Genomic DNA, 240,275 nt, shown 5'->3' with positions numbered 1-240,275 from the left:
AAATATTTGTTTTTATTCTGTCTTTAATAAACTGTATGTATACAGCTCAGCGACGCCGCTGCCATCACTGCATGTCTTAAACACGATTGGATGTTACTTTGATCATACGTGTAAGCGTTTTGGACCTTCTTTTGATATGAGCTCGTTTTGTACTTTGGATTAACTGCTGTGGTGACTGGGCGGCACGGCCCATATGCGTGCATAGAAGACCACTCGGTTCCTGGCACAACGTGTGGCCCAATGATCCAGGCCTGCCATGGTGTAATCGTACGTTTTTTTTTAAATTTTTTTTTTTTTTTTTTTTTTTACTCTGCAATGTTATTGATTTTACAGACGTTTTACTCTTTTCTTCTTACGGGCACATTTAGGCCGCGTTCCGATCTGCAGTGGCGCCTCCGTTGCACATTCTGCCAAAATTGCCAGTCAAGATAGAAACATTCTGCGCCATTCTTTCCCCCCACTACCCGGTAAGACGGACCCCATAGTGAATTGGGGGCCTGTTGGGTAGTGCTGATTTCATGTGACATATTCCCAATTAGCTATGTATTGTTGTCACGCACTTGCAGGTGTGGACTTAGCCTTACTTGGTAGGGTTAAAACCAGAGATCGGGTGGAAATTCCATTCCTGCAATTTTCCTGTGGGTGGATTGCAAATGTGCGGCATGATTGAGATTACAGGATATTATAAAATGTACATTTTAGACTTTTTTTTTTTTTAATATATATATATTTTTTCTCCTCTAATTTCTCCGTGATTCAATTCTGCATGAGATAAGTAGGAAGGATCCCATGTTTCTGAAATCCTATTACTTATACTATAATGGCCTCCGATCTCGTTCCGCTGGCATAACCTGAAATTCCTCTCGCTCCGTGCACTGACATGGGGTATACGCCTTGTAACTTGTGACTGAAGGGGAAGAAGAGCGAGGGCTGTCCTGTTACTGACGGTTGTGCTACTGTGAAGGACTTGCAGAAGAGAAGCCATCAGGCTGGGGTAGTAAAGTATACGGTAGTTTCTTGTATGGAATGTATGGCGCCGGCTGGTAATGTGCCAACGTAACTATTCGGGGGCCTATGATCCCGTTATTTTGCCAGGTAACTAGTATATTCATTGCAAAGGAAAAGCTCGTGAGACCAAATGTGTTGTGGAGACAAACGTCAAAAAAAAAAACCCTCTAGTGCTTGTAGTAACATTTACTACCCAGAATCTCTATACGATGCACCTAAAGGCCCAGTCCTCCAGACGGCGCACTGATTTTACTGGGCAACGGGTAATACTTCATTTGTCCTGTAGTGGCACTGCAGGGAAATCGAACACTTCCTGCCAGATTGATAGACTGATCAGCTTCTATTCAGGGATCCATTCTAGTGAAAAGAAATTGAACTATCCAATCTAAGCAAAGCTATGAAAGAGAACCTGCCATCAGGATTTTGCTAAGTAAACTACAAGCATTGTCAGGTTTGCATTTCTACCAATTTAATCCTATGCTTCTGTTCTCAGTGGCTTTTTTTTCTTGTTCCAATCGGATAGGAAATAAAAATAGAAGTCTCTGGGTGCGTGCGAAACATCACACTGTAGAATATCACCGGAGTCCAGTACTATTCCCACCGATGCTGGCAGCAGAGGAGATGGAGTAACCCACCGATGCTGGCAGCAGAGGAGATGGAGTAACCCACCGATGCTGGCAGCAGAGGAGATGGAGTAACCCACCGATGCTGGCAGCAGAGGAGATGGAGAAACCCACCGATGCTGGCAGCAGAGGAGATGGAGAAACCCACCGATGCTGGCAGCAGAGGAGATGGAGTAACCCACCGATGCTGGCAGCAGAGGAGATGGAGAAACCCACCGATGCTGGCAGCAGAGGAGTTGGAGAAACCCACCGATGCTGGCAGCAGAGGAGATGGAGAAACCCACCGATGCTGGCAGCAGAGGAGATGGAGAAACCCACCGATGCTGGCAGCAGAGGAGTTGGAGAAACCCACCGATGCTGGCAGCAGAGGAGTTGGAGAAACCCACCGATGCTGGCAGCAGAGGAGATGGAGTAACCCACCGATGCTGGCAGCAGAGGAGATGGAGTAACCCACCGATGCTGGCAGCAGAGGAGATGGAGAAACCCACCGATGCTGGCAGCAGAGGAGATGGAGTAACCCACCGATGCTGGCAGCAGAGGAGATGGAGAAACCCACCGATGCTGGCAGCAGAGGAGATGGAGTAACCCACCGATGCTGGCAGCAGAGGAGATGGAGAAACCCACCGATGCTGGCAGCAGAGGAGATGGAGAAACGCACCGATGCTGGCAGCAGAGGAGTTGGAGAAACCCACCGATGCTGGCAGCTGAGGAGATGGAGAAACCCACCGATGCTGGCAGCAGAGGAGATGGAGAAACCCACCGATGCTGGCAGCAGAGGAGTTGGAGAAACCCACCGATGCTGGCAGCAGAGGAGTTGGAGAAACCCACCGATGCTGGCAGCAGAGGAGTTGGAGAAACCCACCGATGCTGGCAGCAGAGGAGATGGAGAAACCCACCGATGCCGGCAGCAGAGGAGATGGAGAAACCCACCGATGCCGGCAGCAGAGGAGATGGAGAAACCCACCGATGCCGGCAGCAGAGGAGATGGAGAAACCCACCGATGCTGGCCGCAGAGGAGATGGAGAAATTCCTCCGTTGCCGCTCTCATGCCAGAGGTTCGGCTCAAACTCGCAACAGGGCAATAGCTGAGGGTCATTAGCATATTGCATCTTTTTTTTTTTTTTTTTTTTTAAGACCCCACAGTATTTACAATAGGAGGCAGGTTCATTGACCGGTCATTGAAGTCAGAATGATGACTAAGGCCAGAGCGCCGAAATGCCTCACCCCGAAGCATGAGGATCTCATTAACTCAAAACTACAAAGATTAATCCTTTTACCACCTTGGGTTTTTTCGTTTTTGAGTTTTCATTTTTTGCTCCCGTTCTTTCCAAAGACGTAGTTTTTTTTTTTTTTTTTAATTTCTCCATCATTATGGTCATGTGAGGGCTTGTTTTTTGCAGGACGAGTTGTACTTTTGAACAGCACCATTGGTTTTGCCATATGGCGTACTGGAAAACATGGAAAAAAATTCAAAGTCCAGTAAAATTGAAGAAAAAAAAAATTCCACATTTTTTCTTTTTACCATATTCACTAAATGCTAAAACTGACCTGCCATTATGATTCTCCAGGTCATTACGAGTTTGTAGATGCCAAACACGTCTAGGTTCTTTTTTTAAATTTAAGTTTGTGTGTGAAGGGGAAAAAAAACCCCGCCATGTTCCCAAGACCCGCAGTGTCTCTATTTTTCGTGACCTGGGGCTGGGTGAGGGCTTATTTTTTGCGCGCCATTCTGACGTTTTTATTTGCACCATTTTGGTGTGGATAAAATGTTTTGATCGCCCGTTATTGCATTTTAATGTAGTGTTGCGGCAACCAAAAAAAAACCAACCATGTAATTCTGGCATTTTGATTCATTTACTTTTTTTTTTCTCGTTACGCGGTTTATCGATTGGATTATTTCTTTTTATACATTGGGTGATTCTGAACTCGATGATGCCAAATGTGTAATTTTTTTTAATTGTTTTACTTTGGGTCAAAAAGGAGGTGATTTAAACATTTTAGATTTTTTTTCTTCTAATTTTGTTTTTTTTACTATTGTTTACAGTCTCCATGAGAAACTAGAATCTGCGATCAGCCCTGCTATGTTTATCTCAAATGCTCATAACTATCTGGCAATGACAACCACAGGGGTCTCATGCCAACCCATCAGTCACCAGTGACCTGTTCATGTGACACGGGGGCCGATGGCCGGAGCTAATGACGCACTTCCGGAGAGTGATCATGTTAAATGCTGCTGTTGGGTTGACAGTGGCATTTACCATGTTAACAGCCGCGGGTGGATCGTGATTCCATCTGTGGCTGTTAGGGGCACATGTCAGCTGACATGTGCTGGAAAAGTTGCGGGTTCTGTGCTGTAGCCCACCGCAAACTGGGAAGCGACCTATGTCAGAGGTCGTAAAGGGGTTAAACAACCACAAGATTGATTTATTCAACCCAGGCATCATTTTTAATCAGTATAACAGCGCTGATCAGACACTAGTTTACTGAGCACAATCCTGATAAAGGGTTCACTTTAACAGGGTTCTCTATCTCCTTTTCTTTTTAAAGAGTCTGTCTGCTTTTGTTATAGCCAGAAATTAAGCAACTTGCCATAGCTGGCATCATGCTCCATCAGCCCTGTACTATAAAAAGTCTATCAGCACACAATGACTGTTCAAACCAAGCACAGGCATTTGGAGTGATCGAACAGATCAGCGCACCTTCCCTAACCTAATTTCTTTTTGCATCTATTGCCTCTTCCTTGATTGATTCTATAGGAAGACGCAGACAAACGAAAAACAAGTAGGCGGGAAGGAGTGCCAGTGCTTGGTTTGAACAGTCATTTTTTTTGCTGACACTCCTATTTAAAGGCAGAAAGCAAAGAAATCTGTTTTAGCTTTTTGTATTGTGAAATGAATCCTCGTATTTTGGGGGATTTGGAAGCCATCAGCCCTGGAGCTTCAGATCAGTATGGGCAAAAAATGAAACAAAAATTTGTACTGAATCCTAAGGGTTAACCAGTTCCTTTTGCAGGAGGATCTTTTCGGCAGAATGTTGGGTAATTTATTTATTTTTTTTTTTGCAAGTCCTGCACCACTTCCTTTCCTGAGAACATTGGCCTGTAATGGCCGGAGCTGTAGATAGTAACGCTCCGAGGTGGAATTGCACAACAGGCGGCAGAGTGGCAAAGGTTGGTGGAGCATATGGCCGACAACCGCGAGGTGGGAACTGTTTGTAATTTTAGATTAGCGCCCTTTACACATTGTAAACCTGGTCGGGATCCATAACCCCCATCTTTACCCTCTCAATAGTATGGAAGGAAGGGGAGCCGCGCTGCACCCAAGTGTTACACTGTAAATGTACTATCCCACTACCTTGTTATTGCTATACCCTGGAAGTATTTAATGCCTCTGCATAGGGGAAGTGATCTGGTAAATTTTTGGAATAATGTTTAACAGAACTGCCAATTTTCCATTTCATCATTTTAAAAAGTAACCGTTTTTTTCTTTTTTTTTAAATTTCGTAACTCTATAGTAAACATGGAAAAAACACTTTTGTAATAAATCTTATCCGAGACCTCCGCCCCCTTCTCCTGGACTGATCATTCATACTCGATTCACACACAAACTCTGGTTGTCAGTGAATGCAGGTATTCCCATTACTGAGACGACAGTTGGTGCTTATAAAGTTCTACGGCAAAGTTTCAGAAAAGTCTAGCGCCTCATTCCTCTCCATAGAATTTTAAAAGCACCAACCCTCATCTTGGTAATATGAAATCCTGTCTTCACTGAAATAAATTTTTACTCTTTTATTAATTATGCAAATTGTCTCTTCAGAGAGGAAGAGGACTAGAACTCTAGTGCCACCTATTGGAAGTAGCAATCCTACAAGTCAGTCGACCCTTTAACGAGCCTTGTCACATGACTTAGGATAATAGCCTAACCAGAATCAGTTTGCAGACACTGTGTTTCGGGGTACTGCCCCTCATCAGTGCAAAGCGGAGATCTGGTTTGGCTGCATGAGAGGTTTCCGACCGATATCCAAGAATTATCGTTTCTCCTTGCGGAGATTGACATGCTAAGCATGCCGAGGTGAGGAGACTTAAAGCTTTAAAGTCTCCTCATCTCGGCATGCTTAGCATGTCAATCTCCGCAAGGAGAAACAATACTCTTTTATTGAGAAAGATCAGACCAGGAGGTGTAAGATTTCTCTGATAACGTCTATCACAAAGTTTCTTATTTTAATGTGGACTATTTGATTTATGAAGTAAAAATTAAACAGATGGTTACTCTTTAAAACTTTTCCAATACTAATTATGTAAACTGATTTTAAAGGATGGGCTGACACTGCACTGGAAGGGTATTATTCAACAGGCAAATGCCAAAAGTTAGTGCAGACCTACCAATTTTCTAATCCTGCCCCCTCACCACTGATTGGAAATTTCTTTTGTGCTGTGCATAGGCAGAAAGATGCAAATCTATGATGAGGCTGTGGGTTATACAGAGCTCATAAAAATGGAAGACTATCTGACCGCATGGTTACTAGTCCTCAAGTGATAATCTACTTGTGTATTTTCTTATAATGGATGCTGGGAAAAATCTCTTGACTCGCACGTGAAACATGTTCATAATTTATTAGCTTGACAGAGGCCAAGAGTGTGATTGCTATAGGGTATTATACCACTGTATGGAATAGTGTGGTAGACTATGGTATGTCATACACTGGTATCCAATAAAGAGTCATAGGTTCAGCAGTCACAGCTGTAGCCCGTATCTGCTGGATCAGAGCCTTGTGAACCTTTTTTTTTTTTTTTAAATCTGCCATCATCCCTTTTGATCATTCAGTCCAGAGGTTGCGCATGATATCACACTGGGCCTACTAATCAGTAGGGTTGCTGATGGGTAGGAAGATGTTTTCATAGCGCTGTCCTGAAGGGGTTGCAGCCTGTATCTACTGTATCAGAGCCCTGTGAACTTTCTCTTACCTGCCATCCCATTTGATCATCAGGCCCAGCGTGTCGCACATATATCACACTGGGCCTACAAATCAGCAGTGATACCGACAAGTAGGAAGAGGTTTTCATAGCGCTGTCCTGAGCGGGGTCACAGCCTGTATCTACTGTATCAGAGCGCTGTGAACTTTCTCTTACCTGCCATCATCCCATTTGATCATCAGGCCCAGCGTGTCGCACATATATCACACTGGGCCTACAAATCAGCAGTGATACCGACAAGTAGGAAGAGGTTTTCATAGCGCTGTCCTGAGCGGGGTCACAGCCTGTATCTACTGTATCAGAGCCCTGTGAACTTTCTCTTACCTGCCATCATCCCATTTGATCATCAGGCCAAGCGGGTTGCACATATCACACTGGGCCTACAAATCAGCAGGGATACTGACAAGTAGGAAAAGGTTTTCAGAGCGCTGTCCTGGTGGACGTGGAGTATCGGTGTGGCCACTGGACTATGGTAATGTAAGTCTTTTTGCTTAACTCTCTAGTATCCATTTAAAAAAAAGTATATTGCCTGTTTGGATGATGGATGCCACTGTATTGCATCTAAGGTTTCCAGTTATCACATACTAAGGTAGCTCATCTTCAGCATATACCAAACTGAGGCCTCAGATGTAATGTGAACATAGCCTTACCTGCGGCTACCCGCCTCTGTTAGCACAATATAGCCAGTCATAGAATCGGGAACACAGAATTTTTCCTAATTTAAAGCCCATCTCCAAAACTGGTCTATGAAGGGGTTTGGGAAGCTGAAATAAGGTTCTCACACTGTAAAACGGATTTTGCAGTCAGTCTTCTAGAAAAAGCCATTAGTGAATATTTTATGATCGGCAATTGGAAGTTTTTTTTTTTTTTATAAAAAGGCAACTAAAAACAAAAACATAAACCATTAGAGTTTTGTACAGTTCTGCTATGAAAAATGTTACTAAATCCCAAATTTTGTAATATTCCACGTAAGCGCAGTAACCACTTGCACGCGGGTGTCCTTCACTGTGATCCAGGACACTGGGCCTCTTCGGGGAGGTTCTCCTGAATCCTTTCGTGCTCTTTTTCTATAAAGTAACCCGTACGTTTAGGTTTAGTGATATTTCGAGGGGGTTGTTTTGTATTTAATGCAGAGCTTTGCTGTGAAATCTTGTTTGTATCATTCGAACGCTCTTGTTCTATACGACCTTATCAAGTAATTGTTCCTTTATTTTCAAAATTGGATTTTTTTTCTTCTTCTTCATTTGTATATAACCTGTTTAACATTTTATGTACAGTCTTTTATAATAAACCATTCTCCTATGTAATCCGAGGCAGCATTTATTTAAGAACATCACTCGTCTTATCACAGGAGGAATGACCAGAAAAAAAAAAAATATACAAAAAGTGTCATCTTTTATTGTTTGCACAGGTTTTGGCCACAGAGGGGGTAAATGGAGAGCGGGACACATAAGGGCAGATACATTCAGTGCATGGCGCGGGGGCAGAATACAAAACCAGCAGCTCTGGCACAAGTGATGGCCGTCCGATCCGTACTGCCTGCCGTACCACCTCCTTCACACCAGCATTCTTGTAGAAAACGCCACAAATTTCAAGAGCTTTTTAATTTTCTGGCATAATTCAAGTCTATAGGAAAAATATAATACACAGAGCATGGTGCCTTTATATTTCACTGCCTGCAACATTTTAGGCCAAAATTTAAAAAAAAAAAAATATATATATTTTTTATATCAAATTAAGTGTTTGAAACAAGCCTTAAAGGGAATCGGTCACCACATTTTTGCTACCCTATCTGAGACGAGCATGATGTAGAGTTGGAGACCTTGATTCCAGCGATGTGTCACTTACTGGGCTGCTTGCTGGGTTTTTGATAAAATCCCTGTTTTCTCTGCTGCAGATCTAGCAGTTCTCTGAATGCTGAGGGCTGTATAACTCCGCCCACAACACTGATTGGCAGCTTTCTGCCTACACCCACAGAAACAGAGCCAATCAGTGGTGGGGGTGGAGTTATACAGAACTCATGAATAGGGAGGACTCCATGGCAGGAGGGATAATAGTCCTCTAGTGATAATCTCTTGCTAATAAAACTGGGAGTTAATAAAACCAACAGCAAACAACCTAGTAAGTTACTCTGATTACATGGAAAAAACCTGGTGCCAAATCCCTTTAAAAGGGGTTTCCAGACCAAGAAGAAAAAACTGAAGTCAATTATGTAAGTGCCGAATCGAGTCAGTGTTTGTGCAGACTGCCACAATTTCCCTGTATTCTTCGTACTGGTGGGCAGCCACATGTCTGCGGTTTTGCATATCTATGGTCACCTGCCACTTAGATTCTCCTTTTCTTCTCATTAGTCTAGTGGAGGAGAATCTAGTCCGCATGTGACCGCAAGTAGTCACATGACTGGCCACACGAAGGGGAGCACTGCACACTTTCCTTCCTAGTCTGGAAAACTCCTTTAAGGCAGATCTATCCTTTCTGTGAACAATATGGGGAAAAGTAGTGCAAAGTTCCACAATCTATAATTTTGCAGCAATTTTATGAAGTTCATCTTTCCATCACTAACAGATTTGGGGGGGGGGGGGAGGATGTGGCGAGTGTCTGACTTCCTCCGATCAATGACCTATCCTAAGGATATGTCAGCAATATTAAATTTCCAGACAACCCCCTTTAAGCCGAATTGTTGTTTTTTTTTTAACAAGGAGTCTTATTGGTGGATATTAGACCATTTAAACAATATTCTTTTAGATTTTAGTGTCCTAACATACAGACTTATTGAAAAAGGTCATAAAAAAGAGCTAAAAATACATACCATATATATATATATTTTATATCCTAATGCTTAATATTTTTGTTGAGTTTTCTCATGAATATAGCCCAGTCAACCCCATTTAGCAACGGCCTTATTAAATATAATTGACTTGGTGGAATTCATTCTAATACTGAAGAAACCAGAGATTAACAATATCTGTAAATTCCGGGTCTTACAAAGCCGATGACATAGTTACCATGTAAAATAAACCAATCGTGCTGGCAGAAAATGGGGGCAGCTCCAGATACTGTACCTGGCACTAGGTCGGGTGCCCACAAAGTGATCAGTAGCATTGCCGGTGGGAAGAGGCCACAAGTGAAAAAGTTACCAATAACAATCACCACGTTTTCTGTTGCAGTGCAGAAAATAATCATGGAGTCTGATTGATTGCGATGGGTAATTGCTCCACTTTTCATTTGCAGGAGGTCAAAGCTTAAGTAACGTCCCATATTCTTAAAAGCGTTGTCTTACTGGTATACAAAGCCTCTTCACTCCTTTCCTATCAGCTGAGTAATGACTGATGTCCATGTTTATTCAGCACCAGTCACATATGTATAAGACGTTGTGCTCTGATTATTGGAATGATGGCGGTGCCAGTCCCTGTATCCTGAGAATTTTCCTTCTGCAGGCTTCCTGAACATCAAGTCAGAACCATTAAAGAAGCCATCCCATCAAAGATTTTATCCTCATAATATTGCAGTCATATTATACAGTACTGTGCACTTACAATTGCTCATTTTGCCTTTCTACCCAGATAATACTTCTTTTCCCTGCTCTATGTAGAAACAGGAGGTCATTTTTTTTCCCTGTACAAATCACTGCAAAAGTCTCTAGAAGGGAGAAGCAGCAGCAGGTGGGTCAGGAGTTAAAGAGGGGAATGATAAATGTAGAGACTTTCTGTTTCTACACAGAGAAAAGAAGGATTATCCAGGTAGAAAGGCAAAATGAGCAATTGTAAGTACACAGTACTATATAATACAATTGCAATATATAAAGGATAAACATTTTGACGGGAGGACTCGGAGGTGCTTTTCTTTAACTTGTCATGTAGTTTTGGTTCAGTTTCTACATTTCTATTTTGACCATAAAGAGTTTGGAAAAATATAAATCTAGGATAGATTGATAGTGGCTGAAATGACATGGAGTAGTTTTCTTACTTCCGTGTTGTGCTGTTAGATAATGTGACTTACATCAAGCTCAAAACCACCAGATAGAAATCTATATTATAACTTGGATTTGAGTGGAGAAACATTGAATTTGTGGTGGCGCTTATTCATTCTCAGAACATAGGGGGGAGGCTCCTGCTGCTGCCAAATTGTTTTATAGCCAGAGTCAGGGGTGTTAATATAGCCTCTACAAGAGCCTAATCGTACCCAAAACAGTCTCTTCTATTGAAGACCTGTGACTGTTGTTGGGAACCCTGTTTCATTGTGACCCACAAGCCTCAAGTCAAACAAATGACTAAGTGAGGAAACAGCTAATTTCTTACGACAAATGAAAATTTGTCATAGGAGATTTGATTGTAAAATAAGAGCAAAAATGATCAACGTAAACGAGGAGCTGAATGAATTGCTCGGCTTTATGCATCTTCTTCATTTCCTTACAATAGAATATTTGATTTATGACATAATGCTGAAATATGGAGGCTAATGTGATAGTGGAACACCCCTGCAAGCCTCACGGGGTGCATTAATAGGGTACTGATGACATCCAAAGGAAAGGCCATAATTACATCATGGTGGCTCTGGTGCCTTATCAGTGGCTGCCAGCTCTGGTAGCAGACAGAGTTCAGAAGCTGGTACCCGCTGATCTTCTGAAGTCAAACTCCCCTCCCCCCACCGAAAAAAAATAAAAAATCTGGTGACCTATCGTAAGGGCTTGTGCAGACAACCGTAATAATCGGAGAAGTGCTATCAGTTTGACAAATGGCACTCATCCCCATGATAGTCTATGGAGCAGTGCAAGTCTCATTATTACCTTGGACTGAGTCTGCCGAGGAAAAGATCGCATGTGGCCATGCTAGTCAATGGAAAATATCGGACTGCACTCAGATGACATTTGAGTGCAGTCCAATTTCTTTTTCGCCATCTTCTCATCCAAGAACTCACCACACCCCAGCCTAAGCAGAGGTAACCAGTGGTAAGGCTACGTTCACATTAGCGTTGCGTCGGGCGCAGCCGCGGCGACGCATGCGTCATGCGCCCCTATATTTAACATGGGGGCACATGGACATGCGTTGTCTTGCGTTTTGTGACGCATGCGTCATTTTTGGCGCAAGCGTCAGGGCGCAGAGGACGCAAGTTGCATTTTTTTTGCATCCAAAATCAAGCCAAAAACGGACGCATGCGTCACAAAACAATGCGTTTTTGCATGCATTTTGCATGCGTTGTGCGTTGCGTCGCCAACACGACGACGCAAATGTGAACGTAGCCTAAACCCTTTTTCGCATAGGCTCCTGTATTCAGACTAGACGATTCATTACACAAGGTATCACCTATCCCAACACACTCATTTTGGATGATTTTTTTGTTTCGTAAATTGGGAATATTTTTGTCATCAGCAGATAATCTGGGCTCGGATGTTCTTTTATATTATTGTCCTGCGTAGCCTGTAATAATATCCCTTCAGTTAAACTCTGAGGCATAGCAACCAGTCGATGCCATTTCTGCCACTTCATCGGTTCTGATAATATTGGTATTCAATTAGTTAAAATAAAAAAATAAATAACTTTGCTTCAAGTTTCAGAATAGATTTTATCCCCTTGTAAATCTATTTTTCCCCCCTCTCGTTCAGACATAATATGGCTTCCACTGATAAAATCTAACCATTAAAAAAAGAAAAAAAGGTAATACAGTACTGTCACGTGAAAGGCATAATAAACATCTTGAATAAATTTCTTTAAAGTCTTTTTTTTTTTTTTTGGTGGCCTGCACAGGAAACAAAACCGGCTGTGTTTCGGTGAGTGTTGCTTGAGGCACTTTTTGGTGGTAGCTGCCTGGTCCAGGTCTCCGTCATTTGTCCCTCGTGAGCACGGCTTCTGTCAACTGGATGAGGGCGTCTCTTTCAGGGGACGGCTGCAGCTTGCTGATCTCACGGATTGCTTCACTACAGTAGCGCTGGGCGAGGTAGGTGGTTTGGTGGACGCCGTCACTCTGGGTGGTGGAAAGAGTAAGAGTTACTCGTCACAGTTGGCGCTCCACATACGCGGATCCTCTACAGTTTTGCAAGTAGCCACTTTTAGTTTGGAGCAATCTGTTTTTTAAAGGCCTCCGTACAGATTAAAGCCGTCAATCTCAGCGGGATCGGCCGACAGTAATATTTATGGTGACCCCCGACAGATTAAAGGTACCTTCACACTCAGCGACGCTGCAGCGATACCGACAACGATGTCGATCGCTGCAGCGTCCCTGTTTGGTCGCTGGAGAGCTGTCACACAGACCGCTCTCCAGCGACCAACTATGACGCAGGGCCGCGCTTAGTAACCCGATGTTTACCCTGGTTACCATCGTAAAAGTAAAAAAAACAAACTATATAATTACCTTCCGCTGTCTGTCCCCGGCGCTGTGCTTTCCTGCACTGACTGAGCACAGCGGCCGGAAAGCAGAGCGGTGACGTCACCGCTGTGCGTTCCGGCTGGCCGGCGCTCACAGCCAGAGCAGAGAAGCACAGCGCCGGGGGACAGACAGCCGAAGGTAAGTATGTAGCGTTTGTTTTTTTTACTTTTAAGATGGTAACCAGGGTAAACCGGGTTACTAAGTGCGGCCCTGCACTTAGTAACCCGATGTTTACCCTGGTTACCAGTGAAGACATCGCTGAATCGGCGTCACAAACGCTGATTCAGCGATGTCAGCAGGAAGTCCAGCGACTAAATAAAGTGCTGGACTTTCTGCGCCGACCAACGACATCACAGCAGGATCCTGATCGCTGCTGCGTGTCACACTGAACGATATCGCTAGCCAGGACGCTGCAACGTCACGGATCGCTAGCGATATCGTTCAGTGTGAAGGTACCTTAAGTAAAGGAAGAGAAGGATCTGGCCTGCTGATTTTCAAGGGCGCTGAGATAGGTCTCTGCCAGAGGAGTCTGGCGGCAGCTCTCTCTCGGAAATGTTCACAGCTGGGTATATGGCGGAAAGAAAGATTTCTGAGTCTTCCCCAGACATAAGCGATGACACCTGGAGGTGTTGCGTTCACCATTTTTATGCATAAATCCAAATATTTGTATGCACCACTCACAGGACAAGGCCTCAGGGACGTGGGTAGGTCCCTGCTATAATACAGTGCACACAATCTACTACTGGTTGTTATACTGGGGTTTAGCATAATCCATAACATGTTGTGCTACGACGGTATTTTACCCTTAATGGGGGAAAACGCCGAACTACAGCACACCGTCTACAAGTCTGTAATATGGGCTGGTAGAGATGGTGCGCCCCTTTATATGGGCCACTGACACAGCTTTGCAGAAATTACCGCTCATATAAGGAGCTATTCCACTACTAGAAAGGTGTACTGCTGTTTTGGCAGGTCACTGACATTTATTTGTAGGGTTCCCTTTTATTCACCACTGGCTAAACAACCTGATGAAAGTTATCAAATCAGCAGAGGGTAGATGTGAATGCAATTATTAAATATGGTGTGTACAGTGCATTTCCAGGGCTGTGGAGTCGGGGCCCATTTTGGTGGAGTCGGGGCCCATTTTGGTGGAGTCGGGGCCCATTTTGGTGGAGTCGGGGCCCATTTTGGTGGAGTCGGAGCCCATTTTGGTGGAGTCGGAGCCCATTTTGGTGGAGTCGGGGCCCATTTTGGTGGAGTCGGGGCCCATTTTGGTGGAGTCGGAGCCCATTTTGGTGGAGTCGGGGCCCATTTTGGTGGAGTCGGAGCCCATTTTGGTGGAGTCGGAGCCCATTTTGGTGGAGTCGGGGCCCATTTTGGTGGAGTCGGAGTCCGTGTCATGTAAAGTGAGGAGCTGGCGGTTTGGCTTACCCACTCCACAGCCCTGCACGTTTCTCCACTGGTCTCCAGTGTGAGCATCTTACCTGTCGGACATACTGCCGTGCTAGTTCAACATCTCCCGGTGAAGTGAATCTCCGCATTATCATAGCGTTCAATTCAGGGAACTGCAAGCAGAGGACACGTTGGTAACAATCGTTAAACCATTCCACAAAACACTGGGAAATCACAGCAAGTGAAAAATCAGCAGATTATCTGTGCAGTGTTTTCCTGCACTCATATGTCTTATACTTTCTATGTAGGAAAAGGAAAAAAGTTTCTTAAATCAAAGTAAAACATATGTAAAAAAACCAAACATTCTCCTTGTCTGTCAGCACTGACACCTCTTGTCAATTTAATCACACACTTCCCAGAGGAACAACAGAGGAATTTGTGAATGGTAAAGTTGCATTTCCTAGATTCCCGGCTCCATTGGATCGCATATTTAGATTTAGTAGGGAAACCTGATGTCCGTCATGGTGTTTGGTGCAGGAGGGCAGAAATAGGACGACGCAGTCCGGAAGAAGCTTATAGCTCTACACAATCGTGTACAAGATAATGTCTGACACAGACTTACTGAAAGGTTTATTCTCTGGTACCTTACCTGTTGACAAGCAAATAAAACTGGACCAGTGGCTAATCCTAATTTCAGATCTGCGGCTGCTGGTTTTCCCAACTGATCGGCACAAGAAGTAAAATCCAACACATCATCGATGAGCTATGTGATGGGGAAAGAAAGAAAACTACTTTGTGAGATTAGAAAGAACTTAAAGCAAAAAGTTTTGTGCCATTTAGTGAATTGCAATAAAGAGGTTAGATTGAAGTAACTGGGACCCCCACCAATCTAGAGAACAGGAGTACAGAAGCGGTGCACATTCTCGCTCTCCACTCCAAGCTTATTTACAGTTAGGTCCATATATATTTGGACAGAGACAACATTTTTCTAAATTTTGGTTATAGATATTACCACAACGAATTTTAAACAAAACAATTCGGATGCAGTTGAAGTTCAGACTTTCAGCTTTCATTTGAGGGCATCCACATTAAAATTGGATGAAGGGTTTAGGAGTTTCAGCTCCTTAACATGTGCCGCCCTGTTTAAAATTAATTGTGGTAATGTCTATAACTAAAATTACAAAAATGTTGTCTGTCCAAATATATATGGACCTAACTGTATTATGCTTTGCTTATATAGCGCCATCATATTCTGCAGCGCTTTACAGACATCATCATCGCTGTCCCCATTGGGGCTCACAATCTAAATTTCCTATCAGTATGTTTTTTGGAGTGTGCAATGAAACCGGAGGAAACCCACGGAAACACCTGGAGAACATGCAAACTCCTCGCAGATGTTGTCCTCAGTGGCATGTGAACCCAGGACCCCAGCGCTGTAAAGCAACAGTGCTACCCACTGAGCCACTGTGGGGTCCCAGCAGTCAGTAAGTTTTATTCCTTACCCTATAGGTTCAATCATGAAAAATCCTTTTCAAGTGAAACTGAACACTACTACTCCTAGCACATCACGTATCAGGTAAGCACAAAAAAGGAAGGATCACACATAGCAAACAGCGAATGTGATCGAATAAGGTGTTATCTGAGCATGCTCGGGTGCTACCAGTGTCTTTGGGGTGCTCGAAAAATATGTTCAAGTCCCTGCGGCTGTATGTCTCGTGGCTGTTAGGCAATCCCTGCATGTGTTGCTGCTGTCGAACTGTCGCGACACATGCAGGTGCGGGGACACGACCATGCTTTGATAACGCCTTATCAGAGCTCATTATTAATCCCACACCAAGGCAATTTCTTATAAACACTGGAGATGACTACCTGGAACGCTATCCCTATGTTCTTCCCATACTGGTATGCGATCTCATGGACTGTAGGATCGGGACACGCCAAGATGGACACCTAAAATTATAGACAAATTCACTGTAAGTACCTGTAATTACCTTTTTTTTTTTCTTCAACAACACAGACTATAATTGTACACAAGACCAAATCCATCTACACTTTTTTTTAAATATGGCTCCCATAAGCTGCTATGGTGCGAATTCCAAGAAATTGAACGAATAGGAAAAATAAATAAATAAAACAAAAAACAAACAATTGTAGACTTGTATCTGTCAGTAACGAGGATACAGAATGTAAGTTAAAGCTCATCTGTCCTTTTAGGTGACTTCAGAATAGGTGGCCGTGTGTACACAAGGAATAACACTACTTCTGGAAGTGTATGATTTGTGTCCTGCATTGTTCAGTTTTTGCCTTTGTTTCAGCTTTCATTTGAGGGTATCCACATTAAAATTGGATGAAGGGTTTAGGAGTTTCAGCTCCTTAACATGTGCCTCCCTGTTTTTAAAGGGACCAAAAGTAATTAGACAATTGACTCCAAGGCTATTTCATGGACAGGTGTGGGCAATCCCTTCGTTATTTCATTCTCAATAAGGCCGGGATCACACATGCGAGAAACACGTCCGTGTCTCGCATTTGAAATCCAAGCTCTGGCACCGGCACTTGGGAGCGGAGCGTGCGTCTCCATGTGTTGCTATGCGGCCGCACGCTCCGCTCCACAGTGCCAGCGCCAGAGCTTGGATTTCACATGCGAGACACGGACGTGTTTCTCGCATGTGTGATCCTGGCCTTAAGCAGATAAAAGGCCTGGAGTTGATCTGAGGTGTGGTGCTGCATTTGGAAGGATTTGCTGTGAAGTAAACATGCAGTCAGAGGAGCTCTCCATGCAGGTGAAACAAGCCATCCTTAAGCTGCGAAAACAGAAAAAACCCATCCGAGAAATTGCTACAATATTAGGAGTGGCAAAATCTACAGTTTGGTACATCCTGAGAAAGAAAGAAAGCACTGGTGAACTCATCAATGCAAAAAGACCTGGGCGCCCACGGAAGACAACAGTGGTGGATGATCGCAGAATGATCTCCATAGTGAAGAGAAACCCCTTCACAACAGCCAACCAAGTGACCAACACTCTCCAGGAGGTCGGCGTATCAATATCCAAATCTACCATAAAGAGAAGACTGCATGAAAGTAACTACAGAGGGTTCACTGCACGGTGCAGCCACTCATAAGCATCAAGAAGAAAAAGGCTAAAAAACATCTAAAAAAGCCAGCACAGTTCTGGAAGAACATTCTTTGGACAGATGAAACCAAGATCAACCTCTACCAGAATGATGGAAAGAGAAAAGTATGGCGAAGGCGAGGTACAGCTCATGATCCAAAGCATACCACATCATCTGTAAAACAATGTGGAGGCAGTGTGATGGCTTGGGCATGCATGGCTGCCAGTGGCACTGGGTCACTAGTGTTTATTGATGATGTGACACAGGACAGAAGCAGCCAAATGAATTCTGAGGTATTCAGAGCCGCCATACTGTGTGCTCAGATCCAGCCAAACTGATTGGTCGTCGTTTCATACTACAGATGGACAATGACCCAAAACATAAAGCCAAAGCAACCCAGGAGTTTATTAAAGCAAAGAAGTGGAATATTCTAGAATGGCCAAGTCAGTCACCTGATCTCAACACAATTGAGCAGCATTTCACTTGTTAAAGACTAAACTTCAGACAGAAAGGCCCACAAACAAACAGCAACTGAAAACCACTGCAGTGAAGTCCTGGCAGAGCATCAAAAAGGAGGAAACACAGCGTCTGGTGATGTCCATGAGTTCAAGACTTCAGGCAGTCATTGCCAACAAAGGGTTTTCAACAAAGTACTAAAAATGAATATTTAATTTAAAATTATTGAAGCTGTCCAATTACTTTTGGTCCCTTTAAAAACAGGGCAGCGCATGTTAAGGAGCTGAAACTCCTAAACCCTTCATCCAATTTTAATGTGGATACCCTCAAATGAAAGCTGAAAGTCTGAACTTCAACTGCATCTGAATTGTTTTGTTTAAAATTAATTGTGGTAATGTCTATAACCAAAATTAGAAAAATGTTGTCTCTGTCCAAATATATATGGACCTAACTGTATGTAAGCAGCCGATAGAATACTGCATTTCGATGGGTCTGATAGACATGGATGGTGCGATTAGCCTAGTACTAGAAATAATAGACTGATCACACGAGAGCTCACACGTTGCATTTAACTACAGGAAATGCGGAACGTACATACTGCTTTACAGCTGTTGGCGATCAGACTCGCCGTCTTCTTAAACGTCTTTTCAAGGTAGTGAGCGAAGCGTTCATTTTCATTCTCTTTGGAGCCCAACTGAAGAAATTCACCTTAGATAACACAAGAGAACCGAGATTAGCTTGGCTACTTTAATTTGATAAAAATCATTACATTTTTCCACTAATAATATATACTCTACTACTGGGATAGGGAATAACTTATTAGTCACTGGGGGTCCGACCTCTAAAGATCCTGAGAACAGGCCTGTCTGAATGGAGCAGATGTCGAGCAAGTGCACCGCCACTCCAATCATCCTCTATGGGATTCCCGGAGACAGTCAAGAGTTGTGCCCGCTAGATCCCATAGAGCAGTGTTTCTCAACTCCAGTCCTCAAGACCCCACAACAGGTCATGTTTTCAGGATTTCCTTAGTATTGCACAGGTGATAATTTCATCACCTGCTCAAGCATTAATTCCATCGCCTATGCAATACTAAGGAAATCCATGAAAACTGTTGAGGGGTCTTAAGGACTGGAGTTGAGAAACACTGCCATAGAGAATGAAAGAAGCGGACGTTGGCATGCCCCATTCAGACGTGGCTCTTCGGAGCTCAGGATCTTCAGGGGCCCCAGAAGTCAGTACATTACCTCCTATTCCATCGATAGGGGACAAATTACAAACCCTTTAAGTATTACATGGTGCCCAAAACCTCTAGAGGTGGTGCTGCTTATTTCTAGGCTACTACAGGGGATCCCTCCTCTATATCATCCCAATCTGGAGAACCACTTTAACATAAGGGGGGGAAGGGCGGATTTCCTAATTCCTTACCACTTACAGCAGATCATCCCCTTAGTAGTCAGAGCAGGTCTTCCCCCAATTCCTCAGTAGTCACAGCATGCCCCCCTTTCCAATAGTGATCATCTTGCCTTACGAAAAACGTAAATTATATAAAATATATATCTTTCATACTAACCACGTACTAAATCTTCGATGACCTGAGATAATACAGAAATCACATTGGCATTTCCAATCCGTGCCAGGGCTACAGAGGCTGCAGACAATATATAATCGCCTGCTAGGACAGCCTAAAATGGAAAAATAAGTAGTATTAACACAGGTTTGACATTAAATCGTGCAACCAGCATAGGAACGGCAAAGGGTCGTACATAGGAGCTGCACCACAATCCTGGCAGGCAGGGACGGCTATGGGTTCTGGTCTGCTGCAATCAACCCAAATTCCCCAGAGCTGCGCTCAACATGCAGAAGGCAATCTGGATGTTTGCTGTAAATATGCATCTATTCTGCCAAGGATAGCGACCACCATGTACGGAGGCTGCTCGGCACTAGATCTGCTGCCAATAAAGAGTATCAGTCCTCGTATACATGTGCGGCAGCAGCACATTATTATAGCGACATTTATTCCATGGCGCTTTACATGTGTGCACATCACCATTATCATGTATGATCTGCTGTTATCTATAAGCCATACTGCAGCAAGCCGTATCATGGCATAATGGCGGTTATCAAATCCCCAATAGCCCCTGCTTACCTTTCTTTCACCCCATATCTGGTTGACGGTCTTCTTTCCCCTCCGTGAGTTCGAGCCGTCGATGACGTCGTCGTGCACCAGACTAGCCGTGTGGATCATTTCGGCAATGACGGCGATAGATCGCTGGCCGGGGTGCATTTCCCTGCAGGGGCACAGAGAGGAATACATAATTTTTACATAACTGATTTACGTTCTTGATAATTTGCAGATTTCTTTTCAAAGACGAGGACGTTGGGGGCCAAACTTACCGACAATTGTTATAGTGGATGTTGCAGGCTCGTGCCATTAACACCACCAGTATTGGTCTCAGTGCTTTTCCTTTCCCATCAAAATAATATTCGCACATTTCCCTCAGCTCCTGCGTCGTCATAAACAGCTCCTGTCATCAGGAAGAAGAAAAGATGACGATGGAGGTCAGGTCATGCCTGCATGCGCTGTAGTTATAGGAATGAGGAATATGCTGCACATTAGGACCACTGCTGCGGTCCTACACTCCTACATGTAATGACAGACCACCCCATGTAGTCACAGGACCTCGCCTTCTACCCCAATAGACACACTAGACCACCCTGAGACATCAGAGCAGTCATAGAACCCAGCCTTCTTCTGCAACAGACACACCGGACCACCGAGACATCAGTGCGGTCACAAAACCTCCCCCTTCTTCCCCCAATAGACACACCAGACCACCGAGACATCAGCGCGGTCACAAAACCTCCCCTCTATTCCCCAACAGACACACCAGACCACCGAGACATCAGAGCAGTCACAGAACCTCCCCCTCTTCCCCAATAGACACACCAGACCACCCTGAGACATCAGCGCAGTCACAAAACCTCCCCTCTATTCCCCGACACACCAGACCACCGAGACATCAGCGCAGTCACAAAACCTCCCCTCTATTCCCCAACAGACACACCAGACCACCCTGAGACATTAGCGCAGTCACAAAACCTCCCCTCTATTCCCCAACAGACACACCAGACCACCCTGAGACATTAGCGCAGTCACAAAACCTCCCCTCTATTCCCCCATAGACACACCAGACTACCCTGAAACATCAGAGCAGTCACAGAACCTCCGCTCTATTCCCCAATAGACACACCAGACCACCGAGACATCAGCGCAGTCACAAAACCTCCCCTCTATTCCCCAACAGACACACCAGACCACCCTGAGACATTAGCACAGTCACAAAACCTCCCCTCTATTCCCCAACAGACACACCAGACCACCCTGAGACATTAGTGCAGTCAGAAAACCTCCCCTCTATTCCCCCACAGACACACCAGACTACCCTGAAACATCAGAGCAGTCACAGAACCTCCGCTCTATTCCCCAATAGACACACCAGACCACTGACACATCAGCGCAGTCACAAAACCTCCCCTCTATTCCCCAACAGACACACCAGACCACCCTGAGACATCAGAGCAGTCAGAAAACCTCCGCTCTATTCCCCAATAGACACACCAGACCACCCTGAGACATCAGCGCAGTCACAGAACCTCCCCCTTCATCCCCAACAGACATAGCAGACCACCCTGAGACATCAGATCAGTCAAGGCATCGTCATGTTACTTCTACTGGCAGGTACCACCGGTCCCTTACTAATAACACCAGACCCAACTACTAGTCATAACAGGTCCTCTTACTTTCCCACTAAGCACATCAGACCACCCCCTATTAATCAGAACAGAACTTAATCCAATTTCCTAGCAGTTACAGTCATCACGTCCCCAATAGTCACAGCAGACCCTGCTACTAGTCACAACAGGTCCCTTTACTGACACAAGACCAACCTCACATCGTCAGAGTAGGCCTTATAGGGGTTGTCCTCTTTAGAAAAATCTTGGGTCAGAGAGCTCAGTCGCTGCGCACAAGTGGACACAACTTCCCGAGCAGAGTCGCTGAGATCACAGATTGCCTGCCGCTCTGTTGACGTCATAGTCAGCCAGTAGCAGGGGCAGAGACTCCATGCTGGACCTGGGGACCATGAGTGTTTTTTTTTTTTATAGTTATTAATAAACTGAACCCAGGTACCAAGATTTTCTTACAAGGGACAACATCTTTAATCCAGTTCCCCCCGCAGTCCAAAGCATCCCTTCATCACATCCACCATATTCACAGCAGACCCTCCTGTTCTACTATAATCCCGCGGATAGTCACATCTGCCCACTGTACACTCAGCCCTCAGGACGCCACATAGGAGCCGTCTCTGCTGACATGAGGGGCACAGCCCTGGGATATTACAGCTCGGGGGTTCGTTCTCTGCCTGTTATCACCCAGCTGCCGAATCCCAAAATCCCCTGAGGTAAATGGGAGGAGGATGTAGGCCCTAGATCGATGGAGCGAGATTCGAGAAACTGTTCCCAAATTATCTCCTTGTGAGGCCCAAAGTCTCTCACCTAGCTTTAATTCAGAGTATACAGAACTCCAAGCGTCTTACACAAGATAGGAGTAGATAATGCCCTCGCGGTGGGATGGATGAGGCACATGTGATGTGGGAATGTAGGCAGACTGGGCCATTTTGGAATGAGGTCATCTCCTTGATATAAAGGGTGCATGGAGTGAAATTGGTAACAGATCCCCATACATGTATATTGGGATTATTTTAAGATGGAGTGGATCCCGACTTGCCCCTATTCATAGGTATCTCTCGTATCTCACGTAAACTTCTTGCATTTCATTGGTGAGATGCAACCTCTATCTATGGGGGAGCTACAACGAGGGAGAAATAATAGAACTTGGTTGGAACAAGGCGTCCATCATAAACGGAACTCGATTTGCAAATTTGAAAAGACGCGTAGTCCTTGGTTGGATCCTCCAGGGTGACCCACAAATCCTCTAATTACAGATAGCATCATAAATATACTATCCCTTAATGATTACTCCTCTTTTTTCCCCTTCTCCCCCTTTCTATGAGTTTTATACTCCGTTATTCGAGAACTGATCTGAAAATGATTCTCTGGGATGTCGGGATTTAGTGGGTTATTGGGGAACTGCAGTTGAGTTGCTTTGCTTCCGTTTCATACAATGATTATGTTATTTGATCGATGGAAAATTTCTATTTGGAGTTTTTCAATTAAAATGATTTGATTGAAAAACAAAAATCCCCTGTGCAGGTTTCCCAGTGGCCACGGCTTTGTTAAATGTTTAGAATTGGACTCTATAGGTGTCCCGGCCGCAGAAGGAGCCCAGAATCCCACATCTGGTGTAATACACAGGACACATCACCTTCTTGATGTCCTCGTAGAGATTCTTCAAATCGCTGCTCCCAAGTTTGAAAGGATCCTTGTATTTGGCCTCGCTGTTGGTTTTGCTATAGCAGCACGCTACACGAGAAGAATAGAGGAGTCTGGATTGCGGCCGACTGACAATGTGAAGAGAGAGAAAAAAACAAAAAAAAAAACAAACAATACCAATAATTAGTAGCAGATCAGAAAAGGGGTCAACTGAATAGGCATCAGCTGCAATACCAGACACAGCCATTAGACAAGAGGGGCGATGTGCTTGTAACAAATCTACAGAAAGTCACCTATACCTAGAATCTAATTATCAGTCCTCCCCAAAAGCTTATTACATGTGGCCCTATGATACATCAATAAGTGGCAGCTCCTGGTCCGCTCCCCCATAGTCTGGGGTCACGATCAGCCCGGACCAGTATGAATGCTCCATATTCGAGGATCCCATAATACAGGGACGCATTGATTAAATAAAGCTGAACACAGTGAAACCTCTATTAGGTGGTATGTTGGCGAGAAGACCACCCTAAATATTTGTGACAGATTTCTGGTTCCAGAATTAGCCCCTTAAGTAGGTAGAATATTTTCATTTATTTATTTTTTTAATCCACTTCTTGCAAGATACATAACTTTATAACTTTTATATTTTTCCATTGACGTAACCGTATGAGGGCTGGTTAAAAGAAAGGAAAAAGAAACAGTGAAATGTAACCCAATTCCACCATTTTTCTTGGGTTTCCTTTTTATGATATTCATTGTGTAATATCAGTACTGTATAGTATTTGGTTTCTTTATGATAAAGTGATATATATATATATATTTAGAAAAAAGTTTCAAAGTTTGCAAAACCCATAAATTTATTCATGGTTTTATCAATGAAGCAGTGTGAGGACTTTTTTTTTTTTTTGCATGCCGAGATGTAGTTATTATTGGTGCCATTTTGGGGCATCTAATTTGATCGCATTTTATCAATTGATTTTTTTCTTGGGGAGATGCAGCAATCTAAAGACTACAATTATGATTATTTTTGTTTACCTCTCTTATGGCCAGCGCACACATTGCAGATTTGTAGCTTTTTTTTATTCCTTGCGCAAATTTGTCACAAAATCTGTAGGGTTTCCTGACTCCAGGAAAGTGAATGAGAATCCTGAAGCCTCATGCACATGTTACTCATTTTCGACATGCAGATTTGGAGCATTGGAGCAGATCTAAATCTGCAGCATGTCAATTCTTTCAGTGTTTTTCTGCAGATTTCACCCGTACTAATGAGTGGGGAAGAAAAGAAAACCAAAAATACATGCAAAAACACAAGTTTTTGACGCTGTGTTTTCCTACCAAGAGATGTAGAAATTGTGCAGAAATTTCTGCACCACATACTTAACGTGTGCCGTATGGATTTAGTTTTTCTTTTTATACTTTGATAAATCAGTCTTTAATGGACATGACGATACAGATTTGTACTGATTTTTGGATGGTGAAAATTGTAATTCAGATTTATGTTTCATTTTAATATTTTTGAAACTTTTTCCCCCTACGGGGACTTAATCCTGTCACCGCTTGTTCTATATCCTGCAATACTCCAATACTGCAAGATATAGTAAAAAGCACGATCTATATGAAGCGAAGAAGCGCCTAGATGCAGGAAAGGTCCTTGGCCATCTCTTCCATACCCTCACCCACCGAAAGGGGGCAATTATGCATACTTCTCCCCATGTGCCCAGAGAAGCATATTTGCCACTTTGTGACTAGCGCTGTGATGGAGTCACTATGGGGGAACCATCAGTGCCCTGATGGGTTTTGGCAATTGATATCACCACTGTGGGCTGGAGACAACAGGTACGGCTGGGAATAGGGGTCTTTATATCCCAGTAATCCCCTAGACCTAGGGATAGAAGACACGAGAAGGGATTTGCACTCACCACATGATTGTGCTCATCGGGCTTCTAAATAACATTGGCTTACACTGTACCTGCAAAAGAAGAAAGTGAAAGTCACACACCATCCAAAACCCTACAAAAATCAATTATCGACCATAAACTCTTCAAATGTCATTTCACTAGAAATAAGTCTTGTAGCCATGCTGTGGGGGAACCCCGAATCTGGGACCGAGAGACCCCAAAATTTCCAGAGAACAATAGTTGTGAACACTAACTTCTACACATGAGCAGATTGCGTTACCGGCCAGTAGATTACAGCGTCACCCTCCTCGTCAGACACTGACTGCACCAATTTAATAACACACACCCCTTTCACAATTTTTGGTTAGACTGCCAGGAACGGCTTGAAGCAAGTTTTCTACCAATATATGATGAAGACTAGCTGTGTCACTGAGAACACAGACAAGTTAGGGGAGCTGTAATACATGACTTATCTCATACAAATCCCAAAAAACAGCCTGTATTATACTCCAGAGCTGAACTCATTCTTGTGCTAGTGATTAGAAACAGCCGGTGAGCTTATGGTCAGAACAATCCCAAAAAAGGAGATTTTTGTGTACTCACCGTAAAATCTCTTTCTCTTAGCCTCTAATTGGGGGACACAGGACCATGGATGTTATGCTGCTGTCCACTAGGAGGCGACACTATGCATAATTTGAAAAAGATTAACCGTGGCTCCTCCTCTGCAGTATACACCCCTGGACGGCGTCAGCCTTCTCCAGTTTTGTGCAAAAGCAGTAGGAGGAACGTAACATGAATAACATAACCATGCCTGTAAGAAGGCAACTATGTACGAGCTCAAGAAAACAATATGAGAACTCAACAGTAACAACGGCACGGAAAGGGCAACAGGGTGGGAGCGGTGTCCCCCAATTAGAGGTTAAGAGAAAGATTTTACGGCGAGTACACAAAAATCTCCTTTACTCTATCGCCTCATTGGGGGACACAGGACCATGGGACGTTCCAAAGCAGTCCCTGGGTGGGAAGCAATGGATGAATATTGTGCAGACAGGCCCCTACACTTGGGGCACCGCCGCCTGCAGAACACATCTACCCAGGCTCACGTCCGCTGAGGACTGGGTATGAACCCTGTAGTGTTTAGTAAACGTGTGTAGGCTAGTCCAAGTGGCCGCCTTACACACTTGTGCCGAAGCCTGATGCCGAATGGCCCAGGTGGCCCCTACCGCCCGTGTAGACTGTGCCGTAATACCGGCTGGAAGATAAGAATTCTTAAGGCGGTAGGCCTCTTGTATGGTGGATTTTATCCACCTGGCAAGGGTAGCCTTGGAAGCTGGCAGACCCTTGCGGCCGCCTTCCAGAAGAAAGAAAAGAGTCAGACCTCCGGAAGGATGCAGTCCTAGACCCATATATACGCAATGCCCTGACAAGGTCAAGCGTTTGCAGAGCCCTCTCCACTCCATGAACCGGACAAAGGGATGGCAGTGAAATGTCTTCATTAAGGTGGAAGTTGGACACAACCTTCGGAAGGAAGGATGGGACCGTAGGGAGAACTACCTTGTCCTGGTGAAAAACCAGGAAGGGACGTCTGCAGGAGAGTGCTGTCAGTTCAGACACCCTGCGTAGCGAGGTGATTGCCACCAGGAAAACCACTTTCTGGGAGAGAAGGCGGAGCGGGACCTCCTTAAGGGGTTCGAAGGGTGGTTCCTGCAATGCTGTCAGGACCAGGTTGAGGTCCCACGTTTCTAGTGGTCATCTGCAGGGGGGAACCAATCGGGAAACCCCCTGAAGAAGAGTCCTTACTTGCGGCTTGGTAGCAATGCGCCTTTGAAAAAGCACTGAGAGGGCAGACACCTGGCTCTTAAGTGAGCGCAGGGACAGCCTGGCCTCCAGACCCGATTGGAGAAAACCAAGTAGTTTGGGAAGGGAATAAGGGAATGGGGTCTGGCCACGAGATTCGCACCAGGTAAAGAAAGCTTTCCAGGTACGGTAATAAATCTTGGCAGAGGCTGGCTTCCGTGCCCTAATCATGGTCCTAATGACGTCCGGCGAGAGCCCTGCCTGGGTTAGAACCCAGGTTTCAAGGGCCACGCCGTCAAATTGAGGGCCCCTGAGTTATGGTGGTAGAACGGGCCTTGTGATAGAAGATCCGGGCGGTCGGGGAGGCGCCAGGGGGTGTCTGCTGTAAGTTGTACGATGACGGCATACCATGTACGTCTGGGCCAGTCCAGTGCGATTAGGATGGTTGGAACTCCCTCTTGCTTGATCTTCCTCACCACTCTGGATATCAGGGAGAGAGGTGGAAAAATGTACAGAAGCTGGAACTGGGTCCAGTCCTGAACCAGAGCGTCTGCTCCGAGCGACCGCGGATCGTGAGCTCTGACCATGAAGTTGGAGACCTTGGCATTGAAGTGGGATGCCATTAGGTCCACATCCGGGGTCCCCCAGTGATGGCAGATCTGGCGAAACATTTTAGGATGGAGAGACCACTCTCCCGAGTCTATTCCTTGTCGGCTGAGGAAGTCTGCTTCCCAGTTGTCGACACCCGGAATGTGGACCGCCGAGAGAACCGACCCTGTGTCCTCCGCCCAGTGGAGGATGTGTGACACTTCTCGCATCGCCTGGGTACTGCGGGTCCCCCCTTGGTGATTCACACATTGTCCGACTGTAATCTGATGTGAGAGGATGCCAGTAAGTGATGGAAAGCCCTCAATGCCAGGAGGATGGCACAAATTTCCAAGATGTTGATGGGCATGGTTGCTTCCACTGGGGACCACTTGCCCTGTGGTGTAGGTGCACTGCACCCCAACCCGTCAGGCTCGCATCGGTTGTCAGAACCTTCCATTGACCTGTGAGAAAGGATTTCCCCTTTGCTAGTGAGGTTGGCTTGAGCCACCAATGCAGGGACCTCATGGTTGACGACGTTAGCCGCAACTCCCTGTCGAGAAAGGGTTCTTGTCCCAGGACTTGAGGATGGCTAGTTGGAGAGGCCTGAGGTGAAACTGGGCAAATGGGACCGCTTCTATTGCTGCCCCCATCCTGCCAAGGACTCTCATGGCAAACCGGAGAGATCGAGGGGGTTTGCGGAGGAGGGTGCAAACTCCTAGGTGGAGAGCCAGTGCCTTATCCTTGGGAAGGAGCACTAGACCCCTGGAGGTGTTGAATAGCATTCCCAGGAAGGTCAGAGACTGACTCGGGCTTGGTGATGACTTTTGTAAGCTGACTAACCAGCCCATGCGACTCAGAGTGTCGATTGTAATTGAGACGCTGAGCTCGCAGTCCTTGAAGGTGGGAGCCTTGATGAGTAGATCGTCCAAGTATGGAACGACTACTATGCCTCTGGAGTGCAGGACGTCCATGGTGGCTGCCATGACTTTGGTAAACACCCTGGGAGCCGTGGCGAGTCCAAACGGGAGAGCCACGAACTGGAAGTGGTCCTGGTCGATTGCGAACCTGAGAAATCTCTGATGGGCAGGTACAATCGGTATATGCAGGTATGCGTCTTGTATGCCTATGGAGGCAAGATATTCTCCCTTCTCCATGGACGCAATGATGGACCGAAGGGACTCCATGCGGAAGTGACGGACCCATACATATTTATTGAGTTGTTTAAGGTCCAGTATGGGCCGCACGCTGCCTCCCTTCTTGCGGACTACGAATAGATTGGAGTAGAACACTCGGAAGCGCTCAGCCGTGGGGACCAGTACTATGACTCCTGCTTGAGAAAGCGAGGAGACCGCTTGTCAGAAGGCACGAGCCTTGGCTGGTGGTTTTGGAGGGACAGAGAGGAAGAATCAGTCTGGTGGGTTGGAGGTGAACTCTATCTTGTATCCGGAAGACACTAGTTCCCTGACCCACGTGTCTTCTGTAATAGGCAGCCAGACTTGATGAAAGAGCAAAAGTCGTCATGAGTCATGATGAGTCACGAGTCATGATGAGGAGAAAGTCTGAGATTTTCCTCCTCTGGGCTTAGACTGGCCTGCTTTTGACTGCCAGGTCTTGTCCAACCTTTGTGTCGATCGTGAGTTGTCCCTGCGTGGGGAACAGTTACGATTTTGTGCTGGACGCGAGACGGATCAGCCCGAGGAGTTCCGAAAGAATCGGAATCGAGTTTTGTTACGCTTCTTGTAAGTGCGTTTAGGTTTCAGTTGGGGAAGAGAGGTACTCTTACCCCCGGTGGCGTTGGATATCATCGTGTCTAACTGTTCAACGAAAAGTCGCCCACTGAGGTAAGGGAGGTGCGTGAGGGACTTCTTTGAGGCTGCATCCGCTTTCCATTCCCACAGCCAGAGGATACGCCGAATTGTGATGGTGTTTGATGCTATCCCCGCTACACCCCTTGCTGGATCCAGAGCTGCATGAAGCATGTAATCTGCTACGACTGCTATTTGAATCGCTTGGTCCGACAGCTCAGGAGCGGATGCTTGGAGGCCAGCTTGTAAATTTTTGGCCCAGGCCAGAATGGCCTTGGCAACCCAAACTGAAGCGAACGCGGGAGCCAGGGATGCCCCTACAGCCTCGAAAATTGAACGAGCCATGCGATCTACCTGCCGGTCTGCTGCGTCCCTGTGAAAGGAGGGTCTGTGCTGCTAGTCTAGAGACTGGGGGGGTCCACTTCGGGTGGGTCTGTCCTTTTCTTGGTATCCTTCTGCTGGAAGGGGCACCTCGCCTCCAGATATTTGCGATTAGCTAATTTTTTCTCAGGCTGTGAGAGCTGCTTTTTAAGGATCGCCTTAAACTCTGGGTGGTTAGAGAAAACCTTAGCCGGCTTCAGAGGTCCTTCAAAGGAAATCTTGTGTTCTGGGGCCTCTGGTGGCAGATCAGAAATGTCCAGCACCCGATGGATGGAAGAGATTAAGTCCTCAAATAGCGCTGTATTGCTAGGGGGGATTGGGATCAGGGACCCCTCCGTTTCCTTGTCTGAGTCGGAGTCACAGATGCCTTCCAAATCCTGTGTATCACTGAGGCGTCACCTGCTGGGTGAGCTGGGGCGGAGGCCTTCTCTGGTCGGGGATTGCGGAGATCTGCATTGTTTGCCCCTGGAAGGGGACGGTCTAGATGACCTGGAACTACGGTGTCTCTCCCTAGAAGGGGATGACCGTGTGCTATGGGATGACGCAAATGGACTTGACCTATGGGTCCGCTTGCATCCTGACTTAGACGTGGATGTGCCATGGTCGTCCTGTCCCTGAGTCAACCTCTCCCTTTGCTGGGTAACTGTCATAGCGAGGCATGACCCTGCAGAGCCTGAAGCAATGTAGAGGTTAGGTTATTATTATTATACAATTTTATAGCGCCATTTATTCCATGGCGCTTTACATGTGAATACGGGGCAAATATAGACAAATACCGTATATACTCGAGTATAAGCTGAGATTTTCAGCCCAAAATGTTGGGCTGAAAGTGCCCCTCTCGGATTATACTCGAGTCACAGTAGCGGTGGGGTCGGCGGGTGAGGGCGCTGAGGCATACTCACCTAGTCCCGGCGGTCCTGACGCTCCCTCTGCCCGTCCCACGGTCTTCGGTGCTGCAGCTCTTCCTCTCTTCAGCGGTCACGTGGGACCGCTCATTAGAGAAATGAATACGCGGCTCCACCTACCATAGGGGTGGAGCCACATATTCATTTCTCTAATCAGCGGTGCCGGTGACCGCTGATAGAGGAAGAGGCTGCGGCACCGAAGACCGTGTGACAGGCAGAGGGAGCGTCAGGACCGCCAGGACTAGGTAAGTATTTTATATTCACCTGTCCGCGTTCCACACGCCGGGCGCCGCTTCATCTTCCCGGCGCCGCTCCATCTTCCCGGCGTCTCTCCACTCTGACTGTGCAGGTCAGAGGGCGCGATGACGCATATAGTGTGCGCGGCGCCCACTGCCTGCATCTATGGGGCAATACTGAACGGTGCAAAGCACTATATGGCACAGCTATGGGGCAATAACGAATGGTGCAGAGCACTATATGGCACATCTATGGGGCAATGATGAACGGTGCAGAGCACTATATGGCACAGCTTTATATGGCACATCTATGGGGCAATAATGAACGGTGCAGAGCACCGTATGGCAGAGCTTTCTATGGCACATTTATGGGGCAATAATGAACAGTATGGAGCATTATATATGGCACAGCTTTATATGGAGCATCTTATGGGGCAATAATGAACGGTATGGAGCATCTATTTTTATTTTTGAAATTCACCGGTAGCTGCTGCATTTCCTACCCTAGGCTTATACTCGAGTCAATAAGTTTTCCCAGTTTTTTGTGGCAAAATTAGGGGGGGTCGGCTTATACTCGGGTCGGCTTATACTCGAGTATATACGGTACATTAAACATGAGCAAGTAACAAGGCACGAGTACATAAGGAGGGAGGACCCTGCCCGCGAGGGCTCACAGTCTGCAGGGGATGGGTGATGAAACACTAGGAGAGGGTTATCTATAGACTATCATAGATTGCGACATCTGAGTGACCCATTCCGGCGTGGCATTAGACACCGAAGCATTGGCAGGGGCTTCTTGGGGCTCTGACACAGTCTGAGTGCAGTCCTGGCAGTGTGGGAAAGTGCTGCCACTGGGGAGAGTGGTTCTGCAGGCTGTGCAGAATGCATAATAGCAGTCCTGCCTAGTTCTCTTGGACCTTGAGTCCGGCATAGTGCACAGAGTGCAGAAGGGCTGGCTATGCAGAGGACCCTACAGGGGTGGCTATGCAGAGGACCCTATAGGGAAGCCTTATAGGGAATATGGATTCTCAGCTAGGCCGAAGCCGCGGCCTAAGTTAGATGCCTGATGCCCAGAAAGGCTCCAGGCCGGTGCGAAAGTCCAGGAGGGGGTCGGATCTGAACTGGACCCCCCCTGGATTTAAAAGCAGGATAGCGGTGGGACTATAAGCGGAAGGGGGCCCTGTGAGGGGTCCCCCTGAGGCAGTATAGAGCTGGTGCTGCTGCAGAGAGGGGGCGCAGGGAGCCCTGTGTCTCTATTGTGCCATGCTTGCCTGCACCCCCCCGGCCCCGACAGGAGCCCGCAACGGTGCTGGGGTCCCTGGATGCAGACGCAGTGTGCTGGCCCATTGCTGGGAGCTGTAGAGTGCTGCCTGTACAGGCCCTACCTGAGGCGTCTCAACCTAATGCCCCCAGAGGGGGATTAGGGAGGGTGCTGCTGTCACCTTCAGGGGGCTTTATCCTCGCCTCAACATCAACCCAGAAACCAAAAGGAATTGGGGAAGGAGGGGTGTCTCGACTTCGAACCAGCACCCGAGCGACTGGGGAAGGAGCGACATAGGGAATAGCCGTCTCTACTTGAACCGCCACCCCGTAATAGGGGGCCGAGGAAGGAGCCATGCCGGCAGTCTCACAGGAGACCCACTTTTCTTCATCTGTAATCCGTCGGGAAAAAACGGAGTAAAAATTTTTAGGTGTGCCTCCTATGCGACACTAAGCAAAAACTGGAGAAGGCTGACGCCGTCCAGGGGTGTATACTGCAGAGGAGGAGCCACGGTTAATCTTTTTCAGATTATACATAGTGTCGCCTCCTAGTGGACAGCAGCATAACACCCATGGTCCTGTGTCCCACAATGAGGCGACAGAGTAAGCAGTGGGATATTTATTCCTTCCGACATCACATTACTGTGGATTTCCTACTGTAAAGACTCCGATAAGGCAAGGTCTGAACCAGCAGGGAATGCTGGGAGATTGCAGCTCTGGAGTATTATACAGGTCATAAAGCTGTACGTGAGATCACTGCCTGTGGCAGACCACGACTTTGGGTCTCCCTAAAAATGACGGAATGGAGGTCAGATGGCAGACATCCTGAATGCTTGCTTTTAGGTTCCATTCGAATACTGCTTTTTTTTTTTGGGGGGGGGGGGGGGGAGGGGACTGCAGACAGAAGCCCCTAATGCCCTAATGGAGTCGTAAAGATGATGTGAGCCCTGCATGTGTCATCGGTACATCATAGAACATGGAGGACACTAGTACCTGGCTGTAAAGATTATCAGGATCACTCTTAGAGACTAAGCCCCCCCCCCCCCCCCCCCCCCCCGCCTACACCTATAGATAGTTCTGTGAGGTTGGAGTCTACACCTGTCCTTACACAAGGTCAGGACACAGATCTGTCACACACCGGGAACAAGGGAGGAAGAAGCTGCCGTGTGATCCCTGTGGGTCGTAAAATCTGCCATTTATTACACATACAGCATTGTGGGTGAGATTTTATCATGCGCATGATGCGGAGAAAATCAGAGGCAGAAATTAGGGTACTGTCACACAGTGGCATTTTGATCGCTACGACGGCACGATCCGTGACACTCCAGCATCGTAACAATATCGCTCCAGCGTCGTAGACTGCTGTCACACTTTGCAATGTACGACGCTGGAGCGATAATTTCATGACGTATGTGCGATGTAGAAGCCGTTGGTTACTATGCGCACATCGTATACAATATCGTGCACACCTTTGTTACACCACGCGATCATGCCGCCACAGCGGGACACTAGACGACGAAAGAAAGTTTCAAACGATCTGCTACGACGTACGATTCTCAGCGGAGTCCCTGATCGCAGGAGCGTGTCAGACACAGCGAGATCGCTGGAACATCACGGATATATCGCTGGAACGTCACAAATCGTGCCGTCGTAGCGATCAAAATGCCACTGTGTGACGGTACCCTTAACTTGTGCTGCAGATTTCGCTCTTTGTGATGCGAACCTTGGCTGCTCTAACTGTAAAGAATCCTTTATTATGGAGAAGGCATTTTATTACCTAAGGTCTTATAGAATGAGCAGTCAGCTCGCCGCTGGAAAATGGCCCATATGTGCTGCCACTCCGAGGTCTACCGAGCTGATGACCATAGCAGAAGTGTAAGGGCCCCGGCAGCAAGACCTCCGCACCATCACAAAAGACTTTGGGCCCAATATCGGTGACTGGTGGAGGTCTCAGCGGCAGTTATCACCTATCCAGGGGTTTGATAATATTATGCCTTTACCAGAATACCCCTTTAATGTCTCCATTGTGTAGTTCTTGGAATAAAAAATAACAAAAAAACAGCCTAATATTTTCTCACCTTTCACAGTAAGACTGTCAGGGTCATCCCATTTATTGACCTAGTTGCCCATCTGTGAACCCTCTCCAGCTCCCCTATAGCCATGATACAATGTGCAGCTCAAAACTGGACCTTGTACGTGAGATGAGGTCTTACACGGGACTTCCAAAAGTGAAAGATTTAGAAACTTACTTTTTAAATATGGAGAAAAACTTATGAAAATATAAAAAAAAAAAAAAACCCAAACACACTGAGGGAAATCAATGATTTCTATACAAACAAGAAAAAAATGGAAAGTTTGAATGCGGCTTTAAGCCCAGCTGAGGACATTTCGGTAATAAATTTGGTGTGGGGACGGGAGCTGCCAACAGGACATAGTATACAGGGCAATAAACACCGTGCACGAGGCTATAAGCAGCGCTGACGCTCCTGGGGCAGAGGTAAGGAAGACATCAGTCTGGGAAATCAATGTACAGCACCCAGGTCTCCTCATTCATCCCAGAGTGCCAGGACCCGGGACCACGACCACCGAGGTCACAGATCAGACAAGTGATGTCACATAATATCGATCTCACACTATACACATCTCTATAGAAATCACTGGAAAATGTGCAAAAGTGACAGCGACATGACAGCAAAGGGGCGGCTAGACCTGAACTGCAAAATCAAATTATTGTATGCCCCATAGACGAACATGTAATGTCCAGCACTGCAGGGCACCCGGGGGATGGGGTAGCATATTATATTACACACTACGGAGCACAAACTGCAGAGCCTGGTGCAGCGCACACAGGAAACATGACTGCAGCATAGTCAGGAGAATAAAGTGCAGGTGCACCACATATGGGGCGCGCAACAGTACTACTACTACTACTAATCTTTATTTTTATATAGCGCTAATATATTCTGCAGCGCTTTACATTCATTTTGCGCACAATCTACATTCTCTATCAGTATGTCTTTGGAGTGTGGGAGGAAACCCACACAAACACGGGGAGAACATACAGACTCCTCGCAGATGTTATCCTTGGTGGGATTTGAACCCAGGACCCCAGCGCTGCAAGGCTGGACGGCTAACCACTGAGCCACCCTACACTATATACGGGGCGCGCACAGCAGTACACTATATATAGGGCGCGCACAGCAGTACACTATATATGGGGCGCGCACAGCAGTACACTATATACGGGGCGCGCACAGCAGTACACTATATACGGGGCGCACACAGCAGTACACTATATACAGGGCGCACACAGCAGTACACTATATACAGGGCGCACACAGCGGTACACTATATACAGGGCGCACACAGCGGTACACTATATACGGGGCGCGCACAGCAGTACACTATATACAGGGCGCGCACAGCAGTACACTATATACAGGGCGCGCACACAGCAGTACACTATACACAGGGCGCACACAGCAGTACACTATATACGGGGCGCGCAAAGCAGTACACTATATACGGGGCGCGCAAAGCAGTACACTATATACGGGGCGCACACAGCAGTACACAGTATACAGAGCGCACACAGCAGTACACAGTATACAGAGCGCACACAGCAGTACACTGTATACAGGGCGCACACAGCAGTACACTATATACGGGGCGCGCACAGCAGTTCACTATATACAGGGCGCACACAGCAGTAGACTACATACGGGGTGCACAGTAGTACACTATACACGAAGCACACAGTAGTACACTATATACAGGGCGCACAGTAGTACACTATATAAAGGGCGCACAGTAGTACACTATATACAGGGTGCACACAGTAGTACACTATATACAGGGCGCACAGTAGTACACTATATACAGGGCGCACACAGTAGTACACTATATACAGGGCGCACACAGCAGTACACTATATACAGGGCGCACACAGCAGTACACTATATACGGGGCGCACACAGCAGTACACTATATACAGGGCGCACACAGTAGTACACTATATACAAGGCGCACACAGCAGTACACTATATACAGGGCGCACAGTAGTACACTATATACAGGGTGCACACAGCAGTACACTATATACAGGGCGCACAGTAGTACACTATATACAGGGTGCACACAGCAGTACACTATATACAGGGCGCACACAGCAGTACACTATATACAGGGCGCACAGTAGTACACTATATACAGGGTGCACACAGCAGTACACTATATACAGGGCGCACAGTAGTACACTATATACAGGGCGCACACAGCAGTACACTATATACAGGGCGCACACAGCAGTACACTATATACAGGGCGCACAGTAGTACACTATATACAGGGTGCACACAGCAGTACACTATATACAGGGCGCACAGTAGTACACTATATACAGGGCGCACACAGCAGTACACTATATACAGGGCGCACACAGCAGTACACTATATACAGGGCACACAGTAGTACACTATATACAGGGTGCACACAGCAGTACACCATATACAGGGTGCACACAGTGGTACATTACTTCCGTGGCACACAGCAGTACACTATATACAGGGTGCACACAGTAGTACACTATATACAGGGCGCACAGTAGTACACTATATACAGGGCGCACACAGCAGTACACTATATACAGGGTGCACACAGCAGTACACTATATACAGGGTGCACACAGTGGTACATTACTTCCGTGGCACACAGCAGTACACTATATACAGGGTGCACACAGTAGTACACTATATACAGGGCGCACAGTAGTACACTATATACAGGGCGCACACAGCAGTACACTATATACAGGGCGCACACAGCAGTACACTATATACAGGGCGCACACAGCAGTACACTATATACAGGGTGCACACAGTGGTACATTACTTCCGTGGCACACAGCAGTACACTATATACAGGGTGCACACAGTAGTACACTATATACAGGGCGCACAGCAGTACACTATATACAGGGCGCACACAGCAGTACACTATATACAGGGCGCACACAGCAGTACACTATATACAGGGCGCACAGTAGTACACTATATACAGGGCGCACAGTAGTACACTATATACAGGGCGCACACAGCAGTACACCATATACAGGGCGCACACAGCAGTACACCATATACAGGGCGCACACAGCAGTACACCATATACAGGGCGCACACAGCAGTACACCATATACAGGGCGCACACAGCAGTACACCATATACAGGGCGCACACAGCAGTACACTATATACAGGGCGCACACAGCAGTACACTATATACAGGGCGCACACAGCAGTACACTATATACAGGGCGCACACAGCAGTACACTATATACAGGGCGCACACAGCAGTACACTATATACAGGGCGCACACAGCAGTACACTATATACAGGGCGCACACAGCAGTACACTATATACAGGGCGCACACAGCAGTACACTATATACAGGGCGCACACAGCAGTACACTATATACAGGGCGCACACAGCAGTACACTATATACAGGGCGCACACAGCAGTACACTATATACAGGGCGCACACAGCAGTACACTATATACAGGGCGCACACAGCAGTACACTATATACAGGGCGCACACAGCAGTACACTATATACAGGGCGCACACAGCAGTACACTATATACAGGGCGCACACAGCAGTACACTATATACAGGGCGCACACAGCAGTACACTATATACAGGGCGCACACAGCAGTACACTATATACAGGGCGCACACAGCAGTACACTATATACAGGGCGCACACAGCAGTACACTATATACAGGGCGCACACAGCAGTACACTATATACAGGGCGCACACAGCAGTACACTATATACAGGGCGCACACAGCAGTACACTATATACAGGGCGCACACAGCAGTACACTATATACAGGGCGCACACAGCAGTACACTATATACAGGGCGCACACAGCAGTACACTATATACAGGGCGCACACAGCAGTACACTATATACAGGGCGCACACAGCAGTACACTATATACAGGGCGCACACAGCAGTACACTATATACAGGGCGCACACAGCAGTACACTATATACAGGGCGCACACAGCAGTACACTATATACAGGGCGCACACAGCAGTACACTATATACAGGGCGCACACAGCAGTACACTATATACAGGGCGCACACAGCAGTACACTATATACAGGGCGCACACAGCAGTACACTATATACAGGGCGCACACAGCAGTACACTATATACAGGGCGCACACAGCAGTACACTATATACAGGGCGCACACAGCAGTACACTATATACAGGGCGCACACAGCAGTACACTATATACAGGGCGCACACAGCAGTACACTATATACAGGGCGCACACAGCAGTACACTATATACAGGGCGCACACAGCAGTACACTATATACAGGGTGCACACAGTAGTACACTATACACAGGGTGCACACAGCAGTACACTATATACAGGGCACACAGCAGTACACTATATACAGGGCGCACAGTAGTACACTATATACAGGGCGCACACAGCAGTACACTATATACAGGGCGCACACAGCAGTACACTATATACAGGGTGCACACAGCAGTACACTATATACAGGGTGCACACAGTAGTACACTATACACAGGGTGCACACAGCAGTACACTATATACAGGGTGCACACAGTAGTACACTATATACAGGGTGCACACAGTAGTACACTATATACAGGGTGCACACAGTAGTACACTATATACAGGGCGCACAGTAGTACACTATATACAGGGCGCACACAGCAGTACACTATATACAGGGCGCACACAGCAGTACACTATATACAGGGCGCACACAGCAGTACACTATATACAGGGTGCACACAGTAGTACACTATATACAGGGTGCACACAGTAGTACACTATACACAGGGTGCACACAGCAGTACACTATATACAGGGTGCACACAGTGGTACATTACTTCCGTGGCACACAGCAGTACTCAGCTGCTCGCCAGCTATGAATGGGCGCCGCACACAGCAGCATGGTCTCTGCCGCTGTCACTGTGACCTTCCCCCTTGTCCTCACCTTCCCTGCTGCCGCCGCCGCCGCCGCTCGGCTCCAGCCTCCTCCTTGGCCGCTGTGCACACCTCGCACCCCGGGCAGGGCAGCCGCATGATGTGCACAGCGCCGTATCCTCCAGCCCCAGCCACCGCTCATCATCAGCCTTCACCGCCGCCACCACCCGGCGCCCGACAAATGTCAAGCCCCTCCCACTCCACACTTGCACCGGAACCAGATGTGACAAGTCGGAAGTCGGAAATGCTTTGTCGGCCATTTTTACTGAGGGTAAGACTGCATTCTGCTTTAGAAAACACGTACGCTGTAGTTCTGTCGTAAAGAACTAATATAAGATGACGTAATTAGTAAGGAAGTACTGGCAACTGTTATGTGACGGGGATAGCAGGATAATACGTCATCATAAGTGGACTCGGGCGCCGCCCGAAGATTTTATGACCCGAATTTACTTCCATATATGGAGCGAGCACGTCATGTGACCTGCTCTCCTGCGCAGTATTGGAAGAAAATGTGCTATATATAGAAAAGGCAAAGTTTTCCTGCCTGCAGCCGCCACTAGGGGGCGGTAACTGCACACGTAATTATCCCTTTAAGTAATTTTATAGTTTGATACATCTGACTTTTCTAGAATTAGTGATACTGAATATGTTTGATCCTATATTTTTTATATTTCTTCATATTTAGAGAGAACCCGTCACCAGATTGTGAGGGACCAGTTTTTGCACTTATTTTATTTCGGTAGCTCCTCTGAATTTACCCCATACGGTTCCAGATATGTGACCCTTTTTATTTAGCGCTATCTACTTCATGCATTTCTTTTTACACAGGGGGCGTGGCTTATGCAGAGAGGCCTAAAGACACGCCCCATAGTATCCTGTGAGCCACGCCCCCTTGTAAAGATCATAAAAATCGATACTGAATAAAAAGGCCCCAATATCTCCAGAACTGCACGGCGTATTTAAAAAAAAGAAAAAAAGCGGAATAATCAGGGAAAGCAGGGGGGGAAGCTAAGAGCAAAAAGTAGATGCTCGTAACTTAGTGGTATGTCCCCTTTAAATTGGGAAGAGCTGATTATTATTATAGCGCCATTTATTCCATGGTGCTTTACGTGTGATTAGAGTGTTTATGGTTTTATTGTTGTAATATATTTACTTTTTTTCTCCTCCATACTGTATTTTTCAGTCCCTATGGAGGAATCGAACCTGCGATCGCTTGTACTGTGTACTGTAATTCTCCAGTATTGCAGTATGTAATGATAGTCATGGTCTCTTATGAAGTCCATCCTATGGCTGGGCTTTATGAGGGTACTAGATGATGGCGATGGGGGGCTACTTAAAGTTGTGGCAAACCATCGGCACCCCGTAATCTCATCTTAAGGGCGCTGACCGCTGCTGCACTCGGATTTCTGCCGCGGATTTGCAGGGTGCATTGCTGCAGGTCCAAGCATGGTTTGGAAAAGCAATGGCAGCTGGTTTGTGCCTGGAGATCGCAGCAAAATCTGCCTGAGCATTCCAGGGTGTGAACGTACGTCCCTCTGTCTGTGTGATTAGTACCATACAGATTAGGTGGTGCCGCTTGTTTGAGGAGTCGTGATGTGTCAGACCGCTTGGTGCCTTCTTTGCTGAGACTGGAGTTCCGATCCTCCTGCATCCAAGATGGCTGCTGCAGTCGTAAAGGGAACACAATGGTAATAGAAGTACTACATAGGCTACGTTCACATTAGCTTTGCGTCGGGCGCAGCCGCGGCGATGCATGCGTCATGCTCCCCTATATTTAACATGGGGGGCGCATGGACATGCGTTGCACTTGCGTTTTGTGACGCATGCGTCACTGTGGCGCATGCATCAGGGCGCAGAGGACGCTGCATGATGCAGCCTGCCTGTTAGTTTTTAGGCCCATAATAAAAAAAAATAGTCCGGGATAAGCCTTTTATGTTAAAAAAAAAAGTATTCAGAAAAGAACCCATTTTTTACACTTCATGATCTATCAATAGGCAGGTCATAAATAGCAAGTTAGATGAGGTCCAACCTCGATGTACCCCAGATTGCAGTTTTTGTTGGGGAGCAGGTTGAGCATGCGCCGTCCACCCTTAGATGGACCAATAACAGGTGACTGGAAGCAACACATTTAATTTCCGGTACTCCCAATCATCTCTATGGAAATGGACAGCACAAAGTCGTCAGTAGAGAATGGATATTTGGCATCCCCTGTGGTTGTGACACAGGTCAGACCCTAACTGAACTTGCTTTAAGGGTCTGTCTGAAAATCCTCTTTTTACCACCAAATCTAAAACAGATGGGCAACAGAGTTTCAGACAAATGGTGGACAGTCTTGTTGAAATATTTGCTGTTTATCCTAAATGTATCGCAGTAACAATCACTCTTATTTCCCCGCAGAGGAAGAATGAAGCAGCTGATATCCTCCTGTCTTATTGGTAAAGGACCAAGTAATGACTAGATGAGAGCAGGCCGTCATGGTGCAGGGCAGCTCTATTGCTCTAGCTTGTATATGGGCAATATATGGAGTCTACTGTCTGATCGGGGATCAGAACATCAGCACAAAGAACAGCAAGACGCCATTCATCATTAACGCGCTGAACAGCAGTGAATCCTGCGGAATAAAGGTGCGAGTGTCTTCTCTGGGTTTATGGAGCGCATCGCTGGATGATGATCTAGGTGCGTCCGTTTCTTTGCTCTGCGTTCACACATAGGTCCCCATTCATTATTGCATTCCCGTTAATTTGTATTGAGCATTTTCTGATAGTATTTTCCTGTGGTTTCTGCATCAGAATCCGTCTGTGAAATGCATCGTTTGCACATAGCCCTCTAGATTCCCATAATTAGGAAGTTGCATTTCCTATTTGCAGCTAAATTACCGATTGACTCAATCAGAGGAAATTATGTAAGAAAAGTAAAAGACTGCGTCTTCTCTCGTGTCTACCCAACTCCATTCATGTCGGATGTACGCCTTGTGGCAGTCTCGGAGGTAAGCGACCATCCTGTAAGTAGAAATCGCACTTGTTGCTTCGGAGCCTCATTTTCTAGTTTACACAACATTGAAATCGCTAAATTACAGGCTGCGTTATAGTCCAGAGCTGCGGTCATAATCCTACAGCTGAAATGTGATTATCTGCAGTGTAGTACAATGTCAGCGTGCAGTCATACGGCCTAAGGCCCACTTCACACATCCGTTTTTTGCCATCAGTCGCAATCTATCGAATTTTGAAAAAACGGATCCAGTGACTGATGCCCCCGGATCCGTTTTTTCATCATAGACTTGTATTAGTGACGGATGGCCTCACGTTTCATCCGTCGTTCGCTGGATCTGTCGAAAATTGTCGGTGCGGTGGCCGGACACGACGGACAAAGTAACGTTTTTTTGTCTCTGTCGAAAAAAAACGGACAGCGCCGGATCCGTCGCTGTCCGGCGTTTGCTAGAATGGAAGCCTTTGGCGCCGGAATCTGTCATTTGATGGATTCCATTTTTTTAAACGGCATGCTCTGATTTTTTGATGATCCAATAGCCGGATCAGCTCGTTGGATCTGGCAAAAAAACGGATCCGTCGCATCAGTTGTTCACAATCTCCGATGGATCCGTTTTTTTCAAAATTCGACGGATTGCGACTGATGGCAAAAAACTGATCTGTGAAAGCAGCCTTACCAGGAACGCAGAGCATGGACTGGCCGTCGGCTCTCCCCACCCAAGCGTGACGGCTTCATGTATTTCTACACAGCTGTCACGCTCAAGTAGGGGGAGCCGGCCAGTCCGAGAGTTGCGTTCTTCTCTCGCTCCGATTTATACACCATCTGACTGCGCTCTTACCAACATGATATCAACCGTAGAACAATGTTCACCCTTTTTAAAGAGCATTTCACCCCCATTATGGAACTGCCCCTGGCTGCTAAAAAAAGTGGCATCTAGGATACCAACTAGAAATGAGCTAACATGCTCGAATAAGGTGTTAGCTGAGCATGCTCGGGTGCTAACCGAGTGACGTCGGCGTCCTTGAATAATATGTTCGAGTCCCCGCGGCTGCATGTCTCGCAGCTGTTCGATAGCCACAACACATGGGGATTTCCTGTTTGTTAGGCAATCTTTGCATGTGTTGTGAGTACCAAACTTCCACGAGACATGCAGCCGCGGGGATTCGAACATACAGGTCCTTCTCAAAAAATTAGCATATAGTGTTAAATTTCATTATTTACCATAATGTAATGATTACAATTAAACTTTCATATATTATAGATTCATTATCCACCAACTGAAATTTGTCAGGTCTTTTATTGTTTTAATACTGATGATTTTGGCATACAACTCCTGATAACCCAAAAAACCTGTCTCAATAAATTAGCATATTTCACCCATCCAATCAAATAAAAGTGTTTTTTAATAACAAACAAAAAAACCATCAAATAATAATGTTCAGTTATGCACTCAATACTTGGTCGGGAATCCTTTGGCAGAAATGACTGCTTCAATGCGGCGTGGCATGGAGGCAATCAGCCTGTGACACTGCTGAGATGTTATGGAGGCCCAGGATGCTTCAATAGCGGCCTTAGGCCGGCGTCACACACAGCGTAAAACAATACGGTCCGTATATTACGGCCGTAATACGCTGAAAAGTCCCGAAAAAAGTGGTCCGTAGCTCCTCCGTAGGCAGGGTGTGTCAGCGTTTTTTGCGCATGGCATCCTCCGTATGTAATCCGTATGGCATCCGTACTGCGTGGTTTTCTCGCAGGCTAGCAAAACCAACATACCGCTATAGAAGTGATCCATGTGTCCCAAAAAGAAAAGAAAATATATATATACTGTCTATTTATATATATATATATATATATATATATATATATATATGTCAGTAGACACATATATTAGAGAGAAAAGCCGGTAATTCAGTGCGGTGTACAGTAAAATCACACTGACAGCTTACAGTAGAATAGGTAGAATAAATGTGTACACACAGAATAGGTATATATATATATATATATATGTCAGTGAGACACATATATGTATATATATTAATATTTATTCCAGCGCTATACAGCTTGAAAGCCGGTAATTCAATTACCGGCTTTTTCTTTCTCCTTCCTAAAACCCGACATGATTTGAGACATGGTTTACATACAGTAAACCATGTCTTCTCTCCATTTTTTTTGCAGATTCCACACTACTAATGTCAGTAGTGTGTATCTGCAAAATTTGGCCGTTCTAGCTCTTAAAATAAAGGGTTAAATGGCGGAAAAAATTGGCGTGGGCTCCCGCGCAATTTTCTCCGCCAGAGTAGTAAAGCCAGTGACTGAGGGCAGATATTAATAGCCTGGAGAGGGTCCACGGTTATTGGCCCCCCCCTGGCTAAAAATATCTGCCCCCAGCCACCCCAGAAAAGGCACATCTGGAAGATGCGCCTATTCTGGCACTTGGCCACTCTCTTCCCATTCCCGTGTAGCGGTGGGATATGGGGTAATGAAGGGTTAATGCTACCTTGCTATTGTAAGGTGACATTAAGCCTAATTAATAATGGAGAGGCGTCAATTATGACACCTATCCATTATTAATCCAATTGTAGTGAAGGGTTAAATAAAACACAAACACATTATTTAAAATTATTTTAATGAAATAAAAACAATGGTTGTTGCAGTATTTTATTCAACGCCCAATCCAGTCACTGAAGACCCTCGTTCTGTGAGTAAAAAAACATAATAAACCAACAATATACTTACCCTCCGCAGATCTGTAACGTCCAACGATGTAAATCCTTCTGAAGGGGTTAAAACATTTTGCAGCAAGGAGCTGTGCTAATGCAGGCTGCTCCTCGCTGCAAAACCCCAGGGAATGAGGCTAAAAATAGATCAATGATCTATATTTAGCTTCATTTGCGGTGAGGCGCCCTCTGCTGGCTGTTCATAGATCGTGGGAAATTATCTAGAAAGCCAGGGAGCTTTCTAGGTAATTTCCCACGATCTATGAACAGCCAGCAGAGGGCGCCTCACCGCAAATGAAGCTAAATATAGATCATTGATCTATTTTTAGCCTCATTCCCTGGGGTTTTGCAGCGAGGAGCAGCCTGCATTAGCACAGCTCCTTGCTGCAAAATGTTTTAACCCCTTCAGAAGGATTTACATCGTTGGACGTTACAGATCTGCGGAGGGTAAGGATATTGTTGGTTTATTATGTTTTTTTACTCACAGAACGAGGGTCTTCAGTGACTGGATTGGGCGTTGAATAAAATACTGCAACAACCATTGTTTTTATTTCATTAAAATAATTTTAAATAATGTGTTTGTGTTTTATTTAACCCTTCACTACAATTGGATTAATAATGGATAGGTGTCATAATTGACGCCTCTCCATTATTAATTAGGCTTAATGTCACCTTACAATAGCAAGGTGGCATTAACCCTTCATTACCCCATATCCCACCGCTACACGGGAATGGGAAGAGAGTGGCCAAGTGCCAGAATAGGCGCATCTTCCAGATGTGCCTTTTCTGGGGTGGCTGGGGGCAGATATTTTTAGCCAGGGGGGGGCCAATAACCGTGGACCCTCTCCAGGCTATTAATATCTGCCCTCAGTCACTGGCTTTACTACTCTGGCGGAGAAAATTGCGCGGGAGCCCACGCCAATTTTTTCCGCCATTTAACCCTTTATTTTAAGAGCTAGAACGGCCAAATTTTGCAGATACACACTACTGACATTAGTAGTGTGGAATCTGCAAAAAAAATGGAGAGAAGACATGGTGTACTGTATGTAAACCATGTCTCAAATCATGTCGGGTTTTAGGAAGGAGAAAGAAAAAGCCGGTAATTGAATTACCGGCTTTCAAGCTGTATAGCGCTGGAATAAATATTAATATATATACATATATGTGTCTCACTGACATATATATATATATACCTATTCTATGTGTACACATTTATTCTACCTATTGGACTGTAAGCTGTCAGTGTGATTTTACTGTACACCGCACTGAATTGCCGGCTTTTCTCTCTAACAGCGCTGCGTATTTCTCGCAAGTCACACTGCTTGTCCGTGTGTAATCCATATTTTTCACGCTTCCATAGACTTTCATTGGCGTATTTCTTGCGCAGTACGGTGACAAACGCAGCATGCTGCGATTTTGTACGGCCGTAGAAAGCCGTATAATACTGATCAGTAAAATACGGCAGATAGGAGCAGGGGCATAGAGAATAATTGTGCCGTATTTTTTGCGAGTTTTACGGACGTAGATTCTGCGCTCTTACGTCCGTAAAACTCGCAAGTGTGACGCCGGCCTTAAGCTCATCCAGAGTGTTGGGTCTTGCGTCTCTCAACTTTCTCTTCACAATATCCCACAGATTCTCTATGGGGTTCAGGTCAGGAGAGTTGGCAGGCCAATTGAGCACAGTAATACCATGGTCAGTAAACCATTTACCAGTGGTTTTGGCACTGTGAGCAGGTGCCAGGTCGTGCTGAAAAATAAAATCTTCATCTCCATAAAGCATTTCAGCCGATGGAAGCATGAAGTGCTCCAAAATCTCCTGATAGCTAGCTGCATTGACCCTGCCCTTGATGAAACACAGTGGACCAACACCAGCAGCTGACATGGCACCCCACACCATCACTGACTGTGGGTACTTGACACTGGACTTCAGGCATTTTGGCATTTCCTTCTCCCCAGTCTTCCTCCAGACTCTGGCACCTTGATTTCCGAATGACATGCAAAATTTGCTTTCATCAGAAAAAAGTACTTGGGACCACTTAGCAACAGTCCAGTGCTGCTTCTCTGTAGCCCAGGTCAGGCGCCTCTGCCGCTGTTTATGGTTCAAAAGTGGCTTTACCTGGGGAATGCGGCACCTGTAGCCCATTTCCTGCATACGCCTGTGCACGGTGGCTCTGGATGTTTCCACACCAGACTCAGTCCACTGCTTCATCAGGTTCCCCAAGGTCTGGAATCGGTCCTTATCCACAATCTTCCTCAGGGTCCGGTCTCCTCTTCTCGTTGTACAGCGTTTTCTGCCACATTGTTTCCTTCCAACAGACTTACCATTGAGGTGTCTTGATACAGCACTCTGGGAACAGCCTATTTGTTGAGAAATTTCTTTCTGGGTCTTACCCTCTTGCTTGAGGGTGTCAATGATGGCCTTCTTGACATCTGTCAGGTCGCTAGTCTTACCCATGATGGGGGTTTTGAGTAATGAACCAGGCAGGGAGTTTATAAAAGCCTCAGGTATCTTTTGCATGTGTTTAGAGTTAATTAGTTGATTCAGAAGATTAGGGTAATAGGTCGTTTAGAGAACCTTTTCTTGATATGCTAATTTATTGAGACAGGTTTTTTGGGTTATCAGGAGTTGTATGCCAAAATCATCAGTATTAAAACAATAAAAGACCTGACAAATTTCAGTTGGTGGATAATGAATCTATAATATATGAAAGTTTAATTGTAATCATTACATTATGGTAAATAATGAAATTTAACACTATATGCTAATTTTTTGAGAAGGACCTGTATTATTCAAGGATGCCGAAGTCACTCGGTTAGCACCTGAGCATGCTCAGATAACACCTGATTCAATCACCTTCGCTAATCACTAATACCCCTAAGTTATGTGAATGTGGAAGACTTCAGGATTATAGACGGTTGCCCAATTTATTAGAACAGTCACCGTGTAGCTACATTTTTGTGGTCAGTGCAGGAGAATTGTATAACTACTAATATGTATTCCTGCAAAAACAGCAGGGATTTCCGCTGCCGGAACCACAGATCGCCGGACTTTTTTGCACTTCAGACCACCCCTTTTTCATGAAGGATTCCTTGACTGGACCCATGCTGGTATCTCTTGCATGATATGTTGGGAAGCCTGTCAGTAAGTGCTCAGTTTCCCTGCAGCGCCTTTCAGAGGAACAGTGAAGCATTACACACGTGACTGACTTGTCTGTGTAATGCAGGACAGAGCCAGACCTCCAGGACAAGAGGTGGTCTTTGCAGCCATTATACACTTTTTTTCTCTGCCAATAAATGAGGATCCCCTTCATCAAACGAGTTATCCCAACATGGGTAATATTGCAAAGTTCTTGTAAAAATGTATTTTTCATCTCCGTTCTCAAGAACTGAGGGATTTTTTGAATTCTGTAGTTTATTGTTCATCGCCTTGGTTTCCGGCCACCTCTGCAGTCCATCACCGGTGGCCGATCTCCTGGCCGTGCTTCCAAACTCAGAGTGGATTGTTGTTTTTCAGGATGTGCTGGAGAATCTGCTGGATCTGGACACGTCTGTTACCAACACAAATGATTTCCTAGAGTTTGTTAGCGGACGTAAATCAATTTCCGGATTTGTCCCTCTGGCGCACAGATACGGGGGCCACCAGGTGACTATACATCGCCATATGGGAATTTATAGACCTAGATGTGTGATGTCCTTATTAAAATTATTAATGTGGGCATGCTAAATTATTGCAGATTGCTTTTTATTTGATTGTCTTATGTTTTTCTTTTTGCTCTGTTCACTTTTAGTTTGGGGTCTGGGCCGGCCAGCTGGGAGATGGCAGAGCACATTTAATTGCCACTTACATCAACAGGTAGCGTACAATTACATGTCTGATAAAATCACAGTTTCATTAATTTATGAAGGCGCATTAGTGTAAATTATACAGCGCCACAACTGTGCAAGGTGGTGTCTGGTATTGCGCTTCTGCTCCAATAAAGGGATTAGGACCACACACAACCTGCGGTATTGTTTTTGAGAGAAAGCAGTCATGTTTATCTAATCCAGTAAAATTAAAGAGAACCTGTCAGCAGGATTGTGCACAGTAACAATGGGCCTCTCCAGACCTGGGGTTCAGGTCTGGAGATTGGGCTGCCCATGGCAGGGTTTTGATGTGGTGGGCTCTTAATTTTTGCCGGAGCTGTATCTGTTATGTATCTGTTATCTATGGGCCATTAAACTGCACATGAATCCTTACCTATTGGTGTGCTGCCTTCAATTTATTGGATCTATTACAAGGTTTGGTACATTCCTGGGAGGCTTTGGCACCCAGGTTGCGCCTTTTGTTTTTTCTATCTGTTATCTATCTATATATTATCTATGTATCTATCCCACTATATAAGCTTTTTTTGGCAGGTATGGAGAAAGATGGGAACTTCAGTTAAAAGGATCAGGAAATACCCCGTATTCTAGGTAATGCTCTTCTATTCTGTGTTTCTTCTATTGTTATGTTCCCTTAGGTTTGCATTACTCATTGGTTATGGGCATGGCTGCCGCTCTGTTCTAGAGAAAACGAACTCGATTGACCCATAAAACAAAGTAACACACAAGTAATTCTAGGTTATTGGATTGCCCACTTTTATCAAGTCGTAAGAAATCGTTTCCAGCTGATTTTGAATTATATGGAGGACAGCCATTATGGACACTCACTCACAGGATGGTAGCAACCCAGCTTTCTTAGGCCATGTTCACGCAGTCAGTATTTGGTCAGTATTTTACCTCAGTATTTGTAAGCCAAAACCAGGAGTGGGTGATAAATACAGAAGTGGTGACGTGTTTCTATTAGACTTTCCCCATCTGATTGTTCCTCTCCTGATTTTGGCTTACAAATACTGAGGTAAAATACTGAGGTAAAATACTGACCAAATATTGAACATGTGAACGTGGCCTTAGGCTCCTTATCGTGTCTGCAAAATACTGAGGTAAAATACTGAGGTAAAATATTGACCAAATACTGGACATGTGAACGTGGCCTCAGGCTCCTTATCGTGTCTGCATCTGTCTAGTATAGTACTGGCATAATTTGGTTGTCATTCAGTTTTGATTTTTTTTTTAAAGGAAATGTGTCATTCTAAGGCTACGTTCACATTGGCGTTCCGCCAATGTGCGTCGCTGTTGCGCCGGCGACGCAGCGGCGACGCGCCCCTATGTTTAACATAGGGGACGCGTGCGTCGTTTTGGTGGCGTTTTTCGCCACGTGCGTCGTTTCCGACGCTAGCGTCGGACGCAAGGAAACGCTACATGTAGCATTTTCTGTGCGTCCGATTTTCGTCGGAAAACGACGCACGCGTCGCAAAACGCGCGCGTTTTTGCGCGTTTGCGTGCGTTTTAGCGTGCGTCGCGCGTTGCGTCGCCGACGCACGGCGGCGCAACGCTAATGTGAACGTAGCCTAAAATGACATTCTGTTGAAATCAGGTTTTTCGCGTTAAACGTGTTTCTTTTAAATGCTTTTTTTTTTTTACATATCACAATTTGTGCTACCAAAAAGAGAGCGAAATCTTGCAATGTTCACACTGACCAATGGACTTTTTTAAGACTCTAACGTTATGTTCTTTCAGGAAAATGACATGTACATTAGCAGCAATAGACCCACTCCGACCCTGTCTTCTGTATCGAAGCATCTAATGAGCGTGTGCTCAGGTCATTGGGAAGGGTGGAAGACAGATCGGTTACTGTGATTGGTGGATCCTGTGTTATCAGCTGTACATAGAGGTGTTACCTGCCATTGCAATTCTGCCTCTGATGATAATGAGGCTTCTGAAAAGTTTTTTGTAAAGAGCAAAAATGATCAATCTAATATAACCCAAAGTGTCCAGTATGAAAATCGCAAGATTTTTTTTTTTTTTTAAATACAGATCGTAATATTAAAAAAAAAAAAAAAAATGCCAATGTTTTGTGAAAAAACACCTCTAACACAAAAACCTGATAAATAAAATAGGTAATGTTCTGATGATACACTTTTCTTAGAAATTTACAGCATGTCTGCAGGATAGCTGCTTCTGTGACTTCCATAGATGTCAATGGCAAAAAGCGCGGAAGTGTCGTGCCCCCTCTCCATTCAGTCACCGCTTGGGTGCAGCGACCAGCGGCAGGACAAGGGTTGGGGGCTCACTTTCTGGACATAGGCTCAGGTCCACATCTATCAGATAGTTGGAATACCCCTTTAGCATCCAATATCTAAGAAAAGCCAATCCCGGATTTCGGTCTGATTTTAGACTTATTTCTGCATTTGTAAATCTGTTCTATACATCTCCATGGAGTCATTTCTGCAGTGTTTGCTGGATTATTTTCCCAACACCCATTCAGATCAATTGGGTGACCAGAGACATCTGTACAACAATTCTGTTCAGACATGGCAGATTTTTTTTTTCCGACACAAAGTCTCTCGCTAAAGTTGTTGCATTAAATTCATGATGAGAGTTTGCAAATCTGCAGCATGTCCTTAAAGGGAACCTGTCCCCCCCCCCAGGCGTTTGTAACTAAAAGGGCCATCTTGTGCAGCACTAATGCAGCATTCTGACAAGGTGGCTCTTTTAGTTCGGGTCCCTGCCAACGCTGAACTATTCGTTTTTAGAATTTGCCTTTCCTACCTGTAGTTTGTCAGGGGGGCATGTTTTTCCCCCCCGGACACAAACGCCTCCCAGCCATCACTCAGGGCCTCCGTGCGCCGGGGGCCACCTCCACTTCATTAACGTCCCCGATGCCTGCGCTGTAAGTTTTTTTTTCGGGCATGCGCAGTTTACGCTTCCCTTCGACTCCCATCACATCCTGGGAACTTACAGCGCAGGCGCCGGGGATGTTAAATAAGGAAATGGAGGCGGCCCCCGGCAAACGGAGGCCCTGAGTAATGGCTGGGAGGCGTTTGGGTCCGGGGGTAAAAGACATGCCTCCTGACAAACTACAGGTAGGAAAGGCAAATTCTAAAAACGAATAGCTCAGTGTTGGCAAGGACCCAAACTAAAAGAGCCACCTTGACAGAGTGCTGCATTAGTGCTGCACAAGGTGGCTCTTTTAGTTAAAAACGGCTGGGGGGTGGGGGGAACAGGTTCCCTTTAAAAATGGAGCAGAAAATTCTTCTTTTTGGAAAATCCCATCCACTTATTTGGTTCTTCTCTGAAATTCTTCAGTAAGTCTGTCGTGCCTAAATATTCCTTATTTTGTATTATTCTAGAAGGGGAGATGGGAGAGCTGTGCTCCGCTCCTCCGTACGAGAGTTCCTGTGCAGCGAGGCCATGCATCACCTGGGCATTCCCACCAGCAGAGCCGCCAGGTACATGCTGCCATTTGTATTGCGTGTGTCTTATGGATGAACCAATGATTTTTCATTTATGACATTTCTTACATTCAACATGAAGACCTAGCAGCAGCCATATTGAGGGAACCAGCAATATTAAAGGCCTCCATGCATATTAGACTAAAGTCGGCCCAACCCGCCAATATGGGTGGGATCAGCTGAGAGTCTAATGTGTATGAGGGCCTCCTCACTCTCCCCGGTCAGATTGTGTTGGGAGTAGAGGCCTCTTAAAAGAAGTTAAAAGATAAGGGTCAAAAAAAGGAACATATACACAGCAAGTGGTTCTGACATTGCTGTGCCTCTGCTCATCATTTTGAATGTTTATTGAGAGCTTTTTCAGGCGGGTATGGGTGGGATAGTCCACCTGAAAAAGCTGTCATGTGTGCAGACCCCAACACTGACTTTTATATTCAATACCTATGTTATAGTGGCGGCCATTTCCTCTTGTTTAGGGATGAGGATAAATTCTAATAATTTACTTCTTAATAATTTATAACAAGGTCATGTTCACACATTGCACTTTTAATGTGTTTTTTTTTTTTTGCAGCGTTTTTTATGAAAATTAAAAGCAGCTTTTCACACTATCAGCAAAATCTTAGAAATCTCATGCACACAATTGTTTTTTTTTCCTAAATGAATTGGAAAACTTCAGCTTTTTTTTTTTAAATTAATTCTTTCAGTGTTTTTTCCGTCACCCATAGAAAACAATGAAAGCGCAAAAATGCAACTAAGGATTTTGCAGTGCTTTTGGTGAACAAAAACTGTTAAAAAAAGAGGCAAAAAACAGTGAAAATGCTGAAAAACGGGTATTTGAACTCCACTTTTTTTTTTTACTGAGGATTCTGAATGCCAGCCTGTGCCAACCACTGTGCCAACCACAGTCCCCCCTCCCTGCTCTCTAAAATAAAACAATTCCATAGATGTCTTCTATGATATAAAGTGATACAGCAGCTTACTGATCTGGAATTGATCACATCCTTTTTTTCTTCTGTTTATCAGTCTGGTTGTAAGCGATGATGCCGTCTGGAGAGATCAGTTCTACAATGGAAATGTTAAGAAAGAGCGGGGTATGTGCTGTAATAAGGTGGTTGAAGATGAGTCTATGTGCTGCTCATATCTTCTTGAAGACTGGAGTAAAAGTTGCACCAAATGTTAAGTCTTAAATCTCCTTTTTATTTTTTAAGATCCCATGAAATGCAGTGTGCAATCTGCTCTGTTTTTTTTCGCTTAGGCCTATCTCTATTCTCTACAAGTACTAGATGCTGAATATCAGTTCTGTGTCCAGAATGATGTCCTAGCTCTCATGTATAAGCACAGCTTCATTTATAGACTTATTTCTCCTTCCAAAGGCATTGGAGAGTTATTTTGTGAGAACTGACTCTGTGATGCTTGGGAGTGTGTGATTCCTTTATTTTCCCTATAACCTGCTGTAAATTCTCAAAAATCTTTATCTTTGTGCACTACCTAGATGACTTCTCCCACCTCCCTCTTCACACTGCATTGTGCATGCTTTACTCCCTATCCACAGCCTTGTCATCTGCTTACTCTGATAACTTGGATGCTTTCCTCCCTATCCACAGCCTTGTCCTCTGCTTACTTTGATAACTTGCATGCTTTCCTCCTTATCCATAGTCTCGTTGTCTGCTTACTCATAACTTAATACTTTCCTGCCTATCCACAGTCTTGTCATCTGCTTACTCTGATAACTCGGATGCTTTTCTCCCTATCCACAGCCTTGTCATCTGCTTACTCTGATAACATGGATGCTTTCCTCCCTATCCACAGCCTTGTCATCTGCTTACTTTGATAACTTGGATACGTCATCTGCTTACTTTGATAACTTGGATACTTTCCTCCTTCTTTATACTCTGATCTAGGAGCCTGTATTACAATGCCCGTGCTGATTGGCTGTGCACTAGCACCCCTTTATTAGCACCCCATCTATACTACAGCCTTGATGCATTACTTCTTGTACTATATCCCTCTTTACCTGCCCGGGATGAGCTCCTTCTTCTGAACAAAAATATAAAAACCGCAAAAGCCCAGGACAAAAAAAGTTACCTTAATTTAAAGAAGAATTGTGGTTGCATAGTGAATATTCCAAATTATCTTCCTGTGTAGGGGCAGTGGTATTGCGAGTTGCCAAATCTTGGTTCCGTATTGGTTCTCTTGAAATTTTGACTAATTCTGGAGAATTTCACTTGTTAAGGTAAGCAGACTATTGGAAAGACCTTTTAACTAAATATTTCTTCATAAAAAAGGAAAAGAAACACTGGCGCCCCGGGTGGTTCCTAGTAGAGGGCTGAGTGCTCCGTGTAGAGTGCTGCTGGTGATAAAAATAGGTTCTATGTGGTCCTGTCCAACGTATACGTATAGATTTCACCTGCGCTGTCTACACAAAATGAGCAATACGGAAAGGTTCAAAGAAGAAAACAGCGAGATGGCGGTTAATGGGGGTGACGTCACCGAGCTACGGAGCTAGGAAGGACAGGCGTTTAACCAACGCGTTTCAAGGGCTCTAGCCCTCTTCGTCAGGGTTATTAGTGCCCGCGTCTGCTGCTGCCCTTTATATAGAGATCTGCTCTTCCCCCTGCACTTTCCCCATTGCGTGCTCAATTAGAGGACCAGATGAGGATTACTAAAGTGATTAATTGCAAACCAATCAAGCATAAGTGTTAATATTTGATTGTGTGCTTGAACATATGTGCTAAATCGGGTTATCTATCGATTGGGGCTAAACATTTAAACTTTAAATAGTTTCTAAAACAGAACATTGTTTAAAAATACATACTTTATTAATAATAATTAAATAAAAACGATTAAATGTGATTTAAATACACCGTCGCTCCTCAATAAGGAACATGTGTGGCTAACTAAGATGGCTGAGAAATGGACAGCGGGGTAAGCCAAATTGTCGTTCCCAAACTGTGAACGATACGTTTGTTAAAAAAGGATAAAGAAGATAAAAAGATATTAGAACTTGCTTATTATAGTACCATAACTGGTTGGATTAATTTTTTATCTTTGCTTAAGTGAAATAAAATTCTAATTAAAACTTATTATTACACTATATTCTGTGACTGGGACCATGAGGAGCTAAGTTTTGGTGATTAGAACATAATATTGTGTCAATAGAATGTAGAGCTCTATCTCCTGATTTAACCCTGTGGGTGCCAGGCTGTCCAAGGAGAAGATCCACTTAGATTCTGCCCTGGACATCCTTTTGATGTAGTCACCACCCCTTCGGATTTTTTGGGACGGTTTGGATACCAAAAAAGTTAATTCCCATACAGGATTTATTGTGTTTTTCATAAAAATGTCTTGATAGGGGATGTCCCTTGAAGCCCTTTTTGATGTTGCCCAAACGTTCCTTAATACGGACCTTGAGGGACCTTTTAGTGCGACCGATATAGATTTCTTCACATGGGCATTTAAGGATATAAATGACTCCTGCTGAATCACGTGTCATTATGGACTTGATTGAGAATTCATGAACATTGTTTGCATCCAAAAAAGTCCTGTAGGATTTTTTTTACCACAATTTGTGCACTTGCAGCAAAAACATTTGCTGCATGATGTGAAACTTACAGTTCTGGTGGTTGGGAATTTGTCTGCCTGGGGTTGCACAATATTGGCTTAGTGGTGGGAGCAAGTAGGAGGCCCACATTTTGGGCTTGTGTTGGGTTTTGCGCCAGTAGATCCCCAATGCTTTTGTCTTGCTGTAATATAGGCCAATGCTTGAGGATTATATTTTTGAACTTTCTATACCCAGAATGGAATTGAGTAATGATTGGTAATCGGTTTATCTGTTCCTGAATTATGGGTAAACTAGAATTATTATTAGATTTATATATCATTGCTTCTCTTGACATGCGTGTTACTTTATTTTTAGATTGATTTAGGACCTGCAGGTTGTACCCCTTTTCCATTAATTCTGCTATTATACGATTACTTTCAATGTAGTAATCTTTTATGTTGGTACAGTTGCGTCTAATGCGCATGTATTGGCCCATTGGGATGTTTGTCAACCAGATAGGTAGGTGACAACTACCTATGTGTAGACAGTGCAGGTGAAATCTATATGTATAAATATCTCGTTAGTTTGACACAGATCTGTAGGTACTAAAACCCATAGCAGTAAGCGACCATCGGGAGGGAGTCCCCAGACACATTATGTGATGGGCCAGGCCCACAGAAATCAGCACGTTCACCTGACCACTGGACCGTTCACCTGACCACTGGACCGTTCACCTGACCACTGGACCGTTCACCTGACCACTGGACCGTTCACCTGACCACTGGACCGTTCACCCGACCACTGGACCATTCACCTGACCACTGGACCGTTCACCCGACCACTGGACCGTTCACCTGACCACTGGACCATTCACTTGACCACTGGACCATTCACCTGACCACTGGACCATTCACCTGACCACTGGACCATTCACCTGACCACTGGACCATTCACTTGACCACTGGACCATTCACCCGACCACTGGACCATTCACCTGACCACTGGACCATTCACCTGACCACTGGACCATTCACCTGACCACTGGACCGTTCACCTGACCACTGGACCATTCACCCGACCACTGGACCTTTCACCCGACCACTGGACCATTCACCCGACCACTGGACCATTCACCTGACCACTGGACCATTCACCTGACCACTGGACCATTCACCTGACCACTGGACCATTCACTTGACCACTGGACCATTCACCCGACCACTGGACCATTCACCTGACCACTGGACCATTCACTTGACTGGTGAACCACTGGTTGGCTTAAGAGTCATACTGTATATCTAGTGATTGGGACATCATATCTTTCTGTCCGGCAGAGATGGTCGTAGAGGGAGAGCTTTCTCTCTGTTTTTCTCTCTTTCTTTCTCTCTCTCTTTTTTTCTCTCCTTTTCTCTCTCTTCCTTTGTTTCTTTCTATCTCTTTCTCTCTTTTTTTCTCTCTGTTTTTCTTTCTCTTTTTCTCTCTCTTCCTCTCTTTCCATCTCTCTCTTTCTTTCTTCTTTTGAAACTCCTTTAAACATTCATTAAATACATGTATATTTGAGCCGCTTGGTAAATATTTATTGCTCATGCGATTATGCTAGACAGGAAATACTTGCATTAGCTGAATGATATTAAAAGGTCCTTTCTATGTACATTTATACCGCTGCCTGTTATACATTTTGTTTTTCTAGGGAATTAGTGGATTTTATCATTACCAAACACTTTCCAGCCATTATCCGGACAGATCCTGATAGGACTCTGGTGAGACCAGACTCACGTATAATACTTATTATTATTATTATGTAAAGTTCATGCTCTCATGAAGGAGCAATAATCAGCTTTCTGACGAGGCCGCGAACAGAATGGTGCACAATTGCTATGAATGTGACAGTGTGCAGTAGGAAGCCATGATGATTGCTCTGGCCCCTTCTAACAGCTCCTTGGTCCGGGTTAGGATCTTGGCACCGCTAACAATTATAAATCTAATGGTCTATCTATTGATTAGGAATCATGTGAAAGTTAACGAACCAATTAGTCAAATCTAGATGGGTTAAGAAAAGAAAAATGTGTCCACGTTGATGAACTATTATGTATTTATAAGGGTAAGGCCAAGTGAAGCTGCTTGCAGACAGCAGAGCTGTGACCTAAGTGCAGGGGAAAACTGCTCTAGTGGGTTTTATCCGCGAATCCACGTTTTCCAAAACGATTGTTAATGACCGCATGATTTTGCAGGTAAACAGTTATTGCCCAGTATTCATAGAATACAACAGTTGACTAGAGTCTAACCCCGACCGAATAGCTGTAGTACACTGGTGATCGTAATGATCCCTTCACCGCCAAAGCAAGTGGAATTGTGCATTATAAAGAGCTATTCGACTGCAAAGAACCCAATATACTGTACCGGGACAGTGGTCCTCTGCTGCCTTAGTCCACTACTGATCAAGCGGTTTAGTGTGTAAAAATTGTGAATTGAGGCCTTTGGAGATGTTTATTGTACCAAAAAGAATCCTTTACAGATCTGTAATTATTGTCTGGGCATGCCTACAGTATTTATCGATATCCAGGTTGTAACAGAACTTATCATTGCAGGCTTTCTTCAATATAGTAGTGTCTCAGACGGCAGATATGATTGCACGGTGGATGGCCATAGGTTTTGCACATGGTAAATCTATACAACAACTACCGTATAGTCCAGTACCTCACTAACAGCGTTTTGAAAGCTGCAGTTATACGGTGACTTCAGGTCACATAACCAAAGGTTGCTGTATGTGGCTGCTACATTGGAGCTGCAATGGGATCTCATTGCGATCTACAAGGTACTGTGACGGGCAAGTCACAACAAACACAACTATTTTTTCTGCTTTTTATGAATTTTTTTTCGCGGTACCTTACGGGTCCTAATATGGCCCCATTCACCTGCGATATAGCAGCAGCACATAGCGATCGTTGGCAGCGTGTTCTGCGTCGCCTCCAAAAACGCTTTGTTTCCTTAGCCTTATATAAAGTGCAATCAGTTCTGTTCTAGACTAATAGGTCTTGCAAGGAATTATAATGTTTAGCCAGATCTGTGCACAGATCATTACTTCTAGTCTCTGGGGAATTGCTGTTTGGTCTGAAGCTGATACTTCTCCTGTTTGATCTCTAAAACTGCAGTAGTCAAAAAACATCATTTCCAGATACTTAATTGGGACTAAGGCCGCTTGTAAAGAAGTGCGGTCAGCCATGCGCCCCATATACATACATGCCGTATATATAGAGAAGGGTGCACCACTAATCAAAGCTCACACTAGCTGTATTGTGCTCTATCATGTGGAAAACAACTGGTAACAATAGAGCAAGAGAAAGACACCACTCATCGATAAGCACACCTAAATGTATATAAAATGTACAAAAAGTTTATAAAACAACATAGAAAACCATTTAAAACCAAGAGATAATCATGTAGCAGCACCCCAAGGCAATAATACGCCCAATACAAGTCCCATAGTATAGACAGGCAATAATGATAATGGATTTCCTATGTTATATTTGTAAGGCTACGTTCACATTTGCGTTGTGCGCCGCTGCGTCGGCGACGCAACGCACAACGCAAATAAAAACGCACCAAAACGCAAGCAAAAGCGCTGCGTTTTGCGACGCATGCGTCATTTTTTGCCGAAATTTGGACGCAAGAAAAAGGCAACTTGTTGCGTTTTCTGCGCCCGACGCTTGCGGCAAAAAAACGCATGCGTCGCACAACGCAGCACAACGCATGTCCATGCGTCCCCCATGTTAAATATAGGGGCGCATGACGCATGCGTCGCCGCTGCGTCGCCCGACGCAAACACGCAAAACGCTAATGTGAACGTAGCCTAAGCAACAATAGAATGTAAAATGATCAATAATCATACATGTACTCAGCGTGTGACTGTACAGTAGAGGTATCTAGGGACCTAGTGGGCACCAATATGCCAGAGATGGGTCCCATAGTATACACAAATTATATTTATAGAACAGATTACCTGAAAAATAACGTCTAGAACAGGAGATGGCACCAAATCAAGCACACCAAGCATGGGACTAGATGTCATGGGTGTATGACGCACAGACATGCCACTGGTGGTGGTTTATCCTCCTGACAACAAAGCATTAGTCAGTTGAAATCCAACTACTTGATCTTTATTGCCTCTGACATCTGCTGTTGGGGTAAAGTCAGGAGCCCACATATAAATTAGTCTTTCAAAATTCTCAGATTAGGATGATCTTTAGCTGGCATCTGCCTTTAACCACTAAGATAACATTTTTCTAAAGTAAAGTCTGTTAGAAGCAGTCAACCCAAAAACCCAACCAAAAAAGGCTACTATAGACTTGATATTAAGGGGAAGTCCACTACCAGGACATAATAATTTTGGTCATGGCAGTTTCTGGGGAATGGTGGAATGACTTGATGAAAGGTAGGAGGAAAGTTCAGCATGGACATGCTGTTTAAGGAGTTTGGAGGCGAATGGAAGCAGTGATATGGGATGATAGCTGGATGTAGTGGTCAGGTCAAAGGATGGTTTCTTCAACATAGGTATGATTGTAGCATGTTTGAAAGCAGAAAGGAAGGTACCAGAAGTTAGCAATAGGTTAAAGAGATGGGTTAGGGCCGGGATAAGTTTGGTGGTGAGGTCGGGGAGGAGGTGGGATGGGATTGGGTCCAGCGCACAAGCGGTGTGGTACAATTTGGAGAGGAGATGAGCGCTTATGGGGAAGAGGCAGTGGTAAGTTATGCTTAGGGGTTGTAGTAAATATTCAGTAAAGACTTGTCTTGTTTGGTTGATCTTATTTTTGAAATGTGCATCAAAGTCTCCTGCAGAGATGAGTGAGGTTGGAGGGGGTAGTGATGGGCAGAGGGGTCAGTGATGGGTGGAGGAGAGTGTTAAAAGTGTTGAATAAGTATTTGGAGTTACGGGATAAAGTGGATATGAGGGTTGTGAAGTAGGCCTGTTTAGCAGAGCTGGGGGCTGACTTGAATTTGAAAGTTGATTTTTTGAAAGCGGTGAAGTCTTCTAGAGTGTGTGTGTTTTCTTCCGTCGATGCTCCTTAACCATGGATGCTTTTTTAGTGAGGTTGTTGTGCCAGGGTTGTCTATTGATTCATCACACTCTGCCATGCATGAGAGGGGCGACCAAGTTAATGGCTGATGCGAGTGTTACATTGTAGAAAACGGAGGCACTGTCTGTTTCGTGGAGTGAAGATATGGAGGACAGCAGTAGGATAGAGTCAGGGGATGTGTGGATGTCTAAATGTGCAATGTTTATGCCGGGATGTTTTAGTTGCTGTACATGAGGGCATGTGAGGAGGACTGGGGTGAGCAAGTGAGTAGATGGTGGTCAGATAGAGGGAGAGATGAGGTTATGAAGTTAGATAGGGAGTAGAAGTAGGTGAAGATAAGGTCTAATGTATGTCTGTCTGTGTTGGTGACTGTAGAGGACCACTGAGTAAGACCAAAGGATGAAGCGAGCAACAGGAGTATGGAGGCTGCCGACTTGCGTGTGTCAGTGAGGATGTTGAAGGCATGCATGATAATGGTGAGAATGTCGTCAGAGAGAAAGTGTAGAACCAGATGGAGAAGTGGTCAATGAAGGCAGCGTCTGGGCCCAAGGGTTGGTATATGACGGCCACTTGTAGGTTAGAGAGAGTGTAGATGCGGACTAAATGCACTTCAAAAGTAGGGAGGATGAGGGAGGGTAGAGGTGGGATGGGGTTGAAGGTGCAGTTTTTATAAAGGGAAAGACCCACTCCACCATCATGTCTATTGCCAGGTCGAGTAATGTGGGTGAATTGAAGGCCACCATAACACAGAGCAGCAGGGGAAGCTGTAACAGCGGGCATCAGCCATGTTTTGATCAGGACCAGAAAAGATTGTGAGAGGTCATGGCCTTTACAATTCAACTTCTATATCGGGATCTTGACTTACTGCGGGGTCCACTGGGTTGGGTTCACAGAGTGGCTGCTGGCCAGAGGAGCAAGACTGAGGCCGAGTCAGAATGAAGATCAGGAGAGGCACCAGGTGTAAACCAAGTAATAAATGGCAACTTCTTGGTCCCTGCCTCACAAATATACCTATTTGTACTGACCCTGCGCTGTTCAGCGATTTTGGCCACAACATCACCTCTATCACCAGCGCCTATCGCGAGATGAATAACGCGGTGCCTGGAAAACAGAAGTTGCCGGACGAGGTTTGGGTAGAGATGTAGCGCTATACAAATTTGGTGTCTCTGTAATGGTACTAACCTGAAGAATCATGTCAGATCCGTTTTAATGCACATTGAATGATATACGGTAAATATGAAACTCAAAAAACAATGGCGACTTCACCATTTCACTCCCATTTTTCAGTACATTGTATGATAAAGTGAGTGATGTAATTCAAAATTAAAAGTTGCCTCTCAATAAGAAAAAAAACACTTGTAAATCTGCGTTGATGGAAAAGTAAAAAAAAAAACAATTATGGATTTTGAAGCAAGGGAAAAAATGCAAAGATTGGCTCAGGTGGGAAGGGGTTAAGTTGAGTTTGCTAAGGTACTTGTGAATGTTATCAGAGGAGACCATGAGTTCAGGAAAGATGTCTGCTGTCATAGCCATCTGCACAAAATAGAAGAAATAACCTACAGATATAGAAAACGCCAAACGGAGGCAGTAAGAGTATGCTGCTGGGTGTGCGCGGCCGCTGCACAGCCAAGGCAATAAATGGTGCACTGCACAGATACTTGGCCTCATTTCTATGATAAGAATGTAAATAATCGTTTTTGATAATGTGAATGTCGCTGATACATTCCTTTTTAAAAGAATTTTACTCCATAATATTTTCTGGCATGGTGTAAGTTTTTACGTTTTACATTGAAGATGATAGAAAAAAGCCACAATGCTTTATACAGAGGGTGTTCTATTCTTCATGGCCAACACATATCATAAATTTACTAATGTGTATACTCCTCATACGGGAACCACGTGCTGTAGAGGAATCGGGCTGAGCGATCCCAGAGACGGATTGCCGGGGCTTCCATGTCTCTTCATTTCTCCAGCTGATGTAACCTGCCTGTGATTGCTGCTCTGAAGCTCTCCCCATCACAGTGCGTCTGATCGGTGTTATCTTGTCCTGCGCTCAGTATGGATGTGAGACACTGTGACCTTCCTTCCAAATCCTTATCTCTGCTTTCCTGTAGCTTTAGTGCTTGTCACACATTTCTATAGACACAGCAGAGCGTGCAATCATTACAAATTATTTATTTCCTTCTTTTTGCTTCTATAGCGCCAATATATTCTACAGCGATTTACAAAGACTTAAATACGCAGGGGCCGTAATCATAGGAAGTATTGAATAGGGAGAACATACAAACCAGCAAAATTTACACCCAAGACCCTGGTGTTGCATTACCCCCAAGACACGTTTCGGCTTAAAGGGAACCTGAATTTTGGCACAAATGTACCATAAGTTGTCCACATTTTCAAGGTCTTTTTCTCAGCCTCTATCACGCCGCCATCCTTATGACTGACATCTTTATATTCTCGCCTCTTGCTTGTGCATTCCCACATTTCTATAAGCCACCAACGTGCAAAGTAGTTTTGCGGAAACCAGGATTGTGTCCCATTGCGCATCCGCTAGTAAATGATGATCATTGCGCAGGCGCAAAATTTTGAGAGAAAATCTACCTCATACACAAGAACTCTCAGCCGGACTTTCCTGTGTTCTGTATGAGAGAGCCACTGCCAAAGGACCCTGGCAGCGGCTTATCTTCCGGACAATAAAAGGATGGGATGTCGAAAATTCGATGTGCCAGATCTTTCCTTCCCCTGGTATCATCTGTCGGATGGACATCCACATTCATATTAGACTGTTGGTGGATCCCGCCAATATTAGTGGATTTGGCCAACTTTATTATAATGTGTATTGGGGTCTTGGCCACGTTCACACGCTCAGTATTTGGTCAGTATTTTACAACAGTATTTCTAAGCCAAAGTCGAGAGTGGAGCAAGTGGAGAAAAAGTATAATAGAAACATCACCACTTCTGCCTTTTTGAACCCCTCTTGGTTTTGGCTTACAAATACTGGTGTAACATACTGACCAAATACTGAACATGTGAACGTGACCGCTTAGTGAGTCACAAGCCTTTGTATCATCTATGATAATTACCCAGTAAAGTTGGTGCAAATTGATTCACAGGACCCAGTCCATTGGCCACTCCAGTAATCTGTGGTCTCTAATAAAAAGAAGAGCCGGGGATGCTGTCAGGTAAGAGGCGGTTCTCCCCCTCCTGCCATCGGGTAAGAGGCGGTTCTCCTGCTTCTGCCGTCGGGTAAGAGGCGGTTCTCCTGCTTCTGCCGTCGGGTAAGAGGCGGTTCTCCTGCTTCTGCCATTGGGTAAGGGGTGGTTCTCCCGCTACCGTTCTCAGGTAAGAGGCGGTTCTCCTGCTTCTGCTGTCGGGTAAGAGGCGGTTCTCCCGCTACCATTGTCAGGTAAGAGGCGGTTCTCCCGCTACCATTGTCAGGTAAGAGGCGGTTCTCCTGCTTCTGCCGTCGGATAAGAGGCGGTTCTCCTGCTTCTGCCGTCGGGTAAGAGGCGGCTCTCCTGCTACCGTTGTCAGGTAAGAGGCGGTTCTCCCGATACCGTTGTCAGGTAAGAGGTGGTTCTCCCGCTACCATTGTCAGGTAAGAGGCGGCTCTCCCACTTCCGTTGTCAGGTAAGAGGCGGTTCTCTCGCTACCGTTGTCAGGTAAGAGGCGGTTCTCCTGCTCCTGCCATCGGGTAAGAGGCGGTTCTCCCGCTACCGTTGTCAGGTAAGAGGCGGTTCTCCCACTTCCGTTGTCAGGTAAGAGACGGTTCTCCAGCTACCGTTGTCACAGATTACTGATGTGTCTGATGGACTGGGTCCTGCGGATCGACTCTAATACCTACCCAATTTTAAGACACTGGACATTTATAATGTCAGTACCTGAAGTTTACCATTTTCTCATTGCAGGTGTGTGCAATACTGATAACTTCAGCCTCCTGTCGATCACTATTGATTATGGCCCTTTTGGTTTCATGGAACGTTATAATCCTGGTGAGTCTCCACTGCCCACATATACTGATCCTCTTTTCTTCGTTGTGGAAGGATGTATTGTGTATGCCTAGGAGCAGGGGCAGATTTACTAATCCTGTGCAATGCTTAGACTAGACAGACTTAAAATGTGCCTCCTTTGATGCCTTTGTCTAACTTTATATCACCTTTTGGATGGCTCACCCTTTTCACACCTACATTTTTGGGCCTTTTTGTTCCATGGAGTTGCATTTTAAGCCTCTCCTTTTCAACCAAGTCAGGCCCACTTTTCCAGTGAGCAGTGAATTGTGTTTAAGACCCGTTATAAATGGGTCTAAAATTAGATGCACCAAAATCTAGGTTATTGTACGCCAAAGTTGAGGTGAACTGAGAACAGTGAATCTGCCCTATTGAGCTGGTCAGGGAATGAACAGATGTCTAAAGCTGGGACTACACAGCGACTTTGGCCATGACATCAACCAAAGTTCTCCAGGTGTTTCTGCTACAATGCAGCGCAATATGGAGTCTCTTCATACAGGTTCATTTGGGCATCCATAGAAATCGGTCTGAGATTGTACCGCAATACCTGGGTGGACCGTGGGTCTCCTGACCCGAATGTGACAGCTTCATGGCCATTTATGAAGCTGTTATTCTCTGGTTAGGAGACCTGCGGTCTGATCTTGGACTGATTTGTACGATGTCTGAATGTTCCCTGGCCCTGAGAGCAAGTTGCAAAAAAATATGATGAGGTTTAACTTTTTGAACCTTGCTTGCGGCAGATGCAGTACCCTCGGTCTAGCAATGTGCCCCCATTGACCTGTATTGCGCTGCGGTCCAGCAACGGCACCATGCAAATTTTGGACCGCTCGACAGGTGTCAAAGCCACCTTGTAGCCCCAGGCTTAATTGCACAGTGCTGGACCTAAGATGGAACCAACAAAACTTGCTGATCAGAGTAGTATGGTTACCCTCGCCAAGCCTGAGAATAAAGCAACTCAACACTGGTTTATCGTTACTGTCCTGTCCTTCTCAATATTATTTTGGGGGTCTCATATGTCGGACCCCCGACAATTACAAAGAAATGGCATACCATACTGTAACTTAATTTATTGTATACTTCATAATACACAACGGTTCACCCTTCGTCTTATTTGCAGTAGTCCCTTCTGTGCAGATCAGAAACGCGCGCTGGGTACCTTGCCCCCCAGCACAGAAGGATTTAGCATATTTTACAAAGAAAATAAATGTTCCAGATGATAGATGAGCATTATGTGCCTGCCACGACTTACACAGATTACTCTGGTTAGCATAACAGGGAACGTTTATTATGTACCACTAACAATCATTTACGTTACCGTTCGTGTCTGCGAGGAGGAGGACGGTGCAGAGCATCTGGAAAGCTGTAGCCTCTCCTGCGAAAATAAATACCCTATAGCTCGCAGCGCTGGAGACCGGGAGACTTCAGTTCCTTCTAAGTTTCTCATGCAGTTACCGAGTCTGAAATAATGTCCATTGTTGAAATGGTTGCAATTATTATTTATTTTAAGTAACTTTTTTTTTTTTAGTACCTTGGTAATTTGCGCTTTGTTTTCTTTAAATAGATTACGTTCCAAACACATCTGACGATGAAGGGAGGTACGGGATTGGGAACCAGGCCAACGCTGGAATGTTTAATCTGAACAAGCTGCTTGTTGCTTTAGGCCCCATGATGGACACCAGACAAAAACACATGTGAGTAATTCCCCCCTGTGTCAGAACCCCCCAATCCAGTCTCCCCCCCAGGATGCATCCATACTGGACTGCTGCTGACGGGTGTGAACGTCCTGTCGCCCTCCTTTGATCATGTTGATCCTACGACCGATGACTGATGGAATTAGGTGGTAATTTTTGTAAATGAAGACCGACCCGTTTTTTAAAGAGCGACATGGCAGCCTGCTGGAGGCATAGCGAGCACGTGATGCTAAATGCCGGTTAACTTGTATAGGTGCCATCCCAAGGTGTGCGTATGAGACATGATCCATTGGTGCCCTTGTATTATAATGGTCATTGTCATGGTGCAGCAGATTACCAGCAGTGGTGTGCGGCACGCTCCATCCAGGCTGTTGTACGCCATGCTGGGTTAGGAGACTCCGCACTATAAATGACGCCCGGCTGCTCAAGCCTTTATATGGACCCACGGTCCTGGGCTTATTTGGTTCCTGATGGTCTGAAAATGATTCCGATATATCTGGATCCCTTTTTGAGCTCCTCTCATTTTGTCTGCTGCCCACCCTGACCGCTACTTACTGTACATATCTACGAGGGTCATAATGGTCAGACCACCTGCTAATCAGATATCCTAACAATGTGATAATCAGTCCTAAAGGTTTGGTTGTAGTCTGTAACCATGGAGACACATTAGTCTGCATCAGAGCTGCATGCACAAAACGGTATGATTTATTTATGATGTATTTTACCCTCATTGGTGCAGTAAAATGGTGACAAAACAGTAAACACTTACATCACTGCCGACTTACTGACCGTTACACTTTCATTTCAGAGCCTCCACAATTCTTGCAGGGTTCCCGGACCTGTATTACCAGAGGTTTGTCATAATTCGGAATATTAACTCATTATGTTCCCATACAAACCCATCTCATGTTCTTCTCCTTGATTACAGATTCACAGAGCTTTTTAGGGCCAAACTGGGATTTGTGGGTGCAAAGGAAGAAGACTTGACCTTGATTGTGACTTTTCTTACCGTACGTGATACTTGGCACATAATGGGTAAATTGGCTATTCAGATTGGATCACGTATTAGATTAAATATATTTATGTATTTTTATCCTATAGATGATGGAAGACACAAAGGCTGATTTTACAATGTCATTTCGCCAACTGAGTGAGATAACAGACTACCAGCTATGGAATACCACTATCCCGGAGGTATCGGTATAGTTAAAGGGTTTTTTGGGACATAGATACTGATGAACTATCCTTATTATTGGATTTAGCTGCGGGTCAGTACATTAAAAGGGCACCTTCAAGGATTACATAGACACAGTACTAAGAAAAGCCGTACCAAACAGTACCAAGTTGTGGCTACAACTGCACCCCTGTCATTCTCCGGATCAGTGAGGTTCTCTGGAATCGGATGCCCACCGACCTAATATTGATGACTATTAATATGTAACTAAGTTGTATTAGAAGGGTCTTCTGACAATAATCTGATCACAAAGTGCTGCCCTGCGGAGAAAACCTGGCGGCAAGTGTTGTGTTTTATGGCCACTTCCCAATCTGGGAAAAAGATGAGGATCCTGGAACCTGCTCCGTTAAATCGCTAATAAGGCACGGGACAATGGGTTTTCTAATCTGGATAATCTCTTTAGTCTCCCAAAACTTCTTTAATATAGTTTTATTGAAAATTGATTTAAAATGTGTTTTTTTTCATCTCGCCATCTTTTTGTTTTTATGTTTTTGCTTCTTGTTGCAGGAATACTGGGCACTTCATGACATCAGCCAACACGTGGAATTCGCAGCATGGGTCACTGCATACTCACAGAGACTAAAAAGGTAAAAAGTATAAAAATCTGAATATTTACACTTTTAGGCCTCATTCAGACGTCCGTTTTTATCGTACAAGTGCTATCCGATTTTTTTTTTTCTCCTTGGATCGAATGGTCTGCTTAAAATATCGGAGACATGTCCGAATATGATCTGTGCGTCAGATCAAAATCAGCAATGCAAGTCTTTTTGTTCGTGAAAGAAATCAGACTGCACTTATCCTCCTAGCGTCCAGCGCACTGTCTCCATCATTGTACTGGTCTCCATTATTTAGCTGCAGTGATGACGTCCCTGCAGCCAGTCAGTGAACCACTCACATGTGCACAAAATCCCAACATCTGCATTGTTATTACGTTAATGGCTTGTGACGGGGCCGGGACTCGAGCATTTCCAGATGCTTCGCCTCCAGTAGCCGCAGGGATCAGCAATACACGCCATCTATTACACGGAGCTGGGGTCTTATACAGATCCGGTAAGATAACACAAGGGTTCTCGGAAGATGTGTATATTTTTATATTCATGGTACAATCCGAGAAAATATACAGGAGCATGAAAGATGAGGACATGGAAGCTGCTACTGTAAGTGCACAGACTCCAGGGGAATCATGTCTGCCCAGTGCTACAGAATAGACTCCGCCCACCAAATAGGCCACACCCTCAACCATGTATGGGAAGGCACACAAAGACCATAAAGAAGTGGGGCCACTAAAGATTTTATGTTTCTGTTTAGTATTGGTTCTTTTGTTATTTTATAGCATTTCTTTATTTTACCCAATTTTTTCCAATTTCGGAAAACCCCTTTAAAATGTCTCTCGTCAATGATCCCTCAGTCTGCAGCATATAATGAATTCTTCCTATTGTTTACTGTTGTTTTTTCTCAATTACTTAGTTATCCTGATGACTCGGACTCTAAAAGAAGACAACGGATGAAAAGTAAGATCTGTGAGTGACCTGGTGGAACAGTGGTTTCTATTTGACCACGTCTTGTCATTGCCTTTGTACCGCTTGTGAAACGCCTTTCAATCAGTTCTTGCCGCCTGCATGTAGTATCACAGTCACATGAACGGCACGTGGCCGCGGGGTGAACGTGGGGATCGCCCTGTTCTAGCGGACGTCGGGGTCTCACTAATGGGCCATACAATGGCTCTTCTCTGGGCTGTCATTGACAATAGGCATCATTTGTTTCCAGCTACAAACCCCAGATACATATTACGGAACTGGATGGCAGAGTCTGCAGTCCGCAAGGCACAAAACAATGACTTCTCAGAGGTTCGTTTCAGATTTTTTTCTCTTTTTTTCTTCCTTTAGTTTTTCCTTTCCTTTATCTCTTTAGTTTTCCCTTTTCTGTCCCTTACTTTCTTTTATTTTCATTTATTTGGTGTCTCCTTCCTTTTTGCTTCATTCTTTTTTTTCCTTCCATTTTTTTCTTGCTTCCTTTTTTCTTCTTACCTTTTTTCTTCCTTCTTTTTTTTTCTTTGCTCCTTTCTTTCTTCCTTCCTTTGTCTTTCTTTTTTTCCCCTTTTGGTCCCTTCCTTAATTTCTTTCTTCCTTTTTTCAACCTTTTTCTTACTTGTTTTCTTCCCTCGTTTTCTCTTTTATTATTCCTTCATTTTTTTCTTCCTTTCACTCATTTTATTCTTTCCATTTTCCTTGCTCACTTTTTATTTTTATCTTCTTTATTCTTTGTTGTTTTATGTTTCTGTCCCTTTATTTCTTCCTTTTTTCCTTTCCTGCTTCTGTTCTTCGTACTTGCTTTTTTCTTTCCTCATTTTCTCTATTTTCTATTCCTTCCTTCCTTTATTTTTTCTTTCTTCCTGTTACTCCTGTCATTCTTCCTTTTCTTCCCTTTCCTTTCTGTCCTGTTGGAGCACAGATACACAGGCTGGGGTGCCATATTTTTGGAACTGGTGTCTCTATTTGCTAGAAATAAGAATTCACGTGAAAATTAATATTTCAGCTATACATTTTTGGAATGTGTTTGCTAGAATAATGTGTGGGCATACTGAGCACATAAACCCCAGTGTATAGGCTACATTCTGTATACTATGTGAATATAGCATGCAATAACCACATCTTAGAAGGGTCTTATATGAAGAAATTGATAAAATTATGAAAATTCCCACCAGAAAGAAATCTAAAGCTTACATCTGTCTGAATGAGTTTAATTCATGTGGGCAAATCTGCTTTGGATAAAGTTTGACCAAACTATTGACTCTGACACAGGTTCACCGACTGCACAAAGTGTTAAAACGACCTTTCGAAATACAGCAAATGGCTGAAATGGCTGGATACTCCCAAAAAACTCCAGAATGGGCCAAAGATTTGAAAGTCAGCTGCTCATCCTGATACGGGCCGACCTGTGGATGTAAGAATCGGCCATAAAAAATCTAGTCTATATGATAAATGTCCCATTGGTATAAATAATAATCCCCTTGTTGTGTCACGCTTGTGTCCTGTGCACGGCCTGTACAGAGGAGGCAGTGACGCTCTCTGTCCATGCAGGTATTAAAAGAAAAGAAAATGTATTTATTGTATATCTTTCCAATGGAATATATTTACATAGGACTTGAGGATACAAGGGTGCCCTGTGCACATTCCCCGGCTCCAGCACAACGGACCAAAACGGACCCCACTCGGATCAGAAACAATTCACTGAAATAAATGAGTAAAATCCAATAAAAGATATGAGTTTAAATATGTGCTATAATTTATGATTATGGTCAATGTGAGCAACCGTGGCTCTTCTTCCTTGACCAGCCCTTTCGTGGCGGAATTAGTAAAAAGTCGGAAATTTTATTGCATCTAAGGCACGCTCCAAAATTACCAACTATTCCGGACTAGAAAAAAATGGCATAAAGTGTTTGATAAATGCCTTCCTGCAGATTTGCCTGTGCAGGCAGCTTGCCGCAGATGAGTCCCGTGTGCCCCTGCCCACTGGCTCCAGACCAGCAATTAGTGTGTTTTTGCAGCTTAAGGGAGCATTCAGATGTCCGATTTTCACGAACGAGTGCTGCGTTCTTCAAAATAATCGGCCTTTGTTTCTCGTACGTGAAAAAAAAAAATTGGATGTCAGAATGAGCCCTAATGCTAGATCGACACAGTGAATTTGAAGTTTGCTCAGTGCCGCTGTTCCATCTTGGCGCTATAGAAGTGAATGGGGTCGCATTGTGAAACCTACACTACTGCAACCATGGCAAGCAAGTCCTATATAATTCAATAAAGTCTGACTTTTTTGCAAATTACTGGCGGCGCTCATGCATATGTCACAATGTGACCCCTTTCACTTCTATAGCGCCACAATGTAGCAGCGGCACTGAGCGAACTTCAGACACGCAACGGCTGTCGCAGCCAAAATCAGCGTGTAGCTTAGCCTAAAAGGAGTCTCAATAAGACAGCACCCCACCATATGCCCATCCTGAAAATAACAGAAGGAGGGTCGTTCGCTCATTGCCCCATGAATGCAGCCCTCTAGTTAGACCTCACCCAACCATATATTACATGGTTGGCCATTATTTCAGTGGCTGGCGCACTACAGTTCTTCTGCAGAGCCCTCCATGGGTGCAATGTGTGGGTAAGGCATGGGGCTCAGGAATGGCCATGGTTAGACCACCCAATGCACGCTGTCCAACACCTTGTGCGCCTGGGTGTGACTGGTAATATTGAGATGGTAACAACATGTACAATGTCTAATTCATGCTGCATGTGACTTTATGCATCCAGTCTTCGTGTTCGGTTTGCGGACCAGTTACTGTATCTGCTGCTAATCGCCACTTTTCATTTGATTTCGGGCAATGCCCATGAGTTTTTTCCCCATCTTTCCCAGGAGATTTTTATTTTTATTGGAAATTCTACTGATCTATAATTGCTGCCATTAATAATGTGCCAAGCGCAGCTGCCTGACTAGGTCTGAGCTCATTTGGAGCAGGTGGTCATTGTCGGTGACGCCAGCCTCTCCTGCCTGTAGCGGTAGCATAGCGAATGCATTGCTTGCCAGCATCTTTTCTGGACAGATTGCCTTCACCTAGGGTTGTGTGCGCAGAGAACGCTCATTTTACATTTGGCAGCTCATTTTCCATTAAGTTATGAGAGTCTGTGGAATTTTAAGTGTTTCCTATTAAGCGTAGCATTACAATTCTGTTCACTTTTACAACATGATTATACACAGTTATAGCCAGAAGTTTACATACACTATATAAAAAGACATACCGTATGTTTCGGATTATAAGATGCTCCGGATTATAAGATGCACCCCAAATTTTGAGGAGAAAAATATATATATTTTTTTAAATAAAATGGTGGTGCTTCTTATAATCCATGCGTCTTATTGCTTACCGGGGGTGATGGCTGCGGTGAAGTGGGGTCGCTGCTGGAGGAGGCAGGAGTGGGGTGATGCTGCAGGCTTGGATGAGGGAGGGGGTGTTCCGATGTGTGGTGCTCCGCTGCGGGGGTCTCAGGTGCCGCTGCGGGGGTCTCCAGCAGTGCCGCTGTGGGGGTCTTTGGGAAAATTTTCCTGGAGCCCACCGCACAGGAAACCATGAAACTGCGGGGGGCTCTGGCCTTTCACAAAATGTCGGCAGAGCCCCCCGCAGCACCGGAGACCCCCATACAGTACCGTCGGGCACTCGCAGCACCGCCGGGCACCCCCTCATCCCCCCGCCTGTGGCCTGCAGCAACGGTACTGGTAATGTATATATGCATTATAAAATTTTTGGGGGAAAAAGTGCTTCTTATAATCCGAAAAATACGGTATATACATGTTTCTCTCATTATCTGACATGAAATCAGAATAAACCTTTTCCGTTTTAGGCCAATTAGGATTACCATAATTATTAATATTTGCCACATGCCAGAATAATGAGAGAGAGAGAGAATGTTTTAAGTCATTTTTATTGCTTACTGCAAAGTCAAAAGTTTACATACACTAAGATTGCTATGCCTTTAAACAATTTTGGATTGCCCATATGATGATGTCATGTGTTTGGAAGCTTTTGATAGGTTTTTTTGGCAACATCTGAATTAATTTTAATGCACACCTGAAACACACTGCTTCTTTCTGTCACATCATGGGAAAGTCGTCATGGGAAAGTCAAGAAATCGTCCCAGATATCAGGAAGAGAATTGTGGACTTGCACAAGTGTGGTTCATACTTGGGTACAATTTCAAGATACCTGAAGGTGCCTCGTTCATCTATACAAACAATCATACTCAAGTACAAACAAGATGGGAATGTCCAGCCATCATACTGCTCAGGAAGGAGATGGATTCTGTGTCCCAGAGATGAACGTGTTTTGGTCCAACATGTACATATCAACCCAAAGACAAAAGCAAAGGATGATGGAGGAAGCTGGTAAGATTGTGTCAATATACACAGTGAAACGACTACTGTATCAACATGGGCTGAAAGGCCACTCTGCCAGGAAGAAGGCATTACTCCAAAAGAAACATAAAAAAGCCAGATTAATGTTTGCAAATGCACACAGGAACAAAGACATTAATTTTTGGAGACATCTCCTGTGGTCTGATGAAACTAAAATGGAATTTTTTGGGCATAAAGACCATCGTTACGTTTGGAGTAAAAAGGGAGCAGCTTGGAAGCCTAAGAACACCATCCCAACTGTGAAACACGGTGGAGGCAGCATCATGTGGGGCTATTTTGCTGCAGTAGGGACTGGTGCACTTCACAAAATAGATGGCATTATGAGAAAAGAAGATTATGTGGCAATACTGAAGCAACATCTCAAGACATCAGCCATGAAGTTAAAGCTTGGGCTGAAATGGATCTTCCAAATGAACAATGACCAGAAGCATACTTCCAAAATGGTAACAAAGTGGATTAAGGATAACAAAATCAGTGTATTGGAGTGGCCATCACAAAGCCCTGATCTCATTCCAATTGAAAATGTATGGGCTAAGCTGAAAAGGCCGGTGCGAGCAAGGCGACCTACAAACCTGGATCAGCTACACCAGTTTTGTCAGGAGGAATGGGCCCAAATTCTGCACAAATATTGTGAGAAGCTTGTGGAAGGATATCCCAAACGTTTGACTCAAGTCATTCAGTTTAAGGGCAATGGTTCCAAATACTGATGAAATGTATCTAAACTTTTGACTTTGCAGTAATAAAAGTGCCTTAAAACATTCTCTCTCATTATTCTGTCATTTGGCAAATATTAATAACTAGCTGAAGAGCCTGGTGTTGCCTGGGCATAGTAACTAACTGTGGTTAGTTAAAACACCTCACTTCTCTCATTTTCCCATCACGCCTCTCATTTTCCCCCTCACATCTCTCATTTTCCCCCTCACTCCTCTCATTTTCCCCCTCACACCTCTCATTTCCCCCCCAACACCTGTCATTTTGACCTCACACCTGTCATTTTTCTATCACTCCACTATTTTCTCCTCACTCCTCTCATTTTGCACTCACAAATTTTCATTTTCACCTCACTCCTCTCATGTTCACCTCGCACCTCTCATTTTCCCCTCAGTATATACCTATATGTCATCTCCCCTGTATATAGTATATACCTGTATGTTATCTTCCCTGTATATAGTATATACCTGTATGTCATCTCCTCCTGTGTCTAGTATATACCTGTACATCATCTCCTCCTGTATATAGTATACACCTGTATATCATCTCCTCCTGTATATAGTATATACCTGTATGTCATCTCCTCTATATATAGTATATACCTGTATGTCATCTGCTCCTGTATATAGTGTATACCTGTGTGTCATTTCTCCTGTATATAGTATATACCTGTATGTCATCTCCTCCTATATATAGTATATACCTGTATGTCATCTCCTCCTGTATATAGTATATACCTGTATGTCATCTACTCCTGTATATAGTATATACCTGTATGTCATCAACTATATATAGTATAAACCTGTATGTCATCTGCTCCTGTATATAGTATATACCTGTGTGTCATCTGCTCCTGTATATAGTATATACCTGTGTGTCATCTCCCCTGTATATAGTATATACCTGTATGTCATCTCCTATATATAGTATACTAGATGGTGGCCCGATTCTAACACATCGGGTATTCTAGAATATGCATGTCCACGTAGTATATTGCACAGCCCACATAGTATATTGCACAGCCCACGTAGTATATTGCCCAGCCACGTAGTATATTGCCCAGTCACATAGTATATTGCCCAGTCACGTAGTATATTGCCCAGTCACGTAGTATATTGCACAGTCATGTAGTATATTGCCCAGTCACGTAGTATATTGCCCAGTCACGTAGTATATTGCCCAGTCACGTAGTATATTGCCCAGTCATGTAGTATATTGCTCAGCCACGTAGTATATTGCCCAGTCACATAGTATATTGCCCAGCCACATAGTATATTGCCCAGTCACGTAGTATATTGCCCAGCGACATAGTATTCAGCACAGAGCCACGTAGTATATTGCCCAGCCAAGTAGTATATTGCCCAGCCACGTAGTATATTGCCCAGCCACGTAGTATATTGCCCAGTCATGTAGTATATTGCCCAGTCACATAGTATATTGCCCAGTCACATATATTGCCCAGCGACGTAGTATATTGCCCAGCCACATAGTATATTGCCCAGTCATGTAGTATATTGCCCAACGACATAGTATATTGCCCAGCGACGTAGTTTTCAGCACAGAGCCACGTAGTATATTGCCCAGCCACGTAGTATATTGCCCAGCCACATAGTATATTGCCCAGTCACGTAGTATATTGCCCAGCCACGTAGTATATTGCCCAGCGACGTAGTTTTCAGCACAGCCACGTAGTATATTGCCCAGCCACATAGAATATTGCCCAGACACGTAGGTATATAACACTGCCCACGCAGTATTTAGCAGTGTGGGCACCATATCCCTGTTACGGCATAACGTGGTCCGTTACCGCTGGCATTAACCCTGTGTGAGTGGCGACTGGAGGGGATTATGGAGCGAGCACTGACTGCAGGGAGTATGGAGCGGGGAGTATGGAGCGGGCGCCGGGGACACTGACTGCGGGGAGTATGGAGCGGGCGCAGGGGACACTGAATGCGGGGAGTATGGAGCGGGTGACGGGGACACTGACTGCGGGGAGTATGGAGCGGGCGCAGGGGACACTGAATGCGGGGAGTATGGAGCGGGCGCCGGGGACACTGACTGCGGGGAGTAGGAGTATGGAGCGGGCGCCGGGGACACTGACTGCGGGGAGTATGGAGCGGGCGCCGGCGACACTGACTGCGGGGAGTATGGAGGGGGCCGCGGGCACTGTGACTGCAGGGGAGTAGGGGCGGGACTAATCGGACTGTGTCCGTCGCTGATTGGTCGCGGCAGCCATGACAGGCAGTATATATCTCTGTGTCATCTCCTGTATATAGTATGTACCTGTATGTCATCTCCTCCTGTATTAGACCTCGTTCACACGATATCAGGTCAGTATTTTTACCTCAGTATTTGTAAGCTAAATTGGCAGCCTGATAAATCTCCAGCCAACAGGACGCCCTCCCCCCTGGCAGTATATATTAGCTCACACATACACATAATAGACAGGTCATGTGACTGACAGCGGCCGTATTTCCTATATGGTACATTTGTTGCTCTTGTTTGTCTGCTTATTAATCAGATTTTTATTTTTGAAGGCTAATACCAGACTTGTGTGTGTTTTAGGGCGAGTTTCATGTGTCAAGTTGTGTGTGTTGAGTTGCGTGTGGCGACATGCATATAGCGACTTTTGCGAGATAAGTTTTGTGTGGCGACATGCGTGTAGCAACTTTTTGTGTCGAGTTGCATGCGACAGGTTAGTGTAGCAAGTTGTGTGCAGCAAGTTTTGCGCATGGCGAGTTTTGCGCGTGGCGAGTTTTGAGTGGCGACTTTTGTGTTTTGACTTTTATGTGGCGAGGTTGGTGTATGTGTGGTGAAATGTGTGCTGAGGGTGGTATATGTGTTCAAGCACGTGGCAGTGTGTGGCGCATTTTGTGTGTGTGTTGATATCCCTGTGTGTGGTGAGCATCCCATGTCGGGGCCCCACCTTAGCAACTGTACGGTATATACTCTTTGGCGCCATCGCTTTCATTCTTTAAGTCCCCCTTGTTCACATCTGGCAGCTGTCAATTTGCCTCCAACACTTTTCCTTTCACTTTTTCCACATGGTGTAGATAGGGGCAAAATTGTTTGGTGAATTGGAAAGCGCGGGTTAAAATTTCGCCTCACAACATAGCCTATGACGCTCTCGGGGTCCAGACGTGTGTCGGTGCAAAATTTTGTGGCTGTAGCTGCGACAGTGCAGTTGCCAATCCTGGACATACACACATACACACACACACATTCAGCTTTATATCTACTATATAAAGCTGAATGAATGTGTGTGTGTATGTGTGTGTGTGTGTGTGTATGTATGTATGTCCGGGATTGGCATCTGCACCGTCGCAGCTACAGCCACAAAATTTTGCACAGTCACACGTCTGGACCCCGAGAGCGTCATAGGCTATATTGTGAGGCGAAATTTTAACCCCGCGCGTTCCAATTCACCAAACAATTTTGCCCCTATCTACATAATAGGGAAAAAAGTGAAAGGAAAAGTGTTGGAGGCGTCGCAGCTACAGCAACAAAATTTTGCACAGTCACACGTCTGGACCCTGTGAGCGTCATAGGCTACGTTGTGAGGTGAAATTTTAACCCCGCGCTTTCCAATTCAAAAAATTTTGCCCCGATCTGCATAATGGGGAAAAAGTGAAATGAAAAGTGTTGGAGGCGAATTGACAGCTGCCAGATGTGAACAAGGGGGACTTAAAGAATGAGAGCGATGGCGCCAAAGAGTATATACCGTACAGTTGCTAAGGTGGGGCCCCGACATGGGATACTCACCACACACGGGGATATGAACACACACACAAAATGCGCCACACACTACCACGTGCTTGAACACATATACCACCCTCAGCACACATTTCACCACACATACACCAACCTCGCCACATAAAAGTCGAAACACAAAAGTCGCCGCTCAAAACTCGCCACAAGTGCAAAACTCACCTCATGGAAAACTCGCCACACGCAAACCTTGCACACGCGGAAAATTTGCCACATGCACAAAATTTGCAACACATGCAAAAGTTGCCTCACACAAAACTTGCACATACTCAAAAGGCACCACACATACAACTCGCCACGCGCAAAACTCGCCATGCGCAAAACTTGCTGCACACAACTTGCTACACTAACCTGTCACATGCAACTCGACACACAAAAAGTTGCTACACGCATGTTGCCACACAAAACTCATCTCACAAAAGTCGCTACATGCATGTCGCCACACACAACTCAACACACACAACTTGACAAACGAAACTCGCCCTAAAACACACACAAGTCTGGTATTATCCTTCAAAAATAAAAATCTGATTAATAAGCAGACAAACTACAAGAGCAACAAATGTACCATATAGGAAATACGGCAGCTGTCAGTCACATGACCTGTCTATTATGTGTATGTGTGAGCTAATATATACTGCCAGGGGGAGGGCTTCCTGTTGGCTGGGGATTTATCAGGCTGCCAATTTATCTTACAAATACTGAGGTAAAAATACTGAGCAAATAACGTGTGAACGAGGTCTAATACAGGAGATCACACAGGTATATACTATATACAGGGGAGATGACACACAGATATATACTATATACAGGAGAGATGACACAGGTATATACTATATAGAGTAGGAGATGACATACAGGTACATACTATATACAGGAGGAGATGACATACAGGTATATACTATATACAGGAGGAGATGACACACAGGTATATACTATATACAGGAGCAGATTACCTACAGGTATATACTATATACAGGAGGAGATGGCATACAGGTATATGCTATATATAGAAGATGACATACAGGTATATACAATATACAGGGGAGATGACACACAGGTATATACTATATACAGGAGGAGATGACATACAGGTATATACTATATATAGAAGGAGATGACATACAGGTATATACTATATAAAGGAGGAGATGACATACAGGTACATACTATATATAGGAGGAGATGACATACAGGTATATACTATATACAGGGGAGATGACACACAGCAGGTATATACTATATACAGGAGATGACATAGAGGTGTATACTATATATAAGGGAGATGACAAACATGTATATACTGAGGTGAAAATGAGAGGTGTGAGGTGAAAATGAAAAGGTGTGTTTGCAAAATGAGAGGAGTGAGGGGAAATAGTGGAGTGATCGGAAAATGACAGATGTGAGGTCGAAATAACAAGTGTTAGGGGGGAATGAGAGGAGTGAGGGAGAAAATGAGAGGTGTGAGGGAGAAAATGAGAGATGTGAGGGGGGAAAATTAAAGATGTGATTGGGAAAATGAGAGGCGTGATGGGAAAATAAGAGAAGTGACGTGCTATAACTAACCACAGATATTTACTATGCCCAGGCAACAACGGGCTCTTCAGCTAGTATTAGATATATATTCATGACCGAATGAGTTGGCACCCTTTAAACTGTTCCATAAAATGATAGCAATTACACGTGTTTTGTACTACAGATATTTCTTATCAAAAAGTGTGCAGTGCGGTGGTTGTAGATGAACGTAGGTGGGTAGGATGCCGGTGGAACACGTCTTCGTAGGGACCACTAGAATGGCAGCCGCTGTATGAGACTATATTGTATGTGGTAGGCACAAGCACATCACACGTAGCTCCATCAGCCACTTGGCACCTTCGCGATCCCAAGTGCCCCACCAACCTCCTGAGCCCACAGGTCTATAGCCAGGCCTCACTGCACACAAACATAGCCATCCCTCCGCTGTATTTATTCCCCAGTAATGGCAAAACTGTTAAATTATGGAGTCGATTTTTTTTTTTTTTTTTTTTTTAGATGCAGCGATAATGACCTGCTGACAAATTGAACTTACCCTGTTGTCCAAATGCCCTGACCCTGCTGAATATTTAGGAGAAAGTCGTTGAAAAGTTTATTTTTTCCCAGCAGCTCATTTGCATAAATCACTGAGCAAGCGCTGTGATTGGCTGGCTGTAGAATGCTGATTCTTCTAGAATATTACAGTTGGAAGAGAGGTCAAAGGTCATGGTTTCTAAGCCCCTGCTTAATGCGCAGCACACGCCGGACTCCTCATCACCACCGATGAAGCCACTGCCACAGAGCCGACATCATGGAAATAGCCCCGATCACATCAGACAGCGCCGCCCTTTACTCTCCAATAAAATGGCGTCGTAATGCGGTATGTGCATGCTCTGACTCCGGCGGCACAGTGCGCATGCTCCAGAGGCTTCTGACAGAAGGACACATCTCTGTTTATATTATAGACTGGCTGAAGAGCCCGGCGTTACCTGGGCATAGTAAATATCTGTGGTTAGTTATAGCACCTCACTTCTCTTATTTTCCCATCACGCCTCTCATTTTCCCCCTCACATCTTTCATTTTCTCCCTCACACCTCTCATTTTCCTCCTCACTCCTCTCATTCCCCCTAACACTTGTCATTTCGACCTCACATCTGTCATTTTCCGATCGCTCCACTATTTTCCCTCACTCCTCTCATTTTGCACTCACATCTTTTCATTTTCACCTCACACCTCTAATTTTCCCCTCAGTATATACATGTTTGTCATCTCCCCTGTATATAGTATGTACCTGTATGTCATCTCCTCTTGTATTAGACCTCGTACACATGTTATTTGGTCAGTATTTTTACCTCAGTATTTGTAAGCTAAATTGGCAGCCTGATAAGTCCCCAGTCAACAGGAAGCCCTCCCTCTTGGCAGTATATATTAGCTCACACATACACATAATAGACAGGTCATGTGACTGACCGCTGCCGGATTTCCTATATGGTACATTTGTTGCTCTTATAGTTTGTCTGCTTATTAATCAGATTTTTATTTTTGAAAAATACCAGACTTGTGTGTGTTAGGGTTTCATGTGTCAAGTTGTGTGTGTTGAGTTGCGTGTGGCGACATGCATGTAGCGACTTTTGTGAGATGAGTTTTGTGTGGCGACATGCGTGTAGCAACTTATTGTGTGTCGAGTTGCATGTGACAGGTTAGTGTAGCAAGTTGTGTGCAGCAAGTTTTGCGCATGGCGAGTTTCGCGCTTGGTGAGTTTTATGTGTGGTGCGTTTTGAGTATGTGCAAGTTTTGTGTGAGGCAACTTTTGCATGTGTTGCAACTTTTGTGCATGTGGCAATTTTTCCACGTGTGCAAGTTTTGCGTGTGGCGAGTTTTCCATGAGGTGAGTTTTGTACATGTGGCGAGTTTTGCGTTAGCCTAGTTTTGCGTGTGGCGAGTTTTGCATGTGGCGAATTTTGCGCATGGCGAGTTTTGAGTGGCGACTTTTGTGTTTCGACTTTTATGTGGCGAGGTTGGTGTATGTGTGGTGAAATGTGTGCTGAGGGTGGTATATGTGTTCAAGCACGTGGTAGTGTGTGGCGCATTTTGTGTGTGTGTTGATATCCCCGTGTGTGGTGAGCATCCCATGTCGGGGCCCCACCTTAGCAGCTGTAGGGTATATACTTTTTGGCGCCATCGCTCTCATTCTTTAAGTCCCCCTTGTTCACATCTGGCAGCTGTCAATTTGCCTCCAACACTTTTCCTTTCACTTTTTCCCTATTATGTACTGTAGATAGGGGCAAAATTGTTTGGTGAATTGGAAAGCGCGGGGTTAAAATTTCGCATCACAACATATCCTATGACGCTCTCGGGGTCCAGACGTGTGACTGTGCAAAATTTTGTGGCTGTAGCTGCGACGATGCAGATGCCAATACACATACATACATACATACAGCTTTATATATTAGATTATGGTAATCCTAATTGACCTAAAACGGGAAAGGTTTATTCTGATTTCATGTCAGATATTGAGAAAAACATGCAGATGTGTCTTTTTATATAGTGTATGTAAGCTTCTGGTGTCAACTGTATCTATAATAATCTATAATATAAGGCTGGGAGCGTCACTCTGTCCGAAGCCTTTATAGACTGCGCAAGCGCCGGCGCAGTCTGGACCTCACAGAGTGACGCTCCCAGGAGATCGCGGTATGCGTAAACACTGAACGCACACCGCGATCTCCAACGGAGAGGCAGGGACGCGCCAGGAGGGTAAGTATAAGCTATATTCACCTGTCCCCCGTTCCAGCGCTGCGTGCGGCTCCGTCTCCGTCTCCCAGGTCCTCTGCCTGTGACGTTCACAGTTCAGAGGGCGCGATTACGCGCTTAATGCGCGCTGCCCTCTGACTGAACAGTCACAACCAGAGGACCCAGCACGCAGCGCTGGATCAGGGCCAGGTGAATATAGCAAGTGTCGGGGGCCTGAGCTAGCGGCGACTCCGGCACCTGACCCCCACAGCGCGCCGGTGTCCCCGCCTGCTCAGGCCCCCCAGCACTCGGCACCCAGCGACGATAGGTGAGTATGTTATTTTTTTTATATATATATATCGCAGCAGCATACGGGGCATATACTATGGAGCATGTTATGGGGGCCATAAACTTTTATGGAGCAGTGTACGGGGCATATAGTATGGAGCATCTTATGGGGCCATAAACCTTTATGGAGCAGCGTACGGGGCATACACTATGGAGCATCTTATGGGGCCATCAACCATAATGGAGCAGTGTACGGGGCATACACTATGGAGCATCTTATGGGGGCCATAAACCTTTATGGAGCAGTGTACGGGGGCATATACTATGGAGCATCTTATGGGGGCCATAAACCTTTATGGAGCAGCATATGGGGCATATGGATGGGAGCAGCAAATTAAAGAACGGTGGCGCAGGATGGGAGCAGCACATGACAGAACGGGGGCGCAGGATGGGAGCAGCACATGACAGAATAGGGCAGCACATGACAGAATGGGGGTGCAGGATGGCAGCAGCACATGACAGAACGGGGGTGCAGGATGGAAGCAGCACATGACAGAACGAGGGCGCAGGATGGGAGCAGCACATGACAGAAAGGGGGCGCAGGATGGCAGCAGCACATGACAGAACGGGGGTGCAGGATGGAAGCAGCACATGACAGAACGGGGGTGCAGGATGGAAGCAGCACATGACAGAACGGGGGCACAGGATGGGAGCAGCACATGACAGGATGGGAGCGCAGGATGGGAGCAGCAAATGACAGAATGGAGGGGCAGGATGGGTGCAGCACATGTCAGAATGGGGGCGCAGGATGGGAGCAGCACATGTCAGAATGGGGGCGCAGGATGGGAGCAGCACATGACAGGATGGGGACGCAGGATGGGTGCAGCACATGACAGGATGGGGACGTAGGATGGGTGCAGCACATGACAGGATGGGGACGCAGGATGGAGCAGCACATGACAGGATGGAGACCATATACCAATATAAATGCTCGCCACCCGGGCGTAGAACGGGTTCAATAGCTAGTATATATATCCAAACAAACACATCTTAGAGGGTTTCATGGAATCATAAAATCATAGAATATTAGAGTTGTAAGGGACCTCCAGGGTCATCATGTCCAACCCCCTGCTCTATGCAGGATTTACTAACCCATCTCTGACAGATGTCTGTCCAGCCTCTGTATGAAGACTTCCATTGAAGGAGAACTCACCACCTCTCATGGCCATCTGTTCCACCTGATCACCCTGTCAAAAAGTTTTTTTCTAATATCTAATCTGTATCTTCTCCCTTTAAGTTTAATTCCATTGCTGCTCATGTCTCCATGTAAAAATTAGAATAAGGATGACCCCGCTACACTGTGACAGCCCTTCAGATATTTGTAGACAACTATTAAGTCTCCTCTTACACTTCTTTTTTGCAAGCTAAACATTCCCAAAAAGAAGACTAAGAGGAGACTTAATAGCTGTCTACAAATATGTGAAGGGCTGTCACAGTGTAGCGGGGTCATCCTTATTCTAATTTTCACATGGAGACATGAGCAGCAATGGAATTAAACTGAAAGGGAGAAGATACAGATTAGATATTAGAAAAAAGCTTTTTGACTCTTTGCTCCGGTGATCAACTAATCACTGTGGATCTGGCATGGAAAACTCCTTTCGACAAGTCGTATTCCCTAGAGAAGAAGCTGCATCGCCTCATTGCATCATTCAGATGGGGTATTTCAGTTTTTGGGATTGGTGAGATCATCCATTGATCAGGAATTCTGTGGCTAGTTGATGCCTTTCTAAGCTGAGAGATTCCATTTCAAGGGTTATTCCCACCTAATCGCTGATGACCTATCCAAAGGATATAAGATGCGAACAACTGGCTATTAAAAGAACCAGCTGAAAACTTGGACTGGGCTGGAGAATAGATGATATTATCATCCAAAAAAGCAATGAGAATTTGATCATTGGTGCAATAAAAACATGTTTATAAACCCAAAGAATATTAAAGATCTCTTTCACAATTCTTTACACACAGGCCTAAAATTCAGGAATATGTCACGCTAATCATCTTTGTATCTCTTCGATCCATACATCAGTTGGTGATTAATTGACCACTATGGGTTTCGCTCCTGGAACCTGCAGAAAATTTGGTTGATCTTTCTAGATAAAGTTTTGTTCATCCATACCTTACATACAGGACTATCCAATGAATGCTTGACCCTGTAATATGGGGCAAGGCCATGTCTGCCAGAGTAGGAGCTGCTTTTCAACTCTCAGCCCTGGGTCATAAAGGGACAAGTCTGTCTTCTATATGAAGTTCATGTCCTGATACTAAACTACCTACTATAACTATTGGGGGGGCGAAAAAGTGTGAAATATGTGGCCCAAGACAGACGATCGTTTCCATAAATTGGTAAGTAGTACCTAATGACGGCGCAGTCAGATGGCCGTGGAGATCGGACCGCAGTGCGTGGACTGGCCATCTCTGGTCTGTAGCATGACAGCTTTAGGTCGTGAGAGCCGCCGGACAGTCTGTGCACTGCGTACTGATTTAGGTCCGATTTATATGGCCGCCATAAGGCCGTGCGATACACTGTCTGTAGTCAGATGACTATATCTCTCCCAACTGGCTGTTGGTTCAGGTTGGGCCATGAATTGCGAAAAGAGCCCGAACCGTACATCCAGGTTTTAAATTTTCCATTCTTGCCTTTTTTGCCAGTTAAACCGTGACAATGAAACATTAAAGTCCTAACTTGCCTGTATCATACATATGGCCCTACAATAACTCATAATAATCTCACTCTTGGATGAAATAATTTTTAGATAATTCTAAATAGAATACAGTGTTTTTGTTCCATCGGTAAGTACAGTACGATGTCCATTTTAGTTTGTGTTTTCTCTCTTCTTCTGTAAGGCTTTCATCAAATCAGACATAAAATCTGGTTGATCGCCGGCACTTCCATTTGCGCTAAGTTCCTTGGTATGTAGCGCTGGACTGTCATTTCTTCTTGGAGGATTTGGAGGCTGCTTTTTCACGGGAAGCTGTGGTGGAGCAGAAGCGGTGGGTGGAGGTGGAGGAGGAGGCGGTGCAGCTGTAGATCCTGTGATTGGAGCCACTAATTGGGGTGGAGGAGGAAGTGGAGCGTAATCAGATGTAGAATTATATGAAGATGGAGGAGGTGGAGGCAAAAAGTCAGGAGGTAAATCAAAGAAGTCGGGAGGAGGAGGGGGAAGGAAATCGTCATCTAGGTGGGAAACTTCTGTGGGTGACATCTGCAGTGGAGGTGGTGGCATATTTCCACCTAGTTTGGCTTTAATTGGTAATGGTGGAGTTGGTACTGCACTGGACGATGACCTTCTCGGTACGGCCGGGGGCTTTTTCGCTATGGTTGGTGTCGGCGGTTTAATAAATTCAGGCTTTGAGGTCTCATTTATTTGTGTTCCCTACAGGAAAAAAATACAACAGGACAATACATAAGATGCCAATAAACTGCATTTTACATTTTTCTCTTATACATTTAGTATCTATCATTTTATAATAAGTATTCAGAGGCCATGGTCACACGAGCGATGATTTGGATCGATTATGGTAAGGACACTCAGCTCAAGCTCTCGGATGGGAGAATCATATCACAGGCGCAGAGAAGACGGAGAACTTGATTTCTTCATCTTCTCCATTGTCTATTTCTGCGTAAATCAGACTGCACTCACATGACATCCAAGTGCAGTCCGATGTTTTACACGCCCCATATGGGTTTGTGTGATCCGATTTGCGGATCTACTACGATTCAGTCTGTAGAAAAAAAAAACGCTGATCTGCACTGCCCCATAGAATAATATTGGTCCGAGTGCTAACCCATAAAACTTTTGATAGCACTCGTCCGAGTTATACGCCTGTTTGAGCCAGCTCTAAGAGGTACGAGCGCAGTGATAGTTTTATTAAAACTTTTGATAGCACTCGTCCGAGTTATACGCCTGTTTGAGCCAGCTCTAAGAGGTACGAGCGCAGTGATAGTTTTTAGTTCCTAAAAAGGCTAATATGACTGAAAGCGTCATTACGGCTGTGAGGGAAATGATGAGTGGTTAAATATTTGTATGGCCGGTGTTGTTTTTATCGCATTTGTTTTTAGCTGAAGTCAGTGATCTACCCTAAAACTTTGAAAAGAATAATGTGAAATACCAGGCTGTCAGAAACAGTGGCCGTGACCGGGCTGCAGTTGCGCTTACAATTTATTGCTTTATGTGGCTTAGGGTACCGTCACACAGTGGCATTTTGATCGCTATGACGGCACGATTTGTGACGTTCCAGCGATATATCCGTGACGTTCCAGCGATCTCGCAGTGTCTGACACGCTCCTGCGATCAGGGACCCCGCTGAGAATCGTACGTCGTAGCAGATCGTTTGAAACTTTCTTTCGTCGTCTAGTGTCCCGCTGTGGCGGCATGATCGCATGGTGTAACAAAGGTGTGCACGATATTGTATACGATGTGCGCATAGTAACCAACGGCTTCTACATCGCACATACGTCATGAAATTATCGCTCCAGCGTCGTACATTGCAAAGCGTGACAGCAGTCTACGACGCTGGAGCAATATTGTTACGATGCTGGAGCGTCACGGATCGTGCCGTCGTAGCGATCAAAATGCCACTGTGTGACGGTACCCTTAAGAAAAAAAGAAAATAAAGAACTGAACCTTTCATGGTGGAATTAAACTTATCATTTGGTTTCTGTCTGAATGTAGATCCAATATAGAGGCACAAAGATCCACATCCACAGGACAGATGATAAGGTTCCTAATCTCTAAAGGTCTCATTACTGATTGAAAAATTATTAGATCGTGACTCTGAAATTCCCTGCTTGTCTGGAGGGCAGGTCGAGCAGCCACACCGCTATCAGCAGAGCTCCGCTACCTCTATCAGTCCAATAGACAATGAAAAAAGCGGCAGTGCGCATGCTGAACCATCACTCCATTAAAACAGGGGATTTCCTGTTCTTGGGATCGGTGGGACCCAAACCATCAGACTTCCCCCACCAATTTGCAACTTATCTATTCTATAAATCCACTGTTCATCCTTCGTAGTTGAAGATGACCATGACTTTAGGGTTTAGAGGAGGCTCAGTGGCTGTAGGTCCGAAGGTGAGTGATGAGGCCAATGCGGGACCTGAAAGTGTGGCACCCCAGGAGTCCGGTTGCCACAGTGGCATTGCCTCCCTCACAGGGGGTGATGTCATGCCTGGAAGCAAGGAGGGATCCACTTTCCAGGTACATCAGCATGCAACACATTTCCTACTCCAGACCAGAAGGGGGAGCTCTATCACCTGATTTCAGGGGAGCTTCCCTATAAGTTCTGGCCTGGAGGCGGAGTTAGTTAGTCTGACACAGTGAAGGAGGAAGAGGTAAGTGAGTCGAACCTGGGGGGATTGGAGCTGCGACTGAGCTCACCCCAGGACTGTGCACCAAAGACCGGACTCTGGAGTCCATGGTTGTGTGGGAACTGCAGGCCCAGCAACTAAAACCGGAGGGCAGGAGATTGCAGGTCTCCTGGGACCAGCTGACACCCTGTGGTATAGCAGCATACAAGAGCCCGGAGCCACCACGAGGGAGTGACACCTGTCACAGGCTCAGGCTGCCTGCCATGTGGGTAGTGTTCCATTTAATGGACAGACAGTAAGAGGGACTTGAGTGGAGCATAAAGCATCAAGAACCCAGAGAACAGCGCAGTAGAGAGGCCTCTAACCCCATCTGGCTAGGGGGATTCTGAATTGCTTCCAGGCTGCCCGAATCTCCAATATCACCTGTTATCTGTGATCTGGACTGCAGCTTTAACCAGGAATTAAAAGTAAAGAAAACTGCAGCCCTTGTGTCCTCTAGTCCTTTCCCGCACCCTCAGTCCTGCACCCCAACGTCCACGATCCCTGATAGACTGTACTTGTAACCCTGGGCCCTTGCTCCACCTGTGGGGATCAGAACCATCTCAGCTGCGACACCATCGGCCCCAGCGGTCCCCTTAAGCAGCGTCGGCTACCTATTGCCGAAAATCACGGGTGGCTTCACGTGAAATCCCCTACCAACATTCCCTCATACTTTTATTGCGCGCCCAGGGCCACGGACTGGGTTCCACTGCTGTGACCACCCCTTTAAGAATTGTCCGACCCAGTTCCGAGGACCCCACGGCCCTAGCGGATGTCGCAAAAGCTCGCCGACATACTGTATATAAGTATGTAGATGTGGTCAACACAGTAGATACCGCTTGTGCCTTGCAGACAGCTTGCTTTTTTACCTTTCTGCAAGGCACAAGCAGAAAAACAAAAATTTTCCGGACTGTGCAGAGATGAGACGTCTCCGGCGCGATCCTTGGACGGATTCTTCACGCACCGTTCCAGTTGATTGATAGGTCTCTCCCTATGTACACACCTGTCAATCAGTTTGAGAAGCTGTGTAGATCTTGGGGCAGCATAAATCTAGTGACTCTTCCCTTTAATGCCCTTGGGAGAACCTAATCGTAAAACCAAGACAGTCTGAAAATAGGATATTTCCATATATGTTATTGTATATATGCACCTTAGCTGTTTCGCCACGTTTCCAGGCATCTGAGAAGCTGGAGCTGACATTTGTGACATTTTGTGTTATTTGTCCGTTTCCTTGAGATTTACCTAAATTAAAAATAAAAGCCAATAAGTTAAAAGCAAATACATTTACTAATATACCGGTACTTTTGAAGGTTACGTCCTACTTTGAGCAGAATAGAAACAGGTCATATACAAATATAATCTTTATAACATATTGCGGATTTTTGTATATATACAGTATGTACTGATCCTGTTTATACTCCGGAGCTGCATTCACAATTCTGCTGATTGTCATTTGAAATCAGTTGTAGAAGGTGATGTCTCTTATTGCAATGTCATGCCTTCAGTGCAAGGTCACTTTTATCAGTACAGATACCATATATTTGCTTAAGGCGTAGTGTGACAGGAAGAGCAACCACGGACTTAAAGGGGTTGTCCAGTCAAAACCGATAAGTCTGCAGTCACTCTCTGTGCACTGTGGGGATTTGCCGATGTCGGACCCAGGGCTGGAGGGTATGTGTGAGTTATACATACCCGGCCAGTGGGCGCGTCCTCGGTCCATACACTTGTATTGAGCCGAGGCTTTTATCCTCGTTAGATAATGGAGCAGGTTGGATGGTCGACAGCCGCCCCATCCATTCTCAGTAATGAGAAGCGCCTAGCAGGGCATGAATGGAGTGGCGCTCAAGCACGTGCACTGTTGCTCCCCTCTGCCCATCGAGCGGTCGGACACCGACAGATTAATACGTAAGCACTTGGGCGATAACTTGTTTTCACCGGACGACTCTTAAGTGCGACCACTCAGACAGTGAATGGAGCAATGGTCGCACATGCTCAGTGCACAGAGGACTTTAAATCCCTGTTCTCGTGAAAGTGGGGGTCCCAGCAGGTAAATCCCCTGCAGTTATGCGTTTTATAATGTTCCTGTGGATCGGTGATAACACATGTTGCTTATGGGATAACCCCTATAAATAGGCAGAGTCATTTTTGGGTCACCCAAATATCACGGGTCCAGTTTTAAATCACTAGAACAAAAGTGTTTTAAGGAGAGAAAAAGAACAGAGGTATCTAGAAGATGGAAGAATCCGTGTATCATTTCCCACGCATTGTAGCGCATTTACCTGCCGTGCCCGGTCCTGACGGATTGTTTAGAGAAGACCAGTGCGAGGCGAGGCCGGCTTTGTGGACCGCCGTCTTATAGTTGTCATACAAGGTTTTTCCATACTAGAAAGAAAAATAGAGTAACAAAAAAAACTTTTATTTTTGAGTATCTGTTGGGACCAGGGATGTATGAACAAGGAATCAGGGGCTCCGACCTCTCAATTCATGTTTATCAATTATCACAGTTTATGAAAACTAAACTTTGATACTTTTTTGTTCTGTAATATTATCACCGTTATCAATTACTCGATTTTATATCTTCTCTTATGTCGATTGGACAACTAGCTTAGTGATCGGCCACGGACATCATTGCTGCAGCAGAAAGAAGAGACTGGCAGGGTACCAAGTTATCTGGGAATGGGGGAAATTTGGATTTATGACCCTCTTTTATTTATTTTTTTAAACTAGTGAGACTTTCAGAAATACCCCTTCCTCTCGCGCAAATTTTTTTTTACTCTATTGGAAAGGAAATCAATAGGTTTTTCTGCCCCATCTAAGATCAACATGATGTAGGGGCAGAAACCATGATTCCAGCAATATGTCAGTTACTGGGCTGCTTCCTGTAGTTTTGATAAAATCACAGATTTCTCTGCTGCAGATTTATCAGTTCTCTGTATAGCCCCGCCACATCACTGATTGGAAGCTTTCTGTGTTCACTGTGTATAGGCAGAAAGCTGACAATCAGTGGAGGGGTGGAGTTATACAGAACTCATGAATATAAAAAATACATGGCAGCAGGTTTACTAGTCCTCAAGCGATAATCTCCTGCTGATAAAGCACAGATTTTATCAAAACTACAGCAAGCAGCCCAGTAACTGGGCTGCGCTATATTATGCTGCTCTCAGATTTGATTGCAAAAACCTGGTGACAGGGGCCATTTAAATGGAATGTGTCAGCAAAATATGACATTCTATAAATCATTTTTCTAATCTTAAATGTTAATTTTTTAATATTATTTACATTTTATATAAAACATACGTTGCAGTTGGACACATGGATATTAGCAGCAATAGCTTAGACCCGCTCTTTTATAGCAACCTGAGCTTCTAAGCTTCACTTGCTCTTATGAGGACCATGGTGCGAAGGAGGAGGTGAGCTGTGATATCACCTTCTCTGAATAGTGGGTCCTGTGTTATCTGCTGTATATAGAGGTGTTATCAGTCATTGTACAGGAGGAGGAGGTGAGCTGTGACATCTATTGTGAATGGTGGATCCTGTGTCATCTACTGTATATAGAGGTATTATCAGTCATTGTACAGGAGGAGGAGATGATCTGTGACATCACCTATTGTGAATGGTAGGTTCTGTGTTATCTACTGTATATAGAGGTGTTATCAGTCATTGAACAGGAGGAGGAGGAGGTGATCTGTGACATCACCTATTGTGAATGGTAGGTCCTGTGTTGTCTACTGTATATAGAGGTGTTATCAGTCATTGTACAGGAGGAGGAGGTGAGCTGTGACATCATCTATTGTGAATGGTGGATCCTGTGTTATCTACTGTATATAGAGGTGTTATCAGTCATTGTACAGGAGGAGGAGGTGAGCTGTGACATCATCTATTGTGAATGGTGGATCCTGTGTTATCTACTGTATATAGAGGTGTTATCAGTCATTGTGCAGGAGGAAGAGGTGAGCTGTGACATCATCTACTCTGAATAATGGATCCTGTGTTATCTACTGTATATAGAGGTGTTATCAGTCATTGTGCAGGAGGAGGAGAAGGTGAGCTGTGATATCACCTATTGTAAATAGTGGATCCTGTGTTATCTACACTGTCACATGCAAGCAGCACCGCAAAGAACTTACACATGCATGCTCCTTGCCATGGGAGCCGGCCACAGCAGCTAAACTCCATAGGTGACTGAAAACCCAGGCAACTAGCAGTAAGCTATTAAACTAAAAATTCCTCCAGGATAGGATTTTTAATAACAAGTAAACTGCAAAGTTGTGTGTTTTTACAAGCATTTTGCAATTTTACCCATTTTAGAACATGACACAATCCTTTTACAGACACTGATACAAAAGCCTGCATTGTTGGTAAGACTGATGGCGCATCTACAGCTATAGAGCAGCCAAGGCCTTAGTTTGCAGCTCTCTCAGTGACGGGGGTCTATTTTATTCTTCTTAGTTTGTCAGTAAATATCCCAGAAGTTAGCGGTGTCCTGACTGTTAGTACCTGGGATTTTCTGAAGACTTCTTTACGCTCTTACCTTTGCTATTCTGATGCCAGTCACCCACTGGTGGAGAACCCACGGGTCGTCACAGCACAAGTATTTTATGTATTGAGATTCCTTTTGTATTTGTGGATGCTACAAAAATAACAGAAGAATCAGAAGACAAGATTGTGCATATAGGAAATGGTAAACCTGATCTACAGCTTCACAAATCAAGAAATCATGGCCGAACGCATGTGGTCAGTTTTTAAGCTGAATGATTAGAAAGAAGAAAGCAGATTTTTTTTTTTATTGAATATTTACTGCAGATAACTGCTTGCCTGAATATTGCCCAATATATACCTCGAATGGAAGGCTCTGCCAATCTCCACTGCATAGGCATTCAGTAACATTTCCCGTTGACCTGCCCAGTGTATACAGTACCTAAAACAGCGCAGTCTGCAATGCCAAAGGTACAGTAAAAAAGGTGCACTGGCTTATAATAGTCCAACGGAGGCCAAACTGGAAATTTTCATGAACTGATCACAAGCTCCTTTGATCTATGAGGGAAGCTGACAACCGTTTGTCATGGTTTCATCTATTACTATGACCTAGGGATGCTGTGAGTGACAGCTCAGCCGCCCTATGGGATCTGGAGTGTGCTGGACTGTCAGTTTTATGAGTGATAGTCCAGTTATCCAATCTAATACTGGGGTGTGCTGGGCTGTAGCATTTTGATTAACAGCCCTGCTTCTCAATGGGGCCTAGCCTGCTGGCGTCTCCCCAGATGCCTTCCATTCTTAGGCTAGGTTTACATTGCGTTAATGGGTTAACGCTAGCGGACTCTGTTACATGGCGAAATTGTCGCAATTAGCGCCATGCAACGGATCCGTTAGCGCACCCATTGACGACAATGTGCTAACGGATCTCTAGCGCATCGCTAGCGCATGCCATTTTCGGCACGCGCTAGCGATGTCCCATTAGTTTAGGACGGACCGCGGACGCTGCTTGCAGCGTCCGAGGTCCGTTCCTCGCTAGCGCAGATCGGGTATCTGCGCTAGCGGGATCGCCGAACACGATCCCTTTTGGGACATTGCGTTAGCGCAATCCGCTAGCATATGCGCTAAACGGATTGCCCTAACGCAATGTGAACCTAGCCTTAGTGATTTGTGGCTATTTAGCTGGCTAGCTGTGAGCAGTCCAGTGTCAGCTGTAGCTTAGCTTTGTTTGGTGTGTGTGCTTAGCTCTGTGTCTGTTTCTCTGGTCTTGTTGCCGGACCTAGGATTTGTAGTGACTATTCGTGTGGATTATCCCTTCTGCTCTTGACGTGATCTACCTTCAGGTACCTGACCCCGGACTTGGCCTCTGACTATCCCTTTGTCTTACTCCCTTGTATTGACATACTCTCCTGGTATTTGACCCCAGACTGTTACCTGACCACGCCTTTGTCTTACCCATCTGTATTTCAGGCTCTCCTGCTATCTGACCTTGGATTTCCTAAGTGCCCTGTCTCGTGGCTTCTCTGTGAGTAGTGACTCAGCGTCACACCAGTGTTCAGATTCCCTGTAGCACCAACGCACGTAAAATAAAGTATTACACAATTCTGTTAAAACTAGTAGGCTGCCTATGTAACACATGGACATCTGGGTCCTCCATAGCAAGAGACCAAATAAAAATTCCCTTAGAGCAGATCTGTCACCACTGATTTCACCATACAAGCTGCATACATTATGAAATACAGAGGGTGAAATAAGTATCGAACAGGTCACCAATTTTGTAAGTAAATACATTTCTATAGGTGATACTGACATGAAATAATCACCATATGTCGGTAAAAACCCATCCAATCAAAGAAATTAAATTATAGATGGTCATAAATGAAGTTATGTGTAATAACGAGAAATGACACGGGGAAAAAGTATTGAAGTTTTGATCTAAGTCCTCAAACGGCAAAATCTACACTCTGCTGTGTATATCTGGTTTGTATGTTAAATGTATTTTTCAACAATTTTTGGCAGCTTGTATTGGTCAATATGAGATTCCAGCAGCAGCAAGGAGGAGGAACACTGAAGAGAGGTCGATCAGGCTAGGTGAGCAAAGATTCAGCAGCAGCAGGGAGGAGGGACACTGAGGAGAGGTCAATCAGGCTAGGTGAGCAAAGATTCAGCAGCAGCAGCAGGGAGAAAGGACACTGAGGAGAGGTTAATCGGGCTAGGTGAGCAAAGATTCAGCAGCAGCAAGGAGGAGGGACACTGAGGAGAGGTCAGTCAGGCTAGGTGAGCAAAGATGCAGCAGCAGGGAGGAGGGACACTGAGGAGAGGACAATCAGGCTAGGTGAGCAGAGATTCAGCAGCAGGGAGAAGGGACACTGAGGAGGTCAATCAGGCTAGGTGAGCAAAGATTCAGCAGCAGGGAGAAGGGACACTGAGGAGAGGTCAATCAGGCTAGGTGAGCAAAGATTCAGCAGCAGGGAGGTGGGACACTGAGGAGAGGTCAATTAGGCTAGGTGAGCAGAGATTCAGCAGCAGGTCGAAGGGACACTGAGGAGAGGTGAATCAGGCTAGGTGAGCAAAGATTCAGCAGCAGGGAGGAGGGGCACTGAGGAGAGGTCAATCAGGCTAGGTGAGCAAATATTCAGTAGCAGCAGGGAGGAGGGACACTGAGGAGAGGTCAATCAGGCTAGGTGAGCAAAGATTCAGCAGCAGCAAGGAGGAGGGACATTGAGGAGAGGTCAATCAGGCTAGGTAAGCAAAGATTCAGCAGCAGCAGGGAGGAGGGACACTGAGGAGCAGTCAATCAGCCTAGGTGATTGGAGATTGAGTTTAAGCTTTCAGATAGGATGATGCCGCCTCATCAGGTATAAGACATCTAGCTAGTAATGTATGCAGTGCGTATCGTCAAAACGGGGGACATATTTGCTTTAAAAAGATATATCACATTGGGTTTTATAAACCAGATGATAACTTTTAAATAGGCAGAATTACAGTTCATGCAGATTTTGCTTTTTCCAGACTTCTTTTATATCCCCTATTTACATACTGATGCAGCCTAGATTAGCCATTCAGGTCCAAGTGAAAAGGAAGGTAAATTTTTAGATTTTAAGTGCCGTCCTAAACAGTTTTTATAATGATGTCTGTACTAATATTTACAAATATAAGTGTATCTCCTTGTGTGCAACATTTTCTCTGGACAGTAGTGATGAGCGATCGTGCTAGGATATGGTGTTATCTGAGCATGCTCATGTGTTAACTGAGTGTCGAAAAATATGTTGGCATACCCGTGACTGCATGTCTCGCGGCTGTTCGACAGGCACAACACATGCAGGGATTACCTACCAGCCGTGAGATGTGCAGGTGCGGACATTTGAATATTTTTCCAGCGCGCAGAAAACACTCTTTTAGCACCCGAGCATGCTCAGATAACATCTTATCAGAGCACGTTCACTCATCACTACTAGACACCAATGAATCTGTATCAACCAATAATCCTGATAATAATAATGAAGTTGCTGTAGTTCCTCAGTTCACCAGCAGATGGCAGACCGTCCTCTGGAATATCCCCGCCAGCTCTGACTCCTACTACTACTACTACAGATAAAAGCATCGGATTAAAGTGAATGATGCTTGAACTCGAAGCTTAATTAGAAATATGACAAACGTGTCAGATAGGAAGTACCAAACGGAATTATCGTAATCCACTTTGTGTAACTCCCCGCAGACGTAAATCAAGGTCAGATGCTTTTACCGCTGGACACAGCCCACTGTGAGAATCCAAAGCACCAGACGAATTAGAAAAGGGAAAGAAAAATGATGTTGGGTGGGAAAAACAGGATCAACCTGATGCATATGAGGTCGGCAAAATGCAAAATTTACTGTCATCAACACCAGGGAGAACTTGACCTGCACATAATCGAAGGCGAGGTGCCCGCTGCGTCTGTGTACTTAGCTTACACTGTACGTCAGGAGCGTTTCCCCACATTCCTGGAGGTCCCCATTTACAAGATGGAGGACAAATATGTGATCTTTTGTCCTCCGCCTGGTTGGTGTGCATCTGTAAACTGTGTAGGAAATTGCTATACAAAGAGTCACAGCAGAAACACCCAAGAAACGTAAAAACATACTATGGAGTATACATTTTTTGCAATGGGTCCCCATAATGGACAGGATGCCTGGGGCTGGATACTGACTGTGTCCACTTTCTGGCACATGCTTCCTGAGGGTCAGTATAGGAGAGGCTGGCTGTCCCCAAGCATCGGGCTGGACCAGCTTACTTTTCACCTTTACTTCTCGTGGAGATACGTGTTGTCGGTTATCTCTGGTAGACGCTTCTCTCACCCCCCATAATCAGTTAACTGTTTGGCTGCACTATACGGCATGTTTATGGGTTATGATAGCTAGTGACTTATTATTAAATGATCTTATTAAAGGGGTTATCCCTTAAAGGATTTTATACTTGTAAAACAACAAACCCATGTCCCCAAATGTCTGATCTCTCAATATATAGAGTCGTTAAATCAGAAGGTAAACATAGTAAAGAAAAAGACGTGGAAACACCAAAATTACCGTTTTCCAATCTCCTACCTACCAAACCATCTACAAAAAAATGTAATAAATATGTTGTATGTGTCCCAAAATGGTATTGACTAAAAACAAGCTCTCACACAGATCGATTGCAGAAAAAATAAAAAAAAAAGTTACACTTATCAAAAAATTGCAGCACAAACCCAATTTATTATTTATTTTTTTTTACAAAATTCTGTATTTGGTTAAAATTTTTTACAGGTGTTTAATATCACCATAATTGTGTGGACCTGAAGGATCATGTTACTGTCATTTTTTTTACCGCACAATGAAAGCTGTAATAAAAGAATGGCGGAATTGTGTTGTTTTTTTTTTCTCCATTTCACCGTTTTTTTGTCTTTTTTTTTGTAGTATATTGTATGGTAAAATAAATGGTATCCATCAAACCACAACCCAGCATATGGCTATGTCGATGGAAAAATAAAAAAAATAAAAGTTACGGCTCTTTGGAGGAAAAGAAATGAAAGTGCAAAAAATGAAAATGGGTCACTGGGGGAACGTTTGGATGGGTTGAGTTGGGTAGCCCCCTTAAACATTAAAGGAGGCTCCATATTAATCATCTGGTTTAGCCTAAAGTATTTACAAACTGTATGCCATTTTTGTTTGGAAGTGATTATTCCTGGGACCTTCAGCACCCTTAATACAGTTCCATATGTAAGCGCTGAGTAGGGATCTTCTACCATCAGACCCAGTAGCATACCGCCAATGGCGGCAGATCACGCGGCCACTATGGAGCCTGTGAGTCAGGGGGGCCCAGTGCTAGTGCTAGCACCGGGTCCCCCTTGCATCGTACTCCCAACTGTATTCGCATCCTGGTCCTGGATGCCGACGCAGTTAAAAACAATGATGGGAAAAGAAGCCGTCAGCTGACTCTCCCTCTTCCATCATTCCCCCGCTGCGTTTTAACTCTGTGATGTCTCAGCAGACGACGCGATTACATAATTACAGCGCATCCTGTGTGTTGACCAGTGCAGAGGGTCAGAAGATGTTCTGTAGAGACTGGAGCAGCGGAGGAATGATTATTTATTTTTATATGGTGCCCATAATACTGTATGGAGGACTATATTGGGCCCATAATTCTATATGGATCACTGTGTTGTATATGATACTGTATGGAGGATTATGTAGTGCCCATAATACTATATGGAGGGTTATGTGGTGCCTATAATACTATATGGAGGGCTATCTGGTGCCCATAATACTGTATGGAGGGTTATGTAGTGCCCATAATACTGTATGGAGGGCTATGTGGTGCCCATAATACTATATGGAGGGTTATGTGGTGCCCATAATACTATATGGAGGGTTATGTGGTTCCCATAATACTATATGGAGGGCTATCTGGTGCCCATAATACTATATGGAGGGTTATGTGGTGCCTATAATACTATATGGAGGGCTATCTGGTGCCCATAATACTGTATGGAGGGTTATGTAGTGCCCATAATACTGTATGGAGGGCCATGTGAGGCCCATAATACTGTCTGGAGGGCCATGTGGGGCCCATTACACTATATGAAGGGCTATTTGGGGGCCATTATACTATCTGGAGGGCTATGAGGGGACCATTATGCTTTTGGAGGGCTATGTGGGAATCATTATAGTATTTGGAGGGTTATGTGAGGGCCATTATACTGTATGCAATTATACAGTGTGAAGGTTTTTTTTGGGTCCATAATACTGTGTAGAGGGCTGTGTGTGTGTCAGTAAGCTGTTTGCAGGACTGGGTGGGAGCCATTATACTATTTGGAGGGCTATTGAGGGTCATTATACAGTGTGGATGGTTGTATTGGGACCACGATACTGAGTGGAGGGCTGTAGGGGCTATTATACTGTATGGAGGCTCATTATACTCTATGGAGGGCTGTGTGGCGATTACAGTTGGGGCATCAGACTGTGTTGGGGTCACCCTACATTGCCGGGGGAAGATCGAGGGGGGTAGGTTACAGTAGGTTCACCATACAGTGTGTGTGGAGCGAACTGTGGAAGAATTCACTGTGGGGATATGATAATGTGTTTCGGGGGGACACTATAGTTGTCATCAAACTTTACAGGAATAATGAAAGAGGCTTCAATAGGAGGAAAATTACTTTGTAAGGGCTGCAAAGTTGTGAGATATGCTGTTCTGTGACTCTGCTAGATTTTAAGGTTTGTTGTTTGTTTGTTTTTTTTTGGGGGGGGAGAAATTTGGACTTCAACTATGGGGCTCCATGATTTCTATGAATGCCCCTAATCAGACTATATTGTCCCTTATGATCGCTGTAATAATGTTCAGGTCTGAAGTCATTCTTCATCTGCTGTAATTATTGATGTGAAAAGAAACAACTGAAGATTAAAGGTGAAAACTAAAACTAAGTCCCATTTGTAATAACAAACCATTTAGAATTTCTGCTGATTACCAAGAGGGTATAATAATCAGTTCCATTGATTTCTATCCTTCAGTTTATGCCAGCGACATACCTTCAGGACAAAGCAGTGATCGGTGGGAGCTTTGTATTTGGTTTTATACTGCATGCCATAATAAACGTTGACATTATCAAACTGGATAAAGCAAGCCAAATCACGAGATGTCTGCAAAAAAACAAGCACATGGTTGTAATTGAGGAATTGAAGGCAATTAATATACGGGCACAGCGCTCAGTCTGAAAATAAACAGATTGATAAACTCTCTCTATAAAGTTATTACATAGGGGCAACTCTGATCTAAGCCCTCAAACTGCAAAATCAGCACTCTGCTGTGTAATTCTGTTCATCAATTTTTGGCAACTGTCATTTTTAGTCTCATATGTACTGTGTACAGTGCCTTGCGAAAGTATTCGGCCCCCTAGAATTTTTCAACCTTCTCCCACATATCATGCTTCAAACATAAAGATACCAAATGTAAATTTTTGGTGAAGAATCAACAACAAATGGAACACAATTGTGACGTTGAATGAAATTTATTGATTATTTAACATTTTTTTTGGAAATTCAAAAACTGAAAAGTGGGGCGTGCAATATTATTCGGCCCCTTTACTTTCAGTGCAGCAAACTCACTCCAGAAGTTCATTGTAAGCATTGTGGGCAGCACGGTGGCGCAGTCGTTAGCACAGCAGCCTTACGGCGCTGGAGTCCTGGGTTCAAATCCCACCCTGGACAACATCTGCAAAGAGTTTGTATGTTCTCTCCATGTTTGCGTGGGGTTCCTGCGGGTACTTCAGTTTCCTCCCACATTCCAAAGACATACTGATAGGGAATTTAGATTGTGAGCCCCAATGGGGACAGTGATGATAATGTGTGCAAACTATAAAGCACTGCGGAATATGGTAGCGTTATATAACAATAAAGATTATTATTATTATTATTATTGTGGATCTCTGAATGATCCAATGTTGTCCTAAATGTCTAATGATGATAGATATAATCCACCTGTGTGTAATCAAGTCTCTGTATAAATGCACCTGCTCTGTGATAGTCTCAGGGTTCTGTTTGAAGCACAGAGAGCATCATGAAGACCAAGGAACACAACAGGCAGGTCTGTGATACTGTTGTGGAGAAGTTTAAAGCCGGATTTGGATACAAAATGATTTCCAAAACGTTAAACATCCCAAGGAGCACTGTGCAAGCGATCATACTGAAATGGAAGGAGTATCATACCACTGTAAATCTACCAAGACCCGGCCGTCCCTCTAGACTTTCATCTCAAACAAGGAGAAGACTCATCAGAGATGCAGCCAAGAGGCCCATGATCACTCTGGATGAACTGCAGAGATCTACAGCTGAGGTGGGACAGTCTGTCCATAGGACAACAATCAGTCGTATACTGCACAAATCTGGCCTTTATGGAAGAGTGGCAAGAAGAAAGCCATTTCTCGAAGATATCCATATCTTATATATGAACCGCCGCGCAACCTGCCCTACCCCCTCCTAGTGTTTCATCACCCATCCCCTGCAGACTGTGAGCCCTCGCGGGCAGGGTCCTCCCTCCTTATGTACCCGTGTGCCTGTTATCTGCTCATGTTTAATGTATTTGTCTATATTTGCCTCGTATTCACATGTAAAGCGCCATGGAATAAATGGCGCTATAAAAATGTATAATAATAATAATAATAATAAAAAGTGTTGTTTAAAGTTTGCACCAAGCCACCTGGGAGACACACCAAACAGGTGGAAGAAGGTGCTCTGGTCAGATGAAACCAAAATCGAACTTTTTGCCAACAATGCCAAACGATATGTTTGGCGTAAAGGCAACACAGCTCATCACACTGAACACACCATCCCCACTGTCAAACATGGTGGTGGCAGCATCATGGTTTGGGCCTGCTTTTCTTCAGCAGGGACAGGGAAGATGGTTAAAATTGATGGGAAGATGGATGGAGTCAAATACAGAACCATTCTTGAAGAAAACCTGTTGGAGTCTGCAAAAGACCTGAGACTGGGACGGAGATTTGTCTTCCAACAAGACAATGATCCCAAACATAAAGCAAAATCTACAGTGGAATGGTTCACAAATAAATGTATCCAGGTGTTAGAATGGCCAAGTCAAAGTCCAGACCTCAATCCAATTGAGAATCTGTGGAAAGAGCTGAAAACTGCTGTTCACAAACGATCTCCATCAAACCTCACTGACCTCGAGCTGTTTGCCAAGGAAGAATGGGCAAGAATGTCAGTCTCTCCATGTACAAAACTGATAGAGACATACCCCAAGCGACTTGCAGCTGTAATCGCGGCAAAAGGAGGCGCAACAAAGTATTAATTAAAAGGGGCCGAGTGATATTGCACGCCCCACTTTTCAGTTTTTGAATTTCTACAAAAATTTAAAATAACCAATAAATTTCGTTCAACTTCACAATTGTGTTCCACTTGTTGTTGATTCTTCACCAAAAATTTACATTTGGTATCTTTATGTTTGAAAAATGATATGTGGGGAATGGTTGAAAAGTTCCAGGGAGCTGAATACTTTTGCAAGGCACTGTATGTGTGTGTGTAAACAAACACACATACATACACACACACACACACACACACACACACACACATACTGCATATCGAGACGTACATTAGAAACAATGAACAGACTCCAACCCTATCTTTTACTGTAAGCATCAAATGAGCATGTACAAGGGTGATTGTGAAGGAAGGGAGAGCAGGATCAGCTGTGACATCGCCTATTGTGATTGGTGGATCCTGTGTTATCAGCTCTGTATAGAAATGTTAGGTGTCATAGTAATTCTGCCTTTAATGATAATGAGACATCTGTATAGTCCTCTGAAAAGAACAGGAAAGTAGGAGTCTAAAAAAAGCCCCAGTGGCCAGTGTGAAAATTGCAAGAGTACTATTTTTTTACATGCAAATTGTGAAGTGTATACATCATATATTGAATGAAAAAAATCCTAAAAAAGCTATAATTTTTGAAGATTTTTAAAGCCTTTTTTAGATTTGAAGAAAATCACTACACTATTGGATTTTGGCTCCATTTAAAGGGATATTCCCATCTTGGTCATTTCAACAGGATGTGCTATAAATGTCTAATAGATGCCGGTCCCAAATCACCCATTAGTGAAAGGCTATAACACTGACAAGCAATAATAATATTGCAGAATACTAAATACTAATAGCACCAAAAAAATACTTGCAGCACCAAAAAGTCAGATGCTCACCAATCTTCGAGAGTTATCATCTATCCCTAACAACTTTTAACATTGGGAATAACCATGTAACTCAATACTCATACAAAATGGCAGAATTATTTAAATTTTTACCATTCCAATATATATATATATATATATATATATATATAACAATTCTCAATAAGTAACATGTATTGTACCAATAAAAATTACAACCCAGTCCATAAAATATGTGCCATCATGTGGCTACATATGTAGAAGGAAAAAATGGTAAAAAAAAAAAAAAAAAAGGTATAGCTCTGTGAACACTAAAAAAAGTAATGCAAAAAGTTACTTTTTTTTGTAAAACAAATTTTTATGAACTGTATATATAGCTTTTTATTACTTTAAATACTATTGAAACATATAAATAATACAATATTTATAACATAATAAACAGCATAAAAAATTAGCATTAAATGATATGCATAATCCAGAAGCAGTCTAGCAGGAGGTGGTTACGTCCGACTGTCAGACGCAGAAGTCAAAAGCAATTTATTACTGATTCTGTTTTTTCTTTTGCCAAATAAATAACATTCAGTGAGCGCTATGTCCTCAATAGAAGCAATAGCAATGCCAGTGCTTCTATGGTACCTGGTGATCAAATGATCACCGGGTATGAGCCCGTCATAGCAGAGCTGCTGGTCCTAGGCGACCCTGATCAGCTCTGCCAGTGACGTATGGCACAGAGAGCTTTTTTTTCTCCTATAAACTAAACTCCGATGGATGTTTCAATCATAGTGAAAAAAATACATAAAAAAAATATAATGTTTAAAATATCTACAAAAAATAATAAAAAATAAAAACACCCAGCTCAAAAAATAAATAAATCTGTTTTCCCATAAGATAGAATTTTTTACAACCATATAACAAAAAAAAAAACTATTATCAACATGACTGTAAACTCCGAGAGGTTATTTGTTGTGAAACATGATCAGTAAAAAAAATCTATTTAAAATTATTTTTTTATATATATATATTTGCTTCCAAAATAAAAAATATAAATTACAGGATGATTTATATGTAATGCAAAACTGCATTAACCCCTTAACCCCCAAGAGTGGTTTGCACGTTAATGATCGGGCCAATTTTTACAATTCTGACCACTGTCCCTTTATGAGGTTATAACTCTGGAACGCTTCAACGGATCCTGATGATTCGTACATTGTTTTCTCGTGACGTTTTGTACTTCATGACAGTGGTAAAATTTCTTTGATATTACTAGCGTTTATTTGTGGAAAAAAAAACGGAAATTTGGTGAAAATTTTGAAAATTTTGCAGTTTTCCAACTTTGAATTTTTATGCCCTTAAATCACAGAGATATGTCACACAAAATACTAAGTAACATTTCCCACATGTCTACTTTACATCAGCACAATTTTGGAACCAAAATTTTTTTTGTTAGGGAGTTATAAGGGTTAAAAGGTGACCACCAATTTCTCATTTTTACAACACCATTTTTCTTAGGGACCACATCACATTTGAAGTCACTTTGAAGGGTCTATATGATAGAAAATACCCAAGTGTGACACCATTCTAAAAACTGCACCCCTGAAGTTGCTTAAAACCACATTCAAGAAGTTTATTAACCCTTCGGGTGTTTCACAGGAATTTTTGGAAAGTTTAAAAAAAATGAACATTTAACTTTTTCACAAAAAATTTAATTCAGCTCCAATTTGTTTTATTTTACCAAGGGTAACAGGAGAAATTGGACCCCAAAAGTTGTTTTACAATTTGTCCTGAGTACGCCGATACCCCATATGTGGGGGTAAACCACTGTTTGGGCACATGGCAGAGCTCGGAAGAGAAGGAGCGCAGTTTGACTTTTCAATGCAAAATTGACTGGAATTGAGATCGGGTGCCATGTCGCGTTTGGCGAGCCCCTGATGTGCCTAAACATTGAAACCTCCCACAAGTGACACCATTTTGGAAAGTAGACCCCCTAGGGAACTTATCTAGAGGTGTGGTGAGCACCTTGACCCACCAAGTGCTTCACAGAAGCTTACAGTATAATGTAGAGCCGTAAAAATAAAAAATCATTTTTCACAAAAATGAACTTTTCACTCCCAATTTTTAATTTTCCCAAGGATACCAGAAGAAATTGGACCCCAAAAGTTGTTGTGCAATTTGTACTGAGTACGCCGATACCCCATATGTGGGGGCAGAGGCAGAGCTTGGAAGGGAAGGAGCGCCATTTGACTTTTCAATGCAAAATTGACTGGAATTGAGATGGGAGGCCATGTTGCGTTTGGAGAGCCCCTGATATGCCTAAACATTGAAACCCCCCACAAGTGACCCTATTTTGGAAAGTAGACCCCCTAAGGAACTTATCTAGATGTGTTGTGAGAACTGTGAACCTTGTCAAATTTAAATAAATATTTTAGAGTAGGAATTCTTGGAATGCATAGGTAACTCAAAAAAACAAAAATTTATTAAATATATACTTTAAAAGGCCACCAACCTGTGGCTGTACTAGTGAGGAGAACTAGGAATACCCTGCAAAATATCTACGTTATGGTCTGCCTGTCAGCGGGGGTTGGCGCCCTATGGGATAACGTTATGGCGCCCCAATCCACGTCGGCTCGCCCTAGGGTCCCTGGAAAGCCCTAACCAAACGTTGGGCCCCTCTACCCACACAATCGTGTACTAAAGGACCCCTATGGACTATACATAGACCAAACCTGCGTCTAGGGAATCCTATACCCCACACCGTGACTTAAAAACAAAAAGAGCACATGTAGACAAAGGCATATGGCAAAGAATATCTACTGATTCAGCTCGCTTCTTGATGCTTATATTAGCTTGCGTGGCTTTCTAGAAGTTTAGGTAAACCGTATGCACTGAAGGTGCTGCTTGTTTTTTATGAGATAGTGGCTACTTCCATCGATGTCACTAGATACCACGCTTAGATGTTAACGATTCAGAAGATAGCGCTCAAAAAACCAGCGCATGGAGTTAATTTATAGCCCATCAATCTCTAGTTTATCCCCTCTGGGATGTCTACCATAAAAACAACATCGGTTGTACCAAATCATGCATTTGGGTACGATCCATCTCATACCCTTATGGTCACTGAGGCGTAACAATCATATTCTATCAGGAATGTAACACATTTAAATGACGCCGAGTTAGGTACTCATCGTGGGGTTTAAGTGCCGTCTGCCTTGTCACTGTGTAGCCTCAACGCGTTTCGCCCCTCTGGCTCATCAGGAGGCTCGATCTAATGCCATGTGTCTCGATCGGTTGATCACCATCGAGACACATGGCATTAGATCGAGCAACGCAATCACATCACGTTGCTCTGAGGGTGTCAGGGAAGCACGCAGGGAGCCCCCTCCCTGTGCAATTCTTCCCTGTGCCGCCGGAACTCTGCGATCAGTGTCACATTATATTCCACTTTTTTCCCTTTGCCATTCCTTATAATGTTAGTGCTATGGCAACCTGAGATAATAGAACCTAGTTGCTGCTTGGATGCCAAGCATTTCACGCTGCATCAATTCCCACAATTTAAAATATTACAATGAAGTGACATAAATGCACGTAGAGAAACCTCCATAATCCACAATTAGTGGATTGCCACCTTCAACTGCCGCCTTCAACTCAAAAATATTTCACGGATCCGTACATTCCTAAACCAAGAATCTGCAAAAACCCTAGTCCATGCCCTCATCATCTCCCGCCTCGACTACTGTAACCTCCTGCTCTGTGGCCTCCCCTCTAACACTCTCGCACCCCTCCAATCTATTCTAAACTCTGCTGCACGACTAATCCACCCGTCCCCCGCTATTCCCCGGCCTCTCCCCTCTGTCAATGCAAGGGATGGGGGCAGTGTTCTGGATCACTGCATTGAGAAACACGTGATGGTGTCTCCGCGGTGTTGGATGTTTTGATCTCCCTGAGGTCATTCATCCTTATGTTTCTCTCCCCTCTGTCAATCCCTTCACTGGCTCCCCATTACTCAGAGACTCCAGTACAAAAGCCTAACCATGACATACAAAGCCATCCACAACCTGTCTCCTCCATACATCTGTGACCTCATCTCCTGGTACTTTCCTGCACGCAACCTCCGATCCTCACAAGACCTCCTTCTCTACTCCCTTCGTATCTCCTCTTCCCACAATCGCGTATCACCCCTACTCTGGAACCCTCTACCACAACATATCAGACTCTCGCCTACCATCGAAACCTTCAAAAAGAACCTGAAGACCCACCTCTTCCAGCAAGTCTACAACCTGCAGTAATCACCGATCGACCAAACTGCTGCATGATCAGCTCTATCCTCACCTACTGTATCCTCACCCATCCCTTGTAGATTGTGAGCCCTCGCGGGCAGGGTCCTCTCTCTTCCTGTACCAGCTGTGACTTGTATTGTTCAAGATTATTGTACCTGTTTTTATTATGTATACCCCTCCTCACATGTAAAGCGCCATGGAATAAATGGCGCTATAATAATAATAATAATTAGTGGAATAATCCCGTTGTCAGCACACAATACACGTTGTGACCGCTCATGTGACCGCGACGTCACTGAAGGTCCTTCACTCACCGCATTCTAAGGAACAGAGGGAGACGCTAGCAGCGCTGTGATCCAGGGGCCATCCGAGGGTGAGTATATCCATGTTTTTTATTTTTATTCTTTATTTTTAACATGAATATGGATCCCAGGGCCTGAAGGAGAGTCTCCTCTCCTCCAGACCCTGGGAACCACACGCCGAAATGCAGGATCGCTCCCTGCACACGCCGTACCCGGCGTATAAGACGACCCCCGACTTTTGGGACAATTTTTAGGGGTCAAAAAGTTGTCTTATACGCCGGGAAATATGGTATATATGAGACCAGGTTTCATCAGTAATGTTCATATGAGTTTCATCAGAGTTTGATCCGAGTGTCATTAATTTTTCTTGTAAGTGAAAAGCAAAGCGTTTCTCCACCTTCTCCTATTTAACAGTCTGGGAAAATCATACAGCATTAGGATGCCATCCGAGTACTGATTTTTTTCACGCACCCATAGACTTGCTGTCAAGACTCTGTTGTCAGGTGTCACAGGACCAGGGGCTCCTTTTCTGTCTCTAACGCTAGGAGCGCCCTAGCTTTCCCTGTTCCCCGCATTACTTCTGATGGTGAAGGCGCCGTGGCCATGTACCTTGTCTAAGCTCCTGAATCCATCCTCAGTCTGTACCCTTCCCCCACCCAGGGAAGAGGGGAATAGTAGTGTACCATAATACAACAACCAGACTAACAAGATAGTACAAACAGGGATAAAGGAAAATACCAATCATACAAGTATACTCACACAAACAGCACAGGTAAACACTGGGGATTGAAGGATCGGGTAAAACCAAAGTAGGAGAAGGAGAGGGATTAGCACACACCCAAAACCTAGCAACAGTTTCTGATAAATCCACAAAATGCATTCTCAAACAACAACCACGAACCACCATCTCCTAACCATGCAGCATGAAGCTATCTCTGGCAATGAGTGCATGCCAGGGCCCAGATTATATGGGAGTGGCTAACAGTGAACAGCTAAATCCTTAATGCAGGAAAGCTTCCAAGAGCTCTCAATTGAGCAGATTAACCCCTGCCCTGCTAAAAGAAACCTGCACTGTTTAATATGAAGGTGAAGTGCTTCTAAACAGTGCAGGAGTAGGAGAAATCAGATGCTGCAGTCTTCTGGCGCCTCTCTCTTGCAGTAAACCCGTGACCCTTGCATTGCTGATTTTGATCTGACGGTCGGATCAAAATAAGACATGTTTCTGTGATTTTGCATGGACCATTCGGTCCAAGGAAGACAATTGGACATGTGAACAGCCCCATAGACTGTCATAGGTATGAGTGGTATCCATGGAAGAAAAGGGTATCACTGGTATGAATGAGGCTTTACTGATAGAAATATTGCTATCCTTTGGTGACAAGCCAAATGGTTATAGCTAGTGTATGACTCAGTGCATGAACTGTGCCTTTAGTATAGTTTGGTATCTCTGTTTGGAAAATAAATTCCTGATTTCCTAGGACAAGATGTGAGAATGCCATTGGGTATCTATATGAGGCCGAGAAGTGCTATAGGGGGAATAGTGCTTATGTTGGGTTCTCTATTTGGAAAATGTTATGTGAGCATTTTAAAGACCAAATAAAGTACCTCGTAACTATTCTCTGAGTTAGGGCACGGATAGACAGCTGTATAACTCTTGCGAGGATAGCATTGCAATCCTCGGACTGGCTGTCTGCTCTCCTGACCTGAGCTTTACAGCTGCAGAGAAATACATCACGCTGTCACGCTCAGGTCAGGAGACATACCGGGCCAGTCTGGGGGTTGCGATGTGATTCTTGCATGAGTTATAAGGCTTGTCTGTCTGTGCCCTTAGGCTGTCATTCAGACGTCCATCACGTACTAGAAAGACACAAGAAAAAAAGGAACAATTATTTTGATCTGAGTGTCGTCTGAGTTTTGTCCGAGTGTCATCGTAATGTTTTTCTCGTACATGGAGAACAAAAAAAACTTTCTCCACCTTTTCCTTTCTAGCATTCCATAAAAATCAGACAGCACTTTGACGTGGGGGCGAATTTTTTCATGGACCCATTGACTTGCATTGACTAGTTTGATCTAACCCTTGGATCATAATCAGGCATGTGTCCTTGATATTCTGCTTGGTCCACAAAAAATTACGGACATGTGAATGGCCCCATAGACTATCACAGGTACAAGTACTATCTGTGAAAACACGACTAGCACTCGAAGGCAAAAAAAAAGATGTTGGAATGAGCCCTTACTGGGCAGTAATAGGATAACAATTTAGGGCAACGACCAGAACTTTCAATTTTTCCATCTCTGGTTAGGAAGTTTGTGTAGGAAAGTAATCTAAGGAGCTTTATATCATCAGAAAGCACAGTGTCCTCTTGTACTATAAGGCATAACAGCACAATCCATTAAAACATGGTCCATTTTGTCCGCTAATAAAAAGAGAAACAGCATTTTCACAATCTGTTCAATGTTGCATGAGCAAAAAACTTTTGCCAAGAATGAGGTAAAAAAAAAAAAACTTATATCAAGCTAAATGAGAGTTAATGTTTTCTTGTCTACAAGGAATGTGTGACCATATCAGCAACATCTCAAATGTCTTCTTTGACTATTTGCATTAACATAGTGCAATTTAACATATTTCGCCACCAGACAGTTGTTCTATTGATGCACACAGTGAGCCCGCGCTGCTTTGGTGACTATAAGTCTACGATGAAGAAGGTGCTCAAAAGAAATTTGTTGGCCATTCACTGGGAAATAGCGTTAATGTAACTTCATTTATGGAAAGAATGTCAAGGTCTCCATTTAAAGTGTTTTGGCTAAAATAAACCTAATACTCTTATGTCTGGAAATAGAACAAAAAAAAAACCCAACAGGGAAAGGCTTAATATTTACACAAGTGGTGCAACTCTCATGTGCACCAGACATGCCCAGAAGAAACCACCTTGGGAATTCTTTTCTTTAACCCTCGTGAATTCCTTTATTCTTTGAGCAATTTCCTCTTTTATATACCGACCTTCGTCTTTCCTTTAGGAACATAATAAATTCCGGAAGCACGCAGGAGAAAGTATCTTTTTTTCCAAGACTTTTTGCCATCTTCTTTTAAATAAAAAGCTCCTTCAAGATCCGGCACTACCACCGATGCTCCACAAAAACTTTGCTGGAAGGAAAGAAAGAGGATAGACATTTAAATGTAGTAGTTAGTGAACTACACAGAATAAAAAAAAAAAAACAATCATCTGCTCGAAATACAGTTGTATTTTGGATAGGGGATCTCAATGGCAATATATTATTTGATCATTTTAATTGTTAGGAGGTTTCAGGATAGGTGCACACGTTCAGTATTTGCAGAAGATTTCTCTGCTGCAAAAAAACAGTTGGAGGTAAAAACATTGCATAAAATAATTGCATTTTTGCTGAGTCTTGTGCGTTTATACTTTGTTCCATGATTCATTTGAATGGGTAAAAAATTCTGTAAAAACGCTGAAAGAATTGAGACTGCAGATGTGAAGATTCATATCTGAAAGGAAAAAATAAGCAGCACTTGCATGGGGGGAGTCCAGACATCTTATTTACTTTGCTGGTACTGTATACCCTATGGTTTTTTATATATACTATTACTATTGATTTACTTAGTACAGGGCATTTGCTAATTTTGTTTTTATCTGCTTGTTAAATGGCCACAGTGTGAATGCACACCTATTTATTGTACTTATATTCTGGCTCAATATTTTGTTTTTGGGTTAGTTTTTTTGTACTTTGGCTCCCTTTTTTGGGCTGTTCATTTTGTCTAGCTTTCCACGGGCGGGTGACTGAACAGTCGGGACCAGGTCCTGCTCTGCCCTTATCTTTTATTTACGTTTACTTTTTACTGACTTACTACAGGGTATTTGCTCATTTTGTTTTTATCCTAGGTTCTCGATTCAATAATTTTGTACTTTCTCAATATACAAATTCAGTGGATTCTTGCTCTGACACATATAGCATGAACCATGCCCAACGGAGTGATGCAAACATATTTTTTCTGAAGCTCATCATTCCATGCCAATCATTTTAGACAAAAAGGAAAGACGAGTACAGATAAGATTGATCTGTAGTTTTTTTATGAGCTGTTCTTCTCACGCTGTTCTTCTCACGCCAAGAGGAAAAGTAATAAGAGACACATCAGTAGGTGTGTTCTATCATCAGCATTCGACACATATGATCATTGCACAGAGAACAAACTATGCCTGGGACAGATAGGAAAGTTTTGCTTGGTTTGTGGTCATTCGGTTGTCCTTCAGCATTGTTGGGGAAGCAAATTGTACGGTAAATAAACCCTGGACACAATGAAACAGACTGGCACCATGAAATCACGACTGGGTCAGTATACATTTATGTAGGCATTAAAGTCTAACTAGGGACCCTTAGGATCTTCTGATTGATGGACTGAACTAGTACTATAGCTCCTTCACAGCTTTTACATGTACATCAGTAACCCCTGTTCACCTCCTATACAGAAGAAAGCTATATCCTTTCCCTTTAATTGGAATCTATCAGCAGGTTTAGTTATGTAATCTGAAAGCCGGGGCTTTCATGATGTAGGGGCTGACGCCCTGATTCCAGCAATGTGTCACTTACTAGGCTGTGTTTTGATGTTGCTGTAAAGTCAGTGTTTTATCCTAAATAGATTATCACTAGAGGACTAGATGACTCGTGCCTCCTAGTCCAACCATGCTAGACACCTAGTCTTGTAGTGATAATCTCCTGCTGATAAAATGCTAATTTTAGTCAAAACAACACACATTCCAACATCACTGGAATCAGGCTCTGTCGCTACCTTGTGCTTCTCTTGGATTACGTAGAAAAAAAGAGCTGACAGATTCCCTTTAATGGAGCAGCAATTTCCACTGTCATTACATTGGGTAAGAGGACTGACTCACCATACGGAGAAGGGCGTACTTGCCCCTTATATACTTGCCCCATATATTTTGTGGAGCTTTAAATTTGTGAATACGGAGCGAGGCGCGGGCGCTGTGATCTCAGTGTAAAAAAGGAAGTGAGGCAGCATGTCCCAATAAAATAAAGGTGCGAGTACAAAAAAGGCAACTGCATCCTACGAACACTAAGGAATAGATAAAAATGAAATACGGTATATGGATTTTAAAATATATTACTGCTATATAGTCTGTACTTATAAATATGAGGGTCTTAGTGATCACAAGACCACTTGCCAACGACAAGATGACCTCTAAGCCAAGAATTAAGTCTATTTGGCTTGCAGAGTGCTTTACATGGTTTGTGACCATTGTGTGATCTCAAGACTGGAAACTAAGGTCCGGTCATGATGTATAGTTTGTGTGCATCATTTATAAAGTCTTTTTAAGCTTTTTTTTTTTTTGGCCAAATTTATCAAAATGGTGCACCATGTTTGATTACATTTGCGAAAATTATTAAAAGATGCTTTTTTTTTATTTTTTGGGGTAAAAAAAAAAAAAAAGTAAAACTCCAAAAATATATTGTAAATATTGATTTGGGCGAATACATCTTGGGTTGGATAACCACATCCACATTGACAAATAAAAAAGAAAAGTGGAAAAGACCTGAAAAATGGTACAAAACTGATAATTAATTTGACGATTAAGTGGCTCATTCTTGGCCGACTGGAAGTCTCCCAACGGCAAAAAGAAATAATCAGACTATAAGAAGGCGATGGAACATAATAGAGGAACATATTGTAGAAAATACATACAACAAAGAGCCTTGGGGCAGCAGCAATGTCATACTAGATGTTCAATGTCACAAAAAGCAAATTCTCTACGTCTCTCTACGTCTACGATACAAGACTTTGATTACACATATGCCGGATAGAGAATTTGTTCTGAACCATCCTCCTATATGGGAAACAGAAAACTTGGAAGAAGAACAGAGAAGATCAATAATCTAATTTAAGATCATAAGACATATGTGGAGGATTTCAAAGAGTATTATTGTCACAAAGGAGGCTGCAAGGAGGTCTCCAAATGTGAGACTGAAATAATAAAGGATTGTTTGGCAGGAGTGTAAACACAAGGGGCGAGGTGAGATAATTTTCCACAATTGCTGGAAATAAAAGGAAAGATTATCAAAAGCTCAATATGTAAAAACTTTGTTATGGTAAAAGTCTTAAGTTCATACTTTGATAGATGTAATGGAATGACATACATTATTTTTGGGAATGGAAATAGTCAGCACACAGCAAGGCAATACATATCATGAAGACAGACCATGTGGTTGCCATGAGGCCAAAAGACAGAGGCGGCTATTGGGGTTGTTGAGTCTTTTTTTTTCTTACAACTGGACTCGTCATCTAAAAATAAAAACAAACCTATATTTGCCTACTGATCTCTCTTTGGCCCTCTCTACAGCTGCCTGAATTTCATGCCCATCTCCTTGCTTCCTTAGTCACTGCTGCAGCCAGTGATTGGCTGCAGCGGTCACACAACATGTCACATTGTGCATTATTGGAATTCATGAGCAGAATATTGCATCATTGGGGTATGCAAGCAGAGGAGTTTTGCATTATTGCGGTACATGAGCAGGAATTGTACATTAATGGGGTACATGAGCAGAGAAGGATTACATTATTGGGGTACACAAGCAGACTAGTTTCGCCTTATTGGGGTATGTGAGCAGAGAAGATTTACATTATTAGGGTATGTGAGCAGGGACTCTGCATTTCTGGGGTACGTGAGCAGAGAAGGTTTATATTATTGGGGTACATGAGCAGAGAGGTTTACATTATTGGGGTACGTGAGCAGGTTTACATTATTGGGGCATGTGAGCAAAGAAGGTATACATTATTGGGGTACATGAGCAGAGAAAGTTTACATTATTGGGGCATGTGAGCAGAGAAGGTTTATATTATTGGGACGTGTGAGCAGAGAAAGTTTACATTATTGGGGCATGTGAGCAGAGAAGGTTTACATTATCGGGGTATGTGAGCAGAGAAGGTTTATATTATTGGGATATGTAAGCAGAGAAGGTTTACATTATTGGGGTATGTGAGCAGAGAAGGTTTATATTATTGGGGTACGTGAGAAGAGAAGGTTTTCAGTATTGGGGCATGTGAGCAGAGACCTTTTTGATCACTAGAAAAAAAGAAGCCTTTTTGCTTAAAGATCCTGAGATCTTTGTTGGCCACATTGAAAGACCACCATATTCGGGATTAGGATGACCCCGATCCTAAACACTGTTGCATGCATTTTTACTTTTCTTTTTTTTCCCCACAAAACATTAAAACATCACCAAGTAATTCAGAAAATAATTTATTATTTCTTCTTACCTCTAGCAATGAGACTTTATTTTTCTCATTCATGTCTTTCACATCTGCACTTCCTTTCCTGGCCATGTAGAAATTCTGGGAAGAAAGGAAAAAAATGTGAGGGTCATAGTACTTTCCCTGGGAACACTCCAAAACTGAGTGGAACCCAGGGCCGGCGTCAGCACCCGGCGCACCCGGGCAAGTGCCGGGGCCCTGACAAGACAGGGGGGCCCACTCACGCAGTCATAGATCCATCTGGCCGCTTTAACCTTTTCTACCCTTTCAATTTGCCCTACCTGGCACAAGCATCTTCTCAGTCAGTGCAGGGCCAGGCACATAGGGGTTAAGGACACAGCCAGTATATATACACTGCACAGTACTCTCCCCTGTATATATACACCGCACAGTACCTCTCCCCTGTATATATACACTGCACAGTACCTCTCCCCTGTATATATACACTGCACAGTACCTCTCCCCTGTATATATACACTGCACAGTACCTCTCCCCTGTATATATACACCGCACAGTACCTCTCCCCTGTATATATACACCGCACAGTACCTCTCCCCTGTATATATACACTGCACAGTACCACTCCCCTCTATATATACTCCGCACAGTACCACTCCTCCTGTCCTGTATATATACACCGCACAGTACCTCTCCCCTGTATATATACACCGCACAGTACCTCTCCCCTGTATATATACACTGCACAGTACCACTCCCCTCTATATATACACTCCGCACAGTACCACTCCTCCTGTCCTGTATATATACACCGCACAGTACCACTCCTCCTGTCCTGTATATATACACCGCACAGTACCACTCCTCCTGTATATATACACTGCACAGTACCACTCCCCTCTATATATACTCCGCACAGTACCTCTCCCCTGTATATATACACCGCACAGTACCTCTCCCCTGTATATATACACCGCACAGTACCACTCCTCCTGTCCTGTATATATACACTGCAGAATTTACAATAGCTATCACTCATGTAAGAAGTGAATTATGGCATTGTACTATACCTATATTTCTCTGCTGTATCTGGGCATCATGAATCTTGGTATGTGTTAAAGGGGGGGGGGGGCCCACTGAGACTCTTTCGCCCGGGGCCCTCAAAAACCTGGAGCCGGCCCTGGTGGAACCAACCACTTTTTGGTGACATTTATACAATCACTGCCACTTTGCAGCTTGAAATGGTCCCCAGTGATTGTATCTGAAAAATTAGAACAGCACCAGAAATTCCCAACTGTTGACAAGTGTTTGATGCACAAATTGATGTCGTAGCACAAAAATAAAGGCAATAATTATGTCACAGTAGGGGAATAATGGACATGTGCATTCTCAAAATCAAGACATTATGCCAAATGATGTCACAGCACATAAAAGATATGATTTCACAGTAGAGAATAATATATCCAGTGATATCACAGATATAGTTAAAAAATTATGCCCAGTATATACTTTATGCCCAAAGTGATGGACATAATTTCACAGCGCAACAATCATGCACATGATGTCACAGCGCAACAATCATGCACATGATGTCACAGCGCAACAATGATGGATATGATGTTCCAGCGCAACAATGATGGACATGATGTTCCAACGCAACAATGATGCACATAATGATGTAACAGCTCCAGATTCACACCCTTGATGATAATGCAGTGCAGGAATAATATCTTTCCATTGTCACCTAGCGACTGGCATTCATCCATAATTTCTCGCTGCATCTCTCCTCTAAGTGACGGCGGGTCACCTTGGCGAATATTTGCCTGTTATCAGGCTGCACAAGGCAATGTAAGTCCATTGCAGGCAGTAGCATGAATTGTGACTATACAGAATACTTTGCTCCAGCAGCTGCTGGCCACATTGTAGTTTGCACTGGACATAGATTCATCTAGTTATTCCTTATATTTGCACAATTTGTGTCTTTCCTAATATCTAATACCTATGTAATTTTCTAAATAATGATTTATCCTCATGGCTAGGCCGATTACCGTTTCCTATCACGGCGCTGATTATTTGCAGCCGTCATGGTGTTCAGTTACATGATGTCTCACACAATGGAGCAGTCGGTCTCCAGCAGTGAAGAGAACAGCTTCACTAAAGCCTCGTCGTGCCGGAATTAATAGCTTTTCTGCGGCTCCAGCGACCGCAGCAGCAAAAGAAAATTCTAAAATGGGAATCTAAAAGATGTCCGCTTGTCACATTTATCATCATCATCACCCTTCTTCATGTGGGAAATCAAAGCAGATTACGAGCAAGGTTTCATGAAAGCAAATGACGACCTTCAACTACATAATTTTATTGCTACTTGATTCATAGCATTCTCAAACACTAATTGTTACTCAGCCTAGGACTTCCTGGGTAACTTTGGGAAAGACACATCATTGAGATACTGAAAAGTCTCAATTGAAGTGGTGTAGTGCACAAAATTCAATTTACAGTCACATGTCCGACCTTCATCACACTCCAGAATCTTCTTTGTAATATGAATCCCAGACCAGACCCCTAAGTAAATACAGACCCCATAACAGATGCACAAAGTGATATAGACCCCAGACCCACTAATTAAATATAAAACTAAACCCTGTAAATACTGATCCAGACCAATCCGACAAAACAAATATAGACATCAGGTCGCCTAATCAAATACAGACCCCCTAAATACAGATCTATTCCAGACCCCATAAGGCTACCAAAGTGATACATGCAGACCCCAGACCAGACCCCATAAATACAGATCAAGTCCAAACCCACAAAATAGACACCAGACCAGACCCCTTAAACAAATACAGACCCCAGAACAGACTCGAAAAGAAATACAGACCCCAGACCAGACCCCCCCCCCCAATCAATAAAAAATCTACCCCTAAACACAGATCCTGGCCAAACACACAGAACTAAACAGACACCAGAGCCCCTAATCAAATACAGATGTTTTCCAGACCTGATAAGTAAAGGCAGCAAATTCCTTAGATAAAGTCATACCCCAGACTAATCTCCAAAGTGGTACAGTGATGAGCAAAAGGGTAACAATGTTTTGAACTTTTGACTTTCGGACTCCAGATCTCACCATCCACTACTGCGTGGAACGTGACACGACCATCATTTTATAGACAATCATCTTGGCTATCTAATACATACATTTGATTTGCAACTATTTAGCATACAGTTAGTTTTTTATGATGTCAGTGAATTGTTACTGTTTTGCTCCTAAACATCTAAATTAAAATTTGTATTATTTTGTCAGTATCCAAGAAGTATTGTTTCTCCTTGCGGAGACTGACATGCTAAGCATGCCGAGATGAGGAAACTTAAAGCCGCAATGCTTCTGTGGGAAATATGCTAATTATGCAAATTGTCTCTTCAGAGAGGAAGACAACTAGAACTCTAGTGCCACCAATTGGAAGTAGCAATCCTAACAGTCAATGTCGACCCTTTAGCGAGCCTTGTCACATGACTTAGGATAATAGCCAAACCAGAATCTCAGTTTGCAGACACTGTGTTTCGGGGTACTGCCCCTCGTCAGTGCAAAGCGGAGATCCGGTTTGGCTGTATGAGAGGCGTCCGACCGATATACAAGAAGTATTGTTTCTCCTTGCGGAGATTGACATGCTAAGCATGCTGAGATGAGGAGACTTAAAGCCGCAATGCTCCTCTGGGAAATATGATAATTATGCAAATTGTCTCTTCATAGAGGAAGAGAACTAGAACTCTAATGCCACCTATTGGAAGTAGCAATCCTACAAGTCAATGTTGACCCTTTAACGAGCCTTGTCACATGACTTAGGATAATAACCAAACCAGAATCTCACATTTTGTAAATCCACTTTTGGTTTTCCACACTGCCTGAATCCTTCTGGACATGCTCTTGATTAGATTCAAACATGTGTCGACAGGTCTCTTCTACATGTTCCTAAAGTTGGTGCATACTAGTCGACTCACTTGGGTGTGTATACAGATTTTTTTTCAACTCTACCAACAAGTGTTTGATTGGGTTGAGGTCTGGAGACTGTGGCGGCCATTCCATCACCTCTACTTCATAGTCATTGAACCATTTCTTTGCCAATCTCGGCCTATGCTTTGGGTTGTTGTCCTGCTGGAACACTATGTCGGCCTTTTCATACCCATAGTACTCTAGTCTATGAAGTAACTCACCTTGTAGGATACTCACATATAGCTCAGCACTGAGACCACCATCAATCCTGATCAAGTATCCAATTCCTTTGGATGTGAAACAACCCCATATCCTCAGGATTCCTCCACCGAACTTGACAGTTCCTTTAATTTCTTGATCCGTTAACCCCTTTTTCCCTTGTTTCGTCCAGAAAAATTTGAACCCATCGAAGCCTAGTCTATTAACTTTCGTCTTACCAGACCAGATCCCTATATCAAATATATATTTATTTATTTGACTACCGTTGGCTTGATCTAGAGCCATGGCGACGTCATTGATCTGTAGGAAGATCAATCTTGTGCAAGCCTAGATAGGCCCACCTGGATCTTCTTCACCATTATTTTGACTGTATCAAGCCATTATTAGGTTGCGGGTCTTCCTCTTTGCCTTCTTCTTTCTATTCTACTGACCATGATGTTCTTCTCGAGCAATTGCTCTCTTCATATGATGTGTCCAAAGTAGGCAAGTTGTAGTTTGGTTATCCTTGGTTCGAGTGACATGCATGGCTTGATTTGTTCCAAATTGTTTGTTCTTCTTGCCATCCATGAGATTCATAACATCCTTCTTCATAACCACATTTCAAAGGTGTCAATTCTTTTTTTGTCTTGTTTCTTTATCATCCAGGTTTCACATCCATATGTTGCTACAAAAAAGACCAAACTATGTACGAACCGTGTCTTTGTCACTAGTGAAGACCTTGTCCCGCGACGTTGGTTTGCCCATAGCTATTTTCCTATTGACTTCTGGTATTGTTGCTGCATCTTGAGTGATCATCAATCTGCATAGGTTGAAGTTCTTTGCAACTTCCAGTTCGGCCCCGTCCATCTCAAATGTGTTCCGGTCATGCCTGGCAGTTGTCATATCTTTCTCTTCTGTGTGTTGTGTAGCAGTCCCATGCTCGAGCTTTCCATCTTGTCCTCTGTAGTAAGTCCTTTATTGCATCTACACTTATTGCTTTCAATGTTGTATCATCTGCGTATTTAAGATTCTTCATGATTTGTCTAGCAATTTTCAAATATCAAATAAAGACACCCTGAATACAGATCTCTGCCAGACCCTCCTAAGAAATAAAGTCACCAAAATGCCTAAATAAATTTAGATCCAGACCGTATGAAAAAATTGAGGACCCCCAAACCAGTCATCATTAACAAATAGAACCCCCCACCACTTTCAAAAAATATGACCTTACATAGTACAGACGTGGTAGTGGATTAATTCAGACTGGGGGGCGAGAAGTCAAGTATGGCCTAAGGTTTCATGAGTATGTCTATATAATATGCATGTTGATGGGCCATTACGATTAGATGATGTATACGTGGAATACTTTTGTATGGCATGATACGCCATTAATGCGCTACAGTTTATATTACGAAGCTGTGGATGTTTTCTGTTCATAATATGGTATACTGGATTGCGAATATGGTGGTTGTAGCAAACTGTAGAGTCACATTAAAAACATACGGTACAGTATCAGACCAATATAGTAATATAGGTGTAACAACTCTGCTGGCATCACGTCATGGCCTCACATCTCTCACACTATCTTACCCACTGCTCCAGGTCATGATGTGGTTTCTGTTTCATGCCAGTTCCATGTTCTGTGTCTCTGCTCTCTGCATGCCTCATGGCTATGTGTATAGGGGGCCGGCGCCTGAACTCTCTGGTTCTTATAGGAATCAGGTGCATCTGTCTAATCAGTTCCTGACCAATTACCAAGAGGCCTCCTGTATATAGTGCAGCTCCACCCTGTGGTCTGGGCCTGTGCAATGTGTTAGCTCAGTTAGTGTTTAACTGCTGAGTTTGCCTGGCCTTGCTCTGAGTTACTCCCTCTCTGGAGGCTTTTCTCTGTGCTATTGCCTTGATCTTGTAGTCCGCCCTCCAGGAGGCAGAATATCCTGGTCCCTGTGTCTTTGTCCCTGTGTCTTGTTCCATTGCCTTGTCTGTACTTTGTCTTTTCTCGGTCTCCTTGTCTGTGGCTTCCTTCCCTGCTTTGTCTTTCCTTGTGTTCTCAGTCTGCTTACACTCCGCACTCTTGCGGCTCTGCACTCAGACCTTGCTTCACACTCTCTGGCTTTGCTCTGTGGCTCCGCTCTTTGCGGTTCTATCTGGCTCCGCCTCCTGTGTTTCTGCACTTGGCTCCGTCTCTGCTCTTGGCTCCGCCTCCAGTGTCTCCGCTCTTGGCGTTACCTCCAGTGTCTCCGCTTTTGGTTCCATCTCCAGCGTCTCCGCTCTTGGCTCCGCCTCCAGTGTCTTCGCTCTTGGCTCCGCCTCTAGCGTCTCCGCTCTTGGCTCCGCCTCCAGCGTCTCCGCTCTTGGCTCCGCCTCCAGCATCTCCACTCTTGGCTCCGCCTCCAGCGTCTCCGCTCTTGGCTCCGCCTCGTGCATCTCCGCTCTTGGCTCCGCCTCTAGCGTCTCCGCTCTTGGCTCCGCCTCTAGCATCTCCGCTCTTGGCTCCGCCTCTAGCGTCTCCGCTCTTGGCTCCACCTCCAGTGTCTCCGCTCTTGGCTCCGCCTCCAGCGTCTCCGCTCTTGGCTCCGCCTCCAGTGTCTCCGCTCTTGGCTCCGCCTCCAGCGTCTCCGCTCTTGGCTCCGCTTCCAGCGTTTCCGCCCTTGGCTCCGCCTCTTGCGGCTCCGCCCTTGGCTCTGCCTTCTCTTCTCTTAGTTCCACCTTCTACTTGTTACTTGGTCCTCCTGTCTGAACAGGTTCCTACCTGTTTCACATACCTGCCTGCAGACCGGTCCCTACCGGTTCTTCCTATGTTCCAGCCGTACCCGCCAGCCTACCAGAGAGCCAGCCATGTCCACCTGCCCGCCAGTGTCTCTGTTGTACCCGTCTGCCTGCCTGTGTCCCAGCCGTGCCCGCCTGTCAGCCAGAGTGCCAGCCGTGCCCGCTCCGTTCCTTAGTGGGATCAGCAGCCACAGCCAGACATCACCCTGGAGTGGCACCTGGTAGCTTCCTATTGCACAAGTCTGACCTCACCATCAGAGGCTCCAGCGAACACCTAGGAAGCTACTTAGTTACGCCCCTTCCAGGGAAGTTTGGTCTGTGGTCCAGTGGGGCCACACCCCCGTATGCCCGCGCCAACCAGTCTCGGTGCGAGCGTTACAGTTTGCACACGCCATGGCCTCCGCTGTATCCCATGTCCTACCACTCTCTGAGCATGATGAACTTTCTCTCTACCAGTATGAGCAAGCTGAAGAATTTGTTCCGCCCTGTGTCGTTCCAATTGAGGAGACCTCGGGCCCAATCATAATTTCAAACGCTCTCTACAATCAACTTCGGGCCTATGAGGAAGAGCACAACCCAGCAGACCCACCTAGGTTCTATGGGAATCCAGAGGAATGCCAAAGCTTCCTGGAACAGTGCTTGCGCTACATCCTGCAGAATGCAGCTTGTTTTCCCTCTGACCAGATTAAGGTGGGCTATATCATGTCCTACCTAGCAGGAGATGCTTTATTATGGATTTGTCCCCTCTGGGAAGCAGGGGATCCTATCGTCATGAGTCTTGGGGCCTTCCTGGTGGCCTTCCGTAAAGTCTTTGACAAGCCTCGTCCTGCTGCTCCTGTGAAGTCTTCCCCATCTAGATCTGAGAGTCGGTCCAGACGGGCGAAACCCGTGAAGAAATCGTCACGTCTGACCAAGTCCGTCCAAGACCCACCTGTTCCTCTACCTGTCCCAGCAGCTACCCAAGCAAAACCCCAGAAGGCTGATAAAAGTGGGCTGGCAAAGCAGCAGCCCAAATCCAGCCGCAAGAAGGGAACGCGGTATCGCTGCGGTTGCAAGGAACATCCTGACGGTCTCTGCCCTGTAGATCTAAAACTCAAAACCCTGGGCCAGCAGGAGAGGCAGCCCTAGGTGAAAGTTCTTCTTTTCCATTAAAATCAAAGACTGTGTCTCTGTTTTCCGGGAGCTTTGGTGTGGTAAAGTCGCCAACCATTCGGAGTCGGTGTGTGGTCTCTGTCATACAGCTCCAGAACCCGGTAAGGGCGTTGTCTGAAGTTGGTCAAGCCCTACTCAAGAGCAGTCTAGTCCTGCAAGGACAACTACAGCTCCAAGTTGGAGCCTTATACACGAAGAAGTTTGTCTACCGTATGCTGTCTGTTATGCCCATGGGTCATTCTGAGCCAAGGACTCTACCACCCGCTCTGGTCAAGAGTTCCAGTAAAGTGCTTCGTTTGAACTTTCCCAGTCTTGAGAAGTGTCTGGTTCCCATGCGTCAAAGACACTCAGCAGTGTCATCTTCTTCAGCTGGTCTGCTAGTCGTCGAGTCAAGGTGTGCTGACGTCACCGAAAATGGGGAAACGGTGACGATGTCTCCACACATCTCCAGCGACTATACCAGTAAACAGTTAGTCGTCGAGTCAAGGTGTGCTAACGTCACTGAAGATGGGGAAGCGGTGACTATCTCTCCACACATCTCCCACGACTATTCCTGTAATCCGTTCCTAGGAACATCCCCGCCATTTGGACGATTTCTTCTGGATAACGGGCAGAAGATGGTTCCTATGTGGATACCTTCAGCGTCCTTGTGGCCGGCTGGTGAAGATTTCAAAACAGAAGTTTGTTCACCTCAATTTTTCTCTGACCCGGTGGAGCTGTTGTTCTCCACTCTCATCTCTAATGACTTTTCTTGTTTTCCGTTCCTAAGAACATTTCTGCTACCTGTCGGGCAAAGGTTGAATCCTATGAGAAGGCTTCCAGTTTCCATGTGTCCGGCTGGTGAAGATGTCAAGACAGCAGCATTCAATTCCCTGTTACCTGAAGGAGGTGGTCCAGCTCATTGTGGAAGCTAACCCTGTTGAGCACCAAGAGACTTTGTTTTATGAGATTCCTGGTGACCCGCCTGCCTTATTCTACCCTGAAGATGTCATGTTGGCCTGGACTATGTGTGCTCCTATCCTTCTTCTACAAGTTATTCTGGCGGGCTTGAAGAAGAGGGGCCGTAAAGGGGGAAGGGGGTACTGTAACAACTCTGCTGGCATCACGTCATGGCCTCACATCTCTCACACTATCTTACCCACTGCTCCAGGCCATGATGTGGTTTCTGTTTCATGCCAGCTCCATGTTCTGTGTCTCTGCTCTCTGCATGCCTCATGGCTAAGTGTATAGGGGGCCGGCGCCTGAACTCTCTGGTTCTTATAGGAATCAGGTGCATCTGTCTAATCAGTTCCTGACCAATTACCAAGAGGCCTCCTGTATATAGTGCAGCTCCACCCTGTGGTCTGGGCCTGTGCAATGTGTTAGCTCAGTTAGTGTTTAGCTGCTGAGTTTGCCTGGCCTTGCTCTGAGTTTACTCCCTCTCTGGAGGCTTTTCTCTGTGCTATTGCCTTGATCTTGTAGTCCGCCCTCCAGGAGGCAGAATATCCTGGTCCCTGTGTCTTTGTCCCTGTGTCTTGTTCCATTGCCTTGTCTGTACTTTGTCTTTTCTCGGTCTCCTTGTCTGTGGCTTCCTTCCCTGCTTTGTCTTTCCTTGTGTTCTCAGTCTGCTTACACTCCGCACTCTTGCGGCTCTGCACTCAGACCTTGCTTCGCACTCTCTGGCTTTGCTCTGTGGCTCCGCTCTTTGCGGTTCTATCTGGCTCCGCCTCCTGTGTTTCTGCACTTGGCTCCGTCTCTGCTCTTGGCTCCGCCTCCAGCGTCTCCGCTCTTGGCGTTACCTCCAGCGTCTCCGCTTTTGGTTCCGCCTCCAGCGTCTCCGCTCTTGGCTCCGCCTCCAGCATCTCCGCTCTTGGCTCCGCCTCCAGCGTCTCCGCTCTTGGCTCCGCCTCCAACGTCTCCGCTCTTGGCTCCGCCTCCAGCGTCTTTACTCTTGGCTCCGCCTCTAGCGTCTCCGCTCTTGGCTCCGCCTCTAGCGTCTCTGCTCTTGGCTCCGCCTCTAGCGTCTCTGCTCTTGGCTCTGCCTCTAGCGTCTCCGCTCTTGGCTCCGCCTCTAGCGTCTCCGCTCTTGGCTCCGCCTCCAGCGTCTCCGCTCTTGGCTCCGCCTCCAGCGTCTCCGCCCTTGGCTCCGCCTCTTGCGGCTCCGCCCTTGGCTCTGCCTTCTCCTTCTCTTCTCTTAGTTCCACCTTCTACTTGTTACTTGGTCCTCCTGTCTGAACAGGTTCCTACCTGTTTCACATACCTGCCTGCAGACCTGTCCCTACCGGTTCTTCCTATGTTCCAGCCGTACCCGCCAGCCTACCAGAGAGCCAGCCGTGTCCGTCTGCCCGCCAGTGTCTCTGTTGTACCCGTCTGCCTGCCTGTGTCCCAGACGTGCCCGCCTGTCAGCCAGAGTGCCAGCCGTGCCCGCTCCGTTCCTTAGTGGGATCAGCAGCCACAGCCAGACATCACCCTGGAGTGGCACCTGGTAGCTTCCTATTGTACAAGTCTGACCTCACCATCAGAGGCTCCAGCGAACACCTAGGAAGCTACTTAGTTACGCCCCTTCCAGGGAAGTTTGGTCTGTGGTCCAGTGGGGCCACACCCCCGTATGCCCGCGCCAACCAGTCTGGGCGCGTGCGTGACAATAGGAATCAAATTCTCCCATTGACATAAAGGAAAATAACAAATGAAGACTAATAAAAATCCAAATCAAGTACCCCTCCAGAATGTGGCAAGAAAGATGAATTATTGGATGAGCCATCCTTCATCCGAACCCTTATTGTTCCCGTTGATTTGCATGTTTGACAGTTTTATTTTAATCCTTGAAATGATAGGAAAAATCTGGAGCTGTGGTTGTATCATGATATAGTAAAATCAGCAACATCACCGCAAGGTGTGACTGAAGATAAGCTTAGGTTTTGGGTTGCTAGTTGGGTTTTACAAAGAAACGGTATGGCTATGGCTTGGGTGGCTTATGATGCGTACACAGTCTATAGGAGAAACTGTAGAAATTAGCAGTCAGACGAGTGATAGTTTTATGGAATTGATGCATATTATACTGTGAAGATTTTTGATTAATGGCCCACGCAAGCACTGTATTCATTGTAAATGGGACTGTCAGAAATAGCCAAGTACATAGCTCTGCTTTCTCCATCAGTCCTATACACAATGAGTGGAGCGAATTTCGAGCATTCACATTTCTATTCCAGACAGGGCTGCAGAGCTTTGATTTTGGGATCTGTGGGGGGGGTTCAGCAATCAGATCTCCAGCAATCAGTTAGGGGATAACTTGTGACTTCTTCTTGTCATCGTATCATGGTCAAATGACAAACTATGGAGACATTGGCCATCCACTAATATAAAGGTGTTCCTATGCATTAGATGAAGTTGTGATGAATATGTGATTAAGATCACGAAAGCTCAAGACTTTTGACCACATCATTTGCATTTGTCTTTTTTGCAATGGCGGATTTTCCTTCAAATGCATCAGAATGGGAGCACGATGTTTGATGAATTGGTGAAAACAATGCGTATTTTTTGCACTTTTTGGCATTGTCTTAGAATAAAAAGTCACACGATCTTCTGAATAAGCTTTAAAATGTAGCATAATAATTAGACCAAATTTGAACTCCACATGAATACTGGAGTATAATGGAGCCAAAATTTTGCAACCTTTTGAAAATTCCAGTCATTATCAGGCAACAAAATATCAGATTGCACTCGGACCAATGTTATTCTATGGGTCTGTGCACATATCTGATTTATATCTGAGTCTGTCCAAGGAAATAACACCTCAGCATGCACAATTTGCATCCATGAATCAGATTGCAGATGGCCATGGAAGTCAATTGGTCCATCAAAAAAATCTGACCGCACCTTGATGACTGGACGCGCCGTCCGATTTCCACGGACTGACAGAATGGAGAAGATGGAGACTTTTTTTTCCCCATCTTCTCCACACCTGATAAAATCAATTCACACTGTGATCTCACTCTGATCAGAGTTTAATCCGAGTGTGATTTGCATAATCAGCCCGATCCTCTCAGATGTGAGAAAATACGGTTGTGTGACCCTCGCCTAAAGCACCTGGATAACCAAAACCATGTCCATGTTGGCAAACAAAACAATAGACAAATCCACGTAAAGTTAACGGACTTATCCACTGTAACTTTAAAAAGGCAAAAAATAAAAAAAAGAATAAAGAATAAGGTGCAAATTAAAAACTCGCTTTTAGAACCCACTTTATTTCAGAAAAAAGGAACAACGGCAATGATAACTTACTCCCTATATTTCTAGATGGTGGCAGTGGTCAGCAGATTGGTGCATAGGGCATGGATATTTTCAGCTGGTTCTTGGAGGATATCAGCTGATTTTAGGTTTATAATGGGTGAGTAATGGTTGATCTTGCATTATTCTTGAATATATTCTTAAAGGGGTATTCTCATGTTTGGAAGTTATCCAACTTTGCCTACGGGATAACTTCCCAATAGCTGGGGGTCAGACCGGTACAACTCCACTGATCCCAAGAACCCCTGGCTCATCGAGCCCCTTGTGAATAGAGGTATGTCCATCATGCCACTACATTCATTCTTAATGGGACCACTGGAGAAAGCTCTCGACTGGTCTTTGGCACTCCCATTAGAGTGAATGGAGCAGGAGAAAACATGATCGGCAACCGCTCCATCACAGTAATCCAGACTTTAGCACTACTAGGTCTAGACTATATGTCTATGTATAAAGCCATTTGGTAAAACAAAGAAAGCAGAATCCTTTTGCAGCGCCCCAGAGACCTGGTCGTTGCAGTATGGCCCTAAGGCGAGTAGCGGTACGTCCGATGGCACTAAAGAGTTCTCCTGACCAGGTATCACCAGAACACATTACACTTCACACTCCGGCCATTAGGGGGAGCAAAAGGCTTTATTTATTGGGCCACTTCTCACACTGGTAAAACTAGGGGCTGGGGAGGAAGTTAGTCAGAAGCTGACTGGGTTGGAACCAGGCAACATCCCGTGGCAGGGGGTGTTGCAGGGAGAAGACACAGGGGGGTCCCTGTCAGGCGTGGGAACCTGGCAGGTGCCTAGCGAACAGAACGTAACGGAACCGCGCCTGCACACCTTGCGGCGGTATCCTAAGAAAGAGACAAGAAGGGAAGAATATTGTGGAACAGTGTAAACGAGATCAGCACAAAGGAGAGCCAGTAAGAGTCGTGCCGAGAGAGGAAGGCAACATCTTACTGAGGCGCGTAGTCGGTGGCCGGATCACCGTAGGAGTAACTGACTTCAGGCCTTACTTCAAATTCCGCTGGACAGTTGATTATAGGTTGGCTGTCTACCTTCTACACCTACGAAGACATAGGGGGCAACATTGGGAGAGGGGCGTCTCTAGGGTCCCGGAAGACCTCCAAGCCTTCCCGTCAAACGGGTGGCGTCCTAGCCATAACATATCTGGGGGACGTTAGAAACTAGCAACATCTGGAACCAAAGAACGAGAGAGAGAGAGAGAAAGCTGTAGAGAACGAACGAACGAGAACAGCAGTTGTGAGGACTATTCCGAATGCTCAGCAGGGTAGGACTACAACACACAGGTGCTATTGGTAGGCAACGATTTCCATCTGCGAAGGAAACTCTGGATGTGCCCATCGGACCGGCCGGTCTCTAATAGCCTGGTTGAACGTACTCTGGATTGAGGATCCTGAAGCCTTCAGTAAAGAGGTAAAGAGACTGCAACCTTGTGTCCTCGTTATTGACTGCGCCTTACACCATCACCATCCACCTTACTGGGAAGCCCTGGGGACATACTTCACCTGTGGGAAGGTATACCATCCAGCTGCCATTCCATCACCCCAGCGGACCCCACAGCAGCGTCGGTCGCCCTGACCGAACACCACAGGTGGCGTCACGAACCATTGACAGACTGTACAAATCCCTTTACTGGACGCCCCTTAGCAGGGTCACGGACCGGGTCTAGCCACCGTGACAGCCTCAGAACCGAACCAGAGAAGCCCGGTACCGAGAACTCGTGGCCCTGTGTCTGGGGGCGCTCCACTTTTACTTGCATTGATTCAGTGTCGAGACTTGGGAGCCTTGATGACGTAACGATATTCAGATAATATAATATCTGAACGTCTGTAACAACCAGACTATCATTGGATGGCTGAAGCCACCATTATACATTTCATCCATAACCTCTATTGCTCTTTTTTCCATAGATTATATTTCCATGATGCTGAATGGCTTACAGCTGTGGAAGAGGTCATGCAAATCATGATTTGACCCAATCATGCTTGATCATAGAGTTCTCCATAATCAGTAACCAGAGATGCTATGAAATGCATTTAGTTACAGGATTGTTTTACCTGAGCCATTTCCTTGCAAATCAACGTCCCACTGGGACCTACCTGGTGGTCATTCTGTTCAGTCTGGTCTACTGTTATGGATCTGATTTGAGATCTGATCAGACAGGGCAGAATGCAAGATTGTTTTTAATGTTAATTTTTGGTTTCTGGTGTCCAGATCGTAACACCCATGTGATGATATCACGACGATTATCTCAGGACCTGGTCAGCTTTCCATGAAAGAGCCTTGATCTTAAGGTTCTTCAGTGAGTGACACAGTAACAAAATAAATCTAATGCCTCTTAAGGGGAATTTATCAAGATGATTAAAGAGAATCTGTCACCAGGATTTTGCTTTGAAATCTAAGCACCGCATTATGTAACGGCAGAGAGCTTGATTACTTGGATTACTGGGCTGTTTGCTGCCTTTTTGATAGAATCTCAGTTTTTTCTGTTGTAGATGTAGCAGTGCTCAGAATGCTAAACTCTGTATAACCCCAACCAAACCAATGATTGGAAGCTTCCTCTGCACACTGCATTGTTAGCCAGCTACCAATCAGTGATGTGGGCGTGTTTACACAGAATAGCCTGACTGTCCTGCACATGTGCCCTAGTCCTGTAGTGATAATTTCCTGCTGATAAAACGCTGTTTGTATTGAAACTACAACACACAGCCTAATGAGTGACACATCACTGGAATCAGGCTCTCTTGCTCTACATGCTGCTCTCAGATTAAGTAGTAAAAACCTGCTGACAGATTCCCTTTAAGGTTCACAAACCTCTCATCTAGGAGAGGAGAAGAGTATGACAAAGATCCTGATGATTCTACAGTATTGCCGATTCTGCAAAGCTTTAAAGTTAGTGCTTCATATTCAAATTACTAGGTAGTCATGTGGGTCATGAGGTAGTCACACATATCGGTCCCATAGACTGGGATTGTAATCAAAAGCCACGTCAAGAGTTGTGCCGTGTACGAACCACGGCTTCCTCTTGATACTGAGCATGCTTTAAATGCTGCTGGTGGCTTATGATGACCTGATGTGTGGAATGACAGTCCAGTCAGGTGAGAATCCAATATCATGGCTCTTCAGGCAAACAGCTTCACCCCCATAACGACTTCCAGATCATCTGAATATGTCTCACTAACTTAAAGTATATCTGTCAGTAGGATAAACCCTCCTAAGCCATCTATATGGGCCGAAGAACTGTTTGTAGATCTGAAGTCTCCGTCACACCAGCTCTATTCTCTGCCCAGCGCCGCCTTCTAGTGCTTGACTGACAGCTCTTTTTCCTGAAGTCACAGAGCATAAAGGCTGTTAGTCAAGGAGGAGGCGGTGCTGGGTGGGGAATAGAGCTGGAGTGATAGAGGCTTCAGATCTACCATAGCCCTTCAGCCTCATTTTCATATCAATTCAAACACCAATTTGTTAGTAACAGAGGAGCGGACCGGCCATGTAAAGGAATTGCCGGAATTGTCTTTGAAAGAGCTACATGTGCATAGAAGTAGTTTTGGGGGGTGAAATCCTGCTGACAGATTTCCTTACAAACTACAAGACTTGATTGAGATGTCAGAGATGTCTCCTGGGTGGTAAATGAACAGCCTGAGAGAACATGAAGTGTGTATAAAACCTTCAGTTACAACGGCCGACACTGCTGTATAGGCACAGAAAGAAAAATATTTAGACATTTGGAATTATAGCGTCATGCTTTAATTACCGTGATCACCACTATTGTGTATATTGTGATAGAGAGGAGCCTGGCTTAGAAAAACACAGACACAAGTATGTGCACGTTCCGCATCTAATTATTTCAGTTATTTCACCAAATATTACTTATACAAATTCAAATATAAAAATAACCCAAAAGATGCTGAGATAACCCCAACTAACAGTCTTATAGATGCCCCCTTGTGGTACTGATGGGTCACACGGGTGGAGCACTGTAGCTTTAGGAGAAGCTGCAGCAGAATGTCAGTGTCAGCCTCTAGCTCCTTCTCTATCTTTAGAATTGTCATCTCTCATATCTCAGTAATGAGAAAGTCTCTCTTTTATTTACTTATCTATCTGTTTAGTAAAGCTGAGATAATATCATTCAGAACCAGGAGCCACTTTTTTTCTGCTCTGTCTCCTCACTGTATTACGAACATCTGGTATGTATATCATAAATTTGATGAGCCGAAATCTGGCAAAACATGGCAAAAAGAGTTAAATTTCAGGACAGGACAAGTCTTCCATAGTGAGAACCACTCTTTGTCGCCTCTCTCCTAGCTGGCCATGAAATGTAAATCCTGAACAGTGGACCCCCTTTTAAATCAGAGTTCACTAATGAGGGATATGACAAAAAGGCAACAAATGCAATGTAGTGGTGACGCAGAGTCACTTTTCACGGTCAATCCATAAGACAAGGAAGTCAAGGAGTCCAGATTCAGATACCAGGAGAGCATGTCAAAGGCAAAAGGGTAAGGCAAAAGAATGGCCAAAATGCAAAGTCCCAGGTCAGGCAGCAAAGGTCAGAGTACGTCAAAAGCAAAGGGGAAATACAAAAGAATGGTCAAAAGGCAAAGTCTGAAGTCAGACAACATAGATCTAAATAGCTGAACACAGAGCACAGGGCACACACACCACTGAGCAAAGCTACGACAATAGTCAATAATCAATAGGCAGTAATCTCACCATTGTCAGACAGTTAAATAGCCAGGTAATCAACCAGAACAGGTGACACTTGGAGATAACCCGACCAGATTAGGCAACTGGGTCATCACTCACAATACTGACAGCCCAGCATGCCCCATAGGGCAGCCGAGCTGTCAATCACAGCGTCCCTAGAACAGCCTAAGTGGTGGAATCATCACAGTAGTATTTTCACGTTCCAAAACCCAGTCTGGGACTCATTGTGTTTTCCCTGCTGGAGGAGCCTGATGTTAGATGACAAATATTATTCCCAGAATTATGTATCCTTGTCCACAGGTGGAAATCATCACTGGTGACCACTGTTTGTTTAGTCTCCTGGCCCATTGTTAATAATTTAAAGTCCTTATGTCTCCAGATATTTGCTCTGCAAATGAGACGTTTCAATACGGCACGATGATGGGAGGATGCATTGTGGGTTTTACGTTTTGTTTTTGCTCACTTGGTGGTCATTTATGTATAATTGTAACATGTAAATGTCTCATGATTTACAAAGCTGTTGCATTTCTTGCAGTGATTTTCCGGCTGCTCTGTGTGATGAACCCAGTGATGTTTACTCGTAAAGGTCACATTACTATGTAAATGAAATACAGCGAGAGGAAAATGCCAGATGTAAAAATCCTACAATCTATATAAATAATTGGCTAAGGGGTACTTCCGTCTGTTTGTAACTTCCGTCTGTCTGTCTGTCTGTAACGGAAATCCCAGGTCGCTGATTGGTCGCTGCCAGCAGGCCGAGACCAATCAGCAACAGGCTTATTCCGGCCATGAATTGGCCCATCCCAACTCTCTTCCAGTCAGTGCCCCCTCCCTACTCCCCTCCAGTCACAGCCAGTGTGTCGCCCCATCCCGGACCAACTTTTTACTATTGATGCTGCCTATGCAGCATCAATAGTAAAAAGATATGTTAAAAATAATAAAAAAATAACAAATTGTGCTATTCTCACCTTCCGACGTCCATCGATGCGCGCGATGCGGCCGCCAGCTTCCGTTCCCAGAGATGCATTTCGAAATTACCCAGATGACTTAGCGGTCTCGTGAGACCGCTAAGTCATCTGGGTAATTTTGCAATGCATCGCGTGCGTCGGGACTGCTTCGGTGGACAGCTTTGGTGGACGACGGAGGGTGAGTATATAACTATTTTTTATTAAAAAAAATTTTTTTTAACAGGGATATGGTGCCCACACTGCCATATACTACGTGGGCTGTGTTATATACTGCATGGGCTGTGTTATATACTGCGTGGCTGCTATATACTACGTGGGCAGTGTTATATACTGCATCGGCTTTTGTTATATACTACGTGGCTGATATATACTATGTGGACTGTGCTATATATTATGTGGGCTGTGTTATATACTGCCTGGCTGCTATATACTACATGGGTAATGTTATATACTACGTGGGCTGTGTTATATACTGCGTGGGCTTTTGTTATATACTATGTGGGCTGTGTTATATACTGCCTGGCTGCTATATACTACGTGGGCAGTGTTATATACTGCGTGGGCTTTTGTTATATACTACATGGGCTGTGTTTTATACTTCTTGGTCTGTGCTATATATTACGTGGGCTGTGTTATATACTGCCTGGCTTCTATATACTACGTGGGTAGTGTTATATACTGCATGGCCTGTGTTATATACTACGTGGGCTGTGTTATATACTATGTGGGCTGTTCTATATATTACATGGGCTGTGTTATATACTGCCTGCTATATACTACGTGGGCAGTTATATACTACGTGGCCTGTGTTATATACTGCATGGGCTGTGCTATATATTTCGTGGGCTGTGCTATATACTACGTGGCTTCTATATACTATGTGGCTGCTATATACTATGTGGCTGTGCTATATACTACGTGGCTGTCTGTGGTACGGGGGCTGTGCTATATACTATGTGGCTGCTATATACTATGTGGCTGCCATATACTACGTGGCTGCTATATACTACGTGGCTGTGTTATATGCTATGTGGCTGTGCTATATGATACATGGCTGTGGTATATACTACGTGGCTGTGTTATATACTACGTGGCTGTGCTATATACTACGTGGCTGTGCTGAGCGCGATGTACATGCATACATACATATTCTAGAATACCCGATGCGTGTTATATACTACGTGGGCTGTGCTATATATTATGTGGGCTGTGTTATATACTGCCTGGCTGCTATATACTACGTGAACAGTGTCATATTCTGCGTGGGCTGTGTTATATACTACGTGGCCTGTGTTATATACTGCGTGGGCTGTGCTTTATATTACGTGGGCTGTGCTATATACTACGTGGCTGCTATATACTATGTGGCTGCTATATACTACGTGGCTATGCTATATACTACGTGGCTGTCTGTGTTACGTGGGCTGTGCTATATAGTATGTGGCTGCTATATACTAAGTGGCTGCTATATACTAAGTAGCTGCTATATACTATGTGGCTGTGCTATATACTATGTGTCTGTGCTATATACTATGTGGCTGTGCTATATACTATGTGGCTGTGCTATATACTACGTGGCTGTGCTATATACTAAGTGGCTGTCTGTGTTATATACTACGTGGCTGCACTATATACTACGTGGCTGTGCTAAGCGTGACGTACATACATACATACATATTCTAGAATACCTGATGCGTTAGAATCAGGCCACCATCTAGTAATTAACATAATGAGCAAGTTACTGTAACTTCTGTTAGCAAAGTAAATGTGGTGGAATAATAGAAATAATGACAAATATCTATCTATTATCTATCTATCTATCTATCTATCTATCTATCTATCTATCTATCTATCTATCTATCTATTATCTATTTACAGTATCTATTTAGCTAGCTAGTTATCTATTATCTATCTGTATCTCTCTATTATCTATCTTCTATCTATCAATTATCTAATTATTATTAGGCCCACGCCATGTGGGCCTAATAAAGTCCACCTTTATTTTTTTTGCAAAACCTAGAGTACTGCTTCAATTTTTTTTAGCCTTAAATATGTGGCAAGTACAGTGGGTACGGCTAGTATTCAGACCCCTTTCAATTTTTCACTCTTTGTTTCATTGCAGCCATTTGGTAAATTCAAAAAAAGTTCATTTTTTCTCATTAATGTACACTCTGCACCTCATCTTGACTGAAAAACCCAGAAATGTAGAAATTTTTGCAAATTTATTAAAAAAGAAAAACTCTCCAAACCATCTCCAAAAAGCTTATCGGCAGAGGGAAGCATGAAGAGCTCTACAATTTCCTGGTAGACGCCTGTGCTGACTTTGGTCTTGATTAAACACAATGGACCTCCACCAGCAGATGACATGGCTCCCCAAACCATCACTGATTGTGGATACTTCACACTAGACCTCCAGCAGCTTGGATTGTGGCCTCTCCACTCTTCCTCCAGACTCTGGGACCTTGATTTCCAAATGAAATGCAAAATGTACTTTCATCTGAAAACAACACCTTGGACCAGTGAGTAACAGTCCAGTTTTTTTTCTCCTTTGCCCAGGTAAGAAGCTTCTGGCTTTGTCTATTGGACATGAGTGGCTGACACAAGGAATGCGACACTTGTAGCCCATGTCCTAGATACGTGTGTGTGTGGTGGCTCTTGAAGCAATGACTCCAGCACCAATGATTCCACTCCTTGTGAATCTCCCCCAAATTTTTGAATGGCCTTTTCTTAACAATCCTTTCAAGTCTGCGGTTATCACAGTTGCTTGTGCACCTTTTTCTACTACACTTTTTCCTTCCACTCAACGTTCTATTAATATACTTGGATACAGCACTCTGTGGACAGTCATCTTCTTTAGCAATGACCTTTAGTGGCTTCCCCTCCTTGTGGAGTGTGTCAATGACTGCCTTCTGGACATCTGTGAAGTCAGCAGTCTTCCCCATGATTGTGGAGCTACTGAAACACAGACTAAGGGACCTTTTTAAATGCTTAGGAAGCCTTTGTAGGTGTTTTTTTTTTTGTTAATTATTCTAATTTACTGAGATAATGACTTTTGGTTTTCATTGGCTGTCAGCCATAATCATCAACATTAACAGAAATAAACACTTGAAATAGATCACTCTGTTTGTAATGACTCTATCTAATATATGACTTTTTGCATTAAAGAACAAAAATAAATTAACTTTTTGATGATATTTTTATTTTGTGAGTAGCACCTGTATCTATCTATAATCTATCTATCTATCTATCTATCTATCTATCTATCTATCTATCTATCTATTATCTATCTATCTATCTATCTATCTATGTATACCGTACTCTGATTATGAGATCACTTCCTGAGTGAACAGTACATTTACACCCAGGTACTCACCTGAGGGTTTTTAAACAGAGCATATTTTTCAGACTTTTTCACAAAGTAAATTTTGTTTTCGCTATCTCTTGTCCAGTCTGAAAGAATTTCCACAATATTTTCATGGTCTTCAAAGAATCTCTCTAGAAGGAAAAAAAAAAACGAATATTGCGCCATGTTAGTCTCCCGCCAAACCAGATTTTCATTCTTATCCAAGGGGGCAGTATTAAAGTACTCAGTGCTGGTATATCAAATATCTGCTAGATATACAATGACTGATATTTACTTACTTACTAGTAAAACGCAGCGGATGTATTATTTTATATTTGTGCAATTTTTCTTGTTTTGTCCCTCCACCCCAACTGCATCATGTAATCACCTATATATGGTAGGTTTTTCTTTCAATTGGTGCTTTCCCCATGCCGCGATAGCATCCTGGCACCTCCAGTCAATAGCAGCTTGGTGCCGGGGTGGAACAAAAATGCTATGGGGAGAACTACCTTACAACAGTGATAAGTACAATTTAAGGGGTTGTAGACTTACAAGGGAAGGGTCACATGCTACTGTAACATCTGGACATGTCTCTATGGATTTTTCAATGTCTGGTGATCCTAGGGGTTGTGTATATTTCTAGTATCTCTTAGAAATCTAGGAGAGTGCACTGGGTAATCTATACAATTCAGAGGAAAGAGCAAGCTACAAGTGTGGACACCGCCATACGAGGCTGCTGTAAGAAGATGATGTTTTCTTGCTTCCAGAAGTAGGATGGTGGCCTCCATCAACCTTAATCCAGACCTTCACATAATAATAACAACGTGAGATCTGAATGCATCCTACAATAAGTATATTAATAGGTAAAGCTTCTCATTAATCAAGTACTCACCGGTTTGAAGCTCAGGATTTTCCTCATATAAACACCACTCAACTGCAAAATCACAGTGAGTCTTCTCGAACAGGTTGTCCAGTATCTCACGGACAGTCTGACGTTCATCCACCATCAAGGTCTTGGTGCTGCTGTCTGTCATGTGAACCTTAACAATCAGCTGTAGACAAAAAGGGACCATGTTGAGACTAATATACGGTATATATAGTTCCTCCTTACTTAAAAATACTGCTGATATATTCCTATTGACTTGTTGATGCAATTTGTATATAAGTGAATGTAGATGAGTTCTCCTGACCTTTAGATGTCTCGGTAACACCATAGACTATAATTTTGGGCTGTAAGCTGGAAGTGAGTTAGTATGTGGCTAGTGTGTGGCTGATATCAGACTTATGTTTATAAGTCGCCTACGCTGATCAGAGAGACAAAAACTCAAGAATGGTGTAGATCCCAAAAAAAGGAGTCTCCGAGGAGCCTACTATGAAGGATTGAAATGACCTGTAGCTCAGCTCCTGTGGGACACTCTTGAGGAGATGCAGAGCATGGCGCAAGAAGACAGCAGACATTAGGGCCTTTGACTGCAGAATATGAGATTTTGTGTGAATTTGGGAGGGAGAGTGGAGATACACTTTTCTTTTTCTGGAGACCCTGTATCCATACTGAGTGCGTGTATGTGACTGAAAGCAGAACATGAAGAATATGTGTAGTTCAACGCCACCACTCCTAATGGTTGAAGTGATACAAGTTGTAGTCTTAAGAGTAAGTGATGTAATCTACACGCAAGACGTACGGCGAGTCTTGGCCCTTTCAGTTAGCGAAAGACACAGTGGTGCAATAGCGTGACTCACTGGCTAGATAGGGTAAGTTGTAGGTTTTTAGAAGAGCTGCTAGTCGTCTTCAGGTGAAACTGGACCAAAAGAACTCAACAAAGGGCTGTTTTGCATTTCAGGACCAAATAACAAATAAAAGCAGAAATCAACAATTCCCATCAACTTGTTTTTGCAAATGAAGCCCCAGGTTCACAAAAAATCACGATCATGCAATTTTGAAACTTGAAGGCCCATTTAGGTAGGGTTAGACAGGCCAGGCCTACAAGGGGATTCTCCACCACATACTGTAATGTAGTCCTCGCTTTAAAGAGCTCATGACTTTAAGCAGAAGACAACCACAACCGATGTCTAAGCAGAAAAAAGTTAGCATAGATTTACATAAGTGTAGGTTTTAGCATCAGTTCTCTCTTTTTCTTCAATTGCGACAATGTGTAATATTCCCAATCTTCCTTCTGATAAAAGATCACTTTAAATATGAACATCATATGAATTTACATAACTCTGGGTTGTCTTATTTTATCTATGGGACACTGAGAGGATATGTAAAAATTCTAATTTGCCTTACAAATATTTCCACAAGTAAAAGTCAGCATCCTTTTACTGCTCTCCTTACATATTCTGATAAAGAAATCTCTAAAGTCATTGATTTTGGTGGGATCCATAGACAATTGTACATTTGGCTATCTTTTCACTTTTTCTCCTCACAGTAATTGGTCAGGAAAATGAGATCAGACATGTTGCATTTCAGCATACCCTATCACTTCTTTTTGCAACGAGATCTCTTAAAAAGATCTCTTAAAAAGATATAAGAACTAAATGTATCAGACCCATAAATCTCTGCACACTGAAACAACCATAGAACACAGTGTTAATACCAGAACACAATTATTTCTCTGCTCTGTCCACTATTGTGACCTTGCAGCCCCCGTAGATGTAGCCCTCCACTTCCCACTGCTGCCGTTACTACAATGTCTCACACACTGTAACGGTTCTTTCTATTTCTGTCGTTATCAGAGATTTATTTTGCCGCAGGTGTTTCCTGAACCTATGCAGCTACGAATTATGTGCTGGTCGGCTGTTTCAGGATCCCAGGCGGCAGCAGGGCACCATTCATCATGTTTTGCTTCTTCATTATACAGATGAGAGAATGTAATATGAAGATGGAATAAAGCGTCATCATGGTTTCTCAATTAAAAAATAATAATAATTATTTCTTTATATTCTGCATTGTTGTGACTGAAACAAGTCAGAAACAAACGAGGCGCTGGGAACATGACGCAGAATTTACAATTTTTAGTGCAATTAGTAGAATAAAATAAAGACTCGTTCCAATAATATTTCCATGGCACATTGACATCAATCAATGATAGCAACCGCAGGAATTTCCAGCCTGCTACGACAATGGAACCTTTATTTGATGGGACCCAAACTATTTCTAGCAGATGTATCTCTCAGGCCAAAGATCTACAAATTTGAAGGACAGTTAGGATCCAGCAACAGCCTTTGGCCAGGTTTACTTTGCATTTTTACTGCACATCAGTGGTTCCGTCAGAAGTTCTGTCTGAAGCCCTGAAAAACGAGATTCAGGGGCAATCTCTGTCAAGGCCATTGACTTAAAGGGAATCTGTCAGCAGGTTTTTGCTATGTAATGTGAGAGGAGCATGAGGTAGCAGCTGAGACACTGAGTTCAGCAATATGTCATTTATTGGGCTTTGTGCCGTTGTTTACATACAATGAAGGTTTTATCTCTAGGAGATTATAATGCAGACTACAGTGCACATAAGCCCTGGTCTGACTCCGCCCCCTCCTCTGATCAGCAGCTCACTGTCAATAGACAATGTACCTAGAGAGCTGTGGGGTGGGCAGAGGCAGCTTTTTTTTTTTTTAAGCTCTGCTTGATGCTAAATCTAAGAACTCTGATTGTGTCACAACTGCTTTATCCAGTAGACTAAATGATGCATAGCTGAAATCAGGGTCTCTGTCTCTGCATTATGCTGCTCTCAGAAGAGGTAGCAAAAACCTGATGACAGATTCCCTTTAAATGAGGCAGAAGGAGTCACTTTATGCTCTCTCTCTGGTTTCCATCTCGGCAGTATCTGCCTCCTTGAGGCAGGCACAAAAACATGGCTGACTGCACATTTTTCCTACCTCAAGAAGGTGGATACTGCCATGACAGAAGCCAGACAGGGCGCAAAGTTACTCCGCCTGCCTCATTAAAATCAATGACCGAGTAAGTGGTTGTGCCTAAATCCTGTTTTTCAGGGTTTCAGATGGAAGCCTCGATGGAGCCACTGAACTGACGTTTGGCAAAAATGCAATATGAACATACCCTTAAAGGGAATACGTGAGAAGGCTTTTGCCGTGTAATCTGAAGACAGCATGAGGTAGTTGTTAAAACACAGATTTCAGAAATGCCTCTCTTATAAAGCTCCTTGGTTTTGTTCTCTTGAATTGATTGTTTTAGCATAGCACCAGGAGCTTATCATTACTGGGACACAGCAGCACGTGCATGCTAGTTCGCACCAACCATCTTGCTATAGGCACCTCGCTGTCTATGGACATTGTATATACAGATCCTGGGGTGGGCGGGGCTAGCTTCCTCAGCTCTGCTGTATTGCTAAATCTAAAAACTTTGACAGCCCTATTTGTGCACCAAGATTTATGCAACTATTGAAAATGGGAAATGTAAGCTGCCATATAGAATATGCTTCTAAAATTGAGGTCCTTTGGGCACTTTGTGTGTGCACACCAGCCATGTCAAGGCGACCTGTCTGATGGGATCATAACCCTTGTTTTATCAGACATATCTCACCCAAATTCACAGGACATCTAGGATCGGTAGCCATGATGTGTCATTGAACATAATAAGTCTGATACTGGATTATAAACTGCAAAGGAACATTTGCCAAGTAGATTTTTCAAAATATCTGCAATTAGTACCAAAGATTGGGAAAAATAATGAAATGGACATTTAGGTAGGTATGTGTACACCCATGAGCCCTCAACAGGGTGAAGCTGTACTTTGCCTAAGTAAAGCTAACCACACTCGTGTGTGTATATATATATATATATATATATATATATATATATATATATATATATATCTCTCAAAATCCAATCACTACTCCAATATTTTCTAGAATTGGGGGACTTTTTTATTTATTTTTTATTTGCATTAACTATCTGCTTGGAATCACTTTGTCAATGGATTTTGTACCACTATTGGCAACAGACACTCAAACACTTGAATCTGTTCCGATGATTTCGAGGGTCCCTCCACCTGTGCGGAGCCCGTGCTCTATGTCATCATCATGGCACACAAAGGACGTATCATGAATAAAATCAAATATGTAATTCAGACCCAAGTTGTGATCCCCCAATATATTAATTAATTCTCACCCTGACAGTGTATGTTTTTTTTTTAACCTTACTTACTTTTTTAACCTTGGCTTCCTTCATTTTGTCTAAGGCAAGCATTATTTTGTCAGCTTTGGCTTTTGAATCATCTTGGTCCTAGAATAAATAACGTGAATTAAAATAAAAATAAAGTGAAATAATTTTTCCCTTTTTGGCGAAACTAAACATGTTACATAACATGCAAACTATGGCATATCTTGAAAAACAATGCCCATTAAGAAAAAAATATTCAATGTTATATAATATTACATTAGCACTTCCCCATGAGATGTAAAGTCTGCTACCATTGCTGTTTTCAGTTCTCTTTATAAAGACTCGCATCAGCCGTGTATGCAAAACATTGTAATTCAGGAGCCCAATGGGGAGCACGTGATGTCCATCTATGTCAGTGGTACTGGCAAATTGTGACTTGAGGTGAGTCTGAATTCCCAAGCATTACTACTAACAGTTCTGAATTTGGCGATTTTTCAGATAAGGTACAATTTTGGGGTTGTCCCAGCCCAAAAGGGGCAAGGTTTGGGAAATTCTTACCCTAAAACGGGCGTTTATGCTCAGGGTATGGCGTTTTCAGGTGGGTTGTGATAGTGGGTAGTAATCGCGGCAGGAATAAAATGTCCCTATGCCGGCAACATTAATCTTAGCAATTACCCACATATATTGACTCATAAATCACTAATGTATGTTTGGGAATGTGCTCTGTAGATGTATGATGAAATTGCACACTTACTTTATGATGCAGGTTCAGTAGCTGAGCCCGCCCTATATATACAGCACAGGTGCTGCACCCAAGAGTAACTACAATCGGTGCTACCTCAGAAGTGAAGGGTTGTTGTTAAAGGGAACCTGTCACCTGAATTTGGCGGGACAGGTTTGCGGTCATATGGGTGGGGTTTTCGGGTGTTTGATTCACCCTTTCCTTACCCGCTGGCTGCATGCTGGCCGCAATATTGGGTTGAAGTTCATGCTGTGTCCTCCGAAGTACACGCCTGCGCAAGGCAATCTTGCCTTGCGCATGCGCAGTATGCTTTGCCCAACTGCGGGCAAAGCTGAAAAGCCTTAGTGCGCATGCGCCGGCGCACTATGTCCCGGGAGTATTTCACTGTGTATCCCTACATGAGTAATTATCCTAACAAATAAAATCTAAAACTACTTCATAAAATAAAAAAAAAATCATAATGGCAAAATCACTATTTTTGGTATTGTTACCTCCTCCCCGAAGAGTAGAATGAAAAGAGATCAAGAAGTTGTATGGCCCCTCAAATGATACCATCAAAATCTATAGCTCGTCCTACAAAAACACAAGTTCTCATGCTGATCATTGTCGGAAATTTTTTTAAAAAATTAAGTGTCTCAGGATATGGAAACTGAAACCTACTTAAAGTATTAAAAAAATTTGGTATAATTAGAACTGTACTGATCCGTACAATAAAGATACAAAAACACAAAAACGAGAATTGCTGGATTTTGTCCGCTCCATCCCACTTGGAAAGTTTCTATAATAAAATGAATGATGCCATTTAAAGCTACAACCCAAACCTATAAAAACCAAGTCCTTAACCCCTTCAAGACTCAGCCCTTTTTCGTTTTTGCGTTTTCGTTTTTCGCTCCCTTCCTTCCCAGAGGGATAACTTTTTTATTTTTCCGTTAATATGGCCATGTGAGGGCTTATTTTTTGTGGGACGAGTTGTACTTTTGAACGACACCATTGGTTTTACCATGTCTTGTACTAGAAAATGGGAAAAATTCCAAGTGTGGTGAAATTGCAAAAAAAGTGCAAACCCACACTTGTTTTTTGTTTGGCTTTTTTGTTAGGTTCAATGAATGCTAAAACTGACATGCCATTATGATTTTCCAGGTCATTACGAGTTCATAGACACCTAACATGACTAGGCTATTTTTTATCTAAGTGGTGAAAAAAAATTCGTAACTTTGCTAAAAAAAAAAAAAATTGAGCCATTTTCCGATACCCGTAGCGTTTCCATTTTTCGGGATCTCGGATCAGGTGAGGGCTTATTTTTTGCGTGCCGAGCTGACATTTTTAATGATACCACTTTTGTGCAGATACGTTTTTTTGATCGCCCGTTATTACATTTTAATGCAATGTCGCGGCAACCAAAAAAAAGTAATTCTGGCGTTTTTAATTTTTTTCTCGCTACGCCATTTAGCGATCAGGTTAATCCTTTTATTGTTGATATATTGGGCGATTCTGAACGCAGCGATACCAAATATGTGTATGTTTGATTTTTCTTTTATTGTTTTATTTTGAATGGGGCGAAAGGGGGTGATTTAAACTTTTATATATTTTTTTTTCATATTTTTTAAAACATTTTTTTTTTACTTTTGCCATGCTTCAATAGCCTCCATGGGAGGCTAGAATCTGGCATAGCCTGATCGGCTCTGCTACATAGCAGCTATCATCAGATCGCTCCTATGTAGCTGAATTACAGGCTTGCTATGAGCGCCGACCACAGGGTGGCGCTCACAGCAAGCCGGCATCAACAACCATAGAGATCTCAAGGAGACCTCAGGTTGTCATGCCAACTCATCGCTGAACAGAGATCATGTGACGGGGTCGGCGATGCGCGCATTTCCGGCCCGATGGCCGGAAGCGGTAGTTAAATGCCGGTCAGCGTTTGACAGCGGCATTTAACTAGTTAATTGTGGCAGGTGGATCGCGATTCTACCTGCCCCTATTGCGCGCACATGTCAGCTGTACAAAACAGCTGACATGACGCGATTTTGATGTGGGCCCAGCGCCGGAGCCCACATCAAAGGGGGAGACACAACATGCGCCGTACTAGTACGGCGCATGTCGTGAAGGGCTTAAAACAGCTATGCTGCTGGAAAAATTTAAAAACTAAAAGCTGCACCTCCAGGGGCTTAAACTGGACAACCTCTTTAATATATACAATCCAATTTATTAAGCATTACTCGAATAATAATAGTTGCCCTTGAAAAAGATGTCCCCCCCCCTTGCCCTTTATCTTTTCTACCTGAGTTTTTGGTTCTTCAGGATCTGGCGGTGGAGGAGGTAGATCCATTTCCCATGCACTAGGTGGTGGCGGCGGGAGAAAAGACAGGTCATCCATGGATCCAATAGTTAAATTATCTGTATAATTGAGATAACAGTAGTTTGCGGAGTCTACATTAGGAAAAGGAGGGGTGCAGGTAACTTTCAGTTCGGCGTCTTTACAGTCGGCCACCAGATCGGCCATGAGAGCGTCCAGATCATTGTCTTCAAGAGCATTAAGTGACTCTGCAAAATAATCAGAAATAAGTCAAATTTCATCTACCAATATTTCAAGATTTTTTTTCGCCAATAAAAATACCTATGCGTGTAAAATGTGTTATCCTATTATTTGTACTGACTGGGGTAGTAATGTTGCGTAGTTATTTTTATGGCAAAATGAAACCCCAAAAAGCATTACAAGTACATTAAGTGTGTAAAAGATAACGCACCATTCAAGTCTTTGAACCCAAAGGAAAAGTTCATCTCTGTTTCTTTGCTGATGGCTTCCTTAGGAGGGTCATTTTCTATACCCAGGCTCTAAATACAGAAAAATGGACACAACAAACTTTAGACATCAGTACGCAACCTTGATGAGTTAGAGATCTACTCGATATGCATTGATAAAAGGCTTTCAGATGCCCATGAGCCTAAAAACAAAAAGGGGCCCCAATAAGAGGGTCAGACCTGGATGGCTGGGAGAGAAAGGGTAGGTGAGAACTGATGATTTTGGTATTTTACAGCATTACTAGGTTTTTACAAAAGTTCTAAAAATTGAATAACGCCTTTAAAGAGGATTTGTCACTAGGTCAAAAGTGGCCGGCTTTTGTTTACATATTTTACCCTCTGATCCTCTGAGTATTCAGATTTTTTTAAATTTAAAGGGACACTGTCACCTCATTTTGGAGGGAACAATATTCAGCCATAGAGGCGGGGTTTTCTGGTGTTTGATTCACCCTTTCCTTACCTGCTGGCTGCAATATTGGATTGAAGTTCATTCTCTGTCCTCCATAGTACACGCCTGCGCAAGGCAAGATTGCCTTGCGCAGGCATGTACTACGGAGAACAGAGAATGAACTTCAATCCAATATTGCAGCCAGCAGGTAAGGTAATATGTTTGGAAATGAACGTCAAACATAAATTCGGCACAAACAGGGTACCCATATGGCACGAGCAGTGTCAGACTGCGGTGCCAAGGGCCCACCAGTACAATACATTGACTTTGGGGGGCCCACTTTTCACCTGCATGTAAATATTACACTACCCTCTTTCACAAATTTACCTACACCTATATATAAAAAGAAAATAGGTAATAAGGTAAATGAATGATATGCTGCTTTTTTCAATATAGAGTGTATCAAGTGAATTATACCAAGTACTGGCCATATAGTGGGGTTGGGGGCCTGTGTCTGCACATGGGCCCATCGGGGGATTCCACTGTTCCCATATGGGCCAGTCTGGGCCTGGACACAAATATGGCAAATTCAGAGTCGGCGATCGTTTCCAAACATATTCGCTCAACTCTACTCAGGGGAGCAGCAAGAACAAAATAAGAGCAAGAACTTGGCACTTTTGACCCGCTGACAGGTTCTCTTTAAGAGCAATGTAATTGTGAGCCTGGAATGGAGTAGTGAAGACAATGTTCATCACAATGTTGTATCATGGCCTCTGTTCACGACAGGAACTACGATATAGCTGCAGATCTATTGTACTGTAAATCCATATGTCTCCCCATGGACAATTGTTGGTTTATAAAGGGATCTGTCCTTGTTCCCTTACAGTTTCTGTCATTTCTACAATAAGAATAGTGTTGCATGCTGTGATTCACTCGATTTTTGCCATCAAAAGAGTGAAGAAAACCTTAATTGTAATATTGATTTGTAGAGAAGCAGTACGGTAAGTAGAAAAAGCAGAAGAGAGCATCATCAAATATTCTGGAAAGTAGGAACAGAAAACTCATTGGCATAAATTTGTCAGAAACATGGCGTTAGTTGCTTGGGTTTCAGAAAGTACCAAAAAAATCCAAGTTAGTCGGAAAATAAAAGCCAAAAAAATAAAATTTACATAGAAATATATATATTGAAAGGGATCTGAAACCGGCAAATATTGTTGAAAAGACATTCTAGACATGTTGACAGCGATGTTTCTACTTCGAAAATCCATGTCGGAATGGCAGTATGATCCTTTTTAAAAGTGTAAAAATAAACTCTGCCTTCCTAGCCCGAATGACAGCTCCTCAGTGTCACCCTCTATAAGGAAATAGGGAGGAAACAATAAGTAAAAAGTCCCTGTCATGTATGGTCCTGCCATCATTATAATAGAGTATGTCGAGTAATGATCCGGTCTTCAGAAGGATCTACGTACAGTTACCAAGTGCTATCGGTGCATGGAGGATGTGGACACAGATGAGTCGGAGGGAGCAGGATCTGAGGTCAATTTAGAAAGGGGGAACAGGGGAGAGTCATTGGTGAAGTGAGGCGATAGGCCTGTCTAAATAGATGTGTTTTAAAAAATGCGTAAAAATGCAGTAGTCCAGATGAAAAAGAATGAGAGCAAAAGCTGAGAGAAGGTCGTATTATGCAAATGTTTCTAAGATTCATTTGGCATACCCTGAACCTGTGCGATCATCACATTACCAGGACATATTTTTATCCACTGGAATTAAACAGAGTCAATTTAGATGAAATTTATCTGGGATAATCATATTTGTAAGAAGTTAGAATTAGAAATCATTAGCAAGTAGTTCTTAAATGACTGAAACTTCACATAAATATTTGCAAGGAGATTGCATAGATGCTCTAATGTAAAGGGAAACGTGATAGGGGATAAATCCCTTAAAGGGGTTATCCGGTTAAAATGATCACCTATCCATAGGATCAGTGATAACCTATTGATGGGTGATGGTCCGACCACTGGGATTCGAACAGGTCACAGGACAGGAAATCCTCCTTCAGATGGAGTGGCAGTGAGCATGCTCAACCACTGCGCCATTAACACGTTCACGACCTTGGATTTTCCTTTTTTTGCATTTCCATTTTTTGCTCCACTTCTTCCCAGAGCCATAACTTTTTTTTCCCGTCAATATGGCCATGTGAGGTCCTGTTTTTTTGCGGGACAAGTTGTACTTTTGAACAACACCATTGGTTTTACCACATAGAGTACTGGCAAATGGGAAAAAAAATTCCAGTGAACAGTGAAATAGATTTTTTTTTTTACAATGTACAATAAATGCTAAAACTGTCCTGCCATTATGATTCTCCAGGTCATTACACGTTCACAGATACCAAACATGTATAGGTTCTTTTTTATTTGTGTGGTGAAAAAAAAAGGTGCCATTTTTCGAGACCCATAGAGTCTCCATTCTTTGCTATATGGGGCTGGGTGAGGGCTGTTATTGCATTTTATTGTAATCTTGCAGCAACCCCAAAATGTAATTCTGGCATTGGATTTTTTTTTCTTGTTATGTGGTTTACCGATCGGATTAATTATTTTATATTTTGATAGATCGGGTGTTTTTGGACTCTGCGATGCCAAATATGTGTATTTTTTAATTTGTATGGTTTTATTTTGAGTAGGGCAAAAGAGGTGTAATTAGAACTTTTATTTTTTTTTATATTTTTTAAAACTTTTTATATACTTTTTTACTGGCTTCAATAATTTTCTGCTATGAACGCCGGCCATGGGGTCTTCTGCAGACCACCAGTTCCCTTGCCAACCCATCGGCGCCCCGCGATCATGTGACAGAGGTGCAGACGGGTGGGATTAGCGACACGCTTCCAGTAAGCATGAGTTAAATGCTGCTGCGGCATTTAACTAGTTAACTAGTTTCCACCTGCGGCTGTTAGGTGCACATGACAGCTGATCAAATAAACTGTCATGTGTCAGAAAAGCACCAGGGCCTGCATCAAAGGGTGATACATGACCTATGACGTGTATATATATACGTCATGGGTTGAGAAAGGCTAATTATGATCTATGGGCTGTCGAGTGTTGCACTCAGCTTTTTTCAGCATCCTCATAGGGAATTAATTGAGCTACATATATTCGGTCATCTGACCTCTGGCACCATTTTGTAACTGGGATTAAAGTTCCCCATTAGGGATAAAAATTTCCCCTAGCGGGGTCCGAGCAGTTAGACCAGGGAAAACCATTTGTACAGTCTGTGTAGTCGCACAGGAGGCCAACTTCCAATTTCCAAACAACTAGCAGGTACTGTCACAAACATAAAGGGGTGCATTATTATAAGCTACTGGACTGCAAAAGGCCCATATACAGTGGCATGTAAAAGTTTAGGCACACCTGGTCAAAATTACTGTTATTGCGAACATTTAAGCAAGTTAAAGTTTAAATAATTTCTAAAAGGCCCAAAGTTAAACATGACACATTTCCTTTGTATTTCCGACCCCCAAAAATATATTATATCCGGGTAAAGTGTCACTGAAGGCACTGCTGATAATTATATCAAACAAATATTTAAATTGAAAACTTTATTTTAGCAGGTTTAGCAAGTTCTTCTAAGCAGCTGCCTTGCACTCTGAAAATGAGAATGGTGGAGGCTGACAAAGCAGGAGAAGGGTATAAGTAGATAGGAAAGTATTTTCAATTTGCTCTTTCTTCAGTTTGAAATGTAATTAAGAAATGGTAGTAGTTAACAGGAACAGTGGAGGTCAAGATAAGGTCTGGAAGACCAAGCAAAATTTAAGTGAAAGCTGCTTGTTGGATTGAAGGCAAATCACAACCCCCACTTAACTGCAATTGACTTTCAGAAAGGTTTAGCAGACTCTGGAGTTGAGGTACAATGTTCAGAGATACCTGCATAAATATGGCCTTCATGGAAGAGTCATCAGAAGAAAACATCTCCTGCATCATCACCATAAAATTAAGCATCAGAAGTATGCAAAAGAACATCTAATCAAGCCTGATGCATTTTGGAAACAAGTCCTATGCACCAATGAGCTTACAATATAATTCTTTGGCTACAATGATCAAAGTTATGTGTGGAGAAAAAAGGGCACAAAATTTTAGGAAAAGAACATCTCGCCAACCATTAAGCAAAGCGATTGATCAATCATGTTTTGGGGTTGTGTGGCAGCCAATGGAACAGGGAACATTTCATGGGTAGAGGGAAGAATAGATTAAATGAAATTTCAGCGAATTCTTGATGCAAACATAACACCATATGTAAAAAGCTGAGGTTGAAAAGAGGATGACTTCTACGAATGGATAATAATCCTAAACACACATCAAAATCCACAATAAACAACCTGAAAAGGTGAAAGCTGAAGGTTTTACAATGGCCATCACAGTCTCCTCATCTGAACATCATTGAAAATCTGTGGATTGGCCTCAAAATAGCAGTGCATGCAAGACAACCCAGGAATGTGGGAAGATCGATCTTGTGCAAGCTTAGATAGGTCCATCAAGGTCTTCTCCACCATTATCTTGATGGTATCAAGCCATTAGGTTGCTGGTCTTCCTCTTCGCCTTGTTCCTTCAATTCTTCTGACTATAATGTCTTTCTCCAGTGATTGCTCTCTTCGTATAATGTGTCCAAAGTAGGGAAGTCATAGTTTTGTCATCCTTGCTTCGAGACATGTCTGGCTTCATTTGTTCTTCTTGCCATCAGTGGTGTTGATAACATTCTTCTCCAGCACCACATTTAGAAGGCATCAATTCTTCTCTATATTATGTTATAAGGGGGCACTCAAAACATAAGTACTTTATTAGGAAATACTTTGACTATTATTACTTTAAAGGGGGCATTCTGGAATTATAGCCTTCAAAGGGTAACGCAAGGACTTGTACGATTTCTTCGCATAGAGTTTGGCTCAAAAAAATTCTCAGAGCTGAATGTGGCTCTCAAGGTAAGAAAGTTTGGGACTTGCTGCTCTGGACAATATTACCTAGAAACATGCAAGTTCTTGCAATCCTAATTGGTTTTCAAGTATTTTGCTTGCTCACAATGGCGACAATGTGTGTTGACATGGATGAGACTTTTAAATCGTTTGTCCTTAGTTTCGAGTAAATCTGTGTTCGTGGAGCTGAGATACAGCTGCTCTTTACAGTTTGCTCCTATGATGTCACACTGACTTTTCCACAATCGGAGAGGATGCCAAACAGACTGTACCAATTTATTTCTTTTCAAATCCCCTTTGTCAATATTTATCCAGTCTGGAAAGTCTCTACATGTAAGTGAAGCAGTCAGGGTGGGATATGAACAAATACGGGATTGTGAGGGGCTTTCGCCTGTCTTCCAGATTGTGCATTTCTACCATTGATTAAACTCACCTGTGTTAACAGGTCCATCTCCCCCAACAGGTTGCTAAACATTTCATCTATTTCTTCACAGGTCTGCTCCATCTGCAGAAGAAAATATATACCAGTTACATATATTCTTGCAGTAACCATGTAATCTTTTATTTCATCTTGTATTAGGGTAAACACAGGAAAAAAACACTTACAAAAATGAACATGTGAATGAGGCATTAATAGAAGAAAGTGATGTCTTGAAGGCAAAATGCGCTGGACACACAAGATGACTTTAGATTTATAATATGGTACTGTGACGTTCACCACAAGTTTTTAAGGTGTTTTTTTAAAGTGCTTTAGCTTTTAAAACATATGGACTAGAAATGAGCGAATCACGTGAAATTCAAACCCGTCAACTTCGGCCACATTTTTCCCTTAAAATTAGATGCACGGCAAATTAATTTGCATGAATATCAATAGTGGACAGCTAGAAAAATCCATGTGGAGGAGAGGAGAGAGAGAGGACTTTGCTGCCATAAGAACGTACTCTGCAAGAGAGAGGAAGGAATCCGCTGACCATAAGAGATTACACTCTACAGGAGACAGAGGACCGTACTGACCAGAAGAGCTTACACTCTTCAGCAGAGAGAGGACTCCGCTGACCATAAGAGATTACACTCTACAGGAGAGAGAGGACCCTGCTGACCATAAGAGCTTACACTCTACAGGAGAAAGAGAAAGATGACCCTGCTGACCATAAGAGCTTACACTTTACAGGAGAGAGGACAAAACTGACCATAAGAGCTTACACTCTACAGGAGAGAGAGAGTACTCCACTGACCATAAGAACTTACACTCTGCAGGAGAGAGAGAGGACTCCACTGACCATAAGAACTTGCACTCTACAGGAGAGAGAGGACCCCACTCACCATAAGAGCTTACACTCTATAAGAGACAGAGAGAGATAACTCCGCTACCCATAAGAGCTTACACTCTACAGGAGAGAGGACAACACTGACTATAAGAGCTTACACTCTGCAGGAGAGAGAGGACTCCACTGACCATAAGAACTAGCACTCTACAGGAGAGAGAGGACCCTGCTGACTATAAGAGCTTACACTCTATAGGAGACAGAGAGAGATAACTCCGCTAACTATAAGAGCTTACACTCTACAGGAGAGAGGACAACACTGACCATAAGAGCTTACACTCTACAGGAGAGAGGACAACACTGACCATAAGAGCTTACACTCTGCAGGAGAGAGAGGACTCCACTGACCATAAGAACTTGCACTCTACAGGAGAGAGAGGACCCCACTGACTATAAGAGCTTACACTCTATAGGAGACAGAGAGAGATAACTCCGCTAACTATAAGAGCTTACACTCTACAGGAGAGAGGACAACACTGACCATAAGAGCTTACACTCTACAGGAGAGAGGACAACGCTGACCATAAGAGCTTATGCAGTGCCCCAGAGTCCTGGCCATTGCAGTAATGTCGCTCTGCCACTAAGGGGAGTGATGTTATGTCTGATTGCACTAAAGGAGTTCACTTGACCAGGTATCACAGTCACACATTACACTTCACACTCCGGCCACCAGGGGGAGCAAAAGGCACTATGTATTAGGCCACTCCTTTCACTCTGGTAAAACTGGGGGTTGGACAGGAAGTTAGTGAGAACGCATCCTGGGAGAGCTCCAGGGAGGACCTGTCAGGGGTGAGTTCCTGGCAGGTACCTAGCAGAAAGGACAGATCGTTATGGAGCCGCGCCTGCACTACCTTGCGGCGGCATCCTAAGGAAGGACACGAAGCGAAGGATATTGTGGAGAAGTGAGAAACGAGATCACAGCAGAAAGGAGATAGAACCAGTAGGAGTCGTGCCCCGAGATCGGCAGCATCCTACTGAGGCGCGTAGCCGGTGGCCGGAACGCCGAGGAAGTAACAGACTTCAAGCATTACTTCAAACAGTGGCAGGACAGTTGATTATAGGTTGGCTGTCTACCTTAAATCACTTAAGCAGACATAGGGGGCAATTGTGGGAGAGGGGCGTCTCTAGGGTCCCAGAATAACTCCAGGCCTTCCCGTCAAACGGGTGCGTCCTAGCCAGATAAACTGGGGGACGGAGAGAGAGAACGAACGAATACGAAAGTTGTGAGGACTATCCCGTGGTGCTCAGCAGGGAAGGACTACAACACACAGGCGCTAGTTGGTAGGCACTGATTTCCACCTGCAAAGGAAACTCTGGATGTGCCTTTGGACCGGCCGGACTCAGCCAGCCCTGTTAGCAGTGCTCTGGATTGCGGATCCCGAAGTCTTCCGTAAAAAGGTAAAGAGACTGCAACCCTGTGTCCTCGTTATTAACTGCGCCTCACATCATCGCCACCTACACTACTGGAAAGCCCTGGGGATATACTTCACCTGTGGGAAGGTATACCGTCTAACGGCCATTCCATCACCCCAGCGGACCCCTAAGCAGCGTCGGTCACCCTGACCGAATACCACAGGTGGCGTCACAAACCCTTGACAAACTTTCATCACCCTTTCATTGGATGCCCTTTAGCAGGGTCACGGACCGGGTCCAGCCACCGTGACAACCCCAGCACTGAGACAGAGAGGACCGGTACCGAGTACCCTGCGGCCCTGCATCTGGGGGCGCTCCACTTACACTCTACAGGAGAAATAGGACAACATTGATCACAAGAGCTTACACTCTACAGGAGAAAGAGAGGGAACAAAGATGATCTTAAGAACTTACATTATACAGGAGAGAGAAGACCCCACTGACCATATGAGCTTACACTCTACAGGAGAGAGAGACTCATTCAGTGACTCTGGAGATGGAAAATGACAGGTATTGACCACCACCATACAAAGTATGATAATCCCCTAGATGTCATAGCTGCAGGGTATTAAGGGAAGGCCCGCATGGCCACGTAAAAGTATGTTAACCCGCTCTCTAATTCTTCAGTAATGTGGGAAATGGTGCCGGGCAAGTTTTTTTGTGAACTGTGAATGGGATCTCTCTCTAAATGTTCAAATTTGTGTGAAATTGAGAATAATAGCAAATTCGACTAGAACTTGATCCTCAGCTGATCGTTTCATTCATCTCTAATTTAGACATCTCCGGTTGCACAAATTTTTTACTACAATACATTTACTTATGTCTTCAGAGCATTTTTACAATGTTGTTTGATTAAAAGTTTTAAATCATTTATCTTCCACAGCCTCTGTGCTTCATTGCCGAAGTAGAATGCCAAATGCATAAACCTTTAATCTATCAGTGAGTTTGATCTCATGGCAAGGTCTCTAATGCTAGGTTCACACTCATACAGTGCTTTCCACTGAGCACTACATTGGGGTTTTCTGTTGGAATTTTCAAAATACAGAATTCCAACAGGAACCCTGACAGAACCTCAATTGGGCCATCTGCTTCAATGAAGCTAACAAAAGCCACTTGGATGCTGTATGGCCTCAGTCCTGGTGATTGTCTTTTTCAGTCATGCACAAAAATATAACCTATTCATTTACTTTACTGATCCAATGCAATATTTGGGAGTTGTGACAACCAAGACCAATTAATCTACAGATTGCACAAATTTAGAGGAAAACCGCATCTTGGCGACACCTCAGGCCACATTCACACGTTCAGTATTTGGCAAGTTTTTTACATCAGTATTTGTAAGCCAAAATCAGGAGTGGGTGATAAATCCAGAAGTGGTGACGTGTTCCTATTATACTTTTCCTCTGATTGTTAATCTCTTGGTTTTGGCTTACAAATACTGATGTGAAATACTGACCAAATACTGGACATGTAAACGTGACCACACTATGATCACTACTTGTGTCTAAAAACTAAAGCACCTATAAGTCCAAGAAAACCGCGGGATGCTCCACTGCATTAGAAACTTTTTCTACATCTGTATCAGCGAAGTTGTCATCATTCCCCCATATGTTTTTTTTATGGCATGCAGATTTATGGAAGAGGGCGGGAAGAAGTCATGTGTTTCTGGTGATGTGCATATGGCGCAGAATGCTTTGCTTGGGTTTTGCTTTTGTATTTCTTTTCCAAACCTTTAAAGTTATGACAAGACCTCATGAACTTCATGTGCTCATTACATTTGCTTAGAAAAGTTGATATTGTTGACCCTTAGTGTTTCAGTTTACAATAACACATGAAAATAAAATGGGCACCTGTATTTGTTAGTCTTGATACTGATCTTCACTAAAGTATGTAAAAATAATGGTTATTTACATGTAGGTTCAAAAAGCCATCATTCATAAGAGACTATGTGATGCTTTCTGTAATCATCGTCTGTGATCAAATCCATACGGTGCCGGTTTGTAGAGAAAAGCTGTAGGCTTAGAGACAGACTTCAGCATGTGCTTAGCATTATGGCTTTTTTGTTTCCAAAATGCCGTCGCCTCAGTGGTCTATTGTCCTACAAATAAGTCACTTGTAGATCTAATGGAGGTGGACAGTCAGATGTAGTAGACTCTGTAGGCAACATTATGGTCTATGGTCTCGTCAATGCATAAGACCAAATTCATTTGGCGGGGGGTTTGGTTCGGACACAAGCCCCGATGGGACCACTGAACATGGGCAAGAATGCAATGTGAAAGCACCCTTACTGTGAAATGGTCTACACATATGTCTACTCATCATCTCTATGAGTTGAGCAGCCTTTATATAGTGCTCTGGTATCAGCTATAGGGCCCAGAAAATGGACCCATTGGTTCAGACTTGCACCATTGTTACTTCCAAGAACCAAAAGGTGACACAAAGGGGGCAATCTAGTAAGATAGACATTTCATACACCAGTATTAACGCGGTTTTCCAGTTTCAAATTTAACTCCATATACACAGAAACTTATAAATAACAAACTGAGCTTTCACTCACCCTCCCCGCATCCAACGATGCCTTTCTTCTACTGCTCTGGTCTGTGTTGATTGGATCCTTCCCACCCCCTTCCCCTGGTATCCCGCCTTCCTGATATCCTGGAGGCTTTTGGCACTTTGGCACCTTGACTCCCATTAGGGCATGCTTTGAGGCTCTACCTGCTCATGATCTTTTCAGGTTTGACCAGGCAAATCCATGAGACGGATTTGGGATCTCTGGGGCTTATTATAGATATCTGACATGGCATATATTGAACTCCCCTGTTCTTGGTCTCTGAAGGTTTAAAACCTTATTCTCATTGCTATGGTGTAATCTTGGACCGCAACTTTCATCCTCTAAATAGGGACTCATATACATATATATTCTCTCTCTTTATAACTTGCAGCCGCACATTATTTTGGTGCAATCATTTAAGACAATTTTGGGGACGCCCAATTCTTGCCTTTATTAATATGAGAACTTATGTTGTATTTATACATATCAATGTGCAATAGTTTTTTGGTTGATGTCATCCTCATCAGCATGTCAATTATCCAGGGGGCATAATTTAATGTTCTTGTGAACTAATGGTATGTATATCATGTTTTTAATTGATTTTATATTGGTTGGTGTGTCTTTGTTATAATAAAAGTTTGCATTTTTCATATAAAAGGTGTGCACGTATTTATGCATAGGCTTTCACCTTTTTCCTTTTGTCATTATGTTATTTCTATGCATTTTTGTAGCACTCTGAGTGGTTTTTGGATATTTTCATTATAGTGGTGCACCTGATATCCTATGGTTCATTGATTGGATGCGGCAGTGATATAACATTGGCAACACTGCTGCCAATCACTGGGCTCAGTGGCTAATGCCATCTACATCAGCAGAGCTATTGATCTCACTGATTTGCTGCAGCTACCGTTACAATGTACTGTAAGCATGATGACACTTCTGTAGCTGTTCAGCAAAGACTGGAACAGTAGCAGAGGCATCACTGCATTGCTGGACCAGGGGATGTGATTCTGATTCCTTGTGAATATGCTGTGTGTGATATCCATGTTATGAAGGAAATATGTGGTTTCCAATCTGAGGCATTATGTCCTTTCCATCCATGCAGCTTGTTTAGGTAGTGGCTGGCATGCCCTGGTTTTCGGCAGCCCCAACAAGTTCTGTTTTTTGTAAGAAATGTCATCATGGCTCTGTAGAAGCTTTATGTTGAGGTAAATAAAGTAATCAGAAGCTGATATGTTGCGTAACAGTATTATTATATATGTGGTCAAAAGGAGTGCAATCTAGAGAATGGCTTTGGCTTTAGTTACAGGGAGTGGCGTGATGGTTTGACCATGTATGGTACCTGGAGAACCTGAAAAATGCAAAACACTATGTTTGGTGTAAAACTATTCCTGCACATCACCCTAAAACACCATCCCCACCATCAAACATGATGGTGACAGCATGATGCCGTGGGAAAGCTTTTTTTCAGCAGGGACAGGAAAGTTGGTTAACATTGATGGGAAGATGGATAGAGCTAATTACAGGATAATTCTGGAGGAAAACCTGTTAGAACCTGCAAAAGACTTGCAACTGAGGCATAGGTTCACCATCCAGCAAGAACAGACTGCAGAGCTACATTGGAGGGTTCAGATCAAATAATATACCTGTGTTTGAATGGCCCAGTCACAGTCCAGACCTAAATCCCATTTACAATCTGTGGCAAGACTTGAAAATTGGTGTTCACAGACTCTCTTGATCCAATGTCACTAAACTCAAGTGAGTGTGCAAAGAAGAATGGGCAAAAATATCAGTTTCTTCCTATGATGCTTCAGTATGAATGTACAATATGCACATACCAATAATAACAAGGAAAATCAATGCATGAACAAACACATTCCTGAAATTCCCATATAGTTGAATATGTTTAAAGTTTGGGAATATTCACACCAACTTGTTCTCATATCAGGCATGAAGAGGTGTGTACAAATTTTTGACTGGTACAATATATATACATGCATAATTGTTGCATTACGTAGGACTGCACATAATTTGCACATGCCCCAATTATGGCTTTAAAAGTCTCTACTTGTATAGAAGTATATTTGGCACCCACAGAAGAACATGGAACCATATTGTCCATGAGGACAAACTTTAGTTCAATCCATAAAAAACATTTTGGCCTTTCAGATGCCCTGTACTGAAATCTCCTATGAACATTAATTTTAAGAGATAAAACTCCCATGATATGATATTCTTTAGAAGCATAGAACTATAGCACTCTTGGTGCTACAATACAGGGTCTGTGCACATCTTTGCATTTTTTGCAAACCTCCCCCTCCCCCCGTTCTACTTTTTCTAAACTTACACAATTATCACAAGTTTTGAACAATGCACCTTGAAAATATTAAAACAGTTTGGAAATTGACTGAAGTTCTGCTAGAATGTAAGGAGGTGAAGCACAAGAAGAGTCTGGGGGCGGTTACCTTCTCGGCCCTGTGCCTGGAACCATTGAGCTGTGCTTCAGGTTCCCCAGGGGGCAGACTTAGAGACTGGGACAGGAAGAAAGCCGGGCAGAGAGCGGGAAAGGCACGAGTGCAAGGAACAGAGCAGAGTGGGCAGCGTGAGCAGCGGTCAGAGCAGGGTGCAGCTGCACTCCGGGAGAGAGAGAGAGCTCCCAGTCAGGGGACAAATACAGGGAGATTGCCCAGAAAGACTGCATCTTGTGAGTACATGAAAGCGGACTCTGCTGTGACTGGAGAGGGGCGCTTTGAGACCCGTGTAGAGACATTGGCCAATGCAGAGACTGCGACCCCTTGGTACCTGCGGTATCAGTACAGAGACTGTGATTACTGGTGAGAGACTTAACAGTGCAGAGCCCCTGATTCCTGGTGAGAGACTTACCAGTGCAGAGCCCCTGATTCCTGGTGAGAGTCTTAATAATAGACTGACTATCGTTTTCCCGGGCTGTGCTGTAAAAGCTAAAGACTCAGAGCCTGTGCATATCACATTAACTCCCGAAACCCCAGGCAGCGGGCTCCTAGAGACTACTCAGCCCTCGGACAACAGAGGGACACAAGTGCCGCTGTTTCTCAGCGCCTATGTTGGAGAAGACGACCCTTCAAGCAAGTCCTCATCAGACTGATAAGTGTTCTTTTCTCAAAAAATCTTGCTTACTTCTGTTACATTGTTTGACTGCCATATTTTTGCACTATTTTATTGCTAGTTATATTCCATTGCTTCCTCCCTGCGAGGAGAACCTGATTCCTGTTATTAAACCCCTCAACTGTTGGTCTGTCTGTTCCATGGTGACATACTCAGTACCTGCATACTATTACAAGAGCATAAAATTTTATGAAACAAGACCATTTCTTACTAGTAATAGTTATTTTTATTTCATGCTCAACACTTTATTATCCTATGAAAACTTCACAAAATCTTGCACGTTTCCTTTAGGCTATGTTCACACGGCCATATTTTTAGCCAAAGTGCTGTCTGTAAGCAAAAAACTGGCAGCACTCGGACCAACATTAAGGCTGTTCAAATGATTTTTTTTCATGTATCAAGTGTCCAAATGAAAAAATCATAGTATGGAATAGTTTTTTCTATATTTCTGATGAAACTCGCCAATTCAAGTCTACAGTCATGGCCAAAATTTTTGAGAATGACACCAAAATTATATTTTCACATGATCTGCTGCCCTCTGGTTTTTATTAGTGTTTGTCTGTTTATATCACATACAGAAATATAATTGCAATCATATTATGAGTACCAATAGGTTATATTGACAGTTAGAATGAGTTAATGCAGCAAGTCAATATTTGCAGTGTTGACCCTTCTTCAAGACCTCTGCAATTCTTCCTGGCACGCTCTCAATCAACTTCTGGACCAAATCCTGACTGATAGCAGTCCATTCTTGCATAATCAATGCTTGCATTTTGCCAGAATTTGTTGGTTTTTGTTTGTCTACTCGTCTCTTGATGATTGACCACAAGTTCTCAATGGGATTAAGATCTGGGGAGTTTCCAGGCCATGGACCCAAAATCTCTATGTTTTGTTCCATGAGCCATTTAGTTATCACCTTTGCTTTATGGCAAGGTGCTCCATCATGCTGGAAAAGGCATTGTTGGGCGCCAAACTGCTCTTGGACGGTTGGGAGAAGTTGCTCTTGGAGGACATTCTGGTACCATTCTTTATTCACGGCTGTGTTTTTAGGCAAGACTGTGAGTGAGCCGATTCCCTTGGCTGAGAAGCAACCCCACACATGAATGGTTTCAGGATGCTTTACAGTTGGCATGAGACAAGACTGGTGGTAGCGCTCACCTCTTCTTCTCCGAATAAGCTGTTTTCCAGATGTCCCAAACAATCGAAAAGGGGATTCATCAGAGAAAATGACTTTGCCCCAGTCCTCAGCAGTCCACTCCCTGTACCTTTTGCAGAATATCAGTCGGTCCCTGATGTTTTTTTCTGGAGAGAAGTGGCTTCTCTGCTGCCCTCCTTGAAACCAGGCCTTGCTCAAAGAGTCTCCACCTCACAGTGCGTGCAGAAGCACTCACACCAGCCTGCTGCCATTCCTGAGCAAGCTCGGCACTGCTGGTAGTCCGATCCCGCAGCTGAAACAGTTTTAAGATACGGTCCTGGCGCTTGCTAGTCTTTCTTGGGCGCCCTGGAGGCTTTTTGACATTAATGGAAGCTCTCTCCTTGAAGTTCTTGATGATGCGATAGATTGTTGACTGAGGTGCAATCTTTGTAGCTGTGATACTCTTCCCTGTTAGGCCATTTTTGTGCAGTGCAATGATGACTGCACGTGTTTCTTTAGAGATAACCATGGTTAACTGAAGAGAAACAATGATACCAAGCACCAGCCTCCTTTTAAAGTGTCCAGTGATGTCATTCTTACTTAATCATGACTGATTGGTCGCCAGCCCTGTCCTCATCAACACCCACACCTGTGTTAATGGATCAATCACTAAAACGATGTTAGCTGCTCCTTTTAAGGCAGGACTGCAATGATGTTGAAATGTGTTTTGGGGGTTAAAGTTCATTTTCTGGGCAAATATTGACTTTGCAAGTACAGTAATTGCTGTTAAGCTGATCGCTCTGACATTCAGGAGTATATGCAAATTGCCATTAGAAAAAATGAAGCAGTAGACTTTGGAAAAATTTATATTTGTCTCATTCTCAAAATTTTTGTCCATGACTGTATAGGAGTGTAAAAAAAAAAATCGGATCCCATACGGATCAACCATATTGCATCTGATTTTTACGGGATACATTGCAATTCTTTAACATAGGGAACTGTATTGAGACTCGTAAGGTTTTATTAATGACTGATGTATAGAAATGGATGACAAAACTGATGAAAAAACATTAGCTTTTTTCTGAATGAAAATTGTCCGATTTTGTGTGATCTGAGCATTAGAGTGACAACTTCAACTACGAGTTCAGTAACACAATACCATAAATTGTACTCCCAATGGAGAACATAACCAAACAGTAAAATATATAAAGTTACCTTTAAAAAATGGTAAAGTTAATTTAACAGATGTGTAATTTAGGTAGAAAAACATTTACACATATGTTCGTCTGTGAATTGTTCTCCTGTTTGGGCTTCCCGGTGTCTGGACATCATTGACAGCCTCATTACTGAGCATTGATCGGGAAACTTCTTACAAAATTTTTAGCACTAGATCAAAAGTGAACTTCATAATGAGAATAATACCGAGTGATTGAGGCTGCCGCCCGTTCCCTTCCGCTTATAATCAGGGTGACATAATCCCAATGATATCACTTCTGTATTTTCTTTTTAGGCAGAGAATTACTGATTTTACTAAAAATATCACATGTAGAAGAATATGTAGGTCCGTTTTGCTGTTTGGTATGTAGCATAGGAACCATAAAACTTTACTTTTAATGTTTGAGGGATAAAAATCTTTAAGCACCAATAAATCATATATATGACATAAACATACAAAAAAATTGCTCACTAGTGCAGTAAAAAATATATTGAGGGGGTTTCATCAATTTCACTGGAGATCACCCTCGGAATGCTGTATAGGAGACAGGGATCAGTAATGTAGTTTGTTCCCTATAGCCCCTGTCCTGCCCGAATGCAGGACTTCTACTCTAACAAGGGCAGGACCCAAGTGCAGCCCTGCAGTAGAGAACCCCAACCGTTCTCTACGCGTTCAGCCTTTTCTCATAGGCCTCATCAGTGGAAATTTTTAGCAGCAAGGTAAGTGTACAAATACAAGATAGTCAAAGGTTCACATGCCCTGGAAGATGCTAGGAACACATTAGGTGCTATCATATTTGACATGCCCTTGCCAGAGCTACTAGTGCTACTGCACTGTTCAAGTAACCTATCTTGCGTTTATATACTTACCCGTTACTAAAAATTTCCCCTGATGAGGCCTATGAAAAAAGGCTGAAACACGTAGGGAATGTTGGGGTTCACTATTGCAGAGCTACATTGGGGCAATGCCCTTGTTAGGGTGGGAGTCCAGCATTCGGGCAGGACAGGGGCTATAGGGACCGAATGACATTACTGATCCGTGTCTACTCTAACGCCTTCCGAGGGTGATCTCCAGTGAAACCGGTGAGATCCTCCCAATATATTTTTTTACTGCACTGGTTCATCATGAACACTTTTTGTATGTTTATATCATATATTTTGTTTATTGGTGCTTAAAGTTTTTTATCCCTCATACAAGTTCAGTTTTATTGTTCCTATGCTATATACCACTGATCCTTGGGAAAGGTCCACAGTGACCATATTAGCTGCAGTTTACGGTTTGGGAATATTCACAACTTGCTCTCATATTAGGCAGAAAAACACGCAGAAAATTTATTAAAAAAAGAAGGCTGTTTAATCCATAGATAGTGGAGTTTGAAATCCCTGGACCTAAATTAAAAAATTTAAGACCCCCGACCATCGCACTGCGTAGGAAGCATGGTGGCTCAGTAATTAGCACTAGGATGCACTTAGAAGTTGGGCAGAGGTAGCTGTTGCACCTGGATCCTGGCATCTGGTCAACTTCTGTCACATAAGAAACCACAAATTCTATAAGTATCACATGGAACATTTGGGGTCCTATAATAGATTCAGCAAATATGCCCAGGAACTTCAAAGTACTCTTCTAAGGAGTTCAGACTTGACCAAGGGCAACATCTTCATGTTGTCCCTCTGCGTTTTTTCTGGATGTTCTAATTTCCTCCCAACACCCCAGAAACACATTGAGAAGCCTCACTATTCTTGAGCGTGGCAGAGGCCTTTGGGCACCATGGGTTGCCAGGACCTGCATCAACTTCGACTCATCCCGTATCTACATTACTCAATCAACATCCAATATTCCTGGTAGTCTGGCGCACTTGATCTAGAATCCTATTTCTTAAAGTCATTTAAGTGGTTGTCTGGTCTAAAGCTACAAGTCTGCAGTTACTCTATGTGACTGCAGACTTGTGAATCCTCTCGTTGCGTGCTCTGCACGCTGTGATGTTCCCTGGTGATCGCAAGTATGCGATATGTATGCTGTTGGCCACATTTCAAATAGATGGGCGCGGCCTCGATCATTGCAGGTGCATTGAACGAGGCCGAAAACAGTCTAGTCGGGATGTGTCTGGGAGTATGCAAATCACATACTTGTGGTTACAGGACGGCCAATTCATGCGCTGGCACTGGAGAATCCTCACAGCATGCAGTGGGTGTGATGCGAGGATTCACAAGTTTGCAGTCACTTACAGTGACTGCAGACTTATAGCGTTTCACCGGACAACCCCTTTAAATTAAAATGAAAATAGAAAAAACAATCCTATAAAATGAATTAAAAAACAATATTACTGTCCACAAAATCTAAGTGAACCAAACTTTTTGTAAAACACAGCAAATGATACATGTAACTGAAGTTATTCGCTGTGGAAAATATCTAAAAAAACAAAGATATTAATCCTAACTTAGAGAGGACCTGTCACCTTCCATAAATGTGTAATTTTTTACCTGGTGTAAATTCCGCTGTTCTCCTGAATGTGACAATCTGTTGTTTTTGTTTTGCTTTTTACCTCTCCATTCCTGAGATATGGTTCCCGCTTCCTTTTTGCATCCTGAATGGAAAGCTAGTCTTGCTAGCCAAGTGGGCATAGTCCTCAACACTTCTCTGCTGGCATCTTCTAGTAGACCACGCCACCTTGGCTAAAAAAGACTAGATTTACAGGGTACAAAAAGGAAAAGGGTCCATGTATTAGGAAAAGTTACATAATTATAGCATGTGACCTGTCCTTTTCAAAGCGAATTTGTCAGGAAGATGAACCACATATATAGAGATGCAGATCATTGAAAGCTAAATGCATCAACACCTTTATATCTTCTATCTATTGGTGTACTACTGAGAAATCAGCATTTAAGTTTTCTATGCAAATTAAGTGTTATGTGCTCTTGGCGTGATAGAGCACTTCCTGAGGCTTTTGCTTCCCAATTTGTTATCCTGCCCAGCATCGGCCTCTTTATCTTGATTGATAGCTCACTGTCTGATTTCCTTACCTGACACTGCTGAGGTCTCACAGACAATGAGATATTAATCAAGCTAAAGAGGCTTGTGCTGGGCAGAGAAACAATCTCAGGAGGCAGCTTTGCATATTAATTAAATTACTAATATCTCGGGAATGCAGCAACAGATAGATGATCTAAAGGTGTGAATGGATTTACATTTCAAAGTCCTGCCTGCCCATATATTGGGCATGGGGAAGAGATTGATGTTACTGACAAATTTCCTTTAAGGACTGTAGATAGAACCCTGTAGATGTCAAACCCAAATTCAGTCAATGCATGTCACACATCTAAAAATTATAACCCCTTAGGCTACTTTCACACTAGCGTCATGTGACGTACGTCGCAATGCGTCATTTTGGAGAAAAAAACGCATCCTGCAACGTTGCTCGCAGGATGCGTTTTTTCTCCATAGACTTGCATTAGCAACGCATTGCGACGTATGGCCACACGTCGCATCCGTCGTGTGACGGATGCGTCGTGTGACGGATGCGTCGTGTTTTGGCGGACCGTCGGCACAAAAAAAAGTTGCATGTAACATTTTTTTGTGTGTCGTGTCCACCATTTCCGACCGCGCATGCGCGTCCGGAACTCCGCCCCCTCCTCCCCTTACAATGGGGCAGCGGGTGCGTTGTAAAACTGCATCCGCTGCCCCCGTTGTTCATTTTTTTTTGCAGTTTGCGTCGGTACGTCGGGCCGACGCATGGCGACGGCCCCATACCAACGCTAGTGTGAAAGTAGCCTTAATGGAATGGGCATAATGCCTCTGTAGGTAAAGTTGTTAAACTGTTACTGCAAAGAAAAAAACACAAAGTCATTACACAGGTCATTTAGTTAACCGGAAAAATCTCGGATTTACCAGTTGACTTTCCATTAATCAAAACTAATGAGCTCTAGTAGTATGAATTAACACTTTGCTCCCCACCATATGGCACAGATTAGCCCACATTCACTAACATTCATTAAAACAGATCTTATTATCTTTTACGGTGGAAAACAAATGCATTGCATAGAGTACAATGGACATTTGTATCTGGCACTGGCCCCTATCCGAGTCAAAATTTACTTAAAATACTGTATTTGGCAAATATCAAATGAGGTCTTATCCTGTTGGTTCATACATCTACCTTCAACTCTTACGGCACTTGTCCCTGCTGAGAAACCTTCAAGATGAAGTACTTAGAATTTATAGCATCAATCTACAATGCAAATATAAGTCATAATTGCCACCAACATCCTGGAGGCTTAGAGGAAAGGGGGAAACCTCATGGATTACCAAAAAAGTTGGCAAGACTACCAGGCACTAGGGTTGAGCGAAACGGGTCGTTCATTTTCAAAAGTCGCCGACTTTTGGCAAAGTCGGGTTTCATGAAACCCGATCCGACCCCTGTGTGGGGTCGGCCATGCGGTACGCGACTTTCGCGCCAAAGTCGCGTTTCAATGACGCGAAAAGCGCCATTTCTCAGCCAATGAAGGTAAACGCAGAGTGTGGGCAGCGTGATGACATAGGTCCTGGTCCCCACCATCTTAGAGAAGGGCATTGCAGTGATTGGCTTGCTGTCTGCGGCGTCACAGGGGCTATAAAGGGGAGTTCCCGCCGACCGCCATGTTACTGCTGCTGATCTGAGCTTAGGGAGAGGTTGCTGCCGCTTCGTCAGAAGCAGGGATAGCGTTAGGCAGGGTCCATTAACCACCAAACCGCTTGTGCTGTAGCGATTTCCACTGCCCAACACCACCTTCGGTGTGCAGGGACAGTGGAAGCTACATTTTTTTTTTTTCCCTCAGCGCTGTAGCTCATTGGGCTGCCCTAGAAGGCTCCCTGATAGCTGCATTGCTGTGTGTACTCCGCTGTGCAAACCAACTGCTTTTTTCAAAGCACAAATCCTCTTGTTCCTTCCTTTCTGCACAGCTATCTTTTTGGTTTGTACACACTTTTTATTTAATTTGTGCATCAGTCCACTCCTTATTGCTGCCTGCCATACCTGGCTGAGATTACTGCAGGGAGATAGTAATTGAAGGACACTCCCTGTTTTTTTTTTTTTTTTTTGTGGGAGATTAAGATTGACATTTCTGCTAGAGTGCCATCCCTGTCTGTGTCATCTCTCACTCAGTGGGCCATAGAAAGCCTATTTATTTTTTGGCTTGATTTGGGTTATAAAATCTACCTGAAAAAATCACTACATCAATCAGTGGGAGATAAATATTGGCCTCTGGGCTTGTGTGCCACTCCTGACTCCTGTGTGCATCATCACTCACTCAGTGGGCCATAGAAAGCCCTTTTTTTTTTTTTTTTGCTTTATTTGGGTTCTAAATTCTACCTGAAAAAATCAATAAATCAATCAGTGGGAGATTAATATTGGCCTTTGGGCTTGTGTGCCAGTCCTAAGCGTGCCATCTCTCTCTCTCAGATAGTGGGCCATAGAAAGCCTATTTATTTATTTATTTTTTTATTGGGTTTATAAATTTTCCCTGGAAAAAAAAAAAAAAGTGGGAGATTAATATTGGCCTCTGGGCTTGTGTGCCAGTCCTGAGCGTGCCATCTCTCTCACAAATAGTGGGCCATAGAAAGCCTATTTATTTATTTTTTTTTGGTTTTATAAATTCTCCCTTACAAAAAAAAGGGAGATTAATATTGGCCTTTGGGCTTGTGTGCCAGTCCTAAGCGTGCCATCTCTCTCTGTCTCTCAGATAGTGGGCCATAGAAAGCCTATTTATTATTTTTTTTATTGGGTTTATAAATTTTCCCTGGAACAAAAAAAAAAAAGTGGGAGATAAATATTGGCCTCTGGGCTTGTGTGCCACTCCTGACTCCTGTGTGCGGCATCTCTCACTCAGTGGGCCATAGAAAGCCTTTTTTTGTTTTATTTGTTTTCTAAATTCTCCCTGAAAAAATCATTTTATTTTCTTTGGTTTCTAAATTCTTCCTGAAAAAATCATTTTATTCTATTTTTTTTTTTTCCTAAAGTCTCCCTGAAAAAAAAACAAAAAAAAAACAAATCAGTGGGAGATTAATATTGCCCTTTCTGCTTGTGTGCCAGTCTTGACTCCTGGGTGTGCCATCTCTCTCTCTCTCTCCAATTGTGGGCCATAGAAAGCCTATTATTTTTTTAGCTTGATTTGGGTTCCAAAATCTACCTGAAAAAATCACTACATCAATCAGTGGGAGATAAATATTGGCCTCTGGGCTTGTGTGCCACTCCTGACTCCTGTGTGCGTCATCTCTCACTCAGTGGGCCATAGAAAGCCTTTTTTTGTTTTATTTGTTTTCTAAATTCTCCCTGAAAAAATCATTTTATTTTATTTGGTTTCTAAATTCTTCCTGAAAAAATCATTTTATTCTATTTTTTTTTTCCTAAAGTCTCCCTGAAAAAAAAAAACAAAAAAACAAATCAGTGGGAGATTAATATTGCCCTTTCTGCTTGTGTGCCAGTCTTGACTCCTGGGTGTGCCATCTCTCTCTCTCTCTCCAATTGTGGGCCATAGAAAGCCTATTATTTTTTTAGCTTGATTTGGGTTCCAAAATCTACCTGAAAAAATCACTACATCAATCAGTGGGAGATAAATATTGGCCTCTGGGCTTGTGTGCCACTCCTGACTCCTGTGTGCGTCATCTCTCACTCAGTGGGCCATAGAAAGCCTTTTTTTGTTTTATTTGTTTTCTAAATTCTCCCTGAAAAAATCATTTTATTTTATTTGGTTTCTAAATTCTTCCTGAAAAAATCATTTTATTCTATTTTTTTTTTCCTAAAGTCTCCCTGAAAAACAAACAAAAAAAAAACAAATCAGTGGGAGATTAATATAGCCCTTTCTGCTTGTGTGCCAGTCTTGACTCCTGGGTGTGCCATCTCTCTCTCTCTCTCCAATTGTGGGCCATAGAAAGCCTATTATTTTTTTTAGCTTGATTTGGGTTCCAAAATCTACCTGAAAAAATCACTACATCAATCAGTGGGAGATAAATATTGGCCTCTGGGCTTGTGTGCCACTCCTGACTCCTGTGTGCGTCATCTCTCACTCAGTGGGCCATAGAAAGCCTTTTTTTGTTTTATTTGTTTTCTAAATTCTCCCTGAAAAAATCATTTTATTTTCTTTGGTTTCTAAATTCTTCCTGAAAAAATCATTTTATTCTATTTTTTTTTTTCCTAAAGTCTCCCTGATAAAAAAAAAAAAAATCAAATCAGTGGGAGATTAATATTTACATTTGTGCTTCAGTGACAGTCCTGCGTGTGTGGCATCTCTCTCATTTGTTGCCACCAACAACAGAGTGTGTAACATTGTGCCTGATTTTCGTTGTGGTCTCACTCACCTGTAAAGGGGTAGCTAAATCATACTGAAGTTATAGCTCACCGTGTAATTTGTGTGACAGCAACAAATACCGTTAGTTTGTTTACGTTTTTAAAACAATGAGGAAGTATGGTGGAAGAGGTCGTGGCCGGGGGCGTTCATTGTCAGCTGGTAATGAGGGTAGTGGTAGTGGTGGAGCATCAGCTGGTCGTGGGAAAAAAAATATTGCACCTAAGTCTGGAGCTGTGGAGCCAGGTTCGTCGTCTGGCTACACAAGGCCTCGAACGCTCCCTTTTCTGGGAGTAGGAAAACCGCTTTTAAAGCCGGAGCAGCAAGAGCAAGTTTTGGCTTATCTTGCTGACTCAGCCTCTAGCTCTTTTGCCTCCTCTCGTGAAACTGGTAAATGTCAAAGCAGCGCGTCGTTAGTGGATGTTCACGGTCAGGGACAAGTCGCTTCCTTGTCCTCTTCAGCAAAAACAACAACAGAGAAGAATGCAGCAGGCGACACAACGGGTTACTCCATGGAGCTCTTTACACATACCGTCCCTGGCTTAGAAAGTGAAGCAGTTAACAGTCCATGCCCATTACAAGTTGAATCTGACATGGAGTGCACTGATGCACAGCCACAGCCAGACTACTATGCTGGTCCTTTGACTCAGACCACAACATTGCCCTCGCAGGGTGCTGATCAAGAATCAGATCCTGATGAGACTATGTTGCCCCATCACGAACGCTATACCACCGACCGACACGGTGACACAGACGAAGTTGCACACGAGCTACAAGAAGAGGTAATAGATGACCCAGTTCTTGACCCCGATTGGCAGCCATTGGGGGAACAGGGTGCAGGCGGCAGCAGTTCTGAAGCGGAGGAGGAGGGGCCGCAGCAGGCATCAACATCGCAACAGGTTCCATCTGCCGGGCCCGTATCTTGCCCAAAACGCGTGGCAAAGCTAAAACCTGTTGGAGGACAGCGTGGCCATCCGGTTAAAGCTCAGTCTGCAATGCCTGAAAAGGTATCCGATGCTAGAAAGAGTGCAGTCTGGCATTTTTTTAAACAACATCCAATTGATCAGCGCAAAGTCATCTGTCAAAAATGTTCAACTACCTTAAGCAGAGGACAGAATCTGAAAAGTCTCAATACAAGTTGCATGCATAGACATTTAACCACCATGCATTTGCAAGCCTGGACTAACTACCAAACGTCCCTTAAGGTTGTAGCACCCTCGGCCAATGAAGCTAGTCAGCAACGCAACATCCCTTCCGGCAGTGTAGGGCCACCATTTTCCGCACCACCTGCAGTATCTGTGCAGGTTTCTTTGCCAGGCCAAAGCCGTCAGGGTCAGGGAATCACCAGTTTCGTAGTAGGAAACACTGCATCTAGGGCACCGGTGGCAACAATACCATCTCCCACCGTCTCTCAGTCTGCCATGTCCACCGGCACCCCCGCTAGTTCCACGATCTCCAGCTCTCCAGTCCAGCTCACCCTACATGAGACTATGGTTAGAAAAAGGAAGTACTTAGCCTCGCATCCGCGTACACAGGGTTTGAACGCACACATAGCTAGACTAATCTCGTTAGAGATGATGCCCTACCGGTTAGTTGAAAGCGAAGCTTTCAAAGCCCTGATGGACTACGCTGTACCACGCTACGAGCTACCCAGTCGACACTTTTTTTCCAGAAAAGCCATCCCAGCCCTCCACCAGCATGTTAAAGAGCGCATCGTCCATGCACTCAGGCAATCTGTGAGCACAAAGGTGCACCTGACAACAGATGCATGGACCAGTAGGCATGGCCAGGGACGTTACGTGTCCATCACGGCACACTGGGTAAATGTGGTGGATGCAGGGTCCACAGGGGACAGCAACTTTGGGACAGTTCTGCCTAGCCCACGGTCTAGGAAACAATTGGCTGTAGCCTTTCGCACCCCCTCCTCCTCCTCTTCGTCCTCCTGCAGAAGCGAGAGCTCGTCCACAGACCGCAGTCGCACAACCACTCCATCCGCAGCTGCCACTGTTGCACACCAGGTCTCCCATTATGGGGCAGCTACTGGCAAACGTCAGCAGGCTGTATTGGCTATGAAGTGTTTGGGCGACAACAGACACACCGCGGAAGTTCTGTCCGAGTTCTTGCAGAAAGAAACGCAGTCGTGGCTGGGCACTGTAGATCTTGAGGCAGGCAAGGTAGTGAGTGATAACGGAAGGAATTTCATGGCTGCCATCTCCCTTTCCCAACTGAAACACATTCCTTGCCTGGCTCACACCTTAAACCTGGTGGTGCAGTGCTTCCTGAAAAGTTATCCGGGGTTATCCGACCTGCTCCTCAAAGTGCGTGGACTTTGCTCACATATCCGCCGTTCGCCCGTACACTCCAGCCGTATGCAGACCTATCAGCGTTCTTTGAACCTTCCCCAGCATCGCCTAATCATAGACGTTGCAACAAGGTGGAACTCAACACTGCACATGCTTCAGAGACTGTGTGAACAGAGGCGGGCTGTTATGTTTTTGTGGGAGGATACACATACACGGGCAGGCAGTAGGATGGCAGACATGGAGTTGTCAGGTGTGCAGTGGTCGAAGATTCAAGACATGTGTCAAGTCCTTCAGTGTTTTGAGGAATGCACACGGCTGGTTAGTGCAGACAACGCCATAATAAGCATGAGCATCCCCCTAATGCGTCTGCTGATGCAAAGTTTGACGCACATAAAGGATCAGGCGTCTGCAGCTGAGGAAGAGGAAAGCCTTGATGACAGTCAGCCATTGTCTGGCCAGGGCAGTGTACAGGACGAGGTAGCGGGCGAAGAGGAGGAGGAGGACGAGGAGGATGATGGGGATGATTATATTTTTAATGAGGAAGCTTTTCCGGGGCCACTGGAAATTGGTGGCGCGGCAAGGCCGGGTTCTGGTTTTTTGAGGGACACAAGTGACGTTGATTTGCCTGAAACTGCCCCTCAACCAAGCACAACCGCAGATTTGAGAACTGGAACTTTGGCCCACATGGCGGATTATGCCTTACGTATCCTCAAAAGGGACACACGCATAACTAAAATGATGAATGATGACGATTACTGGTTGGCCTGCCTCCTTGATCCTCGCTATAAAGGCAAATTGCAAAATATAATGCCACATGAGAACTTGGAACTAATATTAGCAACCAAACAATCAACTCTTGTTGACCGTTTGCTTCTGGCATTCCCTGCACACAGCGCCCGTGATCGTTCTCACACGAGCTGCAGGGGCCAGCAGACCAGAGGAGTTAGAGGGGCAGAAATCAGAAGTGGCGTTGGCCAGAGGGGTTTTCTGACCAGGTTGTGGAGTGATTTTGCTATGACCGCAGACAGGACAGGTACTGCAGCATCAATTCAAAGTGACAGGAGACAACATTTGTCCAGTATGGTTACAAACTATTTTTCATCCCTTATCGATGTTCTCCCTCAACCGTCATTCCCATTTGATTACTGGGCATCAAAATTAGACACCTGGCCAGAATTGGCAGAATATGCATTGCAGGAGCTTGCTTGCCCGGCAGCTAGTGTCCTATCAGAAAGAGTATTCAGTGCTGCAGGTTCAATACTAACAGAAAAAAGGACTCGTCTGGCTACCCAAAATGTAGATGATCTAACCTTCATTAAAATGAACCACAACTGGATTTCGAAATCTTTTGCCCCACCTTGCCCGGCTGACACCTAGCTTTCCTATGAAAAGGTCTTGCCTGTGGACTATTCTGAATGCCTTTTCCAATCTCGTAATTTTCTGCACCTGATTGTCCAGCATACGACATGTTTACACCTCACTAAATGGCCAAACTCCCCACACGGGGCCGTTGTATCGACACTTGGCGACAGCACCCGTGAGAGTGCAGTTTGTCTGAAGAGGTGGGTGAGCCCGCTTTTGGTCGACGGCACTGCCACTGGGTCCCTCCTAGTACAATAAAGTGTCTCTGGCGGTGGTGGTGCGCACCCAACGTCAGACACACCGTTGTAATATGAGGGGCCCTGGGCCTGTACCGCCGGCCACAAGACAGTTTCCCCCCACCCCAGCTCAAACAGTGCTCTACCACTTGCAAAATTATCTCACAGCTCCACCAATGTTTAGTCTATGCGCTGACATCCTTCAATGCCTGCCACTGACAATACCATTGTATTGACATTTTTGTTATGTTAGGCCTTCGATGCCTGTCTGTGGTCACTCCTTCCACTAGGCCTCCACTGACCACACCACTGCTGCCCGTGTACCCCTGGAACCAATTTAAAATTGCCTACAGCCATGTGTTATTATTTTAGGCCTTCGATGCCTGTCTGCGGTCACTCCTTCCACTAGGCCTCCACTGACCACACCACTGCTGCCCGTGTACCCCTGTAACCAATTTAGAATTGCCTACAGCCATGTGTTATTATTTTAGGCCTTCGATGCCTGTCTGCGGTCACTCCTTCCACTAGGCCTCCACTGACCACACCACTGCTGCCCGTGTACCCCTGGAACCAATTTAAAATTGCCTACAGCCATGTGTTATTATTTTAGGCCTTCGATGCCTGTCTGCGGTGACTCCTTCCACTAGGCCTCCACTGACCACACCACTGCTGCCCGTGTACCCCTGGAACCAATTTAAAATTGCCTACAGCCATGTGTTATTATTTTAGGCCTTCGATGCCTGTCTGCGGTCACTCCTTCCACTAGGCCTCCACTGACCACACCACTGCTGCCCGTGTACCCCTGGAACCAATTTAAAATTGCCTACAGCCATGTGTTATTATTTTAGGCCTTCGATGCCTGTCTGCGGTGACTCCTTCCACTAGGCCTCCACTGACCACACCACTGCTGCCCGTGTACCCCTGGAACCAATTTAAAATTGCCTACAGCCATGTGTTATTATTTTAGGCCTTCGATGCCTGTCTGCGGTCACTCCTTCCACTAGGCCTCCACTGACCACACCACTGCTGCCCGTGTACCCCTGGAACCAATTTAAAATTGCCTACAGCCAGCCCAATTTTTTTATTTTAGGCCTTCGATGCCTGTCTGCGGTCCATTCTTTCAACTACTACTACACTGACCAGGGCACTGCTGCCCGTGTACCCCTGGAACCAATTTAAAATTGCCTACAGCCATGTGTTATTATTTTAGGCCTTCGATGCCTGTCTGTGGTCACTCCTTCCACTAGGCCTCCACTGACCACACCACTGCTGCCCGTGTACCCCTGGAACCAATTTAAAATTGCCTACAGCCATGTGTTATTATTTTAGGCCTTCGATGCCTGTCTGCGGTCACTCCTTCCACTAGGCCTCCACTGACCACACCACTGCTGCCCGTGTACCCCTGGAACCAATTTAAAATTGCCTACAGCCATGTGTTATTATTTTAGGCCTTCGATGCCTGTCTGCGGTCACTCCTTCCACTAGGCCTCCACTGACCACACCACTGCTTCCCGTGTACCCCTGGAACCAATTTAAAATTGCCTACAGCCATGTGTTATTATTTTAGGCCTTCGATGCCTGTCTGCGGTCACTCCTTCCACTAGGCCTCCACTGACCACACCACTGCTGCCCGTGTACCCCTGGAACCAATTTAAAATTGCCTACAGCCAGCCCAATTTTTTTATTTTAGGCCTTCGATGCCTGTCTGCGGTCCATTCTTTCAACTACTACTACACTGACCAGGGCACTGCTGCCCGTGTACCCCTGGAACCAATTTAAAATTGCCTACAGCCATGTGTTATTATTTTAGGCCTTCGATGCCTGTCTGCGGTCACTCCTTCCACTAGGCCTCCACTGACCAGGGCACTGCTGCCCGTGTACCCCTGTAACCAATTTAGAATTGCCTACAGCCATGTGTTATTATTTTAGGCCTTCGATGCCTGTCTGCGGTCACTCCTTCCACTAGGCCTCCACTGACCACACCACTGCTGCCCGTGTACCCCTGGAACCAATTTAAAATTGCCTACAGCCATGTGTTATTATTTTAGGCCTTCGATGCCTGTCTGCGGTCACTCCTTCCACTAGGCCTCCACTGACCACACCACTGCTGCCCGTGTACCCCTGGAACCAATTTAAAATTGCCTACAGCCAGCCCAATTTTTTTATTTTAGGCCTTCGATGCCTGTCTGCGGTCCATTCTTTCAACTACTACTACACTGACCAGGGCACTGCTGCCCGTGTACCCCTGGAACCAATTTAAAATTGCCTACAGCCATGTGTTATTATTTTAGGCCTTCGATGCCTGTCTGTGGTCACTCCTTCCACTAGGCCTCCACTGACCACACCACTGCTGCCCGTGTACCCCTGGAACCAATTTAAAATTGCCTACAGCCATGTGTTATTATTTTAGGCCTTCGATGCCTGTCTGCGGTCACTCCTTCCACTAGGCCTCCACTGACCACACCACTGCTGCCCGTGTACCCCTGGAACCAATTTAAAATTGCCTACAGCCATGTGTTATTATTTTAGGCCTTCGATGCCTGTCTGCGGTCACTCCTTCCACTAGGCCTCCACTGACCACACCACTGCTTCCCGTGTACCCCTGGAACCAATTTAAAATTGCCTACAGCCATGTGTTATTATTTTAGGCCTTCGATGCCTGTCTGCGGTCACTCCTTCCACTAGGCCTCCACTGACCACACCACTGCTGCCCGTGTACCCCTGGAACCAATTTAAAATTGCCTACAGCCAGCCCAATTTTTTTATTTTAGGCCTTCGATGCCTGTCTGCGGTCCATTCTTTCAACTACTACTACACTGACCAGGGCACTGCTGCCCGTGTACCCCTGGAACCAATTTAAAATTGCCTACAGCCATGTGTTATTATTTTAGGCCTTCGATGCCTGTCTGCGGTCACTCCTTCCACTAGGCCTCCACTGACCAGGGCACTGCTGCCCGTGTACCCCTGTAACCAATTTAGAATTGCCTACAGCCATGTGTTATTATTTTAGGCCTTCGATGCCTGTCTGCGGTCACTCCTTCCACTAGGCCTCCACTGACCACACCACTGCTGCCCGTGTACCCCTGGAACCAATTTAAAATTGCCTACAGCCATGTGTTATTATTTTAGGCCTTCGATGCCTGTCTGCGGTCACTCCTTCCACTAGGCCTCCACTGACCACACCACTGCTGCCCGTGTACCCCTGGAACCAACATCAGAAAATATAAAAATAAGTATTTTGCTTATAAAAAAGAAAATACTGGAGAGATATCAAATGCAGACATTTTAACATTAAAAACAAACACATACAACAAAAATCTGGTACAGTACTAAAAATGGCCACCAGCTACAATAACTTTCTCCTGCAAGTAGTTAACTGAAAGGTTTTTTCAATTTTAAACACAGATATGGCATCCACCGAGTGTTGTCCTGTCGCGTCTTCTTTATATTATTGCCAAGAAGATGCAAAACAATGAAAATAATAAAATCATTATTTACCAAAAAAATAGAGTAAGTCAAAACCACATTGCAAATAAACATTCATTACAAATAAAGAAGCAGGGCGCGTCCGAGGGTGAGTATATACCTAATAAGAATATAATCACCCTCGGACGCGCCCTGCTTCTTTCCGACAGCCTTCCTTCCTAAGAATCAGCCCTTCCGTGGTGTAGAGAGAGGGTTTGTTACACTCCAAGGTGTTCCCCAGGTTGCCTTTCCTGAGCTTCGATCTTCCGGCTCTCGTTTAGTAGTTGTTGGAAACTACGCTGCATTGGGCCTACAAATTGGGTATGGGGTGTAGAGAGATGGTGTGTTCCACTCCAAGGTGTTCCCCAGGTTGCCTTTCCTGAGCTTCAATCTTCCGGCTCTCGTTTAGTAGTTGTTGGAAACTACGCTGCATTAGGCCTACAAATTGGGTATGGGGTGTAGAGAGATGGTGTGTTCCACTGTAGAGAGATGGTGTGTTCCACTCCAAGGTGTTCCCCAGGTTTCCTCGCCAATGCTTCGATCATCATGCTCTCGTTTAGTAGTTGTTGGAAACTACGCTGCATTAGGCCTACAAATTGGGTATGGGGTGTAGAGAGATGGTGTGTTCCACTCCAAGGTGTTTTCCAGGTTGCCTTTCCTGAGGTTCGATCTTCCGGCTCTCGTTTAGTAGTTCTTGGAAACTACACTGCATTAGGCCTACAAATTGGGTATGGGGTGTAGAGAGATGGTGTGTTCCACTCCAAGGTGTTCCCCAGGTTTCCTCGCCAATGCTTCGATCTTCATGCTCTCGTTTAGTAGTTGTTGGAAACTACACTGCATTAGGCCTACAAATTGGGTATGGGGTGTAGAGAGATGGTGTGTTCCACTCCAAGGTGTTCTCCAGGTTGCCTTTCCTGAGCTTCGATCTTCCGGCTCTCGTTTAGTAGTTCTTGGAAACTACACTGCATTAGGCCTACAAATTGGGTATGGGGTGTAGAGAGATGGTGTGTTCCACTCCAAGGTGTTCTCCAGGTTGCCTTTCCTGAACTTCTATCTTCAGGCTCTCATTAAATTGTGGTTAAACGGAACAACTGCATTTGGCGTACTAGTTGGTTTGGGGCCTACTATCGGTGTCTGCCACTCCTTGCTGTTCTCCTGGTTTCCTGTCCTGAAATTCCGTTTTCAGGCGCTCGTTAAGTAGTTGTTAATGTTAGACTGCATTTTGCCTACTAGTTGGGTTGGGGCCTACTATCGGTGTCTGCCACTCCTTGCTGTTCTCCTCCACTGAACAAAGCTGTGCCGCCTGTTTACTACGGTTGCCAATTTTGAACTGCATTTCGACTACTTACTGATTTGGGCCTACTCTCTGTGTCAGCCTCTCATTCCAGTTGTCCTCCACTGCAATGCCCCCTGGTTATTCCTGTGTTACCAATTTTGAACTGCATTTAGCCAACTTTATTCTTTGGGCCTATATCTGTGTTTCCTCCTCATCCTGCCCATTGCCCAGCCAGTGATAGATGAGTCTGCTGGTACATTGACCCATAACGCAACATTCCCCGTGCACGCTACACAACAACATTGTGACCCTGCTGAAAGTCAGGTTGCTCTTCCCGCATACCATACCACCTTACACGGGGACAAAGAGGAAGGTGCAGATGAAAGTGCAGGTTCCTTCATCAGGTGGGGGGGAGGAATAGTAGTTGGCGACGTCACTGGCACAGGGCCTCTCATAGTACGCAAAAGTGTTGCTGCCGGTGGGAGGCGCCCCCGCCGTGCAAACACACCGCTGTACTTTGAGGGGCCCTGTGCCAGTGCCAATGCCAACGAGTGGGCCCCCCCTGTTTACTCAGGTTCACAGCACTTGCAAAGTTGAAATACTTACCTCTCCCTGCTCCACTGCTGTGACGTGGTCCAGATTTCCTGGGCCCACTAATTACTTGAACCAGCCCTACCCACCACAACTTTAGCCAAATGACCCCCAATTTAAAATGCCTTCCAATTATTATAAGGTAAATTACGCTTGACAAGCTTCATTAAGAAGAATGGATGGTTTTGACATTAAAATGGGCACTCTAGGTGTTTTCCTGGCCCCCACTCACTGCCGACTATGCTGCCCCATTGACTTGCATTGGGTTTCGTGTTTCGGTCGATCCCGACTTTACGTCATAATCGGCCGATTTCACTCGACCCGACTTTTGAGATAGTCGGGTTTCGCGAAACCCGGCTCGACTCTAAAAAGGTCAAGGTCGCTTAACTCTACCAGGCACCACACAAACCTTCCCATCATCACTCTCGCTAGTTGTTGTCACCCCGATGCTGAGCGTCCAAGTGAAACCAATGCTGGGTTTGGCATTCAGACACACATCCAGGGGGAGGGATTGGTTATGCATGACGCCTAGCCTGAAAATGGTGTGAAAAAAGTGGCGTGTTCAGGGAAAACAACAAAGGAAAATAAATGTACAAAGTACTCGGCATGTATGATGTATACAAATTTACCATTTTTGTAATGATGATTTGTTTTGTTTTGTTTTACTATTTATATACTTTTTTATATTCTTATGCATTCATCACTGATACTTTTTGGTTAGACGATATACAGGTCCTTCTCAAAAAATTAGCATATAGTGTTAAATTTCATTATTTACCATAATGTAATGATTACAATTAAACTTTCATATATTATAGATTCATTATCCACCAACTGAAATTTGTCAGGTCTTTTATTGTTTTAATACTGATGATTTTGGCATACAACTCCTGATAACCCAAAAAACCTGTCTCAATAAATTAGCATATTTCACCCATCCAATCAAGTAAAAGTGTTTTTTAATAACAAACAAAAAAACCATCAAATAATAATGTTCAGTTATGCACTCAATACTTGGTCGGGAATCCTTTGAAGAAATGACTGCTTCAATGCGGCGTGGCATGGAGGCAATCAGCCTGTGACACTGCTGAGATGTTATGGAGGCCCAGGATGCTTCAATAGCGGCCTTAAGCTCATCCAGAGTGTTGGGTCTTGCGTCTCTCAACTTTCTCTTCACAATATCCCACAGATTCTCTATGGGGTTCAGGTCAGGAGAGTTGGCAGGCCAATTGAGCACAGTAATACCATGGTCAGTAAACCATTTACCAGTGGCTTTGGCACTGTGAGCAGGTGCCAGGTCGTGCTGAAAATGAAATCTTCATCTCCATAAAGCATTTCAGCCAATGGAAGCATGAAGTGCTCCAAAATCTCCTGATAGCTAGCTGCATTGACCCTGCCCTTGATGAAACACAGTGGACCGACACCAGCAGCTGACATGGCACCCCACACCATCACTGACTGTGGGTACTTGACACTGGACTTCAGGCATTTTGGCATTTCCTTCTCCCCAGTCTTCCTCCAGACTCTGGCACCTTGATTTCCGAATGACATGCAAAATTTGCTTTCATCAGAAAAAAGTACTTGGGACCACTTAGCAACAGTCCAGTGCTGCTTCTCTGTAGCTCAAAAGTGGCTTTACCTGGGGAATGCGGCACCTGTAGCCCATTTCCTGCACACGCCTGTGCACGGTGGCTCTGGATGTTTCCACACCAGACTCAGTCCACTGCTTCCTCAGGTTCCCCAAGGTCTGGAATCGGTCCTTCTCCACAATCTTCCTCAGGGTCCGGTCTCCTCTTCTCGTTGTACAGCGTTTTCTGCCACATTGTTTCCTTCCAACAGACTTACCATTGAGGTGCCTTGATACAGCACTCTGGGAACAGCCTATTTGTTGAGAAATTTCTTTCTGGGTCTTACCCTCTTGCTTGAGGGTGTCAATGATGGCCTTCTTGACATCTGTCAGGTCGCTAGTCTTACCCATCATGGGGGTTTTGAGTAATGAACCAGGCAGGGAGTTTATAAAAGCCTCAGGTATCTTTTGCATGTGTTTAGAGTTAATTAGTTGATTCAGAAGATTAGGGTAATAGGTCGTTTAGAGAACCTTTTCTTGATATGCTAATTTATTGAGACAGTTTTTTTGGGTTATCAGGAGTTGTATGCCAAAATCATCAGTATTAAAACAATAAAAGACCTGACAAATTTCAGTTGGTGGATAATGAATCTATAATATATGAAAGTTTAATTGTAATCATTACATTATGGTAAATAATGAAATTTAACACTATATGCTAATTTTTTGAGAAGGACCTGTATACGGCCAGGAAGATCTTCATCCTATGTGAATGTGTGTATGTGTCATAAACTGCAAAAGGCGGCCTAGTTCCTGATATGTAGTTTGCACGCTGAGTTTGGTCTCTAAATAAAAGGCGACATCTTTTGCAACGTGTGAACATCTTACAAATGAGCGAACCACCCATCTATCTCTAGAGTTAAACAACCACATGCTATATGCCTAAGATGCCCACAAGGTCGCACCCTGCGAGTGAACCACACAACACTTTTATAATGTACATGATTTCGAGAAAATATGATTATAGTAACAGAATAGAGGGATATTTAAAAACAAAACAATAAGGGTAGGTGCACACGGTCAGTAAATGCTGCAGACGTTCAGTAGGTGGCAGCGCTTTGGACACAACACATGTCCGCTGTGTCCAAAGCACTACCGGCTATTGAACGCAGGTTAACCCGTATGTGTTCATTGAACTGAATTAGTGCCATAATCTAAACTATTTTCTAATATACTTGCATTAAAAATTCCTTATTCTTCCCTAGGCACACTATCTAACTGGTTTTCTATTTTTTTTCTTTCACTTCCTTTTTGATGACATTTTGTTTTAGAATCCCAGTTAAGGGACACTTCGTTTGAGTATCGCAGCATGCATTGGGATTGTGAAGCGAAGTGTCATCAAAAAGGAGATGAAAGGAAAAAAAATAAAAAAAGCAACCTGATGTGTAGTGTAGTGTAGTTTATCGAAAAATAGGCAATTTTTAATGCAAGCATATTAGAAAATATTAAAGCAAGAAAAATGGCTAAAAAGCCGCAGCCAGCTCACCAACCAGACCATCAGATGTGGAGCACGAGAGTTCGTCCTGACCCAGACTCCAAGCAGCAGCAAATAAATCATGTGGTTACTCCAGCTCCAATAAAATGGTAAAATTCTTTATTGATCCAACGTAGTCATAAAACAGGATAATCCTTACAGGTAGTGGACAAACCAAGTGATTGCACAAACTATGGTAACGCGTTTCGATCACTGCGGATTTTACTCATGCCTAGGCATGCCTAGGCATTTTCTCTGCCGAAAATGGCATGCGCTAGCGATGCGCTACAGGCACAAATCACATTGCTGTCAATGCGTGCGCTAACGGACCCGTTGCACGGCGTTAATTGCGACATTTTCGCCGTGCAATGCAGTCAGTTAGCGTTAACCCATTAATGCAACGTGAACCTAGCCTTATATCGAAGGATCTTATAATTACATGCACATGACACTCTCTTTGTTAAAGTATAATCTTGTAAAAGCAAAAACATTCATGCATCGTTATGTAGAAAAGTTTCCTGTATCATTTTTTAGTTCATTTTTTCAATTTGTTTTCATAAATAATCGAAGGAAACTTATTTTTGGAAACATACTATATTACTTCTTGTTTTTTGCTTTTTTTTAGATATTTACTCATTCAGTTGTGAACTTATAATCATCTTTACTTAAGAGCGTGTTACTAAGGCGGCCATAGTGAGTCAGCTAATATGTGGTGTAAAATCATGCATAAGTGTATGATCCAGAATAAGCAGCTGTGATAAATTTGATATATTTCGATATATTAATAAGAACAAGTAGTGCAATAAGTTTTCCTTGAGAAAGTTAGGGTGAAATGTACGTTGGAGTCTTGGGATCCTTATGTACGTGTTGTGTTCTACCGTTTATTGTATATTCTTCTTTTGATGTGTCTGTGGGGATTCAAAGTGGTTTTCTTTGCTCTGCTGGCAAACTAACGTGGATGGATGACATTCATGAGACTCCACCTGTATTTGCATATATAACCATTGTATATATACAGGAAAAATTAAGAGACCACCGCATCAAAACCCTGTCATGGGCAGCCCAATCTCCAGACCTAAACCCCATTGAAAACCTCTGGAATGTAATCAAGAGGATGATGGCTAGTCACAAGCCATCAACCAAAGAAGAACTGCTTACATTTTTGCGCCTGGAGAAGTGTAAAAGACTGGTGGAAAGCTGTGATTAAAAATCATGGTTATTCAACAAAATATTGATTTCTGAACTCTTCCTGAAGTAAAAGATTAGTATTGTTGTTTCTAAATGATTATGAACTTGTTTTCTTTGGATCATTTGAGGTCTGAAAGCACTGGGTTTTTTTATTTTGACCATTTCTCCATTTATGAAAAAAATACAAAATTTATTGCTTGGAAATTCGGAGACGTCAGAAGTTTATAGAATAAAAGAACAATTTACATTTTACTCAAAAATATACCTATAAAGAGAAAATCAGAGAAACTGAACATTTTGCAGTGGTCTCTTAATTTTTGCCAGAGCTGTAGATAGATGATAAATAGAAAGATATAGATAGATAGATGATAGAAAGAAAGATAGATAGATAGATAGATAGATAGATAGAGATAGATAGAAAGTGATAGATAAATAGATATAAATATGTGAGTGACCTATATAATTAGTACAGTGCACATGTTGCTTACTGTACATATATTTAATTAATTAATAAATTGCAGAACAAAATGGCGTGGAATCCCCTGAAAATTTGTTAACCAGCTAAGGGAAAGCAGGCAGCTGGGGGGTTGATGTTTCTAGCATGGGAAGGGGGTAATAAACATGGAGATTCCAAGGCTATTAATATCAGCTGACAGCTGTATACTTAGCCTTTCCTGGTTATTAAAATGGGGGACCCCCCCAAAAAAATCACAGGGCCCCCTATAATTAATAACCAGTTGTTAGGTGTCGAGTTCCCACCGCTGCACAGGGGGAATCTCCAACCATGTCCACTATGGTCTCCCAGCCGCAGTGGAGCCTGCTCAGCAGAGACGTCGATATCTCTGGCTCAGGCAGATACTGTGCGCTTGGTTACTGCTGCCCTTCCATGTCCAGCCATTGTAACCAGCACTGATCAGCAGCGAGCAGACGCTCCTGAGACTAAGTCCTGCTTTTCTTCTACTGAGCATGCCCAAGGGACGACCTCTCATTGGAGGTTGGGGGTCACATGCTCACGTCCTGTAGCAGCTCCTATTGGATCACTAGGAAGGTCCCGGAGAGCTTCCGTTATAAAAGGTTCGCATGGCCGCACGGCCATGTGCTAGTTTAAACTTGATAATTTGTGTGTGTAAATGAATGACTGTTGATGGATGAAAGCTCCTTAATCATTCCTATTCCTTGTGTTGTTGACTGCTCGCGAATGCTGGAAGCTATCTAGCACCCGACAGTGCTACCTGCACACGTAGCAAACGTTACAGTGCCTTTTTGCAGTGCCCGTCTGTACGGCACCGTGCGCAATCAGTGTGCTTTCCTGACAGCCTGTCAGTGTAGGGTGGGAATTCCCGCTTGGACTCTGCATCTGACTCGGGGCGTCCTCAAGCGTGGGCTCAAAAGCCACCGAGGGTCAGAGCGAGTCCAATCATCAGTTTAGTGGGGGTGATTCATAGGGATCCCACTAGTGTCTTGCAGCTGCACCCTGTGACTGCTAACAAGGTGTAGTGTATTTTGATGACTATGTGAAGCAACAGAGTTTGCTTCCATACACACTGGGTGAAGACTAACCCACGTGTGAGCAAGTGTCCATCCGCCATTACTCAGCAGCAGGTACCATCTCTGCGCGGTGAACCCCGGGCTGCGAACGCACCTCTTATCTACCTCTTTATTATTTGGTGCGTTCCGCTAGCCCTAACACCAGTAAAGGCTAGGCAGACAGCTGCAGGCTGATATTATTAGCCTGGAAAGGGGCCATGGATGTTGGCCCCTCCCAGACCAAAAACATCAGTTCTCAGGCACCCCAGAAATTGCACCTCATGGGCTCTTCCAGTAGGTCATGGCACCCTTAAACTTTAACAGCACAAACTGCACTACAATATGGCACTCATTCCCTTCTGAGCTTTACACTGTGCCTAAAAAGTGGTTCCCAATTACATGTTGGGTATTGGTCCATTTTTTCTTATCAGCCCTTATAAAAATAAAAATTTGGAGCTAAAACAACATTTTTGTGGGAAAAAAGTAATTATTCTTTCTTCACCGCCCAATGGCATAAAATTCTGTGAGCCACATGTGGTGTCAACATGCTCACTGCACCCTTAGATGAATTCATTAAGGGGGTGTAGTTTGCAAAATGGGGTCACTTATGGAGAGGCGTTTCACTGTTCTGGCACCTCAGGGGCTCTGTCAACATGATATGGCACCCTTAAACCATTCCAGGAAAATCTGAAATCAAGTACACCATGCCTCAAAAGTAGTTTTCAACCAAATATGGGTTAATGGCGTACTCAGGAGAAATTACATAACAAATTGTACTGTTCAATTTCTCCTATTATCCCTTTTGAAAATTAAAAACTTGGACCCAAAGCAACATTTTAGTTGAAAAAAATGATCATTTTCCATTGATTTAGCCCAATGTTATGCAGTTCTGTGGATCGCCTGAGCATTAGCAATGCTCACTGCACCCCTAGATGAATTCTAGGTGTACTTTCCAAAATATTGTCACCTGTGTTTTTTTTTTTTTGTTGCTGTTTTGGCATATCAGGGGCTCTTCAAATGTGTGACATATCATCCGCAATCTATTTCAGACAAAATTGCACTCCAGAATTCAATTTGTGCTCCTTCCCTTCTGAGCTCTGCCGTGGGCCCAAACTGTATGATACATTTTCTTCTTTTACCCTTATAAGTATAAAAAATGTGGGGCTGAATCAACATTTTTGCTGGAAAAATGTATTTTTTTTATTTTCACTGCTCAAATTTCTGTGAAGCACCTGTGCGCTCAAGGTGCTCACCACACTTTTACATAAATTTTGTAGTTTCCAAAATAGGGTCACTTGTGGGTCACTGGCACATCAGGGGCTCTGTAAGCACGACTCTATCGATTCCAGACAATTTTGCATTCCCAAAGTCAAATTGTGCTCCTTCCCTTCCGAGCCCTGCTATGCACCCAAATACTAGTATATTTTTGGTGGAATAATTATTTTAAAGGTAACCATATATGGGAAATTGGCATACTCAGGAGAAATTGCCCAGCAAATTTGGGGTAAATTTTCTCCTGTTACCTTTGTGAAAATAAAAAAGTAATAATTTTTGTGGAAAAATTTTTTATTTTATTTTCACGGCTCAACGTCATAAAATTCTGTGAAGCACCTGCATGTTCAAGGGGCTCACCTCACCTCTAGATAAGTTCCTTAAGGGGTGTAGTTTTTAAAATGGGGTCACTTGTGGGGGGTTTCTACTATTTAGGCACATCAGGGGCTCTACAAACACGACATGGTGTCTGCTATCTATGCTAGCTAATTTCTGGATTTCAAAAGTCAAATGGTAGTCAAACAGTAGTCTTCCACCACATATAGGGTATCAGCGTACTCAGGAAAAATTGCACAACAAATTGTTCTTACAGCAATTCGGATTAAAATTTAACTTTTAATATCAATATCCATAAAAATCACGAAACTTCTTCACCACAAAGTGCAAGGTGCATCAGACATACAACATTAAAATATTAATAGAAAAACAGCGGTGTGCATATCATTTCTGTGTGGGGAATTTTCCGCGTGGGGAATTTTCCGTATGGGCAATTTTCCGTGTGGGGAATTTTCCATGTGGGGAATTTTCCGTGTGGAGAATTTTCTGTGTGGGCAATTTTTCTGTGGGCATTTTTCCTGTTGGCATTTTTCATGTGGGCAATTTTCCTGTGGGCAATTTTCCTGAGGGCATTTTTCAGGGAACCATCCTAGTGATGGTTTTTTGGTCATATATATAGGTAAACATCATAGGTAGAAGTGTTTTCCAATTTTAATGGTTGGTAGCTCTAATCTGATTGGTACCCAATGTAGAGGAGTCTATACCATAAGCCTCTATTGAGCCTAAAAACCTATGAGGTTGTTTGGCTCTTAAAATAAATACATTTGTATATATAAAGAATATATTGGTTCAAGGTATACAAAAAGCATTACCAATGGTGGGGTTAAAAAACTGATCTGGCTTAAACCATTTTTGGTTGACCTTCGGTCTATCCTGTGCCCCCTTAACATCAATCTCTGTATGGCTAAATACGGCTGGGATTGTGTATGGGCTATTTGTTCTAATTCAGGATGGGCCTGCGCCTTGAGGGGTTCTTGTTCTTGGGGGACGCAGACGCAGTCGATTGACTCTAGTCACTTGGCAAGATGGATGTATGGACTTTGAATCTGTATGTGTGGTGATATGTGCTTTTCGGTGCATGCGCAATAGGTGGGATATTGTGTGATCTCCTCGGTAACCCCTTTCTCTGCGCGTGATAGTCTCCCGGATTATAAATCTAAAGGTTATCAGTATATTTAAGTACGCCGTAACAAGCACGGCACTTTGGGGAGTGCTGGGTGTTCATATCTATATAATCGCTTGGTAAATTGCGTTTTCCCTGTAGTGACTTGTAATCATTCCAGCCTCTGTTGGTATTCAATCTGCCGCGCTTGCGCAATAGAGTCGATGCCGACTCATTTCTATGGTAACCTTTGCTCATGCGCATTATGCAATTGCTTGGTTAACTGCATAGTGACTTCCTGTTAGCTCAATCTTTGATGGTGTCCAGGTTGCCGCGCCCGCACCTGCGCAACAGGGCCGATGCTGTCTCATTTCCATGGGGATTTCTGGTCATGTGCACAAGCTATTTCCGGGACTCAATAGGGATAATGTGTTGGTGCCTGTGCTCCGGTGTGACTCGTGCTGCAGCTGCATCAAATTCTCTAATCTGTAAGTGTATATATACTTCACTGTTTGTTAGTTTACCACACTGCTTTACCCCTGATGAAGTCACTGATGTGATGACATGCGTTGGGTGGGTTACATGGGAGCCGGTTCCTGATTTTCCATCTCATTTTCTCCAACTAAATACACGGTGTGAGCATGTCCATTAGGTGCTTATTTTGAAGTTTTTCTGGTAAAATCTTTGGCTCAATTGCGAGTATTTTTGCTAAGATTCCTTTATTGTTATGGCATTAACTATTTTCTGTGTTTTTAGGATATTTATTTCTTCCTCTTAGGCTGTATGCACACATAGCAAATTTTTTTTTTCCGCTATAAAACCGCGAAAAAAACGCTCACATTAAGCATCCTATTTAATAGAATGCAATCCGCATTTTTTGTGCACATGCTGCATTTTTTTCCTGAGCGGAATCGCATTCCAGAAAAAAACGCAGCATGTTCATTAAATTTGCGGAATTGCGGGGATTCTGCACACCTAGGAATGCATTGATCTGCTTACTTCCTGCATGGGGCTGTGCACACCATGCGGGAAGTAAGCAGATCATGTGCGGTTGGTACCCAGGGTGGAGGAGAGGAGACTTTCCTCCACGGACTGGGCACCATATAATTGGTAAATAAAAAAGAATAAAATAAAAAATCGTGATATACTCACCTTCTGATGGCTCCGGAGTCCTCTCGCCTCTCAGCGGTGCACGCGGCTACTTCCGTTCCTATAGATGGTGTGTGTGAAGGACCTGCGATGATGTCGCGGTAGTATGACCGTGATGACGTCGCGATCACTTGACCGCGACGTCATCGAAGGTCCTGCACACACACCATCTAGAGGAACGGAAGCCGCTGAGATCGGGACGTCAGAAGGTGAGTATAACCATTTTTATTATTATTTTTTTATTATTTTTAACATCTATCTTTTACTATTGATGCGGCATAGGCAGCATCAATAGTAAAAAGTTGGTCACACTTGTCAAACACTATGTTTGACAAGTGTGACCAACCTGTCAATCAGTTTTCCAAGCGATGCCACAGATCGCTTGAAAAACGCTAGCATTCTGCAAGCTAATTATGCTTGTAAAACGCTAGTTTTCTGTGGGAATATGTATGCCAATTCTGCATGCGATATACCCGCGGCAGGAGTTGCAGAATTGCCGCGTAAATTCTGCAACGTGTGCACTTAGCCTTAGGCTGCTACAGAGATTGCACTTTGCACTTTCTGTATCTATATTGGGTACCAATCTGTAATAATAGGATTGCTATATTCTCTTTACAGTATAAATTGGATTTAACCAATGTTATATTTTGTATCATACTGCTTATGAGGAATTATGATAAGGGACCGGACCCATGTGTTCTATTCCTTTCCCCCTATTGTTTTCTTGGGGATATTCTGTTATTTGTGGTTTTAAATGTTTTTAAACTTGAGTTGTGTGGTCAAAAGACATTGAATAAATAAAATTTGTTAATCTTTTCTTGTTGATCCCTGCGTATGTGCATGTCTCTTTTGCATTGTGTATGCATTTTCGCAGCATTAGCGCAGCGAAGAAACGCGGCAAAAATGCATACAATCTGCAACGTGTGTGCATAGCCTAAAGCAAGAATAGTCTACTCAAAAAGAAAGGATCTTAAAATGTTGATGATTTTAATCAATTTAGTCCTTAAAATCATCTTGGCTAAAGACCTCAATGTTCTTGTCAACTTTTGTTGGTCTGCAGTTGAAAGCATATGTCCTTATTAGTGATGAGCGAGTATGCTCGTTACTTGGGTTTTCCGAGCGTGCTCGGGTGGTCTCCAAGAATTTTGAAGTGCTCGGAGATTTAGTTTTTGTCTCCGCAGCTGCATGATTTGCTGCTGCTAGACAGCCTGAATACATGCAGGGATTTCCTGTTTGTTAGGGAATCGCCACATGTATTCAAGCTGTCTAGCAACCGCAAATCATGTAGCTGCGGAGACAAAAATTAAATCTCCGAGCACTACAAAATACTCGGAGACCGCCCGAGCATGCTCGGAAAACCCAAGTAACGAGCATACTCGCTCATCACTAATAAGGACATATGCTTTCAACTGCAGACCAACAAAAGTTGACATTGAGAAACGAGCAAACTCATCACTAGTCCTTATAGTTCCTCATCTATGCATTTATTGGATACACAAATAATGCAAATCCTGAACCCACAACCCTTAGGCTATGTGCACACGTTCAGGATTTCTTGCAGAAATTTCCTGAGCAAAGCCGGACATTTTCTGCAAGAAATCCGCATGCGTTTTTCTTGCGTTTTTACTGCGTTTTACTGCGTTTTTGGTGCTTTTTTTTGCTGATTTTTCCGGAAGTTCCCAATGCAATAATATAGTGGGAAATCCACAAAAAATCCACAAAATTAATGAACATGCTGCGTTTTTTACCACGATGCGTTTTTTTCGCAGAAAAAACGCATCATGTGCACAAAAATTGCGGAATGCATTCTAAATGATGGGATGCATAATGTATTAATTTTTTTCGCATTTTTATAGCGTTTTTATAGCAATAAACATGAAAAAAACGCGAAAAATCTGGGGTTAGGGTTAGGGTTAGGATCCCTAGGGTTAGGGTTAGGGTTGGGGGGTGGCTTATCAGGGTGTATTCTTGTGTTCTTCTATTGAAATGCATGCGTTTAAAAACGCATGCAAACGCATGTGCTTAAAAACGCATGCGTTTACATAGACAGCAATAAGTTTTTTTGCCGCAAAAAAACGCCGCTAGAAATTACTACAGGTTGCATTTCCACAACAAAACACAAGCATAGAAACGACTAATGCATCTGCAAAACGCGGCAAAACGCATGCAAAAAAACGCATGCGTTTTTAATGTTAAGTATAGAAAAAACCGCATGCGTTTTTTTGCGCTAAAACGCAGCGACAAAAAACGAAAATGTGAAACCAGCCTAAATGATGGGATGCATAATGTATTTGTTTTTTTTGCGTTTTCATAGCATTTTTATAGCAAAAAACGTGAAAAAAACGTGAAAAATCTGCAACGTGTGCACACAGCCTTAAAGTGAACCTGGCATTAGGATTTTGTTAAGTAGACTACAGGCATTGTCAGGTTAAGAGCAGATTATGTATTATACATTTTGTGTCACCTCTTTTTTTAACAGAAGTAGTGGAACTAGTTTTATTTTTTTCTGTCATTTGAAAGTGTCAGGGGCGGACATAACATTGGTGCAACCTCTGCAACTGCACAAGGGCCCCGTAGGTAAGAGGGCCCACTTCTACGCCCAATTTAAACAACTTCCTTTCACAGAAAAATGTGAAAATGGTACAAAAATGGAAAATCTTTCTAAATATAATATGTCTTGCTAAAGCAGTTAGGAGGTCTCATTCAGACTGGTACTTGTATAACGATTTGTTTTCTTGGTGTCCAATCCCAGGGCAGAACAATCTCTTTTGACATTGAAGACAGATTTGAAGAAGTTGCCCATTGGCCACGAAGTTCATCAAGATACCAATCAAGATACTAAGTTGAATATGGGTACAATATAACAATGGATGGTTCTAGATTACCAAAAGAGTCAACTATTTTTCTAGAAGCATCCCCATTCTTGAGCTATGTCTGATCTTGCAACTTAACCTCATTCTCTTGAATGGAAAACTACTCGAGATGAGAAGGTCATACCAAATTCAAATTTTGCCAAATCGCATTTTCCTGTTAAACTGAATTTGCAGCAAAGTTATTGCATGGTCTGGGGTCTCCCCAACTCATGGAGCATAACAGACATAATATGTGAAAAGAAAAATATCATACTCACCTATCCGGTCGCTCCTGCTACTACCTGCCCAATGTATGGTCCTCCATGCCTTCATCGCGTCGCATCTCTGGCCGGTGTTCACTCTAGGCGGGGGGCACAGGAGTTCACAACACGTGCCTACTTGGTGGCGGAAGCCACAGCCTAGACTGAACAAAGGGTTAGAGATGTAGTGTGATGGAATACCGTATAGCAGACATGGAGCAGCCAGAGAGGTGAATGGCCTGAAAAAAGGTTAAATAGAAAAAAAATCTTTCCTTTCACCTTTTGGGCTGCCTACACTGCTCTCTAACTGCTGTCCAGTCCTCTGTGACTCCGTTGTGCCACATATCTGGTCCGGTGTGAATTCTATGCTGAAGCTTCCTGACTGCGGAGATTACTGCGCATGCACAATGACTTTAAGGACCTGCAGACGGAAGTTCTAGCCCGGTGTTGACTCTAGCCTGGGAGCATGTGCAGGAAAATATGGGTCCTGCTCATGACCCCAAGCACCCTTGGCCTAGAGTAAACACCGGACCGGAGATGTGGAGGATTGGAAAGTGGGCAGGAAGTAGTGGTGGAAGCTGGAAAAGTGGGCCGTGAGGTGAGTTTGTTTTTCTCTGTCTTCAACGTTTCCTGGTCCTCTACTATTTTACGACCCTATTGATGAATACACGCACAGCGAATTACAAAATATCCTTATGCTCCAGAATGCAGATTGCAAAATTTGAATAGAAGGCAATAATAAACTAATACATTTCCCCATCTCTAATAATTACAATCAGCAATATAGCTGGAAACATACTAGATCCTTTTTTTTCTAAGGGAATACTCCTTTATTATATTCTCATTGAGGATTTGCCAACATTTGACAATTCATATGTGAAGTGATATGTACAGATTGTGTCATGCTGCACTTACAACATAATTTGCCCTCAAGGCTCACGGAGGGGGAAATCCTTAAATATACTTTTTTACTCGTTGGCTGCACATAGACTATAAGTCTGTAGCTCCGTTAAAAACTTTGATATTTCTTGTACAAACTGTTCTGATGCAACATGAGGTCAGATCATAGATTGTTGTTGGGTAGTTCTCCTTTCACAATCAAGATTCCTGATACAGAAATGCAGAATATATTAGCAATACAGCCTACGTAGAAAAAGAGCCTAAACTTAGCTGGGGGCCACTCACGTCACGAGTCAAAGGCATTTCCTTAAGTTTCTGGTATACATAGAGAAAACCTCATGACAGGTTCCTTGCAAAGAGAATATACAATCATGGCCGAAAGTGTTGGCAGCCTTGAAATTGTTCCAGAAAATGAAATATTTCTCCCAGAAAATTATTGCAATTATACGTTTTGTTATACACATGTTTATTTCCTTTGTGTGTACTGGAACAACACAAAAAATCAGAGAGAAAAAAGGCAAATTGGACTTAATTTCACAACAAAACCCCAATAATGGGCCGGACAAAATTATTGGCATTCTCAACTTAATATTTGGTTGCACATCCTGTGGAATAAATAACTGCAATCAATCGCTTCCTATAACCATCAATAAGCTTTTTACACCTCTCAACTGGAATTTGAAGGGTGCCAACACTTTTAGCCATGACTGTGTAAGGTTAGACAAGAACAGCGCCATTATTACGAGTATCCCTCATCCTCTGGAATTCTATGTCCGATTATTCGACACCCTCGGAACTTTCAGACGGAACTTGAAAACTCATCTATTCAAGAAAGCTTACAGCCTGCAATGACCCCACTGCCGCCTCATCACCATTGGAGCTGCCACAACCCATCAGCCTACCGTCTCCTTTCCCATTATCCCATTGACTATAAGCCTACAAGGGCAGGACCTCTCCTTTCTGTACCAGTCCGTCACTGAAATCTATATTCGTATTTTGTATGTGACCCCTTTTCACATGTACAGAACCATGACATCAATGGTGCTCTAAAAAGAAATAATAATATACTATAAATTCAGCCAATGCTCTGCTATAAGGTCCCTTGAAGAGATGGAACCCAATCCTGGTTGGTCCCATCTCCATTGCTTGTACGTGGCAAGTACATGTGAAGCCAATTTCATAAGAACTGCAATTACAAGAATGGAGGATTTGAAATAAATCGTCAGATCTTGATTTTGTACTTTTTTATTTTTTTGGGAATTTTTGAAATTATGCATCAGCTCAGTTTTTCCCAGTTGCTTCTCACTTTTCACGTGAAGCTTCACGCGGCTTCTCATGTGTAGCCATTTACATTATACAGTAAGTGTACCGACTCTATAATCTGAGGATTTTCCTTTCCTTGTACAAGGATTTTGGTAGAGCCTCACTAGCCACAAATGGGTTAAAGGCAAAATCTTTATCTATTAAGCAATGAGGAAATGAAGGGAAGTGTGAAAGCTCAGTGCTAATGATGTTGCAAGGGGAAATGTGATGTGTTTGTGAAACTGTTAAAGAGGTTGGGCGATACCAAACTCCGGTACACCAAATATGCCGATTGCTACTAGTGCAAAATCAAACCTGAACCTTATCTATATCGGTATATATTCATTCTGATGTTATTGGTCACATGGTCTAAAATGTGTTTTTTTTTAACGGAGCATTCTGTATTCACCAAATATTAATATTATTTCCATCTACACACATACAAATCTAGATTTCTAGTCAGAAAAATGTGTTTTTTTTCCATGTTTTAGATTGCCAAATCACGATAGTGTACAATGTACACCCTCACGATTCTCCTGCATTTCCAGCAGGAGCGGGTGATCATGTATGCAATTTACATTTGCAGATACGGTCATGTACCGACTACCTTCTCATCCTCTTACTGTTTATTTGAGAGAAGCCGATGAGAATCTAGTCGGCACGTGCAAACTGCATACTTATAGTCACATGATCGCCCACTCCTGCCGGGAATGCTGATAAATCATGGCAGTTAGCATATTGCACAATTTCACAATTTGGTAATCTGCATATAGAGTGATGGCAGAAATTTGTCTAGAGCTAACCCTGTTTAGGTGTTTCTGCTCTGGCAAGAAAACTGGGCACATCCTAGGATAAGCTGTCTAAGAACATAAACTTAAAGGGGTTGTCCAGGACTATAATTTTTTGCTACTATTGGTCTAAAAACTGACAGACAGGTATTTGTTAACTACCTGCCTGTTCTACCTGGCACTGGCTCAGAGTGGTTACTGACCGCTTCTTCCGGCAATCCAGCTGCTCCACATCAATAGAGCAGCTCTTCTTCTTCTGGGCTTCTCTGTCAACGGGGCATCACTGCTGATGTCATGCTGATTGACGGTCGGCAGTGGGGAACCAGCTGTCTATCAATATAATTTTAGCAGTCATGCCCCATTAGCAGAGCAGAGCAGAAGAGAAGCAGCTGCTCTGTCAACGTAACATCAGCAGAAGCTGCTGAATCATCAGCAGGGGCAATCTGTGACTGCTCTGTGACTGCAGAGATCAGCATTGGACCCAACAGGCAGGTAGTTGGCAAGTGAGGTGTACTGGCTCTGTCTCCATCAACAAACTACACATGCTTCTAATGCAACTGGGTGGCCTAGTAATGACAGTACATGACTGGCACTGCCCCCTTGACTGTTTACAAGCAATATACATTACTTTATTGCTTTCCTTGATATTTTAGGAACCATTTCAGAGAAGATCTCTCGACAAGCTCTTAATTTTGTTTATAAGCCCATCGTAGCAATTTAGAGATGTTATAATGTAACTCTTCAAAGGGATCTGTCACCAAATTTGACAATCCAACCTGGAATTATTCTTTAAACGATCCCAGGAAGTCCGTGTTACAGTTCAGATTCGGCTGCCTGAAAACGGTCGGAGAGCTGCGGTTTCCACACTGTCAAAAGATCCCAGCCATGATGGGAGGTATAAAGTTTACCTACAGTCACTGGTGTCAGCTGATGGGACTACCACTCAGCCGACACCTGCTGCCGCTAATAACAGTCAGAGCAGGAGTGGCTGATGGGAGTACCTCATCAATCACCTCCTGCTCTGTAAATAAATAATAATAAAAAACGGTGTGGGTTCCCCCCCGTATGTTTGATAGCCAACCATGCAAAACTCACAGCTGGGGGCTGCAACCCTTACTTGTCAGCTTCAGCAGGGCTGTTTATCAAGAATAAAGTGGTCCCCAAGCTGTATTTTTTAGTTATTTAAATAAATAATTTGAAAAAATGGCGTGGGGTCCCCCCATTTTTGACAACCAGACTTGCTAAAGCAGACAGCTGGGGGCAGGTGTTCTCAGGCTGGTAAGGGTCCATGGATATTGCCCCCCCAGCCTATAAATAGCAGCTAACAGCCGCCCAGAAAAGGTACATCTGTTAGATGCGCCAGTTCTGGTGCTTTGCCCAGCTCTTCCCTCTTGCCCTGTAGCGGTAGCAATTGAGGTTCATATTTGTGAGATTGATGTCACCTTTGTATTATCCGGTGACATCAAGCCCACAGATTACTAATGGAGAGGCATCTATAAGACATCTATCCATTACTAATCCTATAGTTACAACACCAACTCAAAAGAAAACCTCCTAAAATGTATCCTTTATTAATATAGTTTAAAAAAAATGTTTGAAAAGATTTTTGGTGACAAACAATAGCACTCACATGTAATGTATATATGAGAAAAAACGGGGGGACTAAATTCACCCTAGTAGGCCCTAAAGAAGCCCTACCTGTCTAAGGAGGTTGGCACCCTAGTTGTTGACGACATGGCACCCCCGCTCAACGTCGGTGTCCCTAAGGTCCCTAAGTCACCCTAACATAAAAGATGTGCCACACACAAAATACACACATATACAAAACATGACCGAAAAAAAGGAGCTTATCTAGTAATAAATACTAAATTGTACTTTCAAAAAAGTCAGAGTCAGTGCCCACAATCAGGTATTCATTAAATAGTTTTCGTCTTTTCAGCTTCTAATAATGCTTAAAGAGAGAGAGAGAAAAAAAACACACTCTTAAACGCAAAATGGCCTCAATGCACACTTGGATGCAGATATATAATAGGTTAACAGGCATATCTCACTATTTTAGTTGAGTTAGTTGCGTTACAACATCCAAATGAACATATGCTAATGCAGCAGAAATAAATGCCGTCTATGCCATAAGTGTGCAAGCAAAATCTCAATGCACACATAGATGCCAATATATAATAGGCTATCTAGTGCAAACCACCACTTTAAATTGTAGTGCCGAATTAAGTGAAAATGCACTAGTATGGCAAGAGGTGTGCCCCAGTTAGGACAACACAATATGGATGTAAACCAATCTGATCACATGAGCACATCTGAAGTATATGGTGGGCATACCACAAAAATACACCTATATATACACATGTCCACTAGCCAATGTATGGACCTATAATTCCTATATGAAGGTATGGTAGCATCAAATAAGATTATTAGGAACTACAATTAGTACCAAAGACAAAAAACAGCATCCACCTGTAAAAGCCGGTCACAGAGTTAAATTAAATTAATTCCTCCAGACAATGCTGCTATGTCCAATCGCAGAAAAAAAAAATCAAGATACTTATCAACCATAAGTCATCTGCTAGCAATTGAGGTTCACATTTGTGGGATTGATGTCACCTGTAAGAAAACAAAAAATGAAAAAACAACAATATCCCACACCTGTCCATCGTTCTGTCCCACGCCATAATCCATGTCTGGAGGATAAACAGTTTTCAACCTGTATGGTGCCAAGATGCTACCGTCCAGGCTGAGAACCACTGGTGAATGAGTTGCCTCGAGTGCAGCCTCAGTGACAGGCGGTGACATTGGTTGCACACCCTTTGGAATAAATAACTATTGTAATGCATGTAGGTCATAGAAAGTTGAATACAAATGTACCTTGATATTTGCGATCCGATGTCTTATTCCAGAGAAACCCACATTTTTCTTGATAAGTAAATGAAGATCTATGGGCCGGACATAGATCTTCTGGAGAATCTGCCTACAGAACATATAATAAATCAAAAGGGGCGTTACAAGTGTAAGACATGTATATCAGGAGTGCAGATGGTCCGTCATTGCATGTCTCCCACTGGTGATGCCTCTTTTTTTTAACTAAGTTCTGGAGGCAGATTCTCAGGGAGATCTAGGTCTGGCCCATAGATCTCAACAGCTCATTTACATATTAAGAAAAATGCTGAATTTTCTGGAATAAGACATTGGATCCCAGATATCAAGGTATCATTATTTTTAACTTTTTATTTTCTTTATAGATAACTTAGGAGGCTTAATCCTACTGACAGGTTCCCTTTAAGATGTCAATCAAATGGTGAGCCCACCCTATTTTTGCACCACCTCCATCCCTACTCTTGCATTTCCCACCATTTTTGTATATATACTTGTGATGTACGCATGTATTTCTTGTGTTTAGTCTGATGAAGGAGAGCAGATCCCCAAAATGCGTAACCTTTTTAGACACTGCATCTTTTGCAGTATGTATAAACCGCTGCTACATTCTGTTGGAGTGACAGCGCCTAGTGTACCGTCTTTTTTCTATTATATATGGAGCGCCCCCATGTTAGGGCAATGGGGTACTCGGTACCAGACCCTTCTCTTCTCAGTAGGGATGTCACGGTGGCTTGACCCGTCCTTGGCCCTTTGAGGGGTGTCCAATAAAAGGGACAAAAGTTTATAGGATAATGTTCGTGACGCCACCTGTGGTATTCGGTCATGGTGACCAACGCTGCTTAGGGGCCGCTGGGGTGATGTTATGGCAGCTAGATGGTATACCTTCTTACAGGTGAAGTATGTCCCCAGGGCTTCCCAGAGTGTAGATGGTGGATGGTGGATGATGTAAGGCACAGTGAATAACGAGGACACAAGGTTGCAGTCTCTTTACCTTTACTGAAGGCTTCAGCATCCACAGTCCAGGGTAGGGACCACAGTGTAGGCAGAGTCCGGCCGGTCTGAAGGCAAATCCAGAGCCCCCTTATCCAGGTGGAAATCAATAGCCTTCCTCTAGCGCCTGTGTGTTATAGTTCCCCCCTGCTGAGCAACTCAGTGAGGTCCTCACAACTGTTGTAGATGTTAAGTCTCTTTCTCTCTGTCCCCCTGACAGATAGGACAAACCTGCATGACTGGTGGCATGAGGCTTCTTATAGGGACCCTAGAGACGCCCCAGCCTCCACAAGTTGCCATCATGCCTCCTGGGTAGATGGTCGGGCAGCCAACATGGAATCGACTGTGCTGCCAGTCTCTGAAGTAATGCATAGAAATCCTTACTTCCTCGGTGTTCTGGCTACCGGTACTGCGCTTCAGAAGGAGGCAGCCTGTTTCTAGCTGGTCTCCCTCTGATCTCCTTCTCCTGTTGCTATGACTTAGTTTCTCACTCACTGCAACACAATTCCTTTCAATGTCTCCTTCTCGGGATGCTGCCGCATGGGATGCAGGCGCAGCTCCGTGTACCTTCACCTTCCGCAGGCCGCAGCCTGGAGCTGGCTGGAACTTACTCCAACCAGCCTCTGCCAAACTCGGTTGGGACTGACTGACTAACTTCCTAACCAACCCACCAGTTTTACCCAAGTGTGAGGAGTGCCCTAGTAGATAGAAGCTTAGCTCCCCCTGGCGGACTGGAGTGTGAAGTGTGTATATGTGGTTGTGATACCTGGACAGAAGATCTCCTTCATTGCCTTCAGACGTAGCATCACTCCCCCTGGTGGAAGAATAACATTACTGCAACGACCAGGACTCTGGGGCGCTGCTCATACGTACCTACTATTGTTTGGTGCACAGTCCGGAACTCAATTGGAAAAAGGAAGGTACATCACGAAATGCCAGGCATCAGGGCTCACTACTGTTCCTTTTACCCTTTGTCAGACTTCGAACAACAATTTAAGAGCAGGGGCAGACGACCATGTATTCTCTCATCTGAAAGAATTGGGCCGATTATACAAATGATACTCTGATCAAGCTCCAATTCTCTCAGATGAGGAGAAGATGGAGAAAAAATATTCTCCATCTTCTCCATTGTGCGTGCAGAAATTGGACTGTATTCAGATGTCATCCTAGTTCAGTCCAATGATTTCCACGCTCTCATTGACTTGCATGGTTGCATGGCTGAGTGCGATCCAAATATATTATTTCCATTGGCTTATTTTATTTAAACAGGCCAAACCCTACAGACAGACACTCCTTGATCCCCCCTCACTGATAACCCAAAATTGCCCAGTAGCATATATGAAAATAGGATTTCTAAGCACCCGACAATCATTGCCAGATGTTCTTCAATAAAATATACTCTACTCCATGATCTTCATAAATTTATAGAAATGAACATGTACAGCCACTTTGTATCCCAGTTATTCTGAGAACCTTTCTCCTTCCCTTTTCTCATGATCTGAAGTATCCACAGATAAGAAGCCAGGAAATTAAGATCTGAGTCTTTTCATCCTCCTTCAGTAATACAGTCATATCACATCACAACTGTAAGTGATTCCTGATGCAACAAGAAAATAGAATGTGCAAAGATGAATGATGTGACCATCAGCATATGATGCATCGATCAGTTTTATTATGTGGTTACGGCTCTATAGAAAGCGCCAAGTAAAGTGGAAGCAATCCAAGACTTATAGGTGATTAGCAGAGTTTTCTTTCCCTTATATAGCAGTTCAGGAGTTAGTTACTAGTTCTCCTAAATAAGATTTGTTTACCTAAAGGTCTAAAAATAATCTACAGTGGGAAGTCCTCATAAATAATAAAAATACTGAGAACTATGTTCTCAGAGTAGCAGTCACTCCTTTTCCCCTATTCAGCACTAAAGTGCATCTACCACCAGATTTCACAATACAAACTGCATATATAATTAGAAAGATTTTTTAGAGCTCAGGCAGAATGTCTATATGAAAATTTTTTAAAGTGTTTTCAACCTGGACGATGCCAAGATTTGACTATCCAGGCTGAGAACAACTGGTGACTGAACTTCTGCAAGCGCAGCCTCAGTGACCGGCGGTGACGTCATCAAGGTTACCTCTGGTCACTGAGGCTGCGTTCCCAGTCGAGCTGAACTGCGGTGACCTCAGTGAGATCCCCGCTAGCCCCGTGAAACTCAACCTAATAACACACTGAACTTTTAGGGAATGTGAGAACACTCTGAATTTTGTAATATACAGGAAAAAAAGATTTTTCCACCATCAGGAGCAAAACAGTAGCAATACAGTGAAATGACAAGAATCTACATGACTAATCATATGCTGAATAGTTGCAAGTCAAGTTTATGTATGAGATAGCCAATATGATTGTCTATAAAATGATGGCAGTCTCACGTTCAAAGCAGAAGTGACTGGTGAGTTATGGAGCCTGAAAGTCAAAAGTTAAAAAACTGTTACCCTTTTGCTTGTCAGTGTATAACACCATAAACATTTGTCTTCTACTGATAATGTGTAGCTCAATGTTTCCCAAACTCCAGTCCTCACGGCTCCCAACACGTCATGTTTCCAGGATTTCCTTAGTATTACGCAGGTAACGTAACTATTATCAGGGCAGCAAAAATGGCCACAGGTGCTCTTAACTGTGGAATACTAAGAAAATCCTGAAAACAGCTGGGGCCCCTGAGGACTAGAGTTTGAGAAACACTGCTCTAGATGGTTACCAATGAAGAATAAGCAGACCTTTAAACACACCCGTAGGGTCCACCAATTTCTTCATTCCTTTTTTCCCACTTTTGTTGGAATAACAGTAAACTTAATCCAGTAATCTAACAGGAGAGCCACTACCATTTTTGGGCCTAGTGGGAGACCCTACTGAGCAAGAACACCATGGTGCATGGGACTTGATCACTGGATTAAGGAAAACTCACGTATATAAGTAAAACAATTATTCTGAGGTTCATGGTCGTATCATGTGCAAATCAGTGTCAGGACACAAACGCCACATCTAGGCTTACACTAAATTTTGCTTTAAAACTACCTGCCGATACGACAGAAGATTTGTTCTTTAATTCAGTGGGGGTAAAAGTGCAGTATAAAAATAAATGTTGAAAATATACTTTATGGTACATAATGCATGAAGTGGTAATAGATGGTAATACTTAAATGGTTTTTTCCATCTCCAAGATCATATCCCAGTATGTTCTAGGTGTAATAATAGTAATAATATTAGCAAATACCTCCAATTAGAAGTATAGTATAGTTCTTCTGATTAGCTATATCGCTTACCCCATGAGCAGGGCATTGCAGTAGCTTAGACATTGCAATTTTTTAAAAATGCAGAAAAAACGTAATATGATGGAGGCATGGACATGCAACTTTAAAGAGGACCTATCCCTAGATCAAAGGTGTCCAGTTTTTGCTCTTATGTTATTCTTCTTTTTAATTCGCAACATGGTTCCAGAGTTATGGGACTTTTTCTTTAGTGCTAATTTTATGGTCTTTACCAAGGAGGGGCATGGCTCACCGGATCCTCTGGGGCGTGTCTTTAGACTGCTCTGCATAATTGTGGGCCACGCCCCCTTAGTAAATACTATGAAAATTATCCCTAAATAAAAAGGCCATATCCATAAGGAGGATTTTAAAACAAAAAATTGAATACTCGGGGGAACAAAGGGAATAAAATAGGAGCGAAAACTGACCTATTTTTATCTGATGATGGGTCCTCTTTTAAGTCATCATTCCACCAACAATGTTACCACCTATGCTCAGTATAGGTGATAAATTTATGGTAGGTGGTGGTGCAGCCGTGGGACACCCATCAATCACAAGAACAGACGTCCTATGTGTTTGCATGACTCATGTGCCATTCACTGTACTGGGAGTAGTGGCCCCTCATGCGCATTACTAGTCCTATAAATACATAGGAGGGGATAGAATGGTTGTCAGACTTGTCCATAGCAATCTAGAACATCTGCACTGGCCATAATTAAAATTAAGTAACACAAGATAACTTCTTTTTTTTTTAAACTGTTTTATATTTTGATTTTTAGGATTTTTAGGATATTGCTATATAATTACACACAAATTTCACAAGTCAATGACTTTAGTGTGTTGTAGCCCAGGCTGCAGTTTTAGTGTGTAGCCACAATGCTCCTGTCTGTCATCGCAGAACATATTTCCTGTGTACACAGGGTTCCTCGGATGTTTGTTAGAGGGGTTGTTTTATGTTCTTAAATGCTTACAATTGCCAAGTGCTTTGCAACTGTGCAATTTACCTATTTTTTATAATTCTTTCCATTTTCAGGAACAGACAGATTTTTCATTCTATACTCAAAGTTAGCTATCTAGCAAAGAGCGCATAATGCTTGCAGGTGCTATGCTTCATAGGCTGCAAGATCCACCTGAGCTTCTCCCAAGCTGTAGAGGAAAAGTGATCATGCTGCAGCATTGGACAGTTTGGACCAGCGGTGCAGCCATGCCTCTGATCCAAACTGTCAGCGCACTGACCCCGCACCCAGGAAATCAGGAAGAAGTGGAGAGGTGCACTCCTGAAGATAAAAACCTTTGCGCGTTTCCTCCGCTGTCCAGTATTTGCCTTGTAGACTTTACGATGTTTCATTATTTATCATTTAAATAATTTACTTAATCTAGTTTCACATTTGCGGACGAGGACTTTGCGGAGGGCTGCGTAGTTCATACATTAAGACCCGCCCACTGCCGCACCTTTTCCTTCAGCTCTGGCTATGTCGGCATGCGTCCTGCGTACTCTATCTTTAACATTGGGTATGCAGGCCATGCGGATGTATGCAGATGCCTCCGCATGATTGACAGCCGGCTCCCTGCAATAAGGCAGCAGGGATCCCACTATCATTCATCATGACATCAGCAGTCACTCCCCATCAACAGAGCAGCTCTTCCTCTTCCAGGCTGCTTTCTAGATGGGGTCTGTTGTGAGTTCTGTTTTTGGGCTCCCTCTGGTGGTTACTGATGGTACTGGGTGACTTGTCTTTCCTGGGTTTCTGGGTTCCACCTGTTCCATCAGCATATGGGAGTTTCCTATTTAACCTGGCTTTGCTGGCATTTCCTCGCCGGTTATCAATGTATCCAGTGTGTCTTGTTACCTCTGCTCCCTGCTCCTAGAACCTTCTGGTCAAGCTAAGTTTGGATTTTCCTGTTTTGGTGTTTTGCTTTATTTGGTTTTTAGTCCAGCCTGCAGATATGTGATTCTTGCTGCTGGTTGCTCTAGTGGGCTGAAATTGCTCCTCATGTACCATGAGTTGGCACATGAGTTCAAGTAATTTCAGGATGGTTTTTTGAAGGGTTTTTCGCTGACCGCGCAGTTCACTTTTGTATCCTCTGCTATCTAGCTTTAGCGGGCCTCATTTTGCTGAAACTGTTTTCATACTGCGTATGTGCTTTCCTCTCATTTCACCGTCATTATATGTGGGGGGCTGCTATTTCTGTGGGGGATTTCTCTGGAGGCAAGAGAGGTCTGTGTTTCTTCTAATAGGTGAAGTTAGATCTTCGGCTGGAGCGAGACGTCTAGGATCATCGTAGGCACGTTCCCCGGCTACTTTTATTTGTGTGTTAGGTTCAGGGTCGCGGTCAGCTCAGGTTCCATCGCCCTAGAGCTTGTTTGTATCTGTGCTTGTCCTTTAGTGATCCCCTGCCATTGGGATCATGACAGTATAACCGGCCTACAAAGTGTTAATTGTATTGGCTGAAGTAGGAGGATAAGTAGTCTGAGGAAGTTTTTTTTTTTTTTTTCTTTCTCTTTCCCTCAGAGTTTGCTGCCTAGCCTTATTGCAGCCTGGCTACTTCCTCCTCCTCTTAATCTTTGAATGGCTCTGATCCCAGCTGTTTATCATGGACGTCCAGAGTTTGGCTTCCAGCCTGAATAATCTTGCCACTAAGGTTCAAAATATACAGGATTTTGTTGTACATGCTCCTATGTCTGAACCTAGAATTCCTGTCCCAGAGTTTTTTTCTGGAGATAGATCTCGTTTTCTGAATTTTAGGAACAATTACAAGTTGTTTCTTTCTTTGAAATCTCGCTCCTCTGGAGACCCTGCTCAGCAAGTCAAGATAATTATATCTTTCCTGCGGGGTGACCCTCAGGATTGGGCATTTGCATTGGCACCAGGGGACCCTGCGTTGCTTAATGCGGATGCGTTTTTTCTGGCATTGGGTTTGCTCTATGAGGAACCTAACCAAGAGATTCAGGCTGAAAAAGCTTTGTTGGCCCTCTCTCAGGGGCAAGATGAAGCAGAAATTTATTGTCAAAAATTTCGGAAGTGGTCGGTACTTACTCAGTGGAATGAGTGCGCTCTGGCTGCAAAGTTTAGAGATGGCCTTTCTGAAGCCATTAAAGATGTTATGGTGGGGTTCCCTGTGCCTGCTGGTCTGAATGAGTCTATGACTATGGCTGTTCAGATTGATCGGCGTTTACGGGAGCGCAAACCTGTGCATCATTTGGCGGTGTCGTCTGAACCGTCACCTGAGATAATGCAATGTGATAGAATTCAGTCCAGAAGTGAACGGCAAAAGTATAGGCGGAAAAAAGGGTTGTGCTTTTATTGTGGTGATTCAGCTCATGTTATATCAGCATGCTCTAAACGCACAAAAAAGGTTGATAAGTCTGTTGCCATTAGTACTTTACAGTCTAAGTTCATTCTGTCTGTGACTCTGATTTGTTCATTATCATCCATTTCCGTCGATGCCTATGTGGATTCAGGCGCTGCCCTGAGTCTTATGGATTGGTCATTTGCCAATCGCTGTGGGTTTAGTCTGGAGCCTCTGGAAGTCCCTATTCCTTTGAAGGGAATTGACTCTACACCTTTGGCTATGAATAAACCTCAGTACTGGACACAAGTGACCATGCGTATGACTCCCGTTCATCAGGAGGTGATTCGCTTCCTGGTACTGTATAATTTGCATGATGTTCTAGTACTTGGTCTGCCATGGTTACAAACTCATAATCCAGTCCTTGACTGGAAATTAATGTCTGTGTTAAGCTGGGGTTGTCAGGGGGTTCATGATGATGCACCTCCGATTTCTATCGCTTCATCTACTCCTTCTGAGATTCCTGTGTTTTTGTCTGACTATCGGGATGTTTTTGAGGAGCCTAAGCTCAGTTCGCTTCCTCCTCACAGGGATTGCGATTGTGCTATAAATTTAATTCCAGGCAGTAAATTTCCTAAAGGTCGTTTGTTCAATCTGTCAGTGCCAGAGCATACTGCTATGCGGGATTATGTTAAGGAGTCCTTGGAAAAGGGACATATCCGTCCATCTTTGTCCCCTTTGGGAGCAGGTTTTTTTTTCGTGGCCAAGAAAGATGGTTCCTTGAGGCCTTGTGTAGATTATCGTCTTTTGAATAAGATTACCGTAAAATATCAGTATCCTTTGCCATTGTTGACTGATTTGTTTGCTCGCATTAAGGGGGCTAAATGGTTCACTAAGATTGATCTTCGGGGTGCGTATAATCTTATACGAATAAAGCAAGGTGATGAGTGGAAAACCGCATTTAATACGCCTGAGGGCCATTTTGAGTATTTGGTAATGCCTTTTGGACTTTCTAATGCTCCTTCAGTCTTCCAGTCCTTTATGCACGATATTTTCCGTGAATATCTGGATAAATTTATGATTGTGTATTTGGATGATATTTTGGTTTTTTCTGATGACTGGGAGTCTCATGTTCAGCAGGTCAGGAAGGTGTTTCGGGTCCTGCGGGCCAATTCCTTGTTTGTAAAGGGCTCAAAGTGTCTCTTTGGAGTCCAGAAGATTTCTTTCTTGGGGTATATTTTTTCCCCTTCTACTATTGAGATGGATCCCGTCAAGGTTCAGGCTATTTGTGACTGGACGCAGCCTACATCTCTTAAGAGTCTACAGAAGTTCTTGGGCTTTGCTAATTTCTATCGTCGTTTTATAACTAATTTTTCTAGTGTTGTTAAGCCTTTGACGGATTTGACTAAGAAGGGTGCTGATGTTGCTAATTGGTCTCCTGCGGCTGTGGAGGCCTTTCAGGAACTTAAGCGCCGGTTTTCTTCTGCTCCTGTGTTGCGTCAGCCAGATGTTTTGCTCCCTTTTCAGGTTGAGGTTGATGCTTCCGAGATTGGAGCGGGGGCGGTTTTGTCACAGAGAAGCTCTGATGGCTCAGTGATGAAGCCATGCGCGTTTTTTTCTAGAAAGTTTTCGCCGGCTGAGCGGAATTATGATGTTGGTAATCGGGAACTTTTGGCCATGAAGTGGGCATTTGAGGAGTGGCGTCATTGGCTAGAGGGTGCTAGACATCGTGTGGTGGTCTTGACTGATCACAAAAATTTGATTTACCTTGAGTCTGCCAGGCGTCTGAATCCTAGACAGGCTCGTTGGTCACTGTTTTTCTCTCTTTCAATTTTGTGGTTTCATACCTGCCAGGTTCAAAGAATGTGAAGGCGGATGCTCTTTCTAGGAGTTTTGTGCCTGACTCCCTTGGAAATTCTGAGCCCTCTGGTATCCTTAGGGATGGGGTGATTTTGTCTGCTGTCTCCCCAGACTTGCGACGTGCTTTGCAGGAGTTTCAGGCGGCTAAACCTGATCGTTGTCCGCCTGAGAGACTGTTTGTTCCGGATAATTGGACCAGTAGAGTCATCTCCGAGGTCCATTCTTCTGCGTTGGCAGGTCATCCTGGAATATTTGGTACTAGAGACTTGGTGGCCAGGTCTTTTTGGTGGCCTTCCTTGTCGAGGGATGTGCGTTCTTTTGTGCAGTCTTGTGAGGTTTGTGCTCGGGCTAAGCCTTGCTGTTCTCGGGCCAGTGGATTGTTGTCACCTTTGCCTATCCCGAAGAGGCCTTGGACGCACATTTCCATGGACTTTATTTCGGATCTCCCTGTCTCTCAAAAAATGTCCGTCATCTGGGTTGTGTGTGATCGCTTTTCTAAAATGGTTCATCTGGTACCCTTGCCTAAGTTGCCTTCCTCCTCTGAGTTGGTCCCTCTGTTTTTTCAGAATGTGGTTCGTTTGCATGGGATTCCTGAGAACATCGTTTCTGACAGGGGATCCCAGTTTGTGTCTAGATTTTGGCGGACGTTCTGTGCTAAGATGGGCATTGATTTGTCCTTTTCGTCTGCATTCCATCCTCAGACGAATGGCCAGACTGAACGAACTAATCAGACCTTGGAAACTTATTTAAGGTGTTTTGTTTCTGCTGATCAGGATGACTGGGTTACCTTTTTGCCGCTGGCCGAGTTTGCCCTTAATAATCGGGCTAGTTCTGCTACCTTGGTTTCTCCTTTCTTTTGTAATTCGGGGTTTCATCCTCGTTTTTCCTCTGGTCAGGTGGAACCTTCTGATTGTCCTGGAGTGGACATGGTGGTGGATAGGTTGCATCGGATTTGGAGTCATGTGGTGGACAATTTGAAGTTGTCCCAGGAGAAGGCTCAGCAGTTTGCTAATCGCCATCGCCGCGTGGGTCCTCGACTTCTTGTTGGTGACTTGGTGTGGTTGTCTTCTCGTTTTGTTCCTATGAAGGTCTCTTCTCCTAAGTTCAAGCCTCGGTTCATCGGTCCCTATAGGATTTTGGAAATTCTTAACCCTGTGTCGTTTCGTTTGGATCTCCCGGCATCGTTTGCTATTCATAATGTGTTTCATCGGTTGTTGTTGCGGAAGTATGAGGTACCTGTTGTTCCTTCTCTTGAGCCTCCTGCTCCAGTGCTGGTGGAGGGAGAATTGGAGTATGTTGTGGAGAAGATCTTGGATTCTCGTGTTTCCAGACGGAAACTCCAGTATTTGGTCAAGTGGAAGGGTTATGGTCAGGAGGATAATTCTTGGGTGGTTACCTCGGATGTTCATGCTGATGATTTGGTTCGCGCTTTTCATAGGGCTCATCCTGGTCGCCCTGGTGGTTCTCGTGAGGGTTCGGTGACCCCTCCTCAAGGGGGGGGTACTGTTGTGAGTTCTGGTTTTGGGCTCCCTCTGGTGGTTACTGATGGTACTGGGTGACTTGTCTTTCCTGGGTTTCTGGGTTCCACCTGTTCCATCAGCATATGGGAGTTTCCTATTTAACCTGGCTTTGCTGGCATTTCCTCGCCGGTTATCAATGTATCCAGTGTGTCTTGTTACCTCTGCTCCCTGCTCCTAGAACCTTCTGGTCAAGCTAAGTTTGGATTTTCCTGTTTTGGTGTTTTGCTTTATTTGGTTTTTAGTCCAGCCTGCAGATATGTGATTCTTGCTGCTGGTTGCTCTAGTGGGCTGAAATTGCTCCTCATGTACCATGAGTTGGCACATGAGTTCAAGTAATTTCAGGATGGTTTTTTGAAGGGTTTTTCGCTGACCGCGCAGTTCACTTTTGTATCCTCTGCTATCTAGCTTTAGCGGGCCTCATTTTGCTGAAACTGTTTTCATACTGCGTATGTGCTTTCCTCTCATTTCACCGTCATTATATGTGGGGGGCTGCTATTTCTGTGGGGGATTTCTCTGGAGGCAAGAGAGGTCTGTTTCTTCTAATAGGTGAAGTTAGATCTTCGGCTGGAGCGAGACGTCTAGGATCATCGTAGGCACGTTCCCCGGCTACTTTTATTTGTGTGTTAGGTTCAGGGTCGCGGTCAGCTCAGGTTCCATCGCCCTAGAGCTTGTTTGTATCTGTGCTTGTCCTTTAGTGATCCCCTGCCATTGGGATCATGACAGGGGTCATGCTGATTGACAGCCGGCTCCCTGCAGTTAGGCAACAGCGAGCCCACTATCATTCAGCATGACATCGGCAGTCACACCCCATCAATAAAGCTCAGTGGTACAGAAGTCACTGATCTGTCGATAGATGTCAGCGCCAGCCATTGAATTACCAGCATTAAACAGAATTTCTGTGATTAAACATATTTTTTTGGAGGAATACCTAGGAACATTACTCAGTTTTTGAATAATTCTAAAGTAAAAGTTGAGTAAATATATGTTGCAGTGTCATGTTAGAAATATTGTATGTTAAGTTGCTAAAATTGCACAATACATTATTAATATTGCCCATATCCAGGCTTTGGAGCTGTAATCTCCCATCATGCTTTGCTGTGCCTATACATTGCTAAAGTGCAGTCTTTATACCAGGCATGGTACTGTAATCTGGGAACAAAATAATTGCACCTACGTTATAGGAGCACATCTATGGGTAATGTATCTTGAGCTTGAGTAACACTAGCGTGAGAGCATCGGATGTGATATGTTATGGGCCGAGTTCAGTGCTCTGCGCTCCAATGCTCTCGCATGAGATAATCATATGACAGGTGTAGAGTAGATGGAGAAAGTAATTTCTCCATCTCTACCATGTCTTTTTGGATATGGGACGGACCTCACTCCATCTTAAAACCACCATAATTACAATAAACCTAGGCTCTAGAATAAATACACAAAACACATTATTTTGGTTGTCAAAATTGCCACAGCTTTTATTTAAATCACAGTAGGAGTCAGGTGAAGTGCTAGTACATTGGGATTCACAAGTACTGTGATATCCCCAGCTGTCTGACATACAGCCATAAAGGGGCGGCACACACTTGCTTGCCATTCAAGCAGAGACAGTAAACTTTCAGGGCACCAATGACCCTATTATCCTCACTTCCGTGCTTAACCACTGTGCCCACCCCTGACTGACATTACCATTACAACATCCTTGAGGCTGGCCACGAAAGCCGAGCCTGTTCACCACCATGAGGTTTTACATCCTCTATTAGTTAAAATGAGTCCATCTTAACTTGTCTGCAACTTCCTCCTGACTCCTAATCTGCAAAGCTGTGAGGGGTTATACATTCCAAGTCACATTTAACTTTTGTAAACTTATAAACTAGAAGTCCCTGCAAAAGCATTAAGGGGACAAAACTTGTCAAACCTCTGACTCACAAAGAGTCATCCTACAGCACTCAGGAGAGGAAAAAAACCCTGTGGAGGAAACCTCTAGGGAACCATAGCTGAAGGATTTCCCTTCCCTTGGGCTTAGAAGGTTAATGCTAATGCTAACTCTTTATAGGCATGATAAAATTCAACCTGGTACAAGATATACATTGCAAATACAAAAAATACAATAAAGCATTCATCAGTATACAAGTAATAATTGCAACGTTTTAGTACAGTGATTATAAACAGGGTGGGAGGGCAGGTAATGCTTCCTCCAGTTCATCAGTGATAGTAAGAGGGAGAGAAGCAGAGTTACCTAGTATATATAAGCACAACCCTCCTCACCGTAACACACCATGCACAGACACACTGAGTTCCTTTCTCTTAAAGCAACATCACTCTTGCTTAAAATCTACACCGCTATGCAAACAAAGTTGCAGGAGTTAAAGGTCCACCCCTCCCAAAGTCATGTCCTCCTCCGCTTAGTGCTCCGGTGGTTTCTTTCTGGCGTCTGTGGGATTCGCATTGCACTTGGTTGACATCCAAGTGCAGTGCAATGTTTCATAGACTTGTATGGATGCATGCGATCCGATTCTCGATGCCTTTTAGAGCATGCTGCGATTGTTTTTGCATCCCAAATCAGAAAATAATCGCACATGTGCACTGCCCCATGGTATAAACACTGGGCCGAGTGCAATTTTATTTTTAATCTGATTGCACTCATCCGATTTATTCGCTTGTGTGAGAGAGCCTCTAAAAACACATCAGCTGTTTATGGCTAGCAGAAATATGAATACAGCTCTGGAGTGTCACACAGGCCGTAACTCTGAATTGACAGAATATAAGTAGTTCAACATGCTGCATGTGTATACAGTTAGGGCCAGAAATATTTGGACAGTGACACAATTTTCGCGAGTTGGGCTCTGCATGCCACCACATTGGATTTGAAATGAAACCTCTACAACAGAATTCAAGTGCAGATTGTAACATTTAATTTGAAGGGTTGAACAAAAATATCTGATAGAAAATGTAGGAATTGTACACATTTCTTTACAAACACTCCACATTTTAGGAGGTCAAAAGTAATTGGACAAATAAACATAACCCAAACAAAATATTTTTATTTTCAATATTTTGTTGCAAATCCTTTGGAGGCAATCACTGCCTTAAGTCTGGAACCCATGGACATCACCAAACGCAGGGTTTCCTCCTTCTTAATGTTTTGCCAGGCCTTTACAGCCACAGCCTTCAGGTCTTGCTTGTTTGTGGGTCTTTCTGTCTTAAGTCTGGATTTGAGCAAGTGAAATGCATGCTCAATTGGGTTTAGATCTGGAGATTGACTTGGCCATTGCAGAATGTTCCACTTTTTGGCACTCATGAACTCCTGGGTAGCTTTGGATGTATGCTTGGGGTCATTGTCCATCTGTACTATGAAGCGCCGTCCAATCAACTTTGCAGCATTTGGCTGAATCTGGGCTGAAAGTATATCCCGGTACACTTCAGAATTCATCCGGCTACTCTTGTCTGCTCTTATGTCATCAATAAACACAAGTGACCCAGTGCCATTGAAAGCCATGCATGCCCATGCCATCACGTTGCCTCCACCATGTTTTACAGAGGATGTGGTGTGCCTTGGATCATGTGCCGTTCCCTTTCTTCTCCAAACTTTTTTCTTCCCATCATTCTGGTACAGGTTGATCTTTGTCTCATCTGTCCATAGAATACTTTTCCAGAACTGTGCTGGCTTCTTGAGGTGTTTTTCTGCTAATTTAACTCTGGCCTGTCTATTTTTGGTATTGATGAATGGTTTGCATCTAGATGTGAACCCTTTGTATTTACTGTCATGGAGTCTTCTCTTTACTGTTGACTTAGAGACAGACACACCTACTTCACTGAGAGTGTTCTGGACTTCAGTTGATGTTGTGAACGGGTTCTTCTTCACCAAATTAAGTATGCGGCGATCATCCACCACTGTTGTCATCCGTGGACGCCCAGGCCTTTTTGAGTTCCCAAGCTCACCAGTCAATTCCTTTTTTCTCAGAATGTACCCAACTGTTGATTTTGCTACTCCAAGCATGTCTGCTATCTCTCTGATGGATTTTTTCTTTTTTTTTCAGCCTCAGGATGTTCTGCTTCACCTCATTTGAGAGTTCCTTTGACCGCATGTTGTCTGCTCACAGCAACAGCTTCCAAATGCAAATCCACACACCTGGAATCCACCCCTGACCTTTTAACTACTTCATTGATTACAGGTTAACGAGGGAGACGCCTTCAGAGTTAATTGCAGCCCTTAGAGTCCATTGTCCAATTACTTTTGGTCCCTTGAAAAAGAGGATGCTATGCATTACAGAGCTATGATTCCTAAACCCTTTCTCCGATTTGGATGTGGAAACTATCATATTGCAGCTGGGAGTGTGCACTTTCAGCCCATATTATATATATAATTGTATTTCTGAACATGTTTTTGTAAACAGCTAAAATAACAAAACTTGTGTCACTGTCCAAATATTTCTGGCCCTAACTGTATATTATTGCCAAAGAATGTCTAAATTCATGAAAAATGATGACCTTTGGAGCACACACTGCATTATAAAGAATGAGCATGCTATACTATATATATAAAAGGGAACGTTCTGTGTACCAAGGTGCTCAAGGTGAGCGAATCAGATCAAGGTAAATCAAATTCATCTTGAATTTTACCCCAAAACTTTAAAGCGGTTAAAAAATAAAGCAAATTGTACACTTACCTCACTGCCCACCTGTCCCTCTTCCAACCTCCACATCTGGTCCTCTTGAACATCTCTGGCTCTGATGTCTTCTGGTCTTCATTCACTCTGCTGCGTAGGCTTCGGTCGATACATGTCTTGACTTCAGGATGTCATGACTTGATTTACACCGTCGAAGAGTGATGGAAGACCAGAAGAGACCAGATATGGAGACAGCCAATGGAGGAACGGGTGGGGAGCTGCAGCGGTGGCACAAGTGAGCGACAAGCTGAGTACAATATATATTTTTTTATTTTTTAACCCCTACATTTATTATGCTCTGAGGTCTAATAACGCTCCAGAACATATTAACGTGCAGTCCAAATTTGAGCCAACTACCAAGTTCAAATTTTGGCAGATGTACTCATACTACAATGTACACAAAGTTTATCCTTTAACCCCTTCATGACCCAGCCTATTTTGACCTTAAAGACCTTGCCGTTTTTTGCAATTCTGACCAGTGTCCCTTTATGAGGTAATAACTCAGGAACGCTTCAACGGATCCTAGCGGTTCTGAGATTGTTTTTTCGTGACATACTGGGCTTCATGTTAGTGGTAAATTTAGGTCAATAAATTCTGTGTTTATTTGTGATAAAAATGGAAATTTGGCGAAAATTTTGAAAATTTCGCAATTTTCACATTTTGAATTTTTATTCTGTTAAACCAGAGTTATGTGACACAAAATAGTTAATAAATAACATTTCCCACATGTTTACTTTACATCAGCACAATTTTGGAAACAAAATTTTTTTTTGCTAGGAAGTTATAAGGGTTAAAATTTGACCAGCGATTTCTCATTTTTACAACGAAATTTACAAAACCATTTTTTTTAGGGACCACCTCACATTTGAAGTCAGTTTGAGGGGTCTATATGGCTGAAAATACCCAAAAGTGACACCATTCTAAAAACTGCACCCCTCAAGGTACTCAAAACCACATTCCAGAAGTTTATTAACCCTTCAGGTGCTTCACAGCAGCAGAAGCAACATGGAAGGAAAAAATGAACATTTAACTTTTTAGTCACAAAAATTATCTTTTAGCAACAATTTTTTTATTTTCCCAATGGTAAAAGGAGAAACTGAACCACGAAAGTTGTTGTCCAATTTGTCCTGAGTACGCTGATACCTCATATGTGGGGGTAAACCACTGTTTGGGCGCACGGCAGGGCTTGAAAGCGAAGGAGCGCCATTTGACTTTTTGAATCAAAAATTGGCTCCACTCTTTAGCGGACACCATGTCACGTTTGGAGAGCCCCCGTGTGCCTAAAAATTGGAGCTCCCCCACAAGTGACCCCATTTTGGAAACTAGACGCCCCAAGGAACTTATCTAGATGCATAGTGAGCACTTTGAACCCCCAGGTGCTTCACAAATTGATCCGTAAAAATGAAAAAGTACTTTTTTTTCACAAAAAAATTCTTTTAGCCTCAATTTTTTCATTTTCACATGGGCAACAGGATAAAATGGATCCTAAAATGTGTTGGGCAATTTCTCCTGAGTAGACCAATACCTCACATGTGGGGGTAAACCACTGTTTGGGCACATGGTAAGGCTCGGAAGGGAAGGAGCACCATTTGACTTTTTGAATGAAAAATTATCTCCATCGTTAGCGGACACCATGTCGCGTTTGGAGAGCTCCTGTGTGCCTAAACATTGGCGCTCCCCCACAAGTGACCGCATTTTGGAAACTAGACCCCCCAAGGAACTTATTTAGATGCCAAGTGAGCACTTTAAACCCTCAGGTGCTTCACAAATTTGTCTGTAAAAATGAAAAAGTACTTTTTTTTCACAAAAAAATTCTTTTCGCCTCAATTTTTTCATTTTCACATGGGCAATAGGATAAAATGGATCATAAAATTTGTTTGGCAATTTCTCCCGAGTACGCTGATACCTCATATGTGGGGTAAACCACTGTTTGGGCACTCGGCAGGGCTCGGAAGGGAAGGCGCGCCATTTGACTCTTTGAATGGAAAATTAGCTCGAATTGTTAGCGGACACCATGTCGCGTTTGGAGAGCCCCTGTGTGCCTAAACATTGGAGCTCCCCCACAAGTGACCCCATTTTGGAAACTAGACCCCCCAAGGAACTTATCTAGATGCATATTGAGCACTTTAAACCCCCAGGTGCTTCACAGAAGTTTATAATGCAGAGCCATGAAAATAAAAAATAATTTTTCTTTCCTCAAAAATGATTTTTTAGCCTGGAATTTCCTATTTTGCCAAGGGTAATAGGAGAAATTGGACCCCAAATGTTGTTGTCCAGTTTGTCCTGAGTACGCTGATACCCCATATGTGGGGGTAAACCACTGTTTGGGCGCACGGCAGGGCTCGGAAGGGAAGGCACGCCATTTGGCTTTTTAAATGGAAAATTAGCTCCAATCATTAGCGGACATCATGTCACGTTTGGAGAGCCCCTGTGTGCCTAAACATTGGAGATCCCCCAGAAATGACCCCATTTTGGAAACTAGTCCACCAAAGGAACTAATCTAGATGTGTGGTGAGGACTTTGAACCCCCAAGTGCTTCACAGAAGTTTATAACGCAGAGCCATGAAAATAAAAATAAAAAGTTATTTTCTCAAAAATGATCTTTTAGCCTGCAATTTTTTATTTTTCCAAGGGTATCAGGAGAAATTTGACCCCAAAAGTTGTTGTCCAGTTTCTCCTGAGTACGCTGATACCCCATATGTGGGGGTAAACCACTGTTTGGGCACATGCCGGGGCTCGGAATTGAAGTAGTGACGTTTTGAAATGCAGACTTTGATGGAATGCTCTGTGGGCGTCACGTTGCGTTTGCAGAGCCCCTGATGTGGCTAAACAGTAGAAACCCCCCACAAGTGACCCCATTTTGGAAACTAGACCCCGAAAGGAACTTATCTAGATGTGTGGTGAGCACTTTGAACCCCCAAGTGCTTCACAGAAGTTTATAATGCAGAGCCGCGAAAATGATAAATACGTTTTCTTTCCTCAAAAATAATTATTTAGCGCAGAATTTTTTAATTTTCCCAAGGGTAACAGGAGAAATTTGACCCCAATATTTGTTGTCCAGTTTCTCCTGAGTACGGTGATACCCCATATGTGGGGGTAAACTACTGTTTGGGCACATGCCAGGGCTCGGAATTGAAGTAGTGATGTTTTGAAATGCAGACTTTGATGGAATGCTCTGCGGGCGTCACGTTGCGTTTGCAGAGCCCCTGATGTGGCTAAACAGTAGAAACCCCCCACAGGTGACCCCATTTTGGAAACTAGACCCCGAAAGGAACTTATCTAGATGTGTGGTGAGCACTTTGAACCCCCAAGTGCTTCATAGAAGTTTATAACGCAGAGCCGTGAAAATAATAAATACGTTTTCTTTCCTCAAAAATAATTATTTAGCCCAGAATTTTTTATTTTCCCAAGGGTAACAGGAGAAATTGGACCCCAGTAATTGTTGTGCAGTTTATCCTGAGTATGCTGGTACCCCATGTGTGGGGGTAAACCACTGTTTGGGCACACGTCAGAGCTCGGAATTGAGGGAGCACCATTTGACTTTTTGAATACAAGATTGGCTGGAATCAATGGTGGCGCCATGACGCGTTTGGAGACCCCTGATGTGCCTAAACAGTGGAAACCCCTCAATTCTAACTCCAACACTAACCCCCCCACACCCCTAACCCTAATCCCAACTGTAGCCATAACCCTAATCACACCCCTAACCACAACCCTAATTCCAACCCTAACCCTAAGGCTATGTGCCCACGTTGCGGATTCGTGTGAAATTTTTCAGCATCATTTTTGAAAAATCCGCAGGTAAAAGGCACTGCATTTTACCTGCGGATTTTCCGCTGATTTCCAGTGTTTTTTGTGCGGATTTCACCTGCGGATTCCTATTGAGGAACAGGTGTAAAACGCTGCGGAATCCGCACAAAGAATTGACATGGTGCGGAAAATACAACGCAGCGTTTCTGCGCGGTATTTTCCGCACCATGGGCACAGCGGATTTGGTTTCCATATGTTTACATGGTACTGTAAACCTGATGGAACACTGCTGCGGATCCGCAGCCAAATCCGCACCGTGTGCACATAGCTCAATTCTAAAGGTATGTGCACATGCTGCGGAAAACGCTGCAGATCCGCAGCAGTTTCCCATGAGTTTACAGTTCAATGTAAACATTTGGGAAACAAAAATCGCTGTACACATGCTGCGGAAAAACTGCACGGAAACGCAGCGGTTTACATTCCGCAGCATGTCACTTCTTTGTGCGGATTCCGCAGCGGTTTTACAACTGCTCAAATAGAAAATCACAGTTGTAAAACCGCAGTGAAATGCGCAGAAAAAACGCGGTAAATCCGCCATAAATCCGCAGCGGTTTAGCACTGCGGATTTATCAAATCCGCAGCGGAAAAATCCGCAGAGGACCAGAATACGTGTGCACATACCGAAACCCTAACCCTAACCCTAGCCCTAACCCTAGCCCTAACCCTAGCCCTAACCCTACCCCTACCCCTAACCCTAGCCCTAACCCTAACCCTAGCCCTAACCCTAGCCCTACCCCTAACCCTAACCCTAGCCCTAGCCCTAACCCTACCCCTAACCCTAACCCTATTCTAACATTAGTGGAAAAAAAAATTCTTTATTTTTTTATTGTCCCTACCTATGGGGGTGACAAAGGTGGGGGGTCATTTATTATTTTTTTTATTTTGATCACTGAGATATAATCTATCTCAGTGATCAAAATGCACTTTGGAACGAATCTGCCGGCCGGCCATTTTGGAAGATGGCGGCGCCCGGGGAGAAGATGGACGGACCCCGGCAGGATCGGTAAGTATGATGGGGTAGAGGGAGCACGGGGGGGGATCGGAGCATGGGGGGGTGAATCGGAGCACGGGAGGGGTGGAACGGAGCACGGGGGGGTGGAACGGAGCACGTGGGGGGTGGAACGGAGCATGGGGGGGTGTAACGGAGCACGGAGGGGGGTGGATCGGAGTGCAGGGGGGGTGATTGGAGCACGGGGAGGGTGATTGGAGCACGGGGGAAGCGGACAAGAGCATGGGGGGAGCGGAGCACAGGACGGAGGGGAGCCGGAGCAGTGTACCGGACAGATCGGAGGGCTGGGGGGGCGATCGGTGGGGTGGGATGGGGGCACATTAGTGTTTCCAGCCATGGCCGATGATATTGCAGCATCGGCCATGGCTGGATTGTAATATTTCACCAGTTATAATAGGTGAAATATTACAAATCGCTCTGATTGGCAGTTTCACTTTCAACAGCCAATCAGAGCGATCGTAGCCACGAGGGGGTGAAGCCACCCCCCCTGGGCTAAACTACCACTCCCCCTGTCCCTGCAGATCGGGTGAAATTGGAGTTAACCCTTTCACCCGATCTGCAGGGACGCGATCTTTCCATGACGCCACATAGGCGTCATGGGTCGGATTGGCACCGACTTTCATGACGCCTACGTGGCGTCATGGGTCGGGAAAGGGTTAAAAAAATGATATAAACTACTTCTATCAGTTTGTTAATTGTATTTTTGGGTTAACATTGGTTTGAAGGCCCCAAGTTCAACTCTGCACCCTCCATAATTACTCCCCACACAGCAATTAAAGGGGTTATCCAGACTTTTATATTAATAGATCTGTAGCTTCTGAGAGCTGTTTGAAGAGGACGTGGTGCTCTGGTGAGTTCTGCAGCCATGTCATCCTCAGTACATTTAGTGGCGGCACTGCTGGGGAATAAAACTTTGCGCTTTTGGACAAAATTGCTATATTTAGCAAAGCTAAAAAAATACCGGGAGAGCAAATCCAAATCAGCATAAAATACGATGTAAATGACGATGAGGCTGCAGCGCCTGTGCAAACTCCTGATCAGTTGGGGTAATGATACCCACCGTTGTGATATTGATATTAAAATTAAAGAAAAAAAAAGTAAATGATTTTGACCACCAAAGCCACATGCCACTGATCTTATATGCCATACTTTCCATATCACAAGTGAAAAGCCCCAAACCAACAATTATTCATCCTCAATCAGACAGCCCTCCAATTGTGTCCATATTTGATATTTTCTCCAACCCTTCTTTGCATAGACGAAGGGTTAATTATATTGAGCGTTTGGTGAGCGGGTACTAATTATTCACTTCATCAGACTAAGAATAATGTAAAATGCAATGCCACTTAAAATTCATGATTAAAATTGCCCAGGATAATTAAACTGTGTACGGCACCGCTAAACACGAGGCAACATCAGAATTAATATTATTCATCTCTTCCACTAAATTTATTTAGAATATTTTTCGTATTATTAACTTTTCTTATATGGTATTTTTATAGAAAAATTAATTGTAGGGGAAAAAAAGAATTAGTAGAATTAAGCCAAATGGGCCAGCATTTCTAATGATCTTATATACTTGAGTACAGTCTCTCTTTGGGGTAAGTTCTCACGGGGCAGATGTCCATTGTAGAAGCGTCTACAAATACAATTCATTTCATTCATAGCATGCAGGCTACACAGGCAGCTCCATTCACATATATGGATTAGATTTCAGCTGCAAAAAATATCTGCCACGTGGTTAGGTAACCTAACCATATATTATCCATTTTGGACAACAGAAAAGGTTAATTTAATTTCTGCAATATGCCACCACCATTTCAACACAGATACAGTGGGGACAATAGTATTTAGTCAGCCACCAATTGTGCAAGTTTGTCCACTTAAAAAGATGAGCGAGGCCTGTAATTGAGATCATAGGTAGACCACAACTATGAGAGTCAAAATGAGAAAACAAATCCAGAAAATCACCTTGTCTGATTTGGCAAGATTTATTTTGCAAACTATGGTGGAATAATAAGTATTTGGTCATTAACAAAAGTTCATCTCAATATTTTGTTAAATATCCTTTTTTGGCAATGATAGTGGTCAAACGTTTTCTGTAAGTCTTCACAAGGTTGGCACACACTGTTGTTGGTATGTTGACCCATTCCTCCATGCAGATCTCCTCTAGAGCAGTGATGTTTTGGGCCTGTCGCTGGGCAACACGGACTTTTAACTCCCTCCAAAGGTTTTCTATGGGGTTGAGATCTGGAGACTGGCTAGGCCACTCCAAGACCTTCTTATGAAGCCACTCTTTCGTTGCCCTGGTGGTGTTCTTGGGATCATTATCATGCTGAAAGACCCATCCATGTTTCATCTTCAATGCCTTTGCTGATGGAAGGAGGTTTGCACTCAAAACCTCACGATACATGGCCCCATTCATTCTTTCATGTACACGGATCAATCATCTTGGTCCCTTTGCAGAGAAACAGCCCCAAAGCATCATGTTGCCACCCCCATGATTCACAGTAGGTATGGTGTTCTTTGGATGCAACTCCGCATTCTGTCTCCTCCAAACATGATGAGTTTTGTTTCTACCAAACATTTCTACTTTGGTTTCATCAGACCATATGACATTCTCCCAATACTCTTCTGGTTAATCCAAATGCTCTCTAGCAAACTTCAGACGGGCCCGGACATGAACTGGCTTAAGCAGTGGGACACGTCTGGCACTGCAGGATCTGAGTCCCTGGCGGCGTAGTGTGTTACTGATGGTAGCCTTTGTTACGGTGGTCCCAGCTCTATGCAGGTCATTCACTAGGTCCCCCGTGTGATTCAGGGATTTTTGCTCACCATTCTTGTGATCATTTTGACCCCATGGGTGAGATCTTGCTTGGAGCCCCAGATCGAGGGAGATTATCAGTGGTCTTGTGTGTCTTCCATTTTCTTATTATTGCTCCCACAGTTGATTTCATCACACCAACATACCTATGATGTCAATAACAGGCCTCTCTCATCTTTTTAATTTGGAGAACTTGCACATTTGGTGGCTGACTAAATACTTGTTTTCCCCACTGTATCTGTGAAAAAGTTGATCTGCCGTGTTTTTGTGATGCCAAATAATAGATCTGCCTCCTATTAATTTATACCCAGACTGAGCCACAGATCAAGGTATAACAATCAGATAGCAGCCATTTAAAATCTCTCATCTATGGCCAACTCTTGAACATTGCAGCTCTTAATGCAAATAATCCATCCTAATAGACAAAATGGCATTTCTAAAGATCATCAAGAAAGGCTCCATTTCAACATAATGTTACTGTAGATTAAAAAACAATATACGGTAATCAAAAAATGTTGTTTTAGATAATTTCCTAACAAACAGCATTTTGATTAATCTTTGCAAACGTTAGCATTACTTTTAGTGTGAAGAATCCTTTCTAAGGCCTACTTCACACATCCATTTTTTATGTCTGTATGTGGTCCATTTTTAAGGACGGAAAAACCCACAGACACTTTTTTTTTGTACAGCACGGACAAAATGCGTATGGAAAACGTGCACACTGATGACACATGGATGACATGGATGGGGGTGTCTTATAGGTGCCTCTCCATCACTAACCTCTGTGCTTGATGTCAGTGGCCATAAAACAGTGAGAAGAGTGGAGGCTAAGCACCAGAATTGGCATATCTTATGCATGTGCTATTTCTGGGGTGGCTGAGAGCTGATGTTGGTCGCCTGGTAGGGGGCCAATATCCATGACCTCTTTCCAGGCTATTAGTATCAGCCTATAGCTGTCTGTTTAGTCTTTGCTGTTTTTTTTATTATAGGGAGGACCCCACATCAATTTTTTTTTAGGGGGGACTCCCCTATAATAACCAGTAAAGGTTAAACAAACAGCTGTGAGCTGATATTAACAGCCTGGGAACATTTATGGCTATTGGCCCATTCCCAGTATATTAACATTAGCCCTCAGCAGTTGGCTTTCCCTTTGCTGGTTCAAAAAATTATGCAGGAGCCCACGCCATTTTATTTTCATTATTATTTATTTTATATATGATGTACACAGCACGTGCTGAATACAACTAGCCTCATTGTAGCCTGGTCACGCTGATCTCAGAGAGACCAGGTGACAATGACAGCTGCCTTCAGCACCTGGCACCAGGGAACAGCGCTAACTGTACCGCTTTTCCCAGGCGCCGGTACGTGTCACATGGATGCGGCACATGGACAACACATGGATTTCACACAGATGTGATACAAGGACACATGGACACGTACAGCAAATGGACACACAGATGGCACACGGACACAAACCACGGATCTCACAGTAATAGCTTTTCCAGTACAGGAATCACCAGCATGTGTTAAGAAGGCCCAAGACACATTTATATAAATCACCAAGACAAACTCCACTTTAGCATAATGTTAGCATAAATTACAAATAGACATTTCAGAAAAATGTTATTCATATATAATCAAACAATGTTTCTAATGATTCTTTGTCCTTTATAACATTAATATTTTAGGTCTCATACACACGTCAGTATTTTTGATCAGTATTTCATCAGTATTTGTTTGCCAAAACCAGGAGTGTCTCCAAAACAGGTGTCAGTATTTCAATCATATTTTTACTTTGTAAGTTCTACTCCTGGTTTGTGATATACAAAATCTGATGCAAAATACTGGCCAAATACCGACATGTGAATGAAGCTTTATTGTAAAGAATCCTTTCTGGAGCATAGAATGTAAATTAGATCAGCAAGGAAAGATACATTTCAACATAATGTTACGGTGAACTAGAAATATATACGGTATATTTAAGAATATGTCATCCTTAGATAATAAGACATTTCGGATGAATCTCTAATATCTATCATAGTAAAACTTTAACCGTAAAGAATCCTAACTAAAACATGTAATAAAAAATGTATTCCATGTCACTGAGATTAGTTCAATAAAATCATCAATTACATATAATTTCTCCTTTATGATAATCTTATAGATGTACTAAGAATAAATTGCAGATAGCCCCGTAAAAGATCTCACAACTTTGTTTGATGACTCTGCTCTTGATAACATTATTACTTTTACTGTGAAGAATCCTTTCTCAAACATATACTGTAATTTATTTTAAAATCAGCAAGCTTCATTTCATCATAATGTTACAGCAAACTATCAATATGTATTTAAGATATATGTCATTCTTAGATAATCATAAAACGTTTTGCATGAATCTGTATAATCTTTCACAATATAGCTTTTACTGTAAATAATCCTTTCTAGAACGTATTATAAAAATCATATCCCAAGGCACTGAGATTAGTTCATTTGGAAACCCGATTTCACATAATTTATCCTTTTTGATAATCTGATCTCTCTGATTAACAGACGTACATTAGTTACCATAGTAAAAGTAATAGATCGCAGATTGCCACTTACCTTTTTTTTAGAGGTTTAACGCCGTCCTTTCTGGAATAAGACAGAATCTATAAGAAATGTGTGTTGCCTTTTAGACATGAGTATTTATGAGTTACTGTAAAACTTCTTCTTTGGGCTTACCATACCTTCCCCTCCCCCAAAGAGGAAGTGGTGTGCGTAATTAGCAAAGAGCGGGGAAGGTGTGTCTTCTATGCAGGCTTATCTTTCACAATCATCAGATGTATATTTTGGATTATTTTTAACAACTACGAAAACATATAACAAGGTTGCCAAAAATTTGAAAATAGAGTCTTTTTTTTTGTAGACACAGCGCCACCCTTGTCTTTTTGGTGATATTTGGCATTAAAACTCCGCCCCAGTCATGGACAAGCTGCAACATTACATGTTCTCACAAAGCGGAATACCTCTTTAAATAGTTCTCCTTTAAAAACAAAAGGATTCTTTAATTTACGAATCAGATGTGAAGAAATCTATCATAAAGTCAGGACTTCCTGTAAAAGTGTAACTAGGGGGCGCTAATGTAACTCACGTATTTTTTAGAGAATTCTAAAGGGGCAGGTAGACGTTTCTGTAGCTGACTACTATAAGAAAGTTTATACATGATACCTAAAGTTTCTGTTAGGACATATTGGGTGTTGTAGTATCACTTTAGCTGGAGATAGGGATTGGACTCAATGTTCTACATAATAATACTGAAAAGAAAAACCCATCTAGGGATAATTTATGACATTAGTGAAGTGAACGTAGATTTGCCTCCTTTAATGCACAATTTCTACAAGTCTCCGCAGAATGTGTGCAGCAGTTGGAGCTCGGCGATTACTGGCAGGCATCCAGCGGAGCCGCACGAGCCGTGTCAGCTCAGCCACCTACAGCCATTACCATCCCATTGATATTCCTGACATGTAGGGCCTTAGTGAAAGCTACATGATCCTCTGCCAGCGATAACGGAGAGGCAGCACGGCAGAGAATGACATTATGTAAGAGGTGGCCGCACAGAAGCGAAAGATCCACCTCGTGCTGGAGAAAAGAGCAACATATAAAAATAACATAAATCATCGGAAATTCAACGTTCAAGATAAGACATCATTATACCTGCGTAATGTTACACCCCACAGTCGCCATCTAGTGGAGCAAGAGATTGTGGCAGAGTAGTGATGAGCGAGTGTGCTGGGATAAGATGTTATCTGAGCATGCTCAGGTGCTAACAGAGTGTCTACGGCGAGCTCGAATTATATGTTCAAGTCCCCGCGACTGCATGCCTCATGGCTGTTAGGTAATCCCTGCATGTGTTGTGGCTGTCAAACAGCCATCAGACATGCAGCCGTGGCGACTCGAACATGTAATTCGAGCACGCTGAAGACACACTGTTAGCACCTGAGCATGCTCAGATAACACCTTGTCCAAACACGTTCGCTCAACACTATTACAGATCTATTGTTTCACTCTGGAACCTATCTATCTACCTATTCTATCTATCTATATATTCTATCTATCTATATATTCTATCTATCCATCTGTCTATTTTTCTATTATCTATCTATTATCTATATATCTGTTATCCATCTATCTATCTTACTATCTATCTTATCTATCTATCTATCTATCTATCTATCTATCTATCTATCTATCATCCATCTATTTTTCTTTCTATCTATCTATATATTATCTATCTATCTGTTATCCATCTATTTTTCTATCTATCTATCTATCTATCTATCTATCTATCTATCTATCTATCTATCTATCTATCTATCTATTATATCTATCCATCTGTCTATTTTTCTATTATCTATCTATTATCTATATATCTGTTATCCATCTATCTATCTTACTATCTATCTATCTATCTATCTATCTATCTATCTATCTATCTATCTATCTATCTATCTGTCTAGCTATCATCCCTAATCTATGTCTAGTTTTAAATCATTGCAGCTCTTATCCTTTGTAACAGATAAAATGATTTTTGTTTAATAAATTATCAAGAAAGGCTCCATTTCAACACAATGTTACAGTAGGTAATCCATATTCAGGACAATGGTGTTTTTAGATAATTGTCAATCAAACAATATTTTGGATTCATCTTTTCAGTTTAGTATGAAGAATACTCATGGTATTGCTCACCTCTTCTTCTCCAATCCTTCTTCCAGATGTCCCAAACAGTTTGAATGGAGGTTTGATCAGAGAAAATAACTTTATCCCAGTCTTCTGAAGTCCAGTCCAGTCCTGAAGAAATATTCTTCTGTTGAAGCCCCTTCAAACTGTTTGAGATATCTGTAAGAATGATTGTCCGAATAAGAAAAGGTGAGCGATATGGATTTAAGATAGAAGGTCATATGAGTCGCCCACCAGGGCAGGGTACTCAGTATCAGGTCCGGTCGGCTATTAAAGGGGATGTCACGGTGGCTGCGATCCGGTCCGTGGCCCTGGGACTCACTGTAAAAGGGAACGGTCTTTAAAAGGGGAATTGTGAATAAGTCTGTCGTGACGCCAAATGTGGTGTTCGGTCAATAGGGGGACTGACGCTACTTTAAAGGGGTTCCCTGGGGGATGTTGTTGCAGCAATGATGGTGGCGCTTCCCACAGGTGAAGCGGGGTCCCCAGGGGTCTTAGAGTGTATGGTGATGATGGTGTTTGTCGGTCAATGAGTAAAGGATACAAGTAGTAAAGTCTTTACGTGGTTTACTGTAGTTGGCAGGCTATAGTCCAGGGTACCGGCAACAGGTACATTAGGAGTCCAGGCAGCCCAGAAACAAGTGGAATCCTCTTGGCAAGTCAGGTTGGAAGCCTTCCACTGCGCACTTGCTATAGTCCCTTGCTGTCTGTAATGTCCTAACAAGGTCCTGGTTCTTTCCCCTATCCTGGGACAGGTACCTGTGTGGTAGGCAGCTTGAGCCATTCCTTATGGGGTCTCTGCCCAGGCTTAATTTTGGGCAGTATACATGTAGTTCTGTGCCCTCCGGTTCTGCTAGGTGTCTTACAGTTCTCTCCAGCCTCGGGCTCCGGTACCCGGTTTCTGCGCTTTGGCTCCTCGGAGGCCCACTTACAGCCTCCTTGAGCCCTGAAATCTCTCCTCTGCTCCTTTCCTGTCTCTGTTCACTCTCAACTGATCTTGCTCCTCCTCAGACCAGGATCTTTATTCAGGGAAGCTACCCTAAAACAGGGTATTGAGCTCCCCCTCCTGGCCTGGATTCAGAAGGTATTGTGTGTGTGATTTACCTGCCAAACAGATCCCTCTTGTTTCCAGGCATAGCACAACCCTCCCCGAGAGGAAGGCAGCACTACTGTAGTACTCAAACTCCTGGGATGCCACACATAAAGCTCCTGTAGATGGAAGCATGTAAGGTTGTGTTTTGCTGAATCTGTAATATCACATTTTTAGGTGTTGGGTTTTGTCTCAGCACAGAATTACTTGATACACTGATGGACCTCAGAATCAGTTGAAAAGTTGCTTTGGTTCATTATGACTTGACTAATTAGGGTGAAATCTCATGGTGTCACTGTAAGAAGAGGGACAGTGCCACGGGTACCTTTCTTGTGCCTGGTCCGGAACTGTCGGGGCTGTCTCCTCTGTTGTCCGGGGGAAAGCATAAAAGACCGGACCAATCATTGCAGCCAGAATCAGGGGGCGTGGCTAAGATTTGGGGGATGCAGCATGCAGAAACAGGCAGATTCGATGGGAAGGGACAGCACACAGCGGGGGAAGGGAGTGCTTCGGCCCTCGAATATAGAGATAATGCAGACCCGCTCCCGAGCTTCCTCAGCACCGCTGCTAAAGACTGTGAGAAGAGATGTGCGGTGTGCTTGTTGGTCACCACAAAGCTAGGTGCTGAACATTCCGAGCTAGCGACCTGCCGTCTGCGCTCCGACTCACCAGTGTATATCCTCTGGGCCACGATGGGTTCGGACAGTGTAGTGGCTCCCACTCCTTCAGCCAAGTCAGAATATGGACTAAGGGCTCAGCAGAAGGTTCCTTGAGACCAACCTTGGCCACCAGAAGACGGATCATCGTTACCTGCTGGATTATATTGGACAAGCATTGCGCCAGCTGTGCCCGGTGCCATCTCCTGCTCTGGGACAACTACGTCGTGAAAAACGTCTGACAGGACAAGTTAACCCCCAAGAACTGTCAACACCTTTTTCCACTGTTTTTTAACCCCTGCATATTAACCTTAGTTTTGAACGGTGTACCTATCCTCTGTTAACCTTTTACCTCCCTGTGTGGAGTCCTAGAGTGTTAATTAAAATTGTTAACCCTTGCTCTGTCTCCTGTCCATCACTGCATCCCGCAACCTGCTCACACGACATCAGTGTAAAAAAAGCTCTGCTCACCAGTGGAGACCAATGGCTGCATAATACTCTGCTCACATGTCCCATATACCATTTCCGTTTGTCCGTTCTATTTAGAAAAGACAAAGGGAACAGATATAGGAAGTTGCCTCCTATCCCTGTGTGACAACACAGCATTTCATCTTAATTATCTAGACGTAAATTCAGGAGGCCAGGAGACATACGCTATTATCTTTATGTTGACCTTTGAGTTTATATGCTTTTCTTTGATTGGTCAAAAAATACACTATTGTTCATATGAGCCTTTAACATTAACTTTTGAGTTGAAGTTTGTTGTTACTTATTGTCTGTTATCTTGGATGGCAGGGATGCAGGGTAATTGAATAATAGATGTTTGCTAATATATTGATTACACATTGCACCAGGATAGCTAGTTTGTTGACCTGCAAAACAGAGAATAACGAACTATGCAGATTGATTAAATACTCAATCAATGAAAGTTAAACTCATCCCACCTCCCCTCTGACCTGTGGATGAGGACCTGAGCCACAGAAGTGGATATAAAAAGGGATTTTCTATCTTTCTAGGAGATTCAGAGACTCTTCACAAAATATCAGTCAGGAACACTCTACAGGACAGCAGCGAGGACATAATGGCTCCATCACGAAGACACAAATTTGACATTCTACAGGATGCCAGCTTAGGGGACCACGGCCCTAGCTGAAAGAATATAGATCTGCTCTCTGCTGGCTGAGGACAATAAGGCACCGTGCTAGCAGCAGTCCATTGCAGCAGCTAATAAGCTGAATAAGATTATTAAGAAGGCAAGCTCTGCTGTGGGCTGTAATCTGGACTCTTTTGGGGAGGTAGTGGAGAAAAGAACTCTGAAAAAGTGTATGGCAATTATGAACAATAATGCACATCCACTATATGAGCTATTCATGAGACAGAAGAGCACCTTCAGCAACCGGCTAATACTTCTGAGGTGTAAGAAGGAAAAATATAGGAAATCGTTTGTGCCAACTGCCATGGGAATGTACAACAATAACATTGGGGTTAAACCACCAATGTGAATGTCTACTTATTTCTCTACATTTCAGTTCACTTCACTCATTGTGTATGTCCTATTCTAATGTATAATGTATAATGTTCTTCTGTCAACTCCACTGTCATGTCAACTATGTAATTCTTTTATGATTTTTATGATTTAAGTTGTGCTGCTGTGACACTATAATTTCCCACGGGATCAATAAAGTGTATCGTATCGTATCGTATCAATTGGCCATCACTGAACCCATGGATACATTTGAGGAAGCCAGGATTTGTACCCATCTGTCACCCGAGCCTCATGGATACTTTTGGGGAAGCCAGGATTGGGACCCACCGGTCACCTGGCTCCATGTAGACATTCGGAAAAGTCAGGTTGTGACCATCCGGTCACCTGGCCAAGTTTAGCTTCCTAAACTTGTTGTTACCTCCTTTCTGTGGGTGTCACAGGTCGCAGTAGTCAGCACTGGAAGCACCGGAGTCACAGTTGGTCTAATAGCCACGAGTCAAAGGAAGGTTGTTGCTGTAATTTTGCATCTTGGGTATTTTCCATGGACTGTTCTATGTGTTATTGTCTGTTTGTATTACCACGCTATTTTACCCTCACCTTGTGTTGTCTGAGTAATATTATGCCCAAGATAAAAGTAGAGTGAGTGTTCAGTGAAATGAGCACTGGTCCATGCGGTCTCGGGCCAGCGGACTAGAGAACCTACTCACCCCCCATGTCCCCACACCCTTTGTCATATACAAGCAGAGGGACCCCTCTGATTTATATGATTTATATAGGGCACATCTGGTTTCTTGTTGCATTTTTTTAATACTAATTTTCAGCTGCATTTTACAGTACCAGCAAAGTCTATGAGATTTCTGAAATCTCATCCACACACATTGATTTTTTTGTCATCAAGTTTTTGTGCTTTGCTTGGTTTCTTGAACATAGAGCATGTCACTTCTTTCAGCGTTTTGTCAGCTTTTTTCACCCATTGACTTGAATGAATGATAAAAAAAATGCTGAAAGAAACGAACCAAAAACACAAGTATCTGGTTTTTCTGTGTTTTTTGTGCCAAAACTTGATTCTATAGGTCTTTTTTTTCCAACACAAAACTTTATCAGCATGCACAAAAGAAAAATCTAGCATGCCAAAATCGCCGCAAAAAAACACACCAGAAAATCCAAGGAAAATATGCTTTTTTTTCTACAGCTTCAGGTTTTGCTGCAGAAAAAAAAAATGCTGAAAAAATGCCTAGTGTGAACTTACCCTAAGAAAAAGTTCTGCTCACAGGATGAACATGTAGTCTCATGACAGGGAAGGGGTTAAAGCAGTTTCCGAGCACTTATGTGCAAATTAAGACATTAAAGGGATTGATCATGATTAGAAAATACACAGGTTGCAAGCAGTATTGTAGATTGGCGCCATTCACTTCTTTATAGTGGACTGGCTATAATGCATACAACCTGTGGACAGGTATGGTTCGTTTTTTTTTTCTTTTTAGAAACTGTGTTTTTCTAATCCCAACACTTAGGTGCCAGTGCCTTATATTGACTTATGGAGCTTTTCCTAATGCAGATGCAGTGCCACATTTGCTCATTGGTTGTATCTGGTAATGCAACTTAGCCTCAAATAAATGGAGCAAGACTACAAAACCAGATAAATCCTAAGAAAAAGTGTAAAAAGTGTGACGCTGCTTCTGGGAAAAATGAAGGCACTTTTCATAATCTCAGTTCCCTGATATAGTCATCATGGATCATAAAAATCCCACCAAGCTAAGTCGATGGCAGAATGCGCTCTATATATACATACACTGTAACTCTATATTAGATTTTCCGTCTCGGCGCAGCTGTTAATCTGCTTGTTGTGTCTTAAGGCTGCAATGCCCCCCCACCATAGAGGAGACAGAAGTCACACGTGACGTTGGCCTATCACGACTTTGCATGACGTCCCCGAGACTCGCTAATGCAGATAGACACCACAGTCTTAGGCCAGGAACGTTGCAAGAGAACACGAGGGGGAGAATAAAACCAGAAAATGTGAAATCAGGAGCTCAATCCAATGTATTCTGTAATTCATTTACATTCTCAATTGCTTCCTTTACTAATTTACATGACCGGGCGGCGGATGAGATAAAGGGCTTGTGAAAATGAAGGTCTGAATAGAGAGCAGAGATAAGGATTGCTCTGGAGCAGAATGATAATGGTCTTTACATATTGCCTAAGCAGCTTGTGTCTCTGATGACAGTTACGAAGGAGAATCGTTACCACATCCATCTTCTCCGTGAGTCCAGGAGATGGTGCAACATTTCTGCAAATGCCAGCCGGTCATTAAAGCAATGGCAAGGGGTGAGATTTTCCAGATGGTAAATCTGCAACATTCTATAGTAGCAAGGCTGTGTGTGATATCTGAAGAATTTTCATGCACATGCTGCAAAAAAAATTCCCTGACTAAATTGATCTGTGCTCGGTGGTATTACCAGAGTCTGATGGGCTCTGATGCCAAATTTGGACCTATGCCTCCACCTGTATGTTGGTTAGATGTGTCGGCCGCAGTAGCATTTTAAATTGTGTAAAAACATCCATGTTTGCTCCCCCCATATAACAATGTTCCCCATCCTGGTTGTTTCCTGTAATAATCTCCCCCATTGTGGCCCCCATCTTGTAATGTCTCTCATCCTAGGCTCCTTCATGGTATAATGTCTGCAATACTGTCCCCATGTTATGTTATAATATTCCCTGTCCTGGCCATCTTCCTGGTTTAATGAAACCCAATCCTGGGCCACTTCCTGGTATAATTACCCCCATCCTGGTATAATGCCCCTATTCTGGGCCCCTTCTTTATATAATAGCCCCCATTCCTGGGCCCCTTCCTTGTATAATGTTCCTCATCCTGGTCCACTTCTTGGTATAATGCCTCCTCATTCTTGGCCCCTTTGGAACACCCACTAGAACCGTTGAGTACTCGGGCTGGGTCTGACGGTTCTTCTGGGGATTGTCACAGCAGCAGTGACCCAGTCCGTGGCCCTGGGCGTCCAATAAAATTAATAACATGAAGGGGAAATAAAGTCTATAGGGAGTTAGTTCGTGACGCCACCTGTGGTGTTCGGCAATGGATGGCCGACGCTGCTTAAGGCTGGGTTCACATTACGTTTCCCCAGTCCATTAGACGGACTGCATTACACCGCGGCATAACACGGTGTAACGCAGTCCGTTAACGCCGCCATTAAGCCCTATGTCGGACGCATCGCTAGCGTACGCCCAAAATGGGCGTGCGCTAGCGATGTGCCATCATTGAGTGACGGACCCTGGGATGCGGACTGCAGCTTTTCCGGGTCCATCACTGCTAGAGCAGATAGAGCATCTGCTAGCTCTATCTGCGCTAGCGCGATCACATTTCGGCACTTGCGTTAACGCAGCCCGTTTAACACATGTGTTGAATGGGCTGCTTTAAAGCAATGTGAACTTAACCTAAGGGGACTGCTGGGGCCAAAGGTGACACAGCTGGAATGGTTCTGCTCCCCACAAGTGGAGTGGGGCCCCAGGGATACCGGTATAGTTGGTAAGGGATCGTAGACAATGGGGTGCAGGACTGAGGGTGCAGGAAATGAGCGGAGGACACAAGGATTGCAGTTTCTTTTATCTTTACTAGTAAGTTGCAGGTGCAGTCTGGGGCACAAGTAACAGGTGATGATGGGGTCTGGGCAGCCTGGAAGCAACTTAGGATCCACCTATCCAGGTGGGTTTGTCGGCCTTCCTTCTGCGCTATTCTCTTAGGTCCTTGCTGCTTTAATATCTGCTCAAGTTGCTCTCCTGCGTCTTGCTTCTAACCTGTATGGCAGACAGCATGAGCCTATCAGGAGGGCTCCCTTTTCATTGGCAGCCCCGGTCTCTTGATCTGCTGCAGTGCCTCTTGGTGTTCAGTGTGACCAGGGAGCTTGCAGTTCCCTGCCCTCCAGATTCGGCTGTCGGGGCATACAGCACCCACACAGCCAAGGACTCTATTTTGTCAGTTGTCTCTGTATTTTGTCTCTGTTCTGGGCTGAGCTTGGTCACAGCTCCACTCCCCAGGTTCTTCTTGACTTCTCTCCTCTCCTCTCAGACATGACTAACTAACCCCACCTCCAGGCCAGAACTTATAGGGAAGCTCCCCTGAAACCCGGTGTTAGAACTCCCCCTTCTGGCCTGGAGTAGGAAAAGTGTTGGATGCTGGTTGTCCCTTTATTCCGGGACCCCTCCTTGTTTACAGACATGACATCACCTCCTGTGAGGGAGGCAATGCCACTGTGGCAACCGGACTCCTGGGGTGCCACACCTTCCCGATGTGATGCCACAGTATCATGTTCTGTCGCTGTGTTTCCACGCACACAAAAAAGATTCTTCTTACCTTCCTCTGCTCCTAATATGTGCAGCGTCTGCTTCTGTTGCCGGCATATGACTTCAGTGTGCCAGCATGGGCAGTGCATAATGTCACTGTCATGCGCTGATCGTGACTGCATGCCGACATCATCTAACAGCCTCTGATTAGCCGGCAGACTGTATTGAGGTGCAAGTAGCATGCAGGTCTTGGTGCTGCAATACCCTTCAGCTGAATGTGACCATAGGCACTGGCATTGGCGGGCTCCCTCCGGCATAGGCCCGCTCATGGTCACACCCTCTGCAGCCATGATCATTATGCCTTTGCCTGTGTTGTGGATTAGAACTCCTTTGAAACTCCATAGAAAACGTTTGCTGGAATTTGAAGAATATTAGTGACCTATAGGCCATTGTCCATGAAGAATGGGCTGTGATTTCTCAGAACTGCATCCAAAAGCTGGTTCTGGCTTTGCTTCATGTTTTAGGGCAGATTATAACAGCTAGAAGGGCAGCAGGTCATAACAGGTTGAAGTGTTTAACTAAAATTACTACAAATGCTTGTCATGAAGGGGTCTGTAGTCAGTAAATGTGGCATTTTGGTTGAATTTACAATTTTTTTGGCTCATTGCAAACAGTAGAAAATTTGTACATTTTGCTAGTAAAGCTAATTTTCAATGGGGTTTAAATTATTCTGATTGTAACAGTACCTGAAAATGCACATGAGAACATACCATACTGTAAAAAGAGTTAGTGTGAAAGCAGCTTTAGGTACTCTGTGCCAAATAGGACTATGTGTAAATAGTCCTAAAAGCAGCTTTAGGCACAGTTCACACCTGTGTTTTCTTAATTCTGTTGTTCTGCTATGTCACAGGAGCAAAGCAACAAAATTAGTGACAGAGGCCATATCTAATCTTCCACACTAAGTTAGCAACTTGCAATCCACCACTGTATCAGTGTCACGATTCCTCCGCTCAGTGAATTATTGTTCTATGGAAACTGTCTTGCTGAGCTGTCTGTCTTGATTGACAGCTTGATTGTCCAATTCTCTGATGGGCTTGCTGGGTTGTTGGTGCCTTGATTGACATTTCTGCTGTCCATTCTGTGACTGGGTCATGTGGGACTTTCTGCAGGTGTTCGGTGTTCTGGTAATCGCATAGCTACTTAACTGAGCTGTCTGCCCCTGATCCCTGCCTGAGGAAGTTTGTGCTTCTTGGTGAGTGTTAGCCTGATTCTGTTTCTCTGAGTTCTGATCTTCTGCTGCCTGACCCTTTGGACCATGTTCTGACTACCCCTTTGTCTTGTCCTTCGGCTTTTGCTCCGCTATCTCTTGTTATTGGCCCTGGATTGCGACCTGACTTACACCTTTGTCTTTTCCCTTGGTTATCTACGTACTCTTTCGGTATTGACCCCGTAAAGTCTGACTCTTCTGCCTCACAGCCTGTCCGTGAGTAGTGACTAGTGTCACAATCGGGGCGAATTTGTCCAACCCACAGCAGTCTCAGGACTACCACTCTGCTCCATCATTGTTCCCAACTATGCTCCCCTTTGAATCTCTCCCAGTTTCCCACTACTCTGTATCCATGTAACGTGGTGCGGGGTGATAGCTGCGGTCGAGGTACTAGTCTGTTGCGCCCCAGCACATTACATGAAAGTGGTGGTCCTGGTTTCATGTAACCGATGTTGCTGGTTTGCTAGGACCAGATGTTTTGAAATTCAATGAGCAAGACCACCATTCAAAAATAGACTTTTTACTGAACGGGAACTTGGTAGGGATTATAAAGCATTTTCCTCACAGATTCCTCCCTTATTTTGCTCTATTGTTCTCTATCTTCACCTTTCCTTCTTACTCTCTACTAGTCCTCTGTTTTCACTGTTTCTCGTTACTTCACCACAACTCAGCTCAACTTTGCAGTGTGTCATCCTTGTGTCCAATTTTACCATCAGTGTGGTCATCAGTGTTTTTCTGGTATGGATAAAGAGAGAATTAAATGAAAATGCTTCTCCTATACTGTGTCCATGTACTCTACGTGTTTTTTGTAGACCCATAGACTTGTAGTGACCCTTTTCATTCGTGCTGCCAGAAAAAAATGGACATGTTTCCCAGTGTTTTGCACAGACACAGGGTTCATGTAAAAAGACGGACATGTGCATGGCACCTTAGCTTACGATGGGTACGTTTGGTATCTCTGAAAAAAAACAGATGCTTCATGTACTGGAAACACAGACGTGTAAAGGAGGCTTCACAGTTATACATTACGGGTTTGCATAACTCAAAATTTGTACGCCCCCCGTGTGTGAGGCTAAATTAAGGTTTTACTACACAACATGCTCCATGGACTCGTTATTTACTGAACCCATAGACAAAGCCGACATTTGTTAGCTGAACCTCAAAAGGATCGAGGTCACCCAGCACAATAGAGATTACTGAAGGAATCCCAAACATTTCCAGCTACATTATTTGATTTTAAAGCTGCAGGTGATGTTTTCTTAGTTCTGTTTGTAATGTCCTCTGCTATGGATGAAGCAGTTTTACATTTGGGAACCTAAAGAGCTCTGCAGATTTGACCGACCCTCAGACTTTCTCATATACTGTGGTCAATGATCATACAATAACCATAATTCATAGTTATAGTCATAATAATCTCCCATTTTTGTACCATCCGAATGAAACGCATGGCTTTTGAGTTCCATACATGTTTTAGAGACAACCTACAGAATAATTTGCAACTGCGATCATTTTTTCATGGAAGGAATGACATTAAAAACCTGTAAAGAGCACAAGGGACAATAAATTATTATACAATATATACCCAAAGCATGGACTCTGCAAGAGCTTATAAGTGACCTGGGATGCTCTGTGTCTCCTGGCTATTTTCTATCATAGCCAGCATTAAATGGGTTGTCTTCTATTGGAAAACTCCAGCTTAATCAATACAGGAATCTAATTAAAACAAAAATAGTGTGTGCTCACCTCCCGCAGCGGCACCGCTCCTGCAATGTTGGTGTCGCTGTTCCCGGAGACAGACATGACTTGTGTTAAGTGCTCGCTGCAGCCACAGAGACCACTCTTTGGCTGCAGCTCAAAAATGTAACATCAGGGCTGACGTCCACACTAGTGAAATAGTGGCTGCCGCCAGTGTCATGTCACTCTCTAGAAACAGTGGCATTGACATCACAGTGCCGCTGCAGGAAGCGATTATACTCTGTTTTTATTTTAATTAAGGTCCTACATTGACTAAGATTTGGATTTATACAAGTCAATAATTTTTCAGCAATATGTGCTACAGTAGCTCTTCTGTTGGATCTGACCAGACACACTAGCATTAATGAGCTATGGGCTCCCACGACCGTGTCACAAATTATCCTGAAAACTTCATGCCGGAAATAGCCCACAAGACCTACCACTATGGAAACGCACTGATCTACTCAACTATCCATAACAATTTGGTGCTCTTTAATCCTTCTGCTTGCATATTTCCTGCTTCCAAATCAGCTTAAAGAACTGTCTACTTGCTGGATTTTATATCCAAACCTTTGAAAGGTGCCATTGGTTCAACAAAAGGGGTATTTCCAACCCAACATCCTATCCAAATACGTAGTAGGTGTAATAATTATAATAGTATCAAATACCTCCAATTAGAAATGTAGTATAGTTCTTCTGATTCACTATGTCACTTGCCCCATGTGCAGGGCATTGCAGTACCTTACAGTGCCTTGCAAAAGTATTTGGCCCCCTGGAACTTTTCACCCTTTTCCCACATATCATGCTGCTGTTCACAAACGATCTCCATCAAACCTCACTGAGCTCGAGCTGTTTGCCAAGGAAGAATGGGCAAGAATTTCAGTCTCTCGATGTACAAAACTGATAGAGACATACCCCAAGCAACTTGCTGCTTAACCCCTTCATGACCCAGCCTATTTTGACCTTAAAGACCTTGCCGTTTTTTGCAATTCTGACCAGTGTCCCTTTATGAGGTAATAACTCAGGAACGCTTCAACGGATCCTAGCGGTTCTGAGATTGTTTTTTCGTGACATATTGGGCTTCATGTTAGTGGTAAATTTAGGTCAATAAATTCTGCGTTTATTTGTGATAAAAACGGAAATTTGGCGAAAATTTTGAAAATTTCGCAATTTTCACATTTTGAATTTTTATTCTGTTAAACCAGAGAGATATGTGACACAAAATAGTTAATAAATAACATTTCCCACATGTTTACTTTACATCAGCACAATTTTGGAAACAAAATTTTTTTTTGTTAGGAAGTTATAAGGGTTAAAATTTGACCAGCGATTTGTCATTTTTACAACGAAATTTACAAAACCATTTTTTTTAGGGACCACCTCACATTTGAAGTCAGTTTGAGGGGTCTATATGGCTGAAAATACCCAAAAGTGACACCATTCTAAAAACTGCACCCCTCAAGGTACTCGAAACCACATTCAAGAAGTTTATTAACCCTTCAGGTGCTTCACAGCAGCAGAAGCAACATGGAAGGAAAAAATGAACATTTAACTTTTTAGTCACAAAAATTATCTTTTAGTAAGATTTTTTTTATTTTCCCAATGGTAAAAGGAGAAACTGAACCACGAAAGTTGTTGTCCAATTTGTCCTGAGTACGCTGATACCTCATATGTGGGGGTAAACCACTGTTTGGGCACATGGTAAGGCTCGGAAGGGAAGGAGCGCCATTTGACTTTTTGAATGAAAAATTATTTCCATCGTTAGCGGACACCATGTCGCGTTTGGAGAGCTCCTGTGTGCCTAAACATTGGCGCTCCCCCACAAGTGACCCCATTTTGGAAACTAGACGCCCCAAGGAACTTATCTAGATGCATAGTGAGCACTTTGAACCCCCAGGTGCTTCACAAATTGATCCGTAAAAATGAAAAAGTACTTTTTTTTCACAAAAAAATTCTTTTAGCCTCAATTTTTTCATTTTCACATAGGCAACAGGATAAAATGGATCCTAAAATGTGTTGGGCAATTTCTCCCGAGTACGCCGATACCTCATATGTGGGGGTAAACTACTGTTTGGGCACACGGCAGGGCTCGGAAGGGAAGGCGCGCCATTTGACTTTTTGAATGGAAAATTAGCTCCAATCATTAGCGGACACCATGTCACGTTTGGAGAGCCCCTGTGTGCCTAAACATTGGAGATCCCCCAGAAATGACCCCATTTTGGAAACTAGACCCCCAAAGGAACTAATCTAGATGTGTGGTGAGGACTTTGAACCCCCAAGTGCTTAACAGAAGTTTATAACGCAGAGCCACGAAAAAAAAAAAAAAAATATTTTCTCAAAAATGATCTTTTAGCCTGCAATTTTTTATTTTCCCAAGGGTAACAGGAGAAATTTGACCCCAAAAGTTGTTGTCCAGTTTCTCCTGAGTATGCTGATACCCCATATGTGGGGGTAAACCACTGTTTGGGCACATGCCGGGGCTCGGAAGTGAAGTAGTGACGTTTTGAAATGCAGACTTTGATGGAATGCTCTGTGGGCGTCACGTTGCGTTTGCAGAGCCCCTGATGTGGCTTAACAGTAGAAACCCCCCACAAGTGACCCCATTTTGGAAACTAGACCCCGAAAGGAACTTATCTAGATGTGTGGTGAGCACTTTGAACCCCCAAGTGCTTCATAGAAGTTTATAATGCAGAGCCGTGAAAATAATAAATATGTTTTCTTTCCTCAAAAATAATTATTTAGCCCAGAATTTCTTATTTTCCCAAGGGTTACAGGAGAAATTGGACACCAAAAGTTGTTGTCCAGTTTCTCCTGAGTACGCTGATACCCCATGTGTGGGGGTAAACCACTGTTTGGGCACACGTCGGGGCTCAGAAGGGAAGTAGTGACTTTTGAAATGCAGACTTTGATGGAATGGTCTGCGGGCGTCACATTGCGTTTGCAGAGCCCCTGGTGTGCCTAAACAGTAGAAACCCCCCACAAGTGACCCCATTTTAGAAACTAGACCCCCCAAGGAACTTATCTAGATATGTGGTGAGCACTTTGAACCCCCAAGTGCTTCACAGACGCTTACAACGCAGAGCCGTGAAAATAAAAAATCATTTTTCTTTCCTCAAAAATGATGTTTTAGCAAGCATTTCTTTATTTTCACAAGGGTAACAGGAGAAATTGGACCCCAGTAATTGTTGCGCAGTTTGTCCTGAGTATGCTGGTACCCCATATGTGGGGGTAAACCACTGTTTGGGTGCACGTCGAGGCTCGGAAGTGAGGGAGCACCATTTGACTTTTTGAATACAAGATTGGCTGGAATCAATGGTGGCGCCATGTTGCGTTTGGAGACCCCCTGATGTGCCTAAACAGTGGTAACCCCTCAATTCTAACTCCAACACACCCCTAACCCTTATCCCAACTGTAGCCGTAACCCTATTCACAACCCTAACCCCAACACACCCGTAACCCCAACACACCCCTAACCCTAACCACAACCCTAATTCCAACCCAACCCTAGCCCTAAGGCTATGTGCCAACGTTGCGGATTCGTATGAGATTTTTCAGCACCATTTTTGAAAAATCCGCGGGTAAAAGGCACTGCGTTTTACCTGCGGATTTACCGCGGATTTCCAATGTTTTTTGTCCGGATTTCACCTGCGGATTCCTATTGAGGAACAGGTGTAAAACGCTGCGGAATCCGCACAAAGAATTGACATGCTGCGGAAAATACAACGCAGCGTTCCCGCGCGGTATTTTCCGCACCATGGGCACAGCGGATTTGGCTTTCCATATGTTTACATGGTACTGTAAACCTGATGGAACACTGCTGCGGATCCGCAGCGGCCAATCCGCACCGTGTGCACATAGCCTAATTCTAAAGGTATGTGCACACGCTGCGGAAAACGCTGCGGATCCGCAGCAGTTTCCCATGAGTTTACAGTTCAATGCAAATCTATGGGAAACAAAAATCGCTGTACACATGCTGCGGAAAAACTGCACGGAAACGCAGCGGTTTACATTCCGCAGCATGTCACTTCTTTCTGCGGATTCCGCAGCGGTTTTACAACTGCTCAAATAGAAAATCGCTGTTGTAAAACCGCATTGAAATGCGCAGAAAAAACATGGTAAATCCGCCATAAATCCGCAGCGGTTTAGCACTGCGGATTTATCAAATCCGCAGCGGAAAAATCCGCAGAGGACCAGAATACGTGTGCACATACCGAAACCCTAACCCTAACCCTACCCCTAACCCTACCCCTAACCCTAACCCTACCCCTAACCCTAACCCTAACCCTAACCCTAGTTCTTACCCCAACCTTAGTGGAAAAAGAAAAAATTATTTTTTTTATTGTCCCTACCTATGGGGGTGACAAAGGGGGGGGGGGTCATTTACTTTTTTTTTTTATTTTGATCACTGAGATAGGTTATATCTCAGTGATCAAAATTCACTCTGGAACGAATCTGCCAGCCGGCAGATTCGGCGGGCGCACTGCACATGCGCCCGCCATTTTGGAAGATGGCGGCGCCCAGGAAAGAAGACGGACGGTCCCCGGGAGGCCAGGTAAGTATAAGGGGGGGAGATCAGGGCACGGGGGGGGCGTCGGAGCACGGGGGGGAGGATCGGAACACGGGGGGGGTGGATTGGAGCACAGAGTGGGGGATCGCTGTGCGGGCGGGTGAATCGGAGCACGGGGGGGAATCGCTGTGCGGGGGGGGGGGGGGGATCGCTGTGCGGGGGGGGATCGGAGTGCGGGGGGGTTTGATTGGAGCACGGGGGGTGTGATTGGAGCACGGGGGGAGCGGGCAGGAGGACGGGGGAGCGGAACACAGGACCGAGGGGAGCAGACCACAGATCGGGGGGCTGGGGGGGCGATCGGAGGAGTGGGGTGGGTGCACATTAGTGTGTCCAGCCATGGCCGATGATATTGCAGCATCGGCCATGGCTGGATTGTAATATTTCACCATTTTTTAGGTGAAATATTACAAATCGCTCTGATTGGCAGTTTCACTTTCAACAGCCAATCAGAGCGATCGTAGCCACGAGGGGGTGAAGCCACCCCCCTGGGCTAAACTACCACTCCCCCTGTCCCTGCAGGCCGGGTGAAATGGGAGTTAACCCTTTCACCCGATCTGCAGGGACGCGATCTTTCCATGACGCATATGCTGCGTCATGGGTCGGAATGGCACCGACTTTCATGACGCAACGTATGCGTCAAAGGTCGGGAAGGGGTTAATCGCAGCAAAAGGTGGCGCAACAAAGTATTAAGTTAAAGGGGCCGAATAATATTGCACGCCCCACTTTTCAGTTTTTGAATTTCCACAAAAATTTAAAATAACCAATAAATTTTGTTCAACTTCACAATTGTGTTCCACTTGTTGTTGATTCTTCACCAAAAATTTACATTTGGTATCTTTATGTTTGAAGCATGATATGTGGGAAAAGGTTGAAAAGTTCCAGGGGGCCGAATGCTTTCGCAAGGTTCTGTAGGCATCCACGGTCCTTTCATATTTTGAGAGTTAGTTAGTTACTGGTCTGAACTAGAGATGGGTGAACATGAGTAAATATTTGGCATCCGTACTGGATACCTACTGTTCGGGGAACAGACACTGAACACGGACTTCACCAGGAAGTCCATGTCACTGTTCAGGTTCTGCCCCAGAACACCAGGTGTTAGTCGTGCTGTCATGCACATGACAGTGCGGCAAACACCGCTTCCGATCGGCGGTAAAATCATTAGCGC

At 43.8% G+C, this 240,275-nt stretch overlaps 3 protein-coding genes across 6 annotated transcripts; 1 reads left to right on the top strand and 2 right to left on the bottom strand.

Annotated features, from left to right (window-relative positions):
* Positions 1 to 12,140: 12,140 nt before the first annotated feature.
* PDSS1 (decaprenyl diphosphate synthase subunit 1) lies at positions 12,141 to 39,436 on the bottom strand. Its single transcript, XM_069729615.1, has 11 exons — positions 39,241 to 39,436; positions 25,235 to 25,284; positions 23,308 to 23,443; positions 20,319 to 20,449; positions 20,071 to 20,212; positions 19,495 to 19,606; positions 18,523 to 18,632; positions 16,228 to 16,308; positions 15,008 to 15,121; positions 14,451 to 14,531; positions 12,141 to 12,564 (listed from the first exon to the last, which is right to left on the bottom strand). The coding sequence occupies exons 1-11, from the start codon at positions 39,373 to 39,375 to the stop codon at positions 12,424 to 12,426; spliced, it is 1,233 nt and encodes a 410-aa protein (XP_069585716.1). The 5' UTR covers positions 39,376 to 39,436; the 3' UTR covers positions 12,141 to 12,423.
* A 37-nt stretch (positions 39,437 to 39,473) lies between these two features.
* On the top strand, positions 39,474 to 71,063 carry LOC138641858 (protein adenylyltransferase SelO-like). Of its 4 annotated transcripts, XM_069729600.1 has the most exons (21): positions 39,474 to 39,501; positions 41,628 to 41,906; positions 42,098 to 42,216; positions 48,447 to 48,575; positions 48,721 to 48,785; positions 49,328 to 49,384; positions 52,144 to 52,242; positions 53,266 to 53,333; positions 54,388 to 54,475; positions 57,474 to 57,543; positions 58,372 to 58,444; positions 64,767 to 64,850; positions 66,427 to 66,556; positions 67,365 to 67,409; positions 67,485 to 67,566; positions 67,658 to 67,750; positions 68,298 to 68,377; positions 69,258 to 69,301; positions 69,558 to 69,637; positions 70,592 to 70,733; positions 70,932 to 71,063. In XM_069729600.1, the coding sequence occupies exons 2-20, from the start codon at positions 41,705 to 41,707 to the stop codon at positions 70,712 to 70,714; spliced, it is 1,731 nt and encodes a 576-aa protein (XP_069585701.1). In that variant the 5' UTR covers positions 39,474 to 39,501; positions 41,628 to 41,704; the 3' UTR covers positions 70,715 to 70,733; positions 70,932 to 71,063. The 4 variants fall into 4 exon arrangements, with proteins under 4 accessions (XP_069585701.1, XP_069585702.1, XP_069585699.1 ...); XM_069729601.1 differs by having other exon boundaries at positions 67,658 to 67,726; positions 70,592 to 71,063; XM_069729598.1 differs by having other exon boundaries at positions 70,592 to 71,063.
* Positions 71,064 to 84,700: 13,637 nt separating this feature from the next.
* APBB1IP (amyloid beta precursor protein binding family B member 1 interacting protein) lies at positions 84,701 to 222,030 on the bottom strand. The gene is made up of 14 exons (XM_069729597.1): positions 221,900 to 222,030; positions 150,469 to 150,540; positions 144,633 to 144,720; positions 144,167 to 144,429; positions 141,192 to 141,269; positions 136,927 to 137,086; positions 136,065 to 136,186; positions 114,683 to 114,757; positions 110,396 to 110,539; positions 99,673 to 99,783; positions 92,690 to 92,788; positions 90,438 to 90,540; positions 89,309 to 89,400; positions 84,701 to 86,188 (listed from the first exon to the last, which is right to left on the bottom strand). The coding sequence occupies exons 2-14, from the start codon at positions 150,538 to 150,540 to the stop codon at positions 85,628 to 85,630; spliced, it is 1,968 nt and encodes a 655-aa protein (XP_069585698.1). The 5' UTR covers positions 221,900 to 222,030; the 3' UTR covers positions 84,701 to 85,627.
* Between the last annotated feature and the right edge of the window lie 18,245 nt (positions 222,031 to 240,275).

The sequence above is a fragment of the Ranitomeya imitator genome, chromosome 6, assembly GCF_032444005.1.
Source record: "Ranitomeya imitator isolate aRanImi1 chromosome 6, aRanImi1.pri, whole genome shotgun sequence".
Lineage (NCBI taxonomy): Eukaryota > Metazoa > Chordata > Amphibia > Anura > Dendrobatidae > Ranitomeya > Ranitomeya imitator.
The sequence above is the reverse complement of the archived record's forward strand: the minus strand, read 5'-3'. Positions and strand labels throughout refer to the sequence as shown.

Coding starts and splice junctions, on each gene's coding strand:
- APBB1IP (XM_069729597.1), bottom strand. CDS start 150,540: ATGGAGCAGACCTGTGAAGAAATAGATGAAATGTTTAGCAACCTGTTG. Junction 144,430..144,632: donor TGGGTTCAAAGACTTGAATG/GTGCGTTATCTT, acceptor ATTATTTTGCAG/AGTCACTTAATGCTCTTGAA. Junction 89,401..90,437: donor GTCAGGACCGGGCACGGCAG/GTAAATGCGCTA, acceptor TTTTTAATTTAG/GTAAATCTCAAGGAAACGGA.
- LOC138641858 (XM_069729600.1), top strand. CDS start 41,705: ATGGTGCAGGGCAGCTCTATTGCTCTAGCTTGTATATGGGCAATATAT. Junction 48,786..49,327: donor ATTGCCACTTACATCAACAG/GTAGCGTACAAT, acceptor TTTTTTTGGCAG/GTATGGAGAAAGATGGGAAC. Junction 49,385..52,143: donor GGAAATACCCCGTATTCTAG/GTAATGCTCTTC, acceptor GTATTATTCTAG/AAGGGGAGATGGGAGAGCTG.
- PDSS1 (XM_069729615.1), bottom strand. CDS start 39,375: ATGATGAGCGGTGGCTGGGGCTGGAGGATACGGCGCTGTGCACATCAT. Junction 25,285..39,240: donor CGGCGGCGGCAGCAGGGAAG/GTGAGGACAAGG, acceptor CTTCTTTTGCAG/GTACAGTGTAAGCCAATGTT. Junction 18,633..19,494: donor CATCGAAGATTTAGTACGTG/GTTAGTATGAAA, acceptor GTGTTATCTAAG/GTGAATTTCTTCAGTTGGGC.